Raw genomic sequence first — 235,929 nt, 5'->3', positions numbered from 1 at the left:
TTTTAAATAGTTTCCATGCAGCTTGCAGGCATTTCATTCTTGTGGCTCTTCCTTTTCATTTCCATTTAACTAGCCTCCTCTTTTTTGTGTAGCTTCCGCTGTTGAAGTTAAATGCTATCATGGTGAGTTTCTTTGGTTATTTCCCCTGCCCCAGCAAGGTTGTTCAATTTAATTACATCATGGTTGTGATCACTGAGCCATCATGCTATATTCATCTCTTGGACCAGATACCGTGCACCACTTAGGACTAAATCAAGGATTGCCTCTCCCTTTGTGGGTTCCAGAACTAGCTGCTCGATGAAGCAGCCTTGAAATGCAAACACTATTTGACGGTAGGGACATACTTTATAGTAACATTTATGTAACTTTGCCCTCTTCATCAGATTGCCTGCTAAAAACTGCCATAGGAAATATCCTTAACTATGACCCCCTTGTGGATTTGCTCACTGTGACACCTTGGGAAAATAATTTTGCATCTGTTTCTGAGTTTCCCCACCCATAAAATAGCAATTATGAAACTCACCTTTGTGGTCTGCAGATTAAAAATGATATTTAGGTAATCTTAGTACTCTGGAAACACAGATTTGCAGCAAAGCAAACTTTGAACTGACACTCTCAGGCCTCACATCGGGAACAAGTGAAAATTGAAAGCGTAGCTTCATCTGCAAGCATCAGAAATGCAGAACATTGCAGCTCCTGGGGAGACACTGAAATAGACGGAGGGGAGGATGGGGTCAAACAGCTCATGTTAAAACCACCTGTGACTATTGATAATAAATTAAAGTGGAAAGCACTTCGCACGTACGTTTCTTTAAACAGCTTGTGCTTCTGTGCAAAACAGGGCACCACTGCTTTATCCCTCTGTAGGAGAGTGTGGCCGTCCCTCCCTGTCAGACTCAGAGGGAGGCCACATGTCCTTGCTGTCGCATCTATAGAATGGCAATTTTTCAAAGGGGATATTAACAGTTTGTGAAACTCAGGCCCTCTGTCACGGCTGATTCCCCTCTCTGGCACTTCGAGTGCAGAAGGTGGGGCCCACAAGGATTTTAAAAATTAATACTGGTGACTCCAGGCTTGTATTAGACTCCCAAGGTTACACCTTCTCTCTGACCTTGGATGGGTAGATACTGCCACCACCTAAATGCAAAAAAACCTCTTTAAACCCAGGAAGGTGCCCTTGGGAATTCCTCCCTGTGGGGTACTCTCAAGCCCTTTCACCCCCCATCCCCAGGGAAGAGCTGAGAAAGAAAATAAATGAAATCAGCTGTTGCCACCAGCTAATGGAACAACATGTGCACAAACCTCTTAGGACACAAAAAACCCAATCCTGTTCTTAACAAAGGTAAATTTTATTAAAAACAAAAAGAAAGAAAATAAATCTGGAACTTAGGCTATTGCTAGATTTAAAAAGAGCAAAAATAATAATTAAAAATCAAGAATGGTTTTCTTGAGGTCCAGCTTAATGGTTACCAGCAAAACAAAAGCATTTGGGGGTTAGCATGGAGGAGTCCACAAGCATTACAGAAATAAAAGAGATGAACCTAATCGTGTCTTCCTAGACATTTCCTGATCTACTTACATATCTGTGGTTTCAAACTGAGTAGTTCTAGGTATGATCTGGTGGTTTTCATACCTGGTTCACAGCTTTTTACAGCATAACTTTAGCTCCGTCTCTGCTCTGACCCCTCTCTCTGAACAACAACATACAGACAAAGGGAAAGTTTTTTCTCAATTTTAAAAAGTTCTAGCCCTCCCATTGGCTCTTTTGGTCAGGTGCCCACTCCTTTGCTTTTACCTATGGGCTTTTTTAACCCTTCACAGGTAAAGCAAGTAGAGAACAGCTACTAACAGGGATTTTGTAGCTAACTGGCTGTCCATAAAAGAGAGCTACTTGCCACCCCCTTCATTTATCACCTCCTGCCCCAAAATCACAGACAGTGCTGCTCAGCCTGGTTCAGGCTGGGTCCACACCAGCTGTGGTTTCTTCCTGGAGGTTTAGGAAACAGAGTTAATAAGATACATTCACCTGTAATTTTACTACTAATTACATGAAGAACTAAACAGTAGTTTTAACATTTCAAGGACTGCAATGACTTAGAATACAAGGACAGTTTTACCCAGCTGATTCCGGGAAACTTTTCCAGGAGAAGGTAGAAGCCACTTTGTTAAAGGATCCTGAGATGTGTTGTATTTCAAAATGAAAGTCCTGAAGAGCTAAATTCCACCTAAGACATTTTTTGTTATTTTCTTCGACTGTGTGAAGCCACATTAGTGCAGCATGGTCAGTCATTTGGTTTGGGAACCAGAACCACTGGAAAGGCCCATCCACTCTTAGAGAGGCGGACTACACCCATCTGTATCCTGTCCTTGATTCCCTTTCTATTGCAGTTTTGGACTGAGAAGCCATCCGGTAGGGTTGGGCTCTAATTGGGCGAGCATCATCTGTGTCAATGGAGCGGTACACCCGTTCTGTCTGTCCTGGGGTGGCTGAAAACATTGGCACGAAGCTGGTGCACAGCTCCTGGATTTGCTGTCACTTCTTACGCCCAAAGGGCATGGAAAGGCTCACCTCTTCAATGCCACCATTACTTTTTCCTCCATAGTAGACTCCTTCAGGCCACTCAGCATCATCTCTCTCCTGGAGAACCTTGATTTCTCAGGAATAAAAGGGCTTTAGAGAATTATCATGGTATACTTTAGGTTTTAGGGTAGGATCTGGGAACGCTATCAGCCCCCAGGCATTCTTGGACCATAAATGGCCCCTCCCACGATGCTACCATCTTATTGGCCTGGAGCACATTCAGGACCATGACTTGGTCACCTATTCTGAAGGAACGCTCTCTGGCATGTTTATCATACCAAGGCTTTTGCTCTTGTTGAGCATTTTGTAGGTTTTCTCGAGCAAGAGCTAGAGAGTCTCTGGGGGTGTTTTGCAGGTTGGTTACAAAGTCCAAAATGTTAGTTCCTGGAGAAGATGTAACCCCCTCTCATTGCTGCTTCACCAACTGTAATGGCCTCTTAACTTTGTGGCCATAAACAAATTCAAACTGTGAAAACCCCAAACTGGGATGTGGTACAGCCCTGTAGACAAAGAGCAACTGCTGCAACACTAGGTCCCAATCACTGGAGTGCTCATTCACAAATTTACATATCATGGCCCCCAAAGCCCCATTAAACTTCTTCACCAGGCCATTTGTTTGATGGTGGTAAGGGGTGGCAACCAAGTCGTTTACCCCATGAGCTTTCCAAAGACGTTTCATGGTCCCTGACTGGAAGTTAGTTCCCAAATCTGTAAGAATGTTGGAGGGCCAACCTACTCTGGCAAAAATGTCTGCCAATGCCTGGCTCACGCTTTTAGCCCTGGTGTTGCTTAGAGGTACTGCTTCTGGCCAACAGCTGGCAACATCCATGAAAGTCAGTATGTACAGCTTTCCTCTGGGTGTCTTCTTAGGAAAAGGACCCAGAATATCTACAGCTACATGCTGAAATGGAACCTCAGTGATGGGGCGTGGCTGGAGAGGGGCCTTGATCTGGTCTTGCGGCTTTCCCACTCTTTGGCATACCTCACAAGAGGTAGAAACATCCTTGCCCATCCCCTCCCAGTGGAATGACTTCCCCAAACAGTCCTTGGTCCTGTTCACCCCAGCATGGCAACTAGGGTGATCCTGGGCTAAGTTCAAGAACTTTTCCATATATTTAGTTGGAGCTACCAACTGTCTCTGAGGATGCCAGTCCTTCTTGTGCCAACCAGAAAGGGTTTCTGTGTGTAAGAGTCCTCCTTCCACAACAAACCTGGATGTTTTGGAAGCGCTGAGAGGCAGTGGTCACTCTGTGCTGCCATCCAAGCTCCCTTAAGGCTTTCATCTGCTTCCTGCTCTGCCTGGAACTGCTTCCCTGGTGCTGGAGACATTAGTTCCTTGCAGGGTTGTGAACTTTGGCTTGGCCTCACTGGAAGTGATTCAGGTGATAGGAGTGTCTCCATCGACTGTGAACAGCTCTCCACTGATGCACTGGGTTATATTTCAGGCTCCGGTTGAGCTTCTTGCATTAGTTTAGCTGGTGCTGCAGGTGCAGGCTCTGTGAACATAAGAATGGCCACACTGGGTCGGATCAAAGGTCCATCTAGCCCAGTGTCCTGCCTTCTGACAGTGGCCAGTGCCAGGTGCCCCAGAGAGAATGAACAGACCAGGTAACCATCAAGTGATCCATCCCCTGTCACTCATTCCCAAACAGCTAATAGCCAGTGATGGACCTGTCCTCCATGAATTTATCTAGTTCTTTTCTGAACCCTGTTATGGTGTTGGCCTTCAAAGCATCCTCTGGCAAAGAGTTCCACATGTTGACTGTGCGTAGTATGAAGAAATACTTCCTTTTTTTTTTAAACCTGCTGCCTATTAATTTCATTTGGTGACCCCTTGTGTTATGAGAAGTAAATAACTCTTCCTTATCTAATTTCTCTACACTAGTCATGATTTTATTGACTTCTATCATATCCCCCCTTTGCCGTCTCTTTTCCAAGCTGAAAAATCTCAGTCTTATTAATCTCTCCTTATATGGAAGCCGTTCCATACCACTAATAATTTTTGTTGCACTTTTCTGAACCTTTTCCAATTCCATCTTTTTTGAGATGGGGCAACCACATCTGAACACAGTATTCAAGATGTAGGTGTGCCATGGATTTATATAGAGGCAAGATGATGTTTTCTGTCCTATTATCTATCCCTTTGTTAATTATTCCCAGCATTCTGTTTGCTTTATTTATTTATTTATTTACTGCCGCTGCACATTGAGTGGATGTTTTCAGAGAACTATCCACAATTACTCCAAGATCTATTTCTTGAGTGGTGGTAACTAATTTAGACCCCATAAATGTATATGTATAGTTGGGATTATGCTTTCCGATGTGCATTACTTTGCATTTATCAACATTAAATTTCATCTGCCATTTGGTTGCCCAGTCACCCAGTTTTGAGAGTTCCTTTTATAGCTTTTTGCAGTCTGCCTGGGTCTTAACTCTCTTTAGTAATTTTCAGAGTGATAGCCATGTTAATCTGTATCAGCAAAAAGAATGAGGAGTACTTGTGGCACTTTAGAGACTAACAAATTTATCTGAGCATAAGCTTTTGTGGGTTAAAACCCACTTCATCAGATGCATGCAGTGGAAAATACAGCAGGAAGATATATATACACAGAGAACATGAAAAAAATGGGTGTTGCCATAACAACTGTAACAAGAGTAATTAATTAAGGTGGGCTATTATCAGCAGGAGAAAAAAAGTCAGAACCACTTTGATTGTTACTGGGGAGATTTTCTGGGAGATTGAAACACCACCACCCAGATATAAGGCATGTCTGCGCGTTATCTTTAGGACTGAACCTCTCTGGATGGGCAGAAACACTTATAACTAGTCATTCTTTTCCTAGACCATTTTCATCTGGTATAGCTATCTCACCACTTGCCATGGATGCAGTCGTCAGAAGACGCTGAAGGAACTCGAACTGAGTATTTCTGTCTGTTCAGAAACAAAATTATAATTGGGCAGTTAATTCTGTGGTAAGGAAAATATCCTGGTATTTGTTAAGAATTGTGGGTAAGCCAGAAAGGCAGATCTGCTGGTTAAAGTTAAACCTTAAAAAGGAAGTCTTCTAATTTCTTTCTATAGACATTAAGAGGAGGAGGTTTTTTTTCCCTAATGTACCCTGAACACTGGAGCTTTTTATCCAAATCTCCCCATGAATTTGGGGATTGATAAAAAAATTAGGTGTGGATGCATGCTAACTTTACATTCAGCTCTGCATAACACCTTGGTTTTGTTCATTTCCAAATGTCTCCCCACATTGGGCCTATTGCACATCTGGGAATTTGCTGATCTCAACTGTTCATTTATTTTAAAAAATTTAAAATGGTTTCTGCTTTAATTCTATTGCCTAAATTTAATATAACATAAGAGGATCACTGATAAAGATTTTGATTACATTGAGGCCTCCAGGGATTATGTCCCCTGGGGTGTTTGTACAGCTGACTGAGCATCAGTGCCACACAAATATTGAATAGAACAACCAATGGAGAAAGCCACCCCTTCCATCACCAAACCCAACATGGATCCTTGTTGTGGCTGTGGGGTCCCTAGAACCCCCTCCTTCTCTGTGTGCTGAACAGGCTGCACTTTGCACACAGCACCTGAAGAAAGGGCTCTCAACAGGCTGTAGATATGCTGGGGAATTTGGGAGACTCGTTGAACCACATCTGTATGGCCATAATGCATGGTAAAAGACCAATATAATACACACACAGACTCTTGAGCAGGACAGTGTCTGGGTCCCAAAGCCCTTCCCAGGGGTTCTATTTACCCAGGAATAGAATCTTCATGGCACTGGCCTCTCCCTGACCCTGACCCTGACCCTCCCTGGGAGCAAATTGAACCAGCTCCTCTCACTGGCCCTCCCATCAAATGGTGGGAAGCAAGCCTCCAGTAACTTCCCATTGTCTTTGACAGCAACTTGTAAATGATAAGAACTCGGCACTTACTTGGCTTAGCATCACAGGCCGCCATGCGGTACATTAACAGATATGCAGTGGAACTACAACAGAAAAAAGAGAAATGAATATTAATACCTAATCAAATGGATGCCACATCTCTCCGCATAAACACCTTTCCAGACTGGGAGTTTACTGGCCCACTTCACCTTAACATATATTTCAAGGGACCAGTCAACTACTTAAGCTAAGCAATTTGTTCCACCTTGTATTTTACTGTGACGCTCTGAGTACATTTCCCAGACTAGAAGAGCTCTGTGTAAGCTCAAAAGCTGCTCTCTCTTATCATCAGAAACTGGTCCTGGTCTCTTTGATATCTTGAGACCAACATGGCTACAACAACACTGCGTACATACTTAGCTGAACCAGAGATTCTGCCTGCCCAAGGATTTAGTTGGGGAGTGATCCTGCTTTGAGCAGGGGGTTGGACTAGATACCTCCTGAGGTCCCTTCCAACCCTGATATTCTAATAAAGATACCTATGACAAAGCACTAGCAACAAGGTGCAAAAGTATAATCTAAATCAGTGGTCTCCAAAGTAGGGTGAATGCACCCCAGGGGGTGTGCAGCAGGAGGAGCATTTTTTTTTTGCGCTTCGCCAGGCGGGAGTCCGAGGTGGTTTTTTTTTGTTGTTCTGGTTTGTTTTGCTTCATCAAAAATGGTAGAGCCGGCATGGCAAGGGGTGTGTGCTCAAAAATTTTTTACTGATAGGTGTGCGTGATCAAAAACGTTTGGAGACCACAGATCTAAATAACCCTACAACCATGACAGATCTTGACTCCTGCTATATTCTCTCCTTCCTAGCCAAAGAGATTTATCCTGTTTCAAGGCTCACTACATAGTCCTGACAAGCTAGACTATATACCAAACCTTACATCCAACACCACTTAGGATCTGAGAGAGCTCTCCTATCAGAGCCTCACATGCTTTGGCAAGTAGAACAAGCCACTAGATGCTGGAATCAAGGAGTGACTCTAGAGTAAAGTGGAAACAGCCTCTACCTAGGGAGCCTGGAAACTGTTCCAAGCAAAGCAGATTTAAGTGGTGCCCTTGCTCAGAGCACCGAATAGGTGAGAAAACTGCAGAGACAAGGTGGGTGACATCACTAGAGACCATTGAGATATGTGAAGGGTTAACCCAGACCAAAAGGGGAGAGATTTTGGCTGCGCTGCAAATACACCAGCAGGTATTTTTCCAACAAGCCAGATCTAACTCATAAGATGGTCCATACAATTAACACTGTGGGATCACAGCATGCCCCTAGCAGAGCTTATTGAACCACTGGAAAAATGCAGGATCAAATTTGTAAAGAAATACATAGTGTGACACTCTATACCCTGGGGGAGCACCCTGTAACCCCCATATTCATCATCGGTATGTGGTTGTGATATTGCATATAAAGCATGCCATGTGAGATATCATGGGAAAGGTTATGATACGCTGAAATCCATTGTTCCATCAAAATATGTATATCGTTAATGCATATGAAATTACGAGAATTGTGTTGTATGGTTGTCACTAAAACATGCTGTGTTTGGGAAGTGCCCAGATACTAGTTTCCCAGATACAACAACAAGGGAAGTAACCAATGCCCAGGCAGGTGCTGAATAGACATCACCAGCCATTGTCCAGCAAGGTAGTTACAATTCAGTGACTCGCTCACACAAGCCACACCAGGGGTATTGCTGCACCTTGTGACTCAGCAATGCCCACCAGACATGGTTGGATTTGTGCTTTCCAAGGCCATGGACTAAAAGTATAAAACAGAACACAGTGGCCCCATGCTTCATCCTTTCTCTTCTCCCCGAACCTATGCTGCAAGCAATGAGAACATTGGAACTGAAGAAACTAGTTCCCAGGCTAAGAGGGAAATCCTGCATATGAAAGACTGTAACCAACCTGCAATATCCAGTGGGGTGAGAAAAACGGCTTAATCTAGATGTTGCCTAGTTAAATGTTTAAGGCTAAGAGTTTAGACTGCATGCGTGTATTTTATTTTATTTTGATAAGCACTCTGACTTGTTGCCTATCACTTAGAATTTATCTTTTGTAATCCATAAATTTATTTTACTGTTTATCTTGAACAGTGAATTTCCCTGACATTTTTGGTAAATCTGCTCAGGTTACAAAGGCTGGTGCATGTCCACTTTCCATTTATGAAGTTGTGAACTAATTAATAAACTTGCGTTGCTCGACAAAGGGTCTTGAGCAGTGTGAGATGGTATATTCCTGAGGTGCGAGACTAAAAGCTGGGGGGGGGGGGATTTGCCTGGAGCCTCTCTATTGTTAGTTCATGAGTGGCCAGAGAAACATTCATGTAACTTAGCCCTGGTCTACACTATGAGTTTAAGGGGGTGCCTTATATTTAGGACCCTGGGAAGGGGGTTGGTCAAATTTCTCCCAGTTGTTTGAAAGTGGATGCTATTGTTACCTGGCCTATACTCCACACTAAAACACAAGTCCAGTCTTTCATAGGTTTGGCTAGCTATTACTACTGATTTGTACATGGTTTAAAAGACATTGTATCAGCTATCACAGATGGGTGCAAAAAGCCAAAGCCAAATGAAATAGTGGCGACAAGGCCGTGTCAGAAAGATTTTGATAAGGTAAAGAAAATCCTATCTGAAAGGTGGGTTCTGGCCAGTCCAGCTTTTGACAAAACATTCAAACTTGGTACTAATGCATCAGACATTGGTTTAGGTGAGGTACAGACGCAGACAAGTAGGAGGTAACAGAAGCAACCCATTGCTTTCTTAAGTAAGAAACTGACACCCACTGAACAGAATTATTCTGGCATAAAAAAAATGTTATACAATTATATGGGCCGAACACATAAGGGAGTGACCAGCAGGAATGCTGACCCTAAACCAGTTTTTCCACATCCCATTATGCATGTCTCATGAACTCCAAATGCCTCGCAGACCCAATCTCATTGCAAAGGAGAAGAAGCAAACAAAAGAAGGAGTGGAATGGAGTTTGGCTGGGGTCCAAACCAATCAACAGGAACACAGAAAAACCACTGATCTAAGCAGTGATCAGTGAACTAATAAGAACTCAGTAGAAAAATGGCTGCCAAGGAAGGAAGGAGCTTTGAAAATATCACACTGGCATCAGAATGGCAGAAAGTGTAAAACATGGCATTAGAAATACCTGTTCTTGGCACCCGTTGAGTTCCTTTCTTCTTGCACCTGTATAAACAAACAGAAAGGATCATTTCCAAGAGAATTGCCAAAGTATTTATTATATATCAAGAACAAGCACTGTATGGAGGTGAAGGCAATATCTCATGTATCCCTATGACTGTGTTAGCGCTAGACCAGAGATTGGCAACTGCGGGCCAAGGGATGTGCTGGCTGCGGCTTCCCGCAGCCCCCATTGACCTGGAGCGGTGAACCGCGGCCAGTGGGAGCCGTGATCGGCCAAACTGGTGGACGCGGCAGGTAAACAAAAAGTCCTGGCCTGCCAGGAGCTTACTCTGATTGGTCGAGTGCCGAAGGTTGCCAATCCCTGCACTAGACATTGGATGATAAAGTTAAGATGTACATTTAATGCCAGTTAATGGGAAGGAGACTATATTCTGCTTTGTTGCAGCAGTGCCAACAGAATAACTGCCATCTGAACAATCACTTCAGATGTTCACTACATCTCTCTTCCAACAGAACAGTACTACATATGGAGGAAAGGGGAAATGCTGTACTTTTCAAATGCCATATTGTATTGAAGTGAGGCTAAATGGAGCATGTCCATTCTATAACTCACTAATATACGCATGCCAAATTTTGCTCTGAGTTATAGAGGAGTAAAGCCAGAAGAACTCCAAAGGCCTTGCATAAGTAACTGCAGATTTACACCTATATAAACAAGTACAGACTTTGGTTTATAGTGTTATCAATCTGCTAGAGAGGTAGTTCCAGGTATGGTACTTCCCTCTTGTACTACACTTCTCAGAGCCCTTAGTAGAAACCTAGACATGTCCGTGTTTTCTTTCCCTGAACGTAGGCACCCATTACTTCACTCACTATGGTGTCGTTGAAGTTGTACCAGCAGTCGTTTTCAAATGACTTTATCTCAGCCACATAATGGCCACCGTGAATTCCTCCAGAATGGTGACAAATTGCAAAGAGCTCATACTGTGTGTTCTAGAAGAAAATCATGATCAAATTCAGATCAGCAATCTTTTCAGTTGCACTACAGACAGACGTTTAGAGGGATGTATAGCGAGCTAATTGCAACCTTACTTGTAGCCAGAAAGCATTTTTGTCACTTATAAGCATTTCCTAGGCCTCTGAGCTGAATTCTTCAATGGCAAATAAATTACAGACAGCATGGAAATAAAATTTGGATTTCTTTACAAAAAGAGAAAGATGTGATTACATTGGTGATGCTGTAGTAACAATGTAAAGACTGGCATCTCGCTCACAATGTAAACAACAATTTTATATTTATTATTATAAACAAATGTATTAAATCTGTGCCATATATTAAATGTCTTATGTAAAAAAAATAAATGAATGGTCTGTTTGGACACGTGAGATCATGATACTGCTTCTTTCTAACAGGAAAACTGGCAACTTTGAGCTCAGAGGACAGCTCATTCTCTGGATTTATTTAAGAGTGTCCTTTTGCCCATGCATTTAGCCAGTGTGGAACAATGGGACAGCTGTTTATAGGCTGATTTAACTACAGACTAGCCTGGATACAAGGAAGCATTTGGATCAGGATTACATTCTCCAGTTGAATCCTACACTATTATATCTGAGGGACTGACAATGAAAAAGAGCTTACTTACCTTATAGTAACTGATGTTCTTCTAGCTGTGTTGTCTATATGCATTCCACTCTCAGTACTGCAGGCCTCTCATGCCGCAGATCAGAATTTTTCCCCCCTTGTTTGTCCTCACATGCTCTAAACGCCCTTGCACTCTCCCATTCCTGCTCTCTCAGGACATGAAGAGGTGGGGCATATAGGAAGGACCTGACATCAGTGCATAATTTCACCCACTGTACGTGCAGAAGTAATCACTGCTGAAAACACTGTTTTCATGGAGAGAAGACTTAGTGAGTGAGTAGCTAAAAACTCACATGGTGTTTTCATTAAACTAGACAATACAATATTCAGATCCCATGGCACAGATGGAAATACTTAAAGTAGATGCATAAGGAATCTTTTAGAAATAGGATGAGAAAATACAGAATCTTAGGATGATAGGCAGATACTGAAACTAGATATACTTTAATAGACTTAACTGATAACTCAGGAATTTTAAGAATAATATGTAATTAAAATGAAGGGACTGTCTGCCTGAAAAGGGGTCATAGTATGATTCTGGGACCAAGCATCAAATCTTTTCCAGTTAGAGCTGTGAGTGGAAAGTGTTTCATTATTTATTAAAATGTCCCGAACCACTTGAGAAGAGGATTTCTGAGTCTCATTCAAGCAGCCATCATCCAGGCTGTCAGATGTAGGGATGAGAAGTCCAGATGAAGAACTGTCCTGCCGTTCTGCAATATCAAGCTGGGAACGAGAGGAAGGGGAATGCTGGTTGTATCGACAGCCTGACCGGTTCTGGAAAGCAGTATTGTCTGTGACATACTGGTGCAATGAGAATCATAGAAGCTGAGTCTTGTCTGAGCTTCACTGGAGTTCTTGGAATCAGTGAAATTGATGGTTAAGCATAATGAAGGCCAAAGATCCTGAGGTTAGGGGTAAGTAAAAATATTCATATCCCTAAGAACGAATCTGGAACCTTTTTTCTGTTAAAATGGCAGCGAGCGTCAGAGAGGCGGGAGTTTGCCAAAGGATCATAGTAAGCGCCCAGATGGCCTCATGAATAAACAAAACCACTCTAGCAGGCCCAGCAATATGTCAAATATGCTGTTTTTATGGATTGTCATTAAGGATTTCTACCTGTGCACCTAGATTGCCCTTTTCATAAGTTCCTTGTAAACCTTATAATTGTCAGGAACAGGTAGGATGATTCAGAGACAGTGGCCTCTGTGACGCTGGTGCCAGCACGTGACACGGCCTCTGAGTCTCAACTAAACACTGACCAATACCCACCTGAAAATAAGTCTGGTTCACCTGTGTGTTTGTATTGTTAAAATAGCTATTAGAGTTATAAAAATGCTTGTAGTGTATAGATGCTGGTAAGCTGCCGGATGCATTAATCTCACTTATAGTATCTGGATACAGATACTATAAGATAATATTTAAGTGGGTCTCTGTAATTGTAAAAGTATTTGCTCCGAAATTGTAACCCCGCCCCAGTCAGACAAGAAGCACCGCGCAAGTGTGAAATGCTAATTTGCCACAGCAAATGTTATGTCCTATCCAACAAAAGAAGGCTCACAGACACCAGATAAGCCATTGTGGAACATCAGAGAACAAAATACTTTGTTGATTGCTCTCCCCACACCCACAAAGAGAGGTGTAGGCGGAATCGTCCCATCAGCTTGGACTCTGGAGGAAGGGAATAAAAAGTCCTGACAAAAAGAAACTGTATCTCTATGCTGCTTGGACTCTGAGGGGAAAAGTTTTCTAAGCAGAAGCAAGGGATCCCCATGCCTGGCCTGGATTACCTCTCAAGGACACAGAGAGTTTGCTTATTATTGAAACTTGTATCATCTTTTGGAACCTAAGACTGTAACTCATTTGTGTGCATGTGTTTACCTGCTTTCTCCTTTTCCTAGTTAATAAAACTTTAGTTAATTTATTATAGGATTGGCTACAAGTTTTGTCTTTGGTGTAGGATCTAAGGTGCAACTGACGTGGGGTAAGTGACTGATCCTTTGGGAAGGGGAGTAACCTAAATATTGTTGTGATTCTTGGTGTACATGACCATCTATCACAAAGGCAGGCTTGCCTAGGTGGCAAGGACAGTCTGTGACTCCATGGTTAGGTTGTTAGGTGCTCGAGTTCACACTTGGTTGGTGAAATCTAAGTACAGTAGATGCTCGTTAATAGCAACACATTGGTGCCCTTTTGCTATGTTGTTCCTAAGGGTATGTCTACACCGGCAAGTTTCTGCGCCATAAGTTATACCACTTTTATTAAAACGCTAGAATTAAACCACGGATGCGTGTCCACACTCTGCTCCTTGTGACGTTGGAGCACATCCACATTAGCAGCTCTTGCAACGGCAAAGAGAGCAGTGCATTGTGGTCGCTATAACACTGTGCAACTGGCCACAGGGTGCTTTGGGAAGGGTTTGCAATGCCTCATGGGGCAAGCACAGCATCACATGATGCAGGTTTCCCAATCCCATTGTTCCATGGGCATCCTACAACATTGCCAGCTGCTTTTCAACTGAAGGGGGGGAGGAAGTGTGTGAAAGGGAGTGTACAGAGGGGGGGAGAGACACAGTGTGTTTTGGGGGACAGAGTATGTCAGCATGCTCTCTTGTAAATTCAGACAGCATCAGGAAGCAACCAGTCCTGAGGCAGGGGGAACCTCCTGCCTCTGCCTCCCAGGGCTGGCACGCGCTCTCTCTCTCTCTCTCTCACACACACACACACACACACACACACACACACACACACACACACACACACACACACACACACACACACACACACGCCTCTGTGTTCAACAGCACAAGCATTCCACATTAATGGTTTGCTTTGTGTCCCAGAGCAGATCAGCACAGCACGCATAGGTTGTCAGAAAGAGTGCTTTGAACGGGGAGGGGCGCATAACTCCAGTTCAAAACAATGAGCAGAGTGGTCACTTGAGACATTATGGGACAGCTCCAGAGGCCAATTACAGCACAGAAAGCAAAAGCAATCAAGTGTCTACACTGGCAATAGAGTGCCACAGCCCCTGTGCAAATAGCCTCACAACTCTTGTCAAAGTGTTTTTTTTTTTGCAGCACTGCAACTGATGAGTTTCTGAGCGCAAAGTGGCTTGGCAGTGTGTATACATCTGCAAAAGGCTGCTTTACTATGCAGAAACCTGCCAGTGTAGACAAGCCCTAAGTAGCTTTTACTGTTATGGGGAGCATTGACCATTCACAGCAGGGAAAGTGTTCAGGGAAATGTGGCTCATAAGCAGTGGTTGCTCTCACAAGCTGTTGCTACAAACAAGCATTTACTGTATAGAACTCACAAGCAATTTGGGCTTTGTGCCCTGCTTCTTAACAGTCTGCCTTGAGGTTGTTGCTCACGTTCATGAGTCACTGCAGACAGCTTGACGGCCTCTACTGGGGAAGATGAGAAATTGTCCATAGCACTATAGTGTCCACTTATTCTGATATCTGTTGAACCTCTGTACCAGAAGGACTGGAGTTATAAGATTCCCCAACTTACTTGGTACTGGGTAGAGTATGGTGCCTTGAGGGAGACTTAGCAGTATGGGGTTTAGGAAATGAGGATCTAGAGCCTGGAGGAACCACTGTCCCTTCCATAGAATTCCAAAAAGGACATAGTTGGACCTGATATTGAACCAGGGCAAAACCCCAATGCATCCTATCACTGGACCTGCTCCTGTAAGAATACTGGTGCCAAGAACTCAGCCTTCACAAGGATGAACAAGGGGAAGCTTGAGATCTTCTGAAATGGGACCGTGATGTGAAACATCTCACCTCTGACTCTAAGGAGTAAGAATGGTCCAAAGGACAAGGTGGTGCAGCACCAGGCACTGTAGCAGGAGACCAGGATCTGGACAGATGAAAACAAGACTGTACCATGGTAAGCATCGGTGGCTCTGACGTGGAAGGTAATGTACATCTGCCCTGCTGCACAGTAGAGCTTTTGGGACAGCTCAGAAGGCCAATTACAGCGCAGAAAGAAATCAAGTGTTTGCACTGGCAACAGAGTGCCAGAGCCTCTCTCACGAACAGAAGTTGGTCATATAAAAGATATTACCTCACCCACCTTGTCTGGCTAACATCCTGGGAGCGACACAGCTATAACTACACTGCATAATGACTGAGCCTGTAATTCTTCCTTGGAGGAAACCTGCTGATGTAGCACAGGAGATGTATGAGGTTGCTTATCCAGGATGACCAATTTCTGGTCTCTTGGATGATGGAGACCTTTGCCTTGAATGAGACAAAGATGGGGCCTTCTACTCCTGAGGAGGGTTAGGTCACATCTGCTGTCCATAAAGAAACTGCTTGGAAGCCCAAGAAAGAGGAAACCAACAAGCATAGGAAGGTCTAGTTTTAGGATGAACCTCTGGTCATTGATAGGCAGGTGTGTAAGAAGGAGATCCCTACAAACTTACCTCAGAAGCCGACGAAGATAATTCATATTCTTTCGAACAAAGATAAGCAGACGTTTGAGGGGTCTTCATTAAGTGAGCATTAGATCTATCAGTCAGATGTTTATTAAACAGTACCAGTGATTCACCCAGACATGATACTGACAATGGATTTTCAGCATGAGCCAGTAAACGTGATTCTCTTTGCCCAGATACCAATTAACCTGATGATACCATAAATAAAGGAGCTTTAGTAATCAGTACCAATGCTGAAAACGTGGTGTGTATTGGTACTGATGTATGTGGTACCAATGAGAAAGGAATCATGGAGGCAGAATCCTTGACCTTAGATGATACCTGTGCACACAATACCAAATCCTTGTGTACCAATGGAGCACTTGTAGTAGGAGTAATGTAACCTTCAGAGGTGGTACTGAAACTTCAGGCTAATCTGAAGGCTCTCTCTCTAACAGTACCGAGCTCTTACAGGTATACTTCAGGGCTTCAGAGGGCACTTTTGTATGCCTTGAAATCCCTTTCAAAGCCACAGCTTGAGATGATCTCACTTTCTTTCCCTTTGAAGACCTGGGGAATGAAATCAGCATCCCTTTTCAGTCCAAGATCCTTTAACTGAAGCAGGAGCACTACTTGGAGAGGGAACACTGGCGACAGACAGATCTGACTGACCAGGATCTGAGTCAGATCTCGCGGAGATACATCCTGAGTTTAATCTCCCTGTTCTGAGACCCTTTGCGGAAAGAACAGCAGTAACACATTTACTAGGAATATGCCCCTCACCTAGACAGTTAAGACACTTTTCTTGAGTGTCACAGTCCAGCACAGCAACATGACATGAAAGGCATGTTTTGAAACTGGGAGATTTAGGAGATGACACAGCTGCCTATCACCCACTACTTAACTAAATGTTAAAACTATATTAAAATACTAACTCTAAAATACTAAGAAAAAACAATCTAAAATTAACTAACGAAATCACTATTTGCAATAGACTACGCTACTAGAGTTTAAAACAGAAATAAGGCACCGCTAAGGTGTTCCATCTGCAGCCTAAGGCTGCAGTTGAAGGAAATGAGTGGTGGTTTGTCTGCTCCTCCCCATGTCTGCTCCGCCTGGAGGCGGGTGGGAGAGCGTGAGGGCATCCAATGAGCATGTGGGGACCAACAGCAGATTGCTAACTGGAAAAAGCACCAATCTCTGGCACTAGGGGACACGCAATTCCAAGAGTGGAAGATGTACAACGTCACTCAGTGAAGAACCATCCCACAGAGGTTTGCTTGCAGGTTTAAGTTTATGAACTCATCTCTGCAAGGAGGCACACTCCAACTCCCGAGCCTAGTGTCCCCCGAAGACTGAGACAGTAGGAGTCACCAGCACCAAGAGGTAGTGGGAGGAAGGCATCAAACCCCAAACTGAAGTGGGAAATGGTACCTAGGGATCCCATGGCTCAGAGAGGGGCACATATCAGGCTAGGGACACTACAGCATAGTTCACAGATTTCACTGAATGGCAAATTTCTGTCCTTCAGAGTCAAGACCTCAAATCTCAAGACAAGGCGCCATCCAACACAGGTTCAAGGTTTACTACAATAGGTTTGCACAAGGGTAGGCCTGAACTCTATGAGTTCTCGTTAGGGAATTTGTTAGTATATTTTCCTTCCCATTCTTTTTGTCATTACCTGTACTAGGCAAATAGAGAATAAAATTCCCCTGAGAGCTCAGTGGAAAGTCCATGTACTTACAGGCTGCGCTTCCGAATTCACAGTCAGTGAAAAAGGCACAGACACGTCATAATTCAGCTTTCTAAACCAGTTACCATCAAACTGATATCTCTTCAAATTGAGAACCAGAATCTGGGGTAGAGTTTCAAAGTAGCAGCGCTGAAAGAGGCAGCAAAACAGCACATTACATACCATATTACTATCGTCTCCATTCTAAAAATTTCCTTTTGTAGACAGATTGTTGCAATAAAATATACATTGATTACAAAAATCAGTTTCCCTCTTTTTTTTACATACATCTTTCAAGTCTGAGCAGCGCATCTCAGCATTGCATACAATAGAACATTCTAAACAATCCTTGCTTACCGAGGTGGCATCTTGTTTGCTTTCACATGTTTCACAATAGAACTGCTCATCACCAGTAAATTCATTTACTTTCTGTACAGCAGCCAAAGCCTTACACTACAAAGAGACAGAAATTACAATTTGATGTACATTATTATGATTGAAAGAGAGAAGTAAATTTAACATCATGGATCATATACCACAGGGCACTGAAGGGACAGCATTAAACAGTATTCAAGCTGCTTTTTTTCCTTGTATGAAGTAGTACAGTAACTCCTCACTTAACATTGTAGTCATGTTCCTGAAAAATGTGACGTTAAGCGAATCCAATTTCCCCATAAGAATTAATGTAAATGGGGACGGTTTGGTTCCAGGAAAAATTTTTTTTGCCAGCCAAAAGGCATTATATACAGTTTTAAATAATTTTAAACAAGACACAAACCAGCTGATTGCCACGGGCAAGAGGCAGGGGAGGGAGGAGGGAGGCTGCATGCCATGTCCTCACTCCTCCCCCCAGCCTTCTGTACACTGCAAGACAGCTGATTGCCACAGGGGGAGCAGGGGGAAGGCGCTGATCCGTGGGATTGTCCGACGGAGGGCGTAGGAGAGCTGATGGGGGACTGCCAGCCGTGGACAAAGTAGGTGGTCAAACAATGTTATAGCGGAGCATTGCACAACTTTAAACGAGCATGTTCTGTAATGGAACAGGGACGTAACATCAAAACAATGTTAAGTGAGAGGACGTTAAGTGGGGAGTTACTGTACATCAACTTTGCTAACAAACGAGTTTTTTCCCCAAACTTCTAGTTCTAGTCTAAACCTAATCAGGAAACATCATATTCAGGAAAACACTTAAGCAGGTGCTTAACATTAAGCACTTTCTCAATGCCCCTTGACTTTAATGGGACTTAAGCATATATACCCAAACATATGCTTAAGTTCTTATCTGAACAGGGATTGACTTAATTTTTGTTTTGTTTTAATTGGGGCTGTAGAGCAGACATACTGGAACATGAGCTTTCGTGGGTGAATACCCTCTTCATCGGATGCATGGCATGCATCCAACGAAGTGGGTATTCACCCACGAAAGCTCATGCTCCAGTACGTCTGTTAGTCTATAAGGTGCCACAGGACTCTGCTGCTTTTACAATTTTTTTAGTTAGCTACAAGGCACTGGGCATTTTGCCCCAATTCTGTAAAGACGTAGGGCTTCTCTATATGTACAGAGCTGTGTCGCTGTTGTGCTTAGTGTAGACACTACTTACGCTGATGGGAGAGCTTCTCCCGTTGGCATAAGTACTCCACCACCCCAAGAGGCCGTAGCTATGTCAGTTGGCAAAGCTGTCCTGCCAACATAGCACTATCTACACTGGGAGTAGGTCAGTAGAACTACGTCAATCAAAGGTGTGGATTTTCCATCCTCCTGAGCGACGTACTTATACCGACCAAAGTTTGTAGTGTAGACCAAGCCTTACATACATGCTTAACTTTCAGGATGTGTTACACTCAATATGACTATTCTCATGCTTAAAGTTACACATGTGCCCAAGTCATTTCAGGATGAGAGCCTGTACCATGTGTGTCTTTTACACCAGTATATAAGGTGAGAATATACATTTCAAGTATGAATTAAGTTTTACAGTAAAAGAAAACTGCCCCATCACTCAAAGATGTACCACTACTTAGTTCACACAGAGCGCAGGATTAATCTGGCAGTGTAATCATCCCTGGTGTAATGTAACATGCTATTCCTTACTACTTTCAGCAGGAATTGAAAAAACGGTTAACCGCCCACACTGTATATTTAGAAATGTACCAGTATGTAAAACAAAAAGGAAACTGCCAAAAGTTCATTATTTCACAAAAATGATATGTTAATTAACTCCAGACAAGATGACAAATCTGCATCGGATCCCTTTATAGTTCTGAAAGGCTTGAATGATCACACAACAACCAGACAAATGAGTTTGGGGTACTTTTCTATGACAACCCTCTCCCCTTTTTTTGCCTATGAACTTAAATTTAATGGCTTCTTATTTAAGGTTTAATTGTAACTAACAGATCTGCTGTTGTAGGGCACCCAACCAATGCTAGGATATTTTCCTTACCACAGAATAAGCTTCCAAGTTGCACTTGTCAAGAGAGAGAGCAAGACTCAGGACAGGATCCTCCTTGATTCTAGTTTGATGTTTGCATCCATGGCAAGTGATGGAATGGACCATTTCCACCTGGTATAGCTAGGGAAAGAGTGACCAGTTAGAAGTATCAGGGGGTGGCCATGTTCGTCTGTATCCACAAAAACAACGAGGAGTTCAGTGGCACCTTAAAGACGAAACAGATTTATTTGGGCACAAGCTTTCGTGGGCAAAAACCGCATCTGAAGAAGTGGGTTTTTTTTACCCACAAAAGCTTATGCCCATATAAATGGTTAGTCTTTAAAGCTCCACTGGACTCCTTGTTGTTTTACTTAGAAGCGTTTCCAACAATCCACAGAAATATAATGCTACAGATAGCACACAGACATGATTTTTATCGGGTGAGGGTGATTTCACAAACTCCATCTTCTCATTGACTTCCCCAGTGGTGCTCAAGGTTGCTTCCATCTTTTATCGCCTGGAATAGCAGACAGAGCCCTAAACTGCTAAAAATAATCAATGCCACAAATCTAAGAGCGAGGAGTCTGATGCTGGCAAACTAGGTGCCAGTTCTTGCCAAGGCTTTTGACCTCTGCCTGGCCCTGACAAAGTAATTGCTGGAAACCAACCTGTTTCTCCTGTGTGTTAGCTTGGTTAAGATGGGTATTGAACTTATAACAATATGTTTAGACTTTATTAAATGTTTGTAAGTTGTTGCGTGCATTAATCTCACATATGACATGCTATAAGGTAATATTTAGGTTTTTGATTTATAACAGTAAAAAATGTTTGCTCTGGAACTGTGAACCATCAGGAGGGATTGCCTATCTCCTGCTCATCAAGGAGGCTATCAAAGCTAAGGGCAGGTCTACATTTAACACACTGCTTTGGCTCAGCTGCACTGCTGTAACGCTTTAATGAAGATGCTCTATGCTAATAAGAGAGCGCTTTCCTGTCAGTATAGTTAATTTGCTTCCCTGAGAGGTGTAGCTATGTTGACGGGAGATGCTCTCCCACCAACATAGTACTGTCTGCATGGGGGGAAGAAAGAGCTGATATTTGGCAGGGAGATCTCCCTGGTGTGGAGAAGCAGAGGGGAGGGGGACAAGAGCCAGGGGCACTAGATAGCAGTAGAAGGATGGAGAAGGGACCTGGGAGGCAAGGCTGGCTCCAGCTTTTTTGCCATCCCAAGTGGCGAAGTGAGGGGGGGGGGAAAACCAAACGATTGGTGGCACTTTGGCAGCGGCTCAATGGTGCCACTTCATTCTTCAGTGGCAATTTGGCAGCGGATCCTTCGCTCCCTCTCTCTCTCTCTCTTTGGTGGCACGTCAGCAGCAGCTCAAAGAGGAAGAGAGGGACTGAGGGACCTACTGCTGAAGATCCAGACGTGCTGCCCCTTTCCACTGGCCACCCCAAGCACCTGCTTCCTTAGCTGGTGCCTGGAGCTGGCCCTGCTGGGAGGTTAGGAGCAGAGGGGAAGGGGGGCAGGAACCAGGGAGTGGAGTATAGGAGGAGAGGGCACAGAAAGTCTTAGGGGAGAAGGGACAAGGGCAAAAGGGTCTATAACCACTAAAACACATTCTCCTATAGAACTTGAAATTGAACCAAGAAGTCTCAAGCCTGTACACTTGTCTGCTGTCAGCAAATAGCTGGCAAAGTGTGTCCTCTTCCCCCTCCAGTGCCAGATCTATATACGCAGCTGACTACAGCTACCAGTTACTCTACTAGCTCCAGTGGTAGAGCTCTGTGCAGTTGACCCGAAGTCCCAAACCCTGCTGATGATTCAGGCTGGGGGAGGGGCATGTCAGCATGGTTCCTTATGATGGAATTTGCTTTTTCGTGTTTTTTTTAATCTGAGGAAATCCCAGTAAAAAAACTACATTAAAATAAGAACAAGGTTGCAGTGACAAACATTTAAAAGGTTAAGAAATGCCAGAGGTAGGGTTGCACCTCCTTGCACATATATGCATTATGATACAATATTTAATTACATGATCACATGCTATGTTTTTCCACTGACCCCCTGCCTCATGCAGTGAATAGGAAATTATTTAACATTTCTTTTTATCATCCTCATTCAATGGGTTCAACTATTCTCCACAACCTTTCCAAGCCCTGCACGGAATCCAGAATTATTAATTTCTTCCCGGGTGTTTCTATGTTGCTCTCACTACATATCGGAGTGCTTTACTAATGCTAATGAATTTGTCTCCCCAACACCCTGGGAGACTAGGTGGTGCTAGCATACCAATTTACAGCTGGGGAACTGAGGCAAGAGATTAAAGTCAAAATTGTCCACTGAATTCACAGTATGGCTCCAGTCCACTTCAGTCACACCTAAGCGTGTTCAGCACTTCTGCAAATCTAGCCCAAGTGTCTCATGTTGGGCATCCAGAAAAGGAGGAACACACAACTAGTGGCCAGCTGTGAACATTTTGGTTGAAGTGACTTGCCCAGCAACACACAGGAACTCTGCAGCACAGACAGGGATAGAAGCCAGTTCTCCAGGGTGGTAGTCAACTGCCTTTATCATTAGACCCACCCATTCTCTTTCTGCAACCCCCTCCTCATTCATTACACACCTTCCAACTTCTGCAAGAAATGCAGCAGGGGTCCTATGGACAACAGCCTCCTTCACTACACAAGCCTGATTCATCCTCAGAGCACCATCCACCGCGGCACTGAATTGTCCAGTGTGGCCAGTCCCAGCAGCTGTCCCAGTGGGGAGGGATTCCTCCAGCAGCAAAGTTCAGACCACGCTGCTCACTCTGCACGGTTGGAACCTCCTCAGCTCCATTTGCTGCTGCACCCACTTGTCCAGCAGTGCCACCTCCAAAAGATGGAATGTCTCCAAAGGACAACATACCCACTCACCAGCTGCACTATTTCAGCTGTGGCCAAGCAACTATTTAAAGCAGAAGATACCTCTTCAAAAGCCTGAGACGGAAAACGACAGGTGCAGAAATATTTAATGTCAAAGACCTTTAAAACAATAAGTTATATATTCAACTCACTAACTTAAAGGCTGAGCACCTGTTGAGACCTCTATCAACAGCCAAGCCCCTGGGAATGAAATAAAAAAAGGATCTGTGGAAAAAAACAGTGCTCGATCATGTAATTGAACACTGTGTAATAAAGCATATGCACAAAGGGCCCAAATTAAGATTGCATGCACAACCTTACGTCTGGCACTTCCTTGATTCTGCAATGTAAAGTTCATTAAATGCAGGGTTTTCTTGGAAGTAATGATCTAAAAGCATCTCAAGTTTAGATTTCCTGAAGAGAAGAGTTACCTGCTGAATCCCTTCATTGTCCTCAATGATTTTATTCATCAGAATCCGGAAATATTCCACAACATCCTGCTGCTGGTGCACTGTACCAACACAAAGCAGAATGATCAACATCTAACTGTGGTAGCTGGTTACTTAATCCTAACGGGGGGGGAGGGGAGTGTGTTTGCTGCCTCAGTTTCCATTTCTTCTGTTTCCTTTTCAGCAAAGACTCTTTGTTAAGATGACAGATCAGATGAAGCAGGGATGTTTCTGGAACTCACATGCACAGTGAAAACCTGTCTCGCAACTGCCACAAAGATACCATTAGAGTTTATTGTATTTTAAAAAACAAACAACAACAAACCCAAATGAAACAGTGAGGCTTTGAAATACTACTTAAAAGATCCAGAGGACAGTGCCCCGTACTGCTGCCCCAGTCATTTCTTAATCCCTGGTCATGTGCATCCCAGAGCACTTTTCATGCCTCTGAGCAGAGATCACCCAGAGCACCTCTAAATGCAGCAACACGCTCAGGGTACGTCTTCACTGCAGTGAGCCTGGGTGACTGACACCCATGTTAGCCTAGCCCAAGTGTGAACAATCACACTTCAAAGCCAGACCTGAGTTAATGCATCCTCATTGGCGCTGAGATCCCCTGTGTATTTCTAGTATTTCATAGTATTTCTAGGGACATTTCCCATGGGTCCGTGTGCTGCAGTAAACTGAGCAACTCCATGATTCTTTGCTGTTGCATTGTAGGAAAACGTGTCTGTCCTCCTGGGCACATGGGGAGCTTTGTTAAAAGACACTGGGGGACTATCAGCACTTGAGTGATTTAGCCTGTGTTCTCACTGCAAAGTGATTACTGGCCCAAGAGAAAGCAGAACCTGGGCTCTAACCCACCCACACGGCTGGGCCAGCTAGACCAGGTTCAAAGTACCACTAAACTCGGATGAGAGTTTGTGGGTGTGGAAGGAAGGGGGGCTAGCAGCAACACCTGGGAAAGGCCTCAGGCTGCAGGAAGAGGGACCCTAAGGATCCAGCAGAAGACAGTGTGCCTGACAAGGCAAATCTTCAGAAGTATACGTATCTGAAGAACTTTTATTGTAAAGGAGGAGGAGAAGCTGCCTAGGGAGAGGGCAGGAGAAAGTCATGGAGCCGAAACGGGATTGTGGGAACCTTTTCTATTTGGCTGAGAAATCCTCTTGTATTAACGGAGAGGTAGGGAAGCAAATAAGGGACCAAAGGTAAACATGTTGGGGGATTCACAGAAATGAATGGGAGAGGCACAAGAATCTGTTTGGGATGGGGAAAGGGGTGAGATGGGACCAGGGAAGAAATACAGGAAAAATTCAAATATGCATACAGGCTTTTAGTGGCCTAGCAAAAGGGGAACATCCAGCCCTTTTGATGATTAGCATCAATAATGAGATGTTACTGAGGTAACGTCTGTCTCCTGTTTAATAGAAATCTGTGAATGTGAATATGCCATGGCACAGAACTGTAGAGAAACATCTTACCATCTCTCACCCCAAGACATCTCGTAATCCCTTCAGTGGAAGGTGCTGATTTATTACGCTTCAGTTCTTGAAACAGCTTTTTCAGCTGACACACAATGCCGGAGTCACAATTATCACAGCTAAAAAATATCAGACATATAAAATTAATCAACCAGGTAGATGCAGGTTCTGACCCAAGTGCTGCTGCGGCAGTGCTTCCAGGAGAGAGTGGTCCCTCCAGGTGTCTGGGTTGGGTCCTGCGGGTGGCAAACTTGGAGGAATCCCAGAAATGAATTCAGTCTGTTCTTTCAACTCTCATCTCTTTGGGGGGATTCTCTCTGGCTTAGTGATACAGTGCAATAGGGGACTGAGTAAGGGAGTGACAAGAACTACCTGCTCTGACTCTTTTCCATGATCAGTCAGTTCTTAGGCTTTACTGGGATCGTTTCTTTGGGACTGGAGTTCTGACCCAGCATCACATTTCTATTCTGGCCAGGTACACATCTGTCCTCAGCCTGCTCTGGGTCGTGGAGCCTGGGAAAGCTAACGTTCCCACATTGCCATCTGGAGGCCACAGAGATCTGTAGTCAAGGAGCACTGTGGAGATTAGGCACCGTAGGAAGTCCTGCCTGCAGGGCCCAGAGTGACAGCACTCTCCGGCTTTCTGATTGGCCCCTGCTCACTATTTAACTCTGGCGGTTGCCCTTGATGCTGTCTAGGTAACCGCATGGACTGCTGGCTTGCTGTGACTCCAGGCCTCCCCCAACTTTCTGATCTCCGGTGTCCGACTCCAGTCTGACTCTGACCCTGACCTTGACTCTTGCCTCCTGATTCCAGGCTGGTAGCTACCACTAATCACCAGTTTCTGACTCTGCTCGCTAACTACCGGCTGGTGGCTGTCCTTGCCTTGTGGACACCAACCTAGCTGTCCTTGCCTTGTGGACCACCCACACAGGCCCCTTACAGGGACACAACATGTTACAGCCAAAGAGGTGTTTCTTGAAAGATAACCAGTGAGGAAAGGGTTTCAAAGGTTAACACCAAAACAAAGTCAAACTGATCTGGGCTAGTGTTTCAGTTGTACAGAAGGAGGGAGATTTAAAAACATTAAATATTATCTAGCAGCCAATCCCTCTGGCTCCCATCTCCAGCCCTGCCAACCTGGGTCCTATCTGACCTCTAGACTCTGATGGCTGTTTTCATCACCTCCTCCTGCACTGTTCCAAACCCTCCTCAGTCATCCTAAGCAGGGTGAGTGAATATGGGGGGCTCCCAACAGATGTCTGACCGGTCCATTTAAACCCCATCACACCTTTCAGCATCTTGAATGCTGATTTCACTTGTAAGTGGTCCAGCTACACAAACCTACAGTGCCTGCCTAGCATGGAGACTGCCTCCTCCAGAGAGCCTTCCCTTTGAAAAGGTGTCTCCCTGCTACCGTGCCCTGGTCCTCTCTCTAGGGAACACTCTGCCACCCCACTGGACATGATCATAACGTTGCTTTAATGTGTTATGAAGCTACTATTAGAAGTGGGCCTCATTTTCCAGTACAACTTCAAGGTGCCTCCTCCTCTACCCTCCCCATACCTGTGGGCTGCTGCCCCTTCTCTTTTCTCTTCCCCCTTACACCCTGCATCCAGCTATCACCACCTGCCCCTTTCTCTTGCACAATGCTGCCCTTTCAGTCTTGTTTCAATGGGTCAGTCCTACAGTGGATCTCAGGATCAGAACCATGCAGCTACCCAGCCTAACCACACATCCCTTGTGTGCTGTTGCTCATGTAACCCCAGGGTTTACTGTGAACGCCCTCACCTGAGGATGGCCTCTCTGAGCTCTCGCGTGAAGAAGAGACACTGCAGCAGGCTGTTTAAGTAGCAGGTGGAACCCTGGTTATGCAGCCCCACGTATGTGCCTGTAACCAGAGAAAATCTATTTCACATCCAGGTTGTTGCTTGGTTGATTTATAAAAGGAGAGAAAATTATCAGAAAGTGACTAGCCAGAGAGCTGTAATACAGCAAAGCTCCCTTATCAGAGGTGGGTAACAGCTCTGGGTAAATGCAGCTCTAGCTGTGTTGCAAGGCAGCATCTGACGGAAACCTCAACATTTCCCTCTGCCAGGATTTTACTGTTTGAGAAACAGGTCTCCATTCAGTCCCAGTTCCCCCTAAGCCAGTGCCCTTCTGCTCCCCCCAGGTACTCTCTTGGTCTAGTTTGAGTTGATTTAAGCAAAGCCATTATGTTCCCAGGCTTCAGAAGGATCAGATTCTTGATATCAGGAGGGATCATTCTGGCTACCAGAAATCTATCAAACCTTCTGTCCTACCTTTGGATTGCTCCAACTTAGGAACCTAGTTATGTAACACCCGAGGGATGATTCCCTTATTAACCTCCCTATCCTTGATGGCATGCCTCAGGGGACAAGAGAATATCAGAGCACATTCCTCACTTATGAAACTCCAACCCCAAGTCGGATGGCTGCAGCAATCGCCCAGCTGTTATTTTGCCAATACAGTGCATTGGTTGTGGGGACTCACACTCAAGCTGTGTGTCTTCCAAAGTTTGCTGGGTTCTTTTTTCTAAACCAGTAGTTCCCAAACTTTAACAATCTGTGAACCCCTTTCACTAAAATGTCAAGTCTCACAAAACCCCTCCTAAAAAAGAATATTTCCAGGGATTTTCTCCTTTATGCGAGTATAAATTATAAAAGCAGCGATCTTGGAAATATAAAAATTTGTTTTTATGACTTGCTTATTACACACTATTATTAATTATTATTTAGCAATACAGTATTTTTATTACATTATAAAAAGGGCAACGCTTTTCCAAGATCTCACTTTCGTAGCTTGTATCACTTGGAATAAGCCTGTTCTAAGACAAGGCTCCTATGTTTCATCAAGGAGTATCAGATGTGAAACTGCAAAAAGGTATTTAAGAAGCCAACTCAGAGTTCCTCCCACACAAGCATTCAGATCTTGAGCACTCCAGGCAAACAATGCACATTACAACAAAGCTCCAACTTGTTCTTCATAATAATTTTTAAAACTATACTAGCTGCCTATTTAATTTTAAAAACAGCAAAAAATATCCACCTCCCTTTCCATTTCTTATAAGGAGTCTTGAAGTTTAAATCTCCTCAGTGTGATAGATATGCTGGCTTTGATCTGCTTAGCTCTTGAAAGTCCAGGGGCTCTGGGCTGCTGGCACTGTACTGCCCAGGGTCCCTAGGGACAGCTCTGTCTGCCATTATGGAATTTTTTCCTGAGAACCCCCTGTAATATTTCATGAACCCCCAGGGGTTCCCGAATCCCAGTTCTAAACTAGCTGCCCAACAGTGATATATAAACCAACAAACAAAACTAATAAGAATGACCAACATGGATCCCCTGCTGTGGAGTCCCCAGAGCCCCTTCCCCTCTCCACATGCTGAAAAGGCTGCACTTCGCACACAGCACCTGAAGAAAGGACTCTCAACAGGCTGTAGAGATGCTGGGGAATCTGGGAGCCTCCATGGACCATATATGTATGGCTGTTAGGAGTAAAAAACATGGGTGGCCCAAACTCTTATGCACTTCAGTGCCCCAGACTTTACATAGATGTGGCTAATGTGCCCATAGGGCTATGAATGGCAGTTTTAAGGTGAGCTCCCACTTAACTGAGTATTTAGGCCATTACTCACTTTACTTAAAGAAAAGGAACTGAATTCCCACTGCTTTACCTTCAGCCTAAGCCCTGCCTAAAGCTCACTTACCTGGGTTTGAGGTCATTCCAGAGTTTCCTAAACTTTAGAAAGTGAAGTCCCCCACTTCAGCAAAATGAAATCAATCATTGCTCTGCCAGTACTGCTAATATTTTATACATCGTACCAGCACAAGCATACCTATTTTAATTGATATACCAGTAACTCCTGCCCCCTTCAGGTACCACTGGTTTAGATAGTCACATAATACTTCCTCAGCTTTCTTACAGGCTTGGAGCAGTGAGATAATTAGCCATGTTGGCATTTCAATGATCATCACTGGCATCTGAGTTACAGGCCATTGAAATGAATGGGGCAGCTCACACATCAGAGTTACTTCAGGCTTCCTGCAAACTCAGGCAGACATAGTTACACTCGGTTCATGTTTTGAAGGCTCTCTTCACAACCACGACAGCTAGAGATTAATCTTTCTAAAATGAAAGCTGAAACTTCAGAGAATAATTGAGAGGTCTGTCTGTGGCCTCCCAGGAAGTCTTCATATCACCCCCAGGGGACTTATCCCACACTTTGGGAAATTCAGTGTTTTAGTCTAGGCCTGAAAAGTTGTTCCAAGAAAAACAAAAAACAAAACAAAACAAAACAAACATTCTTTCTTTAGAAATGTAGGTGTTGTATATCCTGGAAGAGAGCAGCTACCCATATGGTAGGACAATGCCATCAGACAACAAACAAGTGAACATGGATTAATTGAGGGGGTAGTGATTTTTATTCAGATTGTTTAAAACTCTTTGGTTTTGAGGTTATTTTTGTTAACACCAATTTACCTTCAACGTCTGAGTAACACTCTAAGAAAAAAGAACAGGAGTACTTGTGGCATCTTAGAGACTAACAAATTTATTTCAGCATGAGCTTTCGTGAGCTACAGCCCACTTCTTCGGATGCATAGTCCAAGCTCATGCTGAAATAAATTTGTTAGTCTCCAAGGTGCCACAAGTACTCTTGTTCTTTTTGCGGATACAGACTAACACGGCTGCTACTCTGAAATTCAAAGAAAAGATGTCTGAGTCATGATCCCAATCAACTTCCTGGAGACAAAAAAATCCTCCCAGTCAGCTGAAGGGGAAGATAAAGTATTTAATTCCTAACATTTCTAAGGTGAAATCAAGTAGAATTTTTTTAAACCAACACACTCACAGGCCTTTGGGACACACCACGAAGAGGAAGAGAGCCCTTTTTTGTAAGTCGCCTTTAGAAGGTATCAGAGTAGATCCAGGTTGCTACAGCTATTACTGTGGGTGCAGAGCAGGTAACACCGACACCTACCCCTGTAAGCACTATCTGTAAATGATGGGGAACCTGAAGAACTCTTGCCTCTTCCAGTTACTTTGGCATTTTTCAGTGCTCTTGGCCACCATCCCCACAAACGTGGGTTGCCTTCCTGTGGGACGCCATGGCACAAGTGCATCTGCCTCAATTTCCCCTCGGTGCAGCCATAAAGAGAACATGGTCTCTCTACACTGTCAAGTTCAAAGTCCCACCTCTGGGCATAATTTATTTGAATACACATACAATAGTCCTTAGGAGAATTGTTTTACCACAAGGGTTCCGATTCCCAAAGTAAAACAGATAAAGGTACAGTGATTTTCCATTCCCCTCTCCAGGGGCATCACTTCCAGGTCACCCACCCACCAACAAGTCCACCAGCACTCATTGCCCAGTTCCTTTCTGCCCATGTTTGATTTAGGGGCTTGTCTACATTTACATCACAGAAACCTGCCCAGCAGCTCTTTGCGCTCAAACTGCCAGTGTATACACACTGCCAAGCCACTTTGTGCACAGAAACTCCACAGTTGCAGCGCTGCAAAAAAACCACCACCACCACGATGAGATTCATGAGTCTATTTGCGCAGAGGTCCCAGCGCTCTATTGCCAGTGTAGACACTTGATTGCTTTCTTGCTGTAATTGGCCTCCAGAGCTGTCCCATAATGCCTCAAGTGACCGCTCTGCTCATTGTTTTGAATTCGGCTGCCCTGAAGACATGCGCCCCTCCCCTTTCAAAGCACCATTTCTGACAGCCCTTGAGTGCTGTGCTGATCTGCTCCAGGACACAAAGCAAACCATTAATGTGGAATGCTTGTGAACACAGAAAGGGGTGTGTGTGTGTGTGTGTGTGTGTGTGTGAGTGAGAGAGAGAGAGAGATTGCTTGCTGTGCAGAGAGCCCTGGGAGGGAGGAGGGGGCTGATGTTGAGGTTTCCCCCTCCCCCTGCCTCAGGACTGGTTGTCCTGCCACTGTCTGAACTTACAAGACAGCATGCTGACACACTCCCTGTCACACAAAACACGTCTCTCTCCCCTCCTACACACACACACACACACACACACACACACACACACACACACACACACACACACACACTGTCCCCCCACCCCCGACCCCCTTCAGCTGAAAAGCAGCTAGCAATGTAGTAGGATGCTCATGGAACAATGGGATTGGGAAACCTGCATCATGCAACACTCTGCCTGCCCCATGAGGCATTGCAAACCCTTAACAAAGCACCCTGGGACCAGCTGAACAGTGAGATAGCTACCACAATGCACTGCTGTCCTTGCTGTTGCAAGAGCTGCTAATGTGGATGTGCTTCAGCATCACAAGGAACACAGGATGGACACGCAACAGCAGTTTAATTCCAGCATTTTAATAAAAGTGATGGTATAAATTGTGCCGCAGAAACTTGCCAGTGTAGACATACGCTAGGAGATGGGAGTGGGCAGGAGTGATGCCCGGGGGCTTCTTCTTTTATTGTTCCTTTTTCATTTATAAGGCTAAAGAATCTTTTACTATTTGTTTTAATTTCCTTTGCAAGGTCTCATACTCAGCTTGACTTCTGGCAATTCTCACTTTATCCCTACACTTTTTGACCTCCCAGACATAGCTTTCTTTGCGGATCAATCCCATCTTCTGTTCCTTGCAGTCTCTCTGCTTACTCCTAATCACTTTCCGAGGTAATTATTCATCCATTTAGATCCAGACCTCTCTCTACAAATTTTTGCCCCTTGTTTGGAATGCAAATTCCAGATCGTTTTTGCATCGTTACCTTAAAGAAATTTCAAGGCTCCTCCACATTTGCGATCTTGAGCTCTTCAGTTGACTTCACTAGTTCCCTCAGTTTCTCACTCTGAACTTTTGAAATAAAAAACCTTAATTAACAAGCTAGTGTTGATTGCCCTTCCGTTTAAATTAAACTGAATCAACTTACGATCATTCCACTCCATCTTCTATGATATCTGCACTGCTGCCCAAATCAAGTCTTCACAAGCAGGCTGGCTAACCTAGTAAGGAGGGCTTTAAACTAGGTTCACTAGGGGAAGGAGACCAAAGTCCTGAGGTAAGTTGGATACCAGGAAAGCAGAAGAGAAGAAGACTCCTGTCTCATACTGAGAAAGCAGGACAATCAGCGAGTTATCTTAAGAGCCTATACACAAATGCAAGAAGCCTGGGAAACAAGCAGGGAGATGTGGAAGTCCTGGCACAGTCAAGGAACTATGATGTGATAGGAATAACAGAGACTTGGTGGGATAACTCACATGACTGGAATACTGTCATGGATGGATATAAACTGTTCAGGAGGACAGGCAGGACAGAAAAGATCAGGGAGTTGCATTGTATGTAAGAGAGCAGTATGTCTGCTCAGAGCTCCAGTAAGAAACTGCAGAAAAACATGTGAGTCTCTGGATTAAGTTTAGAAGTGTGAGCAACAAGGGTGATGTCGTGGTGAAAGTCTGCTATAGACCACCGGACCAGGGGGCTGAGGTGGACAAGGCTTTCTTCCAGCAACTAATGGAAACTACTAGATCACAGGCCCTGGTTCTCATGAGGGACTTCAAATCACCCCAATATCTGTTGGGAGAGCAATATAACAGTGCAGACAATCCAGGAAGTTTTTGGAAAGTATAGGGGACAATTTCCTGGTGCATGTGCTGGAGGAACCAAATAGGAGTGGATCTCTTCTAGACCTGTTGCTCACAAACAGGTAAGAATTAAATAGGGGAAGCAAAAGTGGATGAGAACCTGGGAGGCAGTGACCATGAGATGGCTGAGTTCATGATCCTGACACAAGGAAGAAAGGAGAGCAGCAGAATATGGACCCTGGACTTCAGAAAAGCAGACTGACTCCCTCAGGGAGGTGATGGGCAGGATTCCCTGGGAGAACATGAAGGGGAAAGGAGTCCAGGAGAACTGGCTGTATTTTAAAGAATCTTTATTGAGATTGCAGGAACAAACCATCCCGATGTGTAGAAAGAATAGTAAATATGGCAGGTGACCAGCTTGGCTTAACAGTTAAATCCTTGCTGATCGTAAACACAAAAAAGAAGTTTACAAGAAGTGGAAGATTGAACAAATGACCAGGGAGGAGTATAAAGATATTGCTCAGGCATGCACGAGTGAAATCAGGAAAATCACATTTGGAGTTGCAGCTAGCAAGGGATGTTAAGAATAACAAGAAGGTTTTCTTCAGGTATGTTAGCAACAAGAAGGTGGTCAAGAAAAGGGTCCTTTCTGAAGGGAGGAGGCAACCTAGTGAGAGAGGATGTGGAAAAAGCTAATGTACTCAATGCTTTTTTTGCCTCTGTCTTCATGAACAAGGTCATCTCCCAGACTGCTGCACTGGGCAGCACAGTATGGGGAGGAGGTGACCAGCTCTCTGTGGGGAAAGAAGTGGTTCGGGACTATTTAGAAAAGCTGGACGAGCCCAAGTCCATGGAACCGGATGTGCTGCATCCAAGGGTGCTAAAGGAGCTGGCGGATGTGATTGCAGAGCCATTGGCCAATATCTTTGAAAACTCATGGCAATCGGGGGAGGTCCCAGATGACTGGAAAAAGGCTAATGCAGTGCCCATCTTTAAAAAAGGGAAGAAGGAGGATCCAGGGAACTACAGGCCAGTCAGCCTCACCTCAGTCCTTGGAAAAAATCATGGAGCAGGTCCTCAAGGAATCAATTCTGAAGCACTTAGAGGAGAGGAACGTGATCAGGAACAGTCAGCATGGATTCACCAAGGGCAAGTCACGCCTGACTAACCTAACTGCCTTCTATGATGGGAAAACTGGCTCTGTGGATGAGGGGAAAGCAGTGGACGTGTTATTCCTTGACTTTAGCAAAGTTTTTGATACAGTCTCCCACAGTATTCTTGCCAGCAAGTTAGAGATGTATGGGCTGGATGAATGGACTATAAGGTGGATAGAAAGATGGCTAGACCATCAGGCTCAACAGGTAGTGATCAATGGCTCCATGTCTAGTTGGCAGCTGGTATCAAGTGGAGGGCCCCAAGGGTCAGTCCTGGAGCCAGTTTTGTTCATATCTTCATTAATGATCTGGAGGATGGCGTGGATTGCACCCTCAGCAAGTTTGCAGATGACACTAAGCTGAGAGGAGTGGTAGATACGCTGGAAGGTAGGGATAGAATACAGAGGGACCTAGTCAAATTAGAGGATTGGGCCAAAAGAAATCTGATGAGGTTCAATAAGGACAAGTGCAGAGTCCTGCACTTAGAATGGAAGAATCCCATGCACTGCTACAGATTAGGAACTGAGTGGCTAGGCAGCAGTTCTGCAGAAAAGGACCTAGGGGTTACAGTGGACGAGAAACTGGATATGAGTCAACAGTGTGCCTTGTTGCCAAGCACTGGACTCGGTTACTAGGGAGGTGGTGGAATCTCCTTCCTTAGAGGTTTTTAAGATCAGGCTTGACAAAGCCCTGGCTGGGATGATTGCTCCTGCTTTGAGCAGGAGATTGGACTAGATACCTCCTGAGGTTCCTTCCAACCCTGATATTCTATGATCCTAAGTCTACAATAACATTACCTCCTGTTTGCTCAGTGACTATTTGGTGAAGCAGCCTGTTGGTACTACTATTAATAGTAGCATTTGATTGCCAGTCTATATCTGGGAAGTTAAAGTTTCCCATAATGACATGATTTCCAGGAATATTTATCTTGCTAATGTTCTTTTCCTGCCTGCCTGAAACTTTTCCATACTCCTCACTACAGGGAGCTAGCCTTTTCCCTGCTAAGAGACACAGATCATTTTTAATGCTTTGCCTAACAATACAGATGGGTAATATTACATTGTGAAGAATGTGGGAGATCTCTTATCTGTATGGATACTGTGTGCCCTCTGTTTCTTTGATTGTTCTTATGTTATCTGCTACATTGGGTCACAGATTTCACTCCAGCAGGAGCCCCCCTCAGGTCTACAGGAAGGCAGATGATGGCTTTAGATAATCCAATCACCTGCTTTTACCTGATAATACAGGGATCAGTATCTTGGAAGATTTGCCTCTGACCAAGCAGGACCCAACATCCCTTGTACTGGTAGGGATGAGACACAGAGAGAGTAAAAGAGGCTAGGAGGGCTGGGGTAAAGGGAAATCTTTGCATGGAGAGCTCTCTGCCCTCTCTTATCTCTGCCAAAGGGGAATGATGTTGGTATATCCCTGTAAACAGAGTTGCTGCCCAGGCCTGTAAAGGGTGGTGGCTGAAATAAAACAAATACATTACACTTCAGTGTTTACAAACCGAGGTGTTAGAGCCATTTGCACAAGAAGACAGAGCAGCAGGCATGACCTGTCACATCCACGTTAAAGTCCCTGCTCTTCCTAATTAGGGACCCGACCTCCCACACGAGTGCCCCCAACAACCAGGCTAGTGGTTATTCTGGGATGGTCTCTCACTCTGTTTTTATACAGGAAAATAAAATAAACCCGAAAAGTCTTAGTTCCATGCTGATATGGAACTTTATTTTGTGCAGATGTGGTCACCTCATCTTAAAAAAGAAATATTGGAATTGGAAAAGATTCAGAAAAGGGCAACAAAATTGATTAGGGGTATGGAACAGCTTCCATATGAGGCGAGATTAATAAGACTGGGAGTTTTCAGCTTGGAAAAGAGACGACTAAGGGGAGATATTATTGGAGGTCTATAAAATCATGACGAGTGTGGAGAAAGTAAAAAAGGAAGTGTTTTTTACTCCTTAGTATAACACAAGAACTTGGGGTCACCCAATGGAATTGATAGGCAGCAGGTTTAACACAAACAAAAGGATGTATTTCTTCACACAATGCACAGTCAACCTGTGGAACTCTTTGCCAGGGGATATAGTGAAGGCCAAGACTATAACAGGGTTCAAAAAAGAACTAGATAAATTCATGGAGGACAAGTCCATCAATGGCTATTAGCCAACATGGGCAGGAATGGTGTCCCCAGCCTCTGTTTGCTAACAGCTGAGAATGGGTGACATGGGTGTGATGCTCTGTACCTCGGGAGGGGGTGGGACACCCTACACCCCCATGTTCACCTTTATAAAATGATTGTGGGGTATTGCTGGGTGTCTTCGGAAGACTCAACGCATTGAGCATGGTTGTTATAGTGATGTTATTAGTAATTGCTACAGTAATGTTATAGTAAGGTTATAATTTCATGTATATAGTTATGAGGCCGAAAATGTATCTTCATGGCTTAAAGCAAGACCAGGCAAAACTCTCCTGAAACAGAGGGGATTTCACACCTCATCAGGGCATTGATGGGACAAACGCAGCCCAGCCTCACAGGAACAATAGACACTGGCTCAGGCACAACAAAATAACCTGTTAGACCCTCAAGGGAGTCACCCCCCTTCCTTTGGGCAGTTTGAGACTGTGATGAGCTAATGCTCACCTGACTCTGAAGTCGAAGTGGCGGGTGGGAGGGAAGCCAAGAAGAAAGAAAGGACATGATAAAAGGGAGAGACATTTTGCCCTGCTCTCTCTCTTTCACCTACATCTACAAACATCATCACCACCAAGCGACTGAACCACTGATCAAAAGGGAGAGCCTGGGTGAAGGGCAACCAGCCAGCCTGTGGCGAGAAGCATCTAAGTTTGTAAGGGCACTGAAAGTGTTAAGCTCAGCTTAGAATGCGTTTTGCTGTTATTTCATTTGACCAAATCTGACTTGTTATACTTTGATTTATAATCACTTAAATACACCTTTATCATTAATAAATCTGTTTGTTTATTCTACCTAAGACAGTGCATTTGGTTTACAGTGTGTCAGAAACTCCCCTTGGGATGACAAGCCTGGTACATATCAATTTCTTTTGTTAAATTGACAAACTTATATAAGCTTCCAGCGTACAGTCGGCATAACTGGACACTTCAAGACGGAGGTTCCAAGGGTTGTTTCTGGGACTGGAGATATTGGCTAGTGTCATTTGCTTGCAAGTAGCTGGAAGCAGCTTACATGCCAGAGGCTGTGCGTGAACATCCCAGGAGTGAGGGTTCTCGTAGCAGAGCAGGGTGAGGCTGGCTCTCAGAGTCAAGGATTGGAGGCCTAGTAGATTACCAGTCCAGATAACACTAGAGGGGAACATCACAACGGGATGGATCATTTGATGATTATCTGTTGTGTTCATTCCCTCTGTGGCACCTGGCATTGGCCACTGTTGGAAGACAGGATACTGGGATCGATGGACCTTTAGTCTGTCCCAGTATGGCCCTTCTTATGTTTATGAAGCAGTTCCGAGTCATGGCACGTACACACAGGTCACAACTCCCAAAAGGAACTCTCTTGCAGATGCCAAATCCAATTGGACCTGCTGAAAAGTCATGATCAGAAAATAGAGGTGGGGCAGCCCACAGACCTGGTCTGTGAGTGGGAGAATTTTGGGATTCCACCGAGAAGGGTGAAAGGACAGGGTCTGCCCTGAAGAGAGTGTACTCAAGAGAGAGACTGAAGAGGAGTCAAAGGGGCAGCTACCCATAGCTGTAACATATTAATATCTTCCATCTAGTGGGGAGCCCAGGGTAAGCACTTGCAACTCCCCTCAGATACCAGCATGCTTTACAGACAGAACTAGAGACAAAACAAAATATCCTGACCTTATTCTATATACACGTCTCCTCATCAGTGCAATGAGATAAGATCAAGTCATGTCAAAACAAGAGCACACATTAACTTTGAAGTAAAATTAGAAGTCGCAACAGACCCAGTAGCAGGGTCACGTTGCCCCCATGCTGCTAGCCAACTAAGCATGAACTGCTCTCAGGTTAGAGAGTGGATAGCATCTCCCAGACGACCCAATGACACTCTGAGACAGGCCTTTTACTCAGTAAAGTCACCAAGATGAGTCTCTTTGGCAGAGGAGAACATGCCGCTGCCCCTGTGTTCTGGGTGGGCCAGTGGAGGGGATCTATCCTTCTGCATAGCCTCATGCAGCACTGAGATGGCCAGCCAGGGAAATAGGAAGGCTGAGTTTGGTTGGGACACGTCAATACCTTTTCTTGGGTCAGACGGTAACTGCACTGGGGATGCACTGCTGCTGGAAGCCGGTGATCCACCCTCTTGCATGGCAGCATCCTCTGTCTCCCAAGACATCTGAGTTTCACGTGCAAGTGAGGAGCCTTGGCTGGATGTATCACTAGTGTCAAAGTTGCCCACAGACTCAACAGATGGCCCAGCAGGTTTACCTATGATTTAATGAGACAGAAACAGTACTGAGATAGTCATCTTTCCTCCACAGCACAGTCAGCAACCTGCAGCAAGGTCGCCATAAATGGACACTATCTTAGTGCTACAATGATATTCAGAACAGTGCTTGCAGAATGGAGAGAAGTGGGAGACAATTACCCATCTTGGATACAAGCCTAAATAAAGAGCCCTGAATCAGAGACCTTAGGTGTACGGGCGTGTATGTGTAACCTTTGGGTGGGCTAGAGTTCACTTCATTTCCTGTCTCCAGTGCCTTTAAAAAAAACAAACAAACCCCCCCCACCTCCCATAGAAAGTAGTTGACCTGACTAATCTAAATGCCTTCTATGATGGGAAAACTGGCTCTGTGGATGAAGGGAAAGCAGTGGATGTGTTATTCCTTGACTTTAGCAAAGCTTTTGATATGGTCTTCCACAGTACTCTTGCCAGCAAGTTAAAGAAGTATGGGCTGGATGATTGGACAGACTGCACACTTGTGTCTCGTCCTGCACACTGTTGTAATAATATTTGTACACAGTATGCCCTGTGAGGTATCATCTGAACACTCATAATTTGCTAGTCAATATTGCCCCCAAAATGCATGTTGGAACATTGTATGTGAAATCACAAGATTTCCCTGTATAATGTTATTAACACATGTTCCAAATCATGGCAGAAGTTGGTGAATAGGTCTGTCTCAAAGCAAGGAATGTGTGCTCTGCTTAATTTTCATTTAAGCAGTAAACAGAGTCATCAAGCAGAAAGGGAAACAAAAGAAGGTCCAGCCAGTGAGGAGAAAGCAGCAGGGAGCATCCTTTCCTATAGACTTTGTCTCTTGAATCTCAGCTGGAAATGTTTTCCAAGACAGCAACTGACACTACAAAAAGGAGGGAAAAAAAACAGCTCAAGGCACCCTCCTCTCTCTATCAATTCACTGCACCAGAAGAGACAAAGGAAGCAGCTATTGAACTGGAGAAAGGGCCTGCCCTAAGACGTTTGGTCAGTAAGACTGCTGAGAGAATGTGATGAGAAAACTTTGCTTTGAATTCAACATAGTTTGTTGTTAGACACCAGTTGTGTTTATTTTTTTAACCATTTCTGATGTTTATGCCTTGTTACTTGTACTTACTTAAAATCTCTTTGTAGTTAATAAACTTGTTTCATTATTTTATGCAATCCAGTGAGTTTAAATTGAAGTGTCTGGGAAACTCCATTTGAGGTGGCAAATTAAGTGCATATTATCTCTATTAAAGCAATAATGGACTTGGTATCATTTATATTGTCCCAGAGAGGGCTCGGCAGTACAGGACAGACATTTCAGGGGGGAAATCTAGGATTGGGGTGCATTGGGGTCACCCTACCGTATAACTGAAGCTGGTCTTGGCTGGCTGGCTGCAACACACACAGATATGGCTGGTAGCAAATTACATGCCGGAGGCTCTCTGTGAACAGTAAAGGTTGGAGGTCACAGCGGCAAGGCATTGTAAAGAGAACCCCATGTTAGAGGGCAGAGGTGACACAGCTACTCATTGGTCTGAATTGTGACCAGGTATGTCAGACTCCCTTGCTGCAGATTAAGGTCATTACTTCTTCTCCTATCTTCCGTGTACAAGGGGAACAACGATCCTTGTCCTCTTTATAACAGCCCTTCACATATTGGAAGACTGTTCTCAGATTCCCCCTCAGTCTTTTTCACTGAAGACTAAACACAGCCAAGTTTTTAAAACTTTCATCGTAGGTCGAGTTTTCTAAACCTTTTCTCATTTTTGCTGCTCTCTTCTCTCCAGTTTGTCCACATCTTTTCTAAAACAAGGAACCCAGAAATGGACATAGTACTCCAGCTGAGGGCTCACCAGTGCTGAGGACATCAGGACAATGACACTTACACATGACACTCCTGTTAATACACCTCAGAATGACATTAACCTTTTTTGTAACTGCATCACATTGTTGACTCATATTCAGTTTGTGATCCGCTACAAATCCCACATCCCTCAGCAGTACTACTAGCTAGCCTGTTATTCCCCATGTTGTAGTTGTGCCTTTGATTCTTCCTCCCTAAATGAAGTACTTCGCATTTGTCTTTTTTTAAAAAATTCATCTTGTTGATTTCAGCTCAGTTCCCCACTTTGTGAAGGTCCTTTTGAATTCTGATCTTGTCCTCCAAAGTGCTTGCAGCTCCTCCCAGCTTGGAGTCATCCTCAAATTTTATAAGCACTCTCTGTCCAAGTCATTCATGAAAATATTGACTAGTACCAGACCCAGAACTGCCCTCAGTGGGACCCCACTAGGTGCACGCTCCCAGTTTGATCAGTGAACCATTGATAATTACTCTTTGAACATCTTACCATTGTTCATCCTAAGATATTGGATAATTTCTTCAGTATTAGGTGGTGATGAATTACCAGTCATCTCTTGACACTGCCTTTGCAAGATGGTACATGATGTGGGAGTCGCCAACATGATTGCAGCTACAAATTACAATAGAGACAAACAACTAAATTGCCACAGTACAGGTAGAATCTAGGTTCTGAAACCACTGAGACTGCAGCAGTGCCTCCAGGAAAGAATGGTCTCTCCCGGTGTCAGGGTGGATCCTGTTGGTGGCACAGTATGAGGAATCCCAGAAACGAAAGAACAGATGGAATTCATCTCTCACCTCATTGGTTAGGGGGTGTCACAAACAGATAGTTAAGGGTTAATGTCTCTTTTACCTGTAAAGGGTTACAAACAGTGAACCTGGAACACCTGACCAGAGGACCAATCAGGAGACAAGATACTTTCAAATCTCAGTGGAGGGAAGTCTTTGTTTGTGGTTTTTGGGTTTGGTTTGTTCTCTCTGGGATCTGAGAGTGACCAGACATACCTAAAGACTCTAATTTTCGGTTCAAGTAGTAATTACAAGTAGAAAGGCGGTTTAGTCTTTTTGATTGTTTTCTTTATTTGCAAATGTGTATCTGGCTGGTAGAATTTTAATGTGTATTTTGCTGGAAGGATTTTAATTTGTATGAATACTGGGAGGAGGATTCTCTCTAGTGTCTATAAGCTGAAAGACCCTGTAATATTCCATCTTGATTTATAGAGATAATGCACTCGGTTGGGGTTCTTGGGGCAGTTGGCCTTTATATGTCCCAGTTCATTACACTTAAAGCATCGCCCAGCTGACTGGTCACTGGGCCGAGGTGGGTTACTGGAGACTGGTGAGGTGGGATAATAGGGAGTCTGGGGCTTTCCTTGGGGTTGTAGGTGGGGTCTTGGGTTGTCCTCGGTTATAGGGTTTATTGTCGGTGTGACCTCTGTGGTATTCGCTCCCCTTGACAGTAGTTTTTTCTTTTCTGTCACTTCCACCCATTTGGCTCCAATCTCCCCCGCCTCGGTTACCGTTTTGGGTTTCCCATCTAGGATGTACCTTTCTATTTCCTCAGGGACACCCTCTAAGAACTGCTCCATTTGCATTAGGAGGTGCAGCTCTTCCATAGTGTTAACCTTTGTTCCTGATATCCAGGCCTCATAAATTCTTTCCAATGTGGTAGGCATGTCGGGGGAATGACACATCTGGTTTCCATCTTAGGGCTCTGAACCGCCGACAGGCATGCTCAGGTGTTATCCTCATTCTGATTCTGGCCTTGGTTTGAAAGTGTTTATAATCATTCATGTTCTCCTTAGGCATTTCAGCCGTCACCTCTGCTAAGGGTCCACTGAGCTGTGGTCTCAGTTCTACCATGTACTGGTCTTCAGAGATGCTGTACCCAAGGCAGGCCCTTTCAAAATTTTCTAAGAAGGCCTCAGTGTCATCACTTGCCTTGTAGGTGGGAAATTTCTTGGGATGTGGAACAATAACTGGAGAAGTGTTGTTAGGGTTGGCTGGAGCATGCTGCCTGGCCTGCACTGATTCCAGTTCATGCTTTCTCTCTTTTTCCCTCTCTTCCCGCTCTTTTTGTTGCTTTTCCATCTCTTTTTGTTGTTTTTCCATTTCTCGTTGGTGGGCCGCATCTTTGGCTTCTTGTTCTCTTTTGTGGGCTGCCTGTTTGATTTTTTCTTCTCTTTCTTTCAGCTCCCCCTCTTTTTCCTCTTTTTTCCATTTGTCGCTTGTGGTCTGCATCTTTGATTTGTGCCTCTGCATCCAGTCTTGCCCGTTCCTGTTTCAGGTCCTTGGTAGTCATGGTTCCTGCTTTCTTGTGTTGGGGCGCCCTCTGGTGTTTACTGCCTGAAATGCTGCTTCTCTGTTGCCCCCTTAGGGTTGCTTAGCAACAGAGTTTTTTTTTTTTAAACTTTTTCTACCTAGCCTTTCCCAGCAAAGTTAGAAAAAAAAAAACAACCTTTCATTTGCAAATGTGTTTTGCTGGTCTCTGTTGACTCACAGCTGGAGTCCTTTTGTTTAACAAAAGACCCTTGTTAAACCTAATGTCTCTGCCTTCAGGCAGTCTCTCTGCACAACCAGAAAGGAGAAAAGGAAAAAAAAATGTTTTCTGGCTGTAGTTTTAAAAACCTTCTCCCCTGCTTACAAACAGCTAGCAGAGAGAAAAGAAGAAAAAAAATCCTATTGGCTTTTGCTTTTAACTAACTGGCTTTTGGATTCTGATCCCAACGCTGCACACCATGTCAAGCTATAAAACCCCACTCTGAACCTTAGAGTCCAGAAGATGGGATACCAGCATGAATTCCTCTAAGATTAATTACCAGTTTAGATCTGATAGGCTGCCACCACCCAAAAGTATAGTGTTTTGGGACACTTCTGACTCCCCAAATCCTTCTCTGAAGACCACAAGACCCAAACCCCTTGAGTCTCACAACAAAGGAGAATAAACCATTCCCCCCCCTTTTTCTTCCTCCCAGATCTTTCCCTCCCTGGGTACACTAGGAGATCACCGTGATTCAAACTCCTTGAATCTTAAAACAGAGAGGAATGTCCCTTCCCCCCTCCCCTTTTCCCCTCACCCAGAGGTAATACAGATTCAAGTTCCGTGAACCTAAAACAAAGAGGAAATTCACCTTCCCCCCTCCTTTTTCTCTCCCTTCTCCCACCAATTCTCTGGTGAGAACAGACTCAGTTCCTTTGAGCCTTAACAAGGGGAAAAAAATCAATCAGGTCTTTAAAAAAGAAAAGCTTTTAATAAAAGAAATAAAAAGTAAAAATTATCTCTGTAAATCAAGATGGAATATTACAGGGTCTTTCAGCTTATAGACACTAGAGAGAATCCTCCCCCCAGCATTCATACAAATTAAAATCCTTCCAGCAAAATACACATTAAAATTCTACCAGCCAGATACACATTTGCAAATAAAGAAAACAATCAAAAAGACTAAACCGCCTTTCTACTTGTACTTACTACTTGAACAGAAAATTAGAGAGTCTTTAGGTACGTCTGGTCACTCTCAGATCCCAGAGAGAACAAAGCAAAACCCAAAAACCACAAACAAAGGCTTCCCTCCACCGAGATTTGAAAGTATCTTGTCTCCTGATTGGTCCTCTGGTCAGGTGTTCCAGGTTCACTGTTTGTAACCCTTTACAGGTAAAAGAGACATTAACCCTTAACTATCTGTTTCTGACAGGGGGGATGTCTCTGGCTCAGGGTTACAAAGCATTAAGGCACTGGGTAAGGATGTGACAAGAACTACCTGCTTTGGCCTTCATTTGCTGCCCTTTTCAGTGACCAGCAGCTCCTTGCCCCACCTTTTCTGGCTAAGGCCCCACCCCTGTTCACTGCTCTCAGCCCCTCACAGCCAAGGCTCTGGTGGCAGGGACGAGGGGGCATAGCTGAGAGCTCAACTCCAGCTGAGGTCAAGCTTTCAGCCTTGGCTGGGACTGTGGTGGAGCTCTCTGCCCTGGCTGGAGCTCCAAGCCTGGAGCCCCTCTCCCATTCTGCCCCTTCCAACCGTGGTCCCACCCATGGTCCCACTCCATTCCGACCCTTCCCTGTTCCCACAGCCCCGGTCCCGTTCTGCCTCTTCCCCCTACACGTTCCTCCCTCCCACCCCCTCTCGCGGGCTGCGGCCCTGGGACTGGAAAAGCTCTGTGCTTCTGGGGCTGTGGCAGGGAGTGAGATTTCCTCCAGCCCCGGGGCCATGGCAGGGGGAGATTTTTTAGGGGGCCCCAAATCTGCCACGGATCCTGTCCCTAGCAGCGTGAGTTTTAGATAGGCTTAGCCTCCCCTAGCCTCCGTTACATGCCGCCCATGCAGCCTATTCTTAGGCTTTACCATGGCAGCTTCTGTGGAATGAGATTTCTGACTCAGCAACCCTTAGCGATCCTCACTAGTCGCACACCTGTCCTTAACCCACTGTCTATAAGTCACTTGCAGAAGTGAAACCAAGGAACTAACCCCCTTTCCAAGAATGCCACACAGTGCAGAGCAGTCAGATTGTAGCCAAAATATGTGACAGCCAGAGCAGCAGCTCTTTAAAGATAACCAGAGAGGAAACATAACATTAAAGGATTTAAATGGTATGTCTCTGCCACCGTGCCCTGCTCCTCTCTCTGAGGTGGACGGACAACACTCTGCCACCCTTCTGGGCAGAGCATAACAATACTGGAATTGGCCTTCAAACCATTTGAAGTGAGCCCCATCTGTTTGTATAGTTTCTAGATTCGCCTCCCTCCTCCTCTGCCCTCCCATACCTGCAGCCTGCTGCCCCATCTCTTTTCCCTTCTCCCTCACACCACAGTGGCCAGATACCAACGCCTGCTCCTTTCTCTGCCCCTCCTCTTCTGGAAGCTGCAATCTCCTTCCCTTCCCCACAGTGCTTCCCTTTCAGTCTTGTCTTAACGGGTCAGTCCTACAATGGGTCCCGCAGCACCAGAACCATGCAGCTACCCAGCCTAACCACACATCCCTTGTGTGCTGTTGCTGATGTAACCCCAGGGTTTACTGTGAACGCCCTCACCTGAGGATGGCCTCTCTGAGCTCTGGGGTGAAGAAGGGACACTGCAGCAGACGGTTAAAGTCGCAGATGGAATCCTGTTTACGCAGCCCCACGTATGTGCCTGTAACCAGAAAAATATCTATTTCACGGCCAGGGTTATTTATTTATAATCATTAACAGAAGAGAAAATGATAATGTATTTTACTAGATATCGACTTGTCAAAGTGACCAGAGAACTGATACAGCCAAGGTTCCCGATCAAAACTGGTGGTGAGTGTTATTACTATTTAGTTTTTTGTATTGTGGTAGTGACTTCTGATGTGGTTAGGTGCTTTCCTGGTCTGGTTTAAGTTTATTTAAACAGTGTCCATGATGTTCCCAGGCTTCAGTAGGATCAGATCCCTGATTTTGTGAGAAATCATTACTGGCTACCAGAAAACCATCAAAGCTTCGGTTTCCCCTGGAGCTGCAAGTAAACATCGACAACAGTATGAAGCACAAGAGATGAGTCCTTTACGGTTAACCTCTCTATCCCAGGCAACTTATTTCAGGGCACCCAAGACATATCTAAGTAAATTTCTGACACACTTTCTTTTACTAAACTCTGGCACAACCGCCAGAAACTGCAAAAATAGCCCAATCATAAATTTGCTGATATAAAGCCTCTGAACCAAAAGCCATTTTGGAGGGAAAGCAAAGAAAAGATTAGTTCAGAGCTGTTATACCCTAAACTACTTGGGGGAGCAGTGCTTTTGTGTTCTCAATAACTTGCCTAAGGCTTTGTCAGCACTACAAATTTATGATTGTATTAAACTGACCTAATCCCCAGTCTAGACAACACTATGTTGACTACAGAGCTTCTCCTATGGACCGAGCTACCACCTCTCACGGAGATGGAATACCTATGTGATGGGAGAAGCTCTCCTGTTGGTGTGTAGGTAGCATTTTTGCTAAGCACTAGAACAGCACTGTAAATGTAGACAAGTCCTAAGAGGATATTCAATTCTGGCCAATAAGGCTTTCACATATACACTCTCTGTGACGGGTTCCCCCCGGGGTGCCACTTGGAATGGAGTTCCACTGAGCCCTCTGACCCACCAGCCTGGGCTCCCTCTTTCACTGTGCTGCTGGGACAAGCTGGAGACCCGCTCCTGATCCTACTCTTCCTCCAGCATTCACACAGGTAGAGACACACCCACTTGCAGTTACACGCAGGCTCTCTGACCAACCGCTGCACGAACCAACAATAAAGGAGCTACAGACAAAATAATCACCAGCTCCCTGGCCTAGGACCCCAGAGTTGTACTCTCCTGACCTGGTACAAACTCTGACCAGTATGAATTTATTACCCAATTTGTCCCTCCCTCAGTGTGGAGAGGCAAATGCACATTTGTGGGAACCAAGCTGAGATTTTCCCCTCAGACACTTCACTTAAAGACACACTGGGTTTAGATTAAAACATAAAACAAGCTTAGTAACTACAAAAGACAGATTTTAAGTGATTATAAGTGATAGCAAACAGATCAAAGCAGATTACCTAGTAAATAAACAAAAACACAAACTAGCCTAAGATACTAGAAAGGTAGGATAGAACTAGCAAATTCTCACCCTGGCTAATGATACAAGCAGGTTGTGGATTTTTAAGGCACAAGCTGCATTAGTTTTGCAGCTTGGGTTTCCCAGGTCTTCATACACAGGCTAGAAATCCCTTTAACCTGGGTCCAGCGCTTTCCCCAGTTCAATTTTTGTTCCTTAGGTGTTTTTAGGAGTCCTCTTGTGTGGGGAGTGAAGAACACCAGGTGATATAATTCCCTGCCTTATATAGCTTTAGCATGTGGCAAGAATCCTTTGTTCCAAAACCAGTTCCCAGCCCAGTTTGTGGGAAAATACAGGCATTCCAATATGGAGTCGAGTCATGTGGTCTGGTCATCTGCCCTAGTAGAGTTGTAGTAGCTATTACTTACAGGCTGGCTGGAGCATTCCCAGGAAGGCTCACCAGGGGTGAGATAAGCTTCTCCAAAGGCCTATTGTTTTTCCTAATGGCTCATTACCATGAACTGGTCCTTCCCAGCCAACTATTTAGACTGAAAGCATCTTGCCTAGTGAGCGTTTCACTACATGTGAAATACAGATCCATAGTCAATATTCATAACTTCAGATACAAAAGTGATACATGCATACAAATAGGATAATCATATTCAGCAAATCATAACTTTTCCAATGACACCTCACATGCCTTGTCTTGTACAAAATGCATCATATCTATGTCAAAATTATATCATAAAACGATGAAGAATATGGGGCACAGTGTCACACTTTCTCTCTCAGTTTACATATTGTCTAATCCCGAATCTCTGGTAAGCAACGTGTGGCAGCTCCTATGCTTGGAACTTTGGAGGGGGACGGGGGCGCCGTCTAAAATTCTGTCTGCCCTTCCATCCTTTCTTCCTCCTTCTGCCACAGATAGGGAGGATTTTTATTTGCAAATGCAGAGAAATGTCAACAGAATAAGGATAGTGACAAAATGAAGATGGAGAAAACACCCAAGAGTCACCTTAAAACAAATGATCTGTGCACAGGGTGGAAAGAACTACAAGTTTGTATCAGATATTGAAAGACTTAGGCTGTGTCTATACTTAACAGATTAAAGTGCTGCCTTAGTAAGTAGATCTAAGCTACGTTGACTTGAGTTACTTTACTAACGTAACTCTAATTTCATAGCTTAGATCAACTTGTCCCCATAATGTAGACCTGCCCTCAGAGTGCCTTATTTCCAAATAAGAGCATCCACACAGGGAGCTAATCAGAAATAGTTAATCAGGAATAGTCCTCAGCTACTCCCCATGTAGACAAACCTTCAGACAGCTAGACAAATTCAGAACACTCTCAACATGACAATTAATAGAAAATTATTTGCTCAATGATATTACACATATTTGCTTTGCTTTTCTCTTTTAAATAATCCCAGCGGGTAACACCAAATTTGCCATTTCACATACACTCCTCTCTGATTTGACACCTGGCTTTCTCCCTTTCTTCCAGTCCCTGCTGCCTATTTCTTCCTCTTTCTGACTCTCTCATTCAGGCCTGGTCTACACTACAATGCTAGGTCAACACAAAGCAGCCTACACTGATCTAGTTGTGCATGTGTCTACACTTCAATTTGATTCCTGCCAATGTAAATGCCCTGTTACACTGACTTAATAACATCACCTCCTGAAGTGGCGTACAGCCATGGCCAATGTACTTAGGTTGATGCACGGTGAGCATAGACACTGCGTTACGTACGGCGACCGTAACTGTCTCCAGCAGCCGTCCCACACTGACCGCTCTGGTCAGTATTGTGAACTCCGCTCCCCAGGGGTTATGGAGAATGGAAAGCCCCTCCCCTTTAAAGCCCCACACATTTTTGCCCTGGTTGCCCAGCTAGGTGAGCACACCTATCAGCTCCCCACTGTTGAGTGCAACTGCCCTGCTGACTGTGTCCGCAACACTCCCCAGACATGCTCCTGCCTGGTATTGGATCTCCTGGGCCTATGAAGAGACAGATTTAAGCATGATGCAGACTATCACCGGGGGAGGTGCCCAGGGGGTCTTGCAAGGGCCCAGGGCACCATCCTCCCCACGAGTGCTGCAAGGGCTCTCCCAGCCCTGGAGCTAGCCCCTCCCCCTCCCCCGGCAGCTGCTGCAAGCACTGCATGGCTTCGGCCTCCCATCCCATGGGGACAGGGGGCAGGGATTTGGAGGGAAAAGAGGAGTAGGGGCGGGGCCACAGGGAGGACAGGACACTGTGGCAAGGTGGGGCAAAGGCCCACAACAGGCCCCCCCCCGGAGAGGCTAACACCACCCCAGCTATCACTCTATGTTCAGGGGGGAGGGGACATGAAAGATATAGATCAAAGTCTAAACCCTGCCAGTGAACTGAACCTGCACTGAATGCCAAGTAGTGCTGCCTCCCGGCTGGGTTCTGATCAAACAAGAAAGTTTTGCTTTTAACGAGAATCCAGATGAATGGGTTTTCTCCTGTCCTGCTTTCTGCTTGCCAAACGCATTCAGGGTGAACACGGTGCTTATCACAGGCTAAGGGAGAAAAAAAATGAGGTCCCCTTTATTAAGAACTGCCTTATCCCAGGGATGATTTGTATTCCCAGCAATACCGGTTTATAAAATGCCCTGTGAACAACTGGTACTATGAAAATACCTAAATTATTACTGTTATTTATTTTAGTAATACTAACTGGGTTTTGCATGTTTGTCTCATCCCTCGTCTCTTTCAAACTGCCTGGTTTAGTTCACCAGTCGTTAGCATCCGATGTCTTCCCAGGTTCGTGCATGTTTCGATACCCTGCAGGCTAATCAAGCACATGACATAAAGGTTAGTAGCATCTAGCTGCAAAATCTACACCCAGCTGAATGTAAAGGTCTGACTCCCCCTTTTAACTAAACTGCCATTCGCACACTGTTTAACACTGCTCGCTCCTGCAACACAATCTCCATTGTATTTTCCACACAGTGAGTCCGATACACATTGTGAACTAGTTTCCCCACCTGTCACACACGTTCTTTTCAAGTTCTGATTTCCCCTCTGCGCAGTAACACAACTTACCTGTTTGCACAAGTCCCTGAGCAGCGTGTAGGTCAGTCCCCTGAGCAGAGTTCCAAGGAGAAAGCTAAAGGCTGAACCCTCTGGACAGTCTGAGCCTGAGGACTTCGAAGCAGCTGGTCCTTTAACTATCACTTTCGTTATGACAGGACAGATTGAGCAAATACGTTTGCTACATTTTCCTTCTTAGCCCACTAGAAGGAGCAGTGGTTCTTGGCTGGCAAGAAAGTCACTGACATTAGTTTGAACTCATATACCCTTGTATAGTGTGTTTATTATTCAGCTCAGCATGCACTAATTTAGGTCTGCAACTTCCTTTAACACCAGTGGGAGTCACAAGGCTAAATCCTCTGGCACTGCATTGAAATATTATATACTTCCTCAAAAAACAAACAAACATTAAATCACCATGGGCCTGCTCTTGTGCTGCTGAGTGTGGAGGGTCCACCAGCCCCACCTTACTCAATGCACAAGTTAACATAATGCACTTTCACACATAGAAAATTTCCAATTATTCACATGCACACACAGTAACAGAAGGACCCTGGGAGAGCTAACTTTGTTGGTACTTATGTGGCCCCCATTTCCATAGGATCTGAGCATCTCCACCTTTTTATCCTAACACCCAACACACACAGGAAGCAGGGCAGTGGTATTATCCCCATTTTATACAGAGGGAACTGAGGCAAGGGAGATTTAGGCCTGGTCTACATGACTGCTTAACTCGATGCAACTCACATCACTCAGGGGTGAGAAAAAGCTCCCCCCCGCCAAGGGATACAAATAACAGTGACCAAAACACTGTCCACATGTCAGTGGGAGAGCAGCAATTATGCCAACTGGAGAGAGTTCTCCCATCAGCACAGTGACTCGTCACCAGACGCTCTACAGCGGCGCAGATGTAGCACTGTAGTGTTGACTTGCCCAAGCCACACATGGAGTCTGAAGTGAACAAGGATGTGAACCCAGGGCTCCCAAGTGCTAACCTAGCACCCTAACCACTGCCTCACCCTTCCTCTCCTGAGGTTTAAAACCATCACGCAAAGCCTTATTGCTAGTAATATAAGAACCGTGGCCCTAAGGAAAGGAGGCTGATACTTCACCTTGTCTCTTCAGAGCAGCTTGAGTGGAGAAAAAGTTTCATGCTAAGCTAATCGAAACCAAGACATTTGAGGTTTGGTCCCTTGATAACCCAACACTTTCCCTAGGGTCGTTCAGTTATGACAGATGCATGAATAGCTCCTGTACTCACTGGCTCATTATGGTGCCTCATGCTGAGCTTCAGGCAGGAGTGGCGCCAGGGTTTTTGGCGCCCTAGGCGGGGGTCCTTCCGTGCTCCCGGTCGTTTGTGGCAATTCTGCGGCGGGGGGGTCCTTCTGCGCTCCCAGTCTTCCGGGCACTTCGGTGGCGGGTCCCGGAGCGAGTGAGAGACCCGCTGCAGAATTGCCGCCGAAGACCCAGAGCGCGGAAGGACCCCCCACTGCCGAATTGCTGCCAAGGGCAGCAAAATGCCACCCCCCCACAAATCCTGGTGCCCTAGGCGACCGCCTAGGTCACCTAAATGGAAGTGCTGGCCCTGGCTTCAGGAACTTGTAGTTGGGCCTTGATGTTAATCATAGAATACCTGCGTCAGAAGGGACCTCAGGAGGCCTAATGCAATCCCCTGCTCAAAGCAGGACCAATCCCCTGACTGATTTTTGCCCCAGATCCCTAAAGGGCCCCCTTGAGGATTTGAACTCACAACTCTAGGTTTAGCAGGCTAATGCTCAAACCACTGAGCTATCCCACCCCACAGAGGGATGTACTCAGACTGTTACAAACCTGACCATTGGGAAATGGACTGAGGTTTTTCAATGCTTACCCCAAATGGCCTGGTGTTCTGCAGGCCAGGAAGTGGTAACTGCAGAGGAAGCACTCTTTCTATTTAATAAACTGTGCTTTGCATCACCAAACTGCTGAGCTTTACAGGAAGCATAAAGTTGGGCTGGGCAAGGCCTTTGTGGCCCATTGCCCCGGAGGGGGAACTCCAGAGGAAACCTGCCTGTTTACAAGCAGGCTCAAAGATCAACTCAAGGCACCACTTTCTGACAAACAGCTGAATTCCTGTAAATGCTGCCTCAGCCAGCAAGAAACACAACATTTAAAACTGATTTTCACTTTCTATTTTTTACTCTCAGCTTTGCTGTCCCTCCCCATATTTCACAAGCCGGGGCTGCATCAAGAAGAACACAGCTGTAGTAATCAAGCACAGTTGCCTATAGCCATGTTGCAAGCAGTTTGAAACGACCTTTTATTCCCTAGTCCACTTCAACAAAATTATGCAGCCCTTAGCCAAAACTCCTGGGTAACCAATAGCATTTTTGCCTGAATGTAGGATTTATCCTCAAGTGAGGAAGCTTTGGCAGGAATAACAGTTCCTAAGGTTGCCAGGTGTCCAGTTTTTGACCAGAACGCCCAGTCAAAAAGGGACCCTGGTGGCTCTGGTCAGTACCACTGACACAGTGGTCCGGTTGGTGGTGGAGCGGAGCTAAGGTAGGCGCCTTGCCTGCCATGGCGCCGCATGGCTCCCAGAAGCAGTGGTATGTCCCCCCTCTGGCTTCTACCCATACTCTGCCCCCACCCCAAGTGCCAGCTCTGCAGCTCCCATTGGCTGGGAACTGCAACATGAGGCACCAGGCAGCAATGACTGTAACTCAGTGAAATGGACAACAAAACGTCCTTTTACTTCCTCCTTTATATTACTTAAGTACGTTGTTCTTGTTTTGAATCAGGATGACCCCTGAGGCTCAGATTATAGTGTGCTCACCCCTCTTGATTTCTCACACACACACGCAAAACCTATTTTCCGTGTTGACTTAATATTCAAATAGGGCTTGTGTTGGTTGCACACTGCTTAATTTAAATTAGAGGCCTAGGCAGACAGGCAAATCAACGTTCCTTTGTCTAGAGAAAGCTCATTTATCAACCCTGCCCAGTTACATCATTTAAACATGTTTTTAGTATGCACCTCTAACTCCTCACACCCTGACCTGACATACATCTCACACTGACTATGATACAAAAGGTTCTATTTGATGCCTCACAAGATACTTTTTGGACTAAGTACTACGAAAGCAGCGTGTTAGGTGTAGTGATCTTGTCAGGCCTGATAGGGGTTGCTGTTGCAGAATAGTGAATGCTTTGCCTGTTGGTACTGAGCAATTCTGAGAGTCACAGCCCCACCCACCACATCTCCTGATCCGAAGAACTGGATTGGGGGGAGGAGGGTCCCAGAATTTGAGCTCCAGCCTCAGCCTAAACATCTGTACCACAATTAAACAGACCCTTAGCCCGAGCCCCATGAGCTGGAGTCAGTCGTAAGGGCCAGCCACGGGTTTTTAATTGCAGTGTGTGGACAGACCCTGTGAGGGTCAGGAATCAGGACTTGCAGCTGAGCCAGTCCCCAGGGACTATAATGAGCACAATGGCCTGCAGGAGGCTGCCTGATTGGTAGGAAGAGTCAGCAGACCAGCTTTTAAGCCCAGCAGCAGCCGTCATTTGTCAGCTGCTCAAAGCATTCGCCCATGGCTGCAGGAGCCCCTGCATTTGCCTTGGAGCCAGCCTTGCCTCTGTGAGGGGTTTGGTCACAGAGATCCCCTTGGGCCTGTCACGTGCTGGAATTATCTCTGAAACCATTCCCCATGCCAGCCTGGGCCTCCAGAACCCTGCCTTGTTGACCTAGACACGCTAGCCTGCTGCAACACAGACCTAGGGTCTGGGCCATGCCCTCAAAGCTAGACTTATCTGAAAACAGCTCAGTAAGTTACCAGTCCCCAGACACCCAGCACCCAATGGAATCTAAACCCCAAATAAACCTGTTTTACTCTGTGTCATAAACATTGAGATAAGGGTAACAAAATCCTTCCTGGGCTGCCTGAGAGGGTGATAAAGAATAGTGCTCAGTGACAGCCCTGCTGTCAAATAAGGGACCAGGACAGCAGAACATTCTCTCCCCAAAAATAAAAGTTAAATTAAATTAAAGAACATTTTGGTGGAGACAGGTTCAAAATTGTTTACTTTTCTCTGCTCATGCCCTTCTGCTGCTGTTACTCACACTAAATATGAAAAGTAAAAGTTATTTTAGACACAAAACACTGTCTGTGACTTAGATGTGCATCCTAAGTAACATTTCTATCATTTGAGTCCTTTTTATCAGGGCTTTCATGTAACAATTGTCATGGCAAAACTGTCGCTCCCCTTGTATGTAGACTGGATGTTTTTGAACTGACGCTCTCTGGGCCTCACAGAGAGGGAAACAGGGAAATGAAAGGAGCAGCTCCCTTCTGCAGTATGAGTGTAGAATGAAGCAGCTGGAGAGGGAGGAGTCATTAACCAGCCCAAAGTGAAACCACTTCTAGCTAGCTTTGTAATCCTCACCCGGAGATTTGTCAAAGCAAATTGTACCATTGTACAGGACAGACAGACACTCTCTCCCCTGAGCGATAATTTTTGGGGGGGTCTTTTCTGTCCCCTTTGTGTCTCCAGCTAAGACGATGGAATTTTTTAGGAAAGAAAACGAAGAGCCTGCACCAAAGTTTGTTCGTCGAAAGGACGATATCACAGGTAATTCTGGGCAGCATTTTCATTTGCTATCAGCCTGATAACTTAGGTCCTTCCTTGTTTGTGGCAAACGCACTGTGGGAGCGGTGAAGGGGCATCGTCTCACCATTCTGAAATGGAATTGGAGTTTGTGTAACCAGATGTTCAAGCCATTTTGAAGCATGAGAGCAAAGCAGAAACTTAAAATCATTATGTGAATTACTGAAACCTGCTATTTTGTGACTTTGCACCTTGAAGTTTCCTGTTCAGCACACACAGCTCACTAGGAGAAGCGGCGGCTGGGTGCATGCAGTATGCGTGGACACTTTTCTCCTGCTTCTCTGGGGTGTCTGGAGAGAGGAACGGTGGGGAAAGGGGTGGCATTAGGGAAGCAGATGAAGCCTTTAGAGCCCACCTATGCTGTAGCCATAGATGGAAGGGGGAGGGGATATGCCCCCTTTTATGCACCTGGGACTCTGCCCATTTGTGGCCAGGCGGGTGGATCAGAACACAGATCCTGTCCCAGCTAAGAAGCTGAAAGAGGGGATGAAAATGATCATTACTTTAAATTGAACTAATGTAAAAGTATCTGTGTCAAAAGATGTAAAAAGCCCTTGGTGGATTTCATACAGACAGAGGCAATGGTGGGGGGCCTGCCAGGTCACCACCCCCCCCAGATTTGCTGGTTGGCTTGTACTGAGCATTTTGTAAAAAGTCTTGAGCATCGCTGCAGACAGCTCAGTGGAGCCCATAGTTCATCACGTAGCAGTGGTCAAAAAGCCAGGGAAATGTCAGAACATCCAAAAAATGAGATGGAGACTGTGATGATTATGGTGGGAGACATCAGATAGTGATGTTACAATAGTTTAACAAGTTCTTCTTAGCACGCGAGAAAGTCAGCCGGAAGAAACGCTGTATTATTGCTAATTTTGTGATAGTCTCTTTTGGGTGGAGCTGTTGCAAGTAACAGGAGAGTTTCACCTTCCTGTACCAGGTGTTATTCTGTAGGGGGGTCCTGTACATGCTCTGTGCATTTTTATGGCAGCTGGGCTAGCCTGAAGGAGCCAAAGGACCGTGAGGAAGAAGGCTCAGGAAGTCTGTGGTAGTGGGACCAGAGGTGGATTTACACTAAAACACAGCAAGGTGTCCTGGCACTGGCACCCCAAATGACAGGGGGGCCCAGGGCCAAGAAGCTGCTGCGGCGGCGGCAGCATGGTCCTGCCCACTCCTGAAGTTCTTGCTGCAGGCTCTGCCCCCACCGGCAGCCAAGCTCACCCCTCCCCCAAGCATGCCACATTTCCATCCTTCCCTCCCAGCACTTCCCCCACTGCCAAACAACTGTTTGCCATCTCTGGGAGGGAGGGGGAAGGGCGGGGCCACAGCACGCTTGGGGGAGGAGGTGGAGAAGAGGCGAGAGCGGGGCCTTGGGGAAGGGGATGGAATCGGGGCAGGGCGGATCAAAGTTGGGACCCCCACACTCCCCCTAAACATCCTCCTCCAGCTCCCTGCCGTGAGCCGCTCAGGGCTGGGAACAATCCCATGACCCCCAGGCCCCACCCTCTGCCCTGACTCCTGCACCCCCTCACACACTCCCAGCCGCCATGCACCCCCCACATACCCAGGTCCCCCACACCCCATGCCCTGACTCCTGCACCCCCACCCCACATTCCTACCTGCACCCCTCGGACCAAATAGGAGCTTCCCCAGGCACACTCCACACCCCAACCTCCTTCCCCAACCCTGAGCCCCCTCCCACACCCTAAGTCCTGGCCAGACCCCACACCCCAACTTTTTTTTCACATTTTTTTAAATAAAGCGCTCTTATCCAGAGTGTTTTACAGTAGTTAGCTAATGGTCCAAACAATATTTGGAAAGATTGTTATGTGGTCCACTGAGACCTTCAGTGATTTTTCAAGTGGTTTTTGGAAAAATAAGTTAGACTCCAAAACCAATCAAGGTACCTCACTTTATTTTCATTTACTTCCTATTACTTATAGGAGGAGGATGAAGAAAAAAAAATAATGAAAAATGGGGTGCGGGGGAGGGGGGAGGAGAGAATGTTATTTTTCTTAGCTGGGTCCCAAGGAGGGGCCCCAAAAATGAAGCTGAGCACAGGGCCCCACTAACTCTAAATCCACCACTGAGTGGGACTAGAACTCAGATCACCTGACTCACCATCTTTTGCTTTAACGACATCTTTTCTAAGCAGGAAAGATGGGGGTCCTCAGGGTTGTGGGAAGGCAAGAGAAGACCCCTTCCTCCACGGGTAAAAAGAATGGTCTGAACCAAATAAGGAAAGCTGAAGGAGAAAATATTTAAATGTGTAACACCAGTTTTTCAAAAGCACCTCAGGGTTTTAAAAGTGCAAGTCCCACGTGTCCCATTGAAAGTCTATGAGACTTGAGTCCCTAAATCCCAGAGGAACTTTTGTAAATATGTGCACCCTAGATGCATCTTCTGCCGGCTGCTTCAGTACTGGGTGTGTGTGTGCAGAATCTCCCAGACTAAAGATCCAGACTTGATAAACACACTCAGTTTGAGAGGATTTTTATGTTAATTCAGCTAGTGTCTCCTTGCTTGTCAGGTGATGAGGAGGATCTCATGAGGGTGGAGATGTCTTGTGGACATGCTGCAGATCCTGGTTCCTTAACAGGTTGGTGCCGAAGTCTGTTAGACCAGGTAAGAGAACACAGAAGGGTGTCAGAAAAGTCATACTGCATGTTTTTAATACACTTGGTTTCTTTCAGAGATGTGTCCCTTGATATATTGAAATGTTCTGTCAAGTGGGAAAACTGTCTTCAATTAGTAATGTGGGGCATTCTGAGCAGGGCCGGCTTTAGGAAATATGGGGCCCAATTCGAACATTTTTGGCGGGGCCCTGGCAGGGATGACTTGAAAAAAAAGCCTCTCATTTCTTTCATTTATTATTTACTTTCCATAACTATATAAATAATATTATATATTATGTACATTGCACCATATATGCTGTTGATTGGTTATTAATGACTGCCGTTTCACATGTGTGGGTCCCAGCTGCTCCCTGCCCCCCTCATTGAAGCAGGTGTGCAGGGTTACTGCCCTGGGAACTGTAGGGCACAAGTGGACATGGGGCTGGCTGCAGGCAGGGCAAGGGGTGCGGGGCTGGTTGGAGATAGGGGGTGCGTGGGGCAGGTTGGCTTCAGGCAGGGCCACGGGGGGATCCAGCAGGGGTTGGCAGGGCTGAAGCCGGGAGTGTGAGACTGGCTGGCTTCAGGCAGGGGGGTGCAGCAGGGGTTGGCTGGAGACAGGGCAGCGCTGGTGCGGGCAGCAGTGTGTGGGGGGCTGGCTGGCTGGCTTTGGGCAGGGCGACGGGTGTGTGGCAGGGGTTGACTGGAGACATGGCTGGGGGTCTGACAGGGACTGGCTGTGGGCACGGGGTGCAGAGCTGGCTGCAGGCAGGGGGAGCGGGGCTGGTGTGGGCAGGGCAGGGGTTGCAGCAGAGGCAGCTGGAGCCCCAGCCCTTTAAATAGCCCCCAAGCTCCCTGCTATCCCAGGGCTTTGGGGGCTATTTAAAGGGCCCAGGGCTCCCCCGCTTCTACCCCACCCTGGACCTTTTAAATAGCCGCAGGAGCCCTGAGGAATGCATGGGGGTGGCGGGGATCTGGGGGCTATTTAAAGGACCAGGGTGGCAGAGGCAGGCAGCTGTAGCCCTGACTCTTTAAATAGCCCCCGGAGTCCCTCACTACCCCAGGGCTCTGGAGGCTATTTAAGGCCCGGAGCTCCAGCCGGGAGAGCGAGGCCTTGGGGCTTGCCGTGCTCTGGCCTGTGCTTCGCTCAAGAGAGCGGGACCACAGAAGACCCCTGAGCAGATCGCAGCCAGGGACCTGGGGTAAGTTTTAAAAGTGTCTAAGGCATGGGGCCCTCTTAGGGTGGGGCCCGATTCCTGGGAATCAGGCGAATCGGCCTAAAGCCGGCCCTGATTCTGAGACTGTTTACTGTAATTTTCCCTCCCATCCCCCGCTTCCCTCCCTGCCCATGAGAAATAAGTAACTACCTGTGATGCAAAGAGATCATTCTTTCCAGTGATAAGAGAACCTGAGAAAGTTCAAAGGGTCTATTCCAGATAAACATCTGAAGGGCAGATGCTGTTTTTTAAAGCCTTTGAGTTCTTTGAACCTTTTGAGTCTGCAAAATTGTGCTGGAAATGTGACAAGAAATCCAGCAATTCCTGGGCTGGATTGGTACTTTTGATTGTAATGATATTGTAATGTCAGGGGTACACAAAGCAATGAGGTGAGGCCACATTATATACAAAACCCTGAACGCAGCTAGAGCCCTGACATAGCAGTGACCGACTTCCTCCAAGCTGTCAACAGGCAGCTTCACCTGCCACCCCAAAAGAGCACTTGGTTTGTCTCACTTGGTTTCAATTCCCACTCCCTGCCAACACCTAGCCGTCTCCCTCCCACTGGCAACCAGGTAAAAGAGGAACTCGGCCAAATGGAGAAGATGCATGTAACTTTCTAAGTAGATTTGACCAACGACTGACGCTTTGAACTCTTTGTATCATTTTTATTTAAACATTCTCTAATAAACTTTTAATTCCAGCAGAATGCTGAGCTAGTGACAGGCCTTCTAAAAACATTAACATGTATTATTGACACGCGAAATCTTAAATTCTAGTGAATAAATGAAGACTCGGCACACCACTTCTGAAAGGTTGCCGACCCCTGAGCCAGTCTTAAGTTTAAGAAAGAAGGCAGGCTGAGTGGATGAGAACCTGAAATTCCTCAAACACCAAAGAGAACATAAGGTGAATTAAACAGCCAACTGCGGCTGGAATTGCTCGTTGCAGTTATCCGTTCTGTATTGCCCAGCTTGGAAGAGAACATAAAGAACTAGACAAAAATAGGGAAAGAAGTGTTAAATACTAAAAGAAAGAAGAGTAATTTTATAAGTATCCCCACAAAACAGCATAGTTGGCCAGAATGGCAACCACAGGGTCAGAGCAATTTTTCTTCAAATCATTGATTCCTCCCCCCCCCCCCATGAGTTTTTAGCCATGACTTTGGTTTTTTGCTTCAGGAAATATTTCACAAATATACTCCTTTAAATAAATTTATAAATATTTCCCTTGCTGATGACAGTGACACATTCATAAGCCTTAGATTAGCAAGTTATTTAAAAAAAATTAATGGGACGTGAAGGTTGGTTATGACTATATATACACACAATGCTTCAACAAAGTGAGAGAAATGAAGAATTAAGCTGCTTCAGAAATAAGGGAAAGCACAATTTTCTGACCTTATTTAACACCTCCAGCACCACCAGAATCTCATTAGTACAAGCAGATCCAAATTCCAAACAAGCAACTCTATTAAGATGGAGTTAATGCTGGCCTTAAGAGGTGGCTTGTAATATGGCACAGGTTTCAAGTTTCACAGCTCTGCCTCTTTATCTTCTCTGCTTTCCTGGTCTACAGGGTTACTTGAAGTTTCACTGCCCTGCTGATGTTAATGGGAAGAAATGTGGGGCGGAATGGTCCTATCCGGAAGTCCGCCGGAATGCTTCACTCACTGAAACAGAGCAACGGAACTTTGAAGAAAAACTTGCAAAGTTTGCAGCTAAATATTACCATGACTTCAAAGAGGTGAGTCCGGATCCCTACTGCTTCTCTCCTCTTTCACACCTCTGCCTTTGTTTTATTCATGAAGGCACCTTGTAGATAATGGTGAAGCTGTGCCGCTCCTGCTGGTGCTGTTGCAGCAGCTTCCATGTTGCACCATGACAGTGATGCTACTGGTTACTGATCCAGGGCATCTCAAGGAGCAGACATCCTGAATCCAGCTGTTCCTCTGCCCAGCCTCACATAGCTCACATCCCTAACAGAGCCAGGGGACATTGACCTTATTTATGCAGCTGGGCAGGTGCAGGAGATGGAGCAGACGAATGGAATATCTCCTGAAAGGTGACCTGCATGGGAAAGCACTATTTCAAGGTCCTCTGTACATTCCCACTCATGGGATGATGCGCCTGACACCTCAAGTTTCCCGAACCATCTGGAAAGCTGTGTCCATTGGGCCTGTATTTTCCACTTCATGCATCCGATGAAGTGGGTTATAGCTCACGAAAGCTTATGCCCAAATAAATGTGTTAGTCTCTAAGGTGCCACAAGGACTCCTCGTGGTTTTTAGGGAGAAGGGTGCACGCCTGTCAAGTAGGAGGTCACCACCACTGTTTATGGAGGCCAGGGATCTATCGCTTACTATACTGCAAGCCTCTGTTCAGGATGGGATTGTCCTATACATCAGCCATGGGCTTCTGGCTCCTGAGAAGGGGAGCTGGCTGATACCATAGGGTCCCGCTTATCTTGTCTGCTGCAGCAACTGGCACAGACTGACATGCAGCATCTCAGCTCCAAATTTTTTGGAATCTGCAGCTTTGGAGAAAAACTAAAAAGGGGCCAAGTCATCTTATTCTGCACTTATAGACAATGATCTACTCCCCATCCCCACACAGACCCAGAGATAGCGAGCTATAGGGAGTTTGCTTTAACCACCCAGCTCCCTTGGCTGTAATGATTACAAATGTTTCCAATCTGCACGGGGCTTCCAAGAACTAGTTGTCATCCGTGACCCCGGGAACAAGTGGGAAGCAAAAGCCATTCACTGGACCAAAGAATTCTCTTCCCAAGGCCAGGTTGTCCACACAAAACCACAGCAATGTACTACGAGCAAGGCAGAGCTCACTCTCTAGCACTGTGCAAAGACAATATGAGACTCTGGCATTGGTCTGCAACCAGGAGAGAAGAATGTGCAAAGAAGTTCTCAGCAGAGCAGCTCAACACTGAAGAGCTGTCTCCTCAGCAGGCAGGGAATGCCAGACATACATTTCTTTGCCTCCAGAGAGAATTCCAAATGTCCCCTTTGCTTGCTCCTGCCTGCTTATAAACAGTAATCTCTGCTAGATGCTCTCCTCCTGGACTGGAGCAAGGATTTGCTGTATGCATGTCTTCCAGTTCACCCCATCACACTGGCCATTCAAAAAGGTCCACCAAGACAAAGCGAGGCTGATCCTGATTGTTCCAGCATAGCCAAGGGAGCAGTGACATACTTACCTTCCAGAGTTGTTCCAGACCCCCCACAGTACCGGCCTCTCTCTCAGGACCTTTATCCCAAGGGACAGAAGAGTTCTCCATATCAATCTGGAGGCTCCACCCCTGGCCTCATGAATAATCTTACGCACTGCTTAGGACTCACGCCGTAGGGTTCTCTCTGCTGCCATCGACTGTCTGAGATATCTATCTCCAAAATATGCAGAGCAGTGACGTGGAGTTTGATTCACACATTTTGCTTCCGCTGGTCCTCACACTTGGCCAGTGCTGGACTGGGAAAGCCATGTTACAATCTGTATTTAACCGAGTACTCCTCAGCCCACTTTCCACATGGGCTGTTCTGCTCACTGACCTCCCAAAAGCAGGGTCTCCGAAAGAGGAAAATCACTACCTAGCGGTGACTGTGCTTCCTAAGAGCTGCCATGCCCCTCCCTTCTTCCCCTCAACCTGGGAGTTCTCTGTATATCTGCAACAGTGAGTTTCAGGAAAAGAAATGGGCTGCAGTCCCTTATATAACCTCACAGGCTGGCGAGGAAGCATTTTTTGCAGCCCTTACAAACATGGTTTTCTAGGGATTTCCAGATCCTACAGGCAGTGGGGATATCATTCCATGAGTGTGACTGCACAGAGGCTAATCATGAGAAACCACAACTACTGCTAGGTAACCTATTTGTTTCCTTTTAAGTTCTTCATGATGTAGATAAAGGACGCCAGAACTGCCTGCTTCCCCAGCCTCCTGGGCTCTTTTAATGTTAGAAATTCAGGGTTTGTCCATTCCATTTTATGCTGTAAGAATGAAACTAGTGGGATCAGGACATACAGAAAGCAAGGAAACAAACCTGATTGTGAGAATAATGGATTTTGACTCAGACTGCATAAACATTTCTAGTGAAAAGTGATAAGAAAAGCTGTGTGAAAGATTCAACACACCCCACCCTATCGCGAAGAGCTGGAGTGCCCCCAATCCATTTCCCTGATTTGCCAAGGATGATCGTCAGCAAAAGCGAAGGCTATGTCTGTACTAAAGATAAGTCAATCTTAGATCGACTTACAGCCATTGCATTAATTACTGTGGTGGCTGATGTCCGCACGACCCTCCTTCTGTCGGTGGTGCGTGACCTCACCAGGTGTACTCCCGCTGACTGACAAGAGGCAGCATAGGGTGCTGAGAGCTAAGGTTCTCAGCTCTGCACAGCTCCCTGCCAGGAGCCCAGCTTGCCCCCAGCTTCTCACCTCCCTGCTCTTAGCTGGCAGGTGGGGGGAAAGCTGCCAAGGACTTTTCACCTCCAGCAGGGAGATCTGCACCCAGAGTCCAGTCAGGCAGCAGGGCTCCCAGAGGGGAGTAGGGAGCCTGGGTGGCAGTCTGGCTTGGAGCAGAGACCAGGCAATAGCCCAGCTCTGGAGCTGGGAGCAGCTTTCTTGTCAATATCACGGCTTCTTCAGAATTGTGAAACTGACAAGAATGACACCCAATGACCGATGTAAGGAATGCAGTGTCTACACAGGCACTGTCACCCTAACTGCACCAACATAAACCCTATGCCTTTCGTTGAGATGGTTTTCTTGTGTCAACAAAGCAGGGGAGTGACATCGGCCGGAGGAGCATTTCAGAGTGTACATCTCCATTGTTTGGTCAGCAAAAGCTGACTTTTGTTGACAAAACTATATAGTGTAGACAAAGCCTAAGACTTGATGTTCCTGATATTTCTATGGCAAATGATCAAAAACAATAAGTGTTTTGGGGGGAGGAAAATACCCTTTCAGGCCTTCATTATAAATCATAAAAGAGTCCAAAGGGCACACACTCATCTTTACAATGGTCTGTAAAATGGGAGGGAACTCCAGAAGTTATGTAGATACCATTTTGTGTCACTTTCTTTTTAAAAAGGATGGAGTAACAGTCTCACTCACCTCTGAAATTTGTTTTTTCTCTAAGTGTCCCAACTGCCACAGCTACGTGGAACGCCAAGATCTGAAAAACTTGAGGGTGGTCTGTATCCTTTGCCATTCGCTGAAGGGGGTAGTCTTTGAGTTCTGCTGGCAGTGCCTGAAGCCCTGGAAAGGTGCTGGAGCACCATCCGAGAGGTGTGAAAATGTGGGATGCAAGAACCAGTCCCTGGAAGTCTTAGCAAAATGCAAGCTGAAGGATCTTCCAGGAAGTGAAATAAAAAACTGTCCCTCCATCCGTGCTTGTCCCACCTGTGGGCGACTCATTGAGCACATGGAAAAGTGCAAATATATTATATGTCCACAATGTCATGTTGAATTTTGTTTCGCTTGCCTTGAAATTGCTCGTAACTGCCAAGCCAGCAAAAGTGGTGCCTATTTTCAATACTGTGCAAAACCACTTGCTCCAAAACAAACACAAATTCCGGTATGGGCTCAGAAATAAACAATTGTTACAGCCATACAGGCCAGGGAGATTAGGAAATGCCCCAGGGTCAGTACTCAGCTCCACCGCAATACTCCCGAATGCTACGTTATCCCTCCTGTCAAATTAAGCTTGATGGACAGATAAGAGATTGATCGAGAGTCAGGACAAGCCCACCCCCTCTGATGACACTTTTTCCAGTAAGGATTGCGTGTATTGAAGGGAATATTATAGGTATGCTACACCTGATATTTAAGCCATACGTGAAAAAAGAAAATGCTTGTAATATAAAATACATATGCTATTTTTGTAGCTTGTTTATGATACTGGAGAACCCATGCAATTAACAGATACTCAGATTTTGCTAGACAGCAAATATAAATTCATAATCATAATTTTATTTCCCCTCTCTACAAGGTGGCTAAGACTGAACCAAGCTTAAACAAAACCAAATACAAAAATGTTTTTATTTTCATAGGCTTAGGATAAAGAGGTTCGATCTTGGCTTTTGAAGTATTTTATCTAACTGAATGAAAACAACCAACAACACTCTTCCTGTGCAGTTCTCCAACCTTCCCCACAGGGATAGTGAAATATGTGAAAGCCTTGTGAAATATGTCCAGCTTTTCACACACAGTACTGCAATCTAACACACACAACCTGGGGAGTCCCTCTTGAACCCAGTATTAATCAATCTTACTCTTTTCATGGGTAAGAAAGTTCAGGCTTGCCATTCATTGGGAATAGTGAGGGCCAGTTAAGACATACCAAACACACCAAATTTCTAAATATAACCTATTGTGAAGCTGTGAATAAACTGGTCTATGTACAATGTGTCATCATGCTGGCCTGTGGAAGCAAAACTATGGGTCTTCTTTATTCCAGTACAGCAATATTCTCTGTTCAAGGTTAGACAGTGATTCTTAGATATCTACTATTGTCACATTACAGTACACTCTTCATAGTTAATACTATAGTTAGCATTTCATTGCAAGACGGATTTTGATTTGCTTTGTATCTCCACAAATGTTTTTCTTGCTTTCAGAGGTTTAGCATTAAAACTCATTGACAAATTAATTGACTCTTGTTCTGAAAGTGTTGAATAAATTTAAATAGATTTTTGAGATTTTAAAATGAGCCTTCTAGGAAGTTTTGGTGAAATTTAATGTTTGTGCCCGTCTACTAGCAGAATGCTATCTGCTTATAGTATGCTTGAAATTTTGTGATGCAATAGGAGACTAATAGAACTGGTCAGCTTTTTTAACTCCTGTGCAAAATTTCACCACCACAAAAAAAATAATTTTTTTTTGTTTTCTGCTGAACATTTCATTTTGTGAAAAATAGAAAAAAAAAAACTTGAGGTTTTGGGGGAGAACTTTTTGGTTTTCAGTGAATAAATTTGTAATTTTCCACAGAAAGCAGATACATTCCATAGAAAAAACTCAGGTTAGTTGAAAACCCAATTTTCTGTCAAAAACAGTTTTGACTGAGAATTTTTGACCATTCCTAGATAACTCCATGCCTGTTCACCATTGCTTTTGGTCCACATACAGCACTTAGGAACACAGGAGATAAAAGCTTTATATATTGTGACAAGATGGCCAATGTTAGTATCGTGGGTCTTGCGCTTTTCTTGGTGGGGGGCTGTCAGGGTTCCCTCTCCACTCTAAACTCTAGGGTATGGATGTGGGGACCCACATGAAAGACCCCCTAAGCTTATTTCTACCAGCTTAGGTTAAAAACTTCCCCAAGGTACAAATCATTCCTTGTCCTTGGATGGGTACTGCTGCCACCACCAAGTGAGTTAGACAGAGATTCAGGAAAAGGATGACTTGGAGTTCCTGTTTCCCCAAAATATCCCCCCCAAGCCCCTTCACCCCCTTTCTTGGGGAGGCTTGAGAGTAACCAAGGTAAGCATCAGCCAGCCCCTTGGGTTTTTAGGACACTAAAAACCAATCAGGTTTTTAAAAACAGAACTTCATTATCAAGAAAAAGTAAAAGAAGCACCTCTGTAAAATCAGGATGGAAGGTAATTTTACAGGGCAATCAGATTCAAAACACAGAGCATTCCCCTCTGGGCAAAACTTTAAAGTTACAAAAGCAGGGATAAACCTCCCTCTTAGCACAGGGAAAATTCACAAGCTAAAACAAGATACTCTAATGCATTTCCTTGCTGTTACTTACTATTTCTGTACTTTTAGATGTATCATTCAGTAGGAGCTGGATTACTTGCTTGGTCTCTCTCTTTCTCTGTTTCCCGAAAGAAGAACAGCCCCCCAAAAAACCCTTCCCCCACAGATTTGAAAGTATCTTCTCCCCTTATTGGTCCTTTTGGTCAGGTGCCAACCAGGTTACCTGAGCTTCTTAACCCTTTACCGGTAAAGGAGAGATTTTATGCTACCCTTAGCTGTATGTTTAGGACATGCACTAAGATGCCACCCTTTGCCCCTATTCTTGGGGCACCAAGGTCCCCGCTAGTGGCCTAGGGAAGGTGGTAAAGGAGGGAAGGGGCCTAGGTTTGCTCCTCACTCTGAGCCCCAGCCCCTCTGAACCCCTGCAGGTTCTTACCCTCTTCCTCCTTAGGTGGGGTACCTTCAGTCCTTAGACACTGGGGAAGGGAGTCTCCCTCCCCTGCTGGGGCAGGGTCCCTTACTTTCATTTGCTGGTCTTTCATATCTCACAGCATGCCTCTAAACTCCAATCCTCTCTCCTTCTCCCTAACTGCACGCAGCAGGGGTTTTTATTAGGTTCCTGATGGGGCCTTAATTGACTGCAGGTGCTCCAATTAACCTGCAGCCACCCTCCTTAGTCTACAGGGAACCACGCCTCAATTAGCCTTGGGTTTATATACTTCCCCTCTCTCACTGCTCCCTGGCCCTCCTGTTTCACAGCATTCAGAGAGATTGGATTTAGACAATAATTCATGCCACATGGGGATTCTAAGTGCAGATCTAGTAAAATATTAAAGGAACTCTCATTTTTTGAACAGTAGAAATGATTCTACACCCCTGTAGTCTACAGCCAAAAGGACTCACAGGATGTATTCCCATAGCCCTAGTGCTGGCAAAGTCTTTCAAGGGCAAAACCAAAAGATAGTGGGGTGATGCTTTGCTCACGCAGAAAGTACGAATCTACACATATCAATGACCAATCAAATATACAGTCGATTTTGATGGATAGTTTTCAAACAATTTTAGAGCTTCTAGGGGCATATGGATTTTATTGTTTATAGCCAATATTAAGTTGCCACTAACTCTTACAGTGTAACGATCTGTACGCTCTGTCCAATTTGTCTAGCTCCCCATTCAGCAAAGGACTTAAGCATGTGCTTAACTTTAGGCACGTGTTTAGGTCTCTGACTTCAGTGGAACGCAAGCATGTGCTGCTTTACTGAATAGGGATGGACTTAAGCACCTGCTTATATGTTTTCCCGAATCAGAGCCTTAATTTTTAAAATGGTATTTTCCTCTTATTTACAAATACTTTAATTCTTCATTTCTTTGTTTTTAAGACATCATGTATCTTATACTGCTCAAATCTATATCAGCTATAGTATACTAAATGTGTGTTTCAGCACAACATAGTTGTCACTTAGTATCCTTAACTTCTTAAAATCAGTTTTGTTTTTACTAATATAGTAGTGTCACATAAAACTATTTTTATCACTCTTTTTCAGCCCACAAATTGTGCCATTTTCCAAGAAAAAAATAAACTTGATACAAAGTGGTTATATAATTTTCTTGTAGACTTAACAGGTTTTTAGATAAATGTGTGGATCTCAGATGGTTTAGAAATTCAGTTTTCTTCAAATAAGCATAAAAAATCCAGCTGACTCTCCAAAGGCTGTTTGAATTATTTAAACATTTTGAGTTTGCAAAACTGGACTGGAAACATTACAGTTCTGGCATTTCCTACTTTTGCAATGCTTGACTTTGGAACCTCAATAAAGTTTTTTTAACATATTCTTTATGTGCAATTTTCTAGTTGTCAAAAAAGCAAACTGAAAAAACAGAATTCCATCAGGTGGCATCATATTGACACTCACATGGTTCAACAACAGAGTTGGAAACTCTAGATCCTCTCATTTACCAGATTCTAGATCCACTTGAGCTGATGGTGTTACTGACTGACAGCTGTAGAAGCAGTCACTCTCTGTATGGACGAGCACTACATGGGAATTCGACAGGGATGGTCTAGACAGTATTTGGTCCTGCCATGAGGGCAGGGGACTGGACTCGATGACCTCTCGAGGTCCCTTCCAGTCCTAGAGTCTATGAGTCTATGAGTCTATGAGTTTGCCTGCGAGCTTCAGAGATGTTTGCGGACAGCATAAGAATGGCCATACTGGGTCAGACCAAAGGTCCATCTAGCCCAGTGTCTTGTCTTCCGACAGTGGCCAATGCCAGGCACCCCAGAGGGAATGAACAGAACAGGGAATAATCAAGTGATCCATCCCTGTCACCCATTCCCAGTTTCTCGCAAATAGCAGAGGAATGGTGGTCTTAGGAGTCTTGGGTTCCCTTCCACGTCCTGGAGGCAGGGCCGGCGCTTCCATTTAGGCAATCTAGGTGGTTGCCTAGGGTGCCAGGATTTGGGAGGGCGGCAGACTGCTCCAGTGGACCTCCCACAGGCGTGCCTGCGGGGGGTCCGCTGGTCCCGTGGCTCCGGTGGAGCATCCGCAGGCACACCTGCAGCAGGTCCACCAGAGCCGCGGGACCAGCGGACCATCTGCAGGGACGTCTGCAGCAGGTCCATCGGAGCCGCGGGACCGGCGAGCCGGCCCTGTGCCTAAGGCGCCAAAAACCCTGGCACCGCTCAACCTTTCCAGACTCCTGCACCCCTTTCAGGAGTCTGATTTGTCTTGTGTACCCCCAAATTTCACCTCACTCGAAAGCTGCTTGCTTACAAAATCAGACACAAAAATACAGAAGTGTCACAGCCACACTATTATTGATAAATTGCTACTTTCTCATTTTTATCATATAATTATAAAATAAATCAACAGGAATATAACTATTATACTTACATTTACGTGTGTAGCATTTAGAGCAGTGTAAACAAGTCATAGCCTGTATGAAATTTTAGTTTGTCCTGTCTTCACTAGTGCTTTTTATGTAGCCTGCTGGAAAACCAGGCAAATATCTAGATGAGTGGATGTACACCCTGGAAGACCTCTGAGTACCCCCAGGGCTACACGTGCCCCTTGTTGAGAACCACTGCTGTAGTGAATGTAGACTCTTCGATCCATATCCCCAAAGCCTGATCCCTTCTGCCCTGTCTCAGTCCTAGTCTCCCCTACACCAATGGCTTCTCGTCCCCTCTCAGTCTTCTAATTTAGCCAGCTCGTTTCTACTCCTGAGGTTTCTGATCCCAGTCTCAATCCTCCAGATGCCTCTCCCCAGTCCCAGTCTCCCCACCTTGCCATTCCCAATCCCCACTTGCGCTCCCCAGCTCCTTGTCCCAGTCTTAGCCCAGCCATTTCCAGTTCTCCCCCCAGTTCCCAGCTCCTTGTCAGATCTGCCTCCCCTCCCTGTAGGGTCACGAGATGTCTGTGTTCCCTGTAAGCTGTGCAGCCATGCAGCGGGCTCTCAAGGGCCATGCATGCAGGTGGGTAGAGGTGCCCCTCCTCTGGCCCATCCCGGCCCCACTAGAGCTGCCAGGGAGAGCAGCCCCTCCCCCAGCCCTGCCTGGCCCCACCAGAGCTGCCAAGGAGAAGAGTTCCCCGCTTGGCCGGGCTCAGCCCCACTGGAACTGCTGGGGAGAGAAGCCCTTCCCCTGGGCCAGCCTGGCCCAGGCCCGTTGGAGCTGCCAGAGAGAAGAGCCCCTTCATCAGCCCAGCCCAGTCTCACCAGAGCTGCCAGGGAGAGGAGCCCCTTCCTTGGCCTGGACCAAGTCCGCCAGAGCTGATGTGGCCGGGGAGAGGTGCCTCTTACCCAGCTCTGAGTGCTGCGGCAAGAGAGGGCTGGGGGGAGTCCTCTCTCTCCACCTCAGCCTCGGGGCAGCATGCACCCCAAACCCCTCATCCCCTGCCCCCTAACCCTTTGCCCCAGTCCTGAGCCCCCTTCCACACTCGGACCCTCTCAGCCCCACCCCCACCACATGAATTTTGTTATGTGCACCAATATGAAGGTGATGTGTCACACATCACCACCATATTGGTGCACATAACAAAATTCATTAAGCACATGGACATAAAAACATTAAAGCGAACACTGCCAGGTGTCCCAATTTTATTGGCACCATCCTGATATTAGGGGCTTTGTCTCATATAGGCAACTTATCCCCCCTACCCTTCCCAAAAAGTGTGCTGATTTTTCACACACACGTTGCTTTCCCATCACCCTACCTCCCCCAGTTATTTCCACCTGCCCACTCCCCTCACCACCACTTTGCTTCCTGGCTCCCAGATTGAGTCTTGTTGCCCAACCACTCCCCATCTCAGCCCCTAGCTCCAGTCTCTGCCAGCCTCCTGTCCCATTTCTTGGCAAATCAGCAGAGATCCCAACTTTGCCTTTCTGAGGCAGGTGTAAATATCAGTTTCTACAGAACTTGCTGCTAAAGGACCACAGATGAGTCACCAGGTGGGACAGGGGCACAGTCTGAGGGCGGGGGCCAATACTAGGCTATAGAAAAGCCAGCACTTTGGTGAGATTAGGATCCACTGATCATCGCTCCCCGTTAAGCGCCATAGCCCTGGGAGGATGCCTGCTCTCAGAGGTATGAGCACTCACTAGCAGTCTGTGTGGAGTCCCCACAGGTGGACATTCTGTGGTCCCATCATCTCGTTGGGTTAGCGTGCACAAACAAGAGGCATAATTCCAACACTGCTGACTGATGCCACCTGTGTTCATAGATGCAGACTCCATGGGTGCTCTGGGGCTCAAGCACCCCCGCCCCCCAAAAAAAAGATTCCCACAAGTCACCAGTATGTGGCAGAAGCATGTGCATGGTACACAGCGAAACCAGAAGGCAGAAAGCATCCACCAGCAAAAATAAAAGTCAGTGCCTGTGCCAATTTTCATTTCCCAAATACTGGAAAAACAGAAGAGGTGTGTGGGTGTGGGAAGGTCTGGTTTCTGTATCACGGATGTTTAGGGATGTGTACAACCCAAAGTTTGCCACATTTGCATGGTGTTTACCTTCATCTTCACTACAGCGAACCTGCCACCATTAACAGAGCAAAGATCAGCCTGCATGAAATGCACGTACTGATGTGTGCTGGGGTGACACAGGGAGAGCAAGAGCAAAGTGGGCAGGAGGGTTGGAGGTACAAAAGCTGAATGGATTGAGGGAGAAATGGGCCAAGACGGGGAAAGTGAATAAGTGTGGAAAAGGGGGAGGCCAGAACTGACTGCACAGAGAGCTGAAAACAGACTGATTATGACCAAAGGGCATGGGTTCTCTACCCGCTCTGCACCTCTTTCCCTGCTAACCCCCCTCTACATCTGTCCTTGTCCTCTTAGCCATCTATGCCCCAACTACTGCCTCTCTTCCCACCCCCTTGTCTCTGTCCCACAAATCCATTTTACTTTCTCCACCTCCAACATTTCACCCTGTCCCTCCAACCAAATCCCCAGCATTCATCTCTCTCCCCCGCCACTTTTCACACAGCACCCAGCTCTTCACCCTGCTCCTGTCTCTTACACACAACGTGCTCCAACATACAACCCACAATGTATCAGTTCTCTCCCTGCAAGACAGGAAATGGGGAGGCACTTCTGGAACTTTGAGACACTGTTGCAAGAGGACACACTAACTCCCTGTTAGGTTTATGCTGAGCTGCTATACCAGTCAGATGGACACAAGAGACAGATCTAGACTTTTAAATACATCAAATTGTCCAATATGGATACAACTGAGGAGGAATGAGGCATTAGGCCTTTTTCTTTGGCCTGAACAGAGAATCTCTTCCATTTCTGGATACAGACTTTTAAAGTGGATATATTTTCTAGATAATAAAAGAAATGTCTGGGCTTGAGAAGACCAGGTTAGGTCAATGGACATGAGTATTTTATAATTCATGCTGCTAGCTGTGGAGATTGCAGAGAGGAATGGAGAACCAGGCTTTTCCCCTTTCGGGGAAAAGGCCTGAGACAGAAATGGACACCCTGGGGGTTCCTGGGATAAACTATAGAAGATCAATGACCTATGCACTGAGAGAGTCAGCACCACAATTATACCCTGTTTTATTGCACCCCAGAACAGGTCCCTGCTTGCCAAACTTGTTGCGTGGGCTCATCTCAGGGTTCCCTCCCCACTCTGAACTTTAGGGTACAGATGTGGGGACCTGCATGAAGACCCCCTAGGCTTATTTTTACCAGTTTAGGCTAAAAACTTCCCAAGGCACAATTTTTTTTTATTATCTTAGGTTAAATAACGCTGCCACCACCAAGTGATTTAAACAAACATTTGGAGCCCTATGTCCCACAAATATCCCCCCAAGCAGCTACATCCCTTTTCCTGGGCAGGCCTGAGAATAATCCCCTCACCAATTGGTACAGACACAGACCCAAACCCTTGGATCTTAAAACAATGAAAAATTAATTAGGTTTTTAAAAGAAGAATTTTAATTAAAGAAAAGGTAAAGGAATCACCTCTGTAAAATCGGGATGGTTAAGTACTTTACAGAATAACAAAAGACTCAAGAACATAGAAGATCTTTCCTCTGGGCAAAACCTTAAAGTTACAAATTTAGGGATAAACCTCCCTCTAGACAAGGAAAATCACAAGCCAAAATAAAAGTAATCTAATGCATTTTTTCACTAGTACTTACTAATGGAGTTGGATAGCTTGCTTTTTTGATTTGTCTTTGGCAAGCACACACAACAGACAGACAAAGAACCAACAAAACAAAGCCTTTTCCCCCTCCCCAGATTTGAAAGTATCTTGTCCCTTTATGGGTCCTTTTGGTCAGGTGCCAGCTAGGTTACCTGAGCTTCTTAACCCTTTACAGGTAAAAGGATTTTGTGCTCTGACCAAGAGGGATTTTACAGTACTATATACAGAAAGGTGGTTACTCTTCTCTTTATATTTATGACAGCTCACTAGAGACCCAAGGTAGAAACTACAGAGCAAATGGCCCCTGCATTGTCTTTTAAGTGTTGGTAGCTGGATGACTATCTGAAGCCATTGTTCTTTGACTTGCAGACACCCTTTTCCTGGATTAACCCCATTTATTCATGCAGTAACACACCCCTTCACAATAATCAGACAAACAGAGGTAAATCAGGATAATGAATGAGCTCTCTGCCCCCCAGGGAACTGGAGAAAAGATCTCAGGAGCAGAGCATATTTTCATAGATGCACCTACTCTGCCTAGGCAGTCAGCAGACAGACCTGCTTTGCCACAGTGAAGGGGACCAAAGGGAAATGGGAGGTGGTGGATTACAGCAGGGAAACCACAGGTGGGCAAACATCTCGTTTTTGATTGAGAGAAATGCAGTTTATCTGGTGTGATTAGTGGAGGTATTCAAATGGTACAAAGGCAAGTGTGAGGTATGAGTCCTATAGGGCACATTTGGGTTTTAAATGCTCTATACAATTCCCTGGGCATTCTGAAGGAAACATTACTGTGGTCACTTTGCAAACATGAACCCTTCATAGCCCGGATGAATCCACAGAAAACCCCCTGAGCTTCCCAGGAAGCATAACCTTGGGCTGGATAAGTGCATTTGTGGGCCTCCGCCCTTGGGGCTGTGCCTAATCCATGCAGGGGAACTCCACGTCTCTTTACAGGCGTGTCCAAAATTAATGCTTGTTCATGGTGTCACTGTTCTGATAAACAGCTCTAATTCCTGGAAACGCTGGCCCACTCAGAAATGAAACTGAAACTTTTTTTATTCCTAGATTAGATCTCCCTTTCCACGTTTCACCAACTAGAGCTGCATCAAGATGAAAACAATTGGCTGTAATCAAGCACTGTTGCCTGTAGCCATGTTGCAATTTGTTTTTTAAAAAATGGCCTTTTATTCCCTAGGCCACTTTAGCAAACTCATGTAGTCCTTAGGCAAAACTCCTTGGAAGCCAGTAAGTTATTTTTGCCTGAATAAGGATGGTAGGATTTGTCCCTGAGTGAGAAAGACTTGGTAGGAACATCAGTTACATTAGAAGAACAGGAGTCCTTGTGGCACCTTAGAGACTAACAAATTTTTTTGAGCATAAGCTTTCGTTGGCTACAGCCCACTTCATCGGATGCATAGAATGGAACATATAGTGAGGAGATATATATACATACAGAGAACATGAAAAGGTGGGAGTTGCCCAACCAACTCTAAGAGGCTAATTAATTAAGATGAGCAATGATCAGCAGGAGAAAAAAAAACATTTTTTTTACATTAATTACAGTTACTGATTGTCTTACTTTCATTTGCAGGGGCTTAGGGCACCTGTTTCTAAAGACTGATGGGCAGCTGGGACAGCAGAGGAGGGGGAAAAAACCTGAGGCTCAGACAGTGCACAGTTTTGCCGGCAAAAGGCAGTTTTTGCTGACAAAATGGTGGAGGTGGACACATTACAAAGCTACTTTTGGCAGCAAAACTCTGCTGTTTTCTGACAAAAGAAAACTACCTCGAGGAGAGGCATAGAGCTTTTTGTGGCAAAGTTAAAGCAACACAGCATCAGTGTAGACACTGCCATTTGTTATATTGCCAGAACTGGCCTCCCTCAGTATCCCACAATGCCCACTTTTGAACTCGGCTGTCCTGTAGCCATGCGCCCCTCCTCTTTCACAGCTCCGGGAACATGGGCAGCGGGTATCCTTACATAGGCAGGGGTAGGCTGTGCCTTCCCAAACAGCCTAGTGTGGCCCTGCCCACACTTTGCCCTGAGGCCAGGCCCCCTCCTGCAGTTCCCAGAGTGCTCTGCCTTGGCAAGCCCAGGCTGGCTGGGACTGGCTGGCCTGCGTCCCACAAGGAGTCAGAGCTGCTGGTGCTAGGGCCATACCGCCTGGAGGCTGGCTGCACCGCCCAGAGCACCGAGGCTGGGGCCTCGCCCTCTGGCCATCCAGCGCTGGGGCTTGGGGCTGTGGTGGGGGTGCTCTGAGCTCCTGCAGGGGAGGGAGGCAGAAGGGGGGCATATGAGGTAGGGCCTTGGGCACAAGGAGAGGGCCTGGGGGCTAGTCTCCTGCAATGGCCGGGTCGCCGGCAGCCCATGAACACTTTTCTGTTTTCCGCTGTCCTGGAAAACACTGTTAAGAACTGAGAGGGGTTTTGGATAACACTGCTTTGTCGTTTTGCGGGGAAAGTCTGAAGAGCTTAAGACTGTTTGGCTCAGCAGAGTCCTTACTTTTGCAAAACAAGGTCCTGCTGTCTTGTTAATACCAACTCAAACCAAACCCATGCTCACACCAATTTCAGCTAACAGCTAAAATCATATTCAATCTTTTCACCACTGTTAAACCTATACCTATGTAAGCAGTGTCAGGATAAGCTCTACACTGACATCTGGTGGAAAGAATTTCAGAGAGTATATTTGCATAGGCACGCCTACCCTATCCCAGACTGCTGAGCGGTGGGACTGCTTGGTGACAAATGACTCACCCTCAGTTGGGTGGTACTTGCTAGACAAGGGACATGGGTTCCAAAACCCAGAGAATGGAGAGAGGCTGGGGATAGGTATCTGTGCCTGGTGGTGCAGGTGCCTGGTGGTGCCAGAAGCACCCGTTGCACCCCCTCCTCTCTCCACTGTGAAATATCAGAGTTGATTTTTTTTTATTCCCTCAAGACTCTAGATACAGGTTACTGAGCTGAAATCACTTTGGCTAATGGTGCACTAGCACTGGGGCTCCCCTACTATGAGCTGGAATCACTAAAGAGCTGAAATTATTGAGCTGAGATCACTGAGTACTGTGCTAACTAGGGGGGAGCCCAAAGCTATACTGTGGAACAGAGCTGCTGGTGGAGTGGAGCAGTTTGTGTGGACGGCTGGAGCGGATCATGGGACAGCTGGTGGAGCAGAGCGGCTGGCAGAGCGGAGTAGCTGTGAGATGGGTGGAGCGGCCCACAGAGCGCACTGAGCCGAGCAGTTTGCAGGGACAACTGGAGCAGCCCACAGTACAGCTGGTGGAGCAGAGCAGCTGGTGGAGCGGAGCAGTTTGTAAGGACGGCTGGAGGAGCAGAGTGGAGTGGCCGGTAAAGTGGAGCAGTTTGTGGAGAAGGTGGGAGCAGAACCCACGGAGAGGCAGGGCAGTTGGCCCTGGACCACGTAAGGTGCCCCTTTCTACCCAGGCTGGGGGGAGGGACCTCTGCAGATAAACTCTCGAACTTTGGGGGCTGCACTGACCCAGGACAGAGACTTTTGGGATTGTGGGACTTTTGGGACTGTGGGTGATTTGGGGGGTTGCTGGACTCAAGAGCCCAGGAAAGAGGACACAGCCCAATTTCCTGGGGTGGGTCTTTGCTCACAGTTGGGTCTATGAACTCTAGTTGAGGTGTTTTTCCCAATTTAGTGTTTGTTGTTTATCTCATGTATTAAACCTTTTCTGCTACACCAAGACTCTGTGCTTGCGAGAGGGGAAGCATTGCCTCTTTGAGGGGCCTAGGGGTGTGTGTAAGATTTTCCCAGGTCACTGGGTGGGGGCTTGAGCTGGTTTGGCATTGGGTTATTGAAACAGAACCCCTGGATACTGAACCCGGCCCTTGTTGCTGCCAACTCAGAGGGGCAGAAGGGTTACATCTACAGTGTCACCCAGCTCTCCCACCTCAGGCCCAGACTCTAGAGAGCTGCTCCAGCATCCACCCCAAGTGCTGCTCTGGAAGACTTTTCTTAATGCAGATGTTGTTTCTTTAAAATTGCATCACAAACAGTGAAAGTGAAAGCTTCAGAGACTTGGTGAGGAGAAGGGAAGGCACTGGCTCAGTTGCCATCTGACCGAAGAGCAGCGAAGATGTCTATCCTCTTCCAGGTGTTTGTAGAAGGGGTGGAGGGCAGAAGAAACATCATAGACGTGGCAAATAAAGAGCAGGAATTCAACAATATGACCACTGACAAATTCATGGAGATGGTGGCCACCAAGCTCCTGAAGAAGCCAGGTAAGGAGGAAGGAAATAAACTTATTTTAAAACCGAACAATTATTGTTAGAGTGAGATCACTGTCTGAGATGTATTTTGCATTTGGATAATTATACACCATCCAGCAGAACAACATTTTGGCAAAGTCCGTTTACATTATTGCAAGAGACTTGTGATTTTTTAAAATTAATTAGTTATTTCATCGACAGAGAAGTCAAGCAGCTAGAAATCATTTTCTTGAATGTTTAGTTATTTAACTTTTCGATCCAACGGTCCATATATGAAATGGCAGAAAAGTAATTATTTAGAGATCCACCGTACTAACTCTCCCTTTCTTTTATCACCAGGTTACCTACAATTTAGTTTGCTGTATGCTAACCAACAAATGGAAAGAGGGAAAAAATTCTCAGATTATTTTATCAGAAACAAGTCTACCTTCGTTATGGTTATACAGCTGCCTGGAGGAGGGGGTGACGTTGACTTAATGAAGGACTCAGTTTTCACATAGGAAATAATGTGCATCGGGGCCTACCCTGAACTGTGGTGGGTTCCTGCATAGGCATGGATTTGGTTATCATGTGCCTGGAAAGAAACCAGAGAGGGGAGTGGTGCTGAGCCTCAAAGGTCACTGTCACACCCAGAGCTCAGCACACCAGTGGGGGAACATGGCCATCACTGCCAGTCCGCCAAGCCACCAGGTTGCCAGTCCAGAACATCTGCCCGTGACAGACCAGCTGTCTTGTGTCCTGAAAACACCAACAAAAAGCTGTATTTCTCCCAACTTATCTGTTCTCTTCCTCCACTTCCCTTTGCATCCGTTTTGTTAAAAGCAGGAAAAGTAACAACAAAACTCACAGCTCTCAGCGAAAGAACGAACCGTCTTCCCCACTAAGAAATGAGCCAGAATGAGACTCTCACCAATATCCTCTCTGGAAAAAGGAACTTTAAGTTTTGCTTATGATTGTTTTGCTTAACACTCGCTTTCAAAATGCTTTGTCTGCTTTTGAATTCTTTTCTTGTGTATCCTGATTAATAAATTTCCAAGTTGCAATGTGAGGATTCTATTGTTTGCCAGGGGGCAAAGCAGCCTGAGGCTTTTGTACCACAAACCCTCAACCCTGCTTAACTGTTTAACATTGTCAGAGGACTGTTCTGTGTTGCTCTGGCCTCTTATTACGCTGAAATTAACAAACTAGCAAGCTGTGGGGTGGGGCTGTTAGGGTCCATGCCCAGACGTGACCTCTTTTCCGCTCACCCTCCCAGGCAGGGTCATCCTGAGGATTTATGGAACTCTATGCTGTATTCTTAAGCTGGTGCCCCTCTGCCCTGAGGGCAGCCTGGGCTCATGTGTGTTTTAGATAAGGGCAGACTTTCGAAGGATTTATTTAAAAAACGAGATATCTGAAGAGCCAAGCATCTAAGGCTAAGGATGAATACTCAAATTGTGCATCTAAAAATCAGTGCAAGGATTTTTTTAGAGATGTGATTTTTATAATCTTCAGCAACATACTGAAATATTTTTAAAGCAAATTTGAAACTAAGGTCCTGTAGACTGACATGTTCTGGGTAAACACTTGATCTTAACTCAGAAGAGCTGAGTTAAGTAATGCCCAACTGGTTTTATCAGTAAATTCAGAAATTGGCAGTATGTACCCGGGGGTTGGCAAATGCTAGTTAAACGCCTTCATTACCCCTTGACTGGCTCTTTAACAGTTTCAGTGTTGTGCTAATAGGTCTGGCAGGCTGGAGCCTTTTTCCACTTTTAAGTACTAGATCCCCTCCCGAGGAAGACTCACTTGGCTGCAGCAGCCAGCTGCGGTGGGAGCCTGCAGGAAGGGTCAGAGCAGGGATCAGAAGAGGCTGGAGGTTGCACACTAAGACCCAGACCCAGAGGTGCCACAAACTTTCGGGTGCCCCACGCACCCGTGCTGCCGGGGGCCGGGGTTAAACTAAGAGTCAAAGTCCGGGGTTCTGCAGTCCAGCCCTAGCAGCGATTGGTCCACTTCCGACCGGTCCCACCCCTGTATCCGCAGCTGATTGGTCCATGCCCCAGCTCCTGGCCCCGCTGGGAGGGGGTGACTGAGGACTAGCTCCTGGGCTTGTGACAAGGGGATCGGAGCCTGACCTGCGGCTGGTGCCAGAGAGACAAATCCCCCACCCCACAGCCGGCTCTGGCGCGGCAGGGTGGGGGTCTGTGCATCTGAGCCCTGCAGTGCCCCCTTCTCCCCCCCAGCCCCCTTAGCTTCAGGGCACAGGGAGGGCAGAATCCGAATCTCAATCTTACTTACTTGCAAGACCGTGGCGAGCTCAGTGTTAAGCTGGCCCCGGGCCGGGGCCATCTCCTGCCCTTCCGGGCTGGGGAGGCCCTCAGAGCTCTGAAAACCTGGAAATACAGAGTATACAGGGAATAAGGATTGCAGCCTGAGCCATAGCTGGCAATGGAGAGGCACCCTCCAGCAGGCCCAGTGGGGACCCCAACCAAGCCAGTGTAGGGGGGAGATTGTGCAGGTGGGTCCAGCAAGGATCCCGCCAACCCACCTGGCGTACTCCCCTTTCCTCCTTACTCTGCCCTTACCTGGCTGGCTGAACACATGGAGCTGCAAGCTCTATACACAGGGATGCAGCTACCTCTGGGGTGGGGCACGGGGGCTGTTTACATGGGGATCCATCACCCAGCGCTGAGATGCAGCCGCCTCTCGGGTAGGGCAAGCTGGTGCCACCAGAGCTAGGACAAACAGGGAGGGAGTTTTTTGTATCCATTTGCAGTGGGGGATGTTGGAGACAGAATGGGGTCACAGGAGCTGGGATTTGGCCATTTCTTTAGGCCGCTGCAGGCGCTCTGGGGGCAGCATCAGGCCAAGAGGCTGCTGGATACCGGAGTGGCTACTCCCCTGAAAGCCTGGACAACTGGATGCTACGAGACAAGGGGCACAAATTGTTCAAAGTTGGACAACTGTTTTGTTTTAAACTCATCTAGTAGCACCATGTGTTTTTTTTAACAAGTTTGTTAACACAGTTGTATTGCTTATCATTCAGTTTTACACAAACCTGTGTTTTCCCTCTTTGAACGCCACCTTTTGCTCTCAGCGTTTGTTGTAAAGTGCGGTTTGAGTGAAACGGTTGGGTGTCACCGATCCTGAAGCATTTCTTTGAGTGCCGGCTGCTAGGGATTTCCATCATGACAAGTGTTGACATTAAAATGAGAACGAAACGTGTGCTTTGTCTATTGACAATGTTCTTTGTTTTGATTATTACATCCATCCAAACTATGGTTTTCCTCAAGGGGTGTGAATAGTGGGCTCCAGTGCCTCTTGCCACCTCACAGGTAGGCCGCAGGGAAATGTTTGGGAACCCCTGGGTTAGCACAATGCGGGCCGGGCATCAGGACTCCTGGGTTCCTTTCCCAGCCCTAGGACGGCCGACCCTCTATTACCATTGTTCTTCATTCAGTCCATCCTAAGTACAGCCCCTGTTCCCAGCTGGCTTGCGTGTGTATGTTCTTTCTGTGTGCTGTCCCCAGCTCCGGGCCCATAGCCGGTTCAACAAACCTGGACAGTACAACCAGCGTAGTTAAGTTGCTGAAGGCAGGAAGGTTGTTGCTCTAGTAACGCTGTTTCGGTGGCTCAGAGCTTCTGTCCTTGGAGCAGCAGATCAGGCAGGCTGCTCATGCAACAGACCTTGGTGATCCTTCTAAAGAAAGCCCACCCGCACGGTTCAGTGACAAAGGCAGTCGGCCAGGTTTCTTGTCTCATAGGCACAGTCCCAGCATCCGCAGTCACAGGTACACTGGCACATGAGTGCCTAGGAGCAGCGCGAGTTTTTGCTGTTTCCCGCACAAAGGGTTATGGCGAAGTCCCCTGACATTTATACACTGGAGACAAACAACCGGAATACACAACTCACACCTCACTGTACGTACTGACATCTGTTTGTTATCTCCCCTTGTTCCTGATATAGGGCCCTCCATTTATAAGAATCAATTGGATTTAGTGATCAAAACCACTGGGACAACATCACTCCTACTACCCTGCTGTAAGCATCAACCGCTTATGAGAATCAAAGCACGCAGGACAGATGTGATTTTTATACAAGTTATGTCCCCAATGCACTGTATCCTTGGCCATTATACCGCCAAGTCGTCTTAGCTTGTAGTAGATTGGAGTGTATCTAGTCTAGCCTGGAAATATATTTATGTAAATAGCTAATGCCTAAAACACTAACAACAACTCTACCAAATTCCTGTATTAAATAATAAACTTATAGGCCTCTTCTTTAATACATGGTTCAGGCCTCAGATATTTCCCAGTGCTCCAGGATCTCTCTCTCTCCACTACAGCCCCTAGGAACCTGAGAGGGCTGCTGGGCACCATGCCAGGCTCAAAGAGACCTTGTCCCGGGCACGTGATGGGAGAAAAATATTTTGGACGGAGATCCAGATGGGCATGTTTATCCTGCTGGCCTCTGCCTCATTGGCCACGCTGGGTCAGATGAGCCCTGGGGACGGGGGAGCAGGGGCGGGAGAACTTCGGGAAGCCCCTGACCAGCCACCAGAGGAGAGCAGAAGGTGAAGGGAAGGAGGTCACTGCTGAGTGTTCGTTTTAGACTTCACAGGCTGGTTTTTCCCTCCCCTGCTTCCTCCCAACATGAGCCTGTGGCGGAGATTGACCCTGCTGGTGTCCAAGGGGCGAAGTTTAGCCACAGCGCCGGCCAGCGCCGGGAGTCACCACGGGGACGGGACAGGAGGTGAGAGACGAGTGAGGGTGGAGTGGGATATGGGGCCTCTCCTTTCTTGGTGCTCATTCTGATCCAGCCGCAGGGGACTGACTGGGAACAGGGGGGATGAGACATGAAGCCTTTCCCCAATAGGAGCTGCTGGATCTGATCCTGTCCAAGCTGAGTCCATCTGGCACTCATTCAATGGCCTTGTGAAATGAGTTTGTTGGGTCTCAGCCCCAGCACCCACATCTCAGCCCCCTGTCCCCACCAGCACGAACGAGCCCCCTGGCTGGCAGCCACAACAGAGAGGCTGAGGGCTGGATAGTCCAGGGAACCAGAGCTCCCCCTCCCTGGGGATGGGGTGGTGTGTGGAGAGGAGCAGTGTGTCGGGGGATGGGGAACCTCGCCCCAGGGCTGCCTTGCTCTGGAAGTGGGAGATCATTAGTCCCTGGTTGATCCTGATTTGGTTACAGAAACAGCCAGAGCAAAAGGGTTTAGTGGGAGTCAAGCAGTGGAGGGCATCTGCCAAGTTCTGCACAGGAGTATAACTGCAAGCCTGCCTCCCTCTAGACTTACCCCCCCTGCACCCCATGTAATCCTTGTGCAGCCAAATCCAGCAGGGTCACCCCAGCCAGATTCAGGGCAACATGGGCCAGGCTGGACTGTCCCCATGGTCAAGAGCTGGGGGCCTTAGGAGCGGGCTCCAAACCCGTCTCTCAGCACCAGCTCCTGAGACTGCAGATCACCCAGCTGAACCGGGTCCCCACTTCCTATGGCTGGGCGGTGGCTGAGCAGCATTATTTATTCCCCTGACAGGTGGGCTGTGCCCCCGCTGATGCTGCCGTTGGACTGGGCCCTGGAGCGATGCCAGAGCGTCAGGCCTGGGCTATATTTACCCACCAGGAGAAGGGGGAGGCTGCAGACAGAGTGTGTCTTTGAAATTGACCTCTGCTGCTTCCCTTTGGGAACAGCGAGGAGGGGCTGTGCTGCAGGGGAGCATGGCAGGGGCTCAGTAGGGGGCGCTCTCCCTGCTGTCAATGCCAGCCCCAATGCAGCGCAAGGGGGTGCTGTGCTATGGAGGGGAGATGGGGGGGTCAGTAGGGGGCGCTCTCCCCGCTGTCAATGCCAGCCCAAATGCAGCACTAAGGGGCACTATACTTCAGGGAGCAGGACAGGGGGCTCAGTAGGTGATGGTCTCCCTGGGCAGTCAGTGATGTCCCCAATGCAGCACTAGGGGGCGCTGTGCTATGGGGTTGGCTCAGAATGGGACACTCTCCCCGCTGTCAGTGCTGGCCTCAATGCAGCGCGAGGGGGCGCTGTGCTATGGGGGAGGACCTGGGGGCTCAGTAGGGGGTGCTCTCCCCTCTGTCAGTGCTGGCCTCAATGCAGCGCGAGGGGGCGCTGTGCTATGGGGGAAGACCTGGGGGTTCAGTAGGGGGTGCTCTCCCCTCTGTCAGTGCTGGCCGCAATGCAGCGCGAGGGGGCGCTGTGCTATGGGGGAAGACCTGGGGGCTCAGTAGGGGGTGCTCTCCCCTCTGTCAGTGGTGGCCCCAATGCAGCATAAGGGGCACTATACTTCAGGGAGCAGGACAGGGGGCTCAGTAGGGGTTGCTCTCCCTGGGCAGTCAGTGATGTCCCCAATGCAGCACTAGGAGGCGCTGTGCTGCAGGAAGCATAGAGTGACCAGACAGCAAGTGTGAAAAATCGGGATGAGGTAGGGGTGGGGGGGTAATAGGTGCTTATATTAAAAAAAAGCCCCCAAAATCGGGACTGTCCCTATAAAATTGGAACATCTGGTCACCCTAAGGGAGCGGGATGGGGGCTCAGTAGGGGACTCTTTCCCCAGGCAGTCGGTGCTGACCCCAATGCCCCAGGGCAGGGTAGGGGTCATGCACTCTGCAGTGACTGTCTCTGCAGCCAGGACATGGAGGATCCTGTCATTTGTGGTGGCGCTGCCCGGCGTGGCTATCTGCATGCTGAACGCCTGGCTGCAGATGGAGAATCACCCCTACAAGCCCGAGGAGTTCGTGCCTTACCACCACCTGCGTATTCGCACCAAGGTACAAGAAATTGGGTTACACAGGCCCACGGGGTGGAGCTGCGGCAGGATGCGGGGGCGGGATACTGGGCTGGATGGGCCCATGAGGCTGATCTGGGCTGTCAGGGAGGCAGGATACCCTGCTAGGTGGGCCTGTGGCTCTGAGCTGGGCTGACAAGGGTTGCTAACCCTCATGGGAGTCTCTCAGAATTGGGCTTCTTCTCCCAGAGGCTACTCAAGCCAAACCAGGAGATTTTAGGCTGCTAAAAGTCTGGCAGCACAGGGGACTGAGGCAGGCTCCCTGCCTGCCCTGGCCCCGTGCTGCTACTGGAAGTGGCTGGCATACCCCTGTGGCCTCGGGGAGGGGGGGCGGAGCTGGGGGGTCTCTGCATGCTGCCCCCACCCCAAGAGCCAACTCCACAGCTCCCACTGGCCAGGAACTGTGGCCAAGGGGAGCTGCGCGGGCAGTGTCTGCAGACAAGGGCAGCGCACGGAGACCCCTGCCCGCCTCCCTCCCCCGGGGCTGGACACGTCAGCCACTTCTGGGAGTGGCAAAGAGCCAGGGCAGGCAGAGGACCTGTCTCAGCCCCAATGCGCTGCCAATCAGGCGCCAACTGAGGTAAGCGCTGCCCAGCCAGAGCCCACATCCCTCACCTCTTCCCACACCCCAAACCCCTGCCCCAGCACTGAGCCGCCTCCTGCACCCAAGTTCTGCCTATAGGCATGTCCCTGCATGCCTTGCTGAGTTATAAGGTGTCTCTGCCTTCACTCCATGGGTCAGTTGTATAGCTGATGGTCCTTAATGGGCCATCAGGCTGGCTTGGCAGTGCTGATGCCAAACTGTCTGGGGTGTCACCCAGAAGCAGAGCACAAGTTGAAATACAGACATACTGTAACTCCGCACTTAACATTATAGTTCTGTTCCTGAAAAAATGCTACTTTAAGCAAAACGATGTTAAGTGAATCTAATTGCCCCATAAGAATTAATGTAACTGGGGGGATCAGGTTCCAGGGAAATTTTTTTTTTTGCCAGACAAAAGACTGTACACACACACACACACACACACACACACACACACAGTATAAGTTTTAAACAAACAATGTAATACTGTACATAGCAATGATGATTGTGAAGCTTGGTTGAGGTGGAGAAGTCAGAGGGAGGGATATTTCCCAGGGAACGCCCTACTGCTAAATGATGAACTAGCACTCAGCTGAGCCCTCCAGGGTTAAGACATTGTTGTTAATGTAGCCTCACATTCTACAGCATGGCCGAGAGAGACACAAATTGCCCCTTTAAGTACGCTGACCCCACTCTAAGTACATTGCTATTTTAAGTAGATCAGCAAGTTGAGCCAGCAAACGTCCTCTGTCCTGAGCCCTGTGGTGTTCCTGCCCTGCTCTGTGGAGGTGTGGGGGCAAGAGCAGGGGAAGGAGCGGGAAGGAGGGGGACACCCTGACAGCCCCTCCCCCCCAGCCAGGACCGGCTTTAGGCACCAGCAAGCCAAGCACATGCTTGGAGTAGCACAATTCTGGGGGTGGCATTCCAGTGAGGTTTGGGGGTTTTTTCCCTTCAGCATTGATGCTCCCGGGAGCAGCTCCAAGGCAGAGGGCAGGAGCAGCACAAGGCAGTGGGGGGAGGAACAGTTGAACTGCCAGCAATTGATATCCTGCTGGGTGGCTGCTGCACAGGGAACTTAGGGGAGTGGGGAGCTGATAGGGCCAGGGGCAGCAGGTTTGCAGAAATTTTGGTGGTGGCCAGAATGCCCAGGGTCCACTCCTCCAAACTCCACCACCCACCTGCCTAAGGCTCTGGGAGGGAGTTTGGGTGGGGGGATGAGGTCTGGGGTGCAGGCCCTGGGCTGGGGAAGGGGATTGGGGTGCAGGGTGCAGGCTCTAGGCGGGAGTTTTGGTGCAGAAGGGGTGAGAGGTTGGACTTTGGGAGGAAATTTGTGTGGGGAGGGGGTCTGGGGTGCACGCTCTGGGATAGCATTTGGGTGCTGGATGCATGCTCCAGGCTGGGGCAGGGGGTGGGGGTGCAGGAGGGGGTGAGGCATGCAGGCTCTGGGACTGAGTTTGGGTGCAGGTTCTGGGAGGGAGTTTGGGGATAGGAGAGGGTGCGGAGGGAGGGGGTGCAAGCTCAGGAACGGAGTTTGGGTGTAGGCTCTGGGCTAGGGCAAGGAGTGGGAGTGTATGAGGGGGTGGGGATGCAGGTTCTGGGAGAGAGTTTGGGAGTAATAGGGGTGTGTGGGAAGGGGGCAGGGGGTGCAAGCTCTTTGATGGAGTTTGGGTGCTGGGTGCTGGTTCCAGGCTGGGGCAGGGGGTGTGGGTGCAGGCTCTGGGCTGGGGGCAGGTTCTGGGAGGGAGTTTGGGGACAGGAGGGGGTGCGGAGAGAGGGAGTTCTGGCTCTGGGAGGGAGTTTGGGAGTGGGAGGGGGGCTATGGGAAAGGAGTGGGGTGCAGGTTTGGGAGGGAGATTGGGGGCAGGAGGGGGTGTGGAGGGAGGGAGTTGTGGCTCTAGGAGGGAGTTTGGGGATGCAAGGGGGTGTGGGAAGGGGGAGGGGTGCAGGTTTGGGAGGGAGATTGGGGGCAGGAGGGGGTGCGGAGGGAGGGAGTTGTGGCTCTAGGAGTGAGTTTGGGGATGCGAAGGGGTGTGGGAAGGGGGAGGGGTGCAGGTTTGGGAGGGAGATTGGGGGCAGGAGGGGGTGCGGAGGGAGGGAGTTGTGGCTCTAGGAGGGAGTTTGGGGATGCGAGGGGGTGTGGGAAGGGGGAGGGGTGCAGGTTTGGGAGGGAGATTGGGGGCAGGAGGGGGTGCGGAGGGAGGGAGTTGTGGCTCTAGGAGGGAGTTTGGGGATGCGAGGGGGTGTGGGAAGGGGGTGGGATGCAGGTTCTGGGAGGGAGATTGGGGGCAGGAGGGAGTGCGGAGGGAGGGAGTTGTGGCTCTAGGAGGGAGTTTGGGGATGCGAGGGGGTGTGGGAAGGGGGAGGGGTGCAGGTTTGGGAGGGAGATTGGGGCAGGAGGGGGTGCGGAGGGAGGGAGTTGTGGCTCTAGGAGGGAGTTTGGGGATGCGAGGGGGTGTGGGAAGGGGGAGGGGTGCAGGTTTGGGAGGGAGATTGGGGGCAGGAGGGGGTGCAGAGGGAAGGATGCAGGCTCTGAGTGGGAGTTTGAGGGTGGGAGGGGGTGTGGGAAGAGGGAGGGGTGCAGGCTCTGGGAGGGGGTGGTGGGGTGCAGCACCTACCTTGGGCTCCTAGGAAGGGCAGGCCAGAAGGCCTCCATGTGCTGCTACCCCCAGGCACTGCCCCCGCAGCTTCCTATTGGCCACAGGGGAACTCTGGGTGGGAGCAGCACGTGTAATCACAGCCCCACCCCACCCCAGGGTCACAGGGGGCGGCTGGCAGCCACGTAGCATGAATAGGCAGGAAGTCGCTCAGCTCCGCTGTGCTGCTGGTGGGGGGTGGGGGCTGTTTTAAATCACCCGGGGAAGGCGCGCAGCGGGGGGAGAGGAGGGAGCGCCCTGCGGCAGAAGGCGATGCCAAGGGAGAGACCCAGCCTCAAACATTGCTGGAGCCGGACCCGGAATATGACTGGTGCCCAGGCACCACGGGCCCATAGAACTCACCACCCATGGATGGGATCTGCCGGTCCACCCTGGTTCCAAGCCCCCACCAGTAGCTCCAACGGGCTGCTCTTCCTGTAAACAGTGGACAAAGCAGGCGGCTGCCAAACAATGTTATAAGGGAGCATTGCACAACTTTAAACGAGCATGTTCCCTAATTGATCAGCAACATAACAACGTTAACCAGGACACCATTAAATGAGGATTACTGGACATAACGTATCTATAACTTCTAGTACAAAGATGATACAAACATATAAACAAGATGATCGTATCTGGCAAATTATAACATTTTTGCAGCTACCTTACATGGCATATCTGGCTGTGACCGGTGTCCCAGTAGGGCATAGTCGTGGTCACTCAATTAAGGTGAACTGCAAAGAATGGGGCAGACAATGCCCATAAAGCTTGTGGATATTCCAATACTTATAACTTAACATACCAAAATAATGCATGCATATGGCTAGCATAATCATAACCAGCAAACCATAACCTTTTCATAGACACCTCACTTGACAACCTTCGTCGAGATTTGCTGCAAATATATAACAGTGGTTGCAACAATGCTCTATGTGGTCATATTGTAATCAGATAACGTCCCAGAACTTGCACCCCGCACACCCTCCTGCACCCCAACCCCCTGCCTCAGGCTCAGCTCGGAGCCCCCTCCCACACTGCGAATCCCTTGGCCCCAGCCCAGAGCCCGCACCCCAACCCCCTGCCCCAGCCCGGTGAAAGTGAGTGAGGGTGGGGGAGAGTGAGCGACAGAGGGAGGGGGATGGAGTGAACAGAGAGGTGAGCGGGATGGGACCTCAGAGAAGGGACAGGCCAGGGGCCAGGACAAGGGTGTTTGGGTTTGTGTGATTAGACAGTTGGCAACCCTTGCTGTCAGGTAGGGGGCCGGATACCAAGCTAGCTGGGCCTGTGAGTTTGAAACATAGCAATGAAAGCATCCCTAGCTGAGAGGTGCAGTGAGTTTTCTGGCCTCAGGGCAGGCAGCCCGGAGATAGCCAAGGTGCAGAGACACCCCCTCTCCTGACCCCCTCTCTTTCTTTGCAGGCATTCCCCTGGGCTGATGGGAACCACACCCTCTTCCACAACCCCCACACCAACCCCCTGCCCACAGGCTACGAAGAAGCAAGGGGACATCACTGAGCCACCCTCCCTCGGGTCCCCCGACCTAGTGACAATAAACCTGAGTGGATCTGTCTCCCAGGAGATTTATTTACATTCTGGCCCATTCAACAGCTTGGGAAGGGACACAAGGCGGGAACCCCTGGATCCGGGATCCGCTCTGTGCCCCCAGGGCTGGGACATGTGGGAGACTGCACTTTGCCAAGCTGATTGCCACCCCTGAGATGGGGACTCCAGGGGCAGAGCTGGGTGAGCGCAGAGCGCCGGGAGGGAAAATGGGTTCATCCTCCAGGAGCGACACTGATCCCCCCAGCTGGGAACTGGAGCGTCCCCGTGGCAAGCAGGGTCTGGGCACCCGCTACGAACCAAGAGCCTGGGGTGGGACCAGCTGCCCGCCTGGGAACCTGTCTGGCTGCTGTGGGCTCAGGAGGGCCTAAATGGCCAAACCCCAGCTCCAGCAATCCCATTCTGTCTCCTGAAATCCCCCACTACTGTTTCAATTGCAGACAGAGATCCTCTTCACCTGCTGCCCTAAAGTCTTTTGCAGCGTTGCTGTTAGACACCAGTTTGCCCTACTCCAGAGGTGGCTGCATCTCTGCGCCAGGCAAGGGATCCCTGCATAAAGAGTCCCTCTGCCCCACCCTAGGGGTGGCTGTGGCTAAGTGCCTGTGGAGGTATCCCTGTGTAAACAGCCTGTAGCTCAATTATTCACTCAACCAGCTCATGGCAGCATTAGGTGGAAAAGGGGGGTGGGGAGGTTCTGGCTGAGTTAGGGGTACCCTCAGCACAGATCTTCCCTCCCATGCTACCCTAGAGCTGGTTAGGAGGTGGGGGAGGTCCCAGCTGTGGCTCTGGCTCTGGTCCCGGAGAGGGGCAGAGGGGAGGGAGTGGGCACAGGAAACTCCTTGTGCTGTTACAGCTTCTGCTCCCAACATAGAGGAGCGGGGGATTTAACCCTTCATTCTCCTAATAGGAGGAATTATCACCCTGCCTGACTTTCAGAGTCACTGCACAGCTCTGAGCACAAAGATCGAATATCAGCTAGACAGGGCTATCCCCCCCGTAGGGCAGGCTTTAGGAAGTGCAGGGCCCAATTCGAACAGTTTCGAAGGCCCCCGCAGGGATGACTCAAAAAACAACAACAACACGTGGGGCTTGTACTCACCGGGCGGTGCTCTGAGTCTTCGGTGGCACTTCAGCGGCGGGTTCTTCACTCGCTCCAGGTCTTCAGCGGCACTGAAGGACCAGCCTCCGAAGTGCCGCCGAAGACCCAGAGCAAGCAAAGGACCCACTGCCGAAGTGCCACGGAAGACTCGGAGTGCCGCCAGGTGAGTAAAAATTAAAAAGAGGCCTCTAGCCAGAGAAGGGATTCTCACGGGGCGCGGGGCCCGATTCAGGGGAATTGGTGGAATTGGCCTAAAGCCAGCCCTGCCTCCCCGTCCCCATTTTTGATCCCCAGGGCCAGTATTCTGTTGATTTTTGTTTAATTACCCCTTTTAATAAGACTGAAAGGAGGGTGAGGAAACCAGGCCCAAACGGAACAGGGCTCACATTGCTTTACAGCAGCAACTGGAAAAACCAATGTCCAAAGTGGAGCTGTCAGGTCAAGGGGCAGTTAAGATTTGGGGGCTGAGGCAGGTGTTTTGCAGTGAGGGGGGGCTTGTTACTCCAGAGACAGAAATGGAGACACAGAGACTGGAAGAGAGAATGTGGACAAGGTCACATGACAAGATAATGTCAGGGAACCCAAGAGTCCTGACGCCCAGCCCTATCCACCCCCCTGCTCTAACCTACTAGTCCCCACTCTCCTCCCAGAGCTGGGCATGGAACCCAGGAGTCCTGATGCCCAGCCCTATCCACCCCCCTGCTCTAACCCACTAGTCCCCACTCCCCTCCCAGAGCTGGGCATGGGACTCAGGAGTCCTGACGCCCAGCCCTAGCCACCCCCCTGCTCTAACTCACTAGTCCCCACTCCCCTCCCAGAGCTGGGCATGGAACCCAGGAGTCCTGACGCCCAGCCCTAGCCACCCCCCTGCTCTAACCCACTAGTCCCCACTCCCCTCCCAGAGCTGGGCATCCTGATTTCGGATCCCGCTGCAGGAGCTGTCACTCCCATGTCTAGCCACCCCTCTGCTGAGCAATTAATTCTGGCCCCAGCGCCCATCACTTCTGTTTCCACAGGCCCCCACAGGGCTCAGGTACACAGACCCCTGCCCACCCCCATTGTCGCCTCGGAGCTGGGTTGGGGCGAGGGGTTCTCCAATCCCACCTGTGGGTCAGCTCCAATCCCCCCTGTCGTCTTCTTCTGTGGCATGAGGCATGGGATACTTGCAGGTTTCAACTAGTGCAAAAGGAGGATTCTCTGTAGCTTGACGATTTGAGGACTTCAGTGACTCAGCTGGAGGTTCTGGGTCTATTACAGGAGCAGGTGGGTGAGGTCCTGTGGCCTGCAATGTGCAGGAGGCCAGACAAGATGATCATGATGGTGCTTTCTGGCCTCAAAGCCTGAGGGTACAAATCCCTGCAGCCACTTCCTCTTGGCACCAATTTCCAGCCTCTGCCGCTGGTTCTCTCCCTCCCTTCCCGGGGGGTGGGGGCTGCCTCTGGCTGTGTCTCCCCTGTGCCTGATGCTCTGCTCATGGCCGGCCAGTGATCCCCGGGGCTGCAGATACACACATATGGGGCTGGGGGACCCAGGTGTCCAGGCCGCTGGGACAGGACAGTCCCTTCGCTGTGACAGCCCCCTTACAGCACCGCTCTGGGAAGTGGCCAGGCTCAGCGCTCATTGGTTTTAACCCTCTAATTCTCCACTGCGTAGAGGGGTTCCCAACAGGGACAGAACCAGGGAAATCCACAGCCTCCTCCCTCTTTGGTCTCAGACCTCTGGCTCCTTCCCCATCAAGCAGAACCTCCCTGTCTCGCTGGGTCAGACCTTGCGGCCCACCCCGCCCCTGACACTGCCTGCCACCAGGAAGGCGCGAGAGCCCTGCAGTGGACACTTTGGGGATCAGCCACCCATGGGGACATTTCTTCAGAAATAGTTTTCATGGCGTCATAGCTGTTCCGGCTGGACAGCGGGCTCTAGTCTGACTTGCTGTAGAGAACAGGTCGGAGGATTTCACCTGGTCCCCCTGTATGGACCAATGCGTTTGGCTAAAGTACCCTCCAGTCTGGATTTGAAGCCAGTGAGAGACGGAGAATCCACCACTTCTCTTGGGAATTTGTCCGAAGGGTTAATCACCTTCATTGGGAAAAAGAGGGGGGGTCTCATTTCCGGTAGGTGCTTGTCTGGCTTCAGCTTCCAGCCACTGGTTCTTGTTCTGCTTTTCTCTGCGAGAGTAGAGAGCCCTGCGGTACCCGGCCTTGTCTCCCTGGGGAGATAATCATTGTCACAGATCCACAGGCCTGGTGATCTCACACGGCTCTGGAGCAGCCCCTGGAAGGAGCCTTTCAGTGCGCCAGCCCCCTTCGGGTCACGCTCTCTCACTGGGGTGAGCCCGTTGGCTTCCCTGCCTCCTGGGCCCAAACTTTGGAGCCTGTAGCAGCCCTGCTTCCACCCAGGAGTGCCCTGTGGCAAGTCAGCCTGAGCTGGACACTGGAGGGAGATGTGTACCCCCAAAGGGAGCCAGGTACCCCCGCCCTCAGCAGCCGCAGTGACTCTCAGCCAGCCCTGGAAAAGCAGGCAGGTTCTTAGATGTCTGGAGCACAGCATCGAAACCCCGTAGTTAGCACAGAGAGCAGAAAGTTACAGCACAGTCCATCTGGGTTGGTCCAGACTCGCCCTCTGAACCCTCTTTTGTCCCAGGACAGAAGCTTCTCCTCCTGCCTCCAGCAGCTCACACTTAACAACCTCACCCAGCCCCTCCCCAGCCCTTTGTCCTCCAGCTGGTCACACCCGGCTGGCTTCCTGCGGAGGGTTTGGCCATCCCTGGTCGTCAGTTGCTAGGTATGAAATGTCTACGCAATTGGCGTGACCATTGTCTTCTCAGGCTCTCCATGGGCATGGGGGCCAGGCCAGGCATCAGTCACACCTGCGAAGAGTAAAAAGCGTTCCCACCCCGCACACCTAGTTAACCATGCACCACATAGGTGAAACTGAGGCACACGCAATAGTCATCCAAAATATTATGAAAAATTCCCGCTTGGTCACAACAATACACTGCAATCACACCTGTCTTCTTTTTAATAAACCACACACACTGAGCTCCTTAGTGTCCATCGCTTTGCGAGAGAGTTCACGTCCCATATTGTTCTAATCTAGCATAGCACAGATCTCTCATCCGCTTGGGATAGAACCTAGGAGGCCTGTCTCCCAGCTTCCCCCAGCCGCTCTAACCACTAGACCCCACTCCCTCCCAGAGCTGAGGACAGAACTCACAAGCCCAGACTCTCAATCCCACATGGCTGTTATAAGGTGATGTTCTGAGTAGATCATCAGGGTGCAGACCCAGAGGGTCAGTGGGGGGCAGATGTTGGGAAAGGAAGATCCACAGCATCCTGGGCAGGGGTGGGGCAGGGGCGCTATTCTTTGGGGATGTCAGGGCTGAGGCGGACATTGGCACAGTCGCTCTGGCCCAGCCTGGCTCCAACACCGTCCCTTGTGTCCTCCATCATCTCCTTGTACTGGCGCTTGAAGAAATTGAGCTGGTAGGAGACAGAGGGGAGAAATGGTGAGAGCCGGATGGACAGACTCACATCCTGGGTCAGAGGGGATGGGGGTGTGGGACCCTCTCCCCTCCCCCACAAGCTGGGAGAGCCAGAGGCCCTGCCCCCAGGGTGATGGGCTGTGGTGGAGGGGTCCAAGCCCTACCCCCCTCACCTTGTAGAGGGCTGCAGTGATGAGAGCCAGCAGGACCAGGCCCCCCACGCTGCTGCCCACGATGATGGGCAGGTAGTTATAGACCTCAGAGCGCTCCACCACTGTCTGCACCTGGGGGAGAAGAGCTATGAGATGGGGATCCAGGAGTCCTGGCACCATCACCTGTCCCTGCTCCAACACACCAGACCCCACTTCCTCCCAGAGCAGGGACAGGACTCAGGAGTCTTGGCTCCCAGCTCTAACCACTAGCCCATGCTCTCTCTATCCTGGGCACAGTCACTCTGGTACCTGGCGCTGGACGAATCCCTCCTTCTGGGTGTATTTCTCTTCCTCGTATTCAATCCGGGCCTCACTTACCAGACTCACTTTCTGCTGCTGAGTCTGGAACAGAGAAATTCACTGTCCCAGACCAGAAATGACACAAACCAGCCCGGAGCATTGTTCCAGGGGGACCCAGAGCAATTTACAGGCTGTTCACAGAGGGATCCCTTGCCCAGCACTGTGATGCAGCCAGCTCTGGGGAGGGTCTCAGGGGCTGTTCACTTGGGGAGATCTCTCGCATGGTGCCGGGAGGCAGAGGCAGCTCTCGTACCTGGGAGACCCACTGGAAGCTGACGTTCCCTTTGATCACAAACTCCAGCGGCTGCTGCATTTCCAGGGAGGCGATTCTGCACCGGATCTTCTTACAGGTGGCCACGGAGCAGTCCTGGGGGTGGGAGGATATCGCCGGGTGAGGTGGGGGTGTGTAGGGGCTCAGCATGACCATGAGGCTCTGGGTCTGTCTATAGCAGGGGTCCCTCCTCCAGCCCAGCCCCCCACTTGCTGTCTGTGTTAGTGAGGAGGGGAAGGGGCTGCTGCGGCCAGCACCAGCCTGTACTCACCAGCAGGGGGCGCTCGCTCATCTGCTTCACAAAGTCCTTCGAACCAGCTGTTTCAGCTTCACTGTTGCACTGGGCCAGCTGGGGCTGGAGAGGGAGAGAGACATGGTGTTAATGGGGGCGGGAAGGGGACATGGGGCTTTTCCCCTCTAGGGGCGGCAGCTACAATCCAGCCCCAGGGCAGGGGAATGGCTGGCTGTGGGGGGGTCGGGGGGAACACGTGGCCTATCCCCTCTAGGCAGCCTGCCCCAGCAGGGGGCACTGTAGGGCAGAGAAGGCGTCACTGGGCCCATCTCACACACACAAGGGCAGGGAGAGGCAGGTACCTTGGAGGGACGACCTCAGAGGCGTCCCACACCCGGACCCCGCTCAGCTCCACGGGGAACTGGAACGTGACCGAGATGGGGACGCTTCGCTGCCGCAGGTTCTTGACCTGAAAGAAACAGACTCTCCATAGGAAGAGAACCAGGAGCTCTGACCCCCAATCCCCTATTGAATCCACAGACCTCACTCCCATCCCTGAGCTGGGATAGAACCCCAGGAGTCCTGGTTCCCAGGCCACCCCCACCCCTCTCTGCTCTAACCCTCAGACCCTACTCAAGCAATTCTACTCTATCCTCCTCCTCTGAGCCCTCCCCCCATTCATCCCACCCCCACACACACTCTGAGCCATTGGCCTCACCTCATACCGATGTGTCACTGGCCCCACTTGCCCCTGCCTCCTCGGCTGGAAAAGTTGACATACTTGGTCGACTCCTCGAGGCTGGGGGAGGAAAAGGGTGGAAGGAACAAGAGAGATAGGAGTGGGTGAGTGTAATGAAGAGTGACAGTGGGGTGTCATGTCCAGAAGGGGGCGCTGTGCTGCAAGGAGCAGGGGTCTCAGCAGGGGGCGCCCGCTCCCCACCTCCCCGTCTCCGCACTGACCTACCTGGTGAGGATGATGAAGATGCCATACTTGACCGGCAGCTCCACCCAGTGAATCATGCGCTCAGTGATGGGGCCACCATTGTCACTAGGGGGAGGGGAGGGCAAAGGAGAGAGAAGTGAAGAGAAACTACCAATTAACTTTGCAGAGAGAATGCACCAGAGTCCACTGCCCTGCACAATATTGGTCTGCACTGCAAAGAACCATACTCCTGCTTTGCTCTATATATCGCTGTGCCACGCAACACTGCCCTGCATGGAAATACCCGTGCCCTGTACCCTAAATACTGTATTGCACCATACACCGCAAGTCTGGGTTATACACCACTGTACTGCACTGCAATATATGTCACTGCAGAATACCATATTCCATTGCACTGCACCATACACCACTGCCCTGCCCTGCTTCATACATCACTGCACTGCACCATACACCATTGGTTTGGGTTATACAACACTGCACCATGGTGCAGCCTACATTGCAGCACTGTGCCATATGTCACTGCCCTACACCATACTCTGCTGTGGTGCACCATATGCCACTGCTCTGGTTTATATCCCACTGCACCACCTTGCAGTATATGTCAGTGTACTGCACCATAATCCACTGCACTGCAGTGCACTATATGCCAGCGCTGTGGATTATACAACATTGCATTACCCTCCAGTTTACATCATTGTACTGCACCATACTCCACTTCTTTGGGTATAGATCACTGCACCACCCTGAAGTACAGATAACTGTACTGTGCCACACAGCCCTTCCCTGAGTATATAGCGTTGCACAACGCCTCTTAGCATGCATCACTGCCCTGCACCATTACACCACGGCTGTCTGCCCTGGGGCAGCATACTAGCCATCATCAGCCAGCACGGTGTATCATGCATTGGGCTGCATCACACTGCTCTGTCTGGCTTTATGGCATCTGCCACTCAGCAGTGCCACACATCACCGTGCTGCACTGCAGCCGAGGCCACTGAGCTGCTGTGCTCTCCACTCAATGGCATCACTGCATGGCATGCCACTGCCCCTCCACACCATTGCATTTCACTGCACCAGGCACTGTGGAACTGCCATTGCCCCACACATCACTGCAATGCCGCATGTATAACTGTATTGCACTGCAGCATACAGCACTGCAATACACCTGACTGCATTTCACTGGAGCACACATCACTGCACTAACCTGCAGTCTGCACCAGGAGCCACATACCATACGCTACACATCAATGGACTAAACCATGCACCACACTCCACTGCATTGCCCTACACATCTACCTCTCCACACTGCCTCCCACGCTGCCCTCTGTGGCCTGCATGCCCCCCTCACCTGCTGGTTTTGGCTGTGATCTGCAGACTGTCCCCCAGATCAGCTTTGGGGGAGACGTCAAAGATGGCGATGAAAATGGCCTGGAAAACACATGTGGGTGAGAGGGAGCCATGCTCAGGGCCTGGGGAACTGCCAGAGAAAGCAGGGGATGGGCAGTGACAGGCTACCGGGGTGTGTGTGCATGTGCACAACCATACCTCGGCCCCGCTCCAGAAGATGGGGTGGTTGATGTGGCAGGTGCTGTTCCTCTGAGTCTGCTCCTCAGAGCCCATGGCCGAGCTGCACTGAACGGTCATGGGCCTCCTGTTAGACTGAGCACAGGGGACCAGCTAGTGAGAAACGCAACCCACAGTATCCCTACTGAGCCGCTCCCCTGCTCCCTGCAGCATGGCGCCCCTGCCGAGCCCCCCGACCTGCTCTCTGCAGCACAGCACCCCCTACTGAGCCCCCCTGCCTGCTCCCTGCACCATCCCCTGTGTCCTGCCTACCCCCCATGTCAGCAGTGCTTGGGGGGATTGATGGTACCTGGCGAGCAGCAGGACCCGGCGGTAGGACAGCGCGGCCGGGTAGAAGAACTGCACCGTGGTGCTGTAGGAATTCTCGCCATGGTTCTGGATGGAGACGGTGGTGTTGAGTTCAGGGGTGACCCCCCACCACCAGGGTGCTCAAGCTAAGGGGGAGAGAAATGGTTGAGCTTCCTAAGGGAGGCCAGTGCCCCAGCATCGCTGCAAGCTTCCTCAAGGCAGTGTCCAGCAGAGGGAACCCGTGCTGTGAGCTCCCTGTAACAGTGCCCAGATGAGAACCCCACACAGCCCCTAATGCCACACTGGGGTAGTGGTGCAAGCTTCTTATAAAAGTGCCCAGCTGGGGCCCCCAGTGCTGCCAGCTTCCTATATTGGTGCCCAGTCAGATGTCACAAGGAAATATGGGGGATCTCCAGCTGGGTGGTGCAGATCTGAGGCCTGATCGAGCTGGACGGGTCCCACTGTGGAAGTTATCTGCGGGGAAGGAAGACGGGGGTGACTTACCCTGAGAAATTGAAGGAAATTTGTAGTTCATCAGTGCAGACTCTGTCACTGCCACAGTCCTTCTCAAACGGGAGCTAGAGAGAGATCCCAGGGGAGGCAGAGAAGGGAGCAGGGGTCAGGGTGGTTATGAAGGGACTGGAGCAAAACTCAGCCAGCATTGTCACCCATCAGATAACCTCAATCATCACCACTACCAGCAGTACAGTCTGAAACAGCATCACCAAGAACACAACGGCTGCATTCGCCCCCTACACCGTTACCTGCACCACTGCATTCTCAACCTCCCACCAGCACCAAGACAGTCTGAGCAGACAGCTCCACCAGCAACAGAACCGCTATGCCTCAACCAACACTGTCAACAAGTGCCCTACAATCTCAACCACAACCAGCATCAACATCAACACAGTCTGAAGTAACACCACCACTAGCAATATAGATGCAACAACCTCTGCCAATGCTAGCACTCCCACTATAGTCTCAACCACCACCTCCACCACTACCTACATTAAAGTGTCAACCAACACTGTCACAATGACATAACCACTACAACCTCAGCTAAAATTGTAACCAAGATCATTACAATATCACCAACCACCGCTACCAATATAGTCTGAAACAACAGTTACTGGCACAGCCACTGTAATTACAACTAATGCGGTAACTAACAGAATTAAAATCTCAACCATAATCGAGTGTCAATAGAGTCTGAAACAGTACTCACCAACCAGTCACCCACAACAACCACAAACTATACCACTACAATCACTGCTACCCATCAGTATATTCTGTACCAATACAGTAACTAACACAACCATTATGACCTCAACCAACACTGTCACCAATACAACTACAGTCTCAACACAGCCACCACCACAAATAGTCTGCACCAGCACAAGCAACAAAGCCACAACAACCTGAACCAATACTGTCTGACCATTACAGTCTGACCCAACATCACCCATACCATAATGACTACAACCTCAAACCATACTGTCACCGAGATCACTACAGTCTGAACCAACATCACTAACACAACTACTTCAACCTCAGCTTACATTATCACCAAAAGCACTGCAGTCCTAACCAACAACACAACCAATTCAACCTCACCCAGCACTGTCAGCCACATTACAATTTTACCCATCACCACAGAACATCAATACAGGCTACTCCAACACTGCAACCAAACCCCCATCCGCTACAAGCATCTTTGATACTGTCACAAATTCTATTGTGTGGCCCTGGCAGCCTTACCAAGCCTGCAGTCATCACGGTGGAGTCCTCACTCAGGATGGGTTTGAGGTTGCTGGCAGTAGTGATGGGTTCCCCCATCAGGGTGTAGTTGAGGCGCAGGGTGATGGGGGTCAGCGTGTCCTCAGGGCAGAGCTGGGGAGACAGAAAGACACGTCAGGCCCCTAAAGGGAAAGCGGGACTGGGTGGGACCCAGAGAGTGGTTTGTTCTCTGGGTGATTTGGGGGCAATGGACAGGGTTGGAGGAGGAGACACAGCAGTAGGGGAAGGAGTTAGGATCCCCCAAACTCACAGGTAACATTATCCGGTACGTCTCACATCTCGTCTCGATGCCAAGCTGCAGCTCCCTGCTCAGGACGGGGCTGCTGGAGTCAAAGGCGGCTCGAACCTTCGTCCGCCTGGGGTCCAGGGCAAGGCTGTACTGGATGGTGCTGAAGATCCTGTTGCCTACGGGGGGAGGGGAAACAAGGGACAGAGAGAGACTGAGAACAGGAATCCCAAGGACAAATGGGACACAGGCCTTTCCCCTCTAGGGGGTGCTGGCTCCGATCCATCCCCAGGGCAGTGGACTGGATGGCTCAGGGGGGAGGGGAGCAGGGGGTGGGTTTGGTCTGACCTAGGCTGTCCATGGTGCTCTTAGTGACGGTGAAGCAGACCTCTGCCCTGCTGGCCTCTGTGTTGAGCTGCTCCTGCTCCTGGCAGTTAAATGATGAGGTGGGGATGGTTGAGGGCTGGAAGCTGATGGAGACCCGGACTCTGAGCACCGGCCGGGACCTGCCATGGGGGGAACAGAACCATCACCCAGCTGCTCTCTGCAATGAGGCCAGGCCCCCTCCCTCCCAGAGCCTCCCACCCAGCCTGGATGTGCTCATAACACTCCAGGGAGATGGGTTATGGACACACAGCTTTGCTTGAGGAGATGCTGGGGATTAGAAGAAGGGAGCAGCAGAGCTGTCATTGTGCCATTCTCCAGCAGGGGGCAGCAGTGACACACACACGCACACACACACAGTCTGTGACCGCCACATGGAGCAATGCAACAACACAGAGTAACTCACTTCAGCAGCAGAACCTGCCCTTGTGCTCCCACCGCGATGTCTGGCAGCCCATCCCCCGTCAGGTCTGTCCCGCCACTGACGGCCTGGCCAAAGTAGTGCAGCCTGCTGGGAAACAGCGACCCCTCTATGCGCTGTGGGGCAGAGAGAGCAGTAAGGGGTGGGGAAGGGGCGGCTGTACTGTATAATGGGCACTAGGGGGCAGCGGAGGGTGAGGGGTGGGGAAGGGGCGGCTGTGCTGTATAATGGGCACTGGGGCAGCAGAGGGTGAGGGGTGGGGAAGGGGCGGCTGTACTGTATAATGGGCACTAGGGGGCAGCAGAGGGTGGGGGTGGGGAAGGGGCGGCTGTACTGTATAATGGGCACTAGGGGGCAGCAGAGGGTGAGGGGTGGGGAAGGGGCGGCTGTACTGTATAATGGGCACTAGGGGACAGCGGAGGGTGAGGGCTGGGGAAGGGGCGGCTGTACTGTATAATGGGCACTAGGGGGCAGTGGAGGGTGAGGGGTGGGGAAGGGGCGGCTGTACTGTATAATGGGCACTAGGGGGCAGTGGAGGGTGAGGGCTGGGGAAGGGGCAGCTGTGCTGTACAATGGGCACTAGGGGGCAGCAGAGGGTAAGGGGTGGGGAAGGGGCGGCTGTACTGTATAATGGGCACTGGGGGCAGCAGAGGGTGGGGGTGGGGGAAGGGGCGGCTGTACTGTATAATGGGCATTAGGGGGCAGTGGAGGGTGGGGGGTGGGGAAGGGGCGGCTGTACTGTATAATGGCCACTAGGGGGCAGTGGAGGGTGGGGGGTGGGGAAGGGGCGGCTGTACTGTATAATGGGCACTAGGGGGCAGCAGAGGGTGGGGGGTGGGGAAGGGGCGGCTGTACTGTATAATGGGCACTAGGGGGCAGCAGAGGGTGGGGGGGGAAGGGGCGGCTGGCTGTATAATGGGCACTAGGGGGCAGCAGAGGGTGAGGGGTGGGGAAGGGGCGGCTGTACTGTATAATGGGCACTAGGGAGCAGTGGAGGGTGAGGGGTGGGGAAGGGGCAGCTGTATTGTGTAATGGGCACTAGGGGGCAGCGGAGGGTGAGGGATGGGGAAGGGGCGGCTGTACTGTATAATGGGCACTAGGGGCAGCGGAGGGTGAGGGGTGGGGAAGGGGCGGCTGTACTGTATAATGGGCACTAGGGGGCAGCAGAGGGTGGGGGCGGGGAAGGGGCGGCTGTACTGTATAATGGGCACTAGGGGGCAGCAGAGGGTGGGGGGGAAGGGGCGGCTGGCTGTATAATGGGCACTAGGGGGCAGCAGAGGGTGAGGGGTGGGGAAGGGGCGGCTGTACTGTATAATGGGCACTAGGGAGCAGTGGAGGGTGAGGGGTGGGGAAGGGGTGGCTGTGCTGTATAATGGCATTAGGGGGCAGTGGAGGGTGAGGACTAAGAAAGGGGCTAATAGCCACAAGGGGACCATGGGGCCCCTATAACATCCCTTCACTAGTGTGTGTTGGCCCCACCTCCCAGGAGCTGGGCTCACCTGTCTGTACTGGGGACTGAGGCCTCTTCTTTGCCCATGGAAGATGTACAAGGCCCCGCGATTGTCATTCTCCATGGGGGCCCCAATGGCCACGTCCATCTGTCCGTCCCCGCTGATGTCCCCGATTTCGGACATGCTGGCCCCAAAGCGCCCGAACGCCTGCCGTGTCTGCCCCTGCAGGGTTCTCCTACACCTCAGTGTCGCCCCCTGCAGGCCAGATTCAGAGAAGCACATGGAAAATAGATCAGCATGGACTGAAGGTCAGTGCCCCCTACTGAGCCTCCCCATGCCTCTCCCAGCAACAGAGCACGCTCTAGTGCTGCATTGGGGCCAGCACACACTGCCAGGTGAGCCTCTACCGAGCCCCCCACCCTGCTCCCTGGAGCACAGGGCCAAGGTATCACTGTGTTTATTTTCATAGTATCCCAGCCCCAGGAAGCCCAGGCCATCCACCTTTCCCATGGCCCTGCTTGTCTCTCTTACCTGCCAGCTAAATAAGCAAATATAGACGCGCCCTCCATTCAGAGGAGTATAGTACGTGGGAGCTCCGATCAGAACCAGGTCTGTGTTCCCATCTCTGTCGAGGTCCACAGCGCACAGCGTACCCCCAAAATACGAGCCGACCTGGAGGGACAGAGAAGTCACTCCTCCATTTTAGTCACTTCCTCCTCCTTCTCCCACTGAGTCGCTCACTCCCCACCCTGCTGGGAGCAGGATTCAATCCCCATGTTCATTCCATCCTCTCCCTCACCCCCCCTTGCACACAGCAGGTGGTGTTATTCATGTAAGTTTTCTTTCTAAGGGAACATAAAGGCAGAGGTCGGCAGCATCTTTCAAAGGTGCTGAATGCTCGTTGTGGTGCATTTCTTTTTAGAGGCTGTGCTTGATTCACTGAGCCACTCTCTTATAATTCTGTTTAGCTGGAACGTACAGGCAGTTAGACCTTGGAGAAACATATAGTGTTAGCTGAGGTGAGATCCTTTTCAGACACCATGCATATTATCAGCAGTTTTTAACCCTGTCTCAGTCTCTTTGTATTAGTCTTATGAGTTCTGTCTAAGGCCTGATCTACACTAAACAATCAGGTCGGTATCGCTATGTTTCTCAGGGGTGTGAAAATCCCCCCCAACCCCCGAACAAGGCAATTAAACCATCCTAACCCCGGTGTAGTCAGTGCTAGATTGATGGGAGACTTCTCCTGTCAACCTAGCACCCACCTCTTGAGGCGGTGGATTAGCTATGCCAATGGGAGAAGCACTCCTGTTGGTGTAGATAGCATCTTCACTGGAGTGCTACAGTAGCACCGCTGCAGCAGAGCAGTGGAACTGCTGCAGGGTTTTCAGTGTAGACACGCCCTAACTGAATGTAAGAGCAATGGGATACTGGAGACATGCTGATTGTCAGCTGCGGTGCAGTTCTCTAAACCAGTCAAATTTATCCCTTGCCTGAGAGTACGTTTACACTACCGGAGTGATCGATCTATTGGGAATCGGTTGATCACATCTACATGATCAGTCGATACCTGATCACTCTGCCTTCGACCCAGGAACTCCACTGCGGTGAGAGGCGGAAGTGGAGTCTACGGGGGAGCGGCAGTGGTTGACTCGCCGCCGTCCTCAATCGACCTAAGATACGCCGACTTCAATTCTGCTATTCACGTAGCTGAAGTTGCGTATCTTAGGTTGAACCCCTCACCCCAGTGTAGATCTAGCCTGAGTCTTTCTGATTGGCCTGGTCTACACTAGGGGGTGAGGTCGATATAAGATACACTACTTCAGCTATGTGAATAGCATAGCTGAAGTCGGAGTATCTTATTTTGGCTTACCTCCCATCCTCACGGTGGGGGATCAACGGCCGCGGCTCCCCGTCGACTCCGCTACCGCTGCTCGCTCCAGGGGAGTTCCGGAGTCGACAGGAGCGCGTTCGGGAATTGATATATTGCGTCTAGATGAGACACGATATATTGATCCCCGATAAACTGATCGCTACCTGCCAATTCGGCGTGTAGTGTAAACATACCCATTGAATCATTCCTGAAGGTGAAGCCAAGTACGTGGTGTCAAAACCTTACAGGCTTCCTCTAGTCCCCCTCACCCCCACACATGCTCCACATTGTCTGTAATGTTCCCTATACCTGCTTCCCCTGCAGCTCCCATCTGGGTGTCCAGTCCCCGCCCTTGGAATCCCGGCTGAACAGGATGACTTTGCCGGTGTGTTGGTAGCGAGGGGCCCCGACCACGTAGCTGCTCTGCCCATTGGCTGTGACGACCTGAGACGAATAACCTCAAAGGAAGAGAGAGACGTGGGGAGATGAGATGGGAAACAGCCATACAACAGTGCTGCACAGAACTTTCCCAGAACTGAGATGCAGCCACCTCTAGGGTGGGGTACAGGGGTAGTTTACTCAGGCAGCCCTCACCTGGTGCTGAGATGTAGCTGCTGCTGGGGTGGGGCACGTGGGCTGTTTAAACAGGTAAGGGAAGGTCTGTGGGTTTGTTCTTACCGAGGTAAGCATCATTCATGTCAGTGGAGGTTCTGGATACGTTGATGAAGCTCGGCTTCCTGCTGCTCCCGTACAGGTATATCCCACCGGACCAGTCATAGGCTCCCACCGCTCCCAGCACAGGCCCGTCCTAAACCGACACGCATGGCAAAGGGGACTGATTACAGGAAACAAATTCAAAATGATCTGGACAAATTGGAAAAATGGTCTGAGGTAAACCGGATGTAGTTTAATAAAGACAAATGCAAAGTGCTCCACTTAGGAAGGAACAATCAGTTTCACACATACAGAATGGGAAGAGACTGTCTAGGAAGGAGTATGGCACAAAGGGATCTAGGGGTTATAGTGGACCACAAGCTAAATATGAGTCAACAGTGTGATGCTGTTGCAAAAAAGCAAATGTGATTCTGGGATGCATTAACAGGTGTGTTGTTAACAAGACACGAGAAGTCATTTTTCTGCTCCACTCTGCGCTGGTTAGGCCTCAACTGGAGTATTGTGTCCAGTTCTGGGCACCGTATTTCAAGAAAGATGTGGAGAAATTGGAGATGGTCCAGAAAAGAGCAACAAGAATGATTAAAAGTCTTGAGAACATGACCTACGAAGGAAGGCTGAAAGAATTGGGTTTGTTTAGTTTGGAAAAGAGAAGACTGAGAGGGGACATGATAGCAGTTTTCAGGTATATAAAGGGTATCATCAGGAGGAGGGAGAAAACTTGTTCACCTTAGCCTCTAATGATAGAACAAGAAGCAATGGGCTTAAACTGCAGCAAGGGAGATTTAGGTTGGACATTAGGAAAAAGTTCCTAACTGTCAGGGTGGTTAAGCACTGGAATAAATTGCCTAGGGAGGTTGTGGAATCTCCATCTCTGGAGATATTTAAGAGTAGGTTAGACAAATGTCTATCAGGGATGGTCTAGACAGTATTTGGTCCTGCCATGAGGGCAGGGGACTGGACTCAATGACCTCTCAAGGTCCCTTCCAGTCCTAGAGTCTATGAATCTATGAATCTATGAAATGGACAGCACAGGAAATATTTACGAGACCTCTCCCCTACCTGCAGCACAGCACAGCTTAGCATGGCACTGGGGACTGCCAGGGGAGAGAATGCCCCCTTCTGAGGTCCCCGCTGGCAGGACAGCCGCACTCTCAGGCACTGTGGGAAAAGCACCTTCTACGCTGCTCCTCCAGCTCTCTGGGTTAATAAAGGGCCATCTGCCTTTCAGGCACTAACCCAGCCTGATGCTATTTGGGCTGAAAGTTCCATCAGGGCCCCAGCGCACGACAGCGTGGGACACGCCCCGGGGCCAGGCGTCACTCACAGGGGACAGCAGGGAGCTGAATCCTTCCTGAGACATCTCCAGCTGGAAGGAGCTGCCGCTCTGGGACTGGGTGCCTGGGGGGAGAGACAGACAGACAGACACGGGAGAGACCATCACAGATGGTAAAGGCCCCATGTCCCACGCCCTGAGCCAGCCCTTCTCCCCACCTTGAGGATGGATTGGCCCCAACGTCCCCTAGAGAGAAGTCCCTGTATCCCATTCCTCAGTCCCTTGAGCCAGCCAGTCCCCTGCCCGGGGAGCCCCAGATGAGAAAGGCATTACGGGGATCTATGGAGATAGATCAGTAGATGGATGTTGGATGGGGAACGAGAGACTATTTGGGGCCTATGTGAGCTCTGGATTCCCAGCTGCTCCCCGAACCATCTCAGACTTGAAAAGCCATTTCTAGAGCCCTAGGGCCAGTGCGGCCCCTCCCGCAGCTCTGGTACCTTCGATGGCGAAGATCTTCTCCTGCAGCTGGCTCTGGATGTCCTGGAGGGCGTCGAAATTGTCCACTTGGAAGACGTGCTCGTCGCTGGGCTTAGAGGCGATCTCATGGAGCTCTTGTTGGGCAGTATCACTGGAGAAGGCGTTGCCGACCTTAATGGAGTAGAGGGAGGTACAGGGGAGACCAGGGCATCGAGGTCAGTCATAGGCCAAGAACCTGGGCAAATACTCTCCCGTCCCAAGCCCTGCTGGGGCCTCGAGAGGTTCCACTCAGCCAGTGCCATGTGCCGCTCCGGGGTGTGGGTGTGGGAAACACTGGAGCTGTGCTGTGATAATCTACACTCTAACGCCAGTCATTGGTTCAATACTTCTTCCCCACGGGATAGTAGATGCCATGCACTAGCTGACATGAGGGTTGAGTGACAGGTCAGCTTAGGGAGGACCAGAGCCATTGTTTGATCCCCAAGTGCATGCAGAAAATGAAATAACAGTACTGAGAACGGAGTGATTTTGTAAAATCCTGGGTCTGTGGGAGAATGTGTCCCAGGAACCCCTTGGTCAAGTCATCCCACATGTGGGTCACTAACCCTACCCTGCATCCCTTGGAAGCACACAAAATGTCAAGGCCATCGGAGTGGGCATGTGGATTGGAGGGCAGTGAGAATACCCCACCTTAGACTAGACAACACTGCTCAACCTGACCAATAGCCGCTCATTCTGGCTAGAGAAACTCCAGCTCTGCTATAGCGCCACACCCTGGCGCAGTTACAGCCTGGCTTCAGTTCGTCTCCCCAGCCTCTGTGCCAGTGCCCTCCCATGCTTGATGGGAGCATCCCCCCACACCACCACTGTATCCCTGGACACGAGCTCAGATCCATACTAGTTCTCCACAAGGCTGCGGCTCACCCCGATGGCGTAGCGGACGATTCCAGCTCTCTGAGCCTCGGGGACGGCGTCTGAATAAGAAAGCAGGTCTCCAGTTTTCTTCCCATCTGTGATCACAATGAGAACCTTGGTGGCCTCATCCCGAGCGCCTCTCCCAGAGGTGAACAGCTCCTGCCTGGAAAAAGGGGGGTTGGGAATGCCTGGGAGGGTTATTGATACGTAACAACCCCTAGGGCTCATCCTCTGCTTTGGCACTGCAGATCTCAAAGTTCTTTGCAAAGGAGGTCAGTGTCAGGGTCCCCACTTTAATAATGGGGAAACTGAGGCTCCAGGAGGGGATGTGACTTGCTTAAAGTCACAACACAACAGAGGCTCAGAGTTGGCAATAGAATTCTTGTGTCCCGTCTCCAAGTCTCCCCCCCTCCCCCTGCTTTAACCTACTAGTCCCCACTCCCCTCCCACAGCTGAGGATAGAACCCAGGAGTCCTGAATCCCTGTCCCTTAGCTGGTATGTCCTTGCAGCCCATTCCCTGTGGAGTCAGCACGGGGATGAGGGTAATACCTACACCACTTTCTGGATGGCACTGGCTGTGTGTGTCCAACCCATGAGCTGCACAACTGGCCTGACAAGGTCATCGGGGTCGTGACTCCCCCTGTACTGTGAGAAGTCGAAGTGCTCTGTAAATCTGTGCGAGTACTGCATGAGGGCGAACTGCAGGAGGAGGCAGAGGAGAAGAGAGAAAAACAATCCCAGGGGTGGAGGGTAAGAAAAGCAGGAATCAGACTCAGTTAAGGGCTGAGGCAAGTGACCAGGATGTAGCTGGTTCTGCAGGAATTTTTTCCTGGCTTTGGATCCAAAATCCCATTGCTGCTCCCTACAGCAGAGCGCCCCCTAGTGCCACACTGGGGCCAGCACTGACTGCAAGGGGAGCATGCCCCTACTAAGCCCCCAGCCCTGCTCCCTGCAGCACAGCATCCCCTGGCGCTGCACTGTGGCATTGTGGTCAGCAGTGACTGGGAGTTCGCCCTCTGGCAGTCCTCGGGGTACCTAGTCAGGGTCCAGTCTCTGCCCGTTACCTGCGTGTCGGTGCTGCGGAAACGCTTCATAATCTCAGAGAGAAACGTCTTCATCTTTCTGAAGTTTTCTGGTATGATGCTGCTCGAGCCGTCGATGAGGAGGGCTATGTCTGTGGCACGTCTGGGGCACTCTGAGAGGGACGGGAAAGAAGTACGTCCAACTCCTGACTCAACTCCACAAACATGGAGAAAACTCAGTGGAAAGAGCTAGAGCAGATCAAAGGGCCCATCTAGCCTGGTTTCCTGCCCCCCTCCCCCGCTGCCCCTGCCATCAGTGACCCCTTGGTGCTGCTCCCGGGGCTGCCCCATACCTGCCAGGGTGTCCGGGATGCGCTGGAGCTGCCGGAGGCTCTGGTCCAGGAGGAAGCAGTAGCCGTTGATGTACATGTTCTCCCTACAGGCCCGGTGCACCATGGGGCCACACACCTGGGGCACGAGAGAGGGACGGGGTCAGTAGATGCCCCCTGAGGAGAGCACTGGGGGTGAGGGGAGTCTGCTCCCCCCATGGATATGCAGGGAAAGGCACCGCCAGGCCAGGAATCCCCACTGGGCAAACAGGATTGCAAGACCCAGCACCTGCCTCCCAGAGAGAGGACAGGGGGACATCACCTAGTCACCCCCACCCTTCACAATGTCATCACACAGTCACTGTCCCCATGGCGATGTCACCCGGTTACCCCCATCCCTCACAACATCACGTCTCAGTCACTATCTCCATGGCGATGTTCTCCTCCTCCCTGCTGTTTCAGTGCACCGTTCTGGGTCCCACCATCCCCCAGACAAACACCACACCCTCGCTGTAGACACAGTGTTGTTATCTAGTTACCATCTTCAGCATAAGGCCATGGCCCAGTCTTTCTAGTGGTTAGCACCCGCCTACACACGCATTGTCATTCATCCCTCACCATGGTGACAATGCCGTGTTCTGGTGATGGTGACATCATCCGGTGACCACCCTCTACTTGCCATCAGCGCACAGAGCTCTTGTTGTGGGAAGATCACCCACTCCTGTGATATCAGCCCATCCCCCTCGCCAGTGTCACTCAACCGTGAGCCTCCTGGTGAGAGCAGCACACAGGCACTCAAGTCCTGTGGTAACATTACCCGCCTGGCGTGTGGTGGGTGCACAGTCGGTCAGGCCCTACAGTGTCACGGTGCTGACATTTTATCCCGCTTCTATTGCTGGGGGGAGGAGAATCCCGTGGAATTCTGGGGGACAGGGCAGAGACGCACCCAACCCCCTGGGTATAACCCACAGACAGACACTTCCCCACCCCAAGGGGTGATACCCACCAGAAGATTGGAGCCCCAGGCAGCCAGAGACAAACCGAGGGACATGTTCACAGCATCGGGGGGCCCTGAGAGGAGAAACATGCCAACACCAGGGTGAGAAACCTTCTCATTGGATATGTTTAGTCCTGCATATCTCTGAGTCATTTTGCACCCCCTCTTCCTTGTGCACCCCCGAACCCTCCCTTGCAGGGAAGTGATGGCAGATTGTTGCATGGAATTTAGAAACCCAGGAGTCCCTGATTCCCAGCCTCCTCTGCTCTAACCCACTAGACCCTACTCTCCTCCCAGACCTGGGATGGAACCCAGGCATCCTAGCTCCCAGACCCCCTGTGTGAGTTATCACTGCACCCCACAGTACAAGGTGCCCCTACTCTGGATGGGTATCTCCTGGCATTGTCTGGAGCCTGGGTCGCACTTGTAGACTTTGCCAGTTTCATTCACGTCTCCCATCTGCAGCGGGGCCCCAACGATCAGCCTGTGGGGAAGAGAGCAGAGGGGGGCTTAGGGGATGCCCTGTCACCCCTGGGTAGTGGGGCCCAGGCAGGGCAGCGCAGCCAGATGGGCCCCTCAGGGGTGGATATGAGACACATAGCTATAGGGCTCTGAGCCTGCCTGCAGCCCTTACCCCCCAGCGCTGGCTCTCCCGAACTGCACCACGCTCTGCCCAAACCCCCTGGCTGCCTCCTGGAAGGTGATGGGTCCCTCCACATCCATGCTGAATCCATGGCTCAGGGCCAGCACTGAGGGGGTCAAACAGCCACGTTAGTTTTCCCCATTGAGAAGGGGCCACTGGTGGGGGCTGAGGGGCCAGCCCCTCCTGGGTGTGGGACTGATTCTGAGCCCCCCCACTGTATCCCCACTCCTCTCCCAGAGCTGGGGACAGAACCCAGGTGTCCTGAGAGCCCAGCTGCTTCCATTCCCCTTCCTGAAGGTTAGGCAATGAGCAGGTGTGTGCAGGGCCCCAGGTTTTCCCCACCTCACCGGCTGGCAACTCACCTGTGCCCAGGTAAATGAGCAGACGCAAGGGGTGCATCCTGGGTTGGGTACGGGGGGAAGCTGGAGGTGGGTTGACTGCTGGGAGGTCTGAGGGCACTGCGGAGGAGATAGCTGAGTGCAGAGGAAAGAGAATTGATATTGGTGCCTTATGAAGGGAGAGAGAGACCCGCCCGGGGGAGGGGACAGGAATCAGGTGAAAGGAAAAAGAAAGTTAAACTGAGCGGGATAGACACGCCACCAGTGACACTGACAGACATGGGCACGTACAAAACTGCACTGCGCCAGACAGTCACAGGGAGAGAAAGACAGACCCAGACCCACCCCTACACCGAGTGCTCGTCTCCAGGAGAAAATTATTCATCACCAGGAATACATCTATGCTGAGCTGCCGCTAGGAGGTTACCCCTTTGATGCTAACATAGGCAAGGCTTTTCCACCCAGCCGCCCCTCTCCTGATCCAGCCGGGCCCCTGGCTCCGCACACCCGGGGCAAGTTGAGTGCAGGGTCTCGCTTCACTTGGCCAATATGCTGCTCCTAAACCAACTGTTGTCCCCTTACGAAAACTGCCAGTACCAAAAAAAGGGAAAGGGTGGTTGGGAAATCAGGACCCTGAGACTGACAGTCCCCAGGAACAATGGGGAGAGGTCAATGCTCCGGGTCAGCCTGATTGACAGGGCGGGCAGGCTAAAGAGGGAGTCAGGAGGGTCCCATCCTCTGCACTGAGCTGGAATTGCCTGGGTCAGACAGAGTGGGGCCGAGCTAAGGCGAAAGAGGGAGTCCAGGCTGAGCTGGGGAGCAGAGCCCTGCCAGATCCAGAGAGGCCAGAGAAGCAGATCAGTGCTGGGAGTAGAGTCACAGAAGCAACCCACAGAGCAGCCCTGTGCTGGGAGCTGGGCTGCAGCAGCCAGAGCCAGAGGGGCCAGAGAAGCAGCCCATGGAGCTGGAGGCAGAGCAGCAGCAGCAGTGCTGAGGCCCAGTGCTGGAGCTGGAGCTGGGGCTGGGGCTGGAGCAGTCCGGAGCCGGGTGCAGTGAGCACCTGGGGAAGCGAACCTGGGCAGTGGGCCCAGCACAGGCCAGACTTGGAGGGGGATCATAACCCCGATGGGGCGGAGGCAACGCTGGGCAGAAGGGTCCTGCCACCTAGAGCCTGAGGGCGTGTGGCCACCGCCAGAGCAAGTGTCCGACCTGCAGGGGCCTGGAATGTGTGAGGAGCAGACAATGAACTGCCCTGACATCCCAGAGATGCTTGTTGTGGTGTCCCCATGCCACAGAGCGGGGTGACGGGTTTTCCTTCAACCTGTCCCATTTTTTCCTTAAATTTTTTAAATTGGTTGTTGTTTAATAACCTGTACATGCTTTGAACTGTGTGTAATGATCAGTGGGTCAGGGAAGCATCCAGTGCGGAGAGAGCACCCCGGAGTGGGAACACTCTAGCCCCTGCCCTGAATGACCACCGCAAGGTGGGGAGTCGAGCCCCCCCAGGAATCCTGGGCCAGCCTTGTTGGGGTTACGGAGGACTCTGCCAGACAGGCGAGTGGATGGGGAGCCCTCGAGGTCAGGCAGCCTCTGAGTAAAGGAAGAGGGAGTGAGGACTCAGATCCTTTCACTAGCCCATTTCACCGGGGCCGTGTATAAGCCAGAAAAGTTCCTCACAATAGCAGGACCATTTCCCTGCTTACATAAGGTCAGAGTGTCCACTCAGGGGGGATGTTCTGGTTTGGTTGAAACAGTTCCAGTTAAACTGGGGCATGTTGTGTATGTGGCCAAAGTCAGTGACAATGTCCCATGCAGGCTTTCACACAGCCACAGTGAGCAAATCCCACACAACCCACACCGAGACAACTACACCCTCAGCCTTACACACAGCCAGAGTGAGCAAATCCCACACAACCCACACCGAGACAACTACACCCTCAGCCTTACACACAGCCACAGTGAGCAAATCCCACACAACCCACACCGAGACAACTACATCCTCAGCCTTACACACAGCCACAGTGAGGCAGCCACACACACAACCTTACACACATCTTCACAGATACAACCTCACCCACACCCACAGTGAAACAACCACACACAAAGCTGTACCATATGGAGAGAACTGCACTGGGACAACCACATACGCAACCACACACATCTGCACTGAGACTTTCCCATCTGCCACTACTCTCCCCACACACAAGTGTCCGGAAAACACACACACACACACGCAAAACTCTTGGGCTTCTCTCTGTCTTTTTACACTTTTGTAGCCATTGTATAACTTGGCATAACAACAAAGAATTGTTGAATTGAGCCAGTTGTATCTCAGCACTGGGTGGGGGATCGTTGTATAAACAGTCCCTGTGCACCACCCCAGAGGCAGCTGCATTTCAGTGCTGGCTGAAGGATCTCTGTATAAACAGCCCCTGTGCACACCCTAGAAACAGCTGCATCTCAGCACTGGGCAGGGGGTCCCTGTATAAATGCACAGCCTGGAACGTGCTTTGTTCTTCTGCAGGTTGACAGGCATGAGGGTATGAAAGATGGTCCCACAGAGCCTAATCCTCTTTCCAAAAAACTCCATCTGTGGTTTTATCACTTCCCTTTCTCCCTTGTTGTGCTGATTTGCTCTGGGGACAGTGGGGTGCATGGGCCCCGGGCTGGGTTCCAGATTATAATAGGAGACATTATAAACCAGGATGACTCACTGAGTTCTGAACTCTCTGCATTCCCATGTCTATTTCTACATCTCTCTCTCTGGCAGCCTCTGCACTAGACCTTTTGCCTTAAAATTCCCACCTGTTGATGCCACCTCTGGGGTGCGGCATGAGGTCTGTTTATACAGAGATCCTTGCCTGGCATTGAGATGCAACCGCCTCTGGGGTGGGGTGTGGGGGCTGTTCATACAGGGATGTATCACTCAGAACTGAGATCTCCAGCTGTTCATAGGGATCCCTCACCTGGTGCTGAGATGCAACCACCTCTGGAGTCGGGTAGAGGGGCTGTTTATACAGGGATCCCATGCCTGGTGCTGAGATGCAGCTACCTCTGAGGTGAGGCTTGGCAGAAGTGGACACTGTATCCAGAATAAACAGTTTATATCTGGTACCGCTTTTGTAGCAGCCTCGATTTCTCTCCCTGTCGGTCTCTATCTACCAGCTCTTGCTCGTTTCTTACAAACACCGTGGGCTGATCTCTATATTTAAACTTCCTTTTCCTCTGCCCTCGAGAAAGGCAGATCTGGTGCATGCATGCGGCCATTTCCAAACCCTGGATGCTGCACGTCTGCAGCATCGCGGTTGTGGTCGTGGCACTTCCCTCCTCTTTGTGCTCTCCGACCAAAGCTGTTTGTGATGGTAAAACATAAGCAGCTGCCCGTCTCAGACAAAGGGCAGCTGAGCGGGACATGCAAAGGGCTCTGCAAGTGCTGCTGAGCTAGAGAAAGGTCAGAGGGTTACGAGAGCGAGTGGAGGCGTGTGTTAGCTGAGCTCCAACCATTGATGACTAGGGCAGAGAGGGGACAGTTTTGCAAAACTCACGAAAGTGGCACCCGTGGCCCCATGATCATAGTGTCTGAACACCTCCCAATGTCTCCCATAGTTACCCTCACACTCTCCTGTAGGGGAAGGCAAATATCCCCATTGTACAGATGGAGAAACTGAGGCACAGACAGACTGACTTGCCCGAGATCACATAGGAAGTGTTAGCACACCAGAGAATTGAATTTCTGTCTGCCATGTCCTCAAAATTCATAAGCACGCTGTATTTAACTCACGGGTACTGGCAAATTCCCTTAGATGCCCAGGGGGAAAAAAATCTGCTTTCCTAGTGGAATCGGGTCTGTAGGAATTTTAGGTGTTCCCTTTTGGATTTAAAGAAGTCTGGCACAATCCTCATGATGCTTATTAATGAGGTGCTGCAGGGTTAAAAACATCTGCCAAAGCCTGTCTAGATGACTTGGGTATTTTCAGTAGCTCCTGGCCAGATCACATGTACCCTCTAGCATTGTGCTACAAAGGCCGAGAGACGCCGATCGCACTGTCAAAGTTTCCAAATGCAAGATGGGGTCAGCAGAGGTCTCCTACCTAGGACACAGGTTGGGCAGTGGATTGTTTGCTCTGGCCCATTAAGAGCAGAGCCCATTAAAAGCTGCCTTTAAAACAGAGAAGCAGCTCCAGTCCCTTATTGGTCTGGCCAGCTATTACCCTCTGGTTGTAAAAGAGTTTAGTGATACAGTGGCTCCCATAAGAGACCTTACAGAAAAGAGAAAACTGGACAAGCTAGTCTGGACAGCAGGGCCGCCCGGGGGAGGGGCAAGTGGGGCAATTTGCCCCAGGCCCAGCAGGGGCCCCCACAAGAGTTTTTTGGGGCCCCTGGAGTGGGATCCTTCACTCACTCCAGAGGCCCCGGAAAACTCTTGCGGGGCCCGGGCCCCTGGAGCATCTTCGGCGGCAATTCGGCAGTGGGGGCCCCCCGCCGCCGAAGACCCCAGGCCCCCTGAATCCTCTGGGTGGCCCTGCTGGACAGAGGCCTGTGAAAAAAGATTTCAGAATATAGAAGAGGCTGGCTGCCGAAGGAGCGGGCAGCCGGCTCTGGGGACTGAGGACTGAACAAGGGACTGAGGAGAGGCCCGGTGGGGAGTTGTTCAGTGTGGGCTGCTGGAAGTAGGAGGCTCCCTGAACTGGGACAAAAGAGGGATCAGAGGGCTCTGTGCTCCGGCCTGATTACGGAGTTTCTATGCTGTGTTCCAGACATCTAATAACCCTGTTGCTTTTGCAGTGCTGCCTGAGAGTCACTGCGGATGCTGACGGTGGGGGTCACTGCATTGCTCCGTTTGGGGGTACAGGTCTCTCCCAGGTGTCCAACTCAGGCAGACTCGCTGCAGGAAGCCCACGGTGTGTAGCAGGGGTGCTGAAGGCTCCGCGGTTCAGTTCCAGGAGGTGGTGAAGCCAAGTGGCTGACCCCAGTGAGAGAGCGTGACCCGAAGGGGGCTGACACGCAAAGGGCTCCTGCCAGGGACTGTTCCAGAGCCGTGTGAGAGCACCGGGCCTGTGGATCTGTGATCGCACAGGCGCCAGCTTCCTCCAGGCCCTAGGGGTGCTCAACGTCCCACTCTGCCCCAGGCCCCGCCCCCACTCGATCCCTTCCCCCTAAGTCCCTGCCCTGCCCCATGCCTGCCCTCCCAACCCTTCTCGCACCCCTACCCGACCTCTTCCCCGCCTCTTGCCACTCCTGCCCCACCACCGCCCCATCTCTTCTCCCACTCCTGCCCCACCCCATGCCCCACACCCGCCCCACCCCTTCTCCCACCCCATCCGACCTCTTCCCCACCTTTTTCTACTTCTCCCCCACCCCTGCCGCACACCCACCCCAGCCTTTCTCTCAAGCCCTCACCCTGCCTCTTCCTGCCCAGTTCCGCCCCCTCCCCCGAGTGTGCCCCCTTCTTACTCCTCCGCCCCCACCTAGTGCCTTCCGCATGCCGTGGAACAGCTGATCACACTGGCCCCTAGCCACACCCCAACCCCCTTTCCCGCCCACAAACGCACCCGCTGTATATGGGGACAGTTTCAAACGACCCGAGACCTCAGGCAAGGCAGGCGAACGACTCCGAGAGCTTGGCTTTATTAGACGTCATCCAGTTGCACCTCGAGGCCCTGACTGAGACGGGGACCCTGGTGCCGCACAGAACCCAGCTGAGATCAAGGCACCCCATGACTCTGGGAGCGCCAGCTTCACAGTGAGAGTCAAGCCGTGCGCCAAACGGCTCCCAGTATAAATAGAAAATGGCAGGACAGTTATCCCCAGGTTACAAGTGGGGAAACCGAGGTGGAGAGATACTCAGCCCCTCTCACTCTAATGTACTAGACCCCACTCCCCTCCCACCACTGGGGGGAGAACCCAGGAGTCCTGGCTCCCACCCCGCTGCTCTAACCCACTAGACCCCACTCCCCTCCCACTGCTGGGAGACAACCCAGGAGTCCTGGCTCCCACCCCGCTGCTCTAACCTACTAGACTCCACTCCCCTCCCACTGCTGGGAGAGAAGCCAGGAGTCCTGGCTCCAGCCCCCCTGCTCTAACCCACTAGATCCAACTCCCCTCCCACCACTGGGGATAGAACCCAGGAATCCTGGTCCCAGCCCCCCAATGGATGCTCTGAAGGGATGTTCCAAGTCCAGATTGCCACGTTGGTGTGTGGATCTGGAGCAGCCCATGGGGAGGGGATGTGGGTGGGGCTATTCTTCGGGGGAGTCGAGGGGAGTGGCGGCATCGCTCTGAGCCGGCCCTCCCATTTCACCCTCCATCCTCTGCTTGTACTGGCGCTTGAAGAAGCCGAACTGGAAGGAGACAGAGGGGAGAGACGGTGAGAGCCAGCCGGACAGAAACAGATGGACTCAAGCCTGGTGGGGGGATGGAGTCCGGGAGCCCTAAAAGTAAATTCCCTCTCCCCTCACCCACCAACTGGGAGAGCCACAAGCCCCGCCCCCATGGTGATGGGCTGTGGGGGAGGGGTCCAGGCCCTGCCCCACTCACCTTGTAGAGGGCGGCAGTGATGAGAGCCAGCAGGACCAGGCCCCCCACGCTGCTGCCCACGATGATGGGCAAGTAGTTATAGACCTCGGCGTGCTCCACCACCGTCTGCACCTGGGGGAGAGGAGCTGTGAGATGGGGACGCAGGAGTCCTGGCACCATCATCCACCCCTGCTCTAACACAGGACCCCACGTCCTCCCCGAGCAGGGACAGGACCCAGGAGTCCTGGCTCCCAGCTCTAACCACTAGCTGATGCTCTCTCTATCCTGGGCACAGTCACTCTGGTACCTGGCGCTGGATGAATCCCTCCTTCTGGGTGTATTTCTCCTCCTCGTATTCAATCTGGGCCGTGCTCACTAGACTCACTTTCTGCTGCTGAGTCTGGAACAGAGAAATTCACCTTCCATGACCAGAAATGAAACAAACCAGCCTGGAGCATCGTCCCAGGGGACCCAGAGTAATTTACAGGCTGTTCACAGAGGGATCCCTTGCCCAGCACTGAGATGCAGCCACCTCTGGGGAGGGGATGAAGAGTTGTTCACATGGGGGCAGGGGGATCTCTCATCTGGTGCCAGGAGGCAGAGGCAGCTCTCATACCAGGGAGACCCACTGGAAGCTGACGTTCCCTTTGATCACAAACTCCAGTGGCTGCTGCATTTCCAGGGAGGCGATTCTGCACTGGATCTTCTTACAGGTGGCCATGGAGCAGTCCTGGGGGTGGAAGAATATCGCTGGGTGAGGCAGGGGGTGTGCAGGGGCCCAGCATGACCATGAGGCTCTGGGTCTGTTTATAGCAGGGGTCCCTCACCCAGCCCAGCCCCCCACTTGCTGTCTGTGTTAGTGAGGAGGGGAAGGGGCTGCTGGGATCCACACCAGCCTACACTCACCAGCAGGGGGCGCTCGCTCATCTGCTTCACAAAGTCCTTTGAACCAGGCGTTTCAGCTTCACTGTTGCACTGGGCCAGCTGGGGCTGTGGAGGGAGAGACACGGTGTAAATGGGGGCGGGAAGGGGGCATGGGGCCTTTCCCCTCTGGAGGGCACCAGCTGTAATCTGGCCCTAGGACAGGGGACTGGCTGGTTTAGGGGGTGGGGACATGGTGTGTTTCCCCTGTAAGCAGCCTGCCGCAGCAGGGGGCGCTGTAGAGCAGAGAGGGCGTCACTGGGCCCATCTCACACACACACAAGGGCAGGGAGAGGCAGGTACCTTGGAGGGGACGACCTCAGAGGCGTCCCACACCCGGACCCCGCTCAGCTCCACGGGGAACTGGAACGTGACCGAGATGGGGACGCTTCGCTGCCGCAGGTTCTTGACCTGAAAGAAACAGACTCTCCATAGGGCACTGCAGGAAGAGAACCCAGGAGCTCTGATCCCCAGTCCCCGCTCTAACCCTCAGACCCACTCCCCTGCCAGATCTGGGGATAGAACCCAGGAGTCCTGGCTCCCTGCCCACCCCTCCGTGCTTTAATCCACAGATCACTTTCAACCAGTTTTACTCCCCCCCCTTGCCCCTCTCCCCTCTCACACTCTGCACCGCCGGCCTCACCTCGTACCGATGTGTCACTGGCACACTTATCCCTGCCTCCTTGAAGGAGAAGTTGACGTACTTGGTCGACTCCTCAAGGCTGAGGGAGGAAAACGATGGAAAGAATGAGAGAGACGGGAGTGTGATGGATGGGGCTGGAGGGTGGGGGTGGGGTGTCATGTCCAGAAGGGGGCGCTGTGCTACAGGGAAGGGCTCAGTAGGGGGCGCTGACCCCTTGCAATCAGCACTGGCACCTATGACCCCGTGCGGCGCTACAGGGCACTGTGCTGCAGGGAACAGGGGGCCCAGCAGGGGGCGCTCTCCCATCCATCTACGCACTGACCTACCTGGTGAGGATGATGAAGATGCCGTACTTGACTGGCAGCTCCGCCCGGTGAATCATGCGCTCAGTGATGGGGCCTCCATTGTCACTGGGGGGAGGGGAGGGCAAAGGGGAGAGATGTGAGACGACGCAGACAGATAATTGTGCAGGTAGGCTGCACCACAGGCCTCTGCATTGTCCTGCTCCCTGCCACTACCGCCACCCTGCCCGCTGGTCCTGCACAGCCCCCTCACCTGCTGGCATTGGCCATGATCTGCAGTCTGTCCCCCAGGTCGGCCTCAGAGGAGACGTCGAAGGTGGCGATGAAGACGGCCTGGAAAACAGAGGGGGATGAGACTCAGGGCCTGGGGAACTGCCAGAGACTGCGGGGGCAGGGGCAGGACACCTCTCAAGATCAGGATGACAAAGGCCCAGTGGTGTCACGCTGGGTCTGAGGGGATGGGCGTGGGGGCAGCCATGACAATGACGCTGGCTCCTTCCCCTTTGTCTTTTACTGAGCCACATTCACCTCCCCCGCCCCCGAGTTGCTTCTTTTAAGGACTCCAAAGGGGAAGGGAACAGCCCCTCCCCTCTCTGCCCTAATGAGGCCTGATTTCCAGCCCCCCAGATCTGCCCTTTGGTTTGCAGCCCCAGCAGGGCCTGACCCCAGCCCTGGAGTGACCTCAGGGCTCTGTTTGCACTGACTCGCCGGGCTCCCCAGGCGCTTTCCCCAGCACATCTCTTGTCTCAGGCTGGGCTGGCCCCAAGGATCTTCCCCTCTCTGCCCACAGCTGGGCTCACCCCTGGGGAGCTCACAGGCCAAGGCCAAGGCCCGTCCCTACCTCGGCCCCGCTCCAGAAGATGAGGTGGTTGACGTGGCAGGTGCTGTTCCTCTGAGTCTGCTCCTTGGAGCCCACAGCCGAGCTGCATTTAACGGCCACGGCCCTCCTGTTAGACTGAGCACAGGGGACCAGCCAGTGAGAGATGGGGCCACAGACCCCCCTGCTGGGCCCCCACCTGCCCCCTGCAGCACAGTGCCCCCTGCCAAGCCCCCTGCCTGCCCCCTGCAGCACAGCACCCCCTGCCGAGCCCCCTGCCCGCTCCTTGCAGCACAGCACCCCCTGCCGAGCCCCCTGCCTGCCCCCTGCAGCACAGCACCCCCTGCCGAGCCCTCTGCCCGCTCCCTGCAGCACAGCGCCCCCTGCCAAGCCCCCTGCCCGCTCCTTGCAGCACAGCACCCCCTGCCGAGCCCCCTGCCTGCCCCCTGCAGCACAGCACCCCCTGCCGAGCCCCCCGCCCGCTCCCTGCAGCACCACGTCCCCTGCCGAGCCCCCTGCCCGCTCCCTGCAGCACAGCACCCCCTGCCGAGCCCCGTGCCTGCCCCCTGCAGCACCACGTCCCCTGCCAAGCCCTCTGCCTGCCCCCTGCAGCACAGCGCCCCCTGTCGAGACCCCTGCCTGCCCCCTGCAGCACAGCGCCCCCTGACAAGCCCCTGGCCTGCTCCCTGCAGCACAGTGCCCCCTGACAAGCCCCTGGCCTGCTCCCTGCAGCACAGTGCCCCCTCCTGAGCCCTGCTTTCTGCACCAGCTGATCTCTCACATCCATTCCCTGTGTCCTGCCCCGCATGTCTGCAGTGCCTGGGGGGACTGGGTGGTACCTGGAGCAGCAGGACCCGGCGGTAGGACAGCGCGGCCGGGTAGAAGAACTGCACCGTGGTGCTGTAGGAATTCTCACCACGGTTCCGGATGGAGACGGTGGTGTTGAGTTCAGGGGTGACCCCCACCACCAGGGTGCTCAAGCTAAGGGGGAGAGAAAGGGGTGAGCTTCCTCAGGGCAATGTCTTAACAGCTCTGTGAGCTTCTTATAATGGGTCCCACTCAGAAGCCATATGGAAATCTGGTATGATATGAGGCCTGATGGAGTAAATGGGCCCCACCATGGAGTGTGGGGGAGGAGGCAGAGGGGGTGACTTACCCTGAGAAATTGAAGGAAATTTGTAGTTCATCAGTGCAGACTTTGTCACTGCCGCAGTCCTTCTCAAACGGGAGCTAGGGAGAGATCCGGGAATGGGGGGGAGGGAATCAGGGAGCATGGTGGGTGTGAGGGAATTGGAGCAAAACTCAGTCAACACTGGCATTCACCCTACAATCTTAATTGTTACCACCACTACCAGTACAGTCTGAACTAACACCATCACCATGATATACCATCACACTAGCAATAACTGCCCCCAACACTGTCCCTGGCACCACTGCATTCACAGCCTCAACCACCATCAGACCCAATATTGATTTGACAGTCTCACCAGCAGTGTAGCTGCACCACCCTCTGCCAACACTATGCAGCACACAACCAACTCTGCCATCACCACCACAACCAATAAAGTGTTAAGCAACACTGTTACCAGCATCATAACCACTACCATCTCAGCCAACACTGTAACCAACACCATTACAATCTCATCAACCACCACTAATAATGTAGTCTGAAACAACACTGTTACCAACAAGGCACACACTGCAATCACAACCGATGCTGTCAGCAACACCTCTATAGTCTCAACCACAACCACAATTAGTATCAACACAATCTGAACCAACATTGGCACAATAACTCACCCACTCTACCTAAGACTACACTTCTGCCAACATTACAGTCTAAACCGCAACCACCTACCAGTACAGTCCTAACAGTGTAACTTACAACACAGCCACAACATCCTCAACCAACACTCACCAACATCACTACAATCTCCCCACCACCACAAATATATTTTGTACCAACATCAGCATCAACAACACAACCACTACAACCCTGCCTCACACAGTCACCAAGATCAGTATAGTCTGAACCCAGCAATGTCAAACACAACAAAACCACTATAACCTCACCTCACACTGCCATCACAACCACTACAGTCCAGTTTAAACCAATGTTATGAACACAATCACTACAATCTCAGCCAACAACCTCACCAAGATCACCACAGTCTGAATCAACAATGTCACCAACAACACAACCTCTAAAACCTCACACACACTATAATCGTACTCATTAAGAGCAAGCATTGATACAGTCTGCACAGGTACTGTATCCAAAGGCACACACACTAAAACTTCTGCAGAGATTCACAAGCACCATTGCCTGGCCCCGGAGGCCTTACCGAGCCTACAGACCCCAGTGCAGAGTCCTCACTCAGGATGGGTCTGAGGCGACCGGCAGCAGCGATGGGCTCCCCGGTCAGGGTGTAGTTGAGGCGCAGGGTGATGGGGGTCAGTGTGTCCTCAGGGCAGAGCTGGGGAGACAGAAAGAGACACTTAGGGACCCATGACCAACAGTGGAATCTATAGAGAGGTTTGTTCTCTGGGTGATTTGGGAGCAAGGGGTAGGGTTGGAGGGGCAGACACAGCAGGAGTGGAAGGAGTTAGGACCCCCCACACTCACAGGTAACTTTATCTGATGCTTCTCACATTTCTTCTCAATGCCGAGCTGCAGCTCCCTGCTCAGGACGGGGCCGGTGGAGTCGAAGGCGGCTCGGATCTTCGTCCGCCCGAGGTCCAGGGACAGGCTGTACTGGATGTTGCTGGAGATCCCATTGCCTACCACAGAGGAGAAATGAGTGTCAGAGAGATGTGAGAGCAGGATCATTAATAGGATACAGAATATGGGGCCTTTCCCCTCTAGGGGGCACCAGCTCCAATCGAGCCATAGGGCAGAGGGATTGGCTGGCTCAGGGGGTGGAAATGGATTATGGGTTTTTTGCCCTCTAGGGGGTACTGTCTCTAATCCAGTTCCAGGAGTGGGCATGGCTGGCTCATTGAGGGTGGGGAATAAGACATGGGGCCTTTCCCTCTAGAGGGTGCTGGTTCCAATCCAACCCCAGGGTAGGGGACTGGCTGGCTCAGGGGGGAGGAGAGCAGGGAGTGAGTTTGGTCTGACCTAGGCTGTCCATGGTGCTCTTAGTGACGGTGAAGCAGACCTCTGCCCTGCTGGCCTCCGTGTTGAGCTGCTCCTGCTCCTGGCAGTTAAAGGCCGAGGTGGGGATGCTTGAGGGCTGAAAGCTGATGGAGACCCTGACTCTGAGCACTGGCCGGGACCTGCCATGGGAGGAACAGGACCATCACCCAGCTGCTCCCTGAAATGGGGCCAGGACCCCTCCCTCCCCAGAGCCTCCCACCCAGCCTGGATATGCTCACAGCACCCCAAGAAGATGAGTTATGGACAGGAGCGGCGCCAGAGTTTCTGGCGCCCTCGGCAGAATTCGGGGGGCAGCATTTTGTGCGCTCCCCCTGGGGAGTGTGAGAGCTTCCGGTTCCACTCCCATCGTGCCGCCGAAGAAGGGCCCTCCGCCGAAATGCCCCAGGCGACAGCGGCAATCATTGAGCTGCTCAATTGCCTGTTGCTGTTTTTCGCAGCACATCAGCAGAAGGTCCTTCTTTGCCGCCCCCCCGCATCCTGGCACCCTAGGTGACCACCTAGGGTCACCTAATGGAAGCGCCTGCCCTGGTTATGGACATGCAGCTCTGCTAGAGGAGATGCTGGGGGGCAGAGAAGGGAGCAGCAGAGCTGTCATTGTGCCATTCTCCAGCAGGGGGCAGCAGTGACACACACACATACTCCCAAACCCCCATGTACTGTCGCTGTCTGTGACTGCCACATGGAGCAGTGCAACAACACAGAGTAACTCACTTCAGCAGGAGGATCTGCCCTTGTGCTCCCACCGCGATGTCTGGGAGTTCATCCCCCGTCAGGTCTGTCCCACCACTGACGGCCTGGCCAAAGTAGTGCAGCCTGCTGGGAAACAGCGACCCCTCTATGCGCTGTGGGGCAGAGAGAGCAGTAAGGGGTGGGGAAGGGGCGGCTGTACTGTATAATGGGTACTGGGGGCAGTGGAGGGTGAGGGGTGGGGAAGGGGCGGCTGTACTGTATAATGGGTACTGGGGGCAGCGGAGGGTGAGGGGTGGGGAAGGGCGGCTGTACTGTATAATGGGTACTGGGGGCAGCGGAGGGTGAGGGGTGGGGAAGGGGCGGCTGTGCTGTATAATTGGCATTGAGGGCAGCAGAGGGTGGGGGTGGGGAAGGAGTGGCTGTACTGTATAATAGGCACTAGGGGGCAGCAGAGGATGGGGGTGGGGAAGTGGCGGCTGTACTGTATAATGGGCACTAGGGGGCAGTGGAGGGTGAGGGGTGGGGAAGGGGCGGCTGTGCTGTATAATGGGCACTAGGGGCAGCAGAGGATGGGGGTGGGGAAGTGGCGGCTGTACTGTATAATGGGCACTAGGGGGCAGTGGAGGGTGAGGGGTGGGGAAGTGGCAGCTGTACTGTATAATGGGCACTAGGGGGCAGTGGAGGGTGAGGGGTGGGGAAGGGGCGGCTGTGCTGTATAATGGGCACTAGGGGGCAGCAGAGGGTGGGGGCGGGGAAGGGGCGGCTGTGCTCTATAATGGGCACTAGGGGGCAGCAGAGGGTGGAGATGGGGAAGTGGCGGCTGTACTGTATAATGGGCACTAGGGGGCAGCGGAGGGTGGAGATGGGGAAGTGGCGGCTGTACTGTATAATGTGCTCTAGGGGGCAGCAGAGGGTGGGGGCGGGGAAGGGGCGGCTGTACTGTATAATGGGCACTAGGGGGCAGCAGAGGGTGGAGATGGGGAAGTGGCGGCTGTACTGTATAATGGGCACTAGGGGGCAGTGGAGGGTGAGGGGTGGGGAAGGGGCAGCTGTGCTGTATAATGGGCACTAGGGGGCAGCAGAGGGTGGGGGTGGGAAAGGGGCGGCTGTACTGTATAATGGGCACTAGGAGGCAGCAGAGGGTGAGGGGTGGGGACGCGGCAGCTACAGGCTAATAGGCACTAGGGGGCCGTGGGGCCCCATGATGTCTCTTTCAGGATCTGTGATGACTCCTCCGCGCAGGAGCTGGGCTCACCTGTCTGTACTGGGGACTGAATCCTCCCTTTCCCCCATGGAAAATGTACAAGGCTCCACGATTGTTGTTCTCCATTGGGGCCCCGATGGCCACATCTGTCTGTCCATCCCCGCTGATGTCCCCGATTTCAGACATGCTGGCCCCAAAGCGCCCAAATGCCTGCTCCGTCTCGCCTTGCAGTGTCTCGGTGCAGATCAGTGTCATCCCCTGCAGGCCCCATCCAAAGAGACATGTGGGGAAAGCCAGCATGAGAGTGCCCCCTACTGACCCCCTTTCCCTCTCTCTGCTGCACAGCGCCCCTTGGTGCCGCTCTGGGGCATTGGAGCCAGCACTGACTGGCAGGGAAGAGCGTACTTTCATGATCCCCCCACCCTGCTCCCTGGAGCACTGTGCCTACTACTGTCATGCTAATTGTCCCAACATCACAACCCCATGGCAGTCCAGACAAAGAACCACCCCAGGCCATCCATCTTCCCCCGGCTCCATCCTCTTTCTTACCGGCCAGTTAACGGGGCAGTTATAGACCCGTCCTCCATTCAGACGTGTATAGTACATGGGGGCTCCGATTAGAATCAGGTCTGTGTTCCCATCTCTGTCGAGGTCCACAGCGCACAGTGTACCCCCAAAATACGAGCCAATCTGGAGAGGCAGATAAATCACCCCTTGAATTTAGTCACTTCCTCCTTCTTCTCCCACTGGGACCTTCTCACCCTATAGGACTAAGGATTCAGTCCCAATACTCATTCCATCCTTAGACTCACCCTCCCGCTGCACAGCAGGTGGCGCTATCACTGTAAATGTTCTTGAATATTTAAGCAGTTAGATCTTGGAGAGATGCTGAGTGCTAGTTGTGGTGCAATTCTTTTTAGAGGTTGTGCTAGCATGAGTAAAGTTTATTCACTGACTGAGCCACTGTTATAAATTCTGTTCAGCCGGAATGTATAGACAGATCTTGGAGAAATTCACTTTGTTAGTGATCCTTTTCAGACACTGTTAATATCACTAGCAACGTTTTTTTTCCTTGTCCGAGTCTCTCTGGCCCAGATCCACAAAGGTGTTTATGTGCCTAACCCCCAGACGTAGGTGACACTGTGATCCACAAAACCTCTGACTGGCTGCTGCTAACCCCTATAGGTGCCTAACCTGACTTGGTGCCTAAATTTTTTGCAGTAGAAGCTCCTTATGTTGCTGCCTCAAGGGCAGGGCATGGTACACTGCTGTCTTACTCTAAGCGGTCAGTTGATCATTTCACACAGGGGACAGAGAGTGGGGGGGAGGTGGATGGGGCAGGAGTCCTGGGGGGGCCATCAGGGAATAGGGGATTGGATGGGGCAGGAATCCCCGGGGGGCAGATAGGGAGTGGGGGCTGGGCCATGACCCCCTCCTCTAACCGCCCCTCCATACAATTTCCAAAACCCGATGCGGCCCTCAGGCCAAAAAGTTTGCCCGCCCCTGATCCAAACACAAATATTACACAATGTCAAAATCTTACAGGCTTCCTCCAGCCGTTTCTCTCACCCTCACACTCCATATTACCAGTAACACTCCCCATACCTGTTCTCCTGACAGCTCCGATCTGGGTGTCCATTCCCTGCCCTTGGTATCTTGGCTGAACAGGATGACTTTGCCGGTGTGTTGATAGCGAGGGGCCCCGACCACGTAGCTGCTCTGCCCATTGGCTGTGATGACCTGAGACGAATAACCTCAAAGGAAGAGAGAGACGTGGGGAGGTGAGATGGGAAACAGCCGTACAACAGTGCTGCACAGAACTTTCCCAGAACTGAGATGCAGCCACCTCTGGGGTGGGGTGTGAGGGCTGTTGAAACAGGTAAGGGAAGGTCTGTGTGTTTGTTCTTACCGAGGTAAGCATCATTCATGTCAGTGGAGGTTCTGGATACATTGATGAAGCTCGGCGTCCCGCCACTCCCATACAGGTATATCCCACCGGACCAGTCATAGGCTCCCACCGCTCCCAGCACTGGCCCGTCCTAAACTGACACACACGGCAAAGGGGACTGATTACAGGAAACAGACAGCGCAGAATGTAATTACTAGACGAGGCCAGAACCTGCAGCACAGCGCCCCCTAGCAACGTGCTGGGACACTGGGGTCAGTGCTGACGGCCAGGGGAGTGAGCACCCCCTACTGGGCCTCTACTGGCCCCAGCTGCAGCATACAGCCCCCCTAGTCCCCACCCTGAGTGGGAAGGGAGGGTGCCCCCTGCACTGCTCCGGGTTAGTAAAGAGTTGTCTCCCCTGCAAGTACTAGGCCAACCAGCTCGTTCTTAGCTTGAAAGCGCTGTCAGGGCCCCAGCGCACGGCAGCGTGGGACACGCCCCGGGGCCACGCGTCACTCACAGGGGACAGCAGGGAGCTGAATCCTTCCTGAGACATCTCCAGCTGGAAGGAGCTGCCGCTCTGGGACTGGGTGCCTGGGGGGAGAGACAGACAGACACGGGAGAGCCCATCACAGATGGTAAAGGCCCCTTGTCCCATGCCCTGAGCCAGCCCTTCTCCCCACCTCGAGGCTGGCCTGGACCCAGCGTCCCCTAGAGAGAAGGCCCCGTATCCCATTCCTCAACCCCTTCAGCCAGCCAGTCCCCTGCCCGGGGACCCCAGATGAGAAAGGCATCAGGGGCATTTAGGGAGATAGATTGATGGATACATGTTGGATGGGGAAAGAGAAACTATTTGGGGCCTATGTGAGCTCTGGTTTCCCAGCTGCTCCCCATCCCATCTCGGCCTTGAAAACCCATTTCTAGAGCCCCAGGGCCATGCAGCCCCTCCCCCAGCTCTGGTACCTTCAATGGCAAAGAGTTTCTCCTGCAGCTGGCTCTGGATGCTCTGGAGGGCGTCGTAATTATCCACTCGGAAGACGTGCTCATTGCTGGGCTTAGAGGCGATCTCCTGGAGCTCCTCTTGGGCAGCAGCGCTGGAGAAGGCCTCGCCGACCTTAATGGAGTAGAGGGAGGTACAGGGGAGGCCAGGGCATCAAGGTCAGTCACAGCCGAGAGCCCTGGACCAACATCCACCCACCCCGAGCCCTGCTGGGCTCTTGAGAGGCAGGGCTCAGCCAGCGCTATGTGCCGCTCTGGTGAGTAGGGGCGGGGGGGGGGGGGGTTGTCGCTGGAGCAGCTTGGCACAGTGACGTGTCACTGTGACGTGAGGAGAGGTGTCTTCGTGCCTGGAGTTATGGAGCCTGCCTCATTTCCGCACCGAGTTGTGTCTGTTGTATCAGCAGTGGGGACAGGGATCTTCTTGTCATGGGGATTGTCAGTGCTCTGGGCCCTGTACGACTCAATCTCCAGGGTGTAGTGAGGGGTGAGTGCTGCACTATCTCTGGGCGATGCCTCAGGGCCAGTGGTGAAGGGCTTGGACCAGCGCGCTGGTCTGGGCGGGTTGCGTGCAGTCAGTTCAGCAGTGGAGTCAGGCACCTCCCGGTCGCTGGGCCCAACAGAAGCAGCAGACAAAGGTCAAACAAGATCCAATGGCTGGAAGTGGAATTTACACCCATTCGGTTGGGAAAGATGGTGTCTGGTTTAACCAAGAGGGGAAATAACCATTGGAGCAGCTCACCACAGGCCGTGGTGGATTCTCCATCTCTGACAATTTTTATCTCAGGACTGGCTGGTTTTGTAAGAGATCTGCTCTGGTTCCAGCAGGGATTATTTCGGGCAGTTCTCTGGTCTGTGCTACACAGGAGCTCAGACTAGATGATTGCAAAAGTCCCTTGTGGTCTGGGCATCTATGACTCTAAACCCGAGTGTTGCCTTGGCAAAGGGAAGGTGATGGGCCGGGCCCCCTAGTGCTCATGTGCTCTGTGCCCAGTGCTCTGTAGCATCTGTAAGGGCCTGTGTGTGTTCCTGGGGGGCTGGGGCATGGCTCAAGAGGGCAGAGTTAAGGTTGTGAGGGTGTTTGCCTTAACTGTATTTCATGGATTTCAGAGGCCTAAGTGCAGCCGATCTCCACATTCGGGAAGGGCAGGAAGCAGCCCTGGGAAACCTTAACTCTCCACTAAGGAAGTTGATGGAATAACCCAGCTTCTATTGTCCACACTCAGTTCCATTGTTCAGGAGACACAATTACATTTTCCTTTACTGTCTTTCATCAGCCGTCTGTTTAATCAACGCTGATTCCCTTCCCCACACCTCTCATGCAAATTCAGAGCATTCATGTGGCTTTTAGAGCACTTTCAAATACGGTTCTTCAGCTGGAAATTTTGATCTCGGGGCAAAAAAATCCAAAAGGAGACACTGCAGAATGCAAGGAACATTAGCCAATAATAGGGATCAAACCCACAGGGCCCAGGACCAATTCACAGTGAATGGCAACCTGCTGTCACCTTGAGCCCTGCATCTGGATGCTCATTTCAATCTCTTTGGCTCAGCAGTTTGGCATGTGCCATTCTAGGCATCTAGTGTCTAAGATTAATAATCTTTTGCACACGTCTTCCCCAGAGGGGCAGTGGGTGCCGTGCACTAGCAGAGATAAACCTCAAGTGACTGAGATCCGTTTGGGGAAGTTCAGAGCCACTTGTTGAGTTTCTGGTGTGTGCAAAAAAGAACTGATGACCTTGCTGTTTAACGGGGGGCTGTATGTCAGCAACCCCTTGTTCAAGTGACTCTACATTTGGACCACTAACCCTAACCCGCGTCCCCATGAGGCATAACACATTTCAAAAACAATCTGAGTCAGCACGTGGACCGTAGGGCAGTCAGAAAACCTGACCTGTAACTAGAAAGCTCTGTTCAACCTGAACAACAAAGGAGCTCCAGCTCTCCTACAATGTCATACATCGACCCAGTTACAACCCCAGGTCAGTTCTTTTCCCTCATCTGATGGGAACGTGAACATGGGCTCAGATCCCGACTAGTTCTCCACACAGCCGTGGCTCACCCCAATTGCGTAGCGGATGATTCCAGCTCTCTGAGCCTCAGGGATGGCATCTGAATAAGAAAGTGGGTCTCCAGATTTCTCCCCATCTGTGATCACAATGAGAATCTTGGCGGCCTCATCCCGAGCGCCTCTCCCAGCGGTGAATAGCTCCTGCCTGGAAAAGTGGGGGGTGGGGAATTCATAGGAGGGTTATTGATATGTAACAACACTCAGCGCTCGTCCACTGCTTTGGCATTGCAGATCTCAAAGTCCTTTACAAAGGAGGTCACTGTCATGTTCCCATTTTACTGAAAGGGAAACTGAGCCACAAGGCGGGGATATGACTTACTTGAAGTCACACAGCAACAGAGGGTCAGAGCTGGCAATAGAATTTGTGTCCCGTCTCCAAGTCCCTCCTCCCCCTGCTTTAACCTACTAGTGCCCACTCCCCTCCCACAGCTGAGGATAGACCCCAGGAGTCCTGAGTCCCTGTCCCTTAGCTCCCATGTCCTTGCAGTCCATTCCCTGTGGAGTCAGCACGGGGAGGAGGGCAATACCTACACCACTTTCTGGATGGCGCTGGCCGTGCACGTCGCTCCGCTGAGCTGCCGAACTGACTTGAGGAGGCTATCGGGGTCTCTGCTCCTCCTGTACTCTGAGAAGTCAAAGTGGTCTCTAAACCAGTGCGAGTACTGCATGAGGGCGAACTGCAGGAGACAGAGGAGAAGAGAGAAAAACAACCCCAAGGGTGGAGTGTAAGAAAAGTAGGAATCAGACTCAGTTAACGGCTGAGGCAAGCGACCAGGATGTAGCTGGTTCTGCAGGAATTTTTTCCTGGCTTTGGATGCAAAATCCATTGCTGCTCCCTGCAGCACAGCGCCCCCTAGTGCTGCACTGGGGCATTGGGATCAGCACTGGCTGTGGGGGGCAGGGTACATAGTCAGGGTTCAGTCTCTGTCTGTTACCTGCGTGTCGGTGCTGCGGAAACGCTTCATGATCTCAGAGAGAAACTTCTTCATCTTTTCAAAGTCCACATGTTGGATGCTGCTCGAGCCGTCGATGAGGAGCGCTATGTCTGTGGCACGTCTGGGGCACTCTGAGAGGTACAGGAAAGAAACTCAACTCAACTCCACCAACATGGAGAAAACTCAGTGGAAAGAGATAGGTCAGATCAAAGGGCCCACATAGCCCAATTTTTCCCGCCCCCATGGGTGGCTCCTTGGTGCCACTCCCAGGGTTGCCCCTCCTCACCTGCCAGGGTTTCTGGGATGCGCTGGAGCTGCCGGAGGCTCTGGTCCAGGAGGAAGCAGTAGCCCTTGATGTACATGTTCTCCCCGCAGGCCTGGTGCACCGTGGGGCCGCACGCCTGGGGCACGAGAGAGGGAGGGAGTCAGTAGGTGCCCCCTGAGGAGAGCACTGGGGGTGAGGGGAGTCTGCTCCCCTCATGGATATGCAGGGAAAGGCCCTGCCAGGGCAGGGATCCCCATGGGGCAAACAGGACCCCAGGACCCAGCACCTGTCTCCCAGAGAGAGGACAGGGGGACATCACCTAGTTACCACGCTCCCTGCTATAGCCGTGCCCAGTCACTGTCCTCAGAGTGACATCACCCAATTACCCTGACCTTTCACAATGTCATCGCACAGTCATTGTCCCCATACGCAATGTCACCCAGTTACCCCCATCCCTCACAACATCACGTCTCAGTCACTATCTCCATGGCAATGTTATCCTCCTCCCTGCTGTTTCAGTGCACAGTTTTGGGTCCCACCATCTCCCAGACAAACATCACACCCTCTCCAAAGTCACACCGTTGTTATCTAGTTACCATCTTCTGCACAAGGCCATGGCCCAGTCATTCTAGTGGTTAGCACCAGCCTACACACGCATTGTCAATCATCCCTCCATGTGTTCCATGGTGACATCATCCGGTGACCACCCTCTACTTGCCATCAGCGCACAGAGCTCTTGTTGTGGGAAGATCACCCACTCCTGTGATATCAGCCCATCCCCCCTGCCGGTGTCACCCAGCCGTGAGCCTCCTGGTGACAGCAGCTCACAGACATTCAGGTCCTGTGGTAACATCACCCACCTGGCGTGTGGTGGGTGCACAGTCGGTCAAGCCCTACGGTGTCACGGTGCTGACATTTCATCCCGCTCCCATTGCTGGGGGGTGGAGAATCCCATGGAATTCTGGGGGACAGGGGCAGAGACTCACTCAACCCCCTGGGTACAACCCACAGACTGAGCCACTTCCCCATCCCAAGGGGTGGTACCCACCAGAAGCTTGGAGCCCTGGGCAGCCAGAGACAAACCGAGGGACATGTTCACGGCATCAGGGGGCCCTGAGAGGAGAAACATGCCAACACCAGGGTGAGAAACCTTGTCATTGTATGTTTAGTCCAGCACATCTCTGAGTCATTTCACACCCCCTCTCCCTCGTGCACCCTCCTGCCCCCTCGTGGGGAAGTGATGGCAAATTGTTGCATGGAAATGAGAACCCAGGAGTCCTGATTCCCAGCCTCCCCTGCTAGACCCTACTCCGCTCCCAGACCTGGGGATGGAACGCAGGCATCTTAGCTCCCAGACCCCTTGTGCTAACCCACTGGACCCCACAGCACAGGGTGCCCCTACTCTGGATGGGGATCTCCTGGCAGTGTTTGGAGTCTGGGTCACACTTGTAGACTTTGCCAGTTTCATTCACATCTCCTGTCTGCAGCGGGGCCCCAACGAGCAGCCTGTGGGGAGAGAGCAGAGAGTTACTTAGGGGCCCCCCTGCTATCACCCCTGTGTAGTGGGGCCCAGGCAGCGCAGCCAGATGGGCCCCTCAGAGGTGGATATAAGGTACGTAACTGTAGGTCCCTGAGCCTACGCTCAGCCCTTACCCTCCGGCGCTGGCATTCCCGAACTGCACCACGCTCTGCCCGAACCCCCTGGCTGCCTCCTGGAAGGTGACAGGTCCTTCCACATCCACGCTGAATCCACAGCTTGGGGCCAGCACTGCAGGGATCAAACAGCCACGTTAGTTTTCCCCATTGAGAAGGGGACACTGGTGGGGGCTGAGGGGCCAGCCCCTCCTGGCTGCGGGATTGATTCCGAGCCCTCTGCTGTATCCCCACTCCTCTCCCAGAGCTGGGGACAGAACCCAGGTGTCCTGAGAGCCCAGCTGCTTCCATTCCCCTTCCTGAAGGCTAGGCAATGAGCAGGTGTGTGCAGGACCCCAGTTTTTCCCCACCTCACTGGCTGGCAACTCACCTGTGCCCAGGTAAATGAGCAGACGCAAGGGGTGCATCCTGGGAAGCTGGAGGTGGATTGACTGCTGGGAGCGGTGTCCCGGGAGGTTTGTGGGCACTGCGGAGGAGACAGCTGAGTGCAGAGGAAAGAGAATCGGTATTGGTGCCTTGCGAAGGGAGAGAGAGATCCGCCCTGGTGAGGGGACAGGACTCACATACAAGTGTCCAGAACACATACACACACACACACACACACACACACACAAAAACCACAACACAACTCTTGAATTTATCTCTGTCTTTTTACCCTTTGGTAGCCATTGTATAGCTTGGTGTATCAACAAAGAATAATTGAATTGAGCCAGTTGTATCTCAGCACTGGGTGGGGGATCCCTGTGCCCCACCCCAGAGGCAGCTGCATTTCAGTGCTGGCTGAAGGATCTCTGTATAAACAGCCCCTGTGCATACCCTAGAAACAGCTGCATCTCAGCACTGGGCAGGGGGTCCCTGTATAAATGCACAGCCTGGAACGTGCTTTGTTGACAGGCATGAGGATATGAAAGAGCCGAATCCTCTTTTCATAAAACTCCATCTGTGGTTTTACTACATCCCTTTCTCCCTTGCTGTGCTGATTTGGCTCTGGGGACAGTGGGGTGCATGAGGCCCAGGCTGGGTTCCAGATTATAATAGGGGATGTTATAAACCAGGATGACTCACTAAGTTCTGAACTCTCTGCATTCCCATGTCTATTTCTACATTTCTCACTCTGGCCTTCTCTGCACTAGATCTTTTGCCTTAAAATTCCCACCTGCTGCTACTACCTCTGGGGTGCGGCATGAGGTCTGTTTATACAGGGATCCTTGCCTGGCACTGAGATGCAGCCACCTCTGGGGCGGGGTGTGGGGGCTGTTCATACAGGGATTTATCATCTAGAACTGAGATCTCCAGCTGTTTCATAGGGATCCCTCGCCTGGTGCTGAGATGCAACCACCTCTGGAGTGGGGTAGAGGGGCTGTTTATACAGGGACCCCATGCCTGGTACTGAGATGCAGCTACCTCTGAGGTGAGGCTTGGCAGGAGCGGACACTGTTTCTAGTAGAAACAGAGTTTATATCTGGTACCCCTTTTGTAGCAGCCTCAATTTCTCTCCCCGTCGGTCTCTATCTCTCACCAGCTCTTGCTCATTTCTTACAAACACCGGGGGCTGATCTCTATATTTAAACTTCCTTTTCCTCTGCCCTCGAGAAAGGCAGACCTGGTGCATGTTTGCGGCCATTTCCAAACCCTGGATGCAGCATGTCTGCAGCATTGCGGTTGTGGTCGTGGCACTTCCCTCCCCTTTGTGCTCTCTGACCAAAGCTGTTTGTGATGATAAAAGAAAACATAAGCAGCTGCCCGTCTCAGACAAAGGGCAGCTGAGCGGGACATGCAAAGGGCTCTGCAAAGTGCAGATGAGCTAGAGAAAGTGAGTGACATTGGTGAGGCCTCATCTGGAGTACTGTGTCCAGTTTTGGGACCCACACTACAAGAAGCATGTGGAAAAATTGCAGAGTCCATTAGAGGGCAACAAAAATGATTAGGGGTCTGGAGGACATGACTTATGAGCAGAGGCTGAGAGAACTGGGATTGTTTAGTCTGCAGAAGAGAAGAATGAGGGGGGATTTGATAGCTGCTTTCAACTACCTGAAAGGGGGTCCCAAAGAGGATGGATCTAGACTGTTCTCAGTGGTACCAGATGACAGAACAAGGAGAAATCGTCTCAAGTTGCAGTGGGGGAGGTTTAGGTTGGATATTAGGAAACACTATTTCACTAGGAGGGTGGTAAAGCACTGGAAGGGGTTACCTAGGGAGGTGGTGGAATCTCCTTCCTTAGAGGTTTTTAAGGTCAGGCTTGACAAAGCCCTGGCTGGGACGATTTAGTTGGGGGTTGGTCCTGCTTTGAGCAAGGGATTGGACTAGATACCTCCTGAGGTCCCTTCCAACCCTGATAGTCTATGATTCTATGAAAGGTCAGAGGGTTACGAGACTGAGTAGAACTGTGTGTTAGCCGAACTCCAGCAATTAATGACTAGAGCGGAGAGGGGACATAGTTTTGCAAATCTCATAAAAGTTGCATCCATGGCCCCATGATCATCGTGTCTGAACAGCTCACAATGTCTCCCATAGTTACCCTCACACACCCACTGACTAAAATTATGCTGTCATTGAAAAAGAGATCTATGCCATTGTCTGGGCTGTCAGGCAACTTAAACTGTTGTTGTCAGTAGCTACCGCTGTGGTGTTCTGCTCTTGTTCGATGATGATAACAGTCAGCTGTGTGCGTGTTCCCTCTGCGCAGGTAGCTGACACAGCAAACCCCAAGAGAGCCCCCAAAGACCACAGACTCTAGTAAGGTACGAAGGAACCCGAGCCAGGTTTATTGTCAAACGAAGCACAGTAATAGTTTCCTATAGACTCTACAGGACATAATATGAATATGTGCCTCCGGCAATTGTGTAACAAAAAAAATCACTTTATTAAGAGATCTTGCCCTTCTGAGATCTCAACGCCTGGAAGACCATCTGGCAGAGAAAGACTTTGAACTAGGGAGATTGGTCTGAGAAGTCTTCTGAGTTGGCCTTTGGGAGAGTGGATTCCCTTTAATGAGCCATTAGCATGTCTTGCTACTCTGGTTGTGGGTGTTCCCAACCTCACAATATATTTCAGTAACACAGGCATAGTCAAAACTTCATAACTTCCCATACAATAATAGCACATATAATCCAACAGGATATTCATGTTCAACAATGATAAAATGATATCTCACAAGGAATCCTTTGTAGGAAACATATCTTAATTATATGACAGTGGTGAATGGGCGGGTGGGTGCTTCTCTGAGGTACAAAGTGTCCCAGGATCTCACTAAATTGGGTGACTGGGCAACAAAGTGGCAGATGAAATTCAAAGTAGATAAGTGCAAAGTAATGCACAATGGAAAACATAATCCCAACTGTGCATACAAAATGATGGGATCTAAATTAGCTGTCACCACTCAAGAAAGATCTTGATGTCATCATGGAAAATTTTCTGAAAACATCCACTCAGTGTGCAGTGGCAGTCAAAAAAGCTAACAGAATGTTAGGAACCATTCAGAAAGAGAGAGAGAATAAAAAGAAAATATCATAATATTATATAAATACATGGTACACCGGCACCTTGAACTCTGCATACAGTTCTGGTCACCCCATTTCAAAAAAGATATGTTAGAATTGGAAAAGGTATAGAGAAGGGCAACAAAAACTATTAGGGGGAGAAAAAAGCTTCCATTTGAGGAGAATTTTAAAAGACTGGGACTGTTCAGTTTAGAAAAGAAACAACGAAGGGGGGATAGGCTAGAGGTCTATAAAATCATGAATGGTGTAGAGAAAGCAAATGGGGAAATGTTATTTACTCCTTCACATAACACAAGAACCAGAGGTCAGCTGATGAAATGAATAAGCAGCAGGTTTAAAACAAACATAAGGAAGTATTTCTTCACATGACACACAGTCAACCTGTGGAACTCCTTGCGAGGGGATGTTGTGAAGGCTAAAAGTATAACTGGGTTCAGAAAAGAATTAAATAAGTTCATGGACTGGAAAAGGGCAAATATAGTGCCAGTCTATACAAAAAGGAAGTAAGGACAGCCCTGGGAATTACAGACCAGTCAGCTTAACTTCAGTACTCAGAAAGATAATGGAGCAAATAATTAAACAATCAATTTGCAGACATCTAGAAGATAATAAGGTGATAAGTAAAAGTCAGCATGGATTTGTCAAGAACAAATCATGTCAAACCAGCCTAAGAGCTTTCTTTGACAGGGTAATAAGCCTTGTGGATGGGGGGAAGCAGTAGATGTGGTATATCTTGACTTTAGTAAGACTTTTGATATTGTCTCGCATGGCCATCTCATAAACAAACTAGGGAAATACAGCCTAGATGGAACAACTATAAGGTGGGTGCAAAACTGATTGGAAAACCGTTCCCATTCTTCCACTGTACTCTGTGCGGATTTAGGCCTCAGACGGAGTATTGTGTCCACTTCTGGGCACCACATTTCAGAAAAGATGTGGACAAATTGGTGAGAGTCCAGAGAAGAGGAACAAAAATGATTAAAGGTCTAGAGCAGGGGCTCTCAAACTGGGGGTCGGGACTCCTCAGGGGATCACAAGGTTATTACATGGGGGGTTGTGAGCTGCCAGTCTCTGGCCCTCAAGCAGGATGGAACAGTCAATAGTCTGGGAGCCCTGGCCCTCAGGCAAGGCAGGGAACCAAAATGTCTAAGGTCTCTGGCCCTCAGGCAAGGCAGAGCCGTAATCAGTCTAAGAGCTTTGACATCCTGGCTCTGCCCGATAGTCAGATAAATGCAGGCCTCCTGGCTTAAGGTTGAGAGGTGGCCATCCAGTGTTGGGGTTCCCAGCAGGGGGATAGGGGGACCTGGGCCTACCCTACTCCATCAGGTCCCAGCCCAGGGCACTGACAGTGGTGGAGTGTTCTGCTACTGGGTCAGCAGGGAATCCAGCCACAATATGCTGACCTGGATTCAGGCAGCAATGCAGCCGGACTACAGTCAGCTGTCCCTGGGCTACTACCTCCACTCCGGGTGTAAATGGATCCCGGGGTCATCCTCCATCTCACTGGGATATACGGCCAATGGCAGTCCCAGCAGCTCCTCAGTGGCTGGCAGCTCAGACGAGTCCTCGATGCAACTGAAGTCCTCCTCAGTGCGGGAGACGTATCTGTCTCCCTCAGGAGCTCCAGCCCAAATGAGCTGCAGGGCCTGACTTTTGTACTTCTTGTGCTACCCCCATGCTTCCAGCAGGGTGGGAGTGGTCTTCCTGGCTCTGTCCACTAGGGAGAGATGGTGGTTCCTCCTTGTCAATCTTAGAGGGAGGCCATGTTCCCTTGCTATACGATAATTCTATGCAGGATAAGTCCATCGATGGCTATTAGCCAAGATGGTCATAGATGCTACCCCATGCTCTGGATGTCCCTAAGCCTCTAACTGCCTGATGCTGGGACTGGATGACTAGGGATGGATCACTTGATAATAGCCCTGTTCTGTTCATTCCCTAGGAAGAATCTGGCATCGGCCACTGTTGGAAGCCAGGACACTGGGCTAGATGCACCATGGGTCTGACCCAGTATGTCCGTTCTTCTGTTCTTACATTGTTTAGTCCATGTTAAAAAAAAATAAACATACAGCTGTTTTGTTGAAAAGCGCTAGCGCCCCCAACCTTTGGAGCAGGGGGTTGCAAAATGGAAGGTGAAGTGGCCCTTGTATCTTTTGCCATTCCCATGAAAATCCACCTACATGCGGCCCAGTTATAAGCATCGACTGCATTTATGTCTGTTCAGTCTCTATACTTCCCATCTGTAGTTCTAATCTGTCTGTGGTCTCTCTCCCAGCCACTCTAGCCACATGTGGATCAATGGACTGGGATTCCTGAGACCTGCATTCTATTTCGGGCTCCTGCTGCATCACCTTGGGCAAATCACGTCCCCGCTCTGTGCCTTTCTCTGTCTTGTGCCAGGCAATGTTTCTCACTAGGTGTGGGTGCAGCACCCAGCACAGGGGGAACGCCAGACCTTATAGTCAGATGAACGAGAAGAATCTTGGTTGATCAACACTAAATGCTCTGTCAGCTGAGCTGAATTTTCCACACACACCTGGGGAGCGGGGCTGAGGACCCTCAAACATCCAAGACACTCAAGTCTCTCCAAGTTGAGCTAAATTGTGTTCCTACCTGGAGGAACCAGGAATGGGAGTGTGGGCTTTCACGCAGCCTCCTGCTTGCTGAGCTAACGGAAAAGCTCCTTTTAGCCTCTCTCAGGGAACCGCAGCCACTAGAGGGCAACACTGTGAAAAATGGCTGGACGGGGCACAGGCCTCGAGGGGAGTGACATGGATCCAAAAGGGGCCTTAGCTCATTCTGGTTAGAGCCACAGTCACTCAGTCAGTGGGCTCGGCGTGGAGAGAGGGGAACACCGGGCTCCACCCAGACGGGAGCTACTGGGCTGCCTCTTCCCAGTCTGGAACTGGCTGCTCCTCATCCCAATCTCTGTCGCTCTCCTTGCTCCTCCTCCTGTCCCTCCCACCCTTATTCACAGGGACCTTCTGCCCCCCGAATCACAGGAAGGGGTCTCTGGCCTGAGCTCTGCTAAAGGTCTCACTGGATGGACTGCATGACCCCTTCTGGCCTCAGCCGTTGATGAAATGTATTTTATTTATTTTAGACGCCTGAAAAACACACCCATCACTGTCCACATCAAAGGGTCGGCTTTTTACACAAACATAAGGTCGTTCTTGTTAAAAGCTAGGATCTGTACCTCTCAAATCACCAGCTTTAAACACCAAACACACAGAGATTTGTTTTCATTGAAAAAAATAATCAGGAAGGTGGCACGTTTCGCATATGCCAGTAGGTTGCCTGGGGAACGAATCTCTCTGTGTGTGCCCAGCTCAGGCAATGCCAAGGAGAGCTGCCCCCAGTCATATCCACCCAATCCTTTGCCAATCAGCTCCCCTGCCCTGGAGTCTGCCTCTGTGTGTTCCCAGGGCGGGGGCAGCCTGGGCAGCCCCCCAACATCTGCCCATCCTACACTTGGCACCCTGCCAATGTGCCCCTCTGGCCCTGTGGGGAGACAGTGCAACGGTTTCTGTGCTGGGGAGCCAGCTCTGGGGACTGAGGACTGAACAAAGGACTGAGGAGAGGCCCGGTGGGGAGTTGTTCAGTGTGGACTGCTGGAAGCAGGAGGCTCCCTGAACTGGGACAAAAGAGGGGTCAAAGGGCTCTGGGCTGATCAAGATGGACTGTGCTGTAAATTTCTGCTCTCTGTGCTAACCATGGAGTTTCTATGCTGTGTTCCAGACATCTAATAACCCTGTTGCTTTTGCAGTGCTGCCTGAGAGTCACTGCGGAAGCTGATGGTGGGGGTCACTGCATTGCTCTGTTTGGGGCTAAAAGTTTGTCCCAGGTGTCCAACTCAGGCAGACTCGCTGCAGAAAGCCCACGGTGCATAGCAGGGGTGCTGAAGGCCCCCTGGTTCAGTCCCAGGAGGTGGTGAAGCCAAGTGGTTGACCCCAGTGAGAGAGTGTGACCCAAAGCAGGCTGACATGCGAAGGGCTCCTCCCAGGGACTGTTCCAGAGCCGTGTGAGAGCACCGGTCCTGTGGATTTGTGACAGCAGAGGCGCCAGCTTCCTCCGGGCCCCAGGGGTACTCAACCTTCCGCTCTGCCCCAGGCCACGCCCCCACCTGACCCCTTCCCTCCAAGTCCCTATTCCGCCCGAGCCCTTCTCCCACCCCTGCCGGACCCCTTCCCTGCCTCTTCCGACTCCTGCCCCACCCCTTGCCCCACACTCGACCCATCCCTTCTCCCAAGCCCCCACCCCACCTCTTCCTGCCCAGTGCCGCCCCCTTCCCCAAGCGTGCCCCATTCCCACTCCTCCCTCTCCCACCTAGTGCCTCCTGCATGCCGCAGAATAGCTGATTGCAGCAGGCAAGAGGCGCTGGGAGGGAGGGGGAGGAGTTGATCAGTGGGTCCACCAGCAGACAGGAGGTGCTGGGGGGAAGGGAGGGAGCTGGCTGCCGGTGGGCGCAAGCACCTGCTAATTTTCTTCCGTGGAGCACCCACGGAGTCGGCGCCTACGCGAGACATCTCTGTTTTGACAAGGCTGTTTGATGTCACTGGTTTCAGACATGGGGCCCAGGCCCTGAAGAAAAGAATGGCAGGGCATGATGGATAAACGGGAATCGTGAGTAGGAGCGGAGAGGTTATTGTACCTCTGCATTTGGCCTTGGTGTAACACTTGCTGGAATCCCGTGTGACGGACTCAAGGAGCTCAATGTATTTAGTTTAACAAAGAACAAGTTAAGGGGGGACTTAATCCATAGGGAACTGAAATTTCATAACAGGGGCTCTTCAGTCTAGCAGAGAAAGTTCTAACAAGAGCCAGCGGCTGGAAGTTGAAGCTAGCCCAATTCAGACTGGAAATAACTGGAGTGCTGCAGGGCCGGTTTTGTTCAACATCTTCATTAATGATGTGGATGATGGGATGGATTCCACCCACAGCAAGTACATGGATGACACTAAGCTGCGGGGAGAGGTAGATAAACTGGAGGGTAGGGATAGGGTCCAGAGTGACCTAGACAAATTGGGCCAAAAGAAATCTGATGAGGTTCAACAAGGACAAGTGCAGATTCCTGCACTTAGGAAGGAAGAAACCCATGCACCGCTACAAGCTGGGGACCGACTGGCTAAGCAGCAGTTCTGCAGAAAAGGACCTGGGGATTACAGTGGTTGAGAAGCTGGATATCAGCCAGCAGTGTGCCCTTGTTGCCAAGAACGCTAACGGCATTTTGGGCTGTATTAGTCAGAGCAGATCGAGGGAAGTGATTATTCCTCTCCATTCGGCAGTGGTGAAGCCATATCTGGAGTATTGTGTCCAGTTTTGGGCCCCCACTACAGAAAGGATGTGGACAAACTGGAGATAGTCCAGTGAAGAGCAACAAAAATGATTAGAGGGCTGGAGAACATGACTTATGAGGAGAGGCTGAGGGAACTGGGGTTATTGAGTCTGCAGAAGAGAAGAGTGAGTGGGGATTTGATAGCAGTCTTCAACTACCTGAAGAGGGGTTCCAAAGAGTCTGGAGCTCAGCTGTTCTCAGTGATGGCAGATGACAGAACAAGGAGCAATGGTCTCAAGTTGCAGTGGGGGAGGTCTAGGTTGGGTATTAGGAAACACTATTTCACTAGGAGGGTGGTGAAGCACTGGAATGGGTTGCTTAGGGTGGTGGTGGAATCTCCATCCGTAGAGGTTTTTAAGGCCTGGCTTGACAAAGCCCTGGCTGGGATGATTTATTTGGGGGTCGGTCCTGCTCTGAGCAGGGGGTTGGACTAGATGACCTCCTGAGGTCCCTTCCAACCCTAATCTTCTTTGATTCTATGATAGGGTGTAACATTCTTAACAGAGAGGGTAAATAACTTTTGGAACAATTTACTAAGGTCCACGGTGAATTCTCCGTCACTGGCGATCTGTAACTCACAATTGGGTGCTCTTTTCTGAAAGATCCACTGCTCTGCTTCAAACCAGGATGAATTCAGGGCAGCCCTATGGCCCGTGTTAGGTAGGAGGTCAGACTAGATCAGGGGTTCTCGCATCAAATGTTTTGGTGGCCTCAGAGTGCAGCCATCATCTCTTGCTGCTGGCCGCTCTGACAGTTTTTCCTAAAATACTTCATTAACTTTAGGAAAAACATATCAATATGTGCATACCCATGTCCAAATCACTGTAATTTATTTATATTTTTTGCAGAATCAATAATAAAAATAAAGTACAGTTGTCTCTATTCTTTACTGGACCTAAACAGAATAGAATCACAAATAATGTGCTTTCCAAGTTTTGCTTTTTGGGTAGATATTTTTTTCAGACTTGCTAGCTAGTAAGTTAATATCACTTTTCACAGCAGACTTACTCAGTCCCGGCAAGCTGGGGGACAAATTAAGCCCTAGATGGGGAAGTGGAGGGGGGGCATGGAGGATGGGGGGCCTGGATGGAGGGCTGAAGCAAGCAGTGGCGGTCGGGGCAATGGTGGGGGATGCGCCCGTGGCTGGAGCCTGGGGTCTGGCTGCGCAGCTGGGAGCTGGAGTGGAGTCAGAGGCAACGTGCGGTGGGGTGAGCCCAGGGCCAGTGCTCTTTAGAACATGAGATTTTCTCCTAACACTACAATCAAGTCACCTCTCGATCTTCCTTTCGATAAGACGACCAGGCTGATCACTAGCTGCCATCACTTTCAGCTAGGGCTTGCAGCTCCTAAGAACTGACCTCACACAACTCGGGGTCCATACTAACCTCTCATTCTCTCTAGCCACAGAGCTTGGCCTCCTCACCTCATGTGACATGGAGTTCCACAGGGTAAATTTACTGGGGAGGCAATTTATTTTGTCCTTTTCAATCAGGGTGAAGGGACTTACTCCCCACACCGGCCCTGAGCGGGTTGAATTAGGCCAGGCAGACTCAATTAAGCGGCAAACAGGGGAGAGATTTAGGCTATGAGGTGGTTGCTAATTGGATGCAAGCTCATTTGTGAGGGACCAGGGCAGGGTTTACATCAAGCCAAGAGACTGGTACCAGAGAGAGGGCTGCAGGGTGAGGTGTGGCAGGGAAGGGAGAGGAAAGGAAGGGCAGGAATCCATGAGACCTAGAAGAGAGGGAGCTGACTAGGATGAGGGGAAGCAAGGTAGGGAGTGGTCCAGGGGTGAGAGCAGTGAGGTTAGGGAAGATGCAGACCTTAACTGCTTGGTAAAGGGCCCTAGGGTGGAACACAGAGAAGAGGGCAGGTCTGGGTTCCCCTGCCGGGGGTACTGCCAGGAGGGGCCAGCTAGTAGGCTGTCTGAGTCATGGCAGGAGGGACAGGGTCAGGGCAGAGGGTGTGAGGACAGTTGAGTGTGGTTTCTCTGGAGAGATTTGGAAAGTATCCCACCCCAGCAGAGGAACCCGCCTAGTGAGCTGGCCAGAGGGGCAAGTCATGAAGAGGTAGCAGCCAGCGAGAGAGGGGCCACAGACTGATAGTTCCAGAGAGTAACAGGATGCAACCACTGGAAGGGGCGTCGGCCAGGCAGAGGTAATCCCCAGAGTGGCCAGGAGGAGGCGTCGTCGGGTGGCGAGCAGAGCGCCCCGTGACAATGAGTTGTGCAAATGATTTCGTCCCCTCGCATGGCCTGAAAGCGTGGCCCGGAACCACATCCCATCCCCCTTTCCTGCCCACAAATGCACACGCTGTATTTGGAGACGGTTTGAAACGACCCGAGAACTCAGGCAAGGCAGGCAAACGACTCCGAGAACTTGGCTTTATTAGACGTTACCCAGCAGCAGCTCGAGGCCCTAACTGAGACGGGGACCCTGGTGCTGCACAGAGCCCAGCTGAGAGCAAGGGGCCCCATGACTCTGGGAGCGCCACCTTCACAGTGAGAGTCAAGCCGTGCGCCAAACGGCTCCCAGTATAAATAGAAAATGGCAAGTGGGGAAGTGGGGAAACTGAGGTGGAGAGATACTCAGCCCCTCCCACTCTAATGTACTAGACCCCACTCCCCTCTCGCTGCTGGGAGAGAACCCAGGAGTCCTGGCTCCCATCCCCCTGCTCTAACCCCACTCACCTCCTACTGCTGGGAGAGAACCCAGGAGTCCTGCTTCCTGCTCCCCCCCCGCCGTAACCCATTAGACCCCACTCCCCTCCCACCACTGGGGATAGAACCCAGGAATCCTGGTCCCAGCCCCCCATGGATGCTCTGAAGGGATGTTCCAAGTCCAGATTGCCACGTTGGTGTGTGGATCTGGAGCAGCCCATGGGGAGGGGATGTGGGTGGGGCTATTGTTTGGGGGCATCGGGGGGAGAGGACGCATCGCTCTGGGCTGGCTCGGCCCCATCACCCTCCATCCTCTGCTTGTACTGGCGCTTGAAGAAGCCGAACTGGAAGGAGACAGAGGGGAGAGACGGTGAGAGCCAGCCGGACAGAAACAGATGGACTCAAGCCTGGTGGGGGGATGGGGTGTGGAACCCCTCAAAGTAAATACCCTCTCCCCTCCCCCACCAGCTGGCAAAGCCACAGGCCCCACGCCCAGGATGATGGGCTGTGGGGGAGGGTTTAGAGCCCTGCCCCACTCACCTTGTAGAGGGCTGCAGTGATGAGAGCCAGCAGGACTAGGCCCCCTACGCTGCTGCCCACAATGATGGGCAGGTAGTTATAGACCTCGGAGCGCTCCACCACCGTCTGCACCTGGGGGAGAGGAGCTGTGAGATGGGGACCCAGGAGTCCTAGCATCCAGCCACGCCCATTGTATCCACTTGGTCTCACTCCCCACCAGAGCCAGGGAGAGAACACAGGAGTCCTGGCACCATCCACCCTCCTCTTCTAACCCACTGGACCTCAGTCTCCCCCCAGAGCAGGGACAGGACCCAGGTGTCCTGGCTCCCAGCTCTAACCACTGGCCAATGATCTCTCTATCCCGGTCGCAGACACTCTGGTACCTGGCGCTGGATGAATCCCTCCTTCTGGGTGTATTTCTTCTCCTCATATTCAATCCGGGCCTCGCTCACCAGACTCACTTTCTGCTGCTGAGTCTGGAACAGAGAAGCATCAGAGGGGTAGTCGTGTTAGTCTGGATCTGTAAAAAGCGACAAAGAGTCCTGTGGCACCTTATAGACTAACAGACGTATTGGAGCATGAGCTTTCGTGGGTGAATACCCACTTGTGTCCATTCACCCTTTTACGTAGGGATTGTCCAGTTTGGCCGATGTACATAGCGGAGGGGCATTGCTGGCACATGATGGTGTACCCAGAAGTCTTCTGCTGCAAGACAAGCCCAAGAAAGAAACCAACAGAACTCCACTGGCCACCACCTACAGTCCTCAGCTAAAACCTCTCCAAAGCATCATCAGGGATCTACAAACCATCCTGGACAATGATCCCTTGCTTTCACAGGCCTTGGGAGGCAGGCCAGTCCTCACCCACAGACAACCCACCAATCTTAAGCATATTCTCACCAGCAACCACACACCACACCATAGTAACTCTAACTCAGGAACCAATCCATGCAAAAAACCTCGATGCCAACTCTGCCCACATATTTACACCAGTGACACCATCACAGGACCTAACCAGATTAGCCACACCATCACCGGTTCATTCACCTGCACGTCCACCAATGTAATATTCACCACCATGTGCCAGCAATGCCCCTCTGCTATGTACATGGGCCAAACTGGACAGCCCCTACGTAAAAGGATAAGTGGACACAAATCAGACATTAGGAATGGCAATATACAAAAACCTGTAGGAGAACACTTCAACCTCCCTGGCCACACTATAGCAGACCTTAAGGTGGACATCCTGCAGCAAAAAAACTTCAGGACCAGACTTCAAAGAGAAACTGTTGAGCTTCAGTTCATCTGCAAATTTGACACCATCAGCTCAGGATTAAACAAAGACTGTGACTGGCTAGCCAACTACAAAAGCAGTTTCTCCTCCCTTGGCGTTCACACCTCAACAGCTAGAAGAGGGTCTCACCCTCCCTGATTGAACTGACCTCGTTATCTTCAGCCTGATTCCTGCTTGCATATATATACCTGCCCCTGGAAATTTCTACTACATGCATCCGACGAAGTGGGTATTCACGCACGAAAGCTCATGCTCCAAAACGTCTGTTAGTCTATAAGGTGCCAGAAGACTCTTTGTAGCTTAGAAGAGAGAAATTTACCATCCCTGACCAGAAATGACACAAACCAGCCTGGAACGTCAGCCCAGAGGGACCCAGAGCAATTTACAGGCTGTTCACACTAGGGCAATACCTTGCCCAGCACTGAGATGCAGCCACCTCTGGGGAGGGGATGAAGAGTTGTTCACATGGGGGCAGGGGGATCTCTCATCTGGTGCCAGAAGGCAGAGGCAGCTCTCATACCTGGGAGACCCACTGGAAGCTGATGTTCCCTTTGATCACAAACTCCAGTGGCTGCTGCATTTCCAGGGAGGCGATTCTGCACCGGATCTTCTTACAGGTGGCCACGGAGCAGTCCTGGGGGTGGAAGGATATCGCCGGGTGAGGCAGGGGGTGTGCAGGGGCCCAGCATGACCATGAGGCTCTGGGTCTGTTTATAGCAGGGGTCCCTCACCCAGCCCAGCCCCCCACTTGCTGTCTGTGTTAGTGAGGAGGGGAAGGGGCTGCTGGGATCCACACCAGCCTGTACTCACCAGCAGGGGGCGCTCGCTCATCTGCTTCACAAAGTCCTTTGAACCAGGCGTTTCAGCCTCACTGTTGCACTGGGCCAGCTGGGGCTGTGGAGGGAGAGACACGGTGTAAATGGGGGCGGGAAGGGGGCGTGGGGCCTTTCCCCTCTGGAGGGCACCAGCTGTAATCTGGCCCTAGGACAGGGGACTGGCTGGTTTAGGGGGTGGGGACATGGTGTGTTTCCCCTGTAAGCAGCCTGCCGCAGCAGGGGGCGCTGTAGGGCAGAGAAGGCATCACTGGGCCCATCTCACATGCACACAAGGGCAGGGAGAGGCAGGTACCTTGGAGGGGACGACCTCAGAGGCGTCCCACACCCGGACCCCGCTCAGCTCCACGGGGAACTGGAACGTGACCGAGATGGGGACGCTTCGCTGCCGCAGGTTCTTGACCTGAAAGAAACAGACTCTCCATAGGGCACTGCAGGAAGAGAACCCAGGGAGCTCTGATCCCCAGCCCCCGCTCTAACCCTCAGACCCCACTGCCCTGCCAGATCTGGGGATAGAACCCAGGAGTCCTGGGTCCCTGCCCACCCCTCCGTGCTTTAATCCACAGATCACTTTCAACCAGTTTTACTCCCCCCCCTCTTTTCCCGTCTCCCCTCTTACACTCTGCACCGCCGGCCTCACCTCGTACCGATGTGTCACTGGCACACTTATCCCTGCCTCCTTGGAGGAGAAGTTGACGTACTTGGTCGACTCCTCAAGGCTTGGGGAGGAAAATGATAGAAAGAATGAGAAGAACGGGAGTGTGATGGATGGGGCTGGAGAGTGGTGCTGGGGTGTCATGTCCAGAAGGGGGCGCTGTGCTACAGGGAAGGGCTCAGTAGGGGGCGCTGACCCCTTGCAATCAGTGCTGGCACCTATGACCCCGTGTGGCGCTACAGGGCGCTGTGCTGCAGGGAACAGGGGGCCCAGCAGGGGGCGCTCTCCCATCCATCTACGCACTGACCTACCTGGTGAGGATGATGAAGATGCCGTACTTGACTGGCAGCTCCGCCCGGTGAATCATGTGCTCAGTGATGGGGCCTCCATTGTCACTGGGGGGAGGGGAGGGCAAAGGGGAGAGATGTGAGACGACGCAGGCAGATAATTGTGCAGGTAGGCTGCACCACAGGCCTCTGCATTGTCCTGCCCCCTACCACTGCCGCCACCCTGCCCGCTGGTCCTGCACAGCCCCCTCACCTGCTGGCATTGGCCATGATCTGCAGTCTGTCCCCCAGGTCGGCCTCAGAGGAGACGTCGAAGGTGGCGATGAAGATGGCCTGGAAAACAGAGGGGGATGAGACTCAGGGCCTGGGGAACTGCCAGAGACTGCGGGGGCAGGGGCAGGACACCTCTCAGGATCAGGATGACAAAGGCCCAGTGGTGTCACGCTGGGTCCGAGGGGATGGGCCTGGGGGCAGCCATGACAATGACGCCGGCTCCTTCCCCTTTGTCTTTTACTGAGCCACATTCACCTCCCCCCTCCACCCCCGAGTCGCTTCTTTTAAGGACTCCAAAGGGGAAGGGAACAGCCCCTCCCCTCTCTGCCCCAGTGAGGCCTGATTTCCAGCCCCCTAGATCTGGTCTTTGGTTTGCAGCCCCGGCAGGGCCTGACCCCATCCCTGGAGTGACCTCAGGGCTCTGTTTGCACTGACTCGCCGGGCTCCCCAGGCGCTTTCCCCAGCACGTCTCTTGTCAAGGGCTGGGCTGACCCCAGGGAACTGCCCCTCTCTGACCACAGCTGGGCTCACCCCTGGAGAGTTCACAGGCCAGGACCCGTCCCTACCTCAGCCCCGCTCCAGAAGATGGGGTGGTTGACGTGGCAGGTGCTGTTCCTCTGAGTCTGCTCCTTGGAGCCCACGGCCGAGCTGCACTTAACGGCCACGGCCCTCCTGTTAGACTGAGCACAGGGGACCAGCCAGTGAGAGATGGGGCCACAGACCCCCCTGCTGGGCCCCCACCTGCCCCCTGCAGCACAGTGCCCCCTGCCAAGCCCCCTGCCTGCCCCCTGCAGCACAGCACCCCCTGCCGAGCCCCCTGCCTGCCCCCTGCAGCACCACGTCCCCTGCCAAGCCCTCTGCCCGCTCCCTGCAGCACAGCACCCCCTGCCGAGCCCCCTGCCTGCCCCCTGCAGCACCACGTCCCCTGCCAAGCCCTCTGCCTGCCCCCTGCAGCACAGCACCCTCTGCCGAGCCCCCTGCCTGCCCCCTGCAGCACAGCACCCCCTGCCGAGCCCCCTGCCCGCTCCCTGCAGCACAGCGCCCCCTGACAAGCCCCTGGCCTGCTCCCTGCAGCACAGTGCCCCCTCCTCAGCTCTGCCTGCTTTCTGCACCAGCTGATCTCTCACATCCATTCCCTGTGTCCTGCCCCGCATGTCTGCAGTGCCTGGGGGGACTGGGTGGTACCTGGAGCAGCAGGACCCGGCGGTAGGACAGCGCGGCCGGGTAGAAGAACTGCACCGTGGTGCTGTAGGAATTCTCACCACGGTTCCGGATGGAGACGGTGGTGTTGAGTTCAGGGGTGACCCCCACCACCAGGGTGCTCAAGCTAAGGGGGAGAGAAAGGGGTGAGCTTCCTCAGGGCAGTGTCTTAACAGCTCTGTGAGCTTCTTATAATGGGTCCCACTCAGAAGCCATATGGAAATCTGGTATGATATGAGGCCTGATGGAGTAAATGGGCCCCACCATGGAGTGTGGGGGAGGAGGCAGAGGGGGTGACTTACCCTGAGAAATTGAAGGAAATTTGTAGTTCATCAGTGCAGACTTTGTCACTGCCGCAGTCCTTCTCAAACGGGAGCTAGGGAGAGATCCGGGAATGGGGGGGAGGGAATCAGGGAGCATGGTGGGTGTGAGGGAATTGGAGCAAAACTCAGTCAACACTGGCACTCACCCTACAATCTTAATTGTTACCACCACTACCAGTACAGTCTGAACTAACACCATCACCATGATATACCATCACACTAGCAATAACTGCCCCCAACACTGTCCCTGGCACCACTGCATTCACAGCCTCAGCCACCACCTGACCCAATATTGATTTGACAGTCTCACCAGCAGTGTAGCTGCACCACCCTCTGCCAACACTATGAAGCGCACAACCAACTCTGCCATCACCACCAGAACCAATAAAGTGTAAAGCAACACTGTTACCAGCATCATAACCACTACCATCTCAGCCAACACTGTAAACACCATTACAATCTCATCAACCACCACTAATAATGTAGTCTGAAACAACACTGTTACCAACAAGGCACACTCTGCAATCACAACCGATTCTGTCAGCAACACCTCTATAGTCTCAACCACAACCACAATTAGTATCAACACAATGTGAACCAACATTAGCACAATAACTCACCCACTCTACTTAAGACTACACTTCTGCCAACATTACAGTCTAAACCGCAACCACCTACCAGTACAGTCCTAACAGTGTAACTTACAACACAGCCACAACATCCTCAACCAACACTCACCGACACCACTACAATCTCCCCACCACCACAAATATATTCTGTACCAACATCAGCATCAACAACACAGCCACTACAACCCTGCCTCACACAGTCACCAAGATCAGTATAGTCTGAACCCAGCAATGTCAAACACAACAAAACCACTATAACCTCACCTCACACTGCCATCACAACCACTACAGTCCAGTTTAAACCAATGTTATGAACACAATCACTACAACCTCAGCCAACAACCTCACCAAGATCACCACAGTCTGAATCAACAATGTCACCAACAACACAACCTCTAAAACCTCACACACACTATAATCGTACTCATTAAGAGCAAGCATTGATACAGTCTGCACAGGTACTGTATTCAAAGGCACACACACTAAAACTTCTGCAGACAGTCACAAGCACCATTGCCTGGCCCCGGAGGCCTTACCGAGCCTACAGACACCAGTGCGGAGTCCTCACTCAGGATGGGTCTGAGGCGACCGGCAGCAGCGATGGGCTCCCCGGTCAGGGTGTAGTTGAGGCGCAGGGTGATGGGGGTCAGTGTGTCCTCAGGGCAGAGCTGGGGAGACAGAGAGACACTTAGGGACCCATGAGCAAAGGTGGAATCTATAGAGAGGTTTGTTCTCTGGGTGATTTGGGAGCAAGGGGTAGGGTTGGAGGGGCAGACACAGCAGGAGTGGAAGGAGTTAGGACCCCCCACACTCACAGGTAACTTTATCTGATGCTTCTCACATTTCTTCTCAATGCCGAGCCGCAGCTCCCTGCTCAGGACGGGGCCGGTGGAGTCGAAGGCGGCTCGGATCTTCGTCCGCCCGGGGTCCAGGGACAGGCTGTACTGGATGTTGCTGGAGATCCCATTGCCTACCACAGAGGAGAAATGAGGGTCAGAGAGACGTGAGAGCAGGATCATTAATAGGATACAGAATATGGGGCCTTTCCCCTCTAGGGGGCACCAGCTCCAATCCAGCCATAGGGCAGAGGGACTGGCTGGCTCAGGGGGTGGAAATGGATTATGGGTTTTTTCCCCTCTAGGGGGCACTGTCTCTAATCCAGTTCTAGGAGCGGGCTCTGGCTGGCTCGGGGGGGTGGGGAATGAGACATGGGGCCTTTCCCCCTAGAGGGTGCTGGTTCCAATCCAACCCCAGGGTAGGGGACTGGCTGGCTCAGGGGGGAGGGGAGCAGGGCGTGAGTTTGGTCTGACCTAGGCTGTCCATGGTGCTCTTAGTGACGGTGAAGCAGACCTCTGCCCTGCTGGCCTCCGTGTTGAGCTGCTCCTGCTCCTGGCAGTTAAAGGCCGAGGTGGGGATCGTGGGAGGCTGAAAGCTGATGGAGACCCTGACTCTGAGCACTGGCCGGGACCTGCCATGGGAAGAACAGAACCATCACCCAGCTGCTCCCTGCAATGGGGCCAAGACCCCTCCCTCCCCAGAGCCTCCCACCAGCCTGGGTGTGCTCACAGCACCCCAAAAAGATGAGTTATGGACAGGAGCGGCGACATAGTTTCTGACGCCCTCGGCAGAATTCGGGGGGCAGCATTTTGTGCGCTCCCCACGGGGCGCGCGGGAGCTTCCGGTTCCACTCCTATCGTGCCGCCAAAGAAGGGCCCTCTGCAGAAATGCCCCAGGAGACAGCGGCGTTCATTGAGCTGCTCAATTGCCTGCTGCTGTTTTTCGCAGCACATCAGCAGAAGGTCCTTCTTTGCCGCCGCCCCGAATCCTGGCACCCTAGGTGACCACCTAGGGTCACCTAATGGAAGCGCCTGCCCTGGTTATGGACATGCAGCTCTGCTAGAGGAGATGCTGGGGGGCAGAGAAGGGAGCAGCAGAGCTGTCATTGTGCCATTCTCCAGCAGGGGGCAGCAGTGACACACACACATACTCCCAAACCCCCATGTACTGTCGCTGTCTGTGACTGCCACATGGAGCAGTGCAACAACACAGAGTAACTCACCTCAGCAGGAGGATCTGCCCTTGTGCTCCCACCGCGATGTCTGGCAGCCCATCCCCCGTCAGGTCTGTCCCGCCACTGACGGCCTGGCCGAAGTAGTGCAGCCTGCTGGGAAACAGCAACCCGTCTATGCGCTGTGGGGCAGAGAGAGCAGTAAGGGGTGGGGAAGGGGCGGCTGTACTGTATAATGGGCACTAGGGGGCGGCGGAGGGTGAGGGGTGGGGAAGGGGCGGCTGTACTGTATAATGGGCACTAGGGGGCAGTGGAGGGTGAGGGGTGGGGAAGTGGCGGCTGTACTGTATAATGGGCACTAGGGGGCAGTGGAGGGTGAGGGGTGGGGAAGGGGCGGCTGTACTGTATAATGGGCACTGGGGGCAGCAGAGGGTGGGGGTGGGGAAGGGGCAGCTGTGCTGTATAATGGGCACTAGGGGGCAGCAGAGGGTGAGAGGTGGGGAAGGGGCGGCTGTGCTGTATAATGGGCACTAGGGGGCAGCGGAGGGTGAGGGGTGGGGAAGGGGCGGCTGTGCTGTATAATGGGCACTAGGGGGCAGCGGAGGGTGAGGGGTGGACAAGGGTCGGTTGTACTGTATAATGGGCACTAGGGGGCGGCGGAGGGTGAGGGGTGGGGAAGGGGCGGCTGTACTGTATAATGGGCACTAGAGGGCAGTGGAGGGTGAGGGGTGGGGAAGTGGCGGCTGTACTGTATAATGGGCACTAGGGGGCAGTGGAGGGTGAGGGGTGGGGAAGTGGCGGCTGTACTGTATAATGGGCACTGGGGGCAGCAGAGGGTGGGGGTGGGGAAGGGGCAGCTGTGCTGTATAATGGGCACTAGGGGCAGCAGAGGGTGAGAGGTGGGGAAGGGGCGGCTGTGCTGTATAATGGGCACTAGGGGGCAGCGGAGGGTGAGGGGTGGGGAAGGGGCGGCTGGCTGTATAATGGGCACTAGGGGGCAGCGGAGGGTGAGGGGTGGGGAAGGGGCGGCTGTGCTGTATAATGGGCACTAGGGGGCAGCGGAGGGTGAGGGGTGGACAAGGGTCGGTTGTACTGTATAATGGGCACTAGGGGGCGGCGGAGGGTGAGGGGTGGGGAAGGGGCGGCTGTACTGTATAATGGGCACTGAGGGCAGCGGAGGGTGAGGGGTGGGGAAGGGGCGGCTGTACTGTATAATGGGCACTAGGGGGCAGCGGAGGGTGGAGATTGGGAAGGGGCGGCTGTACTGTATAATGGGCACTAGGGGGCAGTGGAGGGTGAGGGGTGGGGAAAGGGCGGCTGTGCTGTATAATGGGCACTAGGGGGCAGTGGAGGGTGAGGGGTTGGGAAGGGGCAGCTGTGCTGTATAATGGGCACTAGGAGGCAGCAGAGGGTGAGGGGTGGGGACGCGGCAGCTACAGGCTAATAGGCACTAGGGGGCTGTGGGGCCCCATGATGTCTCTTTCAGGATCTGTGATGACCCCTCTGTGCAGGAGCTGGGCTCACCTGTCTGTACTGGGGACTGAAGCCTCCCTTTCCCCCATGGAAAATGTACAAGGCTCCACGATTGTTGTTCTCCATTGGGGCCCCGATGGCCACATCTGTCTGTCCGTCCCCGCTGATGTCCCCGATTTCAGACATGCTGGCCCCAAAGCGCCCAAATGCCTGCTCCGTCTCTCCTTGCAGTGTCTCGGTGCAGATCAGTGTCATCCTCTGCAGGCCCCATCCAAAGAGACATGTGGGGAAAGCCAGCATGACAGTGCCCCTTACTGACCCCCTTTCCCTCTCTCTGCTGCACAGCGCCCCTTGGTGCCGCTCTGGGGCACTGGAGTCAGCACTGACTGGCAGGGAAGAGCGTCCTCTCATGATCCCCCCACCCTGCTTCCTGGAGCACTGTGCCTACTACTGTCATGCTAATTGTCCCAACATCACAACCCCATGGCAGTCCAGACAAAGAAACACCCCAGGCCATCCGTCTTCCCCCGGCTCCATCCTCTTTCTTACCGGCCAGTTAATCGGGCAGTTATAGACCCGTCCTCCATTCAGACGTGTATAGTACATGGGGGCTCCGATTAGAACCAGGTCTGTGTTCCCATCTCTGTCGAGGTCCACAGCGCACAGTGTACCCCCAAAATATGAGCCAATCTGGAGAGGCAGATAAATCACCCCTTGAATTTAGTCATTTCCTCCTTCTTCTCCCACTGGGACCCTTCTCACCCTATAGGACTAAGGATTCAGTCCCAACACTCATTCCATCCTTAGACTCACCCTCCCGCTGCACAGCAGGTGGCGCTATCACTGTAAATGTTCTTGAATATTTAGGCAGTTAGATATTGGAGAGATGCTGAGTGCTAGTTGTGGTGCAATTCTTTTTAGAGGTTGTGCTAGCACAAGTAAAGTTTATTCACTGACTGAGCCACTATTATAAATTCTGTTCAGCTGGAACGTATAGACAGATCTTGGAGAAATTCACTTTGTTAGTGATCCTTATCAGACACTGTTAATATCACTAGCAACGTTTTTTTCCTTGCCCGAGTCTCTCTGGCCCAGATCCACAAAGGTATTTATGTGCCTAACCCCCAGACTTAGGTGACACTGTGATCCACAAAACCTCTGACTGGCTGCTGCTAACCCCTTTAGGTGCCTAACCTGACTTGGTGCCTAAATTTTTTGCAGTAGAAGCTCTTTATGTTGCTGCCTCAAGGGCAGGGCATGGTACACTGCTGTCTTACTCTAAGCGGTCAGTTGACCATTTCACACAGGGGACAGAGAGTGGGGGGGAGGTGGATAGGGCAGGAGTCCTGGGGGGGCCAACAGGGAACAGGGGGTTGGATAGGGCAGGAGTCCCCGGGGGGCGGATAGGGAGTGGGGGCCGGGCCACCACCCCCTCCTCTAACCACCCCTCCATACAATTTCCAAAACCCGATGTGGCCCTCAGGCCAAAAAGTTTGCCCGCCCCGATCCAAACACAAACATTATACAATGTCAAAATCTTACAGGCTTTCTCCAGCCCTCTCTCTCACCCCCACACTCCATATTACCAGTAACACTCCCCATACCTGTTCTCCTGACAGCTCCGATCTGGGTGTCCATTCCCTGCCCTTGGTATCTTGGCTGAACAGGATGACTTTGCCGGTGTGTTGATAGCGAGGGGCCCCGACCACGTAGCTGCTCTGCCCATTGGCTGTGATGACCTGAGACGAATAACCTCAAAGGAAGAGAGAGACGTGGGGAGGTGAGATGGGAAACAGCCGTACAACAGTGCTGCACAGAACTTTCCCAGAACTGAGATGCAGCCACCTCTGGGGTGGGGTGCGAGGGCTGTTGAAATAGGTAAGGGAAGGTCTGTGGGTTTGTTCTTACCGAGGTAAGCATCATTCATGTCAGTGGAGGTTCTGGATACATTGATGAAGCTCGGCTTCCCGCTACTCCCGTACAGGTATATCCCACCGGACCAGGCATAGGCTCCCACTGCTCCCAGCACAGGCCCGTCCTAAACCGACACACACGGCAAAGGGGACTGATTACAGGAAACAGACAGCGCAGAATGTAATTACTAGACGAGGCCAGAACCTGCAGCACAGCGCCCCCTAGCAACGTGCTGGGACACTGGGGTCAGTGCTGACGGCCAGGGGAGTGAGCACCCCCTCCTGGGCCTCTACTGGCTCCAGCTGCAGCATACAGGCCCCCTAGTCCCCACCCTGAGTGGGAAGGGAGGGTGCCCCCTGCACTGCTCCGGGTTAGTAAAGAGTTGTCTCCCCTGCAAGTACTAGGCCAACCAGCTCGTTCTTAGCTTGAAAGCGCTGTCAGGGCCCCAGCGCACGGCAGCGTGGGACACGCCCCGGGGCCAGGCGTCACTCACAGGGGACAGCAGGGAGCTGAATCCTTCCTGAGACATCTCCAGCTGGAAGGAGCTGCTGTTCTGGGACTGGGTGCCTGGGGGGAGAGACAGACAGACAGACACGGGAGAGACCATCACAGACGGTAAAGGCCCCTTGTCCCATGCCCTGAGCCAACCCTTCTCCCCACCTCGAGGCTGGACTGGACCCAGCGTCCCCTAGAGAGAAGGCCCCGTATCCCATTCCTCAACCCCTTGAGCCAGCCAGTCCCCTGCCCAGATGAGAAAGGCATTACAGGGATCTATGGAGATAGCTCAGTAGATAGATGTTGGATGGGGAAAAAGAAACTATTTGGGGCCTATGTGAGCTCTGGTTTCCCAGCTGCTCCCCATCCCATCTCGGCCTTGAAAACCCATTTCTAGAGCCCCAGGGCCATGCAGCCCCTCCCTCAGCTCTGGTACCTTCAATGGCAAAGATTTTCTCCTGCAGCTGGCTCTGGATGCTCTGGAGGGCATCGAAATTATCCACACGGAAGACGTGCTCATTGCTGGGCTTAGATGCGATCTCCTGGAGCTCCTCTTGGGCAGCAGGCTTGAAGAAGGCATTGCCAACCTTCACGGTGTAGAGAGAGGTACAAGGGAGACCAGAGCATCGGCATCAGTCCTAGCCAGGAGACCTGGACCAACATCCACCCGCCTGAGCCCTCCTGGGCCCTCAAGAGGCAGGGCTCAGCCAGCGCCATGTCCTGCTCTGGTGAGTGGGAGCAGGGGGGGCGCTGGAGCAGCTTGGCACAGGTGGCTATGTGACATGAGGAGAGGTGTCCTCGTGCCAGGAGTTATCGAGCCTGCCTCATTTCGGCGTAGTGAGGGGTGAGTGCTGCACTGTCTCTGAGGGACGCCTCAGGGCAAAGGGTGGAGGGGTGGGACCACCATGCTAGTCTGGGTGGGTTGCGTGCAGTTGGTTCAGTGGTGGAGTCAGGCACCTCCCAGTCACTGGGCCCAACATAAGCAGCAGACAAAGGTTGAACAAGGTCCCGTGGCTGGAAATGGAACTTACACTGATTCAGATTGGAAAGAAGGTGTCAGGTTTAACCAAGAGGGGAATTAACCATTGGAGCAGCTCACCACAGGCCGTGGTGGAGTCTCCATCCCTGGCAATATTTATCTCAGGACTGGCTGGTTTTCTAAGAGATCTGCTCTGGTTCCAGCAGGGATTATTTCGGGCAGTTCTCTGGCCTGTGCTACACAGGAGCTCAGACTAGATGATTGCAAAAGTCCCTTGTGGTCTGGGCATCTATGACTCTAAAGCCGAGTTTTGCCTTGGCAAAGGGAAGGTGATGGGCTGGGCCCTCTAGTGCTCATGTGCTCTGTGCCCAGTGCTCTGTAGCATCTGTAAGGGCCTGTGTGTGTTCCTGGGGGGCTGGGGCGTGGCTCAAAGAGGGCAGAGTTAAGGTTGTGAGGGTGTTTGCCTTAACTGTATTTCATGGATTTCAGAGGCCTAAGTGCAGCTGCTCTCCATTTTCGGGAAGGGCAGGAAGCATCCCTAGGAAATCTTAACTCTGCACTAAGGAAACTGATGGAATAACCCAGCTTCTACTGTCCACGCTCAGTTCCATTGTTCAGGAGACACAATTACATTTTCCTTTACTGTCTCTCATCGGCCGTCTGTTTAATCAACGCTGATTCCCTTCCCCACACCTCTCATGCAAATTCAGAGCATTCATGTGGCTTTTAGAGCACTTTCAAATGTGGCTTTTCAGCCAGAAATTTTGATCTCAGGGCAAAAAAATCCAAAAGGAGACACTGCAGAATGCAAGGAACATTAGCCAATAATAGGGATCAAACCCACAGGACACAAGACCAATTCACGGTGAATGGTAACCTGCTGTCACCTTGAGCCACCCTCTTGCTTCAAAAAAGCCCTACATCTTGATGCTCATTTCAATCTCTTTGGCTCAGCAGTTTGCCATGTGCCATTCTAGGCATTCAGTGTCTAAGCTTAATAATCTTTTGCACACGTCTTCCCCAGAGGGGCAGTGGGTGCCGTGCATTAGTGGAGATAAATGTCAAGTGACTGGGATCTGTTTGGGGAGGTTCAGAGCCACTTTTTGAGCTTCGGGTGTATGCAAAAAAGAACTAGGCGATTTTGCAGTTTAACTCTGGGGCTGTATCTCAGGAACCCCTTGTTCAAGTGACCCCAAATTTGGACCACTATTCCTAACCTGCGTCCCCATGAGATATTCCAAATTTCATGGCAGTTGGAGTCAGCACGTGGACTGTAGGGCAGGCAGAAAACCCAACCTTTAATGAGAAAGCTGTGCTCAACCTGAACAACAGAGCTCCAGCTCTCCTATAATGTCACACGAACCAGTTACAACCCAGGGTCAGCTCTTCTCCCTTATCTGATGGGAACCTGGACACGGGCTCAGATCCATACTAGTTCTCCGCATAGCTGCGGCTCACCCCGATGGCGTAGCGGATGATTCCAGCTCTCTGAGCCTCAGGTATTACATCTGAATAAGAAAGTGGGTCTCCAGTTTTCTCCCCATCTGTGATCACAATGAGAATCTTGGTGGCCTCATCCCGAGCGCCTCTCTCAGAAGTGAACAGGTCCCGCCTGGAAAAGGGGGAGGGGTGAAGAATGCATGGAAGGGTTATTGGTATGTAACAACACCTAGCACCTGGCCACTGCTTTGGCATTGCAGATCTCAAAGTCCTTTACAAAAGGAGGTCACTTTACTGATGGGGAAACCGAGGCACAGGGTGGGCGTGTGACTTGCTTAAAGTCACAACACAACAGAGGCTCAGAGCTGGCAATAGAACCCAGAGTCCTGGCTCTCAGCCTGCCTCTGCTTTAACCTTCTAGTGCCCACTCCCCTCCCACAGCTGGTGATAGAACCCAGGAGTCCTGAGTCCCTGTCCCTTAGCTCCCATGTCCTTGCAGCCCATTCCCTGTGGAGTCAGCATGGGGAGAAGGGCAATACCTACACCACTTTCTGGATGGCGCTGGCCGTGTGCGTCGCTCCCGTGAGCTGCCAGACCGACCTGAGGAGGCGATTGGGGTTGCTGCTCCTCCTGTACTGTGAGAAGTCGAAGTGGTCTCTAAACCTGTGCGAATATTGCATGAGGGCAAACTGCAGGAGACAGAGGAGAAGAGAGAAAAACAACCCCAAGAGTGGAGGGTAAGAAAAGCAGGAATCAGACTCAGTTAACGGCTGAGGCAAGCGACCAGGATGTAGCTGGTTCTGCAGGAATTTTTTCCTGGTTTTGGATGCAAAATCCCATTGCTGCTCCCTGCAGCACAGCGCCCCCTAGTGCTGCACTGGGGCATTGGGATCAGCACTGGCTGTGAGGGGCAGGGTAAGTAGTCAGGGTTCAGCCTCTGCCCATTACCTGCGTGTCGGTGCTGTGGAAACGCTTCATGATCTCAGAGAGAAACGTCTTCATCTTTGAAAAGTCCTCAGCTTCGATGCTGCCCGATCCATCGATGAGGAGCACTATGTCTGTGAAACGTCGGGGGCACTCTGATGGGGACAGGAAAGAAATACATCCGTCTCCTGACTCAACTCCACAAACATGGAGAAAACCCAGTAGAAAGAGCTAGACCAGACCAATGGGTCCATGTAACCTGGTATCCTGCCCCTCCACCGGTATCCTGGCCCCTCCCTGCAACCCCGGATCACACCAATGGGCCCCTCTGTCACAATATCATCCCGTCCCTGCCATTGAGGGGTTCTGAGTGTAGAGCATGACATGCACTGGGATGGAAAAACTACACCCCACCCCCCTCCCAGAGGTGGGACAGAACCCAGGAGTCCTGACTCCGAGCTCCTACTGACATTCTGAATCAAACCAATGAGTCCACCTAGCCTAGTATCCCAACCCATATCAGACCCATGGACCCATCTCCTCTCCTCCCCCCCTTGACCCGTGAGTGCTGGTTCCTCCCTATGGGGCTGCCCCTCACCTGCTAGGGTGTTTGGGATGCGTTGGGGCTGCTGGAGGCTCTGGTCCAGGAGGAAGCAGTAGCCCTTGACGTACATGTTCTCCCCACAGGCCTGGTGCACTGTGGGGCCGCACACCTGGGGCATGAGAGAGGGATGGGATCAGTAGATGATGATTTCCCTGGGGGTGAAGCAGAGAGCCCAGGGCCTGCTCCCCCACATGGATATGCAAAGAAAGGCCTTGCCAGGGCAGGGGACCCCCCTTGGGGAAGACAGGACCCCTGGACCGAGCACTCGGAGTCCCAGAGAGGAGACGGGAAAGACATGGGGACATCACCTGGTTCCCATGCTCCTTGCTATGGCAGTAAGTGGTCACTGTTGCCATGTCAACATCACCCAGCGGGTTGCCACTCTCCCTGTTACATCTATTCACCATCATTACCTCCCTGTGATGTCATTCTGCAGTTACTATCACCATGGTGATGTCACTGGTCTACCACCCTCCCTGCTATTTCATTGCACTGTCTGGTCTCCCCCATTCCTCCAGAACATCGTCACAGTCATGATAGTCATGGTGATGTCACTTGCTTACCGTCACCCTCACAACACCATCACAAGTCATTCTAGTGGCACCTGGCTACCACCACCTTACACAACGTCCTAGGCCATTCACTCCTTGCCATGACAACAACACTCCATTCATCTCCATTCAGAATGCTGCTGCGACCACGTCACCCCTCTGTTTGCAGCCCTCCCCTGGCTCCCTCTTCTCTATCACATCAAACACGAGCTGCTGCTCTTCCCTTTCTAGGCCCTTATCGGTTTCTCCCACCCCCACCTGTCATTTCCATGTTTGTGTTGAGCTGTCGAGGTGTGTCTCTGATTGGCCCCTCTTGTTGGCCTCCACCGCCCAGCTGATACATTTTTCAACCAGTCCCTTTGTGCTGTCTCTCGCGCCACCCCTCACACTTGGGATGAGCTGCCTGGAAACGGCCACAAAACTACTGCCTTGTCTCCTGCACAACCCTTCTTCAAGCTCTCCTTTGCCATGAGGCCTACAATGAAACTTAACAACGATTAGGCCGCTGGTGCGCTGAGACCACTGCTGATCATAGCGACCAATATCGTCTCATTGTTTCCTTGTTCTTCTCCCATCTGTCTGCCTGTATCTAGCTGTTGTCTCGTCTTAAACTCAGTTTATAAGACCCCTTGTACTGTGTTGTTGTTCTGTGTTTGTACAGGACCTAGGACAAAGGGGTCCTAGTCCGTGACTGGGGCTCTTGGGCACTACCATAATACATCCAATAAATAATATTTTGAAAATGCACAGTTCCAGTCAGGGTGACCTCCCCCACTTACCACCCCCACCATAACATCATCACACAATTGCTGTAGCTGTGGTGACCTCATCCATTCCTGCAATATCAATCCATCCTCCCTCCAAATGTTGCCCAGATATCAACCTCTCTGTGACAGCGCACAGGCGTTCACATCCCACAGTCACATCTTCCTTTGTGATGGTAGCTCCCCAGGTGCTCAGGCGGCTGTGATGTCACCTGGTTATCACTCACTCTGTGACATCACCATGCTGACACTCTATCTCACAAACACTGTTGCAGGGAGAACCAATCTGTGGAATTCTAGGCAAGTGACTGAACTTAATTCTGGGTGATACCCTGGTATAAACAAGCCGCTCCAGAACCCCCCAGCCGCTCTGGATATGGTACCCACCAGGAATTTGGAGTCTCGAGCAGCCAGAGACAATCCGAGGGACATGTTTACTGCATCCGGGGGCCCTGAGAAGAGACATACACCAGCACCAGGTTGAGAAATCTTGTGGCTGGATATGTTTAGTCCATCATTTCTCTGAGTCATTCCCCACCCCACGCCCCCACATGACTCTTCTGACTCAGTCTCCTTCCCAGATAGGTGGGGGAGGAGAGGAAGTCATTGTACATACCCCTGCAATTGAATGGAAATGGAACCCAGGAGTCCTGATTCCCAGCTCCCATTGTTCTAACCAACTAGACCCCACTTCCTTCCCAGAGTTTGACACAGAACAAGTTCTGATTCCGAGCCTCCCCCCACAACACCTCTCTAACCCACTAGCCCCCACTCTGCTCCCAGAAACTGGAATAGAACTCAGGAGTCCTGGCTCCAAGTCCCCTCCCCCCACAGCCTGCCCCACTGGACCCCATAGCAGAGGGTGGCCCCACTCTGGATGGGGATCTCCTGGCAGCGTCTGGAGCCCGGGTCACACTTGTAGACTTTGCCAGTTTCATTCACGTCTCCCGTCTGCAGCGGGGCCCCGACGATCAGCCTGTGTGGGAGAGAGAAGAGAGGGGCTCAGGGGCACCCCATCATCCCTGGGGGGGCCCAGGCAGGGCAGCCCAGCCAGACAGGCCCCTCAGGGGTGGGCAGCAGAAGTCATGTAGGCCCTTGAGGCCATGTTCGGCCCTTACCCCCCAGCTCTGGCACTCCCAAACTGCACCACGCTCTGCCCAAAGCCCGCTGCTGCCTCCTGGAAGGTGATGGGTACCTCCACGTCCACGCTGAATCCATGGCTTGGTGCCAGCACTACAGGGGTTAAACATCCATCCATTAGAGCTTCCCCTATGCAGAGTGGGGCCAGTGGTGGGGCCTTAGGCATCAGCCCCTCCAGGCTGTGGGACTGGGTCCCAGACTCCTCTGCTCCAACCCACCAAAGCCCATTCACCTTCCAGATTAGTGGATGGAACCCAGAAGTCCTGACTCCCAGCCCCTCCCCCACACCCTGCTCTAACATCTCTTTGCTCTGTGTTTGTACAGCCCCTAGCACAGTGGGATGCTGGTCCCTGGCTGAGCCCTACAGGAATACCTAGAATTGGAGTCCAGGTATCTGTGTGTCTGTCTGTGGCATGATGCACTTTGAACGTCACATCTGATCATGTCCAAAATTTCAGGGAATGTTTCAGGTCTCAAGGGGGCAGAGCCCTGAGGGTTTGGGAAAAACCAGAAAACTGGAAGGAGGGAAATGGGACGCACACAGACCCCCTGGCATCTGGTCAGCAAAGCTTGCAGCTTCAGCCAGCTCAGTCTAGAACACCTTCCGCCATCCCTCATCCCGGCATCGCATGTGACACCCTGAACAACCGATCAACGCAGAATGGTGAGAGAGAAGGAGGCATGGAGAGTGGGGGGGGGGGAAGAAGAGGGCAATGGGGGAAAGAAGAGGGCAATGGGGGTGCACACTTGATCCTGGCATGGGAGTGGAGATGGGGAAATGGAGCCCCCAGAACCCTTGGCAGGTGGGGGAGATTGGGGTCCTCTTGTATGGGAGAAGGGGAGCGGAAAAGAGATTATGGGGGATTGGTGAGCCCAGGGGACAAAGTGAGTAATGGGCACACAGTGACCCTGGCAGGGGGTGGGGGGCTTCAGGGGGAGTCCCACAAAGAGAGGGGGCTGGGAGAATGTGAAGAGCCCCCAGAATGTTCAATTAGCTCAGCCAAAGTGTGAGGCCTTCTGGTAAGTAACCATGACAACCCACGAAACCCCCTCCCCTCCCAGAGCCAGGGGGAGAACCCAGGAGTCCTGATGCCCACCCCATCCCCTCTCCCACTCTCCTTCACTAGCCCCTACTGCTTTCCCATTGCTGGAGGTAGAACCCAGGAGTCCGGAGGGCTGGGTTGGCAAGATTTTCCAGAGGAAGGAAGCGTGTGTGGTGTGTATGTGCTCCCAGAGAGTGTCCCAAGCTGCTATGTCTCCAGGCGGGGCCCTCAGCAGGCATATTTCCCCCCACATACAAACACATGCTAAACAAAACAGAGAGCCCCCTTAGGATGACCAGACAGCAAGTGTGAAAAATTGGAATGGGGTGGGGGGTAATAGGATCCTATATAAAAACAAGACCCAAAAATCGGGACTGACCCTATAAAATCGGGATATCTGGTCACCCTAGGTCCCCTTGAGCTGATCAGGGCTCTAAGCAATTGTTCAGTCTTCTGTCTAGCGCTGACTCTGCTGGTACCAGACTGGCGCCCCCATGCCTACAGTGCTCTGCAACGCAATTGAGAAACAACCCATCCTGTGGTGCAACCCACTTGGGAGTGGCACCAGTCAGGCGCTGCAGAGGCTGGGGAAGGGGAACCGGGGGAGGTAGTGGTGGGCTCTTGGGTTCTACCCTCAGCTCTGGGAGGGGAGAGAGGTCTGCTGGTTAGAGCGCGGGTGGGGCTGGGAATCAGGACTCCTGTGTTCTATCCCCAGGGCAACTGCAGGGGGTAAGTTACAATGACTTTCCTCCACCCTAGACAGCACAGCTGTGATGCTCTGAGGAAGTGAGTGTCCCAAGAGTTGCAAGGGGTGTTTCAGGACGGGGTGGGGTGGAAGTGACTTGGACAAATGTGTCTCTGACCAAAAGTCTAGAGGGGTGGGGGATGGGAGAGCTAGGACCATTGTCTGTATTACAGAACTCAGATTGGGAAACTTGGAGAGAGACACTCCTTTCTAAAGCGAGTGTGGGGTCCGGTGGGTTGGAGCCGGTGGGGTTGGGAATCAGGACTCCTGGTTTCTCGCCCCAGCCTTGGGAGGGGAGTGGGCTCTGGTGGGTTGGAGCAGGTGGGGCTGGGAGACAGGAGTTCAGTGTGAGAGAGAAGCAGAAGGACAGGTCTGTTAAGCTAAGTCAGTGCCAATCCATCCCCTAACTAACCCCACCCAAATCCCCCAAGCCAGACCCCCTACAGATCCCTGATGGGACCCCCTGGATATCCCCTCCAGCCACTCCTGGAAACTGCTGGGTGAGAGCAGCATCTCTGCACAGCCCGCACCAGAGCAGCTGGGCAGACGGGGTCTGTCTGGAAGTGCTTTGACCCCACTGCTGGGGGTCCTGGGCAAAGCTACCCACCCAAACCTGCTGCCAGAAGGGCTGAGGCTCAATGGGGGAGGAACGGCTGCTCTGCATTGCACCCTCTGCACAGTCCTAAGGGAAGAACTCAGGAGTCCTGACTCCTAGCCCCTCCCAGCTCTTACCCACCAGACCCCACTCCTCTCTCAGAGCCAGGGTCAGAACTCAGTTGTCCTGATAGTCCAGCTGCTTCCATCCCCCTGCTGGAGATGTACACAGTGGACATCTTGCATGGGGGATTTCAGCTTTTCCCTATCCTGCTGGTCAGTACTCACCTGTGAATAGGTAGATGAGCAAAGGCAGAGGGTCCATCCTGGGTTGGGTAAAGGAGGGCAGTGTAGGGTGCAGGGAGCTGTGTGGGATTTGAGGGCACTGCCTGCAAAGTAAGCAGCGGAGTGCCAGAGTAAAGAGAAGTGCAATCAGTGTCGTGTGAAGGGAGGGTGAGACCAGCCCTGGGGAGGGGACTGGACTGGACTCAGAGGAGATGCAGGGAGAAGTCAAAGAAAGAAGGGAAGAAAACTAAACTGAATCAGACAGATGGACAGACAGACACATCAACAGCTGCACTGACATAAATGGACATACGGTAGAACATCAGTGTTAGAAACACCAGAGATACAAACTGACAAGTTACCGATACATCTGATTGGGCACTGGAAGTGCAATCAGGCAGCAGAGACCAAAAAAAACCACACTATAGTACAGTGTTAAACGTAAACCACTCAAAAATAAAGGGAAAGTTTCAAAAAAGATTTGACAAGCTAAGGAAACTGTTTCTGTGCTTGTTTCATTTAATTTAAGATGGTTAAAAGCTGCATTTTTCTTTGCATAATAAAGGTTCAAAGCTGTATTAAGTCAGTGTTCAGTTGTAAATGCTTGAAACAACAACCACAACGTTTTGTTCAGAGTTACAACCAACCCGTGTTGCCAAGGTGTTTGGAACTCTGGGGTTCTACTGTCCAAAGCGGCATTGAGGCAGACACACCGCTGCGCTGAGAGAGGCAGAAACACAAAACTACACAGACCAGAGACAAACAGATAGAGATACACTGACACACACACACACACACGCCTACACTCGGGCAGAAAGACAAGCATGACACTGAGACAGTCACACAGATACACTCAGACAGAAACACATACAGCTACACTGAGCCAGCCGCACACACACACCCAACTCCATTCAGACCAAAAGCCACACAAAGCCACGCTGAGACCGATACAAGCCCCCAGCTACACTGAGACATACAGAGGCAAACACACAACTACACTGGGACAGGGAAACGCAAAACTACGCTGAGAGACACACACTGAAACAGAGAGACATGAAAACCTACACAGGCAGAGAAAGACAGACCCCCGGCTATACTGAGGCCTGGTCTGCAGTACAGACTTAGATCGACATAAGGCAGCTTATATCGACGTAATTATGTCAATGTCGACACTGCAGCCTTGTCCTGCCCATGTAAACTGTACTACACTGACATCATAACTCCACCTTTGCGAGAGGCGAAGGGTTAATGTCGGTGTAGTTAGGGCGACGCAGTGTCCGTGTAGACACTGAGGGCTACTTACATTGGCTGGTGGCCGTTCTTTCTGTGCTGGAGCCATGAAATTGACAAGAAAGCTGCTCAAAGCTGGGGCTGTGGCCAGGGGTGGGTGGAGGGCTCTAGCCCCCGGGCTACCAGTTCCCTGATCCCATCTGGGCTGTTGCCTGGGCTCCCCACTCCTCACTCCAAGCCTGGGTGCTGCCCGGGCTCCTGACTCTCTACTGGGAGCCTGGCTGGTATTAACTTTCTGTCCTTTTCCTGCCTTAGTACTGATGCTAGAATTTCTTGGGTTGTTGCCAACTTAATTACCAATGGCTTGTTTATCTGGAGATTTCAATGCTGGAGCTTGCAGCAAGGCTTGTTTTAAATGACAGAAAGTGTTTTCTTGTTCAGGTCCCCACCCACATTCGACTGCCTTTTTTAGTAAATGCCACAAGGGTCCAGTTACAGCGGCAAAAGTCCATGTGTTTCCTTAAACAGTCAAACCCTCCTAACATCACCTTCAAGGCATGAGAATCCTTTGGCTTTGGTAAATTCATTAATGATTTCACCTTTTGTTGATCTACCTGAATTCCTTGTTCCCCTAGGGTCACCCCCAAATAATTCACTCTCCTCTGCAGTAGTTGGGCTTTCTCTTTATTAGCCTTGAAACCCATTTCCTGGATGAGTTTTAATACATTTTTAGTCCACTCAGCCACCTCCTCCTCAGTGTCCCCCGCCCCCACTAGAATGCCATTTACATACGAGGTGACATTCTCTCGATCCTCTTTGGATAATTGATCCAGTATTCGCACCACATGTTGGTGCACAATAGCTGTAGCTCAGTGTGGGCCCTGGGGAATTCTTTTAAACAAGTCCTGTTTTCCCTTAAAAGTCAACGCAAAGTGGGCCCAGGAATTGGGATGCAATGGGATTGCGAAAAAACAGTTTGCCAAATCTACGACAGTGAACCATTTAGGGCCCCCCTGTATTCTTGCAATCACTTCAGGTAGATTTGCTACTACTGGAGCCAGAGGGTGAGTGGCTTTATTAATTTGTCTAAAATCCACTATCAATCTCCAGTCTCCTGAGGCTTTTAATACAGGCCAAATTGTATGCGGAATTTCCCTTTTTAAACACTCCCTGTTGTTCTAACGATTCGATTATTTTCGCAATTCCTGCCTCCGCTTTACACGGGATATTTACATTGTCTCTGCTGTGGCACTCTGTCCCCCATGATTTTAACACAATTTTACCACATTTTGCTTTATTCTTAATCCATACCTGGGGAACTCCTTTACCCACATCCTGCTGATCCAGTGTAATCTCCTCCACTGCTTCGGCAGCACAGATTCTTGGACTGTACCCTGCTGTCAGGACTCTTTCTGTCAAGCCGGGCATATGCCACAGAAGTGCGTTAAATCCAAAACGAACCGATTCCTCTTCAAAAAAGGAGTCCCCAATATTACTGGCTCAGCCGCCGGATCTATCTGAAGCATTTGTTCTTTACAACAAACATCCCCCCACTCTCTCTGGGTGTAGCATTTTTCTACTGAATGATACATTTTTCCTGTCACTCCTGCCCCAATAAAGGAGACTTCTGTAATAATCTCTGACACATATTGAGTCAAATCACAACTTCTATTTACATCAGCCCCACTATCTAATAGGGCATCTTTGCGTCCATTATCTCCCACACTGACTGTTGTTCTTGGCCTCCCCCTTGAATCCCATCTTAATCCAGTTACCATCTCCCACTCCTGAGGGCCCATTTCCAGTGGAAGCAACTTATCATTGGGGCTTCCCTGTACAGCAGGTTTCTCTGAACCCTTGGCTTGCACAGCTGCAGCCTTTTTCTGCTCCTTAAACATTTCTTCTTCCATCCTTTGCATTGCTTTGATCAATTCATCAGTACATCTCTGATTCCACTTATCCTTATCTACTCCCCTTAATTTCAAATACCTCCAAGCGATATTCCAAGTCACATCTGCTCCCTTCTGGGGCTCATTTTGATTATTCCACCCTATACCTCTTTGGGGTGGGGTGTTTTGTCCTCTAACGTGGCCTCTTCCTCTCTCGCGGTATTCTGATCTATAAGCACTCTCATTTGAATATGTTATTGCTTCATCAAAAGGTACTCTGGGTTTCCATCCTTCCACCTGGCTTCCCTGGCATCATTCACTGGCAAACTATCCAATGCTCCAGTGCATTCATAACAGGTAGCCCCTCATCCTGGGCTGCTTGGTTCACCAAATTAGTAGACATCACTAATAAATTTCTATCCAGTCCTTCAAACATGTCATTCCAAAATTCCCTCTGATTCAAATCAACTGCCATCAAAGAATCAGCTGTGAGATGTCTGGCGACCTCTGCCCTGGGATTAGTCATCAACTGTATTTTTTCTAGCCAATAATCCCAATGTTATTCTCTTTAACAGGTAATCTCTGGGTGAATCTCCAGGCTTCATGTAATCTGCACTGGATAACACCTTCATGGGTCTTTGACCTCTATCTTTTCCTAACAGCATAATAAATCGTGGTATCAGTTGGTGGATTTCTGGCTGCCTGTACAAAACATTTTTCACTCGATCCACTGTCTGTCTAATCTCTCCAGTGGAAACTGTCCTGATTAACCTGTAAGATTCACTCATATTTAAATTCTCTGTTCCTCCTAACTCTTCCCGCTGTACTAGCCATGTAGCTAAATTTTTTATATCCACTGGGCCTAATGACTTTACCATCAACTGTAAGTCTGATGAACTGACAGGAAGTATTTGTGTCTCCTTTGACTCTGTCTTCCTTGCTGAATCCTTAGTGGTTGATTTTGGTTTGATCACTGCTACAGACTTTTCTGGCTTAGGCTCTCCCAGCAAGTTTCTTATTTCTTCCCTCAACCCCTCTTGAGGTGGATCAAATTCCCTTTTCTCTTGACCCCCTCGCAGATCCTCTCCATACCAAATATCATTGGAATCCAAATCCAAATCTCTCTCTTTTTGACGCACAGCCGTGACCTGCAGTTCCTGAATTTTCACTTGCTTTTTCAATGCTGCTATAGTTTTCTGGCACAGACTGTCAGAAACATTTGCAATCTCCTCTTCTTTTTCCTTAGTCAAACCTCAAATTAACTGTTTCATTCCTATCACTTGATGGTCTAATTTATCTTTGTCTGCTTTAACCTTTTCCCAACCAGCATTCTTTTCTCCAATTCCCTATTTTGTTTCCTCATTTGTTCTAACTGAGTTTGCATTATCTGTACCTGCCTCACTTCCTGCTCCAAATTTTCCTGGCAAATTTTAAAATTCTCCTGTAAAGTTTGCAACTCTGCACAGACTTCCCCCTTACATGCAATTCCCTTTTTTACAGCTTGCCACAACAGCCATACTACAGCAGTTTGCTTTTTACTGGCATTAGGCTTGAGCAGCTGCACATATTTCTCAAACATGTTTTCTAAGATACCAACTATTACATCTGGTTCCACTGCACTTTCCATCCAAGGGCACGTCCCAAATGCAATAATCTCCGTCTCTAACAGAGAAGGGGCTTTAACTTTAGTCCACTGGGGTGTCTCTTCCACCCTTTACTTCTCTTCTTAAATAGTGTTGTAACATTCTAACACTAACACCACGTGGTGTCTCCCCACGTGTTTTTTTCTTACAATTTTTTTTCACAAATTTCACTAATAAGGAGTCACTCTTATTAGTCTTAAATAATGACTCCCCAACATTGTAAGACCCCATCTCAAAATCCACTACTCCTTAATATCTCCCCCCACACACACATTCTTCACCACATGCTGGACCCTGCAATAGAGGTCTCCCTAAGGGATGGGGAGCAGACAGATACTGGACACCGTGTTGGTATATAGTACTCTAAATGTTCATTATTGATTACAAAACAAACCTTACTCAATCCACATTCATACCCCAAACATACTATACCAGAGTCCAAAGGTTAGAATGGTCCCGAAGGCCAGTCGAGATTCTTTCTGATCATAAGATCATAAGATGCAGGGAGCCAGCGAAAACCACATCTATATCCACATGGGGGTCTGAATCAATCAACGACTCTGTTTTGCAGAAATCATAGGCAACCATTTATAGCCCATTCTGATGCATCATTGCTTCTTTGCCTTTATTTACTAGGCCTTCTACCCACACAACTCCAAAGAGACAATCCTAGGGGGGTTGTCATGATCCAAGGTGTGCCATTGCCTCCAATTCTTATACAATTTTATATCAGTCCAGCTGGTGTTGTTTCCTTTTCTGCTGATTCTCTGTATTTTTCTTGGAACATAACAAGATTGTTTTTATACAAATAGTTCTACCAGTCCTTGACCTTAAGTCCTTGCTTCGGTTGCCAACTTGAACACATGTATTCATGTCAAGCATGCATCATTCATACCAGGCCTGACTGACCTATAACATATTACATGGAGATATGAATCACAATGGATATTCCAGCACATAGTCAACTTTATACACTTCTAAGCTGATACAACCTCACACAAATCCACAGTGGAAACGCCACGTTTCCCCAATGAGACAGTCCTGCACAAAGCTGCACTACACAGGCAAACCTGCACTGAGAGAACCACATACACAAACACACACAATTATACACGACTGCACTGAGATCCTCTTTCACCCACAACTGTCCAGAAACCAACACACACACATTCATCTCTTGGGCCTGCCTTTTTCTTTTTACCCTTTATTAACAGTTGTATAGATAATCAATCATCATCATCATCAAACATGCATAGTCTACCAAGGACTGTTCCCACCAACCAGAGTGACCATGGTTGATGGTCTTGTCTCAGGCATTGTAGAGTGAAGTTCCTACGTCTAGCTTAATCCTGAGAATTCACAAGGTGGGGTCAGGATGTGCAGTTGGAGAGTGGAGAACGTGATATACTGAGGTTTCCATCCATGCTGGTGACATTGCTGAAGAGCATGTGATGCTGCTTGGCACATAGGAAGGAAGGCCAGATCTTTGCGAGATTGTGACATTTCACCCAAAGCCAAACCACTTTATGACCAGGATTTGACGCTGACAGCACGTATGGAATTTCTCTAGCTGCTACAAGTCTGCCTGTAAGAGGGTTCAGGTTTTAGACCCATACATTAATGCAAGTAGGACACAGGTCTGATAGACCATGAATTTGGTCTCAGTGCAGAGAAGTTTTTGCATTGATAGGCAAGACATGGCCTTCATGGTCTCCTAATTATCAGAGGGCATCTGATCTTTCCGTGCAGCCTAGGGAGATAAACTCATCCGCACTCTCCACAGTGCTTGACCTGACCTGCTCTGGGGTGTTCTGGTGGCCCAGCTCTGAGGTTTTGGATTTTGGTCTTCTACCACAAGATGTTCAACTGGGAGCATCTTGGAACCCTTGAAGGCCAGGGCTGAAATTCTCCGGCTTCTGCACGAGAAAGGCAACATGATTGGCATAGTCTTGGTCAGTGGCCCCATCTTGGCCAACCTGGATTCCATCATGTGGAGTGGGAAGTCCTAATCTCCAGCTGAGAGCTCAATGGAATAGTGACCTAAATAGATACAACAGATTGTTACATCACCACTGCCACCAAAAAAATCACCAAATTGAGACAACTGTATCTCAGTGCCAGGTGAGGGATCCCTGTATAGATAGCCCTTGCACCCTGGGCAGTGGGACTGGGGGACTCCCATCACAATGAGGCCTTGATTTTGATTCCGTTAAAAAAAAATGTGGTTTTTTAATATATAAATGTTGTTAATGTCTTCTGGTTCTCGATGCTTATTTCGATTGTTTATTTACCCCCAGACAGTTTTCTGTCGAGATTTTTGATCAGTGGAGAACTGTCAGAATTGGATTAAAAATGAAAAAAAAAAGAAAAAGAAAAAGAAAGTACAGGCCTGTTTTAAACACCTCTCCCTTAAAAGCTACATAGTGAGAAGGCCCCGATCCTGCCACAAGTAGATTTCCTGTGTTAAGTCTCTCTCAGCTCCTCGTAATGTTGATTGAAATGGCTGGAGAGACATCTCTGCATTATGACATCTCACAAAGCTGCAGGAGAGAGATCTCTGGGTTATGACAACTCATGAAGCTGTGAGAGAAAGATCTCTGGGTTATAATGTCCTGTGAAGTTGTGGGAAAAAGATCTTTCTCTTTTCTGCTAAGACGAAATCTTGCTAATCTCTTTATTTCCCCCTCTGTGTTTATAAAGATCCCTAAAATTAAAATGGACACACCCTCCCCTCAAAAAAAAATAAAAAGGATAAAACTATTACTTTAAAGGGGCATTTTAACAGCAGTCACTTCTCTAAAGCAATCTGTGTTTTCTTTGGTTTTAGAAAAGGTTTCCCAACATGAATCAAAGAAACAAATACCTGACTTAAGGAGAGGGTGAGGGGTGGGTGGAAGACCTGGCTAAGCAGACAGCAGGGATTCCAGCTGGTTACTTTGAAGATTCAGTGGCCACCACTGTCAAAAGCAGCAAGTGATTAGGGGTGTCTCATTTTTTATAGGAGTCAAATGGGGGAGACCCCCTTACAAGGAAAATGATTCCCCAGAAAGCCCTGGGTGCTCATCCTCTGAAAAATCAGGCTCAGACTGAGTACCCCAAACAGCACCTCTACCCCACCTTGGAAGTGGTTTCATCTCAGGGCCAGATGAGGGATCCCTGTATAAACAGCCCCACATCCCACTGCAGAGGTGGTTGCACCTCAGCACTGAGTGAGGGAACATTGTACAAACAGCTGCCACATCCCAGCCCAGAGGTGGCTGCAGCTCAGTGCTGGGTGATGCACTCTGATGTGAACAGTCCCATTACCTGACCCCAGCCATGGCCGCATCTCAGTGCCAGACAAAAGATCCCTGTATAAGCAGTCTCCTTGCCCCACACCAGAGGCAGTTGCACTTCAGCACCAGTGGTAGCAATAGGGGGAAATTTTAAGGCAAAATGTCTATTATTAATAAGGCTGGAGAACGAGACACACAGAAATAGATTGGGAAATACAGACAGATGAGAAATCAGTGAATCAGCCTGACTTAATCCAGCACAGGGAAGGGGAGGAAGCAAAAGTACAGATGGACCCAGGAGACCCTGTTCCTCATTGAAAATATGCAGTGAGACCATCTTTCATCTCTTCATGCCTGTAAACCTGCACAAGAACAAAGCCCTTTCCAGGCTGTGCCTTTCTACAGGGACCTCTTGTCCCGTACTGACACGCAACTGCATCTGGGGTGGAGCACTGGGGGCTGTTCATACAGGGATCCCTCACTCAGTGCTGAGATGACTATTCATACAGGAAGCCTTCAGCCAGTGCTAAAATTTGGCTGTCTCTGAGGTGGAGCATAGGAGCTGATTACACTGGGATCCCTCACCGAGTGCTGAGATGCAGCCAGCATTAGGATGCGGGGAGGCGGAGCTGTTTATGCTGGTTTCCCTCACCCAACCCTGAGAGGCAGCTGCATCTGGGGTGGGGCATGGCAGTTGTTACTGTACCTTGAAATCAGATGTGCAGGGTGAAGTTAGTCTTGTGATCAAGGGGGTCCTGAGATACCGCTTCCCATCCCAATAAAACTGCTTAGCAGAGTCGACACACAATTTTTTGGAACAGATCTAAGGATCAAACTTTTGCCCTGACCATGCCCCAAACAGTCTCAGTCACTCAGTGTTTAGCCAGCAAGTGCCTGGCACCTGCCTTCCTTTTGGGGAGACCCACACTGTAGACAGCATTTGAAAATGTTTGGCTCTGTAGTGAGGCACACACCGAACACCCAGAGCATGTGCAGGCCGAAAGCCCAAGGGATCTGCCTGCCAGTTATGAGTCGTCATGGCTGAGATTTCTCTCACCAGCCTTGTATGCAACTGCACACGCCAAACTTTTCACATCATGGCCTGATCTCCATCTCACGATAAAGTGTAAACGGGGGAATGGTCCCACTATTGTGGGGAATTTTCCTGGTTTACACACGACCCTGGTGAAATGGGCTAGTGAAAGGATCTGAGTCCTTGCTCCCACTCCCTTTACCCAGAGTCCTGCCTGACCTAGAGGGCTTCCCATCCACTCTCCTGTCTGGCAGGGTCCTCGTAACCCCAACAAGGCTGGGCCCAGGATTCCTGGGGGGCTCGACCCCCAGTCTTGTCGTGATCACTTAGGAGAGGGGTTAGAGTGTCCCCACTCTGGGGTGCTCTCTTCACACCACACGCTTCCCTGACCCACTCATCATCACATACAGTTCAAAGCAAATACGATTTATCAAACAGCAACTAATTAAAATATAAAAGGAAAAACTGGAGAAGGTTAAAGGAAAACCCATCACCCCACTCTGGGGCACGGGGACATCACAAACAGTGTCTCTAGAATGTCAGAGCAGTTCACAGCCTGCTCCTCACATGTCCTAGGCCCCTGCCCAGGCCCTGGCTGTGCTGCAGGGATGTTGCGGCTCGGACATGTGCTCTGGCAGTGGCCACATGCCCTCAGGCTCTAGGTGGCAGGACCTTTCTGCCCAGAGTTGCCCCTGCTAGGTTGGGGTTGCAATCCCCCTCCAAGTCTGGCCTGCAGGGCCCCTTGGCTGGGGGTGTCTCCCTGTGCTGGGCCCACAGCCCAGGGTCCCCCTCGCTCTCCCCAGTTGCTCCCCACATCCAGCTCCAGACTGCTCCAGCCTCAGCTCCAGCCCCTTCTCCACTCTGCCTGCAGCGCAGCTCCTTGGGCTGCTCCTCTGACTCCCATTGGAGTGGCTCCGCTCCTCAGCTCAGCTCGGGCTCCTGCTCTCCCCTTAGCTCGACCGGTCTCTCTCCATTGCCTCTGGGGACTGTTAGTCTCAGGGTCCTGATTTCCCATCCATCCTTCCCCTTCCTTTCGGTACTGGGAGATGGCCAACCAAAAAAAACAAAACCAAAACCCCACTAAGTTTCAGTGAGGGGCCAACAGTCCCCTTATACAAGTGAAGTGGGGAGCGGCACCTGGTCTCATTTGAGGAGGCAGACTGGATCTCCCCAGGGACATGTGCACCTCTTTCATTTGGTCATCCACCTGGAGGTCAGGGAGAGGGGCTCGCAAACAACCTCAGGGGGCAAGGCCCCCCAGATTGCCTCCTCTCACAGTCATCGCTCTGCCAAACTGTGCCCTGTAATCCCTCCACTGTTCAAGACAGCTGCATCGAGCGCAGTGAATGCAACTGAAGCGAATGCAGATAATTCCTACTGGCTATTACCAGCTCCAGGGGGCAGAGTTAAGGTTACAGGGGCACGTGTCTTACCGCTTCATTTCTTGGCTTTTGTTAAGTTTGATCTTAGCTGAACTCGATGCTCTGGAAGGGCCGGAGATACCATGGGGCAACCATAATTCAGCGTTAACAGAGTTTTTTGTCTGGGAATCCACATCTGGGTAGGGTTACAAGCTATCTGCACAGCAGCAGCGCACAGGAATCAAGGCTGGCTCCAGGCATCAGCCAAACAAGCACATGGTTGGGGCAGCACCTTATAAGGGGCGGCCAATCTTGGGTTCAGTGGGATGGCGCTAGGGTTTTTTTTGGTTCAACGGGGTGACGCTCCAGTGGAGGGGGGGAGAGGGGATTTTCTTTTTGGTTAGGCTGGGTGCTGGTTGGGGGGGCGTTGTTTTTGGTTTGGCGGGGTGGGGCGGCGCTGGCTTTTTGTTGTTTTTAGTTTGGCGGGGCAGTGCTCAGATTTTTGCTGCTGTTGTTGTTCTTGCTTTGGCGGGGCGACACTCGGGGGGGGGGTGTTTTTGGTTTGGCAGGTCAGCGCTGGCTTTTTTGTTGTTGTTTTTGGTTCAGTGGGGTGGCGCTCGGGGGGTGTGTGATTTTCTTTTTGGTTTGGCAGGGCAGCACTCTGCGGGGGGTGTTGATTTTCTTTTTGGTTAGGCGGGGTGGTGCTCCGGGGGCAGGGAGGGGGGTTGATTTTCTTTTTGGTTCGGAGGGGCAGCGCTCTGGGGGGCTGTTTTTGGTTCGGTAGGGCAGCACTCTGGGGAACTGTTTTTGGTTCGGCGGGGCGGCGCTCTGGGGGAGTGTTTTTGGTTCGGCGGGGCGGCGCTCTGGGGGGGTGTTTTTGGTTCGGTGGGGTGGCGCTTGGGGGGGTGTTTCTGGTTTGGTGGGGCGGCGCTCTGGGGAGGTGTTTTTGGTTCAGCGGGCGGCGCTTGTGGGGGTGTTTGTGGTTCGGCGGGCGGCGCTCTGGGGGGATGTTTTTGGTTCGGCGGGCGGCGCTCTGCGGGGGTGTTTCTGGTTTGGTGGGGCGGCGCTCTGGGGGGTGTTTTTGGTTCAGCAGGCAGCGCTCTGGGGGGGTGTTTCTGGTTTGGCTGGGTGGTGCTCTGGGGAGGTGTTTTTGGTTCAGCGGGCGGCGCTTGGGGGGGTGTTTGTGGTTCAGCGGGCGGCGCTCTGGGGGGTGTTTTTGGTTCGGCGGGCGGCGCTCTGGGGGGGTGTTTCTGGTTTGGCGGGCAGCGCTCTGGGGGGGTGTTTTTGGTTCAGCGGGCAGCGCTCTGGGGGGCTGTTTTTGGTTCGGTGGGGTGGCGCTCTTGGGGGCATTTTTGGTTCAGCGGGGCGGCACTCTGGGGGGTGTTTTTGGTTCGGTGGGGTGGCGCTCTTGGGGGCATTTTTGGTTCAGCGGGCGGTGCTCTGAGGGAGTGTTTCTGGTTTGGCGGGGCGGCGCTCTGGGGGGGTTTTTGGTTCGGTGGGTGGTGCTTGGGGGGGTGTTTGTGGTTCGGCGGGCGGCGCTCTGGGGAGGTGTTTCTGGTTTGGCGGGCGGCGCTCTGGGGGGTGTTTTTGGTTCGGCGGGCGGTGCTCTGGGGGGGTGTTTCTGGTTTGGCGGGCGGCGCTCTGGGGGGGTGTTTGTGGTTCGGCGGGCGGCGCTCTGGGGGGGTTTTTGGTTCGGCGGGGCGGCGCTTTTTTTCTTTTTTGCTTGGGGCAGCAAAAAAAGTTAGAGCCGTCCCTGACAGGAACAGCTCACCCAGTGCTGAAATGCAGCTGCTTTTGGGGTGGGATACTGTGGCTAGGTATTAGCTGTGCAGCAGTAACATATAATGGGCCCTGGTTCAGCACTAGGGTGCAGCTTTCTCTGGCTGGGGCGCAGGGGCTGTTTATATGAGGATCCCTTGCCTGGTGCCGAGATGCAGCTGCCTGACTGGTGGGACACATCAGCTGTTTATACAGGGATCCCTTGCCTGGCACTTACATGCCTATTGGCTGGGGCGTGGCAGAGTGGCCTCTGTGTGAACAGAGTTTATAACCCTTTTGCAACAGTCTGAACTTCTCTCCCACCGGTGTTTATCTGCCTCACCATCTCCTGCGTTTCCGACAAAGAGCTGAGCCTGATCTTTTTCACTAGGAACTTCTCTTTCCTCTACCCTTGAGCACGCGCCTGCCTGAGGCCGTTTCCAAACCCTGGGTGCTGGACAGCTGCAGCATTGCTTGACCGGTCTTGGCACTTCTGCCTTCCAAGTTATTCCACCCACACCCCGCCTCCAGCTCTTTGTGCTGAAAGAATGCAAACAGTCACCCCATTCACAAAAAAGGAAGCTGCAGCTGGTGGAAGGAGTTACGGTAGGTGCTTGCTAAGTGGCTGATTCTAAGCAGCTCCAGCAAAGTGGGGAAACAATTCTTCAGCACTCCACATTGCATCTGCGGCCCCCGTTACCCCTGTGCCGTAGATGCAACTCTTAATCCTTAATGTATTTACCCTCACACATCCGTACCCATTTCACAGATGGGAACTGAGATACAGAGAAACTAAAGGTCACACCGGAAATATGTAGCAGAGCAGGAAACTGAATTTATATCATCTATATGCCAAGCTGGTACCCTAAGCACTAGCCCAGACACTCTTTTTGTTTTGCAGGTTTTGAATCAAGCCTAATTTTGAAATGTTATTTTTAACCAACTTCTTCAAATGGAAGGATGTTGGATTGGAGGGAGGTGTCAAGTGGGGTTCTGCAGGGATCCGTTCTGGCCCACTGTTGTTTAACATCTTTATTAATGACCTGGATGTAGGAAGAGAGAGCTTGCTGATCTAGTCTGGAGATGACACAAAGCAAGAGGGCTTGCCAACACTCTGGAGGATAGAGCTAAAATTCAGAGGGCTCTTGATACATTGGAGAACTGGTCTATAGCCAACACAATGAAATCCAGCAAAGACAATTGTAAGGTGCTGCACTTTAGACATTTGTTGTGTCTAAACCATCCCAGACAGGAGGCTGGAGCTATCTGTCTGGGATGGTTTAGACACAACAAATCCTGCATCTTGGCAGGGGCTAGACTAGATGACCCTTACGGTCCCTTCTAACTGTGTGGTTCTATGATTACTGACACTTTTTCACACACCAAAAACCTCAACAGCGAACTGGCTCTTGGTAAATAAAAAACATGTAAATGATTCTGGAAACAACTTTGATAAAAATAAGTCACAAAACCCAGAGAACATGGACAGCTCTTACCAAAACTTCACATATTTCTTTCTGGAATCAAAATAAGGGCCCCATTGTACAGCAAAAATCCCTTTACCCAAATCCACCTATCCACGGTCTGTTTCAAAAGGCAGCAATTGTTAAGGTTTCCTGACAATCTCTATTAAAAGACCCTGTTTTCAGTGACTTATAACTTTCCCAAACGTTAATCATTTTGGGGTGAATCTGGATGGCCTCTGGATTCACCCTCAAATTAGTGCTAGCTGAAAAATTAAATTTATACTTTGTGGAAAATTTTCTGATTTTGGGAGTTTTGTTTTAAACCTGACTTGAGACAAAAAGCTAATTTTTTCAAATGTTACACTAGACCAAATACCAAGATAATTTTGTGTCTGCAACATTGAAAGGGTCAGTTTTAATGATTTGACACATTTTGATTTGAAAAAATGCCCAAATGAAATGTTTTGAGTCAAAAATGTTAAACCTAAAATGTTTTGATCTTTGTCATCTTGGAAGATGAAGGCCACCAGTGGTCATTTTGATTTCTAAACCCACTGCTTCATTGCAGAAAAAGGAAGGTAGGAATACCCCAGGTTGGAAAAAAAATGACATGCTAAAGTTGAAAAGAAACAGGAAACTTGGAATGAAATCCTAATGTCAGAATGAAGTGAAACAGTAAAGTAAAAAATGAAATAAAAGATCCATTTAAAAACTTGTTCTGATATAAATTTGTTGAAAATTTTGTTAGCATTGACAAAAAACTAATTGAAATTTTTAGTTCTGACAAATTGGTAATTTTTGACAAAAAAAAATTCATTGGCCAATTCTCTACCAGTTCTGTTTCAGATGTCCTTAATAGTTCACTTAAGGTAGGGAGACTCTTTTCTTGCTTAGACTTATGGGATAATTTTGCCATGCACTAACGTACTAAGTTGTCCTCAGTTTCTCCTTCTAAGAACCTTCAACTTCCAGTCTAGGCTTTCATTCTGAACATTTGTTTGTAGCTACCTCCTGTGCGGGGATTTACCTCTATTATTTTTAACTTCAAACTCTCACTCAAATTCTGTTCTCCTGAAGTTTCTCTTTTGGTTCCTGTCTTCTAGGAATCTTTCTCTGTTTTTCTCCAGGCCCCGTCTCACATTTGTCTTCTTGAAACTGGCTCTTTTCTCTTCTCCACTGTCCTGCAAAACACAATGCTATTCAGAGCCACAAAGAATCGTCTCGCAAGACAGCTCTGTTTCTTCTGGGAAAGGCGCAAAAATGGCCTCATTTTATCTCACAATATTCCACTCAGCACACACCTTATTTTTAACACAGGACAAGTTCATACTCCTTGTTAGTGCAAAGGGGTATACTGTAATTCCTTGACTCATCTGAGCCAGCCAGTCTAGAACTGGTGCCTTATAAATGAATGGCCCCATATTCCATTCCTTGCCCTCCCTGAGTCAGTCACCGCCAGCCTGGCTTGGAGCTAGTGTTCCCTAGAAAGGCAAGGCCCCATATCCCATTCCCCACCCCCTGAGCCAGCCAGTCCCTCTGCCATGGAGCAGGATCAGAATGAGCACCCCTGAGTGGAAAGGCCTCAGTCCACATTCTTCAACCTCCGCCACCAACCACCACTCCCTCTGCCCTGGGGCTGGATTGGAGCCAGCATTCCCTGGAGAGAAAGGGGCCATATCTCATTCCCCACCTTCTGAGCCAGTCAGTCCCCTCACATTGGGTCCAGACCAGAGCTGGTGCCCCTAGAAAGGAAAGGTCCCATTCCCCATCTCCTTGAGCCAGCCAGCCCCCGTCCTGTTTCAACATATTTATTGATGTTTTAGTTACAGACTAGAATACTGACAGACACCGACAGAAGCAGAAATACAGTTTGCTGCCTCTACAAACAGACGAGCTGAATATGGGGCTAGCAGATTGTCCCTCAACTGGGATCGGGTTGGGTGAATTAGCAATTCTCCTCTGCACTGTTCCCAGAAAGGACAAGATGTTGGCCAAACAGTGAGCCAGGTTTATGATCAGAAACAGTATTCCAGGGCATTACTGCCTCTGCTCGGACAATGGATCCGTCTGACCCAGTATCCTGCCTCCTGGCAGCCCCAGATCTGACCCATCTAGCCCATCTAGCCTGATATTTCACCCACTCCCTGTCACGCTGGGTCAGACCAATGGGACTATCTTGCCCAGCATCCTGCCTCCAGCAATGGCCATCGTCAGCTGCTTCCAAGTAAGGTGCAAGAAGCCTCATCATGGGCCATTATAAAATAAATTACCCACAGTGAAAGTTTCTTCCTCCCTCTGCTACTTCAGTGTCCGGTTTATGCCCAGAGGCATGACGGCTTAGATCTCTTAGACATCTTTGTCTCATACAGTGGTTTTCAACCTTTTCTCATTAGCAGACCCCTAAAAAAATTTCAAATGGAGATATGGACCCCTTTGGAAATCTTAGACATAGTCTGCAGACCCCCAGGAGTCCACAGACCACAGACTGAAAACCACTGTTTTACGGTAACAGCAGGCTTTCACAGACCCCTTAGACATAGTTTGTGGACTGACCATGGGTTGAAAACCACTGGTCTAGTAGAGATGTGTATGTTCCATATAAATCCTTTTCCTCAATCCTACCAAAGTCTCAGCCTCCATTATATCATGTGTCAGGGAGTTCCAATGGCTAATTAAACCTCATGTTTTTTAAAAAGCACTTAAAGTTCTACTCATTCAAATCGGCCAATGGGAAACATGCACAAACAAAAAACAGAGCAAAACAATTGCCTCCCTCATTCTTAGACACATGCAAGGCAGTTATGCTGGAGATTTAATACAGGCAAATATGACTCATGTTCGCTGCTTGAGACACAGACAGAGATGTGTGATTTGTGGGTTATTCTACCACAAGCAGTTGAAACTCCAAATGCAGGTGGAACCCACAATGTGGGTTTATACCACCCTCTAGTGGCTAGAACACAGCAAAGATTTATGAGTCTATTTCCTCTAATGTACAGCACAAGCAATAGAGGCTCATTTTGTTCCGATACAGAGGTTCCCAAATTCAGTTCCCTGAAGATAACTCAGACGAAGGGCCCCAACATTTCAGGCAAGACACAGATGGCCCTAGACAACACAGACACTCCAGGAGGATTGAGTCACCCACTCAGAGCCCATATGGAAAGTGAGAGCAGCTTTTGAAATGGGATTTCTTGGACCTCTCTTCTAAAGCTAGGTCTGAAGGGGACTGTGCATTAATGATTCCTGCAGAGCAAGGGGTGAAGGGGGAAATTAACCTGACTTGAGGCACTGCACCTCCTCCTACTCCAAGGAGCATTTAGACATCTCTTTAGTAGGGCCCTACCAAATTCGCAGTCCATTCCTGTGAATTTTACAGCCACAGCATTTAAAAAATCTTGACTGTCACGGTTTCAGATCTTAAATTTCATGGTGCTGTAACAAAACATGAATGTGTTTGAAAATGGCAAAAGATAAACACACAAAGCCCTTAAGACTCAGTGTTTCTCAAATTGGGGGTCTCAACCCAAAAGGGGTTTGCAAGGCTATTGTAGCAGAGTTCACGGTATTGCCACCCTTACGTCTGTGCTGCTTTCAGAGCTGGGTGGCCGGAGAGTAGTGGCTGCTGGCCAGGTGCCCAGCTCTGAAGGCAGTGCTGCTACCAGCAGTGGCACAGAAGTAAGAGTGGCAATACTGTGACTCCTACAATAGCCTTGCAACCCCCTTTTGGGTCAGGACCCCCCGTTTGAGAAATGCTGAGTACTGCTGTGTACTTCTACCCTATAGAATAAGCTACTTTTATAGTAGAGGGTAAAAGTAAATAAAAGACCAAATTTCATGGTCCATGATGTGTTTTTCATGGCCATGAATTTGGTAGGCCCTGTTCTTTATATTCCACCAACTGTCCACTAAAGCATAGATCCCTTTAGGGGCTGCTTTGGCTTCTGGTTCCTTCCCTCCTCCCAATATGTTCCAAGGAAAATACACGGAACACCTCCTTCCACCATAATCTACCTGTTGCTGCTTTTGTATTTCCTCCTCTTTTCAATCCTCGTCGTCTAATTTCCTAACCCACTTACTTATTCTCCAAGGTAAAAATACCCAGTCATCTATGGACAGGTTTGTAAAAGTCCAGAAACAGCCTCAAGTCTTCCAGGAAACCAGAATTGACGCTGGATTCCTCTCTAGTTAATGATGGTATAAAGCTGGAGTGACCATCCCCACTTCCTCCACTGAAGTTAAGGGAGTTAGGGCTGGATTCGGATCTCAGAGACCTCAGTGTAAATCCAGAGGGAACCCACTGATGTTAAGGAAGTCAAGGCAGATTCTGATCTCACTGGCCCTCATATGAATCTGGAATGACCCCACTGATATCCATGGAAGATGAGTTATAGCTGGATTCTGACCTCTCTTGACCTTGGTGTAAATTGGGAGCAACCCCACTGATGTCAATGGAATTATACTGATGTAAAATGGCCATGTAAGTGAGGGCAGGATCAGGTTCCTGGCTTCAATCCCCCTAGACAGAAGAACTAATGATGGAAACATTGGGGCAAATCCTCACCTGGTATATATCACTCGAATGCCATTCACTGCAATGGACCCATGCCAATTCACATCATCTGAGGATCTGACTATTGTATCCAGTCCTCAAGGGGAGTATTGGTCACCCTGGAATCAAATTGCCCTGGGAGAAGAGAGTTGACTGTACTGGAAGCAATGTATCAATTCACCCAAAGTAGTTAGGATGGACCTTGAGCGGAGACATTGTATCACACTGATCTTGGTCTAGAGATACCACTTGCAAAGAACTGGCCCTCTTGGATACAGTTGTATCAAATCAACCAGGACAGAAGAATTGACAATGGTGGAAACATTGTACCAAGTTCTCTGAAAAGAGGAAGAGTGACACTATTGGATACAATGTATCAACGCACCCAAAGAAAGAGAATGGATCTCAGTGGAGACATTGCATCAAAGGGACCCTGACCTACCCTCCAGGGAAGAATTGACTCTCTTAGAAACATTGAATCAAATTATTTACAGAAAGGAGAAATGATCCTGGTGGAAACATTGTATCAAATGTGCCAGGTTAAGGGGTATGTGTGACCCCACTGGAAACATTGTATCAGATGGAACCTGCTAGAGACATTGTTTCAAATCCCCTAGGAGAAGAGCATTGACTTGTAACACTGTTAATCAGGCTCACCCTGGATAATACACTGTATCAAATCCTCCAAGGGACCAGTGGTGACTAGTGGCACCACCAACCCAAGCTGACCCTGAGGGAGATATTGGGTCAAGTTCCCTAGAAGAAGAGCATTGACTCTACTGGTGGATGACATCTCAAGCTGACCTTGGGGGCAACACTGAGTCAAGTTCCCCAGGAGGCCACGTTGGGATTCCTGGTCCATGACTGGAGAGTTGAAAGTCCCGCCCTCTGCCCCAGGCTCACAGGATCTCCCTGGTGTGTGTGCGCCAGTGCTTGACCAGGGTGGAGCTGCGCCCGAAGTCCTTGCCGCACTGGGTGCAATGGTAGGGTTTCTCATGGCGGTGGCTCCGCTGGTGGTCCGTGTAGTGGGAGTTCTGGGAGAAGCCACGCCCGCAGTCTGGGCAGATGTAGGGCCTCTCGCCCGTGTGGGTGCGTTGGTGGCGGATGAGGTTGGAGCTGCGGCTGAATTTCTTCCCGCACTCGGTGCACTTGTAAGGTTTCTCGCCGCGCTGGGTGCGCTGGTGCTGGAAGAGGTCGGAGCTGCGGCTGAAGCCCTTCCCGCAGTCAGGGCAGATGTAGGGCCGCTCCCCAGTGTGGATGCGCTGGTGCTTGATGAGGTCCGAGCTGCGGCTGAAGCTCTGACCGCAGTCGGGGCATTGGTAGGGGCGCTCCCCGGTGTGAGTGCGCTGGTGCTTCACCAGGTCGGAGCGCTGGCTGAATCCCTTCCCGCACTCGGTGCATGTATTGGGCCGCTCCCCTGTGTGGGTCCTCCAGTGCTGGATGAGGGTGGAACTACGGCTGAAGCTTTTCCCGCACTCAGTGCACTGGTAGGGCCGCTCCCCTGTGTGCACCCGCTGGTGCTGGGCCAGCAGGGAGCTTCGGGTGAAGCTCTTCCCACACTCGCTGCAGATGGTTGGGTGTGCCTTGCGGTAAGGGGGTTTCTTGGGGGCTGGTCTGGGCTGAGTGGGTACCAATGGGAGAGGCAGCCCTGGGGGCTTTTCCCACTGAGATTCCAGTGCTGAAGGGGTCTGTGAGCCAGGATCAAGACCAAGATCTAGACCAAGATCAGAGGTTTGCCGCAGGGCTGGAACCTGGGATAAAGCCTCATCAGACAATGTCCCATCTGGGTCCTCTTCTATGGACTCATTCCCACCAGGCAGCATCCCATGTGGCTCTTCTCCCATGGAAGCATCCTCATCAGGTGATGCCCCATCTGGATCTGCTCCCACAGATACATGCTGTGGGGAACTCTCCTCATCCATCTTGCCACCTGCTGGGAGAGAGAGAATACAGCCAGGGCTCGTTCCCTGGGGTTGCCAGGTGTCCAGTTTTCAAACACCTGGTTGAAAAGTGACCCCCCAGCCAGTGAAAATGAGCGAGTGAGTGAGTGAGGGTAGGGGAGAGTGAGCAACAGAGGGAAGGGGGATGAAATGACTGGGGTGGGGCCTCAGAGAAGGGGTGGGGCAAGGATGTTCAGGTTTGTTTGGTCAGAAAGTTGGTCTGCTCAGTTGACAAGTGCCCCCGGGGCAGCAATGGGGTTTGTCAGTGAGCAGAAAACCTGAGGGGCATGGAGTCAATTCCCTCAAACATTTCCCCAGTAGGAAGAGGAAAGGCTGGTTCTGCCCCAGTGGCCCCACAGAGCCTTCAGAGAAAGGCTGGGGGAGGGGAGGGCTCCTGCCAGGGGTGGGAGCCAGGAGTGACACCTGCCGTGAGGGACAGGGCACCTGCTGGGGATGACACTGAGCCAGATGAGACAGAAATGGGGGACTCCCGGCAGCTTTGCTGGGATCCCAGCTGTTCCCTTCACTCCTGGCCACTCTCTGAACCAGTGTCACTCATCGCTCACCTTTGCAGGCACCTTTCAGGCTCTCCTGTTCCTCAGCACCCTGGAGATCTGGGACACAAAGCTCTTCCTCTCCCTGCATCTCGGCAATCACGGGGAATCCTGCTGGCAGGGAAGAAAACAGGCTAGTTTGTTACATCTCCCCCGAGGGCTCAGTACAGAGGCTGCTGCCTGGTTTTAAACCTGGCCCTGTTCTGTGCACAGGTGCGGGGGCAGATCCAAGCTGAGGTGAAATTTCACAAGGGCCCTTTTGGGCTCTTCCATAGAGAATCAGTAATCAGTACCAGAATGATGGAGGAGTCCTGTCTCCCAGCCCTCACCCTGCTGTAACCCCCCAGACCCCACTCCCCTCCCAGAGCTGGGGAGAGAACCCAGGAGTCCTGGCTCCCAGCCCTCCCCTTCCTGTAACCCCCCAGACTGCCCTCCCGTCCCGGAGCTGGGAAGAGAACCCAGGAGTCCTGACTCCCAGCCCCTTTGCACAGCTGCGTGCCGCCCCCCAGCCCACCCTCGGAAAGGCTCAGCCCCAGCCCTGGCCCTGCCCTTTGGCGGAGCTCGGGGCTATTTAAAAACCGAATCCCTGCAGCTGCGCTGCTCTCTGCCCCCTTCCCCCTCAGCAGCAGTGCGGGGCTCCGCGCACGGGACCGCCAGCGCCCCCGGGAAGCGGACCCCCCACCCCTCCCCCACAGCAAGGGCAGAAGCTCCGTCCGCTGGGGTCCGGGGCGAGGATCCGCTCACCCCTTTGCCTGCAGCAGCTCAGCTGGGGACAGGATGCAGTGCGCCGGCAACCCGGTCCCCTGGAAATCTTCCCTGCCGCAGCGTTCCTGCTCCTGGGCTGCGTCCCTCTGCCTGCTGCCTGGGGCAGAGCCAGGACTCCTGGGTTCTCTGCCCAGCTCTGGGAGGGGAGTGGGATCTGGGGGGTTAGAGCAGGGTGGCTGGGAGCCAGGACTCCTGGATTCTCTCCTCGGTTCTGGGAGGGGAGTGGGATCTGGGGGGTTAGAGCAGGGTGGCTGGGAGCCAGGACTCCTGGATTCTCTCCTCGGCTCTGGGAGGGGAGTGGGATCTGGGGGGTTAGAGTAGGGGGTCATGAGAGCCAGGACTCTTAGATTCTCTCCTCAGCTCTGGGAGGGGAGTGGGATCTAGGGGGTTAGAGCGAGGTGGCTGGGAGCCAGGACCCCTGGGTTCTCTCTTGTAAAAAATGACCTGGTTTAATAATGTCTGGGGTTATAGGAACAGGGAAATTTTGTTTAATGCCTATTTTTTTAATCAGAAAATGCACCTTTTATAGTTTTCTCTGCCTCCTGAGGCTGGGCCACATAGAAGATAACAGTCTTCTACAGCTGCATGCTAATACTCCTTTATCTCAAGCAGTAGAGGCCCATGCTGTGGACTTTAAGGGTCTAGAATCAAGTCCTGCTGATACGTATGTAACCCTTCTGCCCCTCTGAGTTGGCAGCAACAAGGGCCGGGTTCAGGATCCAGGGGTTCCATTTCAGTAACACAATGCATTACCGGCTCGAGCCCTGACCCAGTGACCTGGGACACTCACATACCACATCCCCCTGGGCGCCTCTAGGAGGCAGTACTTCCCCTCTCGCAAGCACGGAGTCTGAATGTAGCAAAATCTTTTTAAGAAAGGAAGGAATCAATGTGGCATCCCATTGGAGAAACACCACAAACAGGGTTATAACACAAACCATAAACAAAAACCCACCTCCAAGTACGTTTGGCACTGTCCTTTTTCCCTTTAGGGTTTTAAGTCCAATCACCCCAAAGTCCAACAACACAAAAGTCTCTGGTCAATGCCACCCCAGAGTTCGAGAGTTTATCTGTAGAAGTCCCTCCCCCCAGCCTGGGTAGAAAGGGGAACCTTACGTGGTCCAGGGCCAACTGCCCTGCCTCTCCGTGGGTTCTGCTTCTGCCTTCTCCATGAACTGCTCCGCTTTACCAGCTGCTCCACTCTGCTCCTCCAGCCATCCTCAGAAACTGCTCCGCTCCACCAGCTGCTCTGCCCCATGAGCTGCTCTGCAAACTGCTTGGCTCCGCTCGCTCTGTGGGCCGCTCCACCCGTCCCACAGCTACTCCGCTCTGCCAGCCGCTCTGCTGCCACCAGCTGTCCCGTGATCCGCTCCAGCCGTCCCCGCAACTGCTCCACTCCACCAGCTGCTCTGTTCCACAGTATAACTTCAGGCTCCCCCACTAGTTAGCACAGTACTCAGTGCTCTCAGCTCAGTTATTTCAGCTCTTTAGTGATTTCAACTCTTAGTGATCTCAGCTCTTAGTGGGAGAGCCCCAGTGCTAGTGCACCATTAGCCCAAAGTGAGTTCAGCTCAGTAACCTGTATTTAGATTCTTGAGGGAATAAAAAAATCAACTCTGACATTCCACAGTGGAGAGAGGAGAGGGTGGAACTGGTGCTTCTGGCTCCACAAGGAGACTACACCACCAGGCACAGATACCTATCCCCCAGCCTCTCTCTCAATTCACTGGGTTTGGAACCCATGTCCCTTGTCTAGCAAGTACCACCCAACTGAGGGTGAGTCATTTGTCACCAAGCAGTCCCACAGCTCAGCAGTTTGGGATAGGGTAGGCGTGCCTATGCAAATACACTCTCTGAAATTCTTTCCACCAGATGTCAGGGTAGAGCTTATCCTGACTCTGCTTACGTCCTCCCCCCAGCCAAGAATTTGTCGTCCCGACAAATCACATTCCCTACTATACCAACTTATTGGTCCCCTCCAAAAGGCATTAGATAGCCTACTTTAGCTTTCACAAAGCTATGTGCTAAATGTATAGGCTTCTCACTAATCACCCCAGGTGCATCGTAAGTTAACCGTTTCACTGGTCTTATTACCCTGTCTCGCCTATTGAGAATCTCTGTTGCTATGGTAGGGGGGACATCCTCTTGAGTGCCGGATGGGGAGGTTTCCTGTGAGTTCCCCTCAGATACTGGCATAGGCTCCTGCAGAACTGGCATTTGTCAATTGAAAGCTTCAAACCATAATCCTCCAGCCTATCAAGCACTTTAAGAAGTCTTTCTTCATGCTCCTCCAAAGTTCTTCCAAACACAATCAGGTCATCCAAATAAACTAACACTTGTAGTAAATTTATGTCTCCCACAACTTTGTCCATAAGACGTTGAAATGTGGCAGGTGCTCCAGAAATCCCTTGGGGCATGCGTTCGAACTGATAAAACCCTAATGGGCAGATGAAGGCTGTCTTCTCCTTATCTTCTTCACCCAGAGGGATCTGGTAGTATCCACTCCGAAGATCCAACACAGAGAACAACTGGCTTCCCAGCAAACAGTCTAAGGCATCTTGAACTCGAGGCATTGTGTACTGGTCAACCACAGTACGGCGGTTTAGGGTGCGGTAGTCAATACACATCCGGATTTTCCCATTCTTTTTACGGACCACCACAATGGGCGAGGCGTATGAGCTGTGGGACTCTGTAATGATGCCATTTGCAGCCAGCTCTTGAAGATGTTGTCGCACATCTTCCATCTCGGAGAGAGCAAGCCTCCTAGATCTCTCTCTGAAAGGTCGAGAGTCATGTAGTCTGATGTTGTGCTCTACTCCTTTTGCACATCCCACATCCCACTCATGCAATGAGAACACCTTGGATCTTTCACAAAGTTTCCTTCTTAGGCGATCTTTCCACTCCTCGGACAATGGTGAATCTCCAAAGTCAAACTTTGCTGGGTCTATTGTTGGCACTTGAGTCTCACACTGAGGTTTTACAATTGATTCAGGCTCAAAGAGGTCTGCTATCTTTTGTCCTTGCCTCATAACAACATCTCTGCTTGTTTCATTAGCAATCAGTATAGTCACCTTTTCCTGGGCTTCACCAGGTAAGGTTATGACTCCACTGGGGACCAGCACTCCTTCCGGGAGTTCTCCTTCAGCCGGCTGCTCTATCATTGCTAATGCCCCTTTACTGCCTTTCAGCCTGGTACTCATGACAAGTACTTCTTGCTCCGTCCTTGCAGGCACTACTAAGGGGGTTGTACCCATGTACTTCAGTGCCCCAATCGGTAGCTCAGATGTCTCCTTCTTGGTGCTCTCAATCTTCCTATAGGCTTCAGCACAAAGTGTATGGATCATCAGGGTACTCAGGTACTGGTCCCCAGCCCGTTGTCTGCAGTAATCCGCGAGCACCTTGAAGAGCCTGGAGTTGGTCCCTATCAGCACAGACACATCAGAGGTCCCTTTCGGGTCAGGGCATATTAAGGCAGCGGTGTCCACTTCTTGCTTTACCCCAGCAACCTCCTCTGGGAATTCCAGGTGCACTATGACATACCCTTGATAGGGGTATTCATCCATGCTGAGGCCACACAGACCAATGCCAGTCAGTGGCTGTATGGGCAGGTACCTAAGCATCTGTTGGTAGAATGACTGAAATATAATAGTCACTTGAGATCCAGTGTCAAGCACGGCTTTACACTCCGTCCCTTCAATCCTCACCATGACCTCTGCTCAAGGCCCTATCAGTCCTGCAGGGATCCCAGCTGGATGGTCTCTTCTGGGGGAATCTTCAAATCCTCTAGGCCTAAGCGGTCTCTGTCCCCGGACCTTCTGGCAGCTACTGGATCTCTTCCAACTAATCCTCAGCTTTTCATACACTAAGGAGGGGTTCTCTTCCTTATGGCAGTTAGCAGCACTGTTCCCATCCTGACCACACCGGTAGCAAAAGAATTGTCCTTTCCCCATTCGGCGAGGTGGGACGGTGACTCTAGATACTGACTTCTCTATCATCACAGTCTGAGGCTCCTTATTCCTGGAAATCTTAGCTCGGTCAATGATGCTTTGCAGCTCAGCTATCCGTTCTGTCAGGATCTGCATTTGTTGGGCAAGTTCCTCTATGGTGCTCACCATCAGTACACTGGCCATTGGCAGTGGTGTCGTGCTGGCTGGTTCCAATGTTTGGGCTTCCCAACACTCGCTGGCTGCCTGCCTTTCTTCTTCTTCCCTGACCTCCTTTATCAGCTGGGAGTAACTTGGGGGATGTTCCTGCCGTTCTCTTAGTCGGAGATGAAGTAGGATTGGGTTCCGATACTGAGTCCCTCTTACAACTTGAGCCAGTCTGGTCTGATCCATCTGCTCAGCAGTCACTGCTCCCCTCATAACAGCTCTCTGAAGTAGTTTCTCCAGCCTCTGTATATAGGCTGAAATTTTCTCACCCCTTTGCTGTCGGGAATTAATGAATTTACAGTAACTGTCCTCAGGGCCCTCTACGCTCCCAAAGGGTATTATCAAGGGCCTCTAGGCAGTCCTTCACACTGACCTCAGGGTCAGTGAGCTTCAGGGTGCGAATTACATCTAATGCTGGGCCACTAAGGCTCTCTATTAGACATCGTCGCTTTTCTACATCGGGTACGGCCCACTCCCGCAGCATTTCAGTAGTATGCTCCGACCAGAGTTCAAACTCCTCTTTCCCATCAAATAACCTTAACTTACGACAAGAGTTCAACGTAGCATAGGCCAACACAATCTTTTCCAATATATGCTCCAGTGCTTTTGCCCAATCATAGCCTGAGTCTGCCGCCCCTGAGCTAGAGGCTGCAGGACTGGGGCCCAACAAACCCGACATATTAGCCATTATACAAACAGTAGTTTCCTCAAAATATAAACACAATTATTTCCCAATACAGTGGAACACTCAACAGGTGCTTGCGAGGGGTACTGACCCAGGGATCCCGGACGAGCCCCCAAAAATGTAACCCTTCTGCTCCTCTGAGTTGGCAGCAACAAGAGCCGGGTTCAGTATCCAAGGGTTCCGTTTCAGTAACACAATGCATAACCGGCTTGAGCCCCCACCCAGTGACCTGGGACACTCACATACCACACCCCCCTGGGCGCCTCTAGGAGGCAATACTTCCCCTCTTGCAAGCACGGAGTCTGAATGTAGCAAAATCTTTTTAAGAAAGGAAGGAATCAATGCGGCATCCCATTGGAGAAACACCACAAACAGGGTTATAACACAAACCATAAACAAAAACCCACCTCCAAGTACGTTTGGCACTGTCCTTTTTCCCTTTAGGGTTTTAAGTCCAATCACCCCAAAGTCCAACAACCCAAAAGTCTCTGGTCAATGCCACCCCAGAGTTCGAGAGTTTATCTGTAGAGGTCCCTCCCCCAGCCTGGGTAGAAAGGGGCACCTTACGTGGTCCGGGGCCAACTGCCCTGCCTCTCCGTGGGTTCTGTTTCTGCCTTCTCCATGAACTGCTCCGCTTTACCAGCTGCTCCACTCTGCTCCTCCAGCCATCCTCAGAAACTGCTCCACTCCACCAGCTGCTCTGCCCCATGAGCTGCTCTGCAAACTGCTTGGCTCCGCTCGCTCTGTGGGCCGCTCCACCCATCCCACAGCTACTCCGCTCTGCCAGCCGCTCTGCTGCCACCAGCTGTCCCGTGATCCGCTCCAGCCGTCCTTGCAACTGCTCCACTCCACCAGCTGCTCTGTTCCACAGTATAACTTCAGGCTCCCCCACTAGTTAGCACAGTACTCAGTGCTCTCAGCTCAGTTATTTCAGCTCTTTAGTGATTTCAACTCTTAGTGATCTCAGCTCTTAGTGGGGGAGACCCAGTGCTAGTGCACCATTAGCCCAAAGTGAGTTCAGCTCAGTAACCTGTATTTAGATTCTTGAGGGAATAAAAAAATCAACTCTGACATTCCACAGTGGAGAGAGGAGAGGGTGGAACTGGTGCTTCTGGCTCCACAAGGAGACTGCACCACCGGCACCGATCCCTCTCTCAATTCACTGGGTTTGGAACCCATGTCCCTTGTCTAGCAAGTACCACCCAACTGAGGGTGAGTCATTTGTCACCAAGCAGTCCCACAGCTCAGCAGTCTGGGATAGGGTAGGCGTGCCTATGCAAATACACTCTCTGAAATTCTTTCCACCAGATGTCAGTGTAGAGCTTATCCTGACTCTGCTTACACGTAAGCAAGGGAAGCTTTGTGAAACTTGCATTGTTTGCAACTCAGAGATTGCCCCATTATGTTAGAGCCTAAAAGTGAAATGGATTAGAAACAAAGATGAAATTGACTAGACCAGACTCCTTGCCTCACCAGCTTGAAATGCAAAAAGGAAAGCATGCAGAATCCCTCCTGTTCTGCACGGATTGGGCTGTGTCTTATTCTTGTTCCAAAGCAAATGTAAGATGCCCCCATGGAGGTGAGTGGTGGATCTGATCTGTTGTGTTTTAGACTCACTTTGCCCAAATGTGCCAAAAGGTCACAGAGAATCTCTTCTAATGTAGGCCAGTTCAGCCATGTCAGATGTGTTTACTGTGTGTGGAGTAATAATAGATTAATACATTTTAAGGCAAGAAAGGGCCATTAGGATCATCTTAATCTGACCTGTTACCACAGGCCAGAAAATGTCTCCTAGTAGCTCCTGCATCCATCTCATAACTGCTGGTTGAGCTAGAACTTTTGAAGAGAAATGTCCAATCTTGATTTCGAGTGATAAAAGAATCCACCACATTCCCAGATAAATTATGGTTAATCACCTTGACTGTTAAAAATCAGAGCTTTTATTTCCTGTTGGAATTCCCCTCCTCTCAGCTCCCAGCCTTTCGATTGTGCTATACATTTGCCTGCTAATATTTAATGATATCGACTGTGTTTCTTTAACAGAAATAAATCCACTGAGCTCGGCTAAAACCAGGAGCGGTGCCAGGGTTTTTGGTGCCCTAGGCGGGGGTCCTTCTGTGCTCCTGGCAATTCTGCGGCGGGGGTGGATCTTCCGCGCTCCTGGTCTTCCGGGCACTTCGGCAGCGGGTCCCGGAGCGAGTGAAGGACCTGCTGCAGAACTGCCACCGCTGACCCAGAATGCAGAAGGACCCCCCGCCGCCAAATTGCCACTGAGGGTGGCAAAATGCCGCCCTTCCAAATCCTGGTGCCCTAGGTGACCGCCTAGGTCACCTAAATGGAAGCGCCGGCCCTGGTTGAAACTGTCCAAGAAAGGCAAAGGCATTTTTATCCAGAGACACTCCCCCCCACAGGATAACATCATCAGAACAGACACTCGTTGGTGATCGGATCCCAAAGACAGGAAATTCGTAAAGAGGGAGGTTTCTGTAGGTGCACAGAGAGAGAGCATTTTCTCCCTTCTCTGGGATGAGATGCCCTGTTCCAATGAATATGCACAAGATCAGGATGTTCCAATATTTCTCCTGGACTCTTAAGGCTGGATTTCCTGGGATTATTAGTGATTAAAATAATCAGTTTTACCAAGGCATCAGTGCCTTGTGAATTTTTAATGATGAGGGGAATTAACCAGTGAACAATTTACCAAGGGCTCATGGTGGATTCCCCATCTCTGGCCAGTTTTAAATCAAGACTGGATGTTTTTCTAAAACTTCTTCTATAGTTCAATCAGGGATTAATTCAGGAAAGCCATATGACCTGTGTTATACAGGAGATCAGAGGAAATGATCTAATGGTCCCTTCCAGTCTATGAATCCTTCCGTACACTTTATTCTAGTAGTGTTTAGTGATCCTAATTTCATTCAGGGCCCTTCTTGCGCTGAAAAGGGGGGCCTCAGGTCTGAAAAGGGGTAAGATTAAACCCCTCATTCAACACTGAAGAGTTGAAAGCGGTCTGGGGTTACTGCTGACTTAATCCCATGGCAACAACAACCAAATCTCTTTATCCTTATATTAAAGATACACAAAAAGAAGGAAAACCAGTGAAGGCTGTGAAAAGTCAAGTCTTAAGTAAGGCTTTTATTTTCACCGTCCCCCCTTTTCCCTTTCTTTTGAGCTGTAGGGTTTCTTTTTAAGCGTGTCTGACAGTCTTTTAGTGGCCAAGAAGTGGTGGCAGTTCCCATCCCATTATCATTACCCAATCACAACAGGTTTTGCTGACTGCAGCAATAAACACTCCCTCCCGATTCTCGGCTCTTTCAGCTCCCTGTCAGTGACTTTCCCTGGAGCTTTGCAGAACCCTTTGCAGGATCCCACCCAGGAGTCCGGCTGACTCCCCCTGCTCAAACCCACTAGATCCCCCCTGCCCTCAGGCTGCTGGGGGGAGGAGCAGGGCATGCAGTGGGGGAGGTTTAAGTTGGATATTAGGAAAAACTTTTTCACTCAGAGAGTGGTGAAGCACTGGAATGGGTTACCTAGGTAGGTGGTGGAATCACCTTCCTTAGAGGATTTTAAGGTCAGGCTTGACAAAGGCCTGGCTGGGATGATTTAGTTGGGAATTAGTCCTGCTTTGAGCAGGGGGTTGTACTAGATGACCTCCTGAGGTCTCTTCCAACCTTGATATTCTATGATTCTATGATTGGGCTAAGGACTCCCCAGGATGATGGGATCCCATCTGCGGCTCCAACGCGGGAGCCTCTAGGCTGGGTATCCCCGGGAAATCCTTCCTCTGGGCACCCAGGTTCCCTCTGAGGCTCCAGCCCGGCTGGCCCAGCAGCACAGCCCCTGAGCCCCCTGCCCCCATGCCGCGGCTGCTCCAGGTGCGGGGGGGGCTGGCCGGGGCGCAGACCTGATCTGTCCCGGCGCAGGGAGGCTGGACCCGGAGCCAGTCTGCGCCAGGAACCAGCAGCGGCTGGGCTGTTTTCCCAGGGATGGTGTTTATAACGGTGCTGATTGCCCAGACTCCTGGGTCTCAGGGGAGAGGCCAGAAGGGAGGGGCCGCTGTTCTCCTCTAGGGCTCCCCCCAAAGGGCAGAGGCGGGCTGGGCCCCCAGTGTGTCCCGGCTGGGGAGCAGATGCAGAAAGGAAGAGCGAGATCCGCAGCGAGAGCGAGGAGGGGAGAAGGCCCCCCCCATACACCCCCCAGCAGGAGAACCAGACAGCCGGGGGGATGGCAGCCCCAATAGGAAACAGTCCCCGAACTCTGCCCTTGTGCGCTACTGTAACAAAGCCGGTTAATAATAAGTATGGAGTGGGGCAGTGGGGTTAGAAATGTTCCCTAACCCCCCTGGGCAATCAGAACCGCTCTGGGCCCCCGGGCAGGGGGAATGGGGCACAAGGCCTTTCCCCTCTAGGGGGCGCCAGCTTCGATCCAGCCCCAGGGCAGGGGGGAATGGGGCACAAGACCTTTCCCCTCTAGGGAGCGCCAGCTCTGATCCAGCCCCTGGGGCGGGGGACTGGCTGGCTCAAGGGGGATGGGGAAGAGGGTCTTTACCTGCTAGGAGGTGCCAGCTTCGATCCAGCCCCAGGGCAGGGGGACTGGCTGGCTCAGGGCAGCGGGGATGGGATAGGTCATGTTGGGGACTATCTTTGGTCACTGCAGTGGCATTTGGGGAGTTACACAGGAGAGAATGTGAACAGTGTTGTTTTCACTGTCTGTACTGTAATCACTCACCAGGCACCGGTGGGGTTCGAGGAGGTGGCCATGTATTTCTCCCGGCAGGAGTGGGGGCTCCTGGAAGAAGGGCAGAGGCAGCTCTACAGGGACATCATGCAGGACAATTACCAGACTCTGATCTCGCTGGGTGAGGTGCTGCTGCCCCTGCTTCTTGGGGATTGCCGGAGGAGAAAGGATTATGCACCCAGGGTGGCTTCAGCTCATGATTCTTCCCGAGCGCTGTAGATTTCTCCGGGAGTGGCCCCTGAAGCCCCCAGACCCCCACCTCTTACCACTGAGATGTATTTTATTTATATGGCTCTAGCAATATCTGAGTCCCAGCCATGGCATTGTCCTGGGTGCTGTATATTATATATTAAGTGTATTATGGTAATCCCTAGGAACCCCAGTCATGGGCCAGGACCGCACTGTGCTGGGCACTGTATGTTATTTATTAGGTATATTACTGTAATGCCTAAGAAACTCGGTCATGGGCCGGACCCCCACTGTGCTTGGTGCTGCACAGACCCAGAACAGAGACAATCCATGCCCCATGGAGCATATTGTAGAGCCCTGACTCGCTCACAGGGGGCATAGCCCACCTGCCCACAGGCATCTCTCTGCCCCCAAAGGGTCCCTGTGAAATTTACCCCTCTGCTCTGATCCCGTGTCCCCCCACAGAGAGCAGGGCTGGGATTAAATTCAGGACACGTTCTCTGCACTGAGCCCTTGGGGGAGATTTCACCGAGCCCCCTCTCTCCTCTTTCCTTCCCCTGAGCAGGATTCCCTGTCCCCGACCCAGCCATGATCTCCTGGATGGATCGAGAGGAAGAGCTGAGGGACCCAGATTTCCAGGGCTCTGAGGAAAGCGAGATCACCCACACAGGTGAGGAATGAAGGACACCGGCTCAGAGTGAAGGGGGAAGCTGGGATCCCAGCCAAGCCAGCGCAAGCCCCCCAGTTCTGTCTCCACTCATTCAGTATCATACCTGTCTTCATGGCAGGTGTCACTCCCGGATCCCACCCCCGGCAGGAGCCCTCCCCTCCCCCAGCCTTTCTCTGAGGGCTCAGCTGGGATGTTGGGGCAGCCCCGAGGAAAGGTTCATGGGGGAAGGGTGCTTCCTGCCCATCAGGTTCAGGGGCTCCAATCCCTGTGTTGGGGGCTGTAGTGGGTTAGAGCAGAGGCTGGGAGTCAGGGTCCTAGGTCCTGCTCCCAGCTCTGGGTGGGGACGGGGTGGGGGTGTAAAGGGTTAGAGCAAAGACCGGGAGTCAGGCCTCCTGGCTTTTATCCCCTAGCCATTCTCTTCCCTTTGTTCCCTGCAAAGGGCACTGCCCCTCGGCCCCGAGAAATCTCACTGCCTCCAGGGGACCCCGTGAACATTTCTCCCTGCTTGGATCCAACATCCCTCCACTACAGAGAACAGGCCTGGGGTTAAAATCAGGGCATGGTCTCTGCACCAAGCCCTCAGGGGAGATTTCACCAAGCGCCTCCTCCCTCGCCTGTTTCCTTCCCCACCAGCAGGATTCCCGGATGGAGCCAGGGGAAGAGCCGAGGGTCCCGGATCTCCAGGGCTCCCCGGGAAGGGAGATCCCCAGAGGTGCCCACCCATGTGAGGAATGAACGGCACTGGCTTGGAGTGAAGGGGAAAGCCAGGGTCCCAGCAAAGCCACCAGGAGTCCCCCAGTTCTGTCACATCTCATTCAGTCTCATCCCTAGCAGGTGTCACTCCTAGATCTCCCAGTTCTACATTGTTGGGTCTGATGGCCTCTGCTCATCTGTCATTGAAATTATTGTGCAGTGACACTTTCATCAACAGAGGACGGAGGGTTCTGCTCTGACCTATGGAATGTGTCTGCAGCCTTAACAAAGTTCTGTAAGATATTAATTTTTTCAGGACCACAGTCTTAGCTGGGGTAAATCCACTGTAACAACACATATGGATCATGGGTCACCAACTCTAACCCCATCTGTCTAGCGTTTAATTGTCTACCTACCTTTTCATAATTAAACCGGGAGCTATGCTATGTATAAGAAGTCAGTTAAAACCACAAACTAGGAATAAACTCTGATTAAGTTCAATAACCAGCATTCTTGTTGAAATCAGTAAGATTATGTTCACACTGGTTCACTGTATCTTAACTGAGGAGATATGAATGAAGAGCAAAGTTAAGCAGCGGGAGTTGAATTAAAACTATGGGTGAGACCCTCATGCCTGCTCTGGCTTCTTGCACAGCCAGAAACTGGAGTTCTGCAGTGGGGAAGCAGAGGCAGCAAGTTGGTTTGGAAAAGCTTCCACCTCCAAAGGAAAGGACCCTAATGAATACTAAGTAAAACATCTCTCTCTCTCCCATGTTCAAATGCAGTATCTTATCATCATGTACAACCTATGGCTACAAATCTCTATAATTTACCGTGAATGAGTGGAGACAGTGGGAGAACCAGCCTGTCCTTCTCAGAAGATAGCTCTTTAGCAGAGTCATAAAGCAGCTTCCTAGAGAATACCCACTGATCTCCACCTAAAGGAGAATTGCAGGTCAAACAGCATCAAGAGAGATGGTTCCCTTGGAAGCTAGGTGAGTCCAGATGTTCCTGTTCCTTCTCCCGCTTCAAACTAAGAAGAAAACTCAACTATGCAAGAGAGATTTCATTCCATTGTCAGTGTGTATCCACCCCAAAGCCATGAGACCTTCTGTGGGGGCAGAAAATGGTGCACTGGGGAAGCCCATTCCATATTGTACTGTCTTTATTCACTATGAGAATCTTCTCTCTCCAGGGCTGTCAACTGGGAATATTTCACCAGCACAAAACTTACACTGGGAAATTTTAAATGAAAATGTGTGATATTCAAATAAATGAAACACATTTTTAGAAAAAAAAAAAAAAAAGATAAAGCCCTCCTTTGAAACCAAGGGGCCTTGCCCCAGCATGGGGAGCCTGCCTTGACTGCATGAGGTCCCTTCCACCCTACATTTTCATCTTCATATGCACAGCATTTGAAATCTTTTAACCCAGTACAGCACAATGGACCAGACAGTTGGTATAAAATACCCTAGCTTTGCTGATACTGATGGATCCATGACAGCTGAAGCCAGGTGATGATCTATCCTGATATTCCCAAACTCTGACATGCAGCATTCAGGATAGTTTAGGCAGTTGGTCCTATTTCACTGTGAGTTATTTTGTGAGAGAAAATGAAGACATTTTAAGGTCAAAAGCATCAGCACTCTGAGAACAGAAAAACAATCTTTTCTCTTGGTAGACAGAATGGATTTTGGAGCTTTCGTCAGGTATTAGAATTGAATGAAAAATAGACCACTCACCTTAGTCTTTGCCCTGTAATGTTAAAACTTGTTGCAAGAGAGAGATCTCTTTCTTGAGCTCAAATAGATTGTGTAAGGGGTAATTGAAGGTGGGGTTTATTTGTTCTGCTCACATGAGAGGACAGAATTCATAGAATCGCAGGGTTGGAAGGGACCTCAGGAGGTATTTAGGCCAACCCCCTGCTCAAAGCAGGACCCATCCCCAGACAGAATTTTATCCTCATTCCCTAGATGGCCTCCTGAAGGATTGAACTCACAAGACTAAGTTCAGCAGGCCAATGCTCAAACCACTGAGCTATCCCTCCTGAATCTCAGGTCAGGCACAAGCGGGGTGTGTGTGTCGTTAAAATACCAGTTACGTCTCCCGGCAGCAGGAAGTAGTTAGACACCAATCTATGGTTTTCAAATATTGTTCAAGTTCTTAGACATATTGTTGCTTCTCTTTGTCTTTCCCTCTGTTTCATGCAGTTCATGTATGTGAAAATCCCCCCTTGCAAGAAGCACATCCAATCACAAATACACTTAGAGGAGTACGACAAGATTTTAATCAATATCTGCCAGGATTAGAGCTATGAAGACGTTTTTTTTCAGAGCAGCAGGACTAGATGCCTGGATGTCACACAGCCAAAGGGCAAGGAGCATTCTGCTGCTCAGCACTGAGCGAGAAGGAACAGTTGAAGCAGCAGCATGAGAGGGTCCAGGAGTCCAGTAAAAAATCAGGAAATGCAGCTGCACATGCCCATCCGATTCAGATCTCGATTGGGCACTGTCAGTCGGCCCTCAGCAAAGAGCCTGTCATGCCACGTGCCATTTAGCTGAGCCCTGACGGGATCTTTATCAGGCAGGATAACGAGGGTGATGCTGCAGCTGGGAACAGCGAAGATCCTGCCAATGTCCCTAAAGGCCAGGATGTGATCTCACATTAGATCAGGAGGACCAGTTTGGAGACTATAGCAGTGAAAACTCTGCAGAGGAGGATGTGCCTGGCCAGAGACAGGAAGTCCAGGTGGTTACTGCAACTCTCTAATCTCTCCCTCCCATTGTTTTCTAGAGAAATTGGACTTTCAAAACTGAGGATTTTGTGGGTTATGGCCAAATAATTTACTGTCCTAGATATTATGCCCTGCATTGCTATGTGTGTGGCCGGGGGGTAGTGCAGATGCCACAACATTTGCATGGCCTCCTCTCCCTTCCCCTCCCCTCCACCAGCCTCTGCTGGGCACAATCCCAGGTGGATGCAGAGCACTGGGAGAAAAGGTTTTTGGAAAAGCCAGCTTTGCTGTTTATCCAAGAGTTCAGAGTATGGGCTGTACGGCTTGTGCTAAAGCCCATGGTCTGTAGCAAGTTCACAACTAGAAATCAGTGCCCCTCTGGCCATTTTACCGCAGGCAGGCAGGTGAGGGTGGAGGGATTCAAACATGGCTTGGATCAATGCTCTCCATCCTAGCTCAGGCTTTGGTTGGTTCCCTTCATTTCCCCCCAGTCCTGGTAGCTAATTCTGGGAAGTTTCTCAGGCAGCAGGAATTCTCCATGGACTTTCAGGAGAACAGGGAGTGCAAACCTGCTTGGGCCTCCATAACAGCCAGGTCCCTACCACATTCAGGGCTCACTTTGACTAATTTACAAACCCTCTGGCCCTGAAATTGACCAGCGTCACCATTTCGATGTTTCCACCTGACATTTCCTGGTATTGTAACCATGGGGGTCCCGACCAAACTGGGAGAACGAGGGAGTTCAGAGGTTGTTGTGGGGGGGGTCACAGCATTGTCACCCTCACTTGTGTGCTGCCTTCAGACCTGGGCTCCAAGGGCAGCAGCCAGCAACCTTTCTGAAGCTAGAGGAGGTTCCCAGGTGTGCAGGTGGGGCCCTGCTGTTGTCAGCACCTCAGCTCCTACCAACTACTTGGGAGCACCTCGGCTCCTACCATTTGGGGGCATTCAGAGAAATGGACCCCCTGAGCCCAGAAGGAACTGCAAGGGAAGCCCCTGAGCCCCCTCTGCAGATGCCTGGCAGAAGCCCCAGGCCCAGGCACCCAGAGCACCAGCAGGAGTGGGGAGGAGCATGAAAGCCCTTAGCCCAGTGCCCCAGCACTGGCTGCAGCCACAGGGGGCCAGAAGCTCTGAGTCCCGACAACCAGAGATATGACTGGAGCAAAAGCTGCCAAGACCAAAGCCCTGAGCCCAACACTGGGCCAATGCAGTGCACTCAGTTCTGCATTGCCTCTGCAGGTGCATCTGATATCCCCAGGAGCAGCGCCCGGGTTTCTGGCGCCCTAGGCAGAATTTGGGGGGCGGCATTTTGTTCGCTCCGCACAGGATGCATGGGAGCTTCCGGTTCCACTCCCATCGCGCCGCCGAAGAACCCTCTGACAAAATGCTCAGGTGACAGCGGCAGTCTTTGAGCTGCTCAATTGCCTGCCGCTGTGGCACGTCAGCAGAGGGTCCTTCTTTGGCGGTGCGATGAGAGCAGAACCGGAGGCTGCCGTGTGCCCCGTGGGGAGCACACAAAATGCTGCCCCCCATATCCTGGCACCCTAGGCGACTGCCCTAGGGTCACCTAATGGAAGTGCCGGCCTTGGATATCCCCCGGGGAGGAAGTCCTGTCCCCAGCCTGGCAGAGAAAGAACTAGGAGGCCCCTACTGGGTTCTCCTGGCTGGGGAGCTCCCAGCAGGACGGGGAGAGGTGGAGTCTCTGTTTCCTGGTGTCTTCATGTCACAACTGCCTGTCATTCTGGAAGGTGCCTTTTAGTGACTTACAAGTAATTGGGCTTCATATAGTGTGAAGTGTGTGAAATTTCATAGCCTGTGAAATAGAGGCCAGATTAGGAGATTGAATCGTTTCATAACCTCTATGAAAAGCTCAGTGTGGGGTGCAGAACAGACTCTGCTGTTTTACTGGGTATCCTGCTTGCTCCCCAGAATCAATAATGAGCAAGTGGGGTGATCTGGGGTGCAGCTCAAACTTCCAGCTGGGCTGGCCAGGGGCAGACTTCAGGCCTGCAAGGGAAAGGTGGGTGCGGCAGTGACTTCACAAAGGCCTTTGGCAGGAACTTAGCCAATTGGGCAAAGATGATGAGGCGGCTGTGACCTCACAGAGCTCCCTTGCCAACAGCCAGGTAGGACAGGGATGCGGGACAGGGGGAACCTCGGAGAGCCCTGTAGCCTTGCTGCAGCAAGCCTCCATCTCATGGTCTCTCGCTGAGAACCAAGAGACATTGGTGTGCAGGAGATTCAGTGCGTGTGTTTGTCATTCCCGTGTGGATTTTTTTCAAAGACATTGTCATCTGTGTAGAAGGTAAGAAAAAATATAGGCTCTAGATAGAGATACAAGAGAGGGGACTCTATCCTAGCAGACTGAAAGGCATCACCACCCTCCTAGTGGAAAAGTTTTTGCTAATATCCAATCCTTCCACACTGCAACTTGAGAGCATTGATCCTTGTTCTGTCTTCTGCCAACTCTAAGAATTTCATGAGAATCAATCTTTCATTAGGAAAATAATTCAAAAATGCAAATACAAAAAACTTGGAGTGAAATCAACCCATCCTGATCTTTGGTGTCTGGGAGTGTGGGCCTTGGGGGCCAGACTGAGACCCTCCTGGGCTAGTAACACCCAGGAAACCAGTAAAGTAATTCCAGTTCTCTTAGCATCCAAGCCTCTCTAATCCAAGGAACACCTGAGGGCTGCGGGAGACAGATGGATGCTGAGAATGTCTAACACATGACTGAAAATACATAGATGTGTTATTGGCTTTGGTTGGGGGACAAGTAAGAAATCCGTTGGGATTCTTGCCCCAAACAATTGCCCGTTGTCTTTTAGAGCATGAGGGCCCAAACACGCCTCACTTGCTCAAATCTCTCTCCTGCTAGGGCTGAGAGAATTTTCTCCATCCCCCATGATACCGAGGGAAAGAGAAAAGAAGTGACCTCTCTTTGGTCACACAGCAAGGTCATGCCAGAGCTAGAAAGAGAAGCAGAAGAAAGAAGTTGTATCAAAATGGTTTACTTTTCAAATTAACTGATTTCTTAAACAAAGACAATTTGATATGTGGTTAGTGAACTGAAATGATACATTCTTATCTCCACGTGTTTCTAGATCATGAACCAGTAGATCTATCCCCTAGTTTTTATCCATAGATTGAGGGAGGAAAACAAGTTTGCCTGTTTTGTGAATTCCCAAAGACTTTCATGAATTTCAATAAACTAGTCGATTGAACTGAACGATTTGAATAAACTGAAAGGCAGACAATATTTTCTGCACCTTGCAAGGAAGCTACTGCTGCCCAAAGCTGGGTTAGCATTTCAGCTAACTTTGCTTCCAGGGCCTTAGCTATCACCTCAGTGGTGCGACTGTCTGAAAATCTTGGCAGTGAACATGTTCTACTGAATGTTATTTTTCTCTTCTATTTAAATTATTTCAAAGATTGTCATAAATTTGGCCCTTATCAGAGGTTGTCAATTTGAAGTGTAATTTTGACAGTGAAGGGGACAAGCCACTGGAACAAATTACCCAGGGGAAAGGTGGAGTCTCTGTTTCCTGGTGACCTACCATCATAACTGGTTGGGAAGGTGCCTTTTAGTGAATCACCAGCAATTGGGCTTAATAGGGTGCTAAGAGTGTGAAATTTCATAGCCTGTGAAATAGAGGCCAGATTCGGAGACTGAATTGTTTCACAACCGATACCTCTATGAAAAGCTCAGTGTGGGGTGCGGAACAGACTCTGCTGCTTTACTGGGTATCCTGTTTCCTCCTCTGAATCAATAATGAGCAAATGGGGTGATCTGGGGTGCAGCTCAAACATCCAGCTGGGCTGGCCAGGGTCAGACTTCAGGCCTGCAAGGGAAAGGTGGGTGCGGCAGTGACTTCACAAAGGCCTTTGACAGGAACTTAGCCAATTGGGCAAAGATGATGAGGCGTCTGTGACCTCACAGAGCTCCCTTGCCAACAGCCAGGTAGGACAGGGATGCGGGACAGGGGGAACCTCGGAGAGCCTTGTAGCCTTGCTGCGGCAAGCCTCCATCTCATGGTCTCTCGCTGAAAATCAAGAGACATTGGTGTGCAGGAGATTCAGTGTGTGTGTTTGTCATTCCCGTGTGGATTTTTTTCAAAGACATTGTCATTTGTATAGAATGTAAGAAAAAATATAGGCGCTAGATATAGATACAAGATAGGGGACTCTACCCTAACAGATTCAAAGGCATCACCACCCTCCTAGTGAAAATGTTTTTGCTAATATCCAAGCCTTCCACACTGCAACTTGAAATAGAGGCCAGATTCGGAGATCGAATTGAAAAGCTCAGTGTGGGGTGCGGAACAGACTTTGCTGTTTTACTGGGTATCCTGCATGCTCCCTAGAATCAATAATGAGCAAGAGGGGTGATCTGGCAGGAACTCAGCCTATTGAGCAAAGATGATGAGGCGGCTGTGACCTCACAGAGCTCCCTTGACAACAGCCAGGTAGGACAGGGATGCGGGACAGGGGGAACCTCAGAGAGCCCTGTAGCCTTGCTGCAGCAAGCCTCCATCTTCACTTCACCAGATAAAGGTTATGAGCAGACAATGGCTGGAAGTTGAAGCTAGACCAATACACATTGGAAATAAGGCGAGGAGCATTTTTAACATCAGAGTTTAGAGCAATTCACTGAGGGTTGTGCTGGATTTTCCACAACTGGCCTATTTTAAATCAAGCTTGGGTGTTTTACTAAAAAATCTGCTCTAATTTCTATGGGAATTATTTTGAGGCACATTCTATGGCTGAAGTGAAACCGAATGTCAGATGACAGTGGTTTCCTCTGGGCTTGGAATTTTGCTTCCCTCTTCCTCCTTCCCTCTTGTCCCTTTTTCTCAATTGGAAAACAGGCCACCAGAAAAGCCTGATTTCCACCCGTGCCCCTTCCATTAGTGCTGTCAGCTGAAGGGCATTGTGACTTGAGAGTGAATTCAGCCAGTCAGTGCTAACTCTCCACAGGTGATTTGCATAAGTCAGTAAATGCACCTGCAGGTTTCCGTGGGAGCGATGCCCAAGGCAGGGCTCAGGCTTTGGGTTTATGCTCAGGGTTAGTGGAGTCAGGGAGCGACAGGTGGCTGAGTTACCTCTGGTGTCACAATGTTACTGCTCAGGTTCCTCTGCCTGCTGCAGCACCTGGGCAGTGACTGGCAAGGGGAAGGTTTTGTGGATTTGAACCCAGGAAGTGCAGAAGAGGAATGGCTTAGACAGTTTGGCAGTAAAATGTAGGTTTTGTGGCAATATCCTGTGCGATTGCTGCTGGATCCGGGACGGAGACAGCATTCCTGCCCCTCCTACCACCTCTTAGCTGGGCCTCCATAAAAGAGACCAGGTAGAGTTTTGCACACTTGTTTGTTTAAGACTGATCAAATAAGGCCCAACAAATTACTGCTAGGATGAATTTTGCTGCCTCCTCTCCTTGATTAGAATACAAGCAGTTTCTGATTCTCTGAGATGAAGTAGTTCTTCTAAATTCAAAGGCAAAACCAATCGATGGCTTTTTCACAACCTAACCCCCCTCCAGAGATTTTTTTTTATTTAAACTGGGTTTTTAAAATTTATATTGAAAAAAAATTTTTTTTTAAACCTATCAAGTATAAAATGTGAAATGATGACAAGTGATGTTAAGGCCTCTAGTTGCTCCAGCCTACTAAAGTAATTTAAATAAATATCTATATGAAGAAGTCCATGTTTGCTGCCAAGTGTCAGAGGAAGTCAAAGCACTGAACTGTTGGAAGTCATTGCCTAAGCACCTGGGGGTCCAGAAGTTATTGAAACACTCAGCCAGATTTTGGCAGCACTAGCCTCTTCTGAGGGTGCAGAAAGAATATTTTCTTCATTCCAGTTGGTGCAGCTACTTCATTCAAATGTAATAAACTGATTGGGAGGTTGAAAAAGGATGAAGGCTTCTTTTCCTCTTGTGATACATGAATAAACGCTAGAGAGGAGGAGATGTGAGCTACTGCTGCTAAAATCTGGAAGGACATTATGAGCAGGAACACTCAGTTCAGTGCACGAACTAGAGATACTTCTTTACCTCAGTTTGTTTGAAATGAAAACAAATGATTCAGTCAACCTTTTTGTTTGTATGTATCCTGGAAAACCAGCAAGTCAACATGTTTGAATGGATCCCTATTCCTAGAATCCTAGAAGACTAGGGCTGGAACAGACCTTAGGAGGTATCTAGTCCAACCCCCTGCTGCAGGCAGGACCAACCCCAACTTCATCATCCCAGCCAGGGCTTTGTCAAGCTGACCTTTAAAAACCTGAAAGGATGGAGATTCCACCACCTCCCTAGGTAACCCATTCCAGGGCTTCACTACCCTCCTAGTGAACTAGTGTTTCCTAACAACCAAGCTAAGCCGTCCACAGTGCAACTTGAGACCATTGCTCTGTGTTCTGTCATCGGCCACCACTAAGAATTTCATGAGAATCAATCTCTCATTAGGAAAATAACTCAAAAATACAACTACAAAACATTTGGAATGAAATAAATCCACCCTGACCTGTTGTGTCTGGGGATGTGGGCCTCTGAGGCTAGCCTGAGACCCTCCTTGGCTAGAACCACCCAGTGAGCCAGTAACAATATCCAATCCTGTTACCGTCCAAGCCTCCGTAATGCAAGGAACAGCTGGGGGCTGCGGGAGACAGAGGGGTGCTGAGAAGGTCTAACTCATGCTTGCCAACCCAGAGATGTATTACTGGCTTTGGATGGGGGACAAGGAGCAAATCCGTCAGTCACTACAACAGGTCACACTCGGAGCCAGGGAGACTGGGAATCGAGTCCTGCTGGCACTTCCCAGCTCTGGCTTTCTGGAGGAGGAGGAGGAAGAAACCAGCTCCCCTAGCTGACCCTGAGGCACCTTCTGGGCCTGAATGGAGGTGGCCCCTGTACAGCTATGGAGTGTCCCAGGAGCGTTCAGCTATTGGCATTGTATTGTTTTCACAGCCAGTTTCGGTCTCTGGTTTCTACCCCTTGCCCTGCTGGCAGGGCTTTGTGCGGCACCCGTTGCAGGCCACCTGGGTGCAGGAGATCGAGGAGGGTGAAGGGAGGAGCAACCCTGAGTATCTGCCGTCCTGCTCCATCCAATCTAGAAGAAGTAAGTGGAGTTCTCCAGAGCCATCCCCAGTGTGGTGGGAATATCCCAGCACTAGGGCTCCCAGCCCATCTCTTGCCGGGGTTTGTTCCCCAGGTTGAGGGTTCCCGTGCAGTGGGGTGGGATGTGTCGGGAGGAGAAATTGCCTCAGCAGAGGGGAGGTGGGCAAGGGAGCAGGCAGGCTCGTTAATGAGAGGCTGCTTTGAAGTCAGACTTATGGCTGCTCCCCACTCAGTTCCAGGATGGAGCGAATAAGGCAGATGCTCAGGAGGAAGGCTGGGCAGGTGGCTCCAGAGCCAACAGGAAACACCTGCCACCCTTCCGAGGAGGAGAGCGGCCCCTCTGTCCCCGCGGGCAGGGAAGAGGCTTCTGGGCAGGGGAAAACAAGGAGCTGCATTGCGTGCTGGAGAAGGAAGATACCGGCTCCCCTTGCTGACCCTGAGGCACCTTCTGGGCCGAAATGGAGGTGGCCCCGGGTTCAGCTATGGAGGAGAGAGCCAGGAGAGGGCAGGAGCCGGGGAAGGCAGCTCTGGAGCTTCCTTTGCAGGAAGCCAAGGAGCCAGGAGCTGCACCCCAGGGCCCAGCAGGAGCCGTCCGCGACCACGGCATCTGAGGAGCCCTGCGCCAGCCCGACCCTGGCCCCAGAGGAGCCTCCCGCCAGTACAACTCTGGCCACGGAGGAGCCTCCCTCCATTACCACTCTGGCCACAGAGGAGCCTCCCGCCAGTCCCACCTTGGCGTCTGAGGAGCCTCCTGCCAGCCCCACCCTGGCCATTGAGGAGCTTCCCGCCGGCCCAGAGCAGGAGTTGAGCGACTGCAAGACAAACACCAGCAGCTTCGCCTACTCCTGCAGGGCCAGCAGCTCCTCCGTGGGGTCTGGCAGCCATGAGATTGAAGGCTCCCTCTTTAGAGGTGAGGGGAGACCCAGGGGAAAGGGAGGAGGACTGGGGCGGTGGGGGACTAGTAACACCCTGTGCCCATCGGCTCGCCAAGGCACTGGGACTGACCCATGTGAGCCCCACTGACACCAGTGGGAGTGGCACAGCTACGCCCCATGGCAGGGGATGCAGGGCGGAGTCAGGGAGCTCCAGCCTCCCCTAATCATGTTGGAGGGGGGCTGACTGCCACTGGGCCCTGAGGCTGATGGGGCTGAGGGCGTCTCTGGGTGGGGCAGGGTGGGGCCCTCGCTGCCATGAGGCTCCTTACAGAGAAAGGGGAAACATGGAGCCTTTTCTGTCCACTGCACCCCCCCAGCAGCAGAAGGGATTAAACTTTCTCCTTCCCTCCCTGGTGCAGACACCCCCAGTGCCCAGGTGTCATGGGCTGAGGAGGAGGAGGGGGAGGAGGAGGAGGAGGAGGAGAAAGAAGAGGAGGAGGAGGAGGTTTTGTCCCCCATCACGGTGATCCAGCAGCACCTCCAGGGCAGAGCTGAGGTAAAAAAATCCCCCAGCTGCGCTGCCACCTAGTCTGTCCTGCTCCTTGTTCCATCCCCACCCAGGCAGGGGGGTCTTGTCCCAGAGAATCCCTCACCCCCAATGGAGGGACACATCTCCTCTGTTATCTGGCACCCCAAAGTGGGGACATTTGTCCCACACAGGCCAAGGTTTCCGCTCCCCGCAGACACTATCCCAGTTACAACCCCTGTCTGTGCAAGGCGACACTGGTTTCGGGAAGGAGGTGGCTTTCCCTATCCAAGCCCATGGAGGTCCTGAGCCCTGGAGCTGGTTTGGGTTGGGTTGGGCGGGGAGGTCCCTATGTAACAGGCTCTCTCTGTCCCCCCACCACACTCCTAGCTGGTGGCGGACGTGGCCAAACAGCTCCGCTTCCTCCACGCTGTGCGGTGTCTCTGCGTCTCGGCCCAGAAGCAGGGACAGGACACCCTGGAGCCCCTGGTCTCCAAAGCAGCCCTTGTGGAGAGCATTGCGGTGAGTGGGACCCCATGCCCGGCCCCTGGGGCGAGGGAGCCAGATATAGGAGGAAGCGTTAGTGGGGCCGGAGCGGGAAACAGAAGACGGGGGTTCCTGGGGCGGAGGGCTGAGGAGCAGGGAAGGGGATAATTGTGACACTGATGGGGAGCTGGCAGTGGGAGAGGGGAGGGCAGAGTTGGGGGAAGAGAGGGAAAGAAGTTTGATGGATGGGAGGAATGAGGGGGCCCAGCTGGTTGGGGGTGGGGGTAACACTGGCTGTTTCTGCAGAGCACTTTGGGCTCCTCCTGGGGAAGTGCCAGTGCGTCTGCAGGGCCTGAGTCTCACATGCAGTTTTGTTTCCTTGGGGTCTCCCAGGAGCTGATTGAAAATCCCTCTGGTCCGTCAGAGCCAAGCTTCATCATACCCAGCTCCATGGCCACAGTCGGCAGCCTCAGGTAAGGGGACCCTCCCATCCAGCTGCACTAACCCTGGTGCTGACCGGGCCCAGAGCCAGGAGTCACAGCTCCTCCCCTGCCTGGGTTACCCTCGGTTGTGGCTGTTCCCATCCCCCAGCAGAGGAGGCAGGAACGTCCCCTCTTTCCTGGCTGGGGGGCTGATTTCACTCTAGTATCGTTAGAATGTCCATGGGGAGGGGATCACTGTCGGGGAGGCGGGTCATGTCCATGGCAGTGCCAGCGCCACGCTGGTGCTGCAAAGTGTAACATGGGCTCCTCTCTCCTGCCAGAAAACTGAAGCCACCACTTGCCCAGGAGCTAGAATCTCGCCTCCTGCGGGCTCTTCTGAACAGGATGTACACCCTGGGCACTGGGCAGGACACCACACACTTCCGGGTAGGTCCTGATCCTACTTCTCTGGCCCAGGAGCAGGAATAGCCTCTAGTCCCTGCTCCCTCGCTTTGATGGAGCTGCTGAGAATAGGGGAGGGGTGAGCAGAGCTGGGAACAGGCCTGGGGAGGCCCTTCCCTCCAGAGGGGATTGCGTTACCACTCCGTGGCTGATCCCAGCTTTCCCTCCTCTCCTCATTCTCTGATCTCCTGCCTGGACTCTCCCGGCGATCCTACTTCCCACTCATTGCAGTTTGGCTGGTCCATCCTCTGCTGGGCACCAGGCCCTGCACAGAGAACTGCTAAGAGCAAGGATTGACAAGGCAGCAGGCATCCGACCATGAACTCTTGCTAAGTGTCCCTAGAGTGATGTGAATGGGAGAGGCCAGGATGTGCCTTTTGAGTCTTGCCAGGGCTCCTGGAGAATCATCCTAATTGTCCCCTGACTGGTGTAGCCCCATGTCCCATGACTGACGGGTGCTCCCTCTTCTTGCAGGCTCTGTACAACAGCTATTCGCAGAGCCTGGATGTCCTGCTCAGGGGCCAGCTGACAGAGACCCCCACCATGGAGAAGCTGCAGCACCTCCTGGAGGTGAGTAGAATGGGACGCTCTGGGGTGGAATTGCCCCTGAACCCTGTGGGAGGGCAGCAAAGGAGAGACTAGAAGAGCCGTGGTTCCATTGTGTCCTCCCAGCTTGGACCCAGCCGGCCACACTTTCCCAGAGCTGCCAGTGCAGGGGGAAGGAGCTGGGACTGTCAGCCAGAGCTCTGCACGGTTGCATTAAGTACTAACAGTGAGCACCAGGCCCAGCTGGGGCCTGAGAAACTGAAACCTCTGTGAGATGCAGGACACGGGCCTCAGAGAAAAGTCACTGGCTCCTCGCTAGGGAGAGACCCTGAGATACAGGAGGAGCCTCAGGGAATCAGCTCTTCTGTCCCAGGGACACTGCAGTCCCCGGAGGGATTGTCCTCACGGCTGTTCCATTGATCCTACCAAGGCCTTTGCAGCTGGGGTCTGGGGTCCAGGGCATGTGCCTTGATCCTGACGTGCTGTTCATGGATCAGGGGTTCAGAGCAAAGAGACCAGCCCCAAGACTGACCATTGTCCCAGCCTGGAGAGACAAGGAGCTTGTGCCCAGCAAGACGTGGGCAGTGTCATGAACCCCCTTTTCAAGCTCTGCAACCAGGGCTCAGCTACTCCACCCTGAGCACAAAGTCTGAGCCCCTTGGGGAGGGGGAGAGGCTGGTTTGTAGAGCATGTACGCCTGCCCGCTGACCCTCCCCTGACTCCTTCTCCCGCAGAACATCCATCTCTCTCTCCTGTCCAAAAACACCCAGGAGAGAGCCAGGGCCGTACAGACCAGCGCGGCCCTGCTCCAGTTTGCCATCTCCCTGCCTGGATTTGACGTAAGTGACCTCTGACCCCAGCATCCTGCAGAGTCAGGGCTTGAGTCAAGTTCCTCATCTCCTGGCTAATTGGTCCCCCCTGGGTCCATAAGGGACTGCGTTCCATAGGCTGCTGGCTGGCAGGGTCGTGCCCGGCCTCAGGGCCCTTGTTATTCTGGAACAGCGAGGCAGCGAGTGCTCAGAGAGGGCCCTTGCCCTGCTCCCTTTGCTCTGAGCTCCCTTGGGGGCAGAGAGGAAGAGGGCTCTCGCTCCTCTCCCCCAGCACCTCTTACAGAGGGGTGGGAGCAGAGCTCAAGTCCAGGGGCACTGGGGAGCTGAAGGGAGAATGATGATAGATTCCCCTCTCCTCCTCTTTCCACCAGACCTCCTCCGACTTCTCCAAGGCAGGCGAATTCGTGCTGCAGCTGGGTCTCTGTATATCCCACCCAGCCAGTGACATCAGTCTGCAAGCCAAGGGCAGGATATATTGGCTTTACTGGCTCCTGCTTCAGAAGAGGGGTAAGAAACCCAGCTGGGCAATGGGACCTCATGGAAACAAGCCTCTGGGAGACTAGCTCCAGCTGGCCATTGGGACGCCTGTAGAACTAAGGCCTCTCTGCTTAGACCCGCTGTAGCGGGGAAGAGGAACCCCAATAGAAACAAGATCCCTCCTTTGAGACTCCCTTTTCTGGGCAATAGGAACCTCCAAAAAGAAGCCCCCTCCTCTGAGACTGACCCCAGCTTAGATGATGACTCTTTCTCTTCCCCTCTCTCTGAATTAGGGAGATGAGTGTGAAAGTGCCAGGGAAATTGGCTGCTTTATCTCAGAGCCCGGCTCTGTCCCCCAGCCCAGGGAAATCAGCACACCGCTGTACGGGGCAGCCAGCTCGTGAGGGGACAGGAACGCAGCTGTTGAGACCCATGGAGGGAAAGAGCCCATCATGAGGGCAGGGGCAGGAGCAGGCACCACAGGGGACCGACACAAAGCTTATAGGATGTCACCAATTGAGTAGCCAGGGCCAAGTCCTGACTTCAGTGGGTGCGGGGGGTTCTCAGTATTAGACACCCCCATGAACAGGCACCCACTCCCAGAGCACAATGACTGGAAGGGTCACATGATTACTGTGATGGCTGAAACAAATCCCCTTCTGGTACTAATCCACCTGGCACAGACCCTGCGATTCCACTGGGCCGTGGATGCCACGAGGAGCCTGGCCAGTGTGCACCCAGAAGGAAAGAGGCACTGAAAGCGGAAGGCCAAACCTCCCCAACGGGTGTGTCTTTCTCCCCCAGGGCTCAACACCAGAGAGGCACCAGACCTGTGGTGCCGGGATGGGCTCCATAACCCCGAGAGCCTGCAGTATAGAAACCTGGCCAGGGTGGGAGAGGTAAGGACTCTCCGCCGGTGCATTGCAGCAGCTCAGGTGTGGAGCTGTCTCCCACTGCAGTGAGTGTGTCATGGACACAAGGCAAGATCCTGCTCCTTATTTCCAGCAGAGTATGTGAGGCTTCTGGGAATGTCCGTGGGGTGAGGCGTGGGAATGAACCAGATCTAAAAGACCCCTAACCTCTAGCGGGTGAACTGCAGGAGCTATCGCTGCTGGGAGCAGTAGGGGTCCTGCGTTGTCTGTGTGAGCTGGATTCCAGAGTGCACAGACACGTTCCCAGCATCTCATGGCACCTGCGGTGAATCCTGCTCCAGAAAGAGGTATTTGAGGCCTCAGTGCCTGCAGCCTCCTACTGAAGGGGGTTCCTGGTCCATGGGACCCCAAAGGTTGGCTGCCCCAGGACTCTTCTCCACCTTGTGAGACACTAGAGGGATTTGGATCCTGGTTCTGGGCCACTGCAAGGGCTCTGGTTCCTTTGGTTTTAGGTCTTCAGAGAAATATTCACTGAAGACCAGAAGCGCAGTTTTCTCCAGGCGGGGCTGCTGGCCATTCACTACCCGCTCCTCCGCGTCAGCCAGGCTGGCCTGATGCTGACCTATTCGATCTTGGGGGAAACCGACCAGCTGATGGGGTACAAGGTAACCAAAGAGGGATCAAGTGGGGAGGGAACCCCAGGGGCTTTCACCTCCAAGCCACTGAAAATCACTCCCATCCCATCCCCATGCGCTGACCAGGGAGCAAGGAGAGGGTGACCCCAGGCAGGTGCCATTGGTCGGTGCCAGCTTGTCCCCTGAGCAGCTCAAAGCAGGGCAGACCCAGGTCTCCAGAAAGGCTGTTTCCTAACAGGCATGACATCAACACAACACACTGCCACTGCTCGTGTGAGGGGCTGCCAACACCCCTAGCCACCTCTGTGAGCCTTTCCTCAGCCTCTGGATCTCAGGCTTGTTCCTAGTGCTCTGGTATCATGTTATCCCAGCCCCCACCTGCTCTGGGAGAACTGGAGGAGTCAGTCAGCAGAGGCTGCTTAAGTGCCCCATTCACCAGAGCCACTGCCCATGGCATCATGTAAGGAGATGGGGATCCCTTGGGGAAAGATGTCCACTTCCTCTCACCCCCCAGCACTACTGCCCAAAGCCTCCCAACCCCTCTGCTGGAGGGGGCGAGGGAGGCTGAGAGGACTCTGGACAGCGGAGCTGGATTCCCGCTGGGTTGGGAGGTAGAACCATTCTCACGGGAGGACCGAGAGGAGTGGGGGCAGGAGTTCATACCACAATGGTGGGAGAGGGGATGGAAGGCGCTAGAGAAAAGAGAAGATTTCGCCTTGGGGGTTGGGTGGAGGAATCCGTCCCTCAGACATGGGGAGGGTGGGGAGGAAGTTTTGCTGGCTCCTGGTGCTGTTAATACCCTTCATTCTCGTGGGTGTCTGAGTCTCTGATTGATCCTTGTTCCCTTGCAACAGGGGGACATTAGAGAGAAGATCATGGCCCAGCTGTTTAACATCAGGGTCTTGGGCCAGGTCCCCAAAGTCCTGCAGGGGCTGTGCTCCATGGGGCAGCAGTGAAGACCCCCACCCCACGCCTTCGCATGACCAGCTCCCACCCCCTGCCGCAGGTACTGCTCTGTCTCACTGTGTCTGGGGGGAAGGGCTGGGGGCAGCGGCCATAGAGCCCGCAGCACTGAGAGAAACCAAGGCCGAGCACCTCGCTCTGAACACCCTGCCCCACCCCGACCCCTGGAGCTGGGGCCAGGCCAGATACTGGTTCGGAAGAATCAGGCTGTGGGGCTGGCCCAGAAGTGAGAGCATGCGCAGAAGCAGGGGTTATGCTCAATAGCCATTGCAGTCTGGGAGGGGTGGCCTGACATGGAGCCCCTCCCCCATCATCACTGCTCAGACCTTCCCATGGCCCCTGTCACTCCTGATGCAGCGAATGTCCGACCATCCCTCACCTGGGGTCCAATCCACACACCTGGTATCTGAACCCTTCCCAGCCAGGAATGAAACTCCCCCCGAACACCCTGGGGCAGGGGAGGATCCTCCTCATCTGGCAGGTGGGAACTGAGACGCAGAGGAAGGGCTGTGGTCCTGGTCACACAATCCTGGGAAGTGGACTGGGTCCCAGCCTAGAGCCTTTCCCCCAGGGGCACCTTCGCTTTCTGCTCTTCATTCTCCCCTCCGGCTAGGGGGTCTGTGAGTCTGAAATGAACAGGGAGGGTGACGGGGTCCTGGCACACAGCCTGGATGGGAGCTCCCCTTGGCTTGGTCCCCAGGGTCAGAGACATCTTTGTCATCCCGCCGTCATTCTGTCATTGCTAGGGAAGGAGTCCCCCGATGAAGGGTCTCCAGGGCTCCAGTAAGTCATCCTCACTCCTGCCCGCATGTACCCCCCTGCCCTGCCCTGCCCTGCCCTGCCCTGCCCTCCGGTTTCTCGCTGTTGACTCTGGCTGGACTCTTGGCTCCAGTCTGTGGCTATGACTTTGGCATGATCCTTCTTGGCTCCAGATTTGGGTTATGAACACCGGCTCAGTATTCTCCTTGCCTTTCTCTAGCCTCGCTCCAGGCCCTCCACCCACCCGCTCCAGCCCTGCCTCCTCCTCCTCCTGATCTTCCCCAGACCCTCCAATTTCGACTACACGGATTCGACCTTTGGCCTGGATATGGACTTTGGCTCGTACTTCTGACCACCCGGCTTCGACCTCTGGCCTGGACATGGACACTGGCTCCGGTTCTGCCTGGACATACTCAACACCTGGCAGCAGTAGACAGGCCCCACCATTAATCAAACCGTAACCCCGCCCCGTGACCCCTTAGTCCCTCCTACCTGTCACCCCGAAGTCCCGCCCCATCAGGGGTATTACTTTGTGGTCAAGGCGGCCACATGATTGGAAGCAAGGGGTGTGATGTGACCCCTCTAAGAACTCCTCCCACCACCCTCTACCAATCAGGATGGGGTTCGTCCCAAAAGGACCACCCCAAGAGGAGATTTGACCAATCAGGGCGAGTTCTGGGGTTGGAAGGTGGCCCATCCTGACGTGGGTCTTGTGACCCCTCTAAGAACTCCTCCCACTGCCCTCGACCAATTAGGATCGGTTTTGTCCTGACAGGACCACCTCAAGAGGAGATTCTGACCAATCAGGGCGAGTTCTGGGGCAAGGTGACCCATCCGGGAGTGGGCCGTGTGACCCCACTAAGAACTCCTCCCAAGGCCCTCTGCCAATCAGAGTGCAGCACCATTACCCCATAAGCCCCAGCGCTGGACGGACGAGGCCATCTCTTATCAAGCACACATGTTTTAGAACTCATGGGAAGGCTGCTGAGAGGAAGCCTGGACTCCTTCACCACCCCCGTGAGAACTTCGGACTCTGTCTTTGCTCCGAGGGTCTTTGACCGTCCACGGAGAAAGCGCTACATCAGCGACAGTCCCGAGGAGGAGGAGGGAGCAACCGAGGGGAGCCCTTTGGCCCAACCATTGATGGATACGCTGGAACCCGAACCCAAAACCCAACTGCTTGTGAGACACCCTGATGAGCATGGTGGCCTCTCTATGTCCACCCCCTTAGAGGTGGAATGCGATTGCGGCTCGGGGGAGTCAGCGGAGGACAAGGTGAACACAGGTAAAGGAATGATTAAGTCAGAGGTGAAAGTAACTTCCAGGACTTACCTGTACTGCTGGAGTCCCAAGGGGGCATAGCCTCAACCGGAAGAGGCGGGGCCTCTCAAGATTTAAAGGTCCTGGAGCATCGGCTGTGGCTGGGAGCCCCAGGGCTTTTAGATCAACCCAGGGCTCAGGGGCAATTTAAAGGACCCAGGGCTCTGGCCGCTGCGTAGCCCCGAGCCCTTTAAATTCCCCTCGCAGATCCGGCAGCCGGGTTCGGGCGTGGATTTAAAGGGCCCAGAGCTCTCGCCACTGTGGGGAGCCCCAATCCCTTTAAATCCCAGCTCCAGCCCTGCCGCCAGAGCTGCAGGGGGAATTTAAAGGGCTCTGGGCTCTACACAGCCACAGAGAGCTCTGAGCCCATTAAATCCCAGCCCCAGCCCGGCTGCTGGAGCTGCAGGGGGGAATTTAATGGGCTGTGGGTTCCCAGCAACCGCGAGAGCTCTGAGCCCTTTAATTCTCAGTCCCAGCCTGGCTGCTGGAGCTGTGGGGGGGAATTCAATGGGCTCTGGGTTCCTAGCAATTGCGGGGGCTCTGAGCCCTTTAATTGCCAGCCCCAGCCCAGCTGCTGGAGCTGCGGGGGGAATTTAAAGGGCTCGGGCTCCCTGCAGCCTTGGGAGCTCTGAGCCAGAGGTGAAAGGAAGCCGGTACCGTCCAGTACGGCGTAGTGGCCAGAGCCAGTACGCCATGACGGACTGCACCGGCTTCCTTGGCGGGGATTTAAAGGGCTCGGAGCTCCCATGGCTGTGGGGAACCCAGAGTCCTTTAAATCTCCCCCGCAGCTCCGATGGCCAGTCTGGTGCCGGGATTTAAAGGGCTTGGGGGTCCCTGAAGCAGCAGGAACTCCGGGCCCTTCAAATCCCGGCCCCAGCCCGGCAAGGCTCGGGCTCCCCGCAGCAGTGGGAGCTCTGGGCGGCCGAGCCCTTTAAATCTACGCCCGAACCCGGCTGCCAGTGCTGCGAGGGGAATCTAAATGGCTTGGGGCTCCACGGTGGCCAGAGCCCTGGGCCCTTTAATTTGCCCCTGAGCCCCTGGTTGATTTACAGGCCCCAGAGCTCCCAGCCACAGCCAGTGCCCCAGGACTTTTAAATCTTGAGAGGTCCCGCCTCTTCCGGTTGAAACCATGCCCCTCAGGACTCTGGCAGTACCGGTAAGTCCTGGAAGTTACTTTCACCCCTGGTCTGAGCCCTTTAAATCCTGGCCCCAGCCTGGCTCCTGGAGCTGCGGGGGGCGGGGGGGATTTAAAGGGCTCTGGGCTCTACGCAGCTCTGGGAGCTCTGACCCAGAGGTGAAAGTAAGCTGGTACGGTCCAGTATGGCATAGCGGCAAGAGCCAGTATGCCGTGCCGGACCGCACCGGCTTCCTCAGCGGAGATTTCAAGGGCTCAGAGCTCCCACGGCTGCGGGGAGCCCAGAGCCCTTTAATTTCCCCCCGCAGCTCCGGCAGCCAGTCTGGGGCTGGATTTAAAGGGCTCAGAGCTCCTGCAGTGGCCAGAACCCCCGGCTCTTTAATTTGCCCCTGAGCCCCGGGTTGATTTAAAGGCCCTGCAGCTCCCAGCTGCAGCCGATGCTCCAGGACCTTTAAATCTTGAAATGCCCCGCCTCTTCCATTTGAAGTCACGCCCCCTCAGGATTGCAACAGTACCGGTAAGTCCTGGAAGTTACTTTCACCCCTGCTCTGAGCCCTTTAAATCCTGGCCCCAATGCAGCTGCTGGAGCTCTGGGGGGAAATTAAAGGGCTCTGGGCTCCCCATAGCCGCGGGAGCTCTGAGTCTTTTAAATCGTGGCTCCAGCCCGGCTGCTGGAGCTGCAGGGGGCAATTTAAAGGGCTCCAAGCTCCCTGCAGCCGTGGGATCTCTGAGCCCTTTAAATCCCCACCGAGGAAGCCGTTGCGGTCCGGCACGGCGTACTGGCTCTGGCTGGTACTCCGTACTGGCCCGTATCGGATTACTTTCACCTCTGGATTAAGTGACTGTCGAGGTCGTGAGACGTTCCGTAGAGCTCTATTGGCCGCAGTGCCCATGATGGAAGGTGGTCCATTCCATTCCGCCATGACATTCATAAACACATCCCATCTTTAAGGTTCATGTCTGTTGGGAACAAAGTGCGTCTGGGTCACGGCCCGGACTAAGTCGAGCGTGTTAGAACTATTCACCACAGAGCCTTTGTACAAAAAAGCCCCTTTATCGTTCCATGAAGAGTGATTTGTAGCCTGGCCCAGGTTCTTTAGCAATACTAATGCATTTTTCTTAGAACGCTTCTTCGCGTTATCCAGCACCAGCTGAGCAACAGAGTCCGAGGGCTTTGGTGTTACTGGGGGGTTGGCAGTTACATTCTGTCCCTGTTCTGGTAGAAACAGACTGATTTTCACTTTATCTGCGTCGCTTGGCTTCACCTACATTAGGCACCTTTGAAGCTCGGCGATGTAAGGTTTAGCCTTTTAGTATTCAGCTAAGTCAGTTCTTTGAAGAACAGACTCGTTTCAGCATCCAGTAAGCAAGTTGCGGTCGGTCATTAGGCCCCCTGAGGATACAGACGTCACCAGTGTTCTGAGCGAAGCGTCAGATTTTTCCCAACTCTTTCTAGAATACCGTTCTTTTACTCCCCCCCTCGCCCCCCCGGGGACACAGCGTCGATCAGCTTTTTGAATGAAGCATCAGAGTCTTCCCAAATAGTGGAATATAGGGGAGCGGTGACGAGCTTATGGTTTTGGGAGAATGGTTTGTCAGTCTTTGGGGTTTTATTCACAACCCCTCGAGCGCATGCTCCGGGTTTGTGAATGTGTGTGGTTCTGCACACGTTCAGAGCCCCTCGCGCCCATGCTCCGGGTTTGTGAATGTGTGTGGGTCTGCGCAAGTTCAGAGCTCCTCGAGCGCAGGCTCCGAGTTTGTGAATGTGTGTGGTTCTGCGCACGTTCAGAGCCCCTCGAGCGCAGGCTCCGGGTTTGTGAATGTGTGTGGTTTTGCGCACATTCAGAGCCCCTCGAGCACAAGCTCCAGGTTTGTGAATGTGTGTGGTTCTGCGCACATTCAGAGCCCCTCGAGCGCAGGCTCTGGGTTTGTGAATGTGAGCGTTTTCTCAGGGTTTGGTGTGGCAGTGGCTGCTGAGGAACTGGAGTTGTGGTTGTGTGGTTGTTTTTTACCAGAGTCTTGTTTTGCTCTTGGGTTTGACGGATATGAGGTTTGGACTGCCCGGATGCTTCATCTGCACTCTTGTGCTGTTTCACGTTGTTAAAGGTCTCCAAGCAGATTCCTGCTTCTTTGGCAGTTTTGGAGGAGGTGTCCCTGTAGCGCTGACTAAGCATTGTCAGAAAAGTTGCCCATGCCTATGGGGCGTGGGGGGAACCATTTTACAAAACTGAACTTTACCATCTTTCTCACCCACACCTATGGATTCACTTAAAATACAAAACCTCATAGAACAACCAAACCAATAAGCAAAATATATTTACTGGGCTTCATCCGTCCATCAGTCACTGATGCTGGTGAATTTTCCCTTTCAGCTGTCTCTTTCCCTTTTCTTCTCAGCTTGTTTTCCCTCTGCTCTAAGGATCTCTCATGTTTCCACCGTACTGTGGAGCAAAGAGCGTTATTATAAAACACATGAAACCGTCTTGTAAACTTAAAAACTAAATATTCATTAGGGTATTATTCTGTTTAAAAAGTCACAGCTTTAAAACAAATCATCCATTTCAGGCTGTACGACAAACACAGGTTTGAGTTTATTTCTACCACTTGAAAAACAAAACAAAAAACAAAAAACAAACAACAACAAAAATCTCAAAAACATTTTTTTAAAATACATTTTGCAATATAAAAACCAAACTGCTTTTAAAATCCATTTTAAAGCACATTTTGCACAGGAAAAAAGCCCTGGTGGTTTGAAATAAACCAAGTACTTTTAAAACCCTAAACCTATGCATGGCACAGACCCCTCTCACACACAAAACAGCAGGTTTAGAAATACACCAAACCAAGTTTGCAGCCATATACTTTTCAATAACCGCCCCACCCACCATGCATTTACCATGCAGAACAAAGCCCCTGCTCATTCTGTCCCCCAGCCATGTGTGCTTGGGCCTTTGGGTTAGTTAGTATGATTCTCCACAATTGCCTCAAAGCCATTTTTAAAAACACCTACATTATGCACAGTAAATAAAAACCTGTTAGTTTGAAACAAACAAAATACTTCTAAAAAACCCTACACCTATGCTTTGCACAGACCCTTCTCACACACAAAGCAGCAGCTTTAGAAACACACCAAGCCAAGTTTGCCTCCATATACTTTTCAATACCCCTCCCTCCCCATGCTTTTAAAAGCCAGTTGCAAATAAGTTCGTTTTCACTAAGGGATCGAGTGTTGCAGGCACATGCTTGTTCTGTTCCCCCGATATGTGTTTGGGCCTTCAGGTTAAAGAAGAAGCAAAAATGTTAGTTACTGTTGCCACCAAATCCCTGTACAAACTGTGCAATATCTAAAGTTTTTTAAAACAGTATTAAGCACAACTAGAGTTAAAATGGGTTTTCCCTTGGCCTGGTGGTGAACTGCAGCTTAAAGTTACTGGGTCCATGCTAAGCAGATCACACTGCAATGAAGATAGGCACCATTGTTTTGCTAAGACAGCCTGGGCAAAGAGTGGCATTATACAATATATAGTTTCAGAGTTCAAGCCAGCAAGCCGTACCTCTGTCTGCCGTCCAGCAGCCATTCCAGAAAGTTTCTGTTGAAAAGGACAGTCTCTAACAGACCTGAGGTTTTTATACCATCTTAGCCCATTGTTTCAAACAGACTTCAGCATAGCAGCTAGCAGGTTAATTTAATTACCACAGCTCTGAACTAACAGATCCTTAAGGACTTTAGGCACCCCTCCAGCAGCACACCCTGTTGTGATCTGGGATGGGGGAACCAAGTTGTTTGCACAACAGGGCTTTTTTTTTTTCTTTCTGTAACTTAAAATAAATTTTTCTGTAGGGCCTTCTCACAGTATTGAACAGTATCCATTTCCAAGCGGGGGAGCCTTTGCAGATATCAATGAATGTCTTGGGGCTTGAGTTGTTTTTTTTAAACACATTTCTTTCATGCTTAAAGTTTGGGGTGGGGGTGTTTTCTAGAAAGAATGACCCATAGCATTCAACCAACTCCAGGACCATATTTAATCTGTCCAATAGTGTTCCACCAACTCCTGGGGTCATATTGAAACTGTCCAATTGAGTTCTGCCAACTCCCGCAGTTATATTTAAACACCAATAGTGTTCCACCAACTCCAGCAGTTATATTTAAACTGTCCAATAGCATCTGTGAATTCCTGAGGTTTTATTTCATTTCATATTAATCAGAACTCATCATCCACCCCCATCAAATTTAACCTTATGGCAACAAGAGTAAGTAATTACAGTCACCCTGGCTATTCAGTGGGGTGGAGGGGGAGGAGGTTGGTTAAAACCACTCCGTTCAACAGGATAAGTCAACTCTATTGTACTCAAACACAGGTCTGAACAACCTATTTGTTTTATTGTAAGCACATTTCTTAGAATTTCCCCCCACCCCCCACAACATACATTTCAGCTTTTTGCTGTAAACGGGTCACTTTTACACACAAAACCCACAAGCGCTAGGTTCTCACAAACAATTGATTTTTGATTTAAAAGACATGCAGCTCCTTGAAACCAAACCAAGCTGCTTCATTAAAACTTATAGCTCATTTAAGGGCCAAAGGCCTTCTAAGAGAAACACAGAGAGTCACAAAGCCCTTTTCAATAGTTTTTTTTTTAATTTACAGCTACCAAGTTTTCTATCGCGTGTTTGTCCCCTCACCATTCTCTAACTGAATCCTTTTAGATTCCTTAAAAATAGTCTTTTACTTAAGCAGGGATCTGTAACTTTTTGTGCGGACTAGACGGTCAATATCAGGCCGTGTCGTAGAAAAATGACCCCGTGTTGTGTTTGGATCAGAATCGCCCTAGGCCCCTTTATTACGAGCTTGCTGGGGGCAGGGACCAGCGAACTGGCATCCCCCTGAATAGAGATTTTTCAACAGCTTTTATAGCAAAGAAACACAATTAGTGATACACGCATCCTTGTTCACATGATTGCCATAACTGGAGAAATGCTGTGCAATTGAGTGGATACTCTGACTGTGTTTTAAAGAAAATGAACCTGAAGATGCCTGCAATTTTTCCACTCCAACTGTAAGCAGGTTATTTTCTTTAAAACACGGTCAGGAGCTCCACTGAATTGCACAGCATTGATCAAGGTCCCCCGTTGCGCTACATGTTCTTGGCTTAGGCACGGACATTGCACAGCATAACCTCTGGCAATAACGGTGTTTAATCAGCTTTCCAAACCCAGCTCAGCACATAGGCCCCGGAGCTTGCAGTTGATTTCCACTGAAGTCCAAGTCACCCAGTCATGGGGCCGTTGGGCTGGCGCATCTATGACACGGCCCTCACAATCTTCACAAAGCTTTTCCCTAAGGCAGTGCTTAAGGGCAGCATAAACAGCAACACGTACAATAGTCTGCATGACTTTTTTACGCTCACGATGTGGCACTGGCCCAGTTAGTTCTATGCCAAGCCTCCTCCGAAACACCTCATGGCCATCATCCTCAGAGTCCTCTTCAACAATTTGTATCAGCGTTGAGCAAAACCAAGGTGGGCCCAGTTCATCTTCCCTGCTTGATACAATGCTGTCCAGGGCTTCCAAGCCATCTAGAAAGGCATCTTTGAGCTGTTGAGAGATTTTCAGAACAGAAACAGTGTAAGCACTCCCACGCTTGTTTTTAGATTTACACAACCCCCGGTTCCTCACCCATTAAGAAGCGATTACTTCTTAATCATTCATTTACCTGTGTGATGTCTTTTCTGTTCACCTTGTCCACTGGTGACTCCCCTGAGCCTCAATCGCACTCCACCTCTAAGGGGATGTACAAAGAGAGGCCACGATGCTCATTGGGGTGTCTCACAAGCGGTTGGGTTTTGTGTTTGGTTTCTGGTGTAGTCATCAATGGCTGGGCCGAAGAGCTCCCCTCGGTCGCTCCCTCCTCCTCCTCGGGACTGTCACTGATGTAGCGCTTTCTCCGCGGATGGTCAAAGACCCTCGGGGCTAAAACAAAGTCAGAAGTTCTCACGGGGGTGGTAAAGGAGTCTATGTTTCCTTTCAGCAGCCTTTCCACGATTTCTAAAACATGTGTCCTTGGTAAGAGATGGCCTCATCTGTCCGGTGCTGGGACTTATGGGGTAATGGTGCTGCACTCTGATTGGCAGAAGGCCTTGGGAGGAGTTCTAAGTGGGGTCATACGGCCCACTCCCGGATGGGTCACCCTGCCCCAGAACTCGGCCTGATTGGTCAGAATCTCCTCTTGGGGCAGTCCTATCGGGTCAAACCCATCCTAATTGGTAGATGGCGGTCGGAGGAGTTCTTAGAGGGGTCACACGACCCACTTCTGGATGTGTCACCCCATCTCGGAACTCACCCTGATTGGTCAAATCTCCTCTCAGGGTAGTCCTTCTGGGATGAAACCCATCCTGATTGGTAGAGAGTGGTGGGAGGAGTTCTTAGAGGGGTCACATGACACACCTTGCTTCCAGTCATGTGGCTGCCTTGACCCCAGAATTAAAACCCTCCATGGGGCAGGACTTCCAGTGACAAGTGAGAGGGACTAAGGGGTCAACGGGTAGGGCTTGGGAGGGTCAAGGGGAGGGGTTAGGGTTTGATTGATGGTGGCATTCCTGATAAATATCAAGATTACATGAATAGCTTGGAAAGAAATGTGGACTCGTTACCTCTGGACCAGGACTATGACTGCCCTATTGACCTACCACCTTGGTTGAAAGTTGCTTTTCCCTGTATTTACACATTGTTGGGACCAGAATTAGTGGATCTCCCTGCATACAATCATGAAAACCATTCATAAGAGCAGGCCCTTTTTGGGAAGAAGAAATGTGGGACTCTGCTACACCTCTCTTTAGACAATCAGCTCCTGAACAAAGTGATCATTTGGAACCATTACCCTCTGCTGTGAATCCCACAATTGTTGGCTCACAGGAAATCTGCAAAGGGTTTCATCAAACTTCATCTGCAAGGATTTCCAATCTCACGCTAGTTTGGGCAAGGGACAAATGGATGACAGATTTCAAAACACACTATGGACATTTTAACGGTCTGATATGCTATTTGAGCTAACTAACGGTCCCCTGACCTTGAAACACTTCATCAGTGATGTATTTGGGGACAGTGACATCTATTTGGGTGACATACATCTCTTTTTGGAGAACCCAGAGCAGCACACGCAGCACATCCGAACCTGGAGAGTTTTCGGCAGCGTGGTCTCAACATAGAACTGGAAAAGCGGAACCTCCAGCCAACTCCCCACAGAGTTTTTGGGGTACATCCTCTCCCCAGAAGATGTTACGGTTGATCCAAATAAAGTGGAAGCCATTCATCAATGGGGTGAAGTTTGAAGTCCTCAAGATGTGCAGCACTTCCTAGACTTCACTCATCCCATGAAATGGAGATGTGCCGACTCTCAGGGATGCTTAGATGGAAAACCACGCACCCCACACAGAGGTTGGAACCACCCACTCCCCGGTTGTCCTGAGGAGCCATGATTTCTCCAGGAGCTGGGTAAAGGGCGCAGGGATCAGTCTGTCAAAGGTAGGGGAGGATCGGATGAGGAGAGGGTCTAAGAGAGGAGGAGTGTGGGCTAGGCTCTGTATTTGGGCTTGGCAGGGATCAAGAGAAGGGACAGAGCTGTTAGAGGGCAATGCGAGGTGCGAGGGGGGTCGGAGATGGGGGCAAGGCCTGAAAAGTTCAGCTACTTTAGATCAACTGTGCCAGAGAATCACTGGTTGAAGTGACTGAAAGCTCTGACCTGGGGCTGGCCAAAATCCTCCTCAGATGGGAACATCCCAAGTGTCTGCAGAAGCTCAGCCTCTGAGGTGAACGTTGTGTCCCTAACCTCTCTCTGCTCTGTACCTCACAGGATTCCAGCCGGCTGTTCCAATCCAGGAGGAAAACTGTGCCACTGAAGTCTCCCAGCACCTGGGCAGTGAAGTGCCACTTAACCCCGCTGTGATGTACAGACCTTGCCCTGGCTGTCTGCACAGGGCTGGATTTTACCCCTTCAGAGCGTAAGGAAATAATTGGCTGAAGGCCTTTTTCTTTTTGGACGTCTGTCTAGTGGGAAAGAACCATGTGGATTTGTAACCTGTTTCGCTCCCATGCCTGGTGCTTCAATGATGCAGAGAAGTGCTGATGCATTGGTTGATTTCCCCACCTTTTAATCCGCTCTCTTTTTCTCTTTTAACAGGTATTCTAAGGCCCCCCGTGCTTCATATGGGCATTCTTGGGGGTGCAGATTGCATCAGACCTGCAACTGAATAAATAATAGGCAATGAAATATGCAGACACTAAAGTTCTGCAGCCAAATTTTCAGAAATCTTCCTCTGCAATGTAGGATCAGGATTTTGGTTTGAATTGATTTTTTTTTTAAAAAAGTGCTGAGCAGATGCTACCTTGTAAGAAGAGGAAACAGAAGCAAAAACTGACAGACTGTTACTAAAACCAATGAACAGCTGCAGAGACTGGAGACCCGGCAAAGCAAACAAGTGAATACTGTGAGTAAATAACCTGAAGGCAAATGGGGAAGAAAACCTCATCTGGGTAATTGTGGCTCTTAGGACAAAAATAAGGTTCCTGGTATGTAGCCTGGCTGAGACCATCCCTTTTCCCTGGATCCCAGATCCCCTGGGATTCAAATGTCATTCTCTGTGTGGTGTCCTTGTTTTATTCCAGGGAAATGGCTCCGCAAAGGAGGTGTAAGGATCCTGGACTCTAGTGTCTGCCAGAAGCTTCAGCCACCTTCACAGGTAGAAGTCACTTGCTTTCCTACAATGCCACTAGCGCTCTTGCGGCTTTCCAGGTCTGCTCCCTCCAGCAGGACAGAGACCCCTTAACTCCCCGAGTCCTGATTTCCTGCCATTCAAGGGCCTGAGGGGTTTGCATTGCCCCCACCCCCACCATCAGAGACATTTCCTGTGGGAATCTCCCTAGAGCAGGGGAGAAATCTGTTCTTCCATTAGAACCAGTCTGCTCAGTAAATCCACCCACAGTGACCTCATCTCAGCTGCTTTGTTTATCCGAGATTAGTGGTATCTTTGGAAAACCCTTAGCTTGTCAGGGTGTCAGGTGGGGCAGGGGATGCAGGAGCACCAGCAGATTCCCCTGAAGAACACCACCCTGTCTTTCTCTGGTCAGGTTAGAGCTCCCCGTCCTTTGCGGAGGTGAAGACCAGATAGGAGCTGCTGGATTGACCTTGATGTGCCATGTCCTTGTGTGGATGAAGGACCAACATCTCAGGGATGGCCAGCAGCAGATGTAACACGTGTCCAGGAATGGGCTAAATAACCTACATTGAGAGGTAAGTAAAACTGTCGCCACATGTAGACATCACAGGAATTGGTGGGGATTGACCCAGGGTCCTTCAGCACAAGCCCCTCTCACTCACTGTCAACAAATCCAGCTCCACACACTAGACCACACCCCATTCCAGGGCCCCAGAACCCAGGAGCCCTGATTCTCAGACCTGGGCCTCACATCACAAGGCCAAACCTCCTCCTGTTATGGGCGCTGTAGAAGGGACCATTGGCAAAAAAACCCTCTTCGTTCCTCCTGTCAGAGACTGCAGCCACAGGTGACAAGTGAATGAGCTGAGATCTCCCCTGTGGGAATCCGAGGGGCTGCACATTTGGGGTTTCACAGGGACGGCGTCTGGCAGCCATTGACAGAGTGTTCCTGGGAGGAAATTTTCCGTCTCTAACAGAGGGTTTCTGTTCCCCCAGATCTCAGCCGCTCAGCAGAATGCGGGAGAGCCGAGTGCTGATGGGCTAAAGGGGTCCCAGGAGTCGCTGTGCAGCAGGGGCAGGGTCTGCAGTCATCATGGGCCAAACCCTGTGCTCCAGACAACCCAGGCTGTTTCCCTGGATTGCAAAGGGGACTTTAGCTTGTGGAATCAGTGCTGGTGCCTGTGTCCATAACTGGGATGTTTTCCTGAGGCTACTCAATGGTCCATGAAGCGCCATGCGAGCAAGGGGAGAATGGACATTAGAGAGCGAGGCTGGGACCTCTGCAGGGCTGCTGCAGTCGAATATCCACAGCCAGAAGAGAGACGATGGAAAACTCGCTTCGATGGCTGGCCACAGCAGCAGCAGCTGTCTCAGAAAGCTCTGCTCATGCTCCAGCCAACAGAGGCAGGACAAAGAGCCACACAGTGAGAGCCTGGGCTGCAATTAGCAAGACGTGTTTTTTTCAGTGGATTATGTTTCCCTGACCATCATTTCCTGCAATGTGCACATCAAGCCTCCCTGGCTGACCACAATGGGAGTTAGATTCTCCGTGCCCACAGGACAGGGCTGGCCTTACCATGAGGCGAACTGAGTAGGCTGCCTCAGATGCCAGACTGTGGGCGGGTGCCACTAGGACCCAGAGTGTAGAAAATTGTGTCTGGTGCTGGTGCATATGTTTTCTCTCTGCTCGAAACACACAGAGATGGTGGAGTGCTGTGCTGGAGGAAGGAGGGCACAAGAGACATAACAGGCAGGCAGGAGAAAAGGGGAGAGGGAATAACAGAAACCAGCAGGGAGAGAGAGGAGGAGGAGCCTCTTATGTACCTCTCAAGCACTCCCAGGAGCCTGGACAGATTGACACCAGTCTGTCAGGGAGATTCCTGTTTCCTGCTGCTTCCCTGAACCCACTTGAAAAGAACAGGCAAGTCAACTGAAGTAGTAGGAGCCAGTTAGGCCCTTAAGACACTGATATCTTCCCTCACTCAGGCCCTGCTACCAGACTGCTCATTTGTCCCCTTCAACGGAGTGTTGAGAGCCACTCTAGCTGGCACAGAACAGCAGTCATGAGTGAAAGAAGAAAACGCCCCTCTGGGGCAGCTTTCAGAAAAAGAAAGAAAGCAACAGAAGCTTTTCTGTCTAAGCAGGAAGGAGCTCTCCTGAGATACAGAGACACAAATGTTCACGGTGAGCCTTCCGGCCCCAGTGAGGATGTGAGTGGTGAGGAGATGCCTGATCTTTCAGTTAATCAGAGTGCAGGAGACCTGGCAACTGCTGCAACATCCATATTTCCATCTCAAATGGATGTAACCATGCACATTCCTGAAGAAAAGTGTAGATCAGAGAAGAGTGTGGTGGAGGCACAAGAAACAGCTGCTGCTGAGTTTAGTTCCTTAAATCTAGATGATCCAGGACTGTGGACCCACCTGCGCAGTAGCCTGAGGGACTTCCTTGTACTGCATGGGCCACAGCAAGTGAAAAACTTCATATTCCCCAAAGACAATAAAAATAGAAGTTTCCATCCAACACATTCCTGGTGTGAAATCCCCAATGGTGACAAAGTTTAGAGGCCATGGCTTAGGTACTCAAAAACCTAGAATGCTGCATACTGTTTTTGTTGCAAACTCCTCCAGTCTAATGTTCCGGCCACATTGGGTTCTACAGGAACAAAGGACTGGAAAAATTGGGCTAGAAACGTGGCATGCCATGAGATAATAGCAATTCACCAGAGAGCCTTCCATAGGTGGAAAGAGCTTGAGATGAGCCTAAGGTTAAAGGCCACCATAGATGATCAGCATCAAGAGAAGATTGCATCAGAGTCTCTTTCTGGCAAAATGTTCTGAAAAGGTTCATTGCCATTGTGAGAATGCTGCTACCCCAAACCTAGCACTGCGTGGCACTTCAGATCAGCTGCATGTGCCAAACAATGGAAAGTTCCTTAAAATTGTGGAGCTGATGGCTGAGTTTGATGCCATAGTTCCCATTATGGAGGATAATGCTATGACAGGAACTGTTCTTGGGAGAACGGTAGCAGAGGGAAACGGAATCACCAGAAACATACATAACTTCACATTTCTGTGTAGTTTAGTGTTGTCGCGTGACATACTGTTTGAAATAAATGTTGTAAGCAAGAGCCTCCAAGGTGTTGACCTTGATATATCTGGGGCAATGGAACAACTGGACAAAGCAAAGTCATATCTACAGTCTGACCAGTCAGATGAGGGATTTCACAACGTTCTGAAGAGTGCACAGAAGTTGGCAGAGGAACTTCACACTGAAGCTATTTTCCCACCCATTCAAGAATACAAAAGTCACCGAAGAAGACGACATTTTGATTACGAGGCATGGAATAATCCCATAAGAGACCCCAAACTGAAAACCCATTTTAGTTACATTTCAGCGGGATCTACTCCAAAAGCTGTTCTGGAATATATGTGCACAGATAAGACGGCCACCCTCATTAGAAATGCTTTTGTTGCTCTGCACATACTTCTACACTTCCTGTAACAGTTTCCAGTGGAGAACGCAGCTTCTCCAAGCTGAAGTTAATAAAAACACATCTACACTCCACAATGACACAGGAGAGGCTGGTCAGCCTTGCAACCATCTTAATAGAGCATGGGCTGTCCCAAACTGTGGACCTTCAGGAAGCAGAAGCAGTTCAAATCTTTGCAACCAAGAAGGCACAGAAAGCACCACTTTGATTATTCAAACAGATAAAAATGCCAGTGTTTACTATGCAGACAGGAAAAGTTACATTTACTGTTCAGGCATTTGAAAGTTGTGTTACGTAAAATTTTTGAACAAGGCATTTTAAGTTATTAGTTCTTCTTTATTGGGGTAGGTAGCAGAGCAGTACCATGAGAGGAGTAGAACAGGAAGAAGGTAGAATTGAGACCTTTCAAAGTTTTGGCCCAAGCGAGGAGGCATGGGAATGTCATTTGAGCTCCCCACCTCAGGTACCAAAATGTTGTGGGCCAGCCCTGCCACAGGATCAGTGCTCAGAGTCTTCTCGCCACAACTAAGCCTGCAAAAGTGGAATATGATAGATGCAATGGTCCAAATAGCTAAAAACTCGTTCTCCTTATTTGTCTCTGCAGTTTTTTTGTTTGCAATTAAATGAAGCTAGATTCTAGCTACTTGAGAGCCCCCTTGTTCCAGTCAGTGTGCAGATCAGAGCTCGCATGCACACAAAACATTATAGGGAAAAGATGGATTTTGAACCTAAAGCCATACTCAGTTCAGAAGATACCAAGAGGAACTGCCCTCTTTCAAAACAGCTTTCATCTTCTATTCTCAAGGATGGCTCTCTTGGCTGACATGGACCACCAGCTTCTGTGAGGGCAGCTTGACTTTACTTCTTTGGAAATAATGGCAGATGGTGTTCATACTGAAAGAGGACCTCTTTGCTTAGAGGCAGCTTTAGCCTCATTCCTGTCGACAGTTATGAGAGCTGGTGGCCATTTTGAAAGGTTGCAATTCTCTGAAGAACGATTCACCATTAAAACTTTTGGAAAATGTTCCCCTTGCCTATAGAGTTTTTACACACATACACATAAGTTCTTATGCATCTGTTTTAGCAGAAAATTTCAGTTTTTTCTCAAAAAAAATAATAAAGCTTGAACTCTGGACATTTTTATTTCTCTTCTCTGGACTTTTACAATTCTAATGTATCTTTTTTTTTCTTTAGATAGGGCAACCAGAACTGCACAAAGTATTCAGGGACTGAGGATACGATGTATTTATACATAAGCAATATGATGTTTTCTTTCTTTCTTATTATTTATCCCTTTCCTAATGGTTCCTAACATTGTTAGCTTTTTGAACCACCACTTCACATAGTTTTCAGAGAACTGTCCACAATGACTCCCTTTCTTGAGTGGTAACAGCTAATTTAGATCCATCATTTTGTTATGTATAGTTGGGATTATGTTTTCTAATGTGCGTTACTTTGCATTATCAACACTGAATTTCATCTGTCATTCCCTTGGCTGATCGCCCAGTTTCATGAGATCCCTCTGTAATTCTTTGCAGTCAGGTTTGGACTTAACTATCTGGAGTAGTTTTGTATCATCTGCAAGTTTTGAACCCTCACTGTTTACCCCTTTTCCCAGATAATTTATGAATATGTTTAATACAGTTCTTTATGGAACCCCGTTGTTTACCTCTCACCATTGTGAAAACTGACCATTTATTCCTACCCTTTGTTTTCTGTCTTTTAACCAGTTACTGATCCATGACAGAACCTTCTCTCTTACCCCATGACTGCTTAATTAGCTTAAGAGCCTTTGGTGATGGGCTTGGTCAAATGTTTTCAGAAAGTCCGGGTACACTATATCCATTGGCTCACTCTTGTCTACATGTTTGTTGACCCCCTCCAAGAATTCTAATAGACTGATAAGGCATATTGCCCGTTACAAAAAACATGTTGACTCTTCCCTAACAAATCATGTTCATCTATGTAATCGATAATTCTGTTCTTTACTATAGTTTCAACCAACTTGCCTGGTAATGAAATTAAGTTTAGCGTTGTAATTGCCAGGATCATCTCTGTATTGTTTTTTTGAATCAGGGTTATATTAATTTTCCTGCAGTCATCTGGTACAGAGGCTGATTTCAGTGATAGGTTACATACCACAGTTAGTAGTTGTGCAAATTTCATATTTGAGTTCCTTCAGAACTCATGCTTGAATACCATCTGGTCCTGCAGTAAAGACTGATGCAAAAAATTCATTGAGATTCTTCCCAATGGCCTTATTTTCCTTGAGTGCTCCTTTAGCACCTCAATTGTCCAGTGGCCCCACTGGTTGTTTAATAGGCTTCCCGCTGCTGAGGTACTTAAAAACAACTTTCTGTTTTTGTGTCTTTTGCTAATTGCTCTTCAAATGCTTTTATGGCCTGCCTGATTCTATCTTTACACTTAGACTTTCTCTTAAGCTTGGTTTTCCTCCGCTAGCCTCAGGACTTGCTCATGCAATACTCCAGGTGCCTATGAAATGCTACCTCACTTTGAAAAGGCTGCCCTGTGTCACTGTAAACACTTGCTGGGTTGCATCACTCCGTAGGAAGGTAAAATCTCCACGGGAGTCTGAACTAAGGTGGAGTTGCTATGGAGCTCACAAGGGGGCACGAGGTGCTGGAGCTCCACCACCCAGTCTCAGAGCAACTGAGGCTGTGTGTCCTGCCCTTGGGAAAAGTGGTGACCCTTTAGACAGAGTACTAATGAAAACAAGCTTGCATGTACAGTGATTCAGAAATAAATTACTGTGTGAATTGTTTCAAAGACGATGACACTATCAGTAGTGTTTTGTTAATACATCTTGCTGTGAAGGGGACATTTTCAGTTAAGTAAAATAACAGGGAAAAGACCTAAAAAGTTCTTTTAAAAAACTACCCACTGCCCCAGATCCACCCAAGACTTAGTTCTTTGGTCATTTCCACTGAGATAGGGAGGACATGGGTTGGGTTATTTAGGGAGAAATAAATGGTTTGACACTATTAAATTTTTAAAGGAAGTATTTTTAAAATTAATTTTAACTCAGAAATTAATTAACAGATTCACTAGCAAATTCTCAGAAAATTCATTCATTAGTCAGGGTGTAGTGCTGTAACTACGAGGAGGACGTGGCTTAAATATGTCCAGAGGCAACAGCTGGACACAGACAGATCAATAGGGGAGTACAAGGAAACAGGGACTTAATATGGTCAGCATGAAAGGCAGTGACCCCAGCACACCACAATGAATCTCTGCTTAAGTGGAAGCAAACTCAGCCTTATCTGTAGCACTACCTCCATGCTCTCCAGTACATACATTGTACTTAGAGCCACATGGACATTTTTTTCAGTGTTGCAGAAAAGTGAGTTTGTCATTTAGTTCTGCTTTACTGATTAGAAATATATTGATAATTTCCATTTCAGTTGCATATATGTCTATATTTTGCCCTAAATCCTGATCTTATTAAAAACAAGTGGCGAAACTTCAATTGACTTCAAACTACCTGAACTCAAATAATGCATATGCAGAAGGGGAAAGAGTTAAGCTTGCACCTGTACTTTTAACTTTGCTGCTTCCTAACTCTTGTGTAACACTGGTAAAATGGTTTATCATCTACGTAGCTCTTTCTTTGTTTAGGACCAGAATGTGATATATAGCTACCCAGGTCGAGTCCAACTTCCTCTGATGTTTCATGGGGAAAACAAAGGAAAACAAACCCCAAATATTTGAGTGGGACATTTTCAGTGTGTGGTGAAATTTGGAACTAAAACCCTACAGATTTTAATAACATTTTTTTCAAACTCAAAATATTTATGTAGAGAAGAGAGATGCTGTTGTTTTGCTTTTCTGAAAACTGTGATGTTTGTGCGGGGGAACCTCCATGAAGTTTCCCACAAAAATTAAAATTTAATTATTAAAATTAAATTAATTATAATTTAAAATTTCTAACCAGCTCTAATGCTGCTCCATGACTCATCAATGTACATGAATGGTGCAATTTGAAGATTATGTTACATCTCAACAAGAGAGACTGTCTCAGAATCTTGTCCATCATGAATAATTTCTGCACTGTTGGCTTCCTATTATTTCAGCTTTCCGGCCTGCTAGCTGCATTTCACTTCGACTAACCAATAAGTAAGATAAAATAGGGTTACATTAAAAAGCAAATGCTTCTAGCTCAGGAAAATAAAGTGGTTTACTCCATTATTTATCCCAGCTTGGTTCAAATATAACCTTACCTGCTGATGAAAGCTGGCATTTAATGAAAGACTTTGAAGGATTTACATTAGTAAAAGGACGGATTTTTAAGTTGAAGTGTTGATTGCTAGCTTATAAAGCCAATACAGATTCCCTGGAGTTTTCAGATCTCTTGATGACAGAATCACACAATTAAGTAACTGACTCACGTTGCAGACAGACATTTTAGTTACAGAATAACTGCCCTCCGATATATTGTTCTGTTGGGAGTGGGGGTGCGAGAAGAGATTTTTACTCATATGCTCACTATTTCTACTCATGTTTTCTTTCACAAGGATAATTGATCTTCCACATTTGGGTGGAAGGAGGTCCAAAATAAACCTCCAATTTCTGATTCTATTCTATATAGACTTACATCACCATAATATCTGAGCATCTACCGGCAGTGTATTAAGTGACATGATTATTTATTCTCACCTCTTCTCCCCATTATTCCTGGGAGAATTCTGCACCGTTGCACAATGCACAATTCACATCACGTTAATATTCTGTGCAGCATTTCCTTCACTTCCCCCAGATCTGGTATTGCAGAGCTGCTGGCTGCCGCTGGACCCAGCAGAGCCCTGCTCCCAGCTTGCCCATAGAAGATGCTGCCAGAGTAGAGAGATGGAGATGAAGAGTTCCTGGCACACCCTGAAAGGAGGAGGTGACATGCAGGAAACTCAATACAGGCACAGGGCTCAGCATCAGGCTGTTTCTTCCTCTGGATCCCTGGACTTTGGAAAGGGAGGGGTGCGAGTGTCTGGGCTTGGAAGGCTGCAGCTGGGCTCTGGGGTATGGTAGAGGGTGCAGGTGTCTGGGCCAGGGGGGCCCTGTGGCTGGCAGATATTTTGAAAAATTACCAAAATAATTGAAACTAATGTGATTATATAGTGCTATTTTGACAAATTAAATATGCAGAATTTTAAAATATTGTTTTGGTGCAGAATTCCCCCATGAGTACCCCATGGAGAAAGCTTTGTATAGTGGAGTATATGGCTGGGGTAGAGATTTTTATGATGATGATGATGATGATCTGGTTTACACAGCTGGAAGGCCAGAGGATTTCAGTGTAGTTCCTCTTGACTTGCATCTGTTTGTAGCGGTTTAAGAGAGACCTAAATCAAATCTGACTTCAGATTTCAATTTTCAGTTTAATGTCCTCAAAACCTGCCTGTCATAAGCATCCCCTCTCTGGCCAATAAGTGCCTACAAGTCTGTCGCATCTTACGCACATTTAACATGCGCGATTTCAGCTTTACGGAGTTGGCAAAAACAAAAAGAAAAGAGAAAAATAACAATTTTAATAGTGTACCTGTAATGCTGGCGATTCTGCCCACCATTACACTCAATGTCATTTTGGCTATAAGCGATTTTCGCTTTACGTGCTGACTGCGGGACATAACCCCAGCGTAAGATGTGACAGACCTCAAAACCCACCTGTCACAAGCAACCCTGGTTCAGATTCTCTCTTTAGAAGGAATTTGGTCTGCAGAGGCATTTGGATTCACCAGTCTTTTTATGAAACACTGAATAAACTCACAGAAATTGCCAGATTGGATCAGACATGAACTCCATCTAGTGCAGTATCATGTCTTTGATAGTGGCTAATATCAGAGGTTTCAAAAGAAGGTTTAATAACCTTCAACAGGCAGATGTGGAATAATCAGCCCTTCCCCACATCCCGCCATGATCTGCAATAATTAGAGATTTGTTTAAGCCCTGAAGCATGATGTTTGGTATCCCTTAAGCATCTGCATCCATACATTACACCATATAAAGCTGTCAAATCCCTCCAGTTTCTTTGCAGTGCTGCTTTAAGAGCTTTCCTAGGATCTACAGACATTTCCCAACTTCTCAGCTCACCCAGATAAAGCTCAGACCAGCAAGGTACTGAGCACACTAGCCCCAATCCAAAGAAACATAAGCACATGCTTAACACGCTTTAGACTGTAAGCAGGGCCGGCTTTAGGCCAATTCCACCAATTCCCCCAAAATGGGCCCTGCGGCCAGTGGCAGGGCCACCAGCGGGGGCAAGTGGCCGAGAATCCCTTCCTTGGCTAGAGGCTCCTTTTTAAATTTTACTCACCTGGCAGAGCATCGGGTCTTCAGCAGCAATTCGGCGGCGAGTTCTTTACTCGCTCCTGTTCTTCGGCAGCACTTCAGCGTCGGGTCCTTCAGTGCTGTTGAAGACCTGGAGCGAGTGAAGGACCCGCCTCCGAAGACTAGGAACGCCGCCCGCTGAGTACAAGCCCCATGTGTTTTTTTATGTGTGTTTTTTTTTCAGTCATCCCTGCTGGGACCCCGTTGAAACTGTTCGAATCGGGCCCAGCACTTGCTAAAGCTGGCCCTGACTGTAAGACGCCCCATTGAAATCAAGGACCCTGGGGCTCTGGTCTCAGTTTGCACCTCCAGTCACTACTGTAAAACTAACAACATTGAACTACGGGCAAGTTTCAACCACATGCCAGGCTCCTTCTAGGATCCTTTGATTTTATATGTCTGACCCAACAGGGCCCCCCGCCTCAGGAAGGGAGAGATTGAAAAGGTCTGAGGAATCACAGCCTAACCCCTAGGCCCGCTGTCTTTCAGACCCATGATGCCCAGTCAAACATTGTCCCTCATTTTCATGCAATTTTCTCCCTTCTGCCTCCTACTGCTGCCGCCCCCTTTCTGCCCTCACCCAAACACAGAGGTGTTTTCATCTCACTCCCCTGCCCCCAACACAGCTCAGACCCAGGGCAGGGGGAAAAGCAATTCTAAAGGCTGGGTAGCCGGCTGCGTGGCCTACAGAGGTAGCAGTATTCTAAAGCTGAGAACTGTGCAGGCAGAGGAAGGAGGCAAAAAACAGGACCACACCCAGCTACCAGCACCAGACATTTTAGCAGAAAACATCACCCAGCCCATAGTAGAATCATAGGACTGGAAGGGATGTCGAGATGTCATCAAGGGCAGGCCCCTGCACTCATGG

At 50.6% G+C, this 235,929-nt stretch overlaps 8 protein-coding genes and 1 pseudogene across 11 annotated transcripts in view; 4 read left to right on the top strand and 5 right to left on the bottom strand.

Annotated features, from left to right (window-relative positions):
- Positions 1–3,933: 3,933 nt before the first annotated feature.
- LOC127052809 (ubiquitin carboxyl-terminal hydrolase 47-like) lies at positions 3,934–49,524 on the bottom strand. The gene is made up of 15 exons (XM_050956896.1): positions 49,397–49,524; positions 44,812–44,911; positions 40,275–40,397; positions 37,734–37,925; positions 26,538–26,637; positions 24,747–24,865; positions 23,248–23,327; positions 19,928–20,056; positions 17,841–17,936; positions 17,496–17,633; positions 10,549–10,677; positions 9,689–9,726; positions 6,530–6,582; positions 5,454–5,513; positions 3,934–4,077 (listed from the first exon to the last, which is right to left on the bottom strand). The coding sequence occupies exons 3-15, from the start codon at positions 40,387–40,389 to the stop codon at positions 4,016–4,018; spliced, it is 1,311 nt and encodes a 436-aa protein (XP_050812853.1). The 5' UTR covers positions 40,390–40,397; positions 44,812–44,911; positions 49,397–49,524; the 3' UTR covers positions 3,934–4,015.
- A 4,214-nt stretch (positions 49,525–53,738) lies between these two features.
- On the top strand, positions 53,739–64,512 carry LOC127052858 (uncharacterized protein DDB_G0292642-like). The gene is made up of 4 exons (XM_050956982.1): positions 53,739–53,995; positions 56,556–56,650; positions 59,433–59,600; positions 63,001–64,512. The coding sequence occupies exons 1-4, from the start codon at positions 53,926–53,928 to the stop codon at positions 63,454–63,456; spliced, it is 789 nt and encodes a 262-aa protein (XP_050812939.1). The 5' UTR covers positions 53,739–53,925; the 3' UTR covers positions 63,457–64,512.
- A 16,455-nt stretch (positions 64,513–80,967) lies between these two features.
- Positions 80,968–88,022, top strand: LOC127052901 (cytochrome c oxidase subunit 6A2, mitochondrial-like). Its single transcript, XM_050957049.1, has 3 exons — positions 80,968–81,186; positions 83,077–83,219; positions 87,872–88,022. Exons 1-3 carry the CDS (start codon positions 81,087–81,089, stop codon positions 87,965–87,967), a joined length of 339 nt encoding a protein of 112 aa, XP_050813006.1. The 5' UTR covers positions 80,968–81,086; the 3' UTR covers positions 87,968–88,022.
- A 4,081-nt stretch (positions 88,023–92,103) lies between these two features.
- Positions 92,104–109,350, bottom strand: LOC127052911 (integrin alpha-D-like; annotated as a pseudogene).
- A 5,958-nt stretch (positions 109,351–115,308) lies between these two features.
- LOC127052741 (integrin alpha-X-like) lies at positions 115,309–136,372 on the bottom strand. The gene is made up of 31 exons (XM_050956680.1): positions 136,267–136,372; positions 131,679–131,789; positions 131,309–131,423; positions 131,058–131,161; positions 130,704–130,768; positions 129,677–129,791; positions 129,391–129,521; positions 128,987–129,132; positions 128,447–128,600; positions 126,352–126,502; positions 125,909–125,982; positions 125,410–125,539; positions 125,106–125,254; positions 124,050–124,190; positions 123,552–123,758; positions 122,318–122,448; positions 121,568–121,725; positions 121,073–121,227; positions 120,792–120,923; positions 119,603–119,676; positions 119,286–119,427; positions 118,471–118,584; positions 117,883–117,962; positions 117,654–117,737; positions 117,328–117,406; positions 116,988–117,095; positions 116,670–116,753; positions 116,380–116,493; positions 116,071–116,163; positions 115,785–115,895; positions 115,309–115,588 (listed from the first exon to the last, which is right to left on the bottom strand). Exons 1-31 carry the CDS (start codon positions 136,298–136,300, stop codon positions 115,487–115,489), a joined length of 3,588 nt encoding a protein of 1,195 aa, XP_050812637.1. The 5' UTR covers positions 136,301–136,372; the 3' UTR covers positions 115,309–115,486.
- Positions 115,896–163,877, bottom strand: ITGAX (integrin subunit alpha X). Of its 4 annotated transcripts, XM_050956681.1 has the most exons (30): positions 163,777–163,877; positions 161,085–161,199; positions 160,839–160,942; positions 160,354–160,418; positions 158,646–158,760; positions 158,072–158,202; positions 157,667–157,812; positions 157,142–157,295; positions 155,141–155,291; positions 154,703–154,776; positions 154,204–154,333; positions 153,900–154,048; positions 152,845–152,985; positions 152,347–152,553; positions 150,874–151,004; positions 150,125–150,282; positions 149,630–149,784; positions 149,351–149,482; positions 148,165–148,238; positions 147,848–147,989; positions 147,229–147,342; positions 146,643–146,722; positions 146,414–146,497; positions 146,088–146,166; positions 145,743–145,850; positions 145,425–145,508; positions 145,135–145,248; positions 143,705–143,797; positions 143,343–143,453; positions 142,943–143,146 (listed from the first exon to the last, which is right to left on the bottom strand). In XM_050956681.1, exons 1-30 carry the CDS (start codon positions 163,811–163,813, stop codon positions 143,045–143,047), a joined length of 3,480 nt encoding a protein of 1,159 aa, XP_050812638.1. In that variant the 5' UTR covers positions 163,814–163,877; the 3' UTR covers positions 142,943–143,044. The 4 variants fall into 4 exon arrangements, 2 of the variants coding, with proteins under 2 accessions (XP_050812638.1, XP_050812639.1); XR_007774885.1 differs by lacking the exons at positions 142,943–143,146; positions 143,343–143,453 and adding an exon at positions 115,896–116,070 and having other exon boundaries at positions 143,705–143,841; XM_050956682.1 differs by lacking the exon at positions 143,705–143,797.
- A 14,278-nt stretch (positions 163,878–178,155) lies between these two features.
- LOC127051294 (zinc finger protein 629-like) lies at positions 178,156–184,782 on the bottom strand. The gene is made up of 3 exons (XM_050953381.1): positions 184,487–184,782; positions 182,785–183,910; positions 178,156–178,609 (listed from the first exon to the last, which is right to left on the bottom strand). The coding sequence occupies exons 1-2, from the start codon at positions 184,563–184,565 to the stop codon at positions 182,880–182,882; spliced, it is 1,110 nt and encodes a 369-aa protein (XP_050809338.1). The 5' UTR covers positions 184,566–184,782; the 3' UTR covers positions 178,156–178,609; positions 182,785–182,879.
- Positions 184,783–209,348: 24,566 nt separating this feature from the next.
- LOC127051293 (uncharacterized) lies at positions 209,349–214,414 on the top strand. Its single transcript, XM_050953380.1, has 6 exons — positions 209,349–209,550; positions 210,261–210,365; positions 210,728–210,863; positions 211,638–211,732; positions 212,218–212,370; positions 214,283–214,414. The coding sequence occupies exons 1-6, from the start codon at positions 209,425–209,427 to the stop codon at positions 214,412–214,414; spliced, it is 747 nt and encodes a 248-aa protein (XP_050809337.1). The 5' UTR covers positions 209,349–209,424.
- Positions 214,415–233,214: 18,800 nt separating this feature from the next.
- The window catches only part of LOC127052903 (olfactory receptor-like protein COR8), a 7,167-nt gene continuing 4,452 nt past the window's right edge, over positions 233,215–235,929 (top strand). The window contains exon 1 of the mRNA XM_050957051.1: positions 233,215–233,222. The gene's annotated coding sequence lies outside the window, so the exon portion shown is untranslated. The remainder of the gene's footprint in view (positions 233,223–235,929) is intronic.

Source organism: Gopherus flavomarginatus, chromosome 5, assembly GCF_025201925.1.
Source record: "Gopherus flavomarginatus isolate rGopFla2 chromosome 5, rGopFla2.mat.asm, whole genome shotgun sequence".
Classification (NCBI taxonomy): domain Eukaryota; kingdom Metazoa; phylum Chordata; order Testudines; family Testudinidae; genus Gopherus; species Gopherus flavomarginatus.
This window is presented reverse-complemented; position numbering and strand designations above follow the sequence as displayed.

Coding starts and splice junctions, on each gene's coding strand:
- LOC127052809 (XM_050956896.1), bottom strand. CDS start 40,389: ATGTTGGCGACTCCCACATCATGTACCATCTTGCAAAGGCAGTGTCAA. Junction 37,926..40,274: donor ATATCTTAGGATGAACAATG/GTAAGATGTTCA, acceptor ATTAAATCATAG/GTAAACCTGCTGGGCCATCT. Junction 4,078..5,453: donor GACTGCATCCATGGCAAGTG/GTGAGATAGCTA, acceptor TTATGTTCACAG/AGCCTGCACCTGCAGCACCA.
- LOC127052858 (XM_050956982.1), top strand. CDS start 53,926: ATGGAATTTTTTAGGAAAGAAAACGAAGAGCCTGCACCAAAGTTTGTT. Junction 56,651..59,432: donor GCCGAAGTCTGTTAGACCAG/GTAAGAGAACAC, acceptor CCTGGTCTACAG/GGTTACTTGAAGTTTCACTG. Junction 59,601..63,000: donor ATTACCATGACTTCAAAGAG/GTGAGTCCGGAT, acceptor TTTTTCTCTAAG/TGTCCCAACTGCCACAGCTA.
- LOC127052901 (XM_050957049.1), top strand. CDS start 81,087: ATGAGCCTGTGGCGGAGATTGACCCTGCTGGTGTCCAAGGGGCGAAGT. Junction 81,187..83,076: donor CCACGGGGACGGGACAGGAG/GTGAGAGACGAG, acceptor CTGTCTCTGCAG/CCAGGACATGGAGGATCCTG. Junction 83,220..87,871: donor ACCTGCGTATTCGCACCAAG/GTACAAGAAATT, acceptor CTTTCTTTGCAG/GCATTCCCCTGGGCTGATGG.
- LOC127052741 (XM_050956680.1), bottom strand. CDS start 136,300: ATGACCCCGGGATCCATTTACACCCGGAGTGGAG. Junction 123,759..124,049: donor ACTGCCCCGTTAACTGGCCG/GTAAGAAAGAGG, acceptor TGGGGCCTGCAG/GGGATGACACTGATCTGCAC. Junction 117,963..118,470: donor TCTTCTGGAGCGGGGCCGAG/GTAGGGACGGGC, acceptor TCTGTTTTCCAG/GCCGTCTTCATCGCCACCTT.
- ITGAX (XM_050956681.1), bottom strand. CDS start 163,813: ATGGACCCTCTGCCTTTGCTCATCTACCTATTCACAG. Junction 152,986..153,899: donor CGGAGCTGTCAGGAGAACAG/GTATGGGGAGTG, acceptor CTGCCTCTCCAG/ATTGGCTCATATTTTGGGGG. Junction 143,798..145,134: donor GCTTCCAGTGGGTCTCCCAG/GTATGAGAGCTG, acceptor TCTCTGTTCCAG/ACTCAGCAGCAGAAAGTGAG.
- LOC127051294 (XM_050953381.1), bottom strand. CDS start 184,565: ATGCAGGGAGAGGAAGAGCTTTGTGTCCCAGATCTCCAGGGTGCTGAG. Junction 183,911..184,486: donor CCTGAAAGGTGCCTGCAAAG/GTGAGCGATGAG, acceptor CTCTCCCAGCAG/GTGGCAAGATGGATGAGGAG.
- LOC127051293 (XM_050953380.1), top strand. CDS start 209,425: ATGACTGACGGGTGCTCCCTCTTCTTGCAGGCTCTGTACAACAGCTAT. Junction 209,551..210,260: donor AGCTGCAGCACCTCCTGGAG/GTGAGTAGAATG, acceptor CTTCTCCCGCAG/AACATCCATCTCTCTCTCCT. Junction 212,371..214,282: donor ACCAGCTGATGGGGTACAAG/GTAACCAAAGAG, acceptor GCCTTTCTCTAG/CCTCGCTCCAGGCCCTCCAC.